The 285,883-nt window shown below is 50.9% G+C and overlaps 2 protein-coding genes across 3 annotated transcripts; both read left to right on the forward strand.

Annotated features, from left to right (window-relative positions):
* Positions 1 to 104,956: 104,956 nt before the first annotated feature.
* SRRM4 (serine/arginine repetitive matrix 4) lies at positions 104,957 to 236,216 on the forward strand. Of its 2 annotated transcripts, XM_037156119.2 has the most exons (13): positions 104,957 to 105,446; positions 199,152 to 199,298; positions 202,197 to 202,283; positions 203,969 to 204,040; positions 206,807 to 206,833; positions 208,493 to 208,543; positions 211,422 to 211,520; positions 213,793 to 213,949; positions 226,528 to 226,832; positions 230,172 to 230,375; positions 233,048 to 233,158; positions 233,794 to 233,934; positions 235,497 to 236,216. In XM_037156119.2, the coding sequence occupies exons 1-13, from the start codon at positions 105,316 to 105,318 to the stop codon at positions 235,780 to 235,782; spliced, it is 1,818 nt and encodes a 605-aa protein (XP_037012014.2). In that variant the 5' UTR covers positions 104,957 to 105,315; the 3' UTR covers positions 235,783 to 236,216. The 2 variants fall into 2 exon arrangements, with proteins under 2 accessions (XP_037012014.2, XP_053525912.1); XM_053669937.1 differs by lacking the exon at positions 199,152 to 199,298.
* A 16,605-nt stretch (positions 236,217 to 252,821) lies between these two features.
* HSPB8 (heat shock protein family B (small) member 8) lies at positions 252,822 to 264,290 on the forward strand. The gene is made up of 3 exons (XM_037156243.2): positions 252,822 to 253,637; positions 259,527 to 259,590; positions 263,251 to 264,290. The coding sequence occupies exons 1-3, from the start codon at positions 253,268 to 253,270 to the stop codon at positions 263,408 to 263,410; spliced, it is 594 nt and encodes a 197-aa protein (XP_037012138.1). The 5' UTR covers positions 252,822 to 253,267; the 3' UTR covers positions 263,411 to 264,290.
* The last annotated feature ends 21,593 nt before the right edge of the window (positions 264,291 to 285,883 follow it).

The raw sequence follows: 285,883 nt of genomic DNA on the forward strand, positions 1-285,883 counted from the left end.
CAATTTGCTTTCTTTCCCTTCAAAATGCAAAAGCAGATTTTAAAAATCCCTCGAGAAGCAGTATAACTTCTGGAGTGGGATGGCCTGAGTTTAAATGCCCTGGGTGCTTTTGTGTTTTGGGCAGGTCCTCTAATGTCTTGGCTGCCCTGTCAGCAACTGCGACCGTCACCCGTGCCCCACAGATCAATATTAGATCATTCCCCCCCACCCCCGTAGCTATTCTAAGCAGCTCAGTTCTGAATCTCTTTATGTATCCCTCCTCGGGTGCATTGCATCTATCTGCATTTTTCTCTAGGCTAGATGCCAGGAGGAGAAGTGTCTGTATCCTCCTGGGCATCGGCATTTTCCAGTTCTAGTAAGTACCACCAGTCAACCCTCTGAAGCTGCGGAAGCAAGGCGCGCCCCATCATTCTAGTGGAGTGATCCAGTTCTTACCTGGTCGAGCCTGCCTTTTTGGAGAAACTTAACCTCCCCCTTGCTCATTAAGGCACATCTATTTTGGGAGCTTAGCTGATATCCCTGGCTGCACCCCTCTTTCTGATTCTAGCTTTGTGTCCTCAGCAGTTCCTTCCTATTGTTTTCCCTTCCTGACTCCTATTTAATGCGGCCAAGTGCTTTTGGAATCCTGGGCAATTTAATGGCAGACAGTGCGCAGAGTGGAATGTGGAATCGGAGATGCTGAATGTAGCCTTTGTGAGAAGCCTGTGGTGTGATTTCAGCCTGAAACGGAGCACTTCTTGCACTCGGCCTAAACCGCCTCCATGGCACCTGGCGTGCTGGGTGGACGCCGCCGCGGACAGGCTGGATGTTTCTCAGGAAGGGCTCAGGCTGCTCTCTGTGGCTTTGGAAACAGGGCGCTGGCTTGCAGGGGTTGGGGGGCGGAGGGTGGAGGATTTCAACCCAGCTTTGGGCTTCCAACAGCCCTTTCCTTTCTGACCTTGCAGAATTTCAGCCAATGGGCTGTAACTTCAGAGGGAGTAACAACTCGAGATAGAGAAAAGGAAATATAGTCATTTAGGGCCTAAATTGACCATCATAAAACTCTCTTTATTGTTGTTGTTGTTGTTGTTATTATTGGAGGTACTGGCAAAACAGAGCTTGAAGGATTATCTAAAAACCCAAATAGACACCTCAGCGGCTTCCTGGAGGGGAAGATGGTTGTAAAGTTACCTTGTATTTTCACGTTTGTTCTGAAAGTCTGCCCCCCCCCCATGATGGTTGTACTCAGTCAGCTATCTCCTGGGGCACAGGTTTTGCTGTGTTTGCGTTCTCTGCCTGGAAAAAAGGAAAGGTTTTTGAAATAAGTGTCTGCACTGGTGCTTTGCATTCAGATGCTAATGAGATGGCCAGGCCGACCACACTAAATGTTTATATTAAAATGGAAATATGTAATCGATTTTTCAAATGGGGCCTTCTATTCACTTTTAAAATAACACTTCTTGGGACTAAAACAAAATGGAAAAAATCACCATCTTTAAGTCATATGGGCTGAGGCAGCAACTCCTGGTGAGCTACGGCCCAAACTAAGTAGAGAGATAATTGTTTCCGAGAATGCATTAGTCCACCGTCGTCTTTGTTATAATAAAAAGGAGACTGTATTTCTTAGTTGGGCATGGGATTACGATCCTTTCAGTAAAATGATACCCTCTCTTCAGGAGACTTGTAAAAAAGTTGCTCTTTCCAGATGAATCAAGGTGAAGTCTTTTTTTTAAAAAATATATTTTATTAATTACGCCATTACAGTTGTTCTATTTCCCCTCTTCATTCCCCTCCACCTTGTACACCCCCTCCCCCTGAACACCCCCTCCCTCACCATCCCCCCTTTGGTTTATTACCACGTGTCTCAAGTTCTTTAGATTCTATATTTCCCACAGTATTCTTGCCCTCCCCCTATCTATTTTCTACCTACTGTCTATGCTACTTATTTTCTGTACCTTCTCCCCCCTTCTCCTCCTCCCACTCCCCTGTTGCTAACCCTCCATGTGATCTTCATTTCTATGGTTCTACTCCTGATCTAGCTGTCCTTTTAGTTTGCTTTTGTTTTAGGTGTGGTTCTTAGTAACTGCGAGTTTGCTGTCCTTTCACTGTTAGTGTATTCGTTTGACCGTCGGTGGGTGGTTTGAGGGAAAGTGGATGAAACATGACTGCTCTGGAGTCGGAGATGAGGACTGGAATCCGAGTCCCGTTCACTGGCTGTGCAGCTCACGGTCTCTTTGAGCTTCTGTTCCCACATTTGAAAAATGAAAGACAAAAAAAGGCTGAAAAGAGGATTGAGTTACCAGAAAAGGGAGAGGAAAAAAACCCTACTTTGGTAATAATTCAAAATTATCTTTTTATTACAGAGCTAACATGCTACAAATAATAAGATACACTGACTTATTAAGTGCTTACTGTGTGCCAGACCCTGAAGAACTTTATTTACATTAACAATGGAATTCTCCTGATAACTTTATTACGGGCAGGTACTATTAAGTAGGTACTAATATTATGCTGGCTTTAAGGATATTGGCTAATTTATTCAACAAGTGTTTATTAAATGAGTTTGCATTTCTTGGTAGAATAGGATTAGTTGACTCACTCCTGGAAATATTCACTGAGTATCGACCGTGTGACTAGGCAGTGTGTTAAATTCTGGAGCTATGGTGGCAAGCAAAATTAGCCATCATCCTTGCTGTCGTGGAAATGAGAGTTTGGATGGGGAGGCAGACCATCATCAAATAATCTCAAAAATGGGTGAATTGTTACAAAGTGCACAAAATGTGAAGGAGGAGGACTTGCTTCTGTGAGAATATCTAACAAAGAAATCTGCTCGAGACTCGGAGTGGCCTGCACTGCGATCCCAGGGAGATGCTGGAACGAAGCGAGGAGGGGAGAGGGGGTGCGGGAGGTCCAGGCAGAGGGGGCTGCCCCTGCAGTGGTCTGTGGTGGGGGGAGCGTGGCATGTGAGCGAGTCCCCCCTTAACCCATTTCCATCTCTGTCTCTCTGGTCCTGGAAAATGATGAGGACTTCAGGGCATTTCCCCAGCTTTGGGCCAAGTTCTCAATGAAAAGGACTACTGTGCATCTGGGGGAAGAGGAAAGGCGTGACCTAGCAAGTGGGGTCATGACTGTGGGCCTCGCTCTCATTAGAAGACTTCGCTGTAGAGGTCGCACACTGGCACTTGCTGGGCTGAAACCCCCCACCCCCACCCCGCCACCGGGGTTGCCCCAGCCTGACCTGGAGCCCATCCGGAATGTCTAGTTTTCACCTCTGACCCTTTGGGGTGTCCCTTGACTTATTTTTAAATCTAGATCTGAATTGGTATATTTTTTATAAACACATGTTTGTGGCATGAGGGTTGTTTACATCAGTCAATCTGCCCTGTTGCCAGAAGTCTTCATCTTTCAATCAGCAATATGGTCGGAACTTTTAGTCATTGGGCTGGTAGCAGTGGAAAAGCAGAAGTCTCCTCCGTCACGGCTCTTGCATTCCTGTGGGGGGGGAGAGACAAATAATGAATAGGTAAATATGGGATGTATAGATCAGGTGACAATAGGTGTTAAGGAGAAAAATAAAACAGAGTCTGGAACATGGAGGAGGGGAGGGGTATTGCAATTTTACACAGGGTGGCCCGGCATCCTCGCTCCTAACCTGAGGTTTGAGCAGCGACTTAAAAGAAGTGGGAGAAGGAACCACGTGATTGTGTGAAGGGAAGGACATTCCAGGGAGAGGGAACAGCGGGCACGAAGGTCCTAATGCAGGAGTGTGCTTGGCTCACTGTCCAGGGTCAGCAGGGAGGCGAGGGTGGAGTGAAGGAGGAGGAGCAGGGAGGAGAGGACACAGGTGGCTGGGGTCAGACCCTGTCGAGAGGGGTAGGCTGCAGCGAGGGCTCTGGTTTATATTAGGAGTGGGGGGGGGGAGGGGCTGGCAACACAGAAGTGATGTGATCTGCTTCTGCCTACAGAGAATCCTCTGGCTGCCGGGTGAGAAACAGAACTTAGGGAAGCCAGGGAGGCAGCTGTGGGGAGCTCCCTGCTGGGTGCTCAGCCTGGGTGAGGCTGATGGTGGCTCTGGAAAGGTAGATTGCTGATGGGTAAAATGTGGGATGTGACGAAAAGAGAGGAGTGATGACGCCGAGGGTTTTTGCCTGAGCGATTGCAGGGGTGGAGTTCCCATTTGCTGCGATGGGAAAGACGGGAGGTCAGCATGTTAAGGCTGACATGCTTGTAGGCCTCCAAATGAAGAGGTCCAGTAGGAAACTGATCGTAGGACCGCAGCGCTCAGGGAGGGGGCCATGCGGCTCACAGCCCAGCCGGGGATACTGGTAAACAAGACGGCAAATTGTTCCAAAGCCACTTGCTCATGCAGCCCCAAGTGGGCGCAGTGGGCCATGGAAGCACAAAGGAGGGGCACCGACCGCGGTGCTGAGAAATGCCGGTGGAATGAGTGACCCACAGGCTGTGGTCTGAGGAGGAAGTGCCATAAGCCAAGTGAAAATAGGGGGAGAAGGTATTCCGGGCAAAGGGAAGAGCCTATGCAAAGGCCCTGCGGGAAGGGAGAGCCTGTCGCCCTTCTGGAACTGAAACTGGATCATTCTCGCTAGGAGAAGACAGCGGTGGGCGGAGGGTGGAGGAAGAAGCACGCAGAGAGCTGGGGGACACGCCCCGGAGTCTGGACTATTTTTTGTGAGCTCACAGGGTATCGCCGACCATTTCCGAGCAGGGCGCTGAGGTGGCCAGAGGTGACAGGCGCTTCTCCAGCGAGCCCTCCCCTCAGGAGCGTTTCGAGTCAAGCTCTGTGAGTTAACCCCCCTCAGGCCTCCCCAGGCCTGCTTTCTTGTCCATCCCCATTAGCTCCGCTTTGCCTCTCGTCCAGCTTGTCACATCTAAGTAGGTCAGGCCAGGCAGAGAGGTCTCCTAGGGACTTTATCTTCTAATGGCCAGGCCCAGAGTCTGGGACTAACCTGCAAGGACAGCCTGACATCTTGCTTGCACTGGGTGCCCCAAGGAGAAAGAAGGCCTGGGGTGCTTCCCAAGGCAGCCTGAGCGGAGTAGGTTTCTCTCTCTTGCTACCCATCAGTTTTCTTACAAGGCTTCAGGCTCCAGGCTTCGGCAGGTACGATTGCTGAAATCTGAGGCTCCAGATGGGTGCTGTTGAAGGTGATTTTTTTTGCCCTGGACAGCTCTTTCTACATCACCAGATCGTGCTAAATACTGTGGCGTGTGGGTGTTTAAAAGGCTTGTGTATGTCACTCTTTGGAAAGGTCCTTAGACAGTTTCCTTGGGCTTTTGGAATTGGGGTGAATCTGGATGTAGCAGACTGCGAGCAATCGACTGGACCTCTGAAGACCAGAGTTCTTGTACTTGGTCTGCCATTTACTAGGAGCCCTGGGCATGTCGATTGCCATATCTCAGCTTTAGTTTCTTTGCCATTAAGTTAACTGGTTAAATTCGATGACTTAGATGAAATGTAACACTCCCTTGAAGAATATCACATACCAAAATCAGCAGAAGAGATAGAAAATCAAAAAAGCCTTGGGTCTATTTAAGAAATTGAATTCACAATTTTTTAATTTTTTAATTTTTTAAAGATTTTATTTTTAGAGGGGAAGGGAAGGAGAAAGAGAAAGAAAGGAACATCAGTGTGTGGTTCCCTCTCGAGTGCCCCTACTGAGGACCTGGCCTGCAGCCCAGGCATGTGCCCTGACTGGCTATTGAACCAACAACCTTTTGTTTAGCAGGCTCACTCAATCCACTGAGCTACACCAGCCAGGTGAATTCACAATTTAAAACCTCTCTTTGCCTTCCCTCTTCAACAACTACAGGCACATTTAGTCAAATACTTGAGAATAAAATAATGCCAAGATTACAGAAACCCTCCCAGAACATAAAGAAGAGAATTGTTTCCAACTGGTATCATTAGGCCCTAATAACTTAGATAAGAAAATCTGATGAGGACATTACAAAGAAAATAACAGACCAATATCTTTCATTAACATAGACACAAGGGAGGGTCCTTAGAAAATATTACCAAACAGAATTCAGCCGAACATGCAAAGGAAGAGTTGAGATCAGAACATGGGCACGTGACCTTCTGCTCTCCATGTCAAACCCTGACCAACATCAGTTGATAGCTCTGATTTTTCCAGCTGAATCATTCTCAGCTTAGCTCTCCAGGAAGCCACCACCAATCAATTACGTTTGGCATGTGATAAGAAATCTATTTGACATCACCGGACTAAATGGATCCTACCCATATAAGGCCGAGTTGCTATAATTCTATTATCCTATTAAAATTTTGAGGTCATGTTATTGGCAAGCATTTACTTCAGGGAGGCGTGATTTACTCCAGGCCAGACACGGAAGGGTGAAGGTCCGTTGTTTGGAGCAATTCGCATGAAGGAAGACTCCATAAAATATTAAATGCCTATAAGGACCATGACCCTGTTTATTCTAAGATACTTCTCTATCACCAGCCCTGAAGGGTGTTATTGGTGCACAATAACATCCAAGACTGTTGAGTGAATGAATTTTGAGGGAAGCAGATAAGTGGTTCTATCTTCGTAGAGTTGTTATGGCTACTGCCTTTGAATCGAGGCTAACCGTCACAAATGATGAGATCTGCAACCGTTAATTGGGTGAATGGGTGAATTCTGAGGAAGGCAGACAAGTAGCTCTGTCTTTGTAGAGTTGTTATGGTTACCACTGTGTAGAAAAGGATAACCAGCAAATGATGAGGCCAGGAACTGGGGTCCAAGCCAAAGGCTGCCCTGTAAGGGTTGAACATCTGTGTTCTTATGTTAATGACTTCAGCCTCATCTCTCTGAGTTGTAGACACATCTGTCCGGCTTCTTTCTTCAAATGTTTCCCGACTGCTTCAGGGATGTCTAAAGCTCACATTCTATGACAGACTGTGAATCTATTGCACCATTCCCAAACTGGGTACTTCTCCAGAGTCTCTTACCTTCCCGAACCCCACAACCATCCACCCAGTATGCAGGCTAGAAGTTTGGAAGACAGTCTAAGTACCACTCCCTTCTTCACAGCCTACATCCTCGTTAGGTCTCAAATATGTCCACTTTTCTCTGTCTTCACCACCACCACCCTCGTCCCGTCACCTCTCACTGGGAAGACTGATGGTGTGCTGATGAGTCTCCCTGCATCCACTCTGCCCAGTTCTACACCGTTCTCCACATCGCAGCTTGAGCGATCTGTTCGAAATGCCAAGCAGATTACTCACTCCCTGACTAAAACCTGTTGGTGGCTTTTCATTGCTCATAAGAGGAAAGCCAAACTCTCTAAATGGGAATACAAAGCCCTAGATGGTCTGTCTGGTTCCTGTTGTCCTCATATGCTGCACTGTACACTTATTACTCACCCCTTACTTTCCATGTGTTCATCTAACTGAACTTTGTGCTCCTCCAACTCAGCAGGCTCCTTCCCACTTCTCTGCCTATAACTCCCTTCTCCCACCTTTTTTATGTAGGTCACTCCTACACGCCCTTTAGAATTTTGGTTGCTTCCATGGGGAAGACTCCCCTAACCTCTCTCCACTCTCAAGGAATCTGTTCCATGCTTTCATTTATCTTCATTTATCTTTGTATGTAATGAAACACTCATTAGTGTGATTTTTTGACAAATGCCTGTCCTTCCAAGATTATAAACTCCATTTGGAAAAGGATGATATTTATGTTTACTTATTTTTTTTCCTCATGGCCTAACACAGTGCCTGGAACTCAAGAGACGTTAACTAAATCCTTGATGGATGATGAATGAGTGAGTGAGTGAGTGAGTGAGTGAGTGAATGAATGAATGAATGAATGAAGGAGTGAGTAGGGAGTCCAGCTGCCTCTTGTGGTAGACTAGGGTTTCTCAATCTTAGCACTACTGAGACTTGGGGTTGGATAATTCTTTGTTACAGGGAACTTTGCTGCATGCTATAGGATACTTGGCAGTGTTTTTTGTTACCTACCTATAAGATACCAGTAGCATCTCCCCTTCTGTGACAGCCAAAAATGCCTCCATTTAATGTAAGCACTGTGTGGGCAGGAACGAAATCTGTTTTGGAATATTTACTGAGCTGTGCCCAGCATCAGTATCCTGTTGACTGGAGTAGCACTCCTTAAATGTTTGTTGAGAGAGTGAATGGCCAGTAGGGATCACCAAACACTCCACATACTACCCTCCATTTCGCCGTCTTCCTCCCTTGCAGTGAAGCTGTGGCCAAGTGGCCTGTGAGCATAAGCAACCTGTGTCACTTGCTGGCTGAGAAAGTTAACAATGAGGGTGGACTCTTTACTCCATCTCTCTCCACATGCAGGGCAGGAGGCAAGGAGCTTCGAGATGGCAGAGCCATTGGTGTATCATGGATCCTTGCTGCACGGATGCAGGGGATTGACAAGGAGAGCTTGTGACCCATGTCCAGATTCTCTGTGTGAGAAATAAACTTTGTCGTCCTAAGCCAACAAAGTTTATTGGCTCTCTCAGCTGCGAGTGATTCTGTCCCCCTGGGGTACATTTGGCAATGTCAGGAGACATCTTTGCTTGTCTTGTCTTGGGGAGGTGCCACTGGTATTTGGTGTGCGTAGGGGCCGGGGGTGCTGGTAAAGATCCTGTCCCGCACAGGAAAACCTGACAACAAAGAAGGACCCGGTCTAGAATGTCAATAGCACTGAGGTTGAGAAGCCTTTTTCTAAGTTGCTGAGATCTTGGGATTTGTTGTTACTGCAGCCTAGTAGGTCCTTTCCTCACTAATACAATGAATGATCGACACATATTACACACCTTGCTTCTTTAACTGGCAGGATCTCTATCTTTCTTAGAACTAGAACCTTCAAGTAGGCAATAAGGGAATTACAAATGAATGGAATAGACTCACTCCACGAGGAGCCAGCACATTTTCTGTGTGGAGACCTATGTGAAGGAAACTGTGAAGTCCAAATGTGGAGTCAGTGCCACAGAAATGTTAAGAGTAGAGGTGGACATAGTATAGTTCACTGACCAAATCTGGCCCTCTGTTCATGTGTGTAAATAAAGTTTTATTAGAACACAGACACACCCATTTGTTACGTGTCGTCTATGGCTGCTTTTGCACAAGGACAGAGGTGAGTGTTGGAACAGAGAAAGTACAGCCTACAAAGCCTGGAATATTTCCCAGATGGCCCTTTCCAGAAAAAGTTTGCTGACTCCCGTTAAAAGCATGAATTTGAGTCCCAGTTCCAACACTTGCTAGCTCTGTGACCTTGAGAAAGTCGTGTCTTGGGGCTTTAATTTTCTCATCAACCAAATGGAGAGAGTAATAGGACCTGGCACACAGAATATGCCCCATGCATGATAGCTATTATTAATAAGCTCGTACTGTAAACAGTGGCTAACAGTAACAAAACAAAACCTTCTTTTGTGCCTTGGACAGAAGTAGATACTTCCCTGGGGCCTGGCAGTAAGTTTCCTTTCTTCATCACAGGCGCGGTGGCAGCCCGTGAAGGAAACGTGTTTATCTGGGAAGCACCCGGCAAAGACGGCATGGGAAGGGCTGAGCTGGTGGGAAGACCCCATTTCTCAAACCCAGCTTTCTACACGGAATTATTCAGAGGGAAACCTTATCAGGCAGCCTTCCAGCTCGGTGTCATCCATCTTCTAAAGGTAATTCAATAGCCCTCGGTAGCTGATGATTTATGGGGCTGGTGGCCGAGGGGAGGTTGCTCTCTGTATTACAGCTTGTTTTTATCAATGACCAGCAACCTGCTGCCTGGGGCCAAAAGCAACAGTCTCTGTGTTTAATCCTGTGCACCCGGGCCTTGGCTGCAGACAAATCCAGGCCAGTAGAGGGCCGCTGGCCATGGGGCAGATGAAAGCCCGGGATGGTTCTGAGCAGAGGGTTTCAGTTGTTCGAGAGGGACCACTGTGTCTCAGCACTGGTAGAGCGCTGTCTCCTCTACAAAGCTGCTGTAAGCCTCCAAACCTCACTCGATTGGTACTGCAGTGCTTGGGAGGGGAGGTCTGTCATCCTGGCTTTACAGAGGTGATGCTGATGCGGGAGATGGCTGAGAGGAAGAATGCCAGAGCAGCTGCTCCTGCCTGAAAGGGTGCAAGTGCTGGAAGCCGCAGGTGTGGGCCGTCCAGGAGGTCTTGGCTCCTGTCTTGTTTCTGCCTTATTTCGAACGTGCCAGGACAGTCTCTGTGAGGATAGGACCTCGCTCTCTCATGCATCATTTCTGCCACAGCACCAGGCCTGGCACGTGGTTGATGCTTCACAAAGAATGAATGGTGCCTGGGCCTTTGTATGTGTTGTCTCCTCTTCCTGGAACATTTTCCCCGTCCCCTTTGTCTAGTTACTTCCCACTTGTCCTTAAAGCCACAGCTTAGATGTCATCCTGTGTCAGTCAGTGTTGAATCAGAAAGATAGAAATCGTATCAATTGAATGAACCTAGGGAATTTAACAGGGAGCTGGTTAAGCCTTTACTGGAAGATGGAAAAGGAAGAGAGGGGACTCTGAGGTCAGAGAGGTAGTAACTGCTGTGGGTTAGTCAGTCGTTGCTGTGTAACAAACTACTCCACCACTTTGTAGCTTAAAACAACCGTTCGTGATTCATATTGTCTGTGGGTCAGGGACCTGGGCTTGGCTCAGCTGGATCTTCTGCCTCAGCCTCTCTTACAAGTCAAAGGTCAGTGCAGCCGAGGCTGGGGTCTTATCTGAAGGCTTGGCTGCAGAAGAATCTGCTTCCAAGCTCCCTCAAGTAGTGAAGCCCTAGCTGTCAATACCTCTCCACGTGACCTTACTTAGAAAATGGGTCATTGCTGATGTAATTAGTTAAAGTGCAGTAATGCTGGAGCAGAGTGAGCCTCTAATCCAATGATCGGTGCTGTCATAAAAAGGGGAAATCTGGACACAGACACACAGTCTGTGCAAACATGAAGGCAGAGATCAGAGTGATGCTTCTGCAGGCCAAGGAATGCCAAACAGGGCCACCAAACCAACCGAAGCTGGGAGGCAGGCCTGGAGCAGATTCTCTGGCGTAGCCTCAGGAGAAACCAGGGCTGTGGACACCTCGATCTTGAATGTCCAGACTCCAACTGTGAGAGGGTAACCAGATGTTGTTTAAGCCCCGCACTTGGTGCTTTATTAGGGCAGGGCTTACAAGCGAGCGCAGCCTCCTCCTGCCTTGAAGTCCCCTCTGGTCCCGTCCATCTACGGAACCTACAGGCATGCGTCCGGCACAGCAGGTATAGTCACAGCCCGGTGTCCCCACACAGGGGGTGGAAGGGTGGGCGTGAAGCTGACATGAGAGCAGACAGGCCAGCTCCCACTTCTTCAGGGGAAGGCGGCAGGGGCCCCGCTGCACAGGCCTGTGCCTGGACCTCTGTGTGTCCCCTCGGCCCCCTGTACTGCCTTCTGTCATAGCACTTACTACCTTCTTGTGCCGACTGATTATTTGCTTCTTTCCAGAGGCTGTTAACTTCACGAGGACGGGCACTCTGTCCCGTTTTCTCAATTGTATCATCTGTCCCACTAGGGAAAATTATATACATAATCTCATGTAATGCTCATAATAACCCTTCAAGGAAGATCTTCCCTCCATCTTTGCTTATGAGAAAACTAGAGATCAAAGGACAAAACTGGCAGAGCCGGGGCATGGGTAGACCTCCTTTCTGCTCACCAACTTGCCCTACCTTTCAGGTTTATAGACCCATATACATTAAAGGTTTACATTCTTCTGGACACTGGGTGAGAGGCCACCTGCCTATCTTTCTCTGTCTCCATATTTATGTTAGCTCCATTAGCATCCAATCCTCATTGTATAGAGGAAGTAGGGCTGATGGAGAGCTATAAACCAAACTTAATATTTCCGTTAAATCCAATTCTACTGTGCAGCCAGACAGCTGGAAATCAACCAGTGTCCTTCCATGAAGAACACATTAATAGATTGTTGATACATCTAATGGTTTGTTTAATTGATGGCTTCTGCCATTATTAGGGGATCATTTAGAGGGGTTTTCATGATTGTAAGACCCACATCAATTAGCCCTGGAAACGAGAATGTAAATACAAAACGCCATTTGTTCCATTGCCAAGAAAAACAAACACCTATACTTGTAGCCAAAGCTTTAAGAATTTATTCAGCAAATATTTGAGCACGTATCTCGTGTTTGTCACTGTTCTCATAGCTGCTCAGGATACACAAGTATGAGATTCATCTCTTCCCCCTGGGGACCTTGAAGCGTCGTTAAGGAGAGGAGATACGCGTACATGCAATGTTAATTAACAAAATGAGGCCGTCTAGGGTAAATAGCAAATCAATGGAACGGACAACAGGAAAATGGTGCTTGCGGGAATTCAGGGGAGGGAGTAATGATGGTGATAGTAATGAGGAAATTTGCCGGCATTTTATTGAGCACTTACTATGGTCAAGGCACAGCAGTAAGGGTCTGTGTGTATTAGCATTTCACCGATGCAGCAACGGAGGCTAAGAAAGTTGAATGACTTGCACAAGGTCATGTAGCCAGTGAACAGTGGGCTGAGAATTTATCCTGGATTATGTCACAAAGGAATTTGCTCTTAATTACCTATTATCTTTTACTCGGAGAGTGGATGGTACTGAGTACTTCCACAGAAAGCGGCAACTGTGTAGGGGCCTGGGGAATCTCATGTAAATCTTAGAGTTGATGACATTTAAACTGGGTTTTGAAGCCTGAAGAAGAGTTCAGGAGAAAGAGAGAAGGCGTTCCAGGCAGCAGGAACAGCCTAAGCAAAGCTTGTAGGTTTGTTGTTACTTACTTCCCTCGGCCTCTGGCTATGGCCACGCCCCGCCCCTTTCTTGTAGATGGCTTGTATACGTCATCCTCACCCTCTTATCCTCCTGCCTTTGGGGAAGGCTTTGGAGTTTCAAGATATTTACCCTTTCACTCTGCTGACCCTGGGGCTTGGTTCTGTGGGATGGAGGAGCCCCTGCAAGTCTACAGCAGACCCAGATCCCATTAATTAGTTTGAGCACTTGGAAGCCAAGGTGGTGGGCCGCCCTGTCTCCCTGCCACACACATAACTATTAAAAATGTTAGGAACATGTTGAGTGAACAATCCCAGGGAGGGCCAAAGTGCTTCATACCAATTAAAAAAAAAGGCATTTCAAGAGAAAACTAAAAGAGATGGAAATAAATTGAGTTTGCTGCCCTAGGAAATCTCGAGCAGTGAAACCCGGATAATTGACTGGTGGTCTTCAGAGGGGGGTGGGTTTGAGGGTGAGAGGGTAGCAGGAGGAAGAGGGACCCAGAGGTACATCTAAAGTGGCCCAGACTGTGCTAGCATCTGGGACGTACAGTAAAGATGATTCCGTTTTTCTTAGAGTCATGGCGGATACTTTGGATCTGCCTGACCCTTGATGAGCCACTGGGGAAGTGGACTGAGCAGAAGGCCACTCCTCTGGGGATTTCAACCACTGTCACCGCCAAGGTCCTTACACTCACAGAAGGGCCTTGTGGGAAGGAGGACATGGCAGAAGGCAGCTGAGGGTGGGTGGGAGGAGCCACGCGTGAGGACGTTTTACTAATAGACTAGCAACACTTCACTAAAGACTTGTTTATCCTTCAATGAGATAAATACTGCTGTCAGAGAAGGTTTTCATTTTCATTTTTAAAGATCTAGTTAATTAAGGTGGAAAACATATATGCTAAACAAAAGAACCATTATTTTTCTTCCTTAAATTTAGACACCAAAAAGCACGCCCTTACACACCCACACACACCTGGGGATAGCTGGGCATGTCAGCATCTTAAGTAAAAGGAGAATTTATGAAGTAATAATGCAATTCCAATATATTCATTTTAAAATCAACAGTGCAGTCTTGTTTCAAATATAGTATGTCTAATAAAAAAATTAAAATAAAATCAAAAGTGGAGGAAAAGATCATTTTGCAGAATGAGGTGTATAGCCCCCTAGAACATATGGGCTCCTTCTGAGAAGAAACTTGTTAAGGGTGGCACACATAATAAATAACCTCTCAGAGCCTCAGTTTTCTCCTCTGTTCAATGGGGTAATGGCACTAAACCTTTGAGATCATATATGACGAAGTACTTCAAGCACCTCCCCTGTTGTCTGGTATATAGTAGGAGCTCCAAAATGTTAGTTATTATTGACAATAGTGTTGTGTTGGACAGTGAAGTACAAAGACAATATCTTAGGCTGCATTCCCCAGAAACAGAATATGGGACTGTGGCTCTCGGACATGTGACGTACTGAGTTCTCAGGAGCAAGGAGGCAGGCAAGGGCTGAGGAGTTCAAGGGTGCGGTCTCTGTGGGAAACCAGCTGAAGTCTGATCCCACAGAGAGCTCTGGAGTAGGAGCTCTACTGCAGAATCCACACACATTGAGGTGTGGGGGTGAGCCTTTTCAAACTGCAGGTCAGTTCCTACTGGGTACAGGATGCCTTGGGGGGAAGGGGTGTGCCCAAAGCAGGCTTTCTGGGTGGTAGGGCTCCTGTCTGAGAGCAATTCTCCCCTAGGGCAGATGTGAGCCTCACAGCCAGGACTCACAGTGCCTCGGGGTTGGGTGCATCAGGCCAGTAAAGGGCACCAGGGTTGGGCAGCCCAGGGTGAAGGGTATGGAATGGAAACAGAACAAGGTGAGTGTGTCAGGCGTGTCTTTATGCAGCACAAGGATGAACCTTTTGACACAAAGATACAAAGAAGACCAGGGTATGACTGACTAATTCCTTCCAGGAATCTTGACAAAATCTTAAAACTTCAGCTTCCCACCAGAGCCCGTCTTACGCTGTTGTCCAAAGACTGGCTTCTTGCTCTTCTCACCTGTGAGTTTCAAGATTCAGCTGATGAAATGATGATGTCTTCAGGGCTGAAATGATATCTTATCTTTCTTTGTACCCCTGTGGTGCCAAGTGTAGTACCTTGCATACAGTCGGTGCTCAGAAAGTGTAGTTGATTGAAGAGCAGCTCCCCCAGGCATTACCGGGGGTCCCCAGCTGCTGGCTTTCTGCAGCAGTTAAAGAAAGTGCCTTCAGTTATGAATGTCTGGACTTCTTGCTGTGGTGGTTAAGGTCTCCCCACCCTCTGGACCCTGCCTCCAGGGTCATTTCCAGGGACCCTCCCAGCCTCCTGTTGTCCAGTGGTCTCCAGCCTCTTTTCATTTTCTCATACGGCGGATGGATACATCATCTACCCAGCTGTGCAGGCTAGAATTCTGGAGTAATTTTTTATTCTTCTCTTTACCTCGCCTCTTATCATCAAATTCACCAGCAAGTCTGGTTTATTTGACTTCCACAATATGCCCCAATCTGGCCATTTTCCACCCTTTGCTTTGCTATCATCCCGGTCCAAGGGAAATGAAGCTCTTCCTCACGCCTCACCCAGGTTACCGCACCCTCCTCACTGCTCTTGCTGCTCGGAATCTTGCTGGCCACAGCACATTGTGTCCGGCACATAATGGCCTCTCGAGAAATACTTGTTGAATGAATAGGATGAGATTTCCTTTTTGACATTAAAAAATATATATGTGCATAGGTTTTCAAAATAACAGTTTATATTTGAGTATACTTTGCTTGAGAAACCATTTTATTGACAAGTGTATCTATGAATTCAGTAATGCTTTTTAATAAATAGATCTTCAGACGTGAAAAGTAGTTGTATCAGGGATGCTCTAGGAGGCGGAGGTTCATGGGTGGAATCCACTATTTCTAGGGTGTAACATTCTGGGATTCTGTATGTCTTTGTTCTGGCTGTGTCCTCTTGGAATGCCCTTTTGAATCTTCCTCAGAACTCTAGGTGTATAAAGCCCATCCATCTTTAAAGTCTCAGCCCAAATGTCAACTCTTTGAAACCTTTCTTGATCTCACCCAAGTGAGAAGACGTCTCACCCTCCTTGATGAGCCCCCACAGAGCTTTAGCTGTGCTGCCTTTATTTATAGCTGTGGGTGCCTGATTTACAGATTTCATGAGCCAATAAGATTTAAAAACGAGGAGGGTGGTGTTGTGACACAGATTTGGCAACTTTTTGACTTTGCCAAAAAGACCTTGAAACAAACAAGTTTTATCAACATGGTTTCATAAGAGACATTTATTTAAACACAAAAAGAAAAAAGGAGGAAGAATGTTATTTCAAAATAAGGAAATGTTATCATCATTTAATTATATCATTTAAATGGTATCTGATTCAGCACCAGCTTCTTGACAAAGCCTGGCTCATGGTGACTGATCTACAGCTATTTTATTGAACATCATGAAGAGTGTAGACCGTTTCCTTTCTATGGAGTAGTTTGGGTTCCTGATCCTTTGGCCTGTGTACCACTGATGGTTAAAGGAAGCTGTTGTAGTAGAAGTTACCTTTTCTGAAAGGCAAGGGCAGCATGGAGCCCCTTGTATATTTGCCTACCAGTTTAGCTAAAGGTACTCATTTAGCTTTACAGGAAGACACTGTCCATCCAACATAGGGAGAAGAGGCTACAGTATTCTCCCTTTGCAATGTTGTAGTAGGTGCTCAATAAATACTGAACTCCACAATGTTGATCTTGAACTCTACACAGTTGACTCTTTGTTTGGTCCTAAGAGCTTTGTCTGTTGAACATGAGCCCTGCCATGCTTGACTGTACATTCCAAAGTACAGGTGTCCCCTGAAGCAATGGCAAGACATAATGGAGACCAAAGGCGGTGGGACTCTTGTTCGTTCCAGCCACAGAACAGAGAGAGGCTTTGTGGCTCATTCTGTGCTGCTCTTGATCATGGCTCTTTTTGGAACTCTGGGAGAACTGGGCCAAAGTCAAATAGCATCTTCCTGGGTCGAGGTGATAACCGCAGACACCCCAAGAATTGTGGGGAGAGAGCCATCCCAAGGAGGCTGAATGCCCAGAACCCAGACTCTGTCTGTGGAATAATGAATTCTTGTTTGATCATCTGCTGTGTAAATCACCGACGATGGGGAGTTAATCATGCATAGGAAATGAATCCCTTTTCTGAGTTAATGAGCACAGAGCTCAGAGCAGCATCTGTTTACTCCCTCTACTTTCAAATCTCTGGCAGTTCGAACAATTAATTGTACCCAATAATCTCTCCCTATTTTCAGGCATGTGGGGGAAAACCCCAGTTGTCCCCAAAACACATACCACTGAGTAGCAGGAAGAGAAGCCTCTACTCCGCCTCTTTACCCACTTAAAAATGGTGTTCTAAGAATTGAAGGATATCTATGTATATATAAAAATGTGTACATGTGAGAGAGATGGGGGGATGAAGACTAAGGAAAGGGAAAGGAAAGGGAGAGAACCGGCAGGAAAGATTCATTTTGGCCTCTATTTTTCTGAGCGCTGCATAATGTGTCAGGCATTGTACCAAGTTCTTCACTTACAGCATCTCGTTCCATCATCACAATACAATTCCAGGCAGAGGTATTATTATTCTATAGAGAAGAACACTGAGGTTCCGAGAGGTTTCATCACAGTCCGTGCCACCCAGCGAGGAAGTGGTTAGGCAGGGACGGAGCTTAGGCCGTTCTGACGCTAAGGCTCAAGGCTTAGCTGTTCGACCACACTGGCCCTTTCCTGTCAGTGGGAAACCTCACTCACCTTCTAGTCCGTGTTCTGATGCCCCTCCCCTGATCCCTCTTGGACAACCCACTGGCAGAGGCTCTGAGGCTACGCTGCCTAGTTGCCCAGGCCCACTGTGCCGCCTTGCAGCAAAGGGCAAGTGATTTCACTTCTCTGAACTTCAATGTCTTCATCTGTCAACTTAGACAGATGAGGGGGGTGAGGGGAAGGCAAGGGAAGGGAGGAGAAGGAGGTCACAGAGCCCTATATCAGCCATATTCTTATTTTTTATGGAATACCCAGTATGTGCCAGGCATAGCTAAGCATGTTTATTATATACATATGCATCTCTAAGTCTCAAAACCATCCCAGAAAGCAGGCATTAATTAATCAATAATCAGCCCATAATTTAGCAAATATTTACTGAGCATCTGCTATGTGCAGGCATGTCTTGGTGCCAGGCCTGGAGTCTAGTCGGGAAGATAGACAACAAGCAATAATTCTGTAACTAAAGGATGATAAGAGTTTTGGAAGAAAGTGCACGGTGCTCTGAGAACACACAGTGATGGCAGGAGGACCTGACCTACGTTTGGAGAAGGGGGTTTTAGCGATGCCTTTTTGGAGAAAGTGACCTTTGAGCTAAGCCCAAGAGGTTGGCGAGGGGGAAGGCAAAGAAAAGGATGATGGGAAAGCATTGTGGATATGGAATCATGTCGTGTTGTTCTTACTCAACCAGGCTTTGTCATATTTTAATCCAAAGGAGTGATCAAACATGACCCACTGTCAGATCTCTTGGAGATGAGGGTAGGGGGCAGTTTGAGGCAGGGGCATGTCCTAGTCAGATCGCCTGGAATATTTCCATGCCAATGACTGATGAGATCCTCAGTTGATAATATTTAATGTATGGTACTCTCATCAGACCCTGGAAGGTCCAAGCTGGAAGGGACCTTTGAGGTCATTGAGGCTCAGAGATTACAAACAGATCGCACGGAGGCTGGCAGGTGGTATTGACTGGTAGTGTTTGCTTACAGTTAGTTCTCTGTTGGGAACAGACCCTGTTAGTGGCCCATAGTGGTGAGGTTGATTAATGATGTCCATTTCAGGCATAGAATTGGAGATTTATGGCAGGTATTTGAATAGGGGTTGAAAAAGGCTATACACGGTTGGCATCAGAACTTGTCTTAGAGAGAAAGCTGTCTTTGTCTTAGAGTGTATTGCATAGGCTGTTTCAGGTATTAACAGTGGGCCCAAGGTGTAAGAAAACAGCAATGCAGAGAGAACTAGATTGTTCTGCATGATTTATGGGAGTTGGAGGTTATGGATGAAGCGGGAGCCGGGAGGGGAGCCTCGTGACGGGTAGCTAAACTTAGAAGAGAAGACAACATGGAGACTTCTTGTTGGCAGTGTAGCCCAAGACCTCAAGTCAGGATACCTCATTTCCAAGTTTACCTCAATGCAGTATATAGTTTGTTGACCTAAATTGCCAATAAAAAGTCCCTTTTACACACAGAGACTTGTGTTGGTAGTGGTTGGGAGAGCGGAGGAATAGGATCAGTGTCCAGTATAAGATGAAACAATATCGGAGGGGGGGGCGGGGGAGAGACTGTGTGGGATGCTAAACTGATGATCCATCAACTGAACAGACGCAGCAGAACGGAGAACCCAGAGATGGAGAAACACAGGCTCCACCCCACCCTCAAACATCCCTGGACCGGAAGGAAACTAGGTCTGTTACTGAATGGGGGATATGAGTCCGGGCTGGCTTCTTTTGAATTTGAAAGAATAGGACAGTGTACAGTGACGTGTGGGGGATAAATACGTGCTTCCCTGTGCTAGTCTATCCTCCTAATTTTACAGATCGGGAAACTGAGGCCCCTGGTAGGGAGCAGGAGCCTAATGGAAGTCTCTCATTCAGTGGCTGCCCAATGAGCCTTGTTCTCTAAGACTATGGTAGGAGACATTAGGCAAGAGTAATGAGCCAGTGCTTCCTGTCTGCAGCCATCCTTGACCTACAGCACCAGCTCGGCTTGGGAAAAATATCACAGACTCTCAGACGCGCTTGTGTTTTTAAAAGGAACGTCATCACAACTTAAGCGAAGGCTCTTTAGTCACAACCATGTTTATGTTGGGGTGTCTGTGCAGGGTATGGGGTATAGTTAGTTGGGCGTCTAGATCTGCCTTGAAGGGAAAGGAAATGAATAGGGATTTCACTCGGTTCCATCTCCTGCTTTTAACAACTGTGGCATCTCTCCTCCTTGGAGCAGTCATTTTGGGAGAACGCCTGAAACTTAGGTCTCACATGCAAACAGTGGGTGATCACTTAGGTAATGGTAATCCAGGGGAGCCAAGGGGGCTGCCTGATGAGGAATTGGCGTCTCCATTTTTCCCCCTACAGGGCCTGACATTTCCACCCGTTGTCACCCCTTTGGGATGCAGCATGGGTATACAACTGTCTTTTTTTTTAATTTAAGTATAGTTGGTATACAATCTTATACTGATTTTGTTAGTTTTAGATGTACAGTATAATGATCCCATACTTTTATACTTTGCAGTGTGGTCACCCTACTAATTCTGGTACTCATCTGTCACTATGCAAACTTCTCAAAATATTATTGACCATATTCTCCTTCCCCTCTTCACGCACCTCCTCACCCCCTTCCTTCCGGTGACCATCCCTCTGGTCTCTGTTTCTATGAGTCTGTTCTTGTAGTGTTTTTTCCTGTTGTTTTGTTTTTAGATTCCACATGTAAGTGAAACCATGACACGTGAACACTTAAAGAAGAGGTGGTGTATATAAATAAATGCACAATGGAATATTATGGAGTAATAAAAAAGAATGAGATCTTGTCCTTCGCAACAATATGAATGGATCTAGAGGGTATTACACTCAGTAAAATGCCAGTGTCTCTGCTTAGAAGGCCAGATGCCCCATAATACTCACCAAAGCCCTAAAAGTGATTCACTAGTTATAATGCCTCAAAAGGCACATCTTATCTTCTTTTCCGTAAGCATTGTGGCTTTTTAACAAAAACAGAATAAGAATATGTAGAATTCTGTGACATGAATGTATCATTATTTATTTAACAAGGCTCTATGGTGGCAAGCATTTGTTGAGCAAGCTTGTCTGTTGAAAAGCACGATGCCAGGATGATGAACTGTATGATCACGGGTAAGGAATGGTTCTTATAATCCAGATTAACAGACTGCTAAGCAGGCTAAGGGTAGACAAGTCACCCATTTGTTCAACAGCTAGACTGAATAGCTCCTGTGTTCCAGGCACCGACCACAGCCTGAAGGGCAGAGCTAAGGTCAGTATAGAAAAGGTCTCATGAAGTTCATATATTGTTGGTGGAGACTCACCCATGTGAGTCAATGTATGTATGTGTGTGTGTGTCTGTAAGTATGAGATGGTAGAGGTTATATGAAGGACAATAAGGCAATATCAGCAGAGAGAGGAGCAGTGGTGAGACAGTATTTTAAATACCTTCTGAGGAGGTGACATCAGAGCAAAGCCCTCAGATAGGGAGTGAGCTATGTGATTGTCTAAGCGAAGGATGGACCAGCAGCAAGTTCAAGGCAGAGAGGTGGGAAGGAGCTTGGTGTTGGGGACAAAAGTGCTCAAGAGCATTGTGAGCAGGGAGAGTGTTAGGAAATGTGGTTGAAGAGATAGCTGAAGCCAGATTGTACGGGCCCTTGAAAGCCACTCTGGATGGTGGATGGCAAGCTTTGGGAGGGTCTTCAGCAGATGAGAGCTAGTGTGTATGTTCCACGGCTCACTTTGGGCCCTGCGTGGAGACTGCCTATGCGTTGGGGCGGAGAAGAAAACCCAGAGACCAGTTGGGAGGGTGTTAGAATCATCCAGGAGGGAGGGGAGGGTGTGTTGGACCACAGCAGTAGCAGAGGGGCTGAAAGAAAGGGTCAGATTTGAGATATGGTGGAGGTTGAGCTCTCAGGACTTGCTGAGGGTTATCTCTGGGAGTGAGAAAGGCAAAAAAAAAAAAGTCAAGGATGACTGAGCAGCTCGTGGTGCCGCGATCAAAATGGGGAGGACCAGGGGAAGAGAGTGGACGAGAGTTAGAGGTTTGGTTTCAGATAGAAGTTCAAGATCCCTGTTGCAGTCCCAAGTGGAGATCCCCTAACCGCTCGATAGGATGTACCAGCCCGGAGGTCTGGGGTTGAGTTGAGATAGATGTAAGTTTCAGAATCATCAATGCATAGAGATGCCATTGAAAGCCTGGGAGGGACATGACTGCTCAGTGAGGGGTGGGGAGAAGGGCAGCTTGCATTCCAGTGGAGCTGGAGAATGTGGTAAAATGAAGATGATTGAATTCACAGTTGTGATGGAGGCTGGGTCTACATTCTTCGTGGCTGCAGGACGGGTCTGCATGAGAAAGTGTTCCCAACTTTACCTCTGGAGAAAGGGGGAGGTGGGGAGCATGGAGCCTCCAAAAGAAGGTTCTGAGACTCCATGGAACAAGACAGAAAAGGCGGCAGGAAATTGAGATAAACAGCAGGCTGGGTCCGAAAGGAGAGTGAGAGAAGATGAGAAATAGGGCAATTAGGTTCAGCAGGGTAAAATGAGCCCAGAGGGGCCTGTTCGCTGCAAATAGGCCATGGCTGTGGGTTAATGCCTCAGACCTGGGGAGCTAGTCACACAGGTGGTACAGGCGCCAACAAGTTTTTCTGTGTCTTCGGGCAGAATCAGGCTCTCTTCCCCCTTCCTCAGTCCCTGCCTACGTCGTTCATTGGTTGGTAAGAGTTTCAGTGCATTCTATAAATATAGATATCCAAGCTTGGATTGCTTCCTGGCTAAGAAAGTACCCCTTAGTCTATATCTGCAATATTAAAAAATGCTTCGGAGGACTCGGCACAAGTTCGTGGGGAAATGCCAAGCTCTAGAAACCCCCAGTATGATTTCTCCCTTCCTTCCCTCCCTTCCTCCCTTCCTCCTTCCTTCCTTCCTCCCTTCCTTCCTCCCTCCCTTCCTCCCTCCCTGCATGCGTGTATCTATCCATCCACCATCCATTTCTCAATTCATTTCGTGAGTCAATAATTCCTATTAAGCCCTTGCTTTTTTTTTTCTTGCCAGTTATTGGGCTAGGTATCAAGGACATAAAGAGAATAAGAAGCAGTTATTCTTAAAAGGAAGTGGGAAGCACAAGAATTGCTCTGATCTGCTCTAGACAGACAGTGACATCTTAATCTGTTATTCCAAAGCAGGTCAAATTGCCAGCTAGTTGCATTGTAACTGCCTGAGGACCTATTAAAAATACATATCCCTGAACCCATCTCGGAATCCCAGCCTTCCAGGGCGGATTTTTGCCAAGGTCCCCAGGTGATTCTGAGGCACAGCCTGGTTTGGGAATTCAGCTGGCAGATTTCTGAGTGGGCCACGAACCTTGGTTGCCTCACATGGAAAATGGTCCCACTTTACAGCATTGTTAGGAATAAAATGGGATCACACTGGAGAAAACACTTGGCACAGGGATGTTTCCATGTGGGCCTTCTGTGTGTATCTGGGGTGCTCCAACCTTCCCTCCCTCCCTCCCTTCCTTTTTTCCTTCCTTCCTTCCTGCCTGCCTTCCTCTCTTCCTCCCTTCCTTTTTCTCTATCTCCCCATCCCCCTCTTCTCCTCCCCTTCTCTCTCCATCCTTCCCTCCCTCTCTCTCTCTTCTCTTCTCTTCCTCCCTCCTTCGTTCTGTTGTTCCTTTTTTGTTTTTTGTTTTTGTTTTTTTTTTTTTTTACATATTAGTGGGGATCTGGAGCAGACAGCTGAATTAAGAAAGAGCTTTCTAATCCAACTAAGAGGAGGATCACAGAAATGCGATTGGTAGGAGTAGTGTTCTCTTGAAATAGAATCTGCTAGTTGAAAAAGTCTTTCTAGGAGTTTAACTTAAGTGCCTGCTGCAACTGCATCATGCTGTGTCCTCTCATTTCTTTTCCCAGTCATGGAAATGCTAAATCTGAATTCTCCTGTTAGAATGCCAGTCAAGCACAAGCCAAACCCTAACCCCAACCCCCAACCCCAACCGCAATACCAGTATATGGGAACCTCATTACTTTATATACAGTTCAATTTGAGTTCCAACTAAACTGCTTGTAGTGTTTTTCCTTCCTATCTTGATGACAATTGAGTGATTTCTATACACTGTCAGAAGCTACTGAGTCCACTAATGTGCTTTTACCAGTTCTATCATATTTCAGACAGAATCCCCCGCCTCCGTGCCTGGATGCTAAGCTCATAGCCTAATATAGCTGCTCCTCCCTGCTGGGTAATATTCCCAGCTCCTTTCTCACTCTCTGATGGCGCGGATTCGGAATTCACACATGGGTAACTGAAAGCCCACTGCCTTTGCATGCTGACAGTAGCGTGAATTCTCTTATTCTTTCTCGCCACGTTCTCCTAGCAACACACTCCTGAGAAAAAAAAAACCTACCCTTTACCTCAGTTATTGGACTTCAGCATTTTGAGGTCAGTGACTGTGAGTCCTGTTTCTCAGCTATTATGTTCATCAGAACTTAGCACACATTCACGGAGCCTCTGACAAACGTCTACAGTGGTTTGGCGTTAATAACAGTAATGACGTATGTTACACTGATAATCATACTGTATAGCAGTTTTCTCGCACTTTGAGGTTTACTAATGCATTCCTTTGTTATTTCATGCCATTCTAACATGTCACTTTTGGCAAGTGACTGCTCATTAGAATCACCTTGGCTGTATTTCCTGCACACACCTTCCCAGGACCTACTGCAGACCAGCTCTAAGAAGGGAGTCAGGAAGTCCAAATGTGCGGCGCTCTCCCAGGGGGCCTGTATGGTTACCCAGATGGAGGACCACGAGTGTGGTGGCTGTGAACATGGGCCTGAAAGTCAGCCTGACCTGGGACAGAATCCCTGCTGCTGTGGGACCATGTGCACATCCCTGAAGATCCCCAGGGTTGCACCTTCTGGAAGAGGGGCTGGTGAGACCAGTACCAGCAGGGCTGGGTGAGAGCACATGTATGTCTGTGCTCAGTAAGCAGCAGTAGCTGCAATGATCTATTGTTCCTCGTGGCAGCATGAGATCATGGCCAAGGGCATACACTGGGGTTCAAGCCCTATGTCTTACACTTATAACCCAAGTTGCCACTGAGTCCCAGTAAAATGGGGACTATGGAGATATCTGTCTCATGGGGTTGTTTTGAGGATTAAACCAGTTAATTATGAAAAGTCACACTAGAACAGGATCTGACACTTTACGAGGAGGAAGGGGAGCTAAGACTTCACAGCCTGTGTTCTCTGCCTAAACTCTGGGCCCTCGCCACCCCACAAAGCTGACTCCCTATGCCAGCTGTTCCTGAGATGTAAAACCAGGCCAGTGAATGCTCATCTCTGTTTCCGCCTTGAGGGAGAAGAGGGTCAACTCTTCCCCTACACCCTGTGGCCAGCTCTCCTTCCCTCCTGCAGCCCTCTCCTCTTCTCTCTTCCCAAAGCCAGGCTACGTCACCACTTTTCAGAAATGTCAACTTTTGGGTACCAGGCTCAGAGGCCCTAGAACAGAGTGATTTGAGATTCCCGCCTCATGCCCATCTGTCTGCTGGCGTCTGGGCAGACACCAGAACAGACTCCTATAATTAGCGGCCTCGCCTCCTCTGAGGCTCTGGGCTGCTGGTGCATGGCTGCCACATTTCCCGGGCAGAGACGAGATGCCTTGTCAGTGAAGCTGGCAGTGAAGGCTTCCCCACAAAGGCCTGGGAGGAAAGGGCTTTCTAGCTTCTGGAGCAGGGAGTCAGGGGCCTGGGTGGTGGGGACTCAGAACCAGAGCTCACATGGATGTGACTGTTGAGAAGGACCTCACCACTCTGAGCCTCAGTGCCCTTATCTGCACAATGCAAAAATAATTGTACCTACCTCACAGGCTTGTCGAGATTATGTATATAGAGTGATGATCTCAGGATCACCTGACCTGTGCCTTATTCCTCTCTCTTGTTTCTTCACTTTCTTTACAAATCTTCAAAGATTTGGTGTGAGAAGAAGAATGTAGTAGTAAGAGCATACACCCTAAAGTTACCTGCTTCAGTATTCATGCTGGCCCTGCCTCTTTCTGCTCTGCTACCTGGAGCAAATCACTCTCCAGACCTGATTTCCTCATCCGTCAATTGAAGGTGATCTTCTTGGACCTGCCTTACATGTTTGCTGTGATTCTAAAGTGGGGTCGAGTACGTTGGCACATAGTAAGTGCTCAATAAATATTCAGCACCATCAACATGAATAAGCATGAGGATGGACTCCCAGTTTTTCCCAACATTCCTCTTTTTCATATGAGTGATAAATGATTTTTCTCTTCTAGGACCCTAATTACCTATGTAATTTGACAGCTTTAGGTTTCGGCTCTTGGGGACCCTCCTTTGAAAACCTTTTCCTAAGACTTGTCCCCCTCGTGCTCTTCCCCCAGGCTCCTGGGCTTCCTCCATCCATAATTCTTTACAATAGCGTGGTCTGAGTCTGCTCCTCTCAGGGACTTTAGGTTCCTTGGGGCCGGGCTCCTGTGTAGATATTTGTGTTCAGCACCTTGGACAGCACCGTGCCCATATTTGGAACTCTGTTCTTGTTGAAAGAGTGAATGAGGCGCTAAGGACCTTAAAGCAGTTTTGAGCATAATCAGCATTAAGAAATGCATTTTATACGGCACTGTATTTTATTCTATGAATGTGCCCCAGTGTTTCTGGTCTGCTCATGTCCTGAGGGTGCTTAGGTTGTTTCCAACACTTGGCTATTGTAAACAGTACAGCTATGAACACTGGGGCGCATAGGTTCTTTTGAATTGGTGTTTTGGGATTCTTAGGGTATATTCCCAGCAGTAGAGTCGCTGGGTCAAAAGGGAATTCCACCTTTAGTTTTTTTTGGAAATTCTATGCTTTTTTTCACAGTGGCTGCACTGGTCTGCATTCCCACCAACAGTACACTAGGGTTCCCTTTTATCCACAACCTCGCCAGCTCTTGTTGGTTATTGACTTATTAATGATGGCCATTCTGACCGGTGTGATTGGAGAATGTTGTGCAACGTGAAATAAGCCAGTTTGTGAAAGACAAATGTCATTGATTTCACCTATAAGCAAAACCTAATGAATGAAATAAACTAACAAGTGAAGTAGCATGGAAACAAGGAACAAACTGAGTGACCAGAGTGGAGGTGAGCAGGGGATAAGGATGGAAAGAAGGGGAAGAGACTAGGCAAGGAACATGTGTGCATGACCCACAGACATAGACAACAGGGTGGGGAATGACTGTGGGAGCAGGGGGGCTGGGCAGGGGAGTGTAAAAGGGGAAAACTGGGACAACTATAATAATATAACAAAATATTTTTTAAAAAGAAATGCATTTTGCATTGCACCCTGGTGATGTTTATATTTCTTTGATATTTGCTTCCTATTTCATGACATACAACACACTCTGATGATTTCTCTTCTTTCTGTTCTCTCCTTTCTCCCTTCATCTATTTAATTTAAACATTTTTATATGTGATCTGTGAAGTTTGTTGTCGGCCTAATTGCTCTGGGTTGAGCCATGAGTTTGCACTTTTGTAGACTGACCCCAAAGCATGCTGGGAAGGTGAGCTGATAAAAGACGGCAGAAGTCCTGTGATTTTGACACAAGGGGTGAAGGCCATGTCCAGGGGTGGGGAATCTGCCATCTCCATGATTCCTCCTGATGCTAGAGGGAATTATTCAAGGGCCATAATTGCTACACGTAATCTAATTGCTTCTCCAGTGACCGAATGGAGCCCAAGATCTTCCCTCCCACCTCTGCTACCTCCAGTAATCTCAATGCACAGGAGTCAGGCCAACAGGGAAGAGGGGTTGGAGACTGCAGTGTGATCACAGTTGTACAAAGAATGCAGTCAATTTTCTTCTGTCTCAAGAACCTTGAGATGTTTAGCCAACCCCTTTGCCCCACAATTATGGTCAGAGAAGAGGTCACCAAAGTAATTCAGCATCACTGCAGGCATGCCCTGCCCCCCTGGTGTGGAGAAGCAGTCACTCAGAAACCAGTGCTTCTGGAGTGAGCAGGGCAGGGCAGGGCAGAATGGTTGAGGCTTCCCCGTGGAGGGTGGACCTGCACCATGGTGGCGTCCATTTGGTACCTCTTAGCCTGGTGCCTGTCACTTGGTCCTGGTTCTAACACAAACTTTGCCACCAACCAGCAGCATGACCTCGGTTTAGTGCCTTTCCTTCTCCCTTCCTCCATCTCTTCAGTAGTGGAATGGGAATATTAATAGTATCTTAAAATACTGCCTGCTTTGTTATGTGAGAAAATGAAATAATGCAAGTTAAGCATCTGACACTTAAGTCCTCAATGAATTTCAGAATGATCATCCTCATTGTTGTTGCCACTGCTCTTGTTTTAATGAACGCTAATCACAAGTGAGCACACTGGTTCTGAAATAGGTGCAGAGTATCTCTAACATGAAGAGTGCTTGAGATATCCCATCCTCTTGACAAGAGACAGTCCTATTGTCCCTCTGGCCTGGCAGTGGTATAGCCTCCTAGCAGGAGGCTCCAGATGCATTGACATGTGTTTGAACTTCAGCCTACTAGGAGGAAAAAGGCCGTTCTTTCATTCTGAGTACCAGGGGGTTTCTAACTCCTGCTGAATTGGGCTAGAATAGAAATGATGCTGAGAGAAAAAACATACCCATATTTCCCTTTTCCACTGTGGCCTTAAACTTTTTCTTATCACGCCCCCGCCCCCCACCCCCACCAAGCAACATGGACTGATTTCATTGCAGTCCTGACAGCTTCCCTAGCCCTGTGAGTTTCTTAAGGCCAGATGGCACCACTTCTTATTCTACTTCAATGTCAAGGGCAGTTCTTAGCACTTAGAGAGCTCCACGTATCATGGCTGAATCTGTGACCCTCTGCTTATCTGGCATTTGCTTTCTCTCTTCTGTCTCTGCCCCAAACGCAGCCACACTTTTTATTTAACTAATCAGTTTAAAGAGCAGAACTTTACCAAGCTATATTAGATATTCTCCCTCTCTTTCTTCTTCTCCCTCCCTCTCTCCCTCCCCCCTCTCTCCACCACCCCCACCTCTCTCTCTCTCTCACTCTGATGCTAAATTTCAGAACATTTAGGGAAGAGGTGGCCTTGTCTCCCAGGCCAGTCCTATCAAAGCAAGGCCCATTTAGCATTTAGATCTTTTAATGGTCTGAGAGAAGACATCCTCCTAACTACAAATTATTTGTGCGAATCTTGTTAGAGTCTTTAGATACTTATGGTCAAACTGCTATGTGTTTCCATAATAAATTCTGAAGGAAAGCATTTCATTGGCTGACCTTGCTTGGGGGTAAAATGACCAAGGTTGGGAAAATATAGCTGAAGAATGATATCAGTTTGAACACCCTTGTAATTACCACTCAGGGCAAGAAGTAAAATATAGCCAAGCTGTATGTACTTCCTCCCTCCTCCCTTCTCCCTGGAGTTAAGTCCTTACTATATTGCCTTTGTATTAAAACCACTGTGTTATTTTTTTCCTTAGAGTCCTACTATTTATGTTTGCATCCCTAAACAATATAGTTTAAGTCTGTCTGGCTTTTAAATTTATGTAATGGAATCATACTCTGTGTATTCTTTTCTTTTCCTTCTTTCACTTAATGTTGTATTGGAATGATTCATTCACATTGTTTCATGCGCTACTAGTCTGTTTATTTTCATTGCTACATAATCGTATGAATATACACAGTACATTTATCTCTTCTTCTGGTGGGGGCAGTGTCGTGATTTCTTTATATGTTAAGGTTGTTTGTGCTGTTTCTATTATAGATAACATAGTGATAAGTATCTTTGCAGACATCCATAACAATTTGCCCAGGACAAATTCCTATATAGAGACTTTTTGTATCAAAGACTAGGACCACTTTTTAAGCTTCCTCCTGAATGGTTGTACCAATCTGTGCCTCCATCAGCAAAGAACATTCCTGTCTGTGTTCTCACACTCTTGCCAAATGCTAGCTTATTTGCATTTGTTTTAATCAAGCCACTTTGATAGGCAAAAGTTGTTCTCTCAGGATAGTAGGGATTTCCTCTTCTTTGAGTATAGTGGGGTTGGGCCCCCTCCCTCCTTTCTGTTGATTGGCTGTTTGTATTTATTCTTTTATGGATGGCTTTTTTATATCCTCTGGCCATTAAAAATTGTGGATTTTAGTAACAGCTAGCTGAGCCCTGGTGAAGTGCCAATGAGACACATTTCACATTGGAGCATTTGGGAAATTCGGGAATAGGGGACAAATGAGAGAGAGGGAGGGGACTTGTGAGTGCCTCTGTCTCTCAAGTGGACCTGCCTGGCCAAGAGTCACTTGGAAGCTTATTGTTCAGAAACCAGAGGACAGTTGTGCATTCACCCCCATGCTGGGGAGAAAACAATGCTTCCCAGGCTCAAAGCCATTGGAGAACTAGCGATCCTGCTCTAATTGAATCTGCCTGCCGCTTGCATTGCACCCGAGGACTCTCTTTATGATTAGGACTGCGTGGGCTTCGGGAGCAAGTGAAGTGGCGAACGGGGCAACGGAGAGAGCCCCACTCCCCATGGGGCTTGACGTTCAGGGTTTGAGTGACCAGCCCCCCAAGCTGCATTTATACTCCTTCCATCCGTCCCTCTTGGCCTCATCCTTTTCTTCAATACATATTTACTGAGCTCCTTCTATGTGCCGGGCAGTGTACTGGGAGCTAAAAATCTTCCACCACCCTAACCCTACAGGGTTTCCTGGCTCAGCACCTGGCAGCAGCATCTGCCCAGTTGCAAGGGAAGAGGCTGGGAGTGGCCCGTGACTCTGCTCTTTCGGTAACATGGTGCAGCCCATCCACCTGCAGATTCTTCCAGCTCTACCTTTAACAAGTATCCAGAATTGGGAACGGAACCCAGACGTTCCAGTAACATGTAACTGGATAACCCATTGTGGTGCTGCTACCCAACAGAACACTGTTCACAAACGGAAAGCATTTGCCCTGCTGGGATGCACCGCAATGCGAATGAGTCTTCCAGTGATGACGCTGCGTAAAAGAAGCCGGGCATAAAAGAATACTCTTAGATGCCATTCATGTAAAATTTCAGAAAATTTACATAGTGATGGAAAGCACATCAGTGGTGGCTTGGGATGGGACAGGCAGGAGGGATTACCAGGGGGCACAAGGAGACTTCTGGGGGGGGGGCAAGTGTGTTCATTACCTCGATTGTGGTGATGGTTGCACAGGTGTGTGCATATGTCAAAGCTGATAGAGGTGTATTTTCAAGTCAATTTGCAACTTCATCGGATGCCAGGTCTACCTTAATGAAGCTCTGAAAAAACATTTCTAAAACCTGACTTCTCACTGTCTCTGTCGCCGCCACTTCATCCAAACCACCATTCTCGCTCACCTGGTTAATTGGAGTGGCCTCGTGACATGCCCTCTGGGACCTGCCCCTGCTTCCTCACACTCTCTTCTTAGCACAGGGTCTGGAGTGATGCCGTTTAAAAATGAGGTCACTTCACCCCTCTATTTAAAACCACACAGTGGCTTCCCGTGTTGCCCCTCACGCGGAGAGCACTTACCACTGTCTGACATGCTGTGTACTTCAGGAATTTATCGCCTCCCCTCCCACCACGGGGACACAAGCTTCCTGAGAGCAGGTCTATTTTTTCTCTGCTGTGTCCCCAGTGTCCGCAACAGTGTGGGTCACATGGATCAACTGGTGTTTGCTTAATGAAACAGTGAATATGGCATAGACTTGAGGTGTTCCCAGATCACTGTGGGAGACATCCACACATCCATCCATCCATCCATCCATCCATCCATCCATCCATACATGTGAGGCGGGACTGAAAAAACCCAGAATTGTCTTCTGGAGGGTGGGTCCCAATAGCACAGACTTCCCCTGTGAGGTGAGTGTTCTGAGAGCCCATCTGTATCAGTGCATCAGCTGGTGGTGTTGTGAGAGGCAGTGTTCTGCTTCAGTGAATTTTTTTTGTTTAACTTTCAATGCATTTGCCCATTTCATGGTGGATGATTACAAGCACCCCCTGCCCACACTGTGCTGAGTGTTTTTTTTACCAGAAACAGCATGACCCACCCTTCCTATTTACCTGATCTCACCCCAAGCGAGTTTTTGTTTGTTTCCTCCAATGAAAAAAGTCCTCAAAGGGAAACATTTTGCTGATGTGGGAGAGGTGAAACAAAAGACAGCAGAAGCAGCAATAGGCATCCAAATCAATGATTTTGAGTGTGGAAAAAACATCTCGATGGGGTATTGCATTGCATCAAATAGTGAGTACTTTGAAGGTGACTGAAGTTTAAACATGGAAGAATAAATACACAATATTCTATAAATAAATTCCATTTTGGGAATCTCTCCTTGTACAAAATATAGGGCAGTAAATTTTGTGATGGAAGGATGCTTATGGAGCTACCTAAACCATCTTGAGGTGAAGTCTAGGATGGCTTCCTGGAAGAAGAGGCATCTAAACTAAGGCCTGAAAAATACACAGTATGTTATGGGGAAGAAGACACCCTTCCTGCCTTCAGGGAATTCTGCTGTACGAGCCAATATATAGATATACATCACACCATGTGATAAGTGCTTAATGGGGGTAAGCATGGCAGCTGAGGAGCAGAGAGGGTTTCTCTCCGTGGGGAGCCAGCACAGCCTGGGAGGCAACACAGCCAACATCTGGCAACACTGACAAAGTCTCCTATAGTGAAGCACTTCTTGGTTGAGATGTATCCACGTCCTTTTACCCAGGCTCCAGAAACCTGCATAGACTTTTTCCTGGAGAGAGACTGTGGCCAAAGGAACCAAGGCATTGGTTCAAGGTTTGGGAGACACCCAGCCCTTACCTTTCTCTCTCACACATGCTACCTTTTTATGTGAGTTCTCCTGCACCCATGTCCATCCAGCCCGGTCATTCTCCACCTTCCCTGTGCATCAGAATTGCTGGGGAGCTTGGAAAAAATGGTTATTGGGTTCCCCACCTCTACTGCCAAAGTGATTAAATCTAAATCTCTGCAGGCGCAGCCTAGACGTGGGTACTTTGGACAATCTCTCTGTGCAGCTAGAGACCTGAGAACGACAGGTGTGGTTCGGGGGCAGGGAGAGTTTTCTTACCTGGAGTCCAGTCATTCGTTTACTCCTTCATTTTGTTCCTGCCTTGGGGCCTTTGCAAGTTCCTTTCCCTTTGCCCTGCATGCTTATCCCCGCCCCCCCCTTTTTTTTAAACACATCTGCTTGCAGTTACTATGAAAGGATTCATTAATTATTGGGGGTAATCAACAAGGCCTAAGGTGAAAGAGATTAGCATTCTGGAAGATGGGAGATGTCGTGTGATACTACCTCATTTTTTTTTTATTAATCAGGACTATACTAAGCTCTCTGAAGGCAGGGGTTGTGTCTTGTTCATCATTGTGCAGCCAGAGCCAAACAGTTCATGGCTCTGTTACGATGCTCTGATTTAGAGACTGGTTGGTTGCAAATAACAGAATCCTACTCAAACTAGTGCAAGCAGAAAAGGGAATTGATTGGAAGGACTAAAGGTCCCAGAGAATGTAAGGATGGGAAGGGGAATCAGGCTAGCAAAGAACTCAAACCAAAAAAATAGAAAATGCCCAGAAACCCCTCAGTTTCCCCTCCATCTTTCCAAGACTGCACAATGTCTCTTTCTTCTTTGCAAACTGGCTTTCTCTGCTCCACGGGCTCATGGATGAACCCAGCTCAGGCTTCACAATGCTCTCCACTTCAGACATCACGCAGGGATTGAATAGCCTCTTGATTCTGAATGCCCGGGGAAGACAAGATTTGATTGGCTCCAACTCCCATCTGGCATTCACTCCTGGGCCTATTAGCTGGAGCCAGGGGCGGGGGAATAGGATACTGTGGTCCCCTGCCCTAGAGATTGAGAGTGGGAGATCTTTGCTATATGGAGGTCTTTGATCAGAATCTCCCCTGAAAGTGGAGCTTGACGGATGGCTCACATGCAGGTAGTTTGGTTGGGAAGAGATGCCAGGGAGCAGGAAGGGCGGGACTCGGAAGAGTGAAAAATAGAAAAGGAGGGAAAGCCAGTCCAAAGGTGTGTTATTAACTGGAGGTGGGCAACTGAGGCTCCTACTCAACAGCGGTCCTCTCAGTAGCAATGCCTTCCTTAGAATGAGAAAGGGAAGAATTTACCTGTCAGCTCCTGTTAATTCACAAATCAAAGGATTGTCCCAAGGGTGTTACCACCATCTCAGTTTCAGTTTCACACATGCACCAGAATGCCTTGTAGATCAAACCCTAGTGCAGAAAGCAAGCGATACATGGTTCGGGTAAAGCAAGGTGCGTACATGTGAGCAGGTGATTCCCTGGGGAATAAAAGGACATAGACCATGAGGGTATCAGAGGGAGCAAACAGATTGCCTCGCACAGGAGGTAGGAGCAGGTTGCCTAAGAATACAGCGTAAGCGTGGGCGGAATTAATTCATGTCTCTAGTATTTGCTCAATGAATGTTTTCTGAATGAAAAAAGCAATGAAAAATGATGAAAGGCTCCCTTCCATGTCTGAAGGCTGAGTCTGGAAGCAGGTATGTTTCTGCTGAGGACTATCAATGTTATGGATGAGTCTGATATCCTAAAGAAAGTAGAGAATATTTCCCCCATTTGGGGAGGCTGAGCACTTCAGTATAGGTACCCGAGGTCAGCGCCAGGTCAGAGTTTCGGTTTTCTCTCTGCTTTCTCCCCTTCGCGTCCTAGGGCCGCAGTTAGGCTCTAGGCATATGTGAGATGCAAACATCGCCTCCATCCTCGGACTGTCTCCTGTGTGTATAATTCAGCCCAGTGAATGCAGCGGCTGTTAAAACCTAAAGCAGTTCCTAATTTTGCTTCATTACGAGTGCGAATGCAACCCTTAGGACCCATACCTACAGCCTTAACTAAACGTCGTCTTTCAAGCTATAGGAACAGAGGAGATAAAGATCTGAATGGAGACGCCAGTTGGCAGAGGGCTGGGCTGACTCAGCCCCAATAAACCTGCCATCGAGAAATCAATAGAGCTTTTTCAGAGTAGCCATTATCCGACAAGGAGAAAAAATTCAAAAATAAATTGTGGCACAGTGTAAAATCGGATTAAGTAGATAACAGGTTTGCTGACTTTGGGCCACCCCAAGGACAGCCCAGGAGGGGGAGAGTTGGCGACTGAATGGGCCGAAGTTCTCTCCCTGCCTGTGCTGTGCAAGTGCTCACTCTCCGGACAGAGAAGGAGGACAAAGGTGAGAACACCAATCTCGGTGTCTGTCTGACGTGCACCCCAAAGCTGACCCAGCCCTGCAGTCTCGGGTCCACTCAGGATTGCTTGGTGGTAAACTCACAGAGCATCATGTGCTTTACTCAGCTCCGCCAGATGTGACACTGGGCCAGGTGCCTCACCTGTGTGACAGCCTCAGTTTGCTTATCCAGAGTCTGGGCGCCTGCCGACTGAGTCAGGTAGAGAGTTCCTCCGCAAAGGAAGTTGCTGTGCGGTTAGAACCAGAGAGAACAGATGCTGGGCAAGGGCAAACCGCAGGAGGGCTCCAGTTACACATCTGGCGCTACCTTCCCTGACTCCAGAATCCCCAGAGCCCTTAACCTGTCCCCACCGAGGTCCTCTTTGGTTAACATTAAGGTGAGTAAACCCAGAGCCAGGTGGCCTGACGGAGTCCAGACCACAAGTGCAGGAACAGACTGGAGCTTCCGCTCCAGGAGTGCCCACCCTGCTACCTGCACCTCTGCACTCTGCTCCCTCCCTGGTTTCAGAGGCAGCTACTCCTTTCCCCTCCTGTCTTAGGTGGCCTCTTTGGACTTGTCTCCTGCCTGCTTGTGCTGCTATTACTCCCTGGGTAGCCTGACTGTCCCCTCTGAGTCCGGGCTCCGCCTTTCCAGTTAGCCCAATCTCATTCATGGTGACACTCTTTAACTGTTGGCTGAGATAGGGCTATCCCCACCCCCAAATCAGCATGGGCACTTTGTGTGGGCTGGGGGTCTGTTCTAAGATGTGCTTCCCCGTCACCAGCTGAAGGTCCTGTGGGTGGGTGTGGCTGCTTTTCCTGGAGGGCCCAGCTCCAGGGAGCCCCGCCCACATCAGGATCCAATGGGAATGGAGCGCTGGAATTGTGCCTTCAGCAGCTTTTAACAATGTTTGCAAGTCGTTCAGAGACATTTCCAAGTACATTTCTCCATGAGGTCAAGTCTGGCTCAGTTCTGACTGTTTGACAAGGCAGGAATCCTTCACCTACCATGGTGGCTTTGTAAAGTGCCAACTCAGGCTGAACTACATTTCCCAGAATCCTTTCCTTCCCTGGGACTTTCTAGAGCCACTGGCAAGATTTCTGGGGAAGACTTGAAAGGTAGAAGTGAAGCAGCCGCCATTTTTTGGTTTGTTTGTTGTTCTGTAGGTCAAGGCAAGGCACGCCTGTAGCTCACGCGTGCTGTCTCCGGTTCACCTCACTGGTGAGGGGCAGCTTCCCATGGATTCCCCCACCCCCACCCCCAGGTTCTCTGACTTCGGGCCAGGTGTATGTTTGGGGAAGGGTGTCCACATCAGATCAGAGGCAGTGAGGGCGGGCAGTGGGCTCTGGTTTGTGCTGATGGATTCTGGCTCGTCCTTTGGACGTCACTCGCCCTTCAGGACTGCCTGCCCTGCAGATTTCAAACTCTAGCATCAGAGGAAAGAACAGCAGACCTACCGAGACCGCTGAATCAATCACAGTTGAGCAAAGGCCACACGCCTGGAACAAACCCTTTAACATACACATACACCTCCCAGGGGGCCTGCTGCTTTGCTCGAACCCTGACTGATTTTCCTACCATATAAGTGATATTCCTAAAAAGGTACACACTTGGGGGTGTTATTTTGGATTTCTCCAAAGCTGAACCCCGACACGTGTACTTGGGGGCAAATCGCTCCTCTGGGAGCTGGTTCCAAGGAAGCCAAGGTATAAAGGAGCAGGGAGACTGAAACTGGGACACGGTGAGAAGTCGATGAAGAATCCCTTGTTTACAGGCTGTTGCCACAGGCAGTGGGGCTCTGTCCACTGGGGCCCCGGAGAAGTGTGAAGGCTGCCTCCCAGAAGCCTCTGCTTGACGCGGAAGGAGAGAAGCTGAAGTATTGGTCCGCTGGCTCTGCAGCCGTTTGAAGGTCAACCCGAGGGTGTTGGCTGCCCTACCCTGTAGGGAGGCATCTGCCTGAGGCTGAGCAGGTTTCTGAGCTTTAGGAAAAGCACTGAGGCAGAGAAGCAGAGAGGGTCTGGGTCCTGGGCAGGTGCTGGGGGTTGAATGGTGTCAGTGTGCCCAGGCTGCCGAGGCCACAGCCAAGGAGGAGCTGAAGGGCTGCGGCTTGGGCACCAGAAGCATCTGTTCTCCCTGGCAAAGCCGCTGTTTGCAAGATCAAGTCTCATAGATGTTACCGGGTCAGGGAGAAATGATTAAAGTGGCATTAAAGGTACATTTAAAATCCAAAATAAATAAAAGTTTTAGAGCTTTCTAATTTTAAAGGTCTGTTATGAACATACACAGTTTTCCCAGCTCTCACTCTGCCAGCTAGCTCTTCACCGCCTCACGTACTTTCTCCCATCATTCAGCATTTTTTTTCCTGCAGCCCTGTGCTCTGCTGAGGTGGATGCTTTGCAACCTTTCCAGGCAGCCTTACCAGCAACCCTAGTGAGGGCTGCAAAAGAACCCATTTGTGGCTCTTTTAAAATGAAAATAATCCTGCAAATTAAAAAAAAACAAACTGGTATACGCATGTGCAAACAAGGTAGCTCAGCATCTCGGGGGGCCAGACTGCGACTAAAAAAGGTCCTTGATTATCAGTTCACAGGCAAGGGTCAGAGGCCTGCCAGTTTGGGCCATGTCTGTCACTCAGTGCCTGGACTTGGTTGTCATCGGGTCACCTGTGATTTCTCATCCCCGCCTTCCCAACCCGTGGCCCACACGCTTTATTTTCTACTCCAGGCTTGGTGACGACTCAAGTCATCCATCCTGATCCCAGTCTGGGAATCTAATGGGTCAGGGCTGCGCTGCGTGCCAGGCAGGACAGCATTCCCAGGGGGAAGGACATGGAGAGGGACAGCTTCTTAGACACGCGGAGTTTCTCTCCATTTTGTACAGGGATGTCGGCTCGGATATCCCAGGGCCGCCCTCCTCTATGAGAACATCAGCAGTACGTCTCCAGGCCTCCAGGCGGAGGAGGAGAGGGCCGGAGCCCTGAGAGAAGGAATGAGTCACCCGAACAATGAGTCCCGCAGTGTATTCGTGGCCTGGCACGTAGGAAGCCCTCCGTAATCGTTGGTGAAGGGCCATGGTTAAGAGCACAGGCTTTGGGGTCAGACAGATTGGGGTTGTGACCGAACTCTGCTAGTCCCAGAAGTGCTGTTGGGCAGGCGAGACTTAGCCAGTCTGAACCTCAGTGGGAGTAACAGTGAAGTGGGAGTATTAGCAGCACTTGTGTGCAGGCTGCTGAGGGGCTTTAATGAGATCACGAGCAGTGTGGAATGTTTGACAGCTACTACAAGTAACTGATGATGATGATGGTGATGATGAGGAATATGATGAATTAGCCTGACCTGAGCACCTGGGACTTTAGGTCACTCCCCAGCTACCCGACCTCTGAGAGTTTGGCGACCTTCCCGTCCACAGGCAGGCAGACAGGAGCAGAGGTCTCCCCATGCTGTCGTGCTGGCTTGCTGGTAATTGTTTCTTATACAAGCCAGTGTTTTTATTGATTCACCATTGATCTTTGCAGGGGGCCGGGGAAATTCTCAGCCCATGGAGACAAAGGCAGCATTTTCCAGCCCAAGGGGTCCCGGGTGGGTGTCAGGGGCATCACCTGCCAGCTTGAATGACTGGCCTGTGCCCTGCTTGGGACAACTTCTTAATTAGAACCAGCTGCCCCGACGGCCTCCTCCCCCATGTGCCCCTGTATTGCTCCCGTCAACCCTTCCCTGGCCGCCTCCGCTTGACCTTTAATAAGCTCGGCTTTTGTGCAGAGCTGCTGAGGAGCTATTGCGGCCGCGCCTGCGCCACTCCCCAGGGCCGGCTGCCGCCCGAGCTCCTGGCCTCACTGCAGCTTGTAAGCGAAAATTACTTTTTGATCTACATTTCTTCCCTTTTCTATCCTGTCACCTGGCTTTGGAGACAAAAGGAAGAAAAGAATGTTTTCTGGTGTTACCCTTTCCCCCCAGCACCCCTCCCCCATGTCTCTGGTCTCCTCCTGGATTATTTTGAGCGCTGTTTGCTCTCTTCCCTTCCCTCCTTCTCGATTCCGGCCCCGTGGTCAGTCGGGGAAGATAAAATAGCCTTGCGGGAAGTTCTCACCGAAGTCATCCGCCCCTGGACACCTGGGTCATCAAAGGTCAGGGTGAAATGTCACCTGAAAGTCAGCCTAGGGAGTTCGAGAAGAATAAGCAGGCCACCCCCCTCCGGCCTGGGTGACTGCCCCAGACCAGGCAATCTCCTCCTATTGGACTGCTCTTACCATGTCTCGTACCTCTTCTTCCCTACCCCTTTTTAATTGAGTTAAAATCCATATGGCAAAAAGATCCATCCTTTTAACCATTTTAAAGTGTACAGCTCACTGTTTTTTTGTACAGTCACCATGTTGTGCAGCCATTGCCTCTATGCAGTTCCAGAACATTCTTCTCACCCCAGAAGGACGCTCTACACCATGAAGCAGTCACTCCCCCTCCTCCCTCGCCCTGACCTCTGGCAACCACTCACTAATGTACTTTCTGTCTCTGTGGACTCGCCTGTTTGGACATCTTACATGAATGAAACTACACAGTTTGTGACTGGCTTCTTTCATTTAGCGTAGTATTTTTGAGGTTAAACCATGTTGTAGCATGTATCAGTACTGCATTCTTTCTCGTGGCTGAATAATATTCCATTGTATGGAAATACTGTCTATAACTAAAAGGTAAAATATTTTTCAAAAGATTTTAGTCATTTACTTTTAGAGAGGAGAAGGGAGGGACAGAAACATCAGTGTGTGGTTGCCTCTCACCTGCCCCCCACTGGGGACCTGGCCTGCAACCCAGGCATATGCCCTAACTGGGAATTGAACCTGTGACCCTTTGGCTCCCAGGCCAGCATTCAACCCACTGAGCCACTCTGGCCAGGTCTGTAACTGAAGGCTGGACCCTTGACCAACAACCCCCCATTTTTCCCACCCTGCCTGCAGCTTCTGGCAACCACCAGTCTACATACTCTCTGCTTCAGGAGTTTGGCTTGTTTAGGCTTCAGATCTAAATGAGGTTACATATCATTTCCCTGACTTACGTTATTTGGCACAATGCCCTCCAGGTTTATCCCTATCGTTGCCGATGGCGGGTTTTGCCTTCTTTTTGTGGCTGAACAGTATCCCATTGTGTATGTGCTTTACGTCTTCTTCATCCACTCACCCGCTGACAGACACTTACCGTGTAATTAACTATTGCGTGTATTTAACTGTTGTAAATCATGCTGTGGCAAACGTGGGGGTAGAGAGTGCATCGAGATAGCGATTTCATTTACTTTGGACTTGTACCCAAAAGCGGGATCGCCAGGTTATGTGGTAGTTCCATTTATAATCTTTTGAGGACCCTCCACACCGTTTTCAGGAGTGGCTGCACCCACTCCTGAAAGTTTGCATTCCCACTCACGGTGCACACAAAGGCTCCCTGTCTCCGAGTGCCGGCCAGCCCTCAATACTTCTGTCTTTCTGACGAAAGCCATTCTAACAGGTGTGAAGTGGTATCTCATTGTGGTTTTGATGTGCATGTTCCTGATGATTAATGATGTTGAGCATCTTTTCATGTGCTCGTTGGCCATTTGGGGAAATGCCTATTCAGGCCTCTTGCCCATTTTTAATCAGATTACTCATTTTGTTGCTGTTGAGTTGCACGAGTTCCTTAAATATTTTGAATATTAACTCCTTATCAGATATATAGTTTGCAGATGTTTTCTCCCATTCTGGAAGGTGCCTTTTCATTTTGTTGATTGATGTTTTTGCTGCATCGAAGCTTTTAATTTTTTTAAATTTTATTTTTAATTACAATTTATATTCAGTAGTACGTGTGTAGAAGCTTAATAGGTTGTGTAGTCCCACTTACTGATTTTTGCTTTTGTCACTGTGCTTTGGTATCATACTCAAAAAATCCTCACCAATACCAAGGTCGAAGGGTTCTTTCCCTGTTTCCTTTTCCTTCCTTCCTTTTTTTTTTGACTTAATCTTTATTGTATTTTTTCATTACCATGTAGTCCCCTTAGACCCCCTCCCCCCAGCAGTCACCACACTGAGCAAAGTCTTTTTACTTTTTCTCAGTCCCTCCTCTTCCTCCTCTCCCCACCCCACCGACTAGCTGTCATCTGTTCTCGGTCTACGAGTCTGCCCCCATTTTCCTTGTTGGTTCAGTTTGTTCATTAGATTCCACATATGAGGGAAATCATATGGTATTTGTCTTTCTCTGGCTGGCTTATTTCACTCAACATAATGTGCTCCAGGTCCATCCATACTGTCACAAGGGTAAAATTTTCTCCTGTTTTTACTGGTGAATAGTATTCCATTGTATAAATGTCCCGTAGTTGTTTTATTCACTCATCTACTGATGGACACTCGGGCTGCTTCCATATCTTGGCGATTATAAATAATGCTGCAGTGAACGTAGGGGTGCTTATGTTCTTTTGAATAAGTGTTTGGGTTCCCTTGGATATATTCCCAGAAGCGGGACCACTGGGTCAAAAGGCAGATCCATTTTTAATGTTTTGAGGTATCGCCATACTGCTTTCCACAGCGGCTGCCCCAGTCTGCATTCCCACCCACAGTGCAAAAGAGTCCCCCTTTCTCCACACCCTTGCTGGCCCTCGTGGTTTGTTTTTCATGCATTTTCTCCCAGGCGCTTTATGATTCCAATTCCTTCACCTCTAAGTGCTCGATCCATTTGGAGCTAATTTTTGTGAGGGGAGTGAGATAGGAGTCCAGCCTCATTCTTTTGCATGTGAGTACCCCGTGTCCCAGTGCCCTTTGTCGAAGAGACTGTCCTTTCCTCACTGAGAATTCTTGGCTCCCCTGTCCAGCCTCAGTCGACTCTCCTTGCGTGGGTTCGTATTTAAGCTCTTCTCTTTCTCATTGTGCTCTGTGTTGATTTTATGCCAGCACCTTGCTGCTTAGAGGGCTGTAGCTTTGTAATTATAGTTTGAAATCAGGAGACGTGAAGCTTTATTTTTTTTCAAGATTGCTTTGGCTCTGTGGGGTCTTCTAAAAGGTTCCATATGAATTTTAGGATGGCTTTTTCTACTTTTGTGGCAAATACCATTGGAATTTTGATAGGAGTGCATCGACTCAGTGGACGATGGCTTTGGATCGTATGGACATTTTAACAATGTTAGCTCCGTGGATGAGTATTTGAGTGAACAAATGCCTGAAGCAACTCATGGGGCAACGACCTAATGAATTAATTGATGAATAGCAAGAAACAACTTTTCTTTCTTTTTTTTTTTTTATAGACTTATAACATTTTTTTTTAATTTTATTTATTTATCTTTGGAAGGAGAGAGGGAGAGAAACATCAATGTATGGTTGCCTTTCGTTCATCCCCTGCTGGGAACTGGCCTGCAGGGAACTGGTCTGCAACCCAGGCACGTGTCCTGACTGGGAATCGAACCGCGATTTTCTGGTTCGCAGGCCCGTGCTCAATCCACTGAGCTACACCAGCCAGGGCAAGAAACAACTTTTCTTGATGGCTTCCCAAGTACCACTCTGCTGAGCACCTTATATACATGTAATCCTCCTTTAATTCTTAAAACAACCCTTTTAAAGAGGCATCGTTGTCATTCTCATTTTATGTATGAGAACTCGAGGCATGCAGATGTCAGATAACATGCATGAGATCCCACAGCCAGGAAGTGATGTATCCAGCGTCCCAATGAATGGTTAATCTCTGCCTTTAACCACAATAATACATCATGAACCTGAAAGTGCGGACTTATTTTCCTCTACAGACAGATGTCGGGCCCAGCACCTCAGGCCACTTTAGAGATTTACTTACTCATTCTACAGATATGTAGTGACCGTCTACGGTATTGCAGGCACTCTTTTAGACACAGGGATACATTAGTGAACAAGCAGCCACTGTTCCAACACAGGTGGCTCATGCCTCCGTAGGGAATACCAACAACTAACAAATACATGTATACGTTCATATAGAAGTAAATGTTACGAAGAAAAGCAAACCATGTAAGGGGCGATAGAGTGATGGATGGTGCTGGTACAGAGGGAACTATATCAGGTAGGGTGGTCAAGGAAGACTTATCAGAGGAGGTTCAAAGACTTGCATCACGAATAGTGTGCACTGTGCAAAGATCTGGGGGACAGTGTTCCAGGCGAAAGGAACAGCAAGTGCAAAGGTCCTGAGGCAGGAATGAGCATTGCAAGTTCGAAGATGAGCAAGGAGGCCAGCATAGTCAGATCGGTGTGAGCAAAGCGGACAGTGATACAGTCAGAGAGAGAGGCAGATGCTGGATCTTCATCCTGGATTTTGTAGACCAGGATAAAGAGAATGGATTTGCTTTAAGGGAGAAAGCAATGTCTGACTTACATTTTAAAATACCACTCTGGCTGCTGTGGGTTGTTCTATTATCACTCTTTTCTCCAATCCAGATAGTACAAGAATGAAAATCAGTTGTTTGTCCTCCTTTGAATGATTTCAACCGTCATCCCCCTCCTCCCCTCTTCCTTCCTTCTTGGGAACTCCTTTGTCATTGGTACCACCCCTGTTGGCACCAGGACATTTGCTGAAAGCTGTCCATTCTTGTGTTCTCTCTTCTCCTGGGGACCCTTGGCATGGCTACTTTTCCCAAAGCCCCACCCAACAGAAAAGAAAAATAACAATGTATATATTCAACAATAGGGGATTGGCTAAGCAAATGCATTTACTATATGTAGCACTTTGGGCCACCAAAAATTATGTTGGGGAGGAGTAAACGCTAATGTTACTCCAGTATTAATGACAGCTGCCTGACATCTATTATGTAACAAACTCAGTTTTCATAACATGCATATTTTACTTCATTTAATCTTCTCGACACAGAGAGATGGATTCCACTCTTGTCCCCCGTTTATAGATGAGGAAATTAAGGCTTCAACATCTGCCAAGAGAATTAAATAGTATATGGTTGGGCAAGAGTGAGACGCAGGTCCACCTGATGACACAGGCCTCGTCTTTGATGCACGCCGTCTGCTTCCCGTGGGAGCGTGATTGCGTTGCATTGCCAAGTGAGTAGGGCTGGCTATTAAGTAACAAGTGCAGCCTCCAGCCCATGTCTTTCACTACAGAAAGGGCATGCAGCTAAATATTAGAAGTTGCTGTCTCGGAGTGGTTAATTATGGGAGATTTTTGTGTGTTTATGATTTTTGTAATTAGACTTTAAAGCAAGAAAAGGTCCCTACGTGTTTTTCTCCCCCCCCCCCCCAGCCCCGCTCTTTGCCTTTCCTGTGGTCCCCACACCAGCTCTGAGGTTCTCCGTGAGTGTAAAGCTTGCACAGCCTCTTCCCCATGGCCTCCTGGCTCTGCAATTTCAGCCCAATTCTCTAGATTGCTCCAATTGCTGGCATTCTCCATGCTGAGTTCGTTGCAAATTTTTCACCTCGAAAAAACAAAAGTGTTGTTTCCTAGCCAGAGGCTTCCATAATACAGTTGTGAAGTATCCCTGTCTGTAAGGTTTTTGCCATTTAGGGTGTGGATTTGGTAATGGCCTCAGATCCTGGGGCGATGTCGGGGGGGGGGGGTGACAGAGGGTGGGGCGTTGTCTTTGGTGATGAGAAGAGCACTTGGTTTGCTGGGTGAGGGGCTGGACCTAGGTGATAATGGGGGTGCCTGAGACCCTGCTGCTAACACTGAGACCCGATGTCACCCATGCGTCCTCAAATACCATCTCGGGATGGAGACGTTCGTCCTGTGTTTGGAGGTCATTTCAGTGGGTGGTAATTCCCAGGCTCTGCGAGGCATGCATGCATGCATTCATTCATGAAGGCAGTATTTAGTGAGCACGGCCTCTCTCCAATACTCTGAGAAATGAAATTCAGGAACTCAGCAGTCAGGAGGGAAACCCATCCCCGCCTGGGGGGAGCTCAGGAAGTGGGGTATATGGCAAAGACACACACTGAACAAGTGTTCCAGTGTGTGAGTGTGACAGAGGGTGAATAGGAAGGAAACCGTGGAGACCTGTCACAGGGGAGCAACTGAGTCTGAAAATTCAGGAAAGGCAGCCTGGGACGTGATGTCGAAGCGGAGAGTGGGGCGATGCCTAGGAAGGAACCAGGTCCAGAGAGAGGAAGCAGGAAGAGTTTTAGGGTGAGAGGGTGCCTGTAGAAAGAACCAAGAAAGGGCAAAGCAGTTGAAAGAATGTAGGACTTGCAGACACGGGTCAGAAAGGGGTGTGGCTCCGCCAGAAGCAGAGGGTCCAGGAAACCGCATCGCTAAGTTTGCCTTCTGTTAGGGATGCCGAGGAGAAAGCTGTTGCGAGATTTTACTAGGGGGAAAAAAAAAGTGTTGTTTTTTAAATAACATCACCAAGCAAAGGCAGTTAGAAGTGAGAATGAAATTACTTTTCGGAGTAGAGGGTGCTTTTGTGACAACGTGTTCTTTCATTCAGCAAATGTCTAGGCAGTGTCTACAATGTAACAGGCTCAGCCTAGGATGTGGAAAGGGGGGGGTGGTGGTGGTGTAGGGGAAACAAAGGTCTCCAAGCTTATGGAGTTCATAGTCTAGTGGGAAGAGAAAGGTAATTTATAAGAAAACAAATAAGCAGATTAATACAATATTGCGTGTCAGTAAGGGGCAAGGAGAAAAGCCAGGAAGGCAGGGAGGTGGGATGAGGCCCTGCCCTTCCCAGCAGGGGGTCAGAGGGGGTCAGAGGGCGTCTTCAGAAGTTGACCTTTGAGCAGGGTGCAGGAGGAAGAGAGGGAGTAAGCCTTCTGAATCACTGGACCTTCCCCATGGACTTACGTGGGCAGCCAGGGAGGGCTGGGAAACAAGCGAGGCCTTGGAATAGTAAAGAAGGTTAACTTTGGGATTCTTGACCTTGGGTGTTTTAACCACGCATGTCTAGCTGACCACCCATGAAGCGTCCATCCAGCAAGAACCCCAATAGCTATTTAATGGCTGCTTTAAACTCCCTCTCCTGGTCACTAGTCACTCTACCGGATGTGTGTATGTATCGACCTTTTTTGTTTAAAAACAAGAGACGAGCCCAATCAAATGCAGGGGAGAACCAACAATTCTGCCAGAACCCAGCATAGCAACGCCTCGCCAAGATGGAAATCTCCTGGAGTTACTGCAGGCTTCCGTTGAGAAGCAGACTCCAGGGCTTTGCTCATTAATCAGAGGACGCTCCTGATAAAGTCCACAGCACCCAGAGTGCTGGTGTCCGCTTGCTTTCTTTTAAAAGACATAAAACAGTATCGCTGTTTTATCTCTCTACTACGTACTGTTATTATCAGAACACACACCCCGTCCTGTAGCCCTGCATTCAGGGACACAGTGACAGGTAGTGGGTAGGACTGGAGGTTGGATGCCTGATGTTCTCTGCTGGAATCACAAATCTTTTACATGCAGGTGGGTGGCAGCCCTGGGCAAGTCATTACACCTTCCCGAACCTCAGTGTCCCTAGCCCTGGATTGGAGATAAGCGTGCCTAACTGTCTGGTGAATTGAGAGGATTTAATGAAATGCCGAGCCTGTGTTCTTTGAGAGTAGTTCCCAAAATGTAGCTCATAAGAGCCTGTTGGAGTTCAGATTCATGAGCTCGTCCACAGAGATTTTGGCCCAGTGGGCTGGGGATGGTCATCCTCAGGTGGTTTTGTGACAGTGCTTCCGTAGGATGTCCTTGGTCAAACATTGCCCTGTGACGTGTGTTTGTAGAAGTGTATCTCCTACCGTATTCTCAGCCTGGATCATGCAGTGTGCAGACACCCTGGATTCTGCCTTTGCTTTGAAACCCACAGTAGGCGTCTCCTCTTCATGATGTCCCCAGGTTTAAGGGCCTTTTCTCCTTTCTTCTGAGTGCCCACATGATTTAGTCTGTCCTGCGTCATGGTACCTTCTGTTACAGATAGTAGACTAAATGTTATAGACTAACTGTTGCCTTCCAGAACCATGAAAGTAATGCACATACACTGGATACAAATTGCACATCACACACGTGTATCACTTTCGCAGTAACACAGGTAACATTGTAACGCAGTAGAGCTAGGTCCTATACTTGTCAGATGTCATTCACCCAGCCCACTGTATTTTGAGTGTCTACTGTGTACCAGGCAGTGTGCGAGCTACTGGCAGGAGGGGGAGGTACAGTGAGTGGTGAGGAGACGGCAGGGCCTCCAGGCACACAGCCTAGAACCTCTTTGTCTCTCCTCCCTCGACTAAAAGACCCCAGGCTCCCAGCTCCTGCATTAAAATGCAGTCCCCACGGAACAGAGCGACGCTAAGGTTTTGGGGGCGCGCAGGAGAAAGCAGAGGCCACTTTCCGCACACGTGCGTGATCCAGCTGGCACCTACGGCTGGTGGTCAAACACTCTCTCCTTGAAATTGAGTTAAGTCTCTTTGTGGATTTTCATCCCTTAGCAGCCAAGCCATTATCCTCTCCCCTGGGTTTATGCATTTGTCACATTTGCAGCAGTTAATGTCTTTGGGGTTTTGCCCAAAAAGATACATTCATCTCTTCTAGCCAATTTTTCTTTCAGATTTGATTGCTTTTTGAGAATTCAGGTTCCAAAAGAGGAAGCATTATGGAGTCCTCAGTGGCTTCACAATATGCAGACTTCTATTCATCCCTTCACCCTGTTGAGAAGCATTTATTTCACACCTCCCCACACATGAAGGGCACTGGCCTGGCCTAAGCCTCGCGCCTATAGGTGCTTAGGAAATGCTGGTGGAGTGGGTGTTCCACTGGTACATACACGCTGCCTCTGGCTCTGGGAGTTCCCTCTGTGTTCACTAAGTGATGAGAGCGTGTGTGTCGCTAGTCCGGTCACTTCTGTCATCCAAGCTGATGGTGACGGTGCATTGGCCAGCTGGAACGCAGAGCCACCAAGCCCATTAGAGCCCCATTGTCGTCCATGCACCAGGGTGTGTGCTCGAGACCAACGTACTGATGTGCCAGCACAAGAGGAAGGAAAGCAGATATTCACGTTTGCAGTAAAACTCCCATCCGTCGTGCCCGCAAAACCAGGAGGAACTGAACTAGTATCTGAGCTGTAGGATCTCACCATCTCTGGCTTTCCCATCAGCAGGAAGCGTTGGTGCATCGCAGGTCAGCGGCTGAGACACACACTAGATGACAAGGGAAAAGGGACGTCAATAAAGACACAGGGACGTCCTGTCCACCGGCCCAAAGTGTGCTAATTACGCTTAGGGCTGTTCCGGGTACCAGACAGATACCAGGACTACATCCATTCTTCATCCTGTTTGGAATGTTTGCCGGCCAAGGACACCAAAGGCCATCTGTGTGTGTGTGTGTGTGTGTGTGTGTGTGTGTGTATAGAAACTGAGACACAGAGGATGACTAGGTTTTCCAAGAAAGTGACAGGATCTGGCTTGGAGCCCACTTCTGCCCTTGGATGCCTAAGGCAGGTGGACTGCCAGTTGGGTCGTTTGCTCACCAGGAAATCACACGCCGATAGACCTGAGGGCCAGTCGCTTCAGTCCGTTGAGCTGGTGAGACCAAAACTGGTAACTGGTTGATCTGGGGGTCTCGGTCCGAACCGCCTGGTGGTCAGATCCTCTGTGGACGCTCAGCTCGGTGGCGGCTGAACCTGAACTGAGCCATGAGTGTGACTCACAGGTTAACATTCCCGTAAATTTTAGGAACTGGCTAATGCTGACGTGAGCAAGACATGTTCATGTCCTCAGGAAGCTCATAATCTGCCGGGGGTGGGGGTGGGGGCATCTGCCTGTCGCCTCCACAGGGTCTGTGGGGACTAGAGAAGGGGCCCCACACCTATTCTTGGTAGGATTAGCACAAATTCTATTTTAGGGTAATCAGAGAACAGGCTGGACACCTGTCTTCTCACCAGTCATGCATTCATTAACTGCTGCTTTTTATAAAGCAGCCAGCGAAAGGTTCAGAACCTCAAGGAACAGAAATCAATCAATACAGCTTTTCTTCTCCCGCTACAAGCCTCTTTATTTTCTACTCAGAGTATCATTAAGAAAGCATCAGCTATTACTCCACGGGTTCCCAAATCTCCGCTCACGAGGCTCTCTTCTTAAATGGCTTCAAGGGTCTGGCAGAGATGAAGTCTCCTCCATCTCCCCTGTTCTGCCTTGGGGTTAGCAAAATGGGTCAGAACGAGATAGTCCAAGTCAGGCTCCTTGGCCACAACCTGGCACTACTTCATGCTCCTCCCCCAGGAGGCGTGACCTGCCCTCTACCCTGTACCCAGGATGATTGACAGTGATGACATCCAATTGCAATTTTTAATTTATACTCAGGCGTGGAGGGACAGGCCTCCTGTATTCTGTGATAGAGATCATTAGCAAGCATGCAACATTTTTATGACCTAAAGCAGAATGGATTTCAAAGCTCATGATTTTTCTTCTTCCCGTGTTATAACTCGTAGAAAGTATCCCGTGGACGTGGAATGATGGCCTAAGCCTCACGGTGTTATGATCCCTAAATGACAATTTATCCAACTCTGTATCTTCGAGGGAAGAAAACAGTGACACATAGGAAATGCCCAGGGGTTTTCCACCTGCTGAGACAGCACTGTCCCCCAACCCAAATTCTAGGAGGAAGGGACAGCCAAGCCGAGACCTGGAGGGACAGCACGGGTTAGCTAGGAAGAGGGAAGGGACGAGAATGCCCAGATGTATTGGCAAAAACCTTGTGGGAGGAGCTCACCCAGGGTTCCCTGAGGTGTAACAGAGGCTGGAAGGTCAAGTTCGGGATGGGGAGGGGAAGGAGATGGGACTGGTGAGGGCGAGCAGGAGCTGGAGGGGAAGGAGTGGCCCTGCAGTAACAGTGCTGATAATGTTAAGGGTTCGAGAACGGAGATAGGTTTGAGGAGGAAAGTTTCTGCTTTAGGGACCGATTTCTGTTTAGAGAAACATTTCCAGTGTTTCTTCTTACGTGTTTGAATTCCGACTTTGTGCTTGGTCAGAGGCTGATGCCCTCGCATCAAAGAGAGTCCGATCTCAGACACTTCAGTCCCCCCACCCCAGGATTCCCACAGGAGAACCCACAGAAGTGATGGTAGCTGCGACTCCACATCTTCTACAGCCGGTGCTGTGTCCATTTTTCTCTCCTCAGCAGCAGCATTTAAAGTGACCCCGTCCACGCGTGTTTCTTTTTGCTCCCAGACCATCGACGCACGCCCACCTCCTTCAGCCCACGGAGCCGAGGCAGCTTTGTCCTCTGGGACAGGCGTCTGAACGGTCTTTGGTCAGACCGCATGTGCAGGAAGCACCTTTAAGAGCATATGTGCCATTAAAAGAACTTGGGAATCCTGCTCCCAAGCCACTGTTTGTGCTGTCGGGTGCTGGGCCTATGCAGGCAGCTTCCTTCGCCAGCCCAGACTGGCCGAGAAGGCCCGGCCCCGGCCTCACTGCAGCCGTCCCGTGGATTCGAAGGGGGCGGAAGCAATGCCTCTCCTTAAGAAGGAGGAAGCACCAACTTTTCTGCAATCTCACAAAAAGGGGGGAAGAGAGAAGGGGAGAGAGAGACAGACAGACAGACAACACAGCTTTGGCCTGGCCAGTCCAGATGAACCCTCCCCATCTTTGGCGACTGAGTAAGAGAAGGCAAAGCCCTCTGAGTGTGATGAAACACATGCACTTCTACTTCCGGCTCTTTCTCCCATTACCGCCAATTTCTTACCAGACAAGCGTATCACAGTGTCCCCTGGGAGGAGGGACCGTGCAGTGGACTGGGTCCGGGCTGGGGCCGGGGAAACCCCATGTGTCACGCTCAGGAGGCCCTAGTGGAGCAAGGGCTCATCGCTTTGGGTTCTGAGTGGCTGAACACTTTGGCCTCCTCAAGAGGAAGTTGTTGTCATCCAACTCCCTGGGGATGGTTTTTCACACTAACCAGGGATTTTACCAGATTCTAGAGAGCTGAAGGAAACCAACAGCACCCCTTCCAACTTGGGGGAATAATTGGTTAACATTATTGCTGGGGAGGCAGGTGGCAGGAGATGCATGTGAGGAAGATGTGATGATGGTAAGTCCCACCACACACGGACTTTGTATCAGTTAGTTTCACTGCATAACAAGCCACCTCGAAGATCGTGGACTTCAAGCAGTAAGCATTTATTGTTGCTTACTAGTCTGTGGGCAGGTCTACTGACCTAGGATAAGACAGGCTGGTCTCAGTGGGGCTTCCTCATGAACGTGGGGACAGGTTGTGGTTGGCAGATGCTTTTAGTTGACGATGCTTCCGTCACGTGTATTGAAGTTACCTCGTTGTTGCATGGGGTGGCTGATGGGTGGTGACTGGCTGCGTGTGTCTTTCATGTTCCAGCAGAGTCACCTATGCTTGTTACCAGAAGGGGACAGAAAGTCTCTTGTGCTTTAACCTTGGCACTTTAACCTTTAACCTTGGCACTTTAACCTTTAACCTCGGCATTGGCACACACTAACTCCTGCTGTGTTCAGTTGGCCGAACCAAGTCACAAGACAAGCCTATGTCTAGATTGGGAAGAGTCTTCAATTCTCAGTGGGAGGAGCTGCGGTCACATGACGAGGGGCGTGGTTACAGGAGGGGTGAAGAATTGTGGGTGTTTTTGCAAATGGCCTGCCAGTGACCTTACAGGAGGCAAAAGGTTTCTGGGAGACATTAAAGCCGGGCCGTGTGTTTCACACCCCGTGTAACTAACCTCATGGACTTTTGACACATCTATCACATTTCTGTAATTTACAAGAGATTTTTTTGACCTCTGGGAAGGCAGAGTAGAAAGGTAGAGCATATTCTGCCTCCCCACCCTCTCTTGCCTTCCCTCTGTTGTGACGATGCCCACCCTCTGCCCCAGGGACCATTAATCCTTCGCTTCCTGTACCTGTGGACAGAGTCCATGGGATCGAGTCAACCAGAGGGAAGGCAGATGCCAGGACGTGTATGAAGCAGCCGAGGAACGAACCCAGGCCCTTCCTCTGCTTCCTGATTCTGCCAGCCTCTCATCCCCCCTCCAGGTGGAGGGATCAGAGCCTTTTCTAAACTCAGCTCCGCCTGTCATGGCCACACAGGTACTTAATCCAGGAACATTTTAATCACATTTGTTTTCCCATGTTTTGTCTTAATGATAAATCATTTTTAATGGGAGACTAGGGGGTAGAAAAAAAAAGATGTAGCAAATCTTGGCTGACGGTTTTATCACCAGTCTCAGACCTCTTATCCCAGCACTGAATTTGTCTCCAAATGCAAATCATCCTGAGTTAGATGCCCAGGAAATGGAAAGGGGGACCAATCGGAGGTTCTCCTGGAGGGTCAGTATGGGGCTCCCTGCCTCCCATTTGTTCCCTGTTCTCTGTTGAGAATTGGGAGACATCTGCTCTAGTCTGGGAGTGTCCCTATTTCAAACCCTCTTCATAGCCCGGAAGGGCGAGGACTTGCCTGTCCCCTGCAGCCCATGGGGAAACTGACATTGCAGTCCCCAGAGACTGGTCACAGTCCCCCTGGCTCTAGGAAGTCAGGGAGCAGGGGCTCAAATCCCAGTTCGCCTCACCCGAGAGCCCGGTTCCTCACCACAGTACCATGCTGCTGCCCTTCACAAATCACAGAACATTTCAGATTTTTCGGTAGTTACAATTTCTAAGATTTGAGAGACACAGAATGAATTTCACTGACAGAAGACTGTTTTTCTAAAGTGTACTTACAGAGGTGGAGAGGCACACTTCAGCATGGATAAACGTGCCATTCCAGGTCCCAGGTGGGGATTGTGGCAGAGCCAAGCCTGACCACGAGTCCAGGATTCCTCTGTCATAATGCACGCACCTGCCCCTCACCCCCCATCCACGTGGCGGGCACCCTGAGCCCTTGCTCTGGCTGAGGCCTCTCCCGGTCGCTGGAAGCATGCGGGTCTTTGTGGTAAAAAGACCCTTGTTTTTGGATCCACAAGGAGACCTGGTTTTCTAAGATAGAATCCAGGTGGTGAATACTATTACTTTTTATTTTTCAATTATACTTACCTGTTTAATTACACAAACAATACTTGACTACATCTGGAGTATTTTAGAGCAATTCCAAGAAATGATATCATCTCACTCAAAAGTACTTCAGTGACTCTCTCCAACAGATGAAGACTTTGGGGGGGGGAAAGTACAATCATATAGATTACTTGTCACCTTAGTTTATTCGGTTGTTAAATGGCATGGAAAACCTAGAAAGTCTGTGAAGGGGAATAAATGGAACTTGCAAAGATGAGGTAGGTGAAGAGTCAGGAAATGTTACTGTGAACATCAAGGGGTAGGATAGTCTCAAGCAGAAGGCGAGGGAGTCAGCAGCATCAGCTATCACTGAGGGGTCAAGTAGGATGAAGGCCGAAAAGTGACCATTGAACTTGGCACTGGGAGGCCTCCAGGGCTATTCAGGTTATTTCAGTGGAACTGGATAATGAAAGCCAGCAGTGAGGAAGTAGAAATAGTGTATAGACTATATCTTCTAGAAGTGCGATAAACAGTAGAAGCTTGGGGGATGCTCCTCCTGCTACAGGAAGCCAGGATTGAAGGAAAGTGCTCTTGCAGTGGGGAAGCATGAATTTCTTTCTTTCTCTATTGAAGAGGGTGAGCTTGAGTACATAAGAGAGAAGGGACAACTGCTGGACCGAGATCCTGCTGAAATAGGAAGAGTTGGTATCAATAGAATGAGGCGGGGGGGGGGGGGCTTGGTTTAAGAAAGAAGGTGGAGCTCTTCTGTGTCCCTGGCTCTGTCCAGGGTTCTGCGGATAGAACGGACACAGAGCCTGCTTCCTCTTCAAGCTTTTCACAGCACTGGCTGCGAAGAGCCAACTAAGCAAGCAGTTATGGAGGCTGCGATGCATGGTCTCCAAAGCAGTTGCATAGAGAGGATAGGAGGAGAATTCCTGAAAGTGGAACGCTAAGCTGAGACTTGAGAGCTCAGTACAAAGTAGCTGGGGGAGGGGGATGAGGAAAGGGTGCTCTCGGCAGGGGGAACAGTGTGTGTGCAGCTCCGGCAGCCAAGGCCGACATGGTCCGCCTTTCTCCTCGGTGGGAACAGACGCAGGTAGGGGTGGGTGAAGACACAGGTGAGCTTGGAAACACAGCCCGGGATGTCAGGGTGTGTGCTGAATGGTGCGTTTTCTTGGAGGTGACAGAAACGTACAGAGGAAGGGTTGGGCAAATGGAAACGAGACGAACCAATGTATTGGGTGTTTGAAGGGCAGATACTGCCCTCTGTGCTCTTGAAAGTGTGTCTGCTTTTTGCCTCCGCTGTCATCAGCGAGGCCGAGTTATCCTCACACTTCCTCTGGACCACGGAAATAGCCTCCTCAGTGGTCTCTGCCCATCCATTCTTGCTTTGTCTATTTCCTTTTCTGTGCCTCAGCATTTTACATAGATGACACAACCGCCCTGCTTAAAACCCTCTGATAGCTTCCCATTGCACTTAGAAGAAAAAAAAATCTCCACCCTTTGCCACATCCTACTAAGTTCTGTGGGAGTTCTCTGCACAACTTCCCAACCTCACACTGAACTGCCTCCTCTCTCTGCTCCAGCCCCTCAGCCTTCTTTCAGCCCATCCTCACATCCGCCCTGCTTCCTCTTGCTCCCCAGCCTCTGCACAGACACCTCCTGTGCCTGGGTCCCTCCTGTGTCTGTACCATCTCCCAAAGCCTGTCCCGCCCCCACCTAAGTTAGCTCCACATGCCTTACTCTTTAGACTTTAGCTCAATTATCACCACCTCCAGGAAGCTCTCCCTGACCTCACAGAATTGGTCACACCTCCCTCTTCACAGCTCCCCAAGCATTATAAACCTCTCCATTGTGGGCACTTTATTTGGGAGCAGTTTTACATTTAGTTGCCTGATGATTTGGCCGACATCCCCTTAAAGCATTCCCATCAGCTCCAGGAGAGCAGAAATGGTGCCTGTTTCTTCCCTTCACCATTACGACCCCGGGACCCAGCACAGGGTCCGACACTCGGCAGGCACTCAATAAACACTTTGCGAATGAATGAATGGACACTTGAAAAGCCATTGCACCCTTAGCACATCTTGGCAGAGCCATCGATCCAGTCCAGTTTCCTCTGAGCATGTGCAACCTCTTCCTGCCAAACATGCTGTTTTTTTTTTTCTCCTTCGTACAAATATATCAATCCCTGCTCCCCAGTGCACGTGGTGCCGGCTGCACAACCCCCACCTCGGCCAGCACTTCATTCAGGCGAGAGGCCGCGGACACGCTCTCATCAAACCCTTGCCTGCGACCGGGAGGTGAAGCAGCCCTCGCTGCTTGAGCACACGTGTTTACTGATGATGCAAATTAAACTTTAATCATATCGCACAGTTTCAATTTCCAATTGAAACTGAAAGTCTGAGCTACGTATGGGTTTTTATTACCTTCCACTTACACTGTTGATGGGAGTGATCTGAGGGGAGCTGTCTTCTCCAGCCTCGAGTAGGGCAGCTGGGGCGTGAATTAAATAAGTACTGCAACATAGCAGAGGGGGTAATCCACCTTGGGAGATGAAAAGGGTTAGGAGCAATTTGGTGAGTGCGGGGCTCATCATTGGGGCAGGTTGCTGCGTGATGTGAGAGGGCTCCAAAGTGGAGAGAGGGGCTTCCGCCTCCAGTTGCCTGCTTGGCACGTGCTACTGGCAGGCACTTTTATAAGCAAAAGAAAATGCTATGCAACCATGCTGTCAGAAACAGATATGCTAGCAGAAGTTCCTCCTGAGGACAATTATGACTTCCGAGTGTTTCGGTTCCCGAATCCCCCAGGGCAGCAGGTAGTGCTGAAAGGGATGACGTTTGGTGTTTACCTTACATTAGACTGAGAAGAATCTTTACAAATGTATTTAGGCTTACTGTAATAACACCTGTTGCTAAAAATGTGGGCATCCCTGTTATCAAAAATGCAGTCCCCCAGCTACATGCTTTTGTGTGCAATAACTCATCTATTAAGCAGAGAAGCCTCATGAGCGGGCACCAGTGTCTCCATTTCACAGATGTGAATACTGAGACCCAGGGTGGAAGGCAGCCTTGTAAGACTCCCTTCCGTGATCCCCACCTCCTAGACCCCATGCCTCGGTGTTACATTCTGCTCTTGAGAGTGGGCTAGACTAGTGGCTTGCTTCGAAAGCACAGCAGGGTAGACATGATGTGATGTCACTTCCCTGATCAGGTTACAAGACACTCTCACTCCTGTTTCTCTGGCGGACTGTTTCAGTCGCCTCCTCGAGCTTGCAGGCTTTGGTGAAGCACACCGCCACAGAGGAACTGAGGGTAACAGTCCCACAGCACTCAAGGAATTGAATCCTGCCGGGCTTAACTGAGCTTTGAGGCAGATATTCCCCAGCTCAGGCATGGAGATGACTCAAGCCCTGGCTGACACCTTGATTACAGCCTTGTAAGAGGCACTGAATAAGAGGACCCAGTGAGGCCGTTACCCAAACCGTGAGGTCACAGGTGTGTATTGTTTCATTAAGCCACTAGGTGGTGGGGTTATGTGTTATGCAGCAGCAGGTGGCTCGAACAACCAGAAAGCTTCAGCCACTTGGCCAAGCGTACACAGCTAGTAAGTAGGAGACTTGGATCCGAACTCAGGCTCTGGAGTTTATGCTGTTAAGGCACCATACTCTATTGCCTTACTGTTATAAGGATACTTCTTATACCTACTTCAAAAGTTTTCCTAAACATTAAAAGATGGCCATGAATGTAAAATGCATAGCTGAGCACATGGCGCATAATAAGGACTTAATAAATGTCAGCCAAAATTATTACTGTCTTTATCGTATGTGGTACCTTTAAGGCACGAGCACAGGAGAGGTTCAGTCCCACAGACACAAAGGCTGGAAAGATGCTGAGTAGCAGCCTTAAAGAGAGCAGCACTTTGCCTTTAGTAAGTACCATCCTGAGGTGGGTATTGAATAAAGCATACATGGGCTGCTGGAACCGGAAGGGGCAGCCCCCAGGTGACCCACACCTGCTGGCGGATGTGCTTTCCCAGCCCCCCAACCCCATTTTGTGGTGTCTCCAAGGAAGCCCCCAGGGACAAGGAGGGAAGGAGTCGTCTGAAAGTAGGTAGACGTTAAAGTTGGATAGAGGTCTGAGAATTCCCAACACTCCCAGGAACCTGTTTTCCTGCAGAGTCAGGGCATCGTGAGCGGAACTGGTCTGGGCTTCTTGGGCTGCTTCCCTGCCCACTTTTCTCTGGCAGCCACAGAGCAGAGGATGCAGGCCGCACAGGTTCACCAGCAGCCACATCAGTCCATGTCCTTCCGCCCTTCCCAGGGTGCAGGACCGGGGAGCTGCATGGGCTTCCGTGGGAGGTGAGGGTGTGTCCGCGCCTTGGGGACTGTATTGGAAAAGCTCCATCTTTCCCGCCTGTGTGTCTCCTTTACTCCTCATGCAGAGCACTTTGCTTCTGACACTAGTGGGCCCCAAATGTGTGGGAGTTTTCCCCACACTGTGCAGTTCTCCACGGCACAGAGCGAGTTTCCTGCAGTCTAACTCAGTTCTGACACTGCCTGGAGGTGGTGTTAGAACCCACAGGGAAGGGCTCAGTTGCACAAGTCTCCCCCCGCCTTCAGATGCCACATGGAAGTAGTGGGTCCCCAGGTTATCCACACCTTCTGTCCAGTTTGGCTGCAGATTAAAGGTCCTTGTGACCACCTCCTTGGGTTCAGTAACTTGCTAGAGGGGCTCATAGAACTCATGCAACTGTTTATATTTACAGTATGTTAAAGCAGGGGTCCCCAACCTCCCTGCCCAGCCCCTGCCCCAGCCTGAGCTCCGCCTCCTGTCTCCCCCACCTCACCCCTAGTCCATGGAAACGTTGTCTGCTGTGAAACTGGTCCCTGGTGACAAAAATAAAGGCTACAGATGCACATCCAGATGAGGGGATCCACAGGGCGAGGTCTGGGAGGGTCCCACGTGTAAGAGCGTCTGTCCCTGTGGAGGGAAGGTGCATCACCCTCCCGGCACGTTAGATGGGTTTGCCATCTGAAAGCTGAACTCTGGAATTGGGGGCGGTTTATGGAGGCTTCATCATATACGTATAATTGGTCACCGACTCCATGTTTCAGCCCTTTCTCCTTTCTCAAGAGGATGGGGGTGGGGCTGAAAATTTCAAGCTTTCTAATCGCCGTCTTTCTGGTGACCCAGACTCCCCCCGGAGCCCTCCCAGAGGCACCTCATTGGAACCAAAGACACTCCTGCCACCCAGAAAATTGCAAGGGTTTCAGGAGCCCCATTCCAGGAACTAGGGGCAGATACCAGTATATATTTTCTCTTTATCTCACCGGGACCCGGGGGAAGTGGGCCGTGTGCCCGACTCCTCCGAGGTCTGTCCGTCATCCCCATAACCACAGTGGACTCTGATGGTAGGGAAGTCAGCGTGTTATTACCAGGAAGGGCTCCCATTCAGGCAGATGGGAGCACATCCTTCCCACGGGTGGAAAGACGTGAAATCTACTCTGGCTCCCTCTTTGTCTGCCTCTCCGGGAGTTCGCATAAAGCTGATTTGTCTGTATTTACACAATGGTCTTTATTAGCTTTTCTCAGTTAATTTTTCAGTATATCTGTCATCTCTGATTCTACAGTTTTACCCCTCCAGGTAGAGACTGAGTTTCCTCCTGGTGTGAATATATACTCTAAGTAATTTAAGATTCTTGATGTATGGTTACTGGCCTTTAGGAAAATACAAATATGTGTGTTTACAACTGTATGAGGATCCAGGAAATTCAGAATGTTTGATGATACCCCCGGCTGGTCTGTTAGTAGCAGATCTCGGAATGTTAAAATTTATCTCCAAAGAAGTTGAACTCCTATTTGCCTGAACTCTTATTTGTTATTGCTTCAACTTTCTCATTATGGAGTGTGGGTTGTTACCGTGATGGACAGCTGGGATATGGAGAGGCTTTTGGAGAACGTACATTATCTACATGGAATACATTTCTAAGTTAGGATAGGATGGTAAACAGTCTCCTCCTATGGTCCAATCGACCAAGCATTGTAAGATTAATAGAATATTTAATGTCTCTTGACTCGACACAGCTTCGTCATCTTCAAAGCTCTCAGGACTCGAAGTGGGTCACAGCTGTGGGAAGGAGAGGGTCCTTCCGGCACACAGGATCTAATAGTGGATGGAAAACTGTGGCCCACAGGCCAAGCCCAGGCACTGGTTTGTGAATAAAGTTTTATCGGTACACAGCCACGCTTATTTGTTTACATGTTGTCTCTGATTGCTTTTGCGTTCCAACAACAGAGCTGAGTAGGCAGGACAGAGAACGAAATGGCCTGTGAAGCCTAAAATATTTAGGCTTATTCAGTGAAATAAGAAATATTTGGGCTCTCTGGTTCCTTGAGTGAAATTTTGCCAATCTCTGGCAGGGTCATGGCATTGGCAGAAGCAGAATCCAGTTGCAATAGAAGTCTAAGGAGATGATGAGCTCGGGAGGCCTAGGCTAGTATCTCACCTCCTTGACTAACAACTAGGTGGGTGAACTTGAACTACACCTATATGCCCCACTTTGATCTATCTCCCCATTTGTACAGTTACAGATACCTCTGGCCACCAGCAGGGCAGGGGCCTTCCTTTCTTCCTCCAGTCACTCCCAGGAGGGGGTGGGGACAGGTGTAACAAATGTTTGTCGAGTGAATGTGTGTCCAATGTCATTATCTCAGGGAGTGCACATAGTCAGTTGCACAGCTCAAATGGACAATAGTGAACACACTGTGAGACTCCAGCAGGCTTCAGGCACGAGAGGCTGTCTGAGGCAGACCCACTTCTGGCTTGAAAGCCAGAGCCAGAGAAGATTTAAATTGGTTCATGTGTTCTTCACCTTGGTCTTTGCGAAATGCATTCCCTTTGTTTCAGTTTGGTTCTTTTGGTTGCAAGAAACAGACCCCTTCAAGTTATGTCAGAAACAGAGGTGTGTTATTATTAGGGCAGCCCTGCCTTGTAATTAGAACTAGGAAGCTGTCAGGCCCTGCAGCCGCTTTAAGAGCAAGTCTCCTTTTTTTCCTCTTCTCGTCCTGTCTCTTGCTCCCTCTAATTATTTGTTCTTTCTCTCTGTTGGCTGGTTTCCTCACACTCTTCATCTTTCCTGCTCAAGTAGAAGTTTGGTTTATTCACGGTTTGTCTTCTATATCACAAGGTGTTTTTTTTTTCTTTTTTCCTCATTTAAAATATTTTTATTTTCCAACCACAATTTATGTTCGATGTCATTCCACACCAGTTTCAGATGTGTAGCATAGTGGCCAGAAAACCATGCACTCTACCAAGTGCCCTCTCCCCCAAATACAGCATTTCATCCCAGGTCACATAGGTCATGGGTCATGGGGCTTCTTTTAGATGCATCATTCTCGGGCCCCATGGCCCACACGTGGCTCCGTTAGTGGGCGGGCTGGGAGGAGTTGTTGAAGCTGGGGGGGCGGTGGGGAGTATGGGGCAGACGGTTTGCCTTAGAAGGGCAGCTACCAGCATCTCTAATGTGACCACCTCTGTGCTCCTCTTTCCTTTCATAGTCTCTGCCTGATATCAGATTCAGTGAGAGACATTGATATCACCTTTGTGGCATGTGACTGGTGGCGATTAAAGGTGGAAGACCAGTTTCACAAGCCTCCAGTCTGTTTCTTGACACACGGACCACCAGAGAGCTGTGGTATTTCAGATGCAGTGTCCCCACGATGTCCTCGAAGTTTCCCCTCTGTGCAGCCTGCGGGGCTGGCCCGTTATGTAGGGTGGGGGTGCCACGGCTGGGCCTCTGGGCCCTCTGGGAAAAGAGACGGAGAAACTGGGGTCAAGGAGGACTTCTGTCAGGAGGGTCTTTGAGTCCTGCTGAGCATGCAGAATCCCCACGACCCTGTCCACAGTTCAGTGAATTGGGGTCTTTCCTTTCCTTGAAGTTTAAGCCAAGCAAAGTAGGCAAAAAAAAAAAAAAAATTTGGTTTCCTTTGGCCAGACTCTCCTAGCTGTCTTTTACCACCAGTAGGACTTATCCTCATCATTCCACCCTAATTTTTCTCCCTTTCTTTTTCTCTTGTTAGATATCGGATTCTTTACTTTCCTTGGAAGGAAGCTAACTCGTAAATGTGATAAATTATCTGTGTCATTGGAGCAGAATTTGGAAGCCCAGATGATGCCTCATCCCTTGCTCTCCGACCCAAAGTATGAGTTAGAGATCGTGGATTATAAGATGTTAGAAACAGACGCAGGCTAATTGAAGCAGAAAATGAATTCATTAGCAGGACAGAATCAGCGAGAAGGCTGGAGAACCCAGCTCAGAAAAGGAAGGGAATGCTTTGGTGTGGGCTTGTGGGCGAAGTGGATGACGTTCTTCAAAAGGTGTCACTCTGGAAGAAGTCTCGTCAACCCCCTTTCCCTGTGTGTGACACCCCACTCAAGGTTCGAAGTCACAGCCGGAAGGGGCTGATCTGGCACGCTGGAGTCATACACCCCCGGGGTGGCTGTGCCTTGCCTCTCGGCGCCGTTAAAACTACTGTACACGCCCTGAGTGAGAGGAGGTTCTCCCAAAGGCAATGAAGGAGCTATTGCTGAAGCTGGCGGGAGTGGAGCCTGAGCTGCCAAAAGGCAACACATGTCCTGTATGCCAAGCAGGGACTACGGCAGTTGGGTTTGTAAAAAAGAAAAGAAAAGGAAAATACATAGAGAAGGGAGGAGGGCCCTACGGGCAAAAGGCTGCCCCCCCACTCAGATCACATCTTATCAGAATCAGATTGTATTTTATCAGACACTTCACACGCTGTGAGAATTGAGTGGTGTTCTTTGCTCCTAAGACAGTTTCTGTTCCCTGCAGCCAGTCCGGCATGTAATCAGGGCAGATCAGTGTCCACAGGCTGCGATGTGACGAGTTCGTGGGAGCCTCCTCTCCCGACACTGTCTGTCCAGTCTCTGGCTACTTCCCGGTGCCTGGCCTCACACTGCACAGCAGTCACCTCTCTGGACTTAGTGCGGCCATGCGCTGGGAAGCGTTTTAGTCAGTGACAGACCACATCCGATGCTAGTCCGATTACACTGGAGATTGTAACGGAGTTGAAAAATTTCTGCCACCTGGCGATGTTGTGTCTGTTGGAGTGTCACAGCATGACACGTTGCTCACGTGTTTGTGGTGATGCTGGTGTTAGTAAGTATGGCCAGGCAGGGGCCTGGCCCTGAGTGGGTCTGCCTAGGGCCAGCTGGTAGTGTGTGGGTTCTTGACTTCATGTAGGGAAGGTTTCACAACATGAGCCCAGGTGACTACGAGGGCATGTTTATTACAGCTGGGGACAGTGAAACAAGGAAGGGCTCAGCGTAGAAGCAGCAGCAGGAGGGCCCAGGCTGGGCTGCCTTAGCGCACTGGGAAGGCAGAGAAAAGGGGGCTCTGGGGGCAGGTTCAGGGGATTAGCCTGGGACAAGCTGCCACTGCCCATTGTTCCCTGGTTGCAAGTCTCGTGGAACCCTTAGAGTTTAGGAGATGTGTGCCTGTGGGGGGGGAAGAGAGGGAGGGGGAGGGGGAAGGGAATGGCCAGCAGCTCCCCACATGCAGAGCTCCAGCTGGGTCCTTTGTCTGGAGGCTTTTATCTCTCTCTTGCAGGCCTGAAGTTTTAGGGGCGGTCTCCAGGGTTTCATCAGAATATGCATCAGTTTTCCAGGTGTGCTCTTTAAAGGTCCTAGTATTTGTCCTGGTCTTCACTGATTTGCCAGTGCTGGGTCAGGGGGTCATTAGTAGCTGGTCCTGGTGTTGCCCACCTGGCTTGCCGCTTTTCTGGGCCTGGAGCTGAAATACGGTGGAGGCCTAGATGTTATCTCTGGGGCGGTGACCTTCCTTATCCGGCTGTGAATTGCTCTGCCAGTTTGCTCAGCTGCCTGTCTCTGTTTTCCTGTTCCACTTGTCCTGGCTCACTGGCCTGTTTAAGATGACAGCCCCGCGCATGCTTTCGTCCCTGAAGACCTTCCCTTCCAGTGGGACAAGATGTGGAGGCGGAAGACAGGGGTGTCGATGGTCCTGACCCTCTGCAGGCCTAGGCTAGTGTGTGTGTCTGTGTCTTAGTTTTTTAACAAAAAAGTTTAAGCAGTAAACAGAAAAATAAAAAATTTTAAAATAGAAGAATACTTATGGAATAGGAATTTAAAGAAAGAAAATATTTATGTACAGCAGTACAATGTGTTTGTGTTGTAAGCTAAGTATTATTACAAAAGAGGCAAAAAAGCTTTTAAAAAATTAAGTTTACAAAATTAAAAAGTTACAGTAAACTACGGTTAATTTATTATTAAAAAAAGAATTTTTGATGAAGTTAGTGTAGCCTAAGTGTGTGGTGTTCGTAAGGTCTATAGCAGTGGACGGCAATGCCCTAGACCTTCCCATTCCCTCACCCCCCCCCCCACACTGACTCCCCCAGAGCAGCTTCCAGGCCTGCAAGCTCCGTTCATAAGTGCCGTGTGCAGCAGCGCCATTTTTACCTTTCTCTGTGTTTGTCACTGCACCTTTCTGCATTCAGCTACGTTAGACACCACTGTGTTACAACTGCCCACAGTGTTCGGCACAGTAACATGCTGTACAGACTTGTACCCGAGGACCAGTAAGTTCTGCCTCCCATGCAGCCTAGACGTGCGGCAGGCCGGGCCATCCAGGTGTGTGTAAGTGCGCTCCGTGATGTTCGCACAATGACAGAATCACCCAACGGTGCAGGTCTCCAAACTACCCCCTTTGTTAAGCTGTGTACTACCATTGCTGTCTCCAGTCCTCCCGATTCAAATGGCCAGTGCCTCCAAAAGGGCAGCATCTCGAGTCCTTAACATCTGAGACTCAACAAGTTGTTCGTTCGTTTACGTGAAATCAATTCAAGAGAACACACACGGAGCACCTAGTGTTTGCTGGACACTGTTGTTTGCTGTCGCATGATGCTAAACAAGAGAGAAACAGTGGCTTAACTCATGGACCTCACATACCAGCAGGAAGGACAGATGCTTTAAAATGCAATGATGATAAAGGGACAAGGGCTGTGAGAGGAATAGGTCCCTGGGGAATGCTGGGCCAGAGGCTCCGGACCAAGTGGATGGGGGAAGGAAAGGTGAGTCTCCCCTGCTGGAGGCTGCTGAATGCTCTCCAGGGTCCTGAAACACCTCCCGGGTGTCTTGCTTACCTACTTCCCCATTCTAGGGAAGCTCAGTCAGGATCCCAACAGAGTGGGTTGTCCCTGAGCCCTGAAGTTCAAGCTGTGGCAGATTCGAGTGTTCGAAGATGAGGAAGAAAACCTGTGGTCATTCCAGAGGCCACCAACCAGTGTGGCTTGAGGTGACCCAGGCTGCTTTCCCCAGCAGTTGGCTCTACATCTTGCAATAAAATGTGAAATTAGTGTTCTTTTTCTTCCTACCAGATCATCAATTCTTATTACTTTGGCATCTAAACATTTTTGCATGAATATCAGACGACCGAGCTTTGGAGCACGTGGCTGCAAAGAGTGAATCTGTCAAGGCCATGATATGTGAGTTTAAATCTTTTCTTGCCTGTTTTTTTCTTCTTTTTTTTCATTTTAAGAGGTTTATTTTCTCCTTTTTATATTCCTCCAAGTATGAAGCTAATATGGTTACAATAACAAAATTAGCTCATCACTTACTAGCTGTTAATTTAAATTTTAATTGTCCATTAAATCAGGCACTGGGCTGTTTATATTTCACTTTTTAATGTCAGGGAGTTAAATTGCTTTTCAAATGAAAGTTAACAGGAGAAGGCTATTCCTGACTCTGGAAACAAGGGAAATCGCAGCGTGGTTTTTCCGCTGGTGGGAGCCGGAGTGAAATTTCGGCTTAAATGGGGTGCAAGCCGCAGCGGTTTCCGAAACTATTTCTTCTGAGCGTATCCCTAACCATGAAGCATTTGGGTAATCGTAAGTCTTTATTGGGAACTGACTTCGTGCTAGACTTTGTGCTGAGTGCTTTCGATACATCATCTCATCAGTCCCTTACCAGAATGTTACGATGTGTCTGTTCTCAGCAGTATTTGATTTTGGGAGAAGAGGAAGCTCAGAGACCGGAAGATGTGAGTGGAAGGTGGGAGCTGGTAACTGGCTGAGCCAGGAACTGAACCGAAGCCCCTCTAGCTCTAAGTCAGTCGAGCACCCAGAACTAAAACGCTCCGCTGTCCTGTTTGTAGGTGGTGCTCTGGGGAAGACAGGAGGGTGGACAGACAGTGTGGTGTGATGAGAGGGGTCAGGCCTCGGAGGGACATTCATGGGCTCCCCCCAAATTCAGAGTAAGAATTCCTAGACAAGGTGATCTGTCGTGTTCCTGTGGGCCATTGCACTGTCAGATTCTGTGACATTTTATCAGCTGCAAACTGGTCCTGGTCACCGAGGTCCCCCTGGCCAGAGAAGAGGGGGTCGCTGCTGGCATTCCTGCTGACAAAGACAGAGCGAGGTTGCGGTGATTCCCTTTGCTGGGTCTTTTCTCTGGGTCTTTGTCGGACAGCAACAGCCAGTGCAGAACATGAGGTCTAGTGGCTTGGCTAGTTGGGCAACCGTGTTTTGTAGGAGTGTGTGCGTGTGATGGTGCACGCGTGTGCGATAACACACATTCATGTGCTTGTGTGTGTGTGAGTTGAAGTTGTTCAGCACTATGTAAAGGATGTGGGAAGCCAAGGGGAAAATATTGTGGAAGAAAGAGCCAGAGGTGAAAAAAGCCACAGCAGTTTTTGAAGCGATTTCTTTCCAGAGACCTTTAAACATCCTTAGCTTCAAACTCTCATCTCATAAACTAATCCCCGACTGGGGATTAGATGACAGATAACCAAGAAGTACAGAGCTTCTGCTTCCTCCCTTCTTCCTCCCCCACCCCTCCCTTCCTTCCCTCCTCCTCTCTAACAAATACTTATTGGGCCTGTTTTGACTCAGGCACTGCATTACGTACCATAGAGACAGTGGTACAAAGAGCACCTCTCTCTCTGCACATTGGGGGCTCACTGTCTAGAAGTTTCCCAGAGACATTAGTGTGGAAAAGTCTCTTGTGCTGAGTTTCCACCTCTCTGCGCCTCAGTCTCTTCACCGTGAAATGGGGTTCCTGTCTCAGAATCGTTGCCAGCATTATTATCAGTCGGCATACTAGAGTGGTTAGAAGAGTGTCTGGCACACAGTACATGTTTGTGAAACAGACAGAACCTCTTTTGCACGTCTCTGCATTTCTCCTGAACTGATGACCACGCCCAGACTTGGCTGATTTTTCTCCTGTGTTTTCTCGCGTGATGGGACACCTGAGCTCACTTCAGCCTTTCTCTTCTGCTCCTGGAGACCAGGCTCTGGGCATCGCCAGCCCCTCTCTCTACCAGGAGCGCCCAAAGACATTTGTCTTACACAATTTCTTGGAAACATTGCGGGACTGGCTGGTTGCCTGGGTGACATGGACCATTTCCTTATACGATCCAGATGTTGGCTCCTGGGAGTTAGATGTTTATGCTCCGAGCTGCGCCCCCAAGGAACAAATTGTAGAGGGCAGGGAAAAAGTGGGTTTGCAGTTGTACATATGCAGAACACAGTTTATTCTTGTATTATTATTTATTAATTATTGCATTATTTTCCAGACAAACAATTGTTAACCTGCTTCCACCCTGCCGTGTATGTGTGTAGAGTGTACAAGTTCAGGAATGTTGGTTTGGGGGCAGGCCAGCCTGGATCCCCAGATGTCCCTCTTTTCCTTAAGGAGATCAAGGGAGATCCAGAAGAATGAAAGGACCTAATGATGCTAACATTCTGGTCCTGTCCCCACAGAGCACTTTCAGGCCCATCCAAGGGCTTCCGAAAACCCATTCAGTCCAGAAAGGAAATAAGAGGAACAGTCAATGGGGCTTGGTGATGCTGGCTGAACTCCCACTGTGATTAAACTTCATATTTTACCCTGGGCTGGGCTGGTTTCCAGGGACCAGCTTATGAAAACAGCTCTATTGAGAGCCAACTCTTGCTTTCCTCCACAACTGGGAGAGTCAGCGCCCTTCTCCGACTTGGCAGGGGCTCCGGCAGGAAGAGGCCCTCGTCAGGGAAGGACGCGGCAGCTCGGAGTCTGATACTGCTCAGCTTCCCGGGTTATTCCAGGGGCTTTGCCTGAGGAGACGCTGTTGTTCGTTAGAATGATCTGGCGTGACGACCGCAGTTCTGGGGGAGAGGCGTCCTGGGGTGCAGCCCTGGCTCTGCTGCTCATCAGGTGAGGGCTTGGGGAAAATCACTCGCTTCTGTAAGCCACAGATTCTTCATCTGTAGAATGGGCATGTCGGTCGGCTTCAGTTAGTTGCTGTGGTGACACACCTCTCTCCCCCGTCCCCAAATCTGGATGGCTTACAGCAATAGAGGTTTAGTCATCACTCACTGGAGTTTTGTTGTGGTCAGCTGTGGCTCTGTGGCTCCGCTCCACGTAGATGGCCCGTTCTGAGACCCAAGATGAAGAGGCGCCCTCTTATTCTCTCCGTTTTGTGCTGAAGGGATAAGGAGTGATGGCATCATGCAGTGTCTCTGATGCTTTCGCCCACGGGTGCCCCAGTGTCCCCTTGTGCCCACATTCCTCTTGCCGTGGGGGCTGGGGCGCCATCCTTCTCCTGCAGTCAGGCAGTGCGCGTCGGTCTACAGGGCCGTCTCTACGGCCCTCTTGCAGGCAGGGCGGCACACAGTTCGGAGTCATGCTACGGCCAACCACAGTGAGGTAATAATGACCCTTTCTTTGAAGGATACTTATGAAACCCAGACAAAATTGTACACATGAAAGTTTATTAGAAAACTACCCAGTTCTGTGTTCATGCTAATTAGGACTCTGCAATGCCAAGTTCTTTGTGGGTCTCACAGAGGTTGAACGCAGACATATTTTGTGCATTTTTCAATTTGGATGGAAATTTCTTTGCCTTCGAATATATTTCCCATGTGCTTTGAGGACTATCATAATGATTTCAATATCAATTTCACTCCCATCTCTTCCTCTTTATAAAACCTAGGCTCCAAAGGGTTTAGTTACTTTTGCACGCGGATGAATGTGCAGACCAGTATTTTGGAAACTGGTGATAAATAATTGTGTCATTGTCTGGCTTTTTGTCACTAAGAATGACAGACTCTTTGGAATGGAGCTGTGCTTTGTCAGACGGGGTGGGACTCCTCATTGTCAACTACCCATTGATTGACTCCTCTTGCTACTGAAGACATTTACAGAACTCCATCAGGATGGGGGTGGGGTGGAAACTCCATTAACAATTGATTAGGAAGCTGGAGAAGGGGAGTGAGAAACATGAAAACACCCGGAAAAAACTCATTTAGCCTTCGTTCATTCTATAATTTACTCAATAAATTATACCGAGTGTCTACAATATGTTAGCAGTTGGGGTTCAGATAATCCACTCATTCATCTGTTTATTCACTTTGCTTGGCAAATATTCATGGACTTCTGTTGCGCACCACACACTGTTTCAGGCACTGCGAATATATTAGTGAGCAGCACACTCAAAACTCCTCTCCGTTATGGGACTTGTCCTGTGGGGAGGGAGGACCACTCAGAAGACACACAGTAAATGCAATAAACAAGCTAGTGAAATACACAGTATCATGCTACAAAATTCAGACAACGAGAAAGGACGGCAGAGGGCACTGACGAAGGGGCTGTCATCTGAAACAGAACACCCGGCAAGGTCTGACCGGGAGAGTGACGCCTGAGAGAAGACCCGAAGGAGGCGAGGGAGCGAGCCTTACGGAAGAACAGCCCACGAGGAGGGCGTCCCGGGTGTGCTCTGCCAGGTGGGAGCCAGCGATGGCGGGAGGAGCGCCCCCGGGACATGAGCAGGAGGAGAGCAGTAGAAGGTGACGTCAGGCAGGACTGGGACCAACTCGGGCAGAGCCTCGCAGGCCGTGGCAGGGACGTCAGTTTTTTTGTAAGCAAATGAGAAACCCAACGTAAGGTTCTGAGCAGAGGACCAACGAGGACTTAATTGGTTTTTAAAGGCTCCTTCCGGCTGCCGTCTTGATGGACTGAAAGGTGGCCAGGACAGAACCACGGGGGACCCTGTGGAAGGCTAAGGCAACAGTGTGATGGGACGTGGTGGTGACTCTGAGGTGGTATGTGGTGGCGAGAATTGGTGGCTGGATTTGGAAGACATTAATACAGTTTGAAGGTAGAGCTGACACAGTTTGCTCAGGAACTGGGTATGAGGTGTGGGGCCCTCACTCTCATAGAGAAATAGACACCCAAGTGTATAATTATAAAGCAGAATGAAATGTGTGGTGAGAGTACCTCGTGTGGAAGTAATGAAGGTACCTTAGCTGAGTTTTAAAGGATGAGTGGATGCTCCGGCCAGTGTAGCTCAGTTGGTTGGGCATCAGTCCCACAAACCGTAAGGTCACTGGTTCGATTCCCAGTCAGGGCACTTGCCTGGGTTCAATCCCTAGTCAGGCACTTAGGGAAGGCAACAGATTGATGTTTCTCCCTCACACTGATATTTCTCTCCCACATCGATGATTCTTTCCTTCTCCTCCTCCCTTCCTCCCCACCTCTCTAAAATAAAAAAAAATAGATGAGCATGATTCTCCCAAGAGAGAAAGAGGCTCTAAAAATACTGTTTGCAGGGAAATGGAAGCCACCCAGCGATGGAAGAGGTCAAGTTGTGAGGAGGGGTGGGAGATGAGGCTGGAACACGGGCATCCGCCCATGTTGGAGAGTCTTACTGTAGGCTAATTTGAGGAGCGAGGACTCCCCCCCCCTTTATGCGGTGATACACTTTGCTTTTAACAACAAGTGGCATGGTCAGATTTGGGCTCCGAGAGCATCCTCCATGCAGTGTGAAGAGTGGGCTGAAGGTAGAGGCAAAGATGGAGGCAGGTGTGCAGGTTTAGATGGGTCTTAAAAAGAGAGGGGAATCCAGCTTGACTCAAGGAAACAGAATTGGGTCCACAGACTCCAACATTCAATCCTCAGAGGGGTCACGGCCCCGAGACGGAGCAGGACAGACTCATGAAGCAAATGCTCCAGGGCTGGACCTACTGGCTGGCCCACTTCCTCCCGAGTACTCTAAGCTCCCTACCCTTTTTTAGAGTGGGCAGGTCTTGCAGCATTCAGGTGAAATGTTGGAGAAAGCAACTGCTTTGGAGGGCGAGGGCCAAATTAAAGTGCAGACGCATGTAGCGTGGAAGGACTCTGGGCCGATCCAGATCCGTATCTTTAGCTGCTTACCCAGAGTCAGAAAAAAGCAAGCTGAGACACTGATTGGCTGTGTGGGGGTCACATGAGTACCGCAGGCCACTCCTAGTGATTAGGAAACTGTGGACAGGATTGGCTCAGTGTGGGTTCTGTAATAAGCATCGTGGACTTGGAGAAAGGGTGTAGAGCAGGGTGTCAAACTCATTTTCACTGGGGCCCATATCAGCCTCGAGGTTGCCTTCAAAGGGCCGAACGTAACTTCAGGACTGTATAGATGTAACCACTCCTTAACCAGGGGCAAGGAGCTCGGCACTGCCACTGGGTAGGAACGAGGTGCCAGGACCGGATAAAACCAGGTGGAGGAGGGCTGGGTTCCGGCCACAGGCCTTGTGTTTGCCACCTGTGGTTTTGAGGAAGGTTACTAGGTAGAAACAAATCAGCAGAGTCCATAGTTCTTTTTTTTTTTTTTTTTCTTCCTGAAGGCAGCTGTCAGGAAGGACACTGGAGAAAGAGAAAACTTGCGAGTCAGGAGCTGGATTTCGCTCCAGCGTCCTCCAGCTCTCTCTCTTGCTCACCATATAGGCTACATTAGCATCCTACAGCCATCATTTGCTTTCAGATTAAGCCACAAGCTCTCAGACTGCAGAAGCTTTCGTGGGCAGTTCTCTATGCCAGGACAACCTGCCCTTTTCAAACTTGGCCTCTCCCCAAACCCAACACAACCGCCTCCCCCTCTATGAAATGTTCCTGTCGTCACCCAGGCAGAGTGCTCCACTTTCTCTCCGGCATTCCTGTGGCATATAGCCTCACACGCACCTCTGCTATAATACCTGGACTGTTTCTTGTCCTTAGCTGTTTCCTGTGTGCCTCAGATCTTCGCTTCCCAGACTGCGAATTTCTGGAAAATGACGACTGTGTCGCATTCACTTCTGCATCCAAGTCCCATGCGTAGTAACAGGCACATAATAGATACTCAAAAATAATAGCTCAGAATGATGATTTCCTTTTCCTTTTCCTCTGTTGAGACTGAGTTTGTACAAAATCAGCATTGCTTAAAGAACATGAGCCCAGTGATGAAATGCTAAATGTTCAGAGTGGATACATTTTTTTTGTCGCCATCACAACTCTCCTTTTGGAAAACACCTTTCCTCCTCCTCTTCTACGCTTAGTTTATTTTTACCTGTACACTCAGACACTCAGACTACTTCATACCCCTTGTCACAGAGGTTGGGCGGGGGGGACTGATGGAAGGAGGAAATGGGGAGAGAGGGAGGATAGATATTAATTAGATGGCATAATTTGAACCCCTGGATCCAGTTAACCTAAAGTCATACGATACTAAGATTTAGTAGGTTACCTTTTTGCTTGAGTTAAATTCTGCTGGGGTTCGGCCATTTACAGCCGAAAATACCTAAATTGATACAACATCACATCTGCCTTTAGAAATGCCAATTGCCAGTTCTGTTGGAATGCAAAAGGCTCTGACGAGTCCTGCAGGACAGTGTTTCCCTTTGTTTCACCAAATGTCTGCAAAACTCACTTGCTCACTGGTCCCTTTTTTGCCAGTAACAAGTATTAATATCTGTAGATACTACTTCCATACTTGTGAAATATGGGACTGAAACATTTATGAATTAGGCTAAGAGAGCATCCATTTAGTGATGCAAAATGAAGTTAAGTGATGGGCACGGAGGCTGGATTTATGATTCCGGTCAGCCTAATAGGGAGACAGCTAATACACTGAGTTAGGGCAATTCTCTAAAATCCCCCAGGAGCCTTTGCAGTGCTTGAGTTTGCAATATTTGTAATTAAAACAACTATTAATGTCAAGCACTTACTCCGTGCCAGGCACAGTGCAGAAGCTCAGAGAAGTGGAATGACTTGTCCAAGGTCATAAAACCAGGAGGTGGAGGGCCCAGTGTGTGAACCCACATCTGGCTGACCTTGAGACCCAGGTTCTTTGCCATTAAATATTCACCCTCGAAAGCTTGGCAGTAAGTCATCTGACTGGTGCATTGGATAGCTCCAGTAACTCCTGCTCACTTGGCTCCTCCACACCTCCACCAAGGAGTCCAGTGAAAAACCACCACCTCCCGTTTTTAATGGGCACATTTCCCATGCCAGCCTTGCCAGGACAGCTCCTGCGGATTATCGGTGTGGGCCATTACCATTATTCTGTCATTTGTCTCGGTGCTCATTTAGTGGGCCCAGGGTTTCCAGTTCCATAGAAGTGCAGTGCAACATAGAGACTCTTAAGGAAAAAAAAGAAAACAAATGCAGCTACCATCTGAACATGGCTCTTTGGAGGGTGAGACCGACTGGGCTGACAGAACCGGAGTCTCTCTGTTGGCAAATGCTGATCTGGTAACAAGGCCCTGCTACTTTCCATGGCATTGCGTAAAGATCTCCTCAACCCTGACTCTGGTGAATGGGCATCAGAGATTAGCTTGATTACTTCCTGGGATGGGAAGGTCACTACCTGATATGTTACCAGTCACAGAGCAGATTCAGGGACACCTATCTAGTCAGGCAGAAGGGAAACCTGCCCAGTGGGTATTAGGGACAAGGCATTTACAGGGAAGGGCACTGGATGAGAAATCTAGGACTTTGAACCCTGTCATGTACAAGTTGAGTGACTTCCCTGGGTAAATCACCTAATCTCTCTTGGCTTTAGTCTCCTCTGGAAATGGTGGGACAGAGCTAGCATTTGCCATCTGACAAGGTGCTTGTCATGAGGGTATAAAAATGTTATGTGGAAGCACTTTTTAAACTCTTATGTGACTATAAATGTTGCCTATAAGGTGGCCATACACAAGATTATTAATATTGGTTATTTGGGGAAGGTCAGGGAGGAATGAAGAGATGTTAAAAATTTTTTTAAAACCATGGTTTTAAAAGTCAACAATGAAAACTGCATGTATTATGTGACCATTTGCATAAAATATACATATATGTATATGCATAGAAAATCTTCAGGAGGATGCTTTCAAAATGCTAGCAATTTTAGGTGGCTTTTACCTTTTTCCATTTATTTTTCTGTGTTCAAATTTTAATAGTGGACATAGATTGTTATAGTCACATGGAAAGCTGCTTAAAAACAGTTTTTCAGGCTCTAGTCCTTGAGAATAGGTTTAGAACCTTGGGTGATATCTGGGAATCTGAATTTTAACAAGCTTGTCCCGTCGAGGGAAACACTGGCCTAGATTATTTCCAAGATCTTTTCCCAAAACGCAGCATTGATAAATATCCAATCCTTCTTGGGGTAGTGGAAGTCTTTCTCCACACCCTCCCCACTACTGTGGTTTTGGCAGAGCTGTCTGTCAATCACAAGACTTGATCCAAGACTCAAGCCTATTCAATCTGGGAGCACACTCCTCTGGTCCCTGAGAGGGGCCTGTGAAAGTCATGTGACCAAGCCAAGCCAATCACAGCTCTTTCCTGGGACTTTTTGCTTGGAGCTAGGGGAGAACTAGCCTATTCTCTAAGGTCATGGAACTCAAAGGACTTTATTCAGTGTTTCCAGGTGTCATATGCTCTGCCATATGGAGAAGGCTTGTCTGCTGCAGGAAAGTATAATGCTGGGCAGGAAAAAGCTAAAATGACACAGACGGCATGAGATAATTTCAGTGGCCTTCAGTTGCTCAGGACCTGAGAGCTGCCCTAATTATTGCTGTCCGTTCTGTGAACAACCCCCTCTTCTGTGAACCAGTAAAGCCCCTTTTTGCTTGAGCCAGCTGAAATTGGGTCTCTGTCCCTTTCAACTGTGTTACATTCAGGGTTCACACCTAGGTCTGTCTCCAAAGTCTGTGCTTTGAACCACTGTTCAATCTTGTCTTCTTCCATGGGGGCAAACATAGCATTTTTCATCAGCGCCCCTCTGCTCCTTGCAGAAAATGGCTGCTCCTCTCCCAGCTCCAACAATTTTTAAGGCCTTAGCCCTCTTGCATGAATCTCATTGTACTCTCTTCCTCCCCCTCGGTGCTCTTAACGGTTCTTTTCACACAACTCATGTGCTAATGATCATTTCCTGCCATGGACCGTAATTTCTCATTTCTGCATTAAGCCTTCATAACTTTTTTTGTTCTGTCTCCTCAATTAAGCTCCTGGAAGGCAGAGGATGTAAGTTACATTTTCAAAGGCAGATTCTTCACTGTTATGAGCACAGCCATGATCGAGAAGCATTTCCAGTTTTGTTCATTTGTAAATGGGGGAGCTGGAATTTGAACCGGGAAGGGCGGCTCCCGAACCCGTGCTGTTGGGCATGTCTCATCCCAAGTCACACATGCGATGGACTGAGGACTCCAAGGAGAGAACACCCAGAGGAACCTGCCTGTTGACATGGGATGATGCAGAGGAAGTTACTTCCTCCTGCAAGAGCAGCCACATCTGCCCAGAAGCAGGCAGGATTCCCAAAGGAAATAAAAGCAGAGTTTTTAAATCTGGCAGACAGGATGTAAGTGGAAGTCATTAACCTTGATTCCCTCGCCTCGCTTCCTTAGAACACAGGTAGCGATGGAAGCCGCCCTCCCAAGATCCAGAGCTCACGTCCCAAAATGATGTGATACTCTCAGCTCTTTGGGGCCACTGTTTGGGGACAGTCATTCAGCCTGACCCTCCGCCCTAGCTATGAATGAGCACTCACCTCGTGGGGATGCATTGCATACCGGGAGAGTCAGAAACAGAGACCCACGGGAAGCTGGGGACCCAGTCCCTGCCTTCAGACAGTCGGAAATTTATTTGAGGACACAGCTCACATCTGCACATGAAAACCCATTCTGAATATTTATGAGGCTGCCCAGGATCCCGTGTAAACAAACAGTGCATGCTGAGGACTGATGGAGACAGCCTGTCTTTGAACAGAAAGGGACCTTGCAAATTATCTAGCGCAGGGGTCACTGAATGAGCTGAATTAGCTTGTAGATGCATGTGTTTGACTCACATAGTTTTATTTTGATTTTCTTTGAGCCGACTTTTAAAATTGGGAGAAATCATATAAAATACAGATTTGGGCTTCTGTTATACTAGGAAATCTCACAACCCTGGGCTTATATTCATGCATGGCCACACCTGGCTAGTGCTAAGGAGAAGATCCTCTCAAGAAAGGATTTATGCTCTCCAATTTGCCACAGTCCTCACTAGTCTCTATTGCATTCCCAACTCTGGTACCCAGTGCTATTTGCTACAGGTTGTTGCACATGGCTTTTGTTTTTCTTAGAGTAGAAAAATCACTTTTCTATTGACCTACTTTTCCCACTTAAACTGTCTTGTGCATTAGGCTTCTGAACATGCGATCCCTGGTTTCTTTCAAACTCTACGTTTAATAAAATGGGGACCCAGAGAGAAGAAGTGACTGAACCCTGGTGGAAAGGTCTCTGGGCACAGTCCAGGTCAAGCAGACTGGAGGCCTAGGTCTGACACCCATCCCTAGAACCTGATGACTCTATATTCCTGGGACAGTTGCCTCAGCCCTCTGAGCCTCAGTTGGCCCATCCATAAAATGGATCCAAGAGTAGCCATCCTACAGGGCTTAATCTGAGGATTCAAAGATAATTCCAAAAGCACTTTATAGACTTTATAAACTGCAGAGAACCACAATGACAGACCTGTTTATACAGTGTTCTGAATGTTCTAGTTTTCATAGTCTGCATTTAATTTAAGCCTCACAGCCCTGGCCACTGGCTTCCTTAAATCTTTGCAGTGTTAGAAAGAACCTTCAGCCTTTAAGACTTTTATTTGCTTCATCTGCCCTCTGTTTAGCTTGGATAACGGAAAGGTTATGCTCTTGGCCCTGTGGCATCTGTGCTTTCACTAATTCATCGATGTGTCTTCCAGGGCATAGTTTTACAGACACATTCCTCGGGGCCCTTGAATCAGAGCAAAGAGCAAATCATTTCTTTTCATGGCCAAAAATAACAATGCGTGATATTTCCCGAGCTGCTGTTATGGGCCAAGCACTGAGCAAGGCAGACCTTTCACGCGCATTTAAAGCTCACAGTGGCCCTGTGAGGTGAGCGCACTGCATGTCCATCACAACAAATCACCCTGGAACTGAGCGTCTTAAAGCGGCAGTAAATGTTCACCACCTCATACACCAGTTCTGATGGTCAGGAATTTGGGAGCGATTTAGCCAAATGGTCCTCACTCAGGGTGTCTTGTCGGGTTGCAGTCTCATCGGAAGGTTTGACAGGGGCCGGGGGGACCCCCCTTCCACGAGGCTTCACTCCCGTGGCTAGCGAGCTGGGCCTGGCCGTGGGCAGGAGGCCTGGGTCCCTCGCCATGCACGCCTCTCTCCAAGGACTGCCTGAGCAGCCTCGTGGCGTGACGGCTGGCTTCCCCGACACTGAGCCCGACGCTGAAACGTCCTTTACGGCAGGCGCAGAAGTCACACTTCATCATTTCAGCAGTGTCCTGTTGGTTATGTCAGTCAGTCTTATTTTCAGTGGGGGCCGTGTAAGAAAGAGCTTGACTGTCAGGGGCTAGGATCATCGGAGCGCCCCTGGAGTCTGGCTAGCGTGGTGAGAGTCCCTGTCACCCCCCAAAGAGAGCAGCCAGGGCTTGGAAGGGTTAGACAACTCGTCTAATATCACATGGATAGTCTTGGCAGAACTGGGGTTCAAACAGTTAGATTTGTGTGTTTGTAAATATGCAAATACGTACTCTAAACCACTCAGCCATACTGCATGCCGAGAGCTTTTCAAAACAGCACAGTATTCTGTAACGTGTGTAGAATACTCCAGGAATAGGTATAATTTGGTTGATGAGAAAGAGATCATCTACTCATTTACCCACTCATTCATTCATTCATCTACCTCCTTAACAAATGTCTGTGGGATGCTTTATGCTAGAACCTAAGGTTAGTGACTAGGCCAATATCACAAAGCTAATGTGTGGCACAGCAGGACACACCCCCAGGCCTGTATAACCCCTCGTACAGTGGTTTTTCACCATCTCAAAGGTTGCTTTGAATTTATATGCCTTCCAAGCATTTTGATGAGTCCCAGAAAAATGAAGTGACTTCCCACAGTCTAAAAGAATAGGCTGGAGAAAGCCCTGCTTCCTGCCTCGGAATGACTGAGCCCTGGGGCCATTCAGACCTGCAAGGAGGATTCAGCTGAGTCGCATCTCACAGAATCTGTAATTACCGGCATCGGGCCTTAGCTCCCAGCGTGTTCCAGGCTCTAACGAAAAATGTGTTGTATGTGGCTAACAAGCACATGAAAAGGTGTTCAATATCACTAATCATTAGGAAAATGTAGGGCAAACCACAGTGAGATACCACCTCACTCCTATTACGATGGCACCAAAATACCAAGTATCGGGGAGAATGCAGAGAAACTGGAGCCATAGCTGGGGAGAGACAGAGCTGGGTGACTTAACCCTAAATCCTCCCCAGTAAAATGCGCAGCCTCTTTTCTCCTGCTCCTGGATTTGCAGCCAAAGGGAGCCCTGGTGACCATTCCACCATTGTGGAAGCAGCAAGTTCTCAGGCACTGAATGCTTCATTCAGGAGGGCAGTCGGCTCTTACGACCCGAGCCTGGGAGCAGGGCGAGCTGGGGCTGTGTGTCGGACCCCTGAGTGGGGACAGCTGAAATCAGAGCAGCACCCTTGCAAACATCCCCGGTGGGCCTGGGCTGCACAGCTGGGGTAATTGGCTAGCCTGGGAACACCAAGAAAGACATTCTCAGGTCCAGCTGCTGTTGTCGAATATTTTCCTGCACCAGCTGGGCCAAATACCCTCAGCTATTAAAAACCCCTGACATACTGGCACTTAACTTTTGTTTAACTTGCAAGTCGGGGTGGAGGGGGCAGGTGCTGAGTGGCGGTATCCTTGTGGTTCCAGGAAGGGGGGTGGGAGGTGACAAGGGGCTGTCCCCTTTTCCCTCCCTGCCTCCCACGCTTTGTGCTTGTACTTTCCACCTGCAGCCCCTTGCTGGGAAAAGTGACACTTTAATTCAGAACAAGTGAAAAGGAGGCTACGCTTGGCTTAATGAGAAGTGACCAGGGAACATGCTGGATTAACCAAGGGAGATTGTAAAGTGCTGGGTAAATGTCAGCTGCAGGGCCGCTGCGGGTGGAGGCATTTGAGCCTGTCTGGAAGCTGCAGACTGGGTTAGCGGCTTCGCAGCCCCCCGAAATTTGGGGCTTGCTGGGTGCTATGTGAGACAGACACACCAGTTCCAAAAACAGCCCCTGGGCCTTTCTGGGCCCTGCAGGAGCTTCTCACCGGTTACAGTTCTGGTACCAATTCTGACGTGCGGGCTTTCCCGCCCCACACCGCCGAGCGGTTCTCCAACGCCAGCTGCGTGTCCTGCAGGGCAGCTCAATTCTGACACCATCTGGAACTGGTCCCGTGGGTTCAGGGTTCAGGCTCACAAGACCGCCTCCACTGGAGATGCCACTTGCAAGTCCAGGTGGTCACCTGTGGTTCTCAATGACTGGCCGTAGATCAGAGGTTTCAATGACCTTCTTTTGGGGTTTACTTCATTTGCTAGAGCAGCTCACAGAGCTCAGACATGTTACTTACTGGGTTACTTACTTACTGGTTTACTTACTGGTTATTTACATGTTACTTACTGGTTTATTACAACAGGGTGTAACTCAGGAACAACCAGCTGGAAGAGATGTGCAGGGCAAGGCGTGGGGACAGGGTGCGGAGCTCCCACGCCCCCTCCAGGCCACATTCCCAGCCCCTCCACGTGCTCACTAAGCCAGAAGCTCTCTGAACCCGACCTTTTGGGGTTTTGTGGAGGCTTCACTGCACAAGCTCAGTTGACTAAAACATTGGCCATTGGTGATTGAACTTGATCCCCAGCCTCTGTCCCCTTCCTGGGGGATGGGTGAGTGGGACTGAGAGTTCCAACCCTCTCATCACACCATAAGTTCCCCCGGCAGTCAGCCCCCACCCTTAGGTGACCAATGGGTTTTCCAAAAGTCATTTCATTGACATAAAAATACACCTTTGTCCTCTCATCACTTAGAAAATCCAAAGGGTTTTGGAGCTCTGTGCCAGGAGTGGGAACAAAGACGACATCTGTATTTCTTATTATACATCACAATATCATTTGGTTTACTGGGGTGGGAACCCCTGTCGAGAACGAAAAGAAGAAAAATGTATCAGTGGAACACTTACCAGAGTTCCCTGACTCATCCGAGCCAGGGCTCGTGCCAAGGGTTTTCATGCATAGGTGGCCGGGAGACTTGGTGTCATGCGTGTCTGGCTTGGTACACAATCAGCACCCAGTACCTGGAGTTTGTTAATGTCGTTACTACTGCCGTGCTCCCCAGTGTTTGTAAGGAATAATCAATCATCAGTGCGTCTGGAGAGAAAGAAGCAAGGAAGTCGGGTAATTTTCAGTACTGGTCATCTCTCTCACTTCCAACAGCAGGGGTCAGTGAACTTTTCAGTAAAGAACCAAAGATTCAGTAAAGAATCTTTGGCTTTATAAGCCGGTGGTGTCTGTAGCGACCATTCAGCTCCAAAGCAGCCATAAGCACTATGTGGACCAGAGGGCCGGGTGCCAGTGAAACGTCACAAACAGGCAGCAGGCCACACCCGGCCCCAGGCCACACTTGCGGGGCCCTGTCTTGCAGCGCTTCCCCTTCTTCATGGCCCGGCCACTTTCCGTCTTGTGTCACGTACAGCTGCTGGTGCATGTGCCTGGTCTGTCCATTGGCACATAAGGTCCTTGAAACCAGGATGCATTCCGGGATCGCTCTTGAGCATCCCCAATGCCCTGGAAACAAGGAACTCACTGGATAAGCATCATGGGATGCAGGCCAGTGGGATGGTTCCAAGCCCAGGTTCAAAGTCCTAGGTGCCTAGGTTCAAATTCTGGTGACTTTGGCCAAAGGCCCTCACTTCTCTGAATCTCAGTCTCCCACCTGTATACGGAGGCACACAGAGGGCCCGTTTCATTGGGTGTTGGGGAGGGTTAGTGCCCGAGGGACAATCTCTCTCTTTCTCTGGGCCTCAGTTTCCTCATCTTTAAAATGGCACCAGGAAGGGGTGCTGCTGGGTCATCCTGAAGTTCTCGGGGGACAGTGAGTTTGACAACACGTGGTGAATCGTACGCTCTCTAACAAAGAGCTGCTTTTGTGGGCCTCATCTACAGTTACCCCCGCCCTCCTCTCTCCCTGCCCTGATCCTTTCAAGTAAGGCTTCATCGACCTTGGCACGATCGTCGGTGTGGCCAGTTCATTCTCTGTAACGGGTGGGGGTGCCCTGTGTGCTGCAGGATGTTCAGTAGCACCCCTGGTCCCTGTCCACTAGACGCCAGTAGCACCCTACCCTTCCCCCACCACTTGTGGCAACTGGAATGTCTAGAGACATTGTCACATGTCCCCTGGGAGGCAAAAAATCGCCCCCTGGTTAAAAACCACTGCATTAGAACAGGACGAACACACACAGCGAGGCAAAAATGTGGCAGAGGAAAACGCCGCTGGAGGTGTCTGGGGGGTCGTGTTCTGTGCCGCAGAAGACACACAGGAAATGACTGCTCTCCCTGCCGAGACTCTGAGTATCAGAGTATGACCTCGGACGAGTGACTCTGACGCTGTGAGCCTGGGTTTTCTCCCGAGTCCGGGCAGCAGTGCCTACAGCCCCAGGGTGGCATTGAGGACTCATTGGTGTAATATAAACAAATTGCTAAGCACACAGTAATTACCGAATAAATCATAACTATTCTTTTTAGTGCTTTTTGCATTGTGGTAATTGATAATATATTAAAATTCCCTTCTGCCTCTGGAATTTTGAGCTTTTTTTTTTAACCCTCCTAGCTCGATTTGCAAACTGAAATGAACAGCCTGCAATGTGATCTTAAAATGTGAGACCCCATAGCTTACATTTAAATGTCAGGGGAGTTTACCTAAAGCTCCAGATTCAGGGCTTTTTCTGGAAAAGCGGGTCACGGGCCTGTGCAGAAGCTACGGGCCCCCTGGGCTGAGTTGGAGCTGGGGGCTGCCACCTCCTTTAGACAGGGTGTGTGCCCCTCTGTGTCCCCCAAAGCCTCGCCAAGCTCATTTCAACTTTCACTTGAAGCAACTCCTGTACGTAGAATTCTTTCAAAGACCCTCCGAGCCGACGATTTGTATCCAGAAGTGTCAGTTCCGTAATTAAAGCCAAGCTTTTGACGGTCTCACTCTTGACAAAGTCAGGCAGCACCGCCTGCAAATCTGCAGGGCTGAGGCTCGGGAACCCACCCTGTGGTCTCTCCCCATTCTCCTGACCCACGCCCTTCCCCAGTCCAGTCTCCCCCAGCGAAACCAGAACTGGCGGCTTCTCGACAACCGTTTATCAGACTCGAGGAAATAACAGCTTTTAACCATGGTTCTTATGCTCGAAGACTGTGATCAAATTCCAAGCCATTTCCAGAAGTGCCCCTGGGGGCCTGGGGGAGACGTGGTTTCCATGATAACAACTCCTTGCTGTTTCCCATCTCCCAGTGGCGCTGGAGGAAATTTAACTACAAAACCCCGCCAGGAATGACATGCACAGAGACAGACAACTGGGCCACCTCGATGGGGACCTGCACTCACATGTGCCGTCAGTGGCTCTGCTAGGACAGGGAGCCCTGGGGTGCCACTCCCTGCAGACAGCTCTCCCAGCTTGCCTGGGCCCAGGTGCAGACGGGAGAGACAGGGCACTGTGGATGGATGGGGACTCGGGCTGTTCTCCCCCCCGCCGGGTTCCCGCCTCTCCCCGAGACCGTCTCCGGTCTGAAGTGCTTTCATGGGAGTGATAAACACAAAGTAGACAGGAGAAACCAGAAAATCAGAGTAGGAAAGGCTGGCGTGTAGGGAAGACTCTTCATAGATAAAATCCTACATGCAGATTACTTAGAGCGCCGTGGTATTGAGCAAGCACTCTGTATCCGTGATGGTATTTATTATCCCCTGATTGGTTCTGCTTCAGAGTCTGCAGTGATAACCACAGCAAACATCTGTGAGGCACTTACTCTGATTTATGGCCGTGATCTTAGTTAATTCTTACAACAGTCATACCTGGGTGTTGTTGCTGCCTGTTAGAGAGAAACTGAGGCTGGAGCGGGTAACCAGCTTCCCCCAAGTCACGCAGCACATCGGTGGGAGATCACGGGCCGAAACCCAGGTCCCCCGGATTCCATCTACCTCACGACACGGCATCCCCCTTATTTGAGTCTGGGCGGAGCACAGCGTTAAGTGTGTAGGGAGGGGCAGAGGACCTGGTGAACTTCTGAAGGCAGTGGGTGTATCTACTTTACCTACCATGCCATCCCCGGTGTCTGGTGCAGCACTGGAAATGTATAGTAGGCACTCAACAAATACTTGGTGGTCTAATGAGAACAACGATTCATTCAGGGGGAGTGTTACTGTGTTGGTGGAGATATGTTCAAGGTTATGATTGCCTGTTTGATTTTCCCCTCTGATCTGTGAGCACCTGGTTCTTGGACAGTGCCTGCGTTCATTTGCTAGGGCTGCCCTAACAAAAGACCACAGACGGAGAAGCTTGAGCAACAGAAGTTGTACTCCCAGTGCGGGGGGCTAGAAGTCCAAGATCAAGGTCAGCAGGTTTGGTTTCTTTGGAGACCTCTTCCCTTGGCTTGCAGAGGGCTGCCTTCTCACTGTGTGTTCCCACGGCCGTGTCTCTGGGTGTCCGTGTGTGCTCTCTCTCCCAGACTGTGTCTTAGCTTCCTCTTACAAGGACACCAGTCATACGGGACCAGGTCTCTGCTTTGTTTTTTCTCTTTGGTGTTTATCATCATCTTATAGCCAAGTATTTTGCTTATATATTTTGTCAATTGCCTGCCTTTCCTAACTAAATCTATGAGGATTTAGTTTGTTTACTGTTCTATTCTTGCTACTTAGAACAAAGCTAGTACATGGCAGGTGTTCAGCAACTATCTGACACATGAATAAATGAATGAATTAATCTCCTCCTATGGCCCCCATCTAAATACCTCAAAACCCGGCAGACAGCTGGCCCTCTTCCTCCGGGAAGCCTTCCCTGACCACCCAAATTCACAGTGATCTTCATGCTTCCCCAGAGGTTTGACATACCAGACAATGCTCACCAGCTGCTAACTGTGCTCCCCAGCACTGACAGGACTTGATTGGATGAGTCGTAGAAGTAAGACAGCTTGTATATCTACTAACGCAGCTTCCCTAGCCCTGCTCCCAAATGGGCTGAGAATCCTAGTGTCTGGGTGCAAGGCCCTGAGTTGGTATCTCAGTGCCCCTCCCCCAGCATGGTCTCAATTACATAGCCCTTGAAGTGACCTTGAGAAACTGCAGAACTCAACATTGAGAACCTGAGATTGTAAGGATCGTGCCTCCTGTGTGTCTTGGCAAACAGCTGCTGGTAACTTTCCCTCCATTTGTCCTAGAAAATTGTGCCTTTTCCTCTGCTAGATATGTACAAACTAAGCCACACGGAGAGCCTTTCTGATGACAGATGCTCACATGGGGGAGGGACTTCAGCCCCAATAGATCTTATGAAGCCCAGACCAATGCATGTTTCTGTCACAAGGTCGAAAATGCTTCCAAGAAGTGGACTGGGAACCGGGCTCTCAGGGCAAAGGTTGCAGACTTAAGAGCAAAGGTCCCAGGGGCAAACTGATTTGTATCCTTGCTTTTGTTCACACATCCGTCTCTCCCCTCAGTAAATTCATTCATTCCCCCCTCAACTCCCACCCCGAGTCCTGGGGCTTACGATGTGGGTGGTTGTGGTACAATGTTGGAGAAGAACTAAAGTGATAGAGGATTAGGAAATCTTTTACTGGGGAAAGGTTTTTTTTTTTCCTCTCTCTCTCTCTCTCTTTCTCTCCTGTTGGTCTTAGATGTGTTTGGAAACTGACTAGCAGCTCTTATTCCACCCCCCCCCACTTCTTTTCCTTCCCCTCTTTCTCCTCTTCCTCTGTCTCTCCTTCTGTCTCCTATTCCTCTATCTCTTCTTCCTCCCTCTTCTCCATCACACACCTGCCATGTATTTATTGAGCACTTAAGTATTGTTCCATCGAACCTGTACAACAAAGCTCCAGGCCTATTCTGTTTTTGTCACCTTCCCTCCTTTCCTGATGAGGAGACTGTGGCTTTGAGAAGTCAAGTCATTTGCCCAAGGTCACACAGCCCGTTCCAAGACAGAAATGGGATTGGAACTTAGGTGGTTTAGCACCAAAGCCTACGACATGAAGACACACAAACCCAGATGCCTGCAGGGGAGTTCAGACCCCGGGAGTGTGGGCAGTGTCGCCGACGGAAGAACTCTTGCCCTGGGGAGAAGAGGCTGCTGCTACTTGCTTCCCTCTGAATGTCCCCAGGTGGCGTCTTGTGAATTTTTCAAGAGAAGCTGGAAACCTAGTACTTTATGTGAAGTCTCTTGGTTTTTCAACGTCAGCAACTAATTCATTTTTTAAATCGAGTGAGTCAATCATGCCTACGCGTTGAACTTAGGCTGCACACCAGCAATCTGTGACCTCTTCTCGAAGCAGCCGCTACAGTGCGGCTCCTCTGCGCAGGAAGCATCACAGCTTCCGTCCGCGGCCTGGCTTCTGCGAGTCAGGTGGACCTTTGTCTTCTTGTACGTTACCCTGGACTCCCCAAAACCTGTGATGACTGTAAAAGATGAAAGTCCCAGGAACCCCGACAGATCATCAGGTGGAACTACACTGTTGACTAGAGCAGCCCCGAATCCCATGTGGCTAGTTATGTTGACATTAACTTAAATGAAATAAAATCCAAACAATTCAGTTTCTTAGTTACACTAGCCACCTTTCACGTGGTTTGTAGCTACTCTATGAACAGCACAGAAAATAGAACGTTTCCATCATCACAGAACATTCTGCTGGACTGGACCTGTCCCCCGCTTTGGGTCCCCCAGTCTGTAGGGAAATCTCTGCTGGTGACAAGAGAGCTTATCTGGAAGGAGAAAAGAAAGCCCTTGCATGTGTGTCCATCATAGATGGTTTCCTGGTCGGCCCACCTTCCTCTCTCAATAAATCTGTCCGTCATCAGTGCCCTTCTGGTGATTCTTGCCTACCTCTGATTAGTTCAGAAAAAGTAATTCTTGGAAAGTACTTGAGAACAGACAGAGAAGCAGCACGCCCTTGGAAGAGATATTTTGAGGGCTCACATGCCAGCAGTCGACACCTGGGAATCTCCACACTGATGCTGTGTCTGCTGATGCTTCTTGCAAAGGCATTGTCGGAGTAAGGTAGTCCGAGCTGATCCTGGCTCAGTCATGAAAAGAAAATGAAGTGCAGGTTCTCAAATGCATCAAGGAGAAAAGGGAGATCTCAGTGGGGAACGTAGGAGAGCTAATAAAAGAAAACACACTTGAAATTAATGACTCAAAAATGCCAGCTACCAAGCTTTTTATTTTAAGGCTCCAATGAGAAAGACAAAGTGGAGAAGTTGGAACAGACATTGGACATAAAGAAATTACTAGAATAGTTGTCAGCCAAGAAGTAATTAGGTAAGCCTTGGATGAGTCGAGGCGTTTGCAGGGTTGGCAGAGGGCGAGGCATGGGTACAGAGCGAATCTGCCAAATTGCTTCGCGATTCAGGACCTGGGTGGGTGGGGAGCCAGGATGTCGGGGAGCAGGAAGCCAAAGGAAGAGCCATCTTTGCAGAAACCTTGCTTAGGATAGCCATCTGGAATCGTGACAAGAGGACTTAATGACGGATTGGAATGAGCATCGTAAAAAGGGAGGAGTGGACCTTTTCAAGGTGGCGCAAAACTCATTGCAGGAGACACAAAAGTCAGTCAGAAGGAGCTCCAAGTGCCAGTTTTATTACTGATTTAAAAAAAAAAACCAAAACCCGAAAACCTCTTTTGGAGGACATAGCTGCTACTAGTCTTCCAAACCGAACTTAGCTTCAACCTCTACTTCAGGCAAGTGGGTGGGACAAAGCCTGCCCTGGGAAACCCAGAATGAACCTTCCCTTCAGACAAGCAACTCCACAAAGAGAGAATAGTGATCTGAACACGTTCAGTTCCTTCTTCCAGGTGCACCAGTCAGGTGGGGCAAGAGCCAGGGGTGCCACTCTACGGAGGTCCCCCTACTGGGAAACATGAAGAGTAGGGAATAAATGTTCCTCCTCCCACACTCTCTTCTTCTTGCAACAATATGAGGAAGAATGGAATATGGGTTTTAAAGATGTGAAAGAATCAGAATCACAAAGTCATCAGACTCTGAGGAGGATGTATGGGGCCACCTGTGCTCTCTTTTTTGGGTTCCTCACTACTAGATTTTCACATGGATGGACTTACTGAGGCCCTTCAACTTCATGGCATACTTTCCCCTCCCGGCTTCTGCCTTCTGTGGGAATCACGCGGACTCTTTGAGTTAGGTGCTGTCATCCTGTCTCTGACTGATGCGAAGACGGAGGCTCAGAGATGTTAAGTACCTTGTCCAAGGTCACACAGCTAGTAGCTGGAGGAGCCAGGATTTGAACCCAGGCCTGTGACCTTACCACTGCCCCAGGATGGACAGGGAACCCAAATGACCCAGCCTCTTTTCTTTGTTTTCATACCAGGCTGTGCGAGGAGTGCGTGGGTCCACAGGCAGTTAAAGACGTGGTTTCCTATCCAGCAGAAACTAGAGTCCTCTCCCTTTTGTTGCCTATCACAGATATGACAGAGGCAGTGGATGGTTGAAAGGTGTGCGAGAGTCAGATCAATATTCAAATCCCAGCTTAGCCAATGGCTTGCTCGGTGACCTTGAACAAGCAAGCCACTTTTACTTTCTGAGCCTCACCTATAAATAGAGATTGTTCATTTTGTGGGAATGTTGCACAAATTCAACAAGACACCGAGTGTTAAAATGTAACAGAATGGACACCCGATAAACGCATGTTGTTCTTTTTGTAATAGAGGATTCAGAGTAGTGAATGCTAAGCTTTCACGTTTCACCCAATTATGACGAGCCTTTTCACGCTGCTCCGTCTTTGTCCATGGTGTTCGTTGGCCTGAAATGCTCTTTCGTCCCCTCTGTCCGCCTCCCTCAAGTGGATGACCTGTCCTTTGCACTCCCAAGATGTCGTAGCTCCCCATTGATTTTCTGGGCACCTTCTCAGAGTCTCCCAAGCAGAATGAGCTGCTACCTCTACACTTCTCTCTCAAGTTCCTCTTCCAGTCTCTCTTAGAACTCTTCAATGACACAGAGTTACAGTGATCCGAGAACTTGACTCTCCCCCCAACTCCCAAGGAGGCTGAAGCTTTTCAAAACTGAAGAACCACGCTGAGTCATCAAAATGTTCCCTCTTTCAACAAGGACATGGTGTTAAACATTCACCAGATGTTTGAGTAAGTGAATAGTGCTGAGCAAATCTATTGCTGCTTATCAGTTCACTCCCTTAAAACAACGTCTTTATTGTCTGGCGGTGGCGTAGGGTCAGGAGTCTGGGCGTGGCCCAGAGCAGCAGCCACCCGCCCTCTCTGGGCTCCACTGGGAAGGGTCCACTTCCAAGTTCGCTCACGTAGTTTTGGGCAGGATTCGGTTCCTTGCGGGTTGTTGGACTGAGAACTCACATCGTCATGAGCTGTTGGCCAGCAGCCTACTTTGATTCTTTGCCATCTGGGTCTCTCTGCAGAGCCTTTCACAACATGGCACTGCCTCCGTCAGAGTGCCAGGAAGAGTGGTAACAAGGGACAGTCACCGTTTTCTGCAGTCTGATCATGGATGTGATGTACCCTTGCCATCTATTCCGGTCATGAGAAGCAAGTCTGTAGATACAGCCCACGCCAAGGAGGGGAAGTCATGGAAGGGCCTGACTATCAGGAGGCAACGACTGTTGGGAAACACACCATCAGTTGCCTAATACACTTAATGGTGCAGAAGAAAACAAAAGGGAGAGAAACAAAAAAGAAGGAAATTCCGAAGGGAGAGGATGAGGAGGGGGTGCGGTGGTGCAAAGAAAGAAGGGGTAGGAAAGGGACAGAAGGGCGTCAGTCATCAAACACCCATCACACGGCTGCTGTGTCCTCAGGGAGGTGACATGAGAGACATGTGCTATGACACGGGTCCCCCCGTTTGGGTGTCTCTCAGGACGGGGAGGTGAAAGGCTGCAGGAGGGATGACCGCAGAGTAACTCCTCCAGCTCCGTGGGGTGGGCTCCGGGGTTTATCATACCCGCCTGTTAGGGGGCTGAGAGGAAGGAGAAGACGCTGGGTCTGGGAGGCGTGGGATTGGAGCTGGGGCTCGCGGCACAGGTAGATTTGGCATACGGACACTTTGGCGTGCCAAGGAGTGAGGAATGGTACGGGGAAAACTCAGAGGTGGGAGGCTTCTTCAGCAAAAGGGATTCTCAGTGCCTCCCACGGAGGACTCCAGAAGGGCGTGAGTGGGAGGCAAGATCGCGGAAGCTGATGGAGACCAGGCCTGGAAGGGTCTTGAGTGCCCACAGAAGAAATCCGAGTGGGCTGTGCTCAGGCCTTTGATGGTGGAGGCTGGATGAAGGGAGGTTAAGCACAGATGTTTAGTGTCAGCAACACTGGCTTTCTATTCTTCCTGGCCGTGAGAAGCTCCTTGGGCAAGGAATGTAATCTCCCTGCACCTCAGTCTCTTCATCTGTAACATGATAACACCTTCCCCACGAGTTTGGAGATGAAATAAGGCTGTGAAGGGCTGAGCATAAACCCTGTCGTGTGTCATTAAGCTGCTGTATGGCACAGTTGCTGCTGCTATTGTTGTTATCATTACTATTTCTACGACTAATATTGAGTAGGGGGTGGGGGACACGATCCTCAGAGACAGGAAGAGTTTTAAAAATGTCAAAGTCTTCCTTTTAGTGGCAAAACATTTATGCGGCCTTTTCCCTTGTCTCTTCCTGGTTGTGGACCATGACAGATGAGCAATGGGGACTTTAAAGTGACAGATGTGTCCATGCGGGGAAAGGACAAAAAGGGAAGGGACAGAGGGAGACAGGACTGAGGAATGCCTAACAATGCCGGGAATCATGGCCGAGGGAGCTTTCTTTGCAGAAATGTGACTCTGAAGCCAAGGTGGGGGCGACTTCCCAGAATCTGCTCTGGGTGCCGGTGCGGCAGTTCCCATGCAGAGGGAGGAGTCTGCCGGGGACGCCAGGGACAGGAGGGGCCGTGGAGGTCAATGCGATGGACGCCCTCCCTTGTACCGTATTGTTATTTTTTGAAGGACGTTGTTGATCTGAGCAGTTGGGGGCGGGACAGTTGGGAGGGCCTTCGCCCTGAGTAAATTAAGGTACGGAACTCTGGGACAGTGGAGTTATATCCAAGGTAGGTTTAGAAAAGCAGGGGAAGTTTGCTTGCTTTTCTCATGGATCGTTTGGCTCACCCAAACACCTGAAGCATTTTTATTCAGATCAAATGTGCACCCCCGGCCATATCCCACTCACTAGTTTCTTTCTCTCCACGTCTCATCAAAACTTAGCCGTCACGGGTGTTATTCCCTCCAGTTCTGCTTTTCACTCTATTATCTCGTAAAGTGGTGGTTCTCATACTTTTGAAATTCTTTGAATTTCAAGTACATTTTCAATGAACGCACTTGAAACTTCCTTGTTGAAATACAGAGATAGATCCAGAGATGTAGATATATCTCAACACAGAGGCTGCAAAAATCTCTACTGTATCAAACAAATAGCTTTTAAAAATTACTCCATAAATGACAAGTTTTGGGGTTTTTTTTTTTACTCCAAAAACAAAAAAGGGAAGGATGGTTTCAAGGAAAAGGCAAGCCCTTCCATGGAGTAAGTTTAGCTTTTTGAGACGTCCCCCTACACTGACTTAATGCTTTTTGTGCCTAGACCACCGTTTGGAAACTGCAGTCAGAGGTAATTCGTACTAAGGTGTGAATGGTTTCATCTAGGAAATATCAAGTTCCCCCTGTAGGCAAACCCCTGTGCTAAATGCTGGACCTGCAGGGATGAAGGAAGCTTGGTATCTATTACCAGCACATGTAGCGTTGATGGGAGCAGATTTTCGAACCCCGATGCTGATTGCAGCAAAATCAGATGGATATGGGCACGTCTAGCCGTTTAAGCAACATGCTACGGGTGGGCTGATGTGAAAGGAGAGGGAAGTTCCTCGCGGGGGAGAAGGAAGTGGCGGAAGGGCATTCCGGGCAGAAGGAGCTGCGTGTGGAAAGGCAGGGAGGCGTGGTAGTAAGAGCCGCCATTTGTCTGAGATCTACAGTGAGCCTGGTACTTTCACATCACCTGTTGTCATTCCAACAACAGCTCTAAAAGTGGATGTTATTAGTGTCATGTTTACCATCAAGAAAGGAGGCTCAGTCGGGGAAGTCACTTGCCGGAGATCACAGAGTAAGAGGCAGGCATGCAGTTGGAAGCTGGCCCTGTCTGACACCAAAACCCATGGGTTTAACCACCCCACTGACTTCCTCAGGAAGCCTTCGGTGGCCCTCCGCTCCTGTCCACACTCCTGATACTGTTCACTGGGAAATGAGACCGAATTGCAGGCTGGGGTTAGGTCGGCGAAGTTGCCAAAGGAAGTGCAGGATGTCAGCAGACCAACGCATGTGCGTTCCAAGCAGAACGAACCCTCAGGACGCAGGAGAGATTTCTGTAAAGAGTTCTTTCTTGCTTCCCATGAAAACTCAAGTTCTCCTGTGGTCAAGCTGAAATTGGGTCCTCAGTGAAGCAACATGGACTTAGGTCGGCCCCTGCAGCTCTCCGTCCCCAAAAGAGGAAGCAGTCTGTTTGCTGTACCTGAGGATGTGATTTCTTATGTGGAGAATGTGTGGAACAGACAGGGTCCAAGTGTGGCAGTCACTTGGGACAGTCACCCCTAAAAGGATAGGGGACCGGACACAAGAGTCGTACATCTTCTTAGTAACTTGAGGATTTCACAATCCTATGAAGGCTTTTTTAGGGCGCCTCCCACCCTACCCGCTTCTCTCTATTTTAGGCAGGCAGCCCTCCCCTTCGCCTCCTGTTCTGAGAATCCCTTTGTCGGGGTTGGTGCCCCCACCAGTGGGGACTGGGAGGGAGCCCACTTTCAGAGCACTTAACAGCGCCTAGAGCTTTCCTTTCTTTTCTTCTCCCTGCTGTTTGACAAACAAGAGGGCTGTTTAATCACAGAAAGCAGACTGAAGTGGAGTTTTTATCTAGAGCCATTCGCTAAAGGGGTGAAATTTGGGTTGCCTTTGAAGAAATGAAAAAGAGTGGCTTCTTTTCCTTTTTCTTCCTGTTCCATCAGCTTTAAAAAAAAAAAATGACAGTCTGAAGGGAAAACGCTCGCAGCATGGAAAAGACAGAAAATTCCTCGTTGGCTAAAGATGCATCATCATCCATCACTTGGGGCGGATGATCCTAATGTCCTATGTAGCTTCCTTCTTTTTTTTTTTGTTCTCCCAATTTTCTCCAAACCCTCTGACCCAGAGGTTCACATCTTTGCCCTTTGTATCATAGGTTCACATGTGGCCCTTTGTGTGGTTGGAGCTGCTTAGAATTTGGGTTCCTATAGTTGGATTAACCTTGAGATTACTTGGAAGTGTGGACTAGTGTGTGGGGAGGAGGAAATACAGAGGCAGACACTTTGCGTGCCTTATCCTGTACGAGCCCCCCAGCAATCCTGCCAGGTGAATACTGCTGTCCCCACTTTACAGATAAGGAAGCTGAGGCCCACGGAGGTTCAGGCGAGGTGAAGTGAGACATGCACTCTGGGGAGTCACGGCTTTTGGGTGGGAGTTGGAAGAGGGGGGCCGACGCTGCTGATCTGACAGCTCCGAGAGACTTTGCTGACTCACCTGGGTGGCACTCTCTGCCTTCAGAGTGACTCACCTGCACTCTAATGACATTGAACCTGGAGCTGCGATTCCATGGTGCAGGTATTTTTGTTCTCTTCACAGCAGATCCTCTGGGGCAACTGAGTCTCCCCACCTTCCTGACAGCTCCGAAGGAATAAGCCAAATAATGCAACTTGCTGAGGGTTTTCAAACTACAGGTGTGCATGACAGGCTGGTGCTGGTCAGTGATGGAGTGTGCTGACCACTTTGGAAAGGTCCCCGAATCCTCCGCCCCAGGCTGCATCTGCTCACTGAGTGACTAGAAACATCCCTAGTAAGCCTCGGGGGCAGGGTCAGAAAGCTGTCACTCTCCTTGGGCGTGGCCCTGTGGTTCCTCCTGTCCACTTGTTACTGCCCCCTGTCTGGGATGGGTAGAGCATCCCCGAGGGAGTCTAGTTATAATTCTGCCACCTCCTCAGGGCTGTGGGAACTCGGGCAGATCCCTCATCTATTCCAGCCTCCAGTTCCTTGACATAAAATGAGGAGTAGGTTTCTAAAAAAGAAAAATCAGAGTTGCCATATAATTCAGCAATGCCATTCCTAGGCCCATACCCCTAACTTGAAGTATAGATTCAAGTGGATACGTATCACCATTGTCTACAGTAACATTGGTCACAGCAGCCAAGTGGCCATTGACCGGTGGGCGGGTAGACAAAAGATGGTACCCACAAGAAAATGGAATATTATTCAGTCTTAAAAAGAAACGAAACTCTGATACGTGCTCTAACATGGATGAGTATTTAAAAGATGTGCTAAGTGAAAGAAGCCAGACACACAAGGAAAAATCCTATGTGATCGCACTTGTATGAGATGAGACATCTGAGGTAGGCAAGCTCACGGAGTCAAAGCAGAACACAGGTGACCAGGGACAGGAAGTGGGGGACCGAGGGGTTGTCATCTGATGGGCGCAGTTTCTGTTTGGGATGACGAAAAGGTTCGGGAAATGGGTAATGGTGACGGTGATGTGACATTGGGAATGTACTCAGGGTCGCTGAGTTGTATGCTTTAAATGGTCAAAATGGTACATTTTAGGTTGTATATATTTTACCATAATAAAAAAAAACACAAAAGAAAAAAAGGGGGAATTGGACATGTGGATTTGTAAGGTTAGTAATTCTGTGAATTTGACTTTGACTTTCCAAGCTGGGTGAGAAGCTACAGACTTTGCTATTTATTTTAAATCCCTGCATTTAATACCCAGCCGGCTCCCTTTAGGGCTGCCTGTGTCCTGTCCAGGGCAGTGCTCCAGAGCGCCCCCTGCTGATCTGATGTGCAGGGTCCTTTCCACGGACCTGCGGCAAAATGAGGACAGGAAAATGATATGGACAATGTTGTGAAATGTAGTCAGTTTAGGAGTAAATTCTTTATTCTGAAATCATGTCTTTCTCTCTCCTACATTTGGGGCATAAAATGTACTTTGTTTTTTGAAATGATCACGATAATTTATGGCAACTGATTCTTTATAAAAACTATCTATACTTGACCAAAAAAATCTCACAACCTCTGTTTATGTCACTTATTTACATTTAAAAGGTTATTCTTGTTAGCGGAAACCCAGCACTGTAGGAATGTTTATTTCTAACTCTGAAGGGGTCAAATGTCAGAGGGGACGGAGGAATAGAGGGACAGATACAGACTCAGCTCCATGAGAACTGAGACAATGGCTAAGGACACTGCGGTCTCCAACGTTACAAATTCATAAGGACCCCCCCCTTCTCATCGCACCTGTCTCCTGCTTCCCACTCACCTTCCTCATTATCTCCCTTCTCTTACCACTTAGGCTACTGGTCTTTCACGGACTTGTTTTGGCTTCTAAGCTCATGCTGTTTTGTTTTTCTTCTTTTTTTCCTTTTCCTGAATTGCTTCCCCCCTTCTCCTCTTCACCTACCTCACTGTCCTGAAGAACATTCAAAACCAGCCTCTTTCTGGAAACCATCCGAGGTGACCCACCGGGGTGGGTGGCCCTCTGCCCTGAGCTCCCTCGGTGTCAGTATAGTTTGATGGCTATAGTGGGAGCTGCCATGGGCTTCATGCCTCTTTCATTCGCCAAGTTCAGTTACTGCACACACACCACTGTGTGCTGGGTACTCTGCTGGGGAGGGTAGACCCAATGTAACTAACAATATGACTGCAGGTAGAGACACGAACTATAGGACAGTGAAACAAGCCGGCGGGGGAGAGGTGGCCAGAAGGACTGTTTACTGTGGGGTTATCAGAGGAAGTAGTGTTTGAACTGAGGTCTCAATAGTGAGGAGTTAGTAGTTTCTAAATCTGGGGGTAGAATGTTCCAGGTAAGTGGACCAGCAAACACAAAGGCTTGGAAATAGGAACCAGCTCAGCAGTGTGGAGGAAGGAATATGAAGGTAAAAGCAATAGGCACGTCACTGCTCTTTTTAAACTCCCTCCCAAAGCTCCCCGAAGCCCTAAAGATAAAACCTTGATCGCATAAGGCTGCTCCTGACCTGGCCCTGCCCTCCTCCCTACCCACACTTCTGAACATTCAACCACAAAACCCATGTTCTCAGTGTCCCTCAAACTTGAACGTGAATCCGAGTCACCTGGAGAGCTGTGTCAAAATCAAACCATAGATTGCTGGGTCCCACCTCCCAAAGTTTGGGGCCTGAGAATTTGCTTTTCTGTCCATTTCCCAGGAGATGCAGCTGCCGGTGGTCTGGAATCCACTGTGAGAAGCAGCGAGGTACCCTGAGCTCCGTCGTACTTCTGGGTCTTTGTATGGGAGGGCTCTCTCCCTCCCCTTGCCTCCCAGGCCTGGGCAACTAACTCATACTTCGGCTTCCCCCAGCAGAGAGGCGTGCTCCTTCTGTCCTCTGCGTTTAGCCCATAATACCACAGATCTCAGCACAGAGTCATTGCCTGTCTGCTTGTCTCTCTCTCCGCACCCCTGCCAACCCTTGGATTGTGAGCCTATCAAAGGTAGAGATGCCGTCGTCTTGTTGAAACCTCAGCACTTTGCACAACTCCTTGCACAGAAGCCTGTGCCTAGTGCATTTTGTAAATGCTTGGAATAGCCAGAAAGGGCACGTGACCTGAAGTGCTTTTCCGAGACTCAGCACACTCTCTGTAGGTTTGGGGCCAGAGCCATATTACACGGCCCATTTAATATCACCCCCGGCCTCCTTCAGGTCACGTAGAAACCCACAGAACTGTTTTTCCAGGTCAGTCCCACCTTCCTTCCTGATTTCTAAGTTTCTGAAAGCAGGGGGTCTGGCTGTTGCTGCAGAGTTCCCCGCCCCACACCTCTCAGGAGACTCTGTCCATCTCTGGAAACACCCGGCGTTGCTGCTGGCGGGTCAGTACCCTGTGCTGTGTGTTCTTCCAACACAAGGCTCTAAAGACACTGCAAGTGCCTCTGACTCGGCATGACACGGAGCGTGTGGAGTGATTAAGAGCGGGAAGGCCACTGGCGCCAGCAAGCACAGCGGCAGCCACCCTGGACGTTTAATAGCGAAGTATTTCCATTCATCTGGGCCAAGTGCTGCTTCTCCTCCAATCCCCCTGCAAGGCCCACTGTCCGCACTGTCCTGGCTACCGAATCGTTTTCTCCGGAGCCCAGGCTGCTCCGTGTTCAGCACCCACCTGATTAGTCAGCTCCACACCCTACCTACTCGTGGTTGTGTATTGTGAGTGTCGCTTGGGGCTCAGAAAGGTCTAAATCCCAGCTCTCCCAGTCACTGCCACCTGTGTGACCTTGGGCAAGGTTCTTTCTCTCTTTCCAGCCTCAGTTTTCTCCTGTGCAAAGGATGGGGGTCAGGATAATAGCCTCCTCCTTGGGTTACTCTGAGGAGGGAACACGGTGTGTGTGATGTGCTTAATCTTGTGAAAGGCAGATATAGCAGGAGCTCAAGAAATGCTAGTTTCTGCAAGTGTCAAAATTACTGCTATAAATATTGGAAGCAAAGGAAAACATCAAGAAACTGCACAGCGTCGCCCCCGGGAGGGTCCTTAGGGATGCGCGATCCCAGGAATTGACACAGAGGTAAGGGGAAGGCATGTGTATGCCCAGGGAAGGCTGGCTGAGATGCAGCTGGAGGGGTCTGTGGCAGGAAGGACAGCAGGCCTTTGGCCTGCAGTCATTCAGCTTCTCCCTTTTTGAGACTTTGTAGGCATCAAACAGAACACGTCTGTAAGCCAGATTCATCCTGTGGGCTGCTGTTTTGAGACCTCTGACAGCCCCATTTCTTCATTTTGCAGATGGGGAGACTGAGGCCAGAGTCAGGAGTGAGAGTCACCCAGGTTCATTGAGAACAGGCGTGCTGGGCATTGCCCAAGCGCATCTAAAGACCCTTGAAGGAGGTGGGGCTGGGAGCCATAAGCATGTTGCTAATAGCCCCCCAGGAACTCTCTGTAAAGTCTAGTTGAGAGAGATTTTAAAAAATCATTTCTCGCTTTTCTAAAGATGACATGCTATGTCACATTTATTTTAATGCCAAAGAAAGTAATGGGGAAGTGCACCCCGGACCTTCAGGCTGTGTCATCTCAGACACGCCCCTGCACTGCCCACAGAGCCTGCCCCAAAGGGCCGCCTGGAGAAGTCGCTGGGAAACTGTCAGGTGCTCTATGCTTCGGGCTTGTCAGGAGCCTGGGCAGAACCTGGCCGCCCCGGAATGCACGCCCCGTTTCCAGGAGGAAAATAACACGTTAACAGTCGCGGTCACATCACAGCGCTGACTATCGATTCCTTCCGTAATTATGTCGGCAACATCCAATCCAGGAGCAAGGCGTCAGGGAGGGTGCTGCTGCAGAGGAGCGGTCCCCAGAGCCCCCGGCTGCAGGAGGCACCCGGCGGCCTCCTTTCTGCCTCCAGATCTGCGGCGTCCGCAGTCATGTGGACAGCCCCGCTCTTCTCTTTTTGTTCCCCCCGCCCCACTGCAAACCAAAGGTCAGTTGCCTCTGTCTTCTGCTTCAAAGCATTCCAGGAGAGAATGGTGTCTTCCTTTCAGTAGAAAAGAAGTAACAGACGAGACGAAGTAGCCGCATTCAGAAGTTGCAGCCTATCTTTAAAAGCAGAAGGCACTAGGGGCCATATGTACACACGACGCACACACACACACACACACACACACAAGGTGAGGTGTGACAGATGGAGGAGGGATGCTTTTGGATGCAGAACTGGATTCTTTTAGGCAAGTTCCCTTTCCGCCCTCCTCTTTAGAACACGGATGGCGTATCCACATTTAAATGCTGTACGAGCTTAGTACGGCTAATGAGATGCTGTCCGCGTGTACACGCCTAATGCATGCTGCCAGTGAGCGAAGGAGTGGCACCACCCACCTCTGCGTCCAAAGGCTGGCGGCTCAAGTGCTGGCAGAGCCCCTTTCTGGTCCTGGAACAGCCAGCATCCGGCTGTTGGCACAGGTTGGTAATACAATGTGCCCTGCACATTAGCGGTTCACTACTTTAATTATTTTTTGAATCCTCACACAAGGATATGTTTATTGATTTTAGAGAGAGTGGAAGGGAGGGAGAGAGAGATGAAGAGAGAAAGATCAATGTGAGAGAGAGAGAGAGATACCAATTGGTTGCTTCCCATATGCACCCCCACCGGGGATGGAAACCACGACCTTAGGTATGTGTTCTGACCAGGAATCGAACCCACAACCTTTTGGTGCATGGGGGTGACGCGCCAACCAACTGAGCTACCCTGCCAGGGCAGTGGTTTACTGCTTTAGACTTTCTGTAGCATCTTTGTCTCACCTGTGCTGTTGCTCTTTAAAAAAAATAAAATAATTTTGAATGAGAAATACGGTTTTAAATGGAAAGATAAAACCATAAGAAAATTTACAATTATATATAGAATGGGAATGAAAAGGGTTGGAAGGACGGGGTGACTACCTTTGTCTGAACATACTTTTTTGGGAAGCTTTGTCTTTAGAACCGAGTCAGTGTTTTACGTAATTAAAAAACAAAGTTAGGTTAAAAAGCAATCCCCAAAAATCAAGAGTCGAAGTAAATAAACCTCAGTGTGATTCTGTTCCGGTGGCTTGTAAAACACAGCAACTGGAACACACACCCAGGTGAGTGGTCACAACAATCTTAAACTGGGCTTAGCAGTCCCTTTAGAGGTGGTTGGGGACTGTTTTGCCTGGTTCTAGGAATTGTAACTCTGTGGCTAAGGATGGATCAGTGACCTCTGAATGCCAGCCGCAGGAGACAAAGCTTGACTCTGGTAGCAAATGCTGCCTCAGTTTCCTCCCTGCCCCCAAAGCATGGTGGGAAGTCAGAAATGGGTAAGACCACTCAGAGGAGGGGCAATCTAGGCCAGACCCGATCACTTGGAGGCCTTCATGGAAGGACTCGGGGGGTGGGGGTGCTGCAACAAAGAGCAATGGACTCTCGCCCTCCAGCTTTGACAAAGCCTGAGTCCCCATGTTCTCTGGGAGAAGGGCTTCCTGGCTCTAATCCCCTTAAGCCTGAATACCCGATGGGGAGAGGTGCAGCTCCTTGCCTTGCTAGAGTGTGCCCTGGGGAAAAATCTGGCATCACAAAGACTTGCTGACCAACCTGTGAAATCTGCTCTGCTAAGAGTGCTTTCATTCATATGTTAAGGGTTCAAGCAGGAAACCCTAAAACTCTCTTCCTGACAGACACTGACTCAGACTAAGCCCTCAGATTTCTTGGAAATGTTATCTACTGTTTGATCCTCACTGCCCAGTATTCCTGTGTATTACAACCCAATAAAAGTCTTTGGAGGAAGGGGCTCAATGCCTTTTTCCCCTAAGAAACTGGCCACTGCTCACGGCCTTTTTCCTCTGGGAAACTGGCCACCTCTCCTCCCCAAGCAGATCATGTCTCAGTCATGTTTACTCTCATCCATGGCACATGGGGGGACTTGTGAGGAAAGTCACCCCTACATCTGGCACCTGGGACAGGGACCTGAACGAATTCAGAACCTCCTTCATGGACCAGAGGCTTCAAGCCACAACGCCACAGATGCACACCTGTGTTTACTCTCATCCGTGGCACCCGGGGGACTTGTGAGGAAAGTCGCCCCTACAAGAGGTGATAGGATAAGTACGTCTGTCCTGAAAGGGGCGTGTGTGTACCATGGGATGGAGGAAATAAACAGCCATGTAGGTGTCAGCAAGCACGGATTTCTGGCGTGTCACAGGGATGTACAAATGTGAGGTTCGTGATTCACAGGGCAGACCCACAGCTGTTACTGGAGCTAGAACCATCAGTAGGGATTCATGATCCCTATGTATTTTTTCATCTTCAAATAAAATAACCTAGGACTCTACTCCAAAGAGTCCTAGGAACAATAACTGACCCAACAGAGATGAACGATCCCAGCACCCGCTAAAGGGAGCCAGTGCCGTGTGGGGGAATGGCTGATTCCAGGTCTGGGCCGGAGATTTGGAAGTTGGGCTTGGCCGGTCTTGACATTTCGGGACGTAGGAAGCCATCAAAGGCTTCTGCGGTTGTGTCAAATGCCTCGGAAATCCATGGCATAGACGGTCCTGGCTTAAAGTGGGACGGTTTTAGCATTAATAAAAACGTTAACAGCAATCGACTAAGCACATCAAATATACTTACATTGGTGTTTGTCAGAAGGATGAAAAAAAAGCACTCAATACCATCTTGGTATTTTTTAAAGTAGTAAATAAAGAGAAAGGATCAAGTTTTTATCCTGCTTTCTCTACCCTGATCAGACCCTGAGTTACCCAAATAGTTGATTAGGGGATAGTTCTCTGTAGAGGTATTTCAAGTAATGTGTGAAAAATAAATGATAGATTTACAATACCGCCATTTTGCGACCTCCATAAAGTAATAAATTAGGCAAAGATCTTCAATGTCGGCTAGCATCGCAGGAAAAAGAGAAAGTCATACATTATTAACCTCCTGATGGAATTTCTCTTGAACTTAAATCTTATTAAACTTCTGGATCTTACCATTACTTCACAGGAAATTGAGGGCACCAAGAAACATGTTATTAATGCCACAGGTATACAGTTAGAAAAATACAGGTTATTGGAAACTCTACTGGGCAAACCACATTTCTAATAAAAAATAAAGGAGGAAGAGGTGTAGCCTGTGTGTATGTGTGTGTGGAAACTTAGAGATTAAAAGATACTTAAGGCAGCCTGTCAATCAACCACCATGAATGAATTTTGTTTGAATCCCAATTCAAACAAACACTCCCCCCCAGAATTTAAAAAAAACAACGACTTGAAATAGGAAACACTGGATATTTGATGATATTAAGGAATTTGTATTAATTTTGTCTAGTGTGATAGTCATATTGAAATTGCAATGAATAAAAGCGGTTTTTAATCTTTTGGAGATACACCCAGCAGTATTTACAACTGGACTAATGCACTGTTTGGATTCATTTCAGAATGGTTTAGGGGGGTAGGAAGGGGCAGAGCCAGAAAAAAAGGAACTATGTATCGACAGTTGTTGAATTGGAAATCAGTACACAGGGGCTCATTACACTGGTCTCTTTACTTTTGCATAGTATATGTTTGAAACTCTGTAACACGCAGGTGGGAGGTGGCATCTCATGGCCGTTTTGATTTGCATTTTCCTAATGGCTGGTGAAGCTGAACGGTGTTTTCACAGATCAGTTCGCCATTTATGTGTCTTCTCGGGAGAAGTGTGTGTTCAGGCCCTCTGCTTATTTTACCATTGGGTATTTTTGTTGTTGTTGAGTAGTATGAGTTCTTTCTGTATTTTGGATATTAACCCCTAATTGGGGGTGTTTGTAAATATCTTCAAAGGGGACATTTTCAAAGTGGAAATCCAGTATTGCATGCCAATCATTCAAGGGAACTGGAAAATAAATTCAATGACAGCAAAGCAATGTTATTAAATTCTAGTAGTCCACTGCCTCCAAATCTGAAGTTGCTTTCTCATTGTTGAAAAGACGTTTCAAGGAGATCAGGAGTGGAAATTTACTTCAGGAGGCAACCTAAGGGCCAGGAAGACAACCGGTGACAAAGGAATACTTTGTCACTGTATATGACCAGGTGCTCAGGTATTATTTAAAGCTCTGTCCAGCCAGGTACCCCCAAAAACTTTGGAGGGCAATCACTAGGGTTCCAAGGAACCTCACTTTGAGAAATAATCATATGATATCATTGGCTTTTTAAACTGGACAGAATAATGGCCGTTCTCTCATTTCATTGCACAGAGTACATTTTTCCATTACTAACCATGTCCTCTGGGCTTTAGCTTCTTTCTCGGACAGGCACACCTCTTTTCCCGTGTGTGGCCTTTGCACACAGACTGAATCTTCTACCGCTTTGAGACTCAGTTTCCAAATCTGCAAAATTTGGGAAATGATGGTTCCTTTCTCGCAGAGTTGTTGCGAGGATTCAATGAGGTCATGTGTATCGAGGGGTTAGCACCAGTGGTGACAAGAACACAGAACGTAGTAACATCCATTTGATAAGTGGAGCTGGTGTTATTACCTAAGATAGCAGGGAAAGTATTTGTCTTGCAGAATCCTGGGAACTATGCAACCAGGGAAGGAGGATTCCTGGTTTACCTGGGTGCATCCAGGGACATTCGGACCCGTGAATATCTATATTCTAGGAGAGGAACAGATAGTAAGGAGCAGAAGTGGGATTCAGATTAGATACAAGGTAGAACTTCCAAGAAGTGAGGACTGGTAAACCTTGAATAATGCAATCATTTCTTTTCTTCCCAACTATCTCTATGAAGAAATACAGAGTCCTGCAATTTGAGTAGTTTAGTATGATCTTGTTTAAAAGCAGAAAGAGAGATGAATTGGTTTCATTAGCATATTTCCTATAATCCCAGTAATTATTCGAATCATTTATTGTTCACTGGACTTTCGGAAATGGGTGCAGACTGTTAATTGTTCCAATGTCCCTTAATGCCGATGGGTAACGATTCGCCACATTGTGCTCAGAGAAGCCGTGGACGCAGGGAGATACAGGGTTCACCCAAGGCAATGCAGTAACACCTGTGAAGTGGGATTTGACCTGCCCCAGGAGGAGGGGCAGGTGTTTCTCTGAACTGGAGGATAGGCAGCAATTGTGCCCTGTGTCTGTGTTCACCAACCAGCGTACGACAGTGGTCTCTGTTCATGGGGTGGGCTTCTTGCATCGGGGAAAACAGAAAGCAGTACCTGAAGGAATGAGAACAAGATGGTCATTTTTTAAAAGATTTTATTTGTTTGTTTATTTTTAGAAAGGGGAAGGGAGGGAGAAAGAGAGGGAGAGAAACATGAGTGTGTGGTTGCCTCTTGCACACCCCCTACTGGGGACCTGGCTTGCAACCCAGGCATGTGCCCTGACTGGGAATCAAACCAGCAACCCTTTGGTTTTTCAGGCCAGCGCTCAATCCACTGAGCCACACCAGCAAGGGCAAGATGGTCATAATTTGATAAACCGATGGAGGAACTGAAGTTGGAATTACACTGAAGAAACCAGACCTCAACTGTAAGTCACACGTGACACAATTGCTGCCTTTTCTTGTGCTGTGCCCATGGCAGACATCACTAGTCCATCACAGCACACTTCCTGGAACACAGCCTCTGAATCTTTCTCAACACCTTCTTCAGACAGCCACGACTAGTTGGTGTGAGATGACATTTCTGATTCGATAAGGTGGAAAGGGGGCAAATGGTAGGCATTGGAGAGCTGGAAGGTGAATTAGACTGTGAATTCTCAGGAAAGGGATTATGTCTTGTTTATCATCAGACTGCCCATGCCCAGGACTGTGCCTGACCAAGCTTGGGCATCTACTAATGATTATTGAACCAAATGTGGCCTAACTTACCATTCTAACAGGCAATGATTCCAGCGGCATCTACAATAACAGCTAACATTGAATGGGTATTTGCTGTGAACCAGACACTGTGCGCTAATCTTTGAAGGCAACATTCATTCCATTTTATCTGTATAACAACCATGTGAAATATGGACTATTATCTCCAATTTGCAGGTGGGGAAACTGAAGCAGAGGTCAGTAACTAGCTCAAGGTCATCCGGCTAAAAGGGGAAGAGCTGAGCTTTGTACTCTTGTCCTGGCTGACCCCGCAGTGATAACTGTTATATTTAGTAAGCTACGTTCCAAACCCTGTTCTCTGACCTGTGCTCGCAGTAATTCCTCCCATCCTTACGGCTAGTGCACCTACACACAAGGTACTGAATTTTTATGGAGTCTTTACGTCACTGATGAAGAAGCAGAGGCCCGGAGAAGTTCCATCACTCCTCTAAGGTCACAGTTAAGAAATGGCCGAGCTGGGATTGGAACCCAGGAAGTCTGGCTTTGAGGCCTCGAATTTATCACTCAGACTCCCAACTGAGAAGCCTCTGCCCCTTGTGCTCACCAGTGTCTGATAGTGTTTGCACAGTCCCTCACCAGGACGCCTGCTGTCCTGAGGACTCGCACCCCCCCACCCCCAACACCCCCAAGCAGAAACTCGAACTGCTTTCCCCGACCACCTTCGGTCCCGACAGAATCACCTCCCTGTGGGCTAGCACTCGACCATCCTGCACCCCAAATTTTTCACCCCCTCACCTGGCTTGTGCTACAGTTTGGGTTTCCAACGAGGCGATGTTCTGCAACTGGAAACTTTATTAGTGTCTCTGGAACTTAGAACAGGACCAGGCTGGGAAGTATTTATTGGTCTTAGGGGGGGTTAGGGTCCCAGCTACCTCTTCCAAGCAGCTCCCACCCCACCCAAGTGTCCTGACCACAATTTTAAATGTCTCTGGCTACTTAAGGAGCTCTCTCTCGAAGGCATTTAAAATGACAGTGTCGGGTGGTCTTTCCCTATTTCGGGCCTGAGACAGGAGGGGAGGGGTCAGGTGGAGTTCAGCATCTTCTTTCCTTTACCTCCAAGCGCCCCAGCCCTAACCCCACCTCCAGGCAGCGGCAACTCGCTTTAAGATGCCAGCAAATGCACCTCCAGTTGTCGACCAGAAGAGGTCGCTGCAGAGCGAGCAGCGCTCCCAGGCACTCACAGGAGCAAGCACACAAATATCCCAATACTCGTACATATCCGACCTTTATGCGCTTCTAGACCAATACCCGGTCACCCCAGGTCTCTTCTCCCACCCCCCCATCTTATTCTCTCTGCATTCCTTTCCCCCTGCCTGCCCCATTCCCCTCCTGTCCCCTTCCAAAGAATTCCTGAAGTTCACAGTGCTGCTGAGGGGCCCGGGTCCCAGGCGCTGTGAGCGTCTCAAGAGCGTGGGCTATTCCGCTGTGGCGGGGACCTGGTGCCGGGCGCCGGGAGGCCTTTGAAACTTGGCGAGTTTTCCTTGCAGGGGTCTGCGGCCTGGGGAGTGGGAGTGGTAACTCTGCTGAGATCCAAGGGCTCCGAGGACAAGATGAGCTAAGGGGTCTTACAGCTCCCTTTTTCTTAATGAACACCCTGGGGGGTGAAAGAGAAATTACTCTGCCAAGGCCCTCTGCCTCTAGGGTTTATTTGTGGTTCTAAGCTCCCACTTTCTGGGATTGGGGTTGAACTGGGAAGGAGTAGAACATGGAGAGAGACCCCAATAAGTAACTGTCCCCCTGTAATTCTCAGATTCCACCCCCTTAACTCCCCCCCCCCCCCAAATGCTTTCTTTCCTAAACCAGACTCCTTTCCTGAGAAAAGCCGTGTTAAGAAAAGTGGCTGCAGCTGAATTCCCCCGGAGTGGATGGAATGGTGTGTGTGGTGGGGGGGGGGGGTACTCTTTCCTGCGAGGGGCTTGGCAGCGGGGACATTGGATTGGCTGGCTGCGCGGCACAAAAGCGCCGCATGCACAGATGTAAGGCTGCGCCCCTCTGCGGGCGGGGGTCCCGGCTCGGCAGATGGCGAGAAGCCGAACTGGTGACGGATTGTCCATCAAATGGCACTTTCTGGGTGGTGGGGCTCTTGAGGCACTCAGTCGTAAAGAGGAACGTAAGGAGCCCCCCTTTCCGGCCTAGGCAGTCCCTCCCAGAATTGGGGGGTTGGGGGGCCGAGAGGTTAAGTTTTCTACGCCGGTTTCAATAAGAGATCCACTACAGGACTTGCAAAGGGGCTGGGAAGGGAGGTGGCCGGGCCCAGATCACACCCGAAAAGGACAGGAGAAGGCCCGCAATGGTGGGGGAGGAGAGAGGGCTGGTGAGCAGGGTCTACTCCCTGCTTCAGCTTCAGGTGCCGGGTGGCTTCCCCAAGAGGTTAGAGCTGCAACTCGGTAGCCGTGGGGCCCTAGTGACAAGCGCACGCCCCGCCCTTTCTCCTCCTTGGATCTGCGGGCTTTTGTTATGCAGATGACGGCAGGAGGCTGAGCCAGAGGAGGCGGGGGTTGGTGGGAGGTGGAGAGACGGAGCGGGGTGGGGGTGAGCAAAGTGCAGCTCTCGCGACCAGCCTCCTGTTCCAACGTCACATTGTGCGAGAGACAAAACCCGGGCGCGCCTGAGCTCACACGCGCACGCACGCACAGAGACGACCCCGCCGCCGCCTCTCTCTCCCGGCGCCGCCGAGAAAGCCAGCCTTCCCTTCCCTAACTGGGGCGCGGAAGCTCGGGAAGCTCAGAGCGCAGCCCAGAGCCAGCCCAGGAGCGGAAGAAAGCCAGAGGACAAGCCTTCTTTTCCCCCTGACTGCCGGGCTGAGGCGCCCCATCCCCCGCCCTGAACCCCGATCTTTCCCACCCCAGCTCTCTGGGTTTCGGGCGGACGGACAGAGCCCCGAGCCCCGTGCGCCCCGGTTTGGAATAGACGTTTCAGCACTTCGGACAGCGCCTGGGCGTCTGTCCCCTTTGCGTTGGCTATGGCGAGCGTTCAGCAAGGCGAGAAGCAGCTTTTTGAGAAGTTCTGGCGAGGTACCTTTAAAGCTGTGGCCACCCCACGTCCTGAGAGTATCATTGTCGCCAGTATTACAGCCCGCAAGCCGCTGCCCAGGTAATGACCTCCTTCTTAAGAGGGGAGACCCTCTGCTCCCCCTTTCTGGCCTGTGCCCCAGAACCCTGAGGGGTGGATGTTCTTTCCATCACTACTCGCTCCCTCCCCCTGGAACATGGGAACTAATCGCTGGTACGAGGTGGAAGCTGGTGAGAAGGGACAGGGAGCCCTTAGCCAGGAGCAAACACAACTGTCTGCCGGCCTGGCAGCTTCTTCCGCTCGAGAGGTTCTGCTTGCTTAGGGTGGGCAGTGTAGGTGGGATACGACTTGACTGAGAAACTTTTCTTGGTATCACAGAGCTCGGAGCAAGGGGTGGGGGAGGAATGGGGGGGTCGAGGTGGCTGAAGGGGTACGGAATGCGAGGATGAGGGTCCATCCAGTTCGAGCAGTGTTCGGAGACAGTGGCACATTTCTATTCTCAGCTCAGGAACTAGCGAGCTCCGGAGGCTTTGACAAAAGCCCATATGCTGTTCCCCCAAATACACCCCAAACAGCACCCTCCTCTACGCCTTCCTGGCCACTGCTGCTGCTGTTGCTGCTGCTGCTGCTGCTAATGAATTCTCTCCTCTCCAGCATCCAAAACCAGGACTCTGAGCTCCAGAGTCAGCGAGGAGCCTTCCAAGATCACGGAGGTGGTCTGGGAAGAGTTTTAGCTGTTTTTTCAAAAAGGCTCTGATTGCTTTGAACTCAGGCATGAGAAGAGATTCTTAGATGGTGGTGGACATGGTGTGATGGGAGGAAGACAAGGGAAGCAAGGAGAAGGATGCAGAAAGGAGAAGAGGGTGAGGGCGGAAAGGAGAGAAGGCTGAGCAAAACGGAAGCATTCCAAGGTAGAGGACACCCAATTCTTTTTCCGGAACTGTTCAATTTCGAGGAGTTTGAGAATGAAAGGCAAAAGGCTGTGTGTGCCCTGTGTCAGGGAAAATCAAGGCAGTATGAAAACTCAATGTGCTGGTGTTGGATGAGTGGTTTGGTGGGAGATAAAGAAACAAGTGGAGCAGGGGCGACCACTCGGAGGATTTATTAGTCCTGGCAGGCTACATTAAGGGAGCGGATTAAAAACCTGCCTGGGAAAGTGCTTCAGACAGAACGTCTGCTCTGGCGCAACGGAATCTGAACTTCACAGTGGCCGTGGGGTGGAGGACTGACCGGGATCAGACCTAAAATCAAACCCAGACTGGAGAACTTTTCAGGGTCTGATGGGGGCCGGGCTCACCCAGGTCTTTAGAAAAATGGGTGTCCCACATGGGGAATGGGTGGACGGGGTGAGGGGCCAGCAGGACTTAGTGGACAGCAAGCAGCAGTCGCCAGTGTTTGTGGGTAGGAGGCAGGGGACCCCTCTGGCGCAGGCTGGAGAAGGGGAACAATGCCATCAGAAGCTGATGTTTCTCTGCTTGGAAAGGGGCTCTTTGTAGAGAGTTTTGACGTCAGCAGTTTTACCTTCTTGGGCTCCTGCCATCCCTTCCACCTTTGGAGAGCACCTACTGTTGGCAAATCAGGTGCTGCACTGGACAAAAAAGTATGTCCTTGTAGAGGGACTAGAGGCAATTTCACTGGAAACCAGAAGTGTGGCCTTTGGTCCAGAGCCGTCTGTATATGCCAGGCGTCCAGGGAGAGGAGGGGGTGTTCTCATTCTGAAAAGCACGCCTGCTGTCCGCCTGGCACCCTTAGTACCCTCGCCCTTTCCTGTTGGGCTGTCGCTGGCATGCCCTGTTCCTCATCCTATTCTCAGTCACGTAAATTCCCCACAAGGTCCTCCAACTCTCAAGCTTTTTGTGCCTGTATGTATCCCTATTCACTCCATCTGAGAACCTCGCAGTAGCCAACCCTCCCCACACGGGTGGTATTTCACCCCTGGTGTCTTTGAACGCGCCGGGTCTCCGCCCCTGAGGCAAAAGTCTGAGCCAGAAGCCCCTCACGTCTGTCATGCTGGCAAGACCCCCTCAGTAGGTCTCCGACAGGTGTGGCCTCCCTGTAGCACAGACTCCGGTTTGTAGCTGTTACTCTGGGTTTGGGGTGGAGCGTGAGCAGGGAGCATTCATGTTCAAGTCTTCAGGAAAGGCTGGTCCGAGTTGTCTTTTAACAGACTGTCCATGAAACCGGGAGCACCCCGTGCTCACTGCAGCCAGCCACATCTAATGGTGGTCAGTTCCCACCTCCTTTTGAACGTTCTGTGCTGACTTAAAGGTGAATGTGCCATGTTTCTAAGCAGACTTCTAGGAAGGAAAGCGACCAAGACCCTGGCATGGCATCAGCTGGGTCCCAGCAGCTTCCCCTAGAGGCAGCCGGGGGACTTGGCCTCGTCAGAAATGTCGTTCAGTTGCATGAGTCCAGCCCAGGTCACCGTCAGCGGACCGGCCCCTGGAGCTCTCTGCAGGGAGATGGGGGAGGAGGCGGACTAGCACCAGCCGGTCCTGTTGGTTTCACACTTACTATTTGTTTATAGATGGGGGCTACCCCCTGAGTGAACTTCCCCAGGATATTTTAAGTCTATCTGTGAAGATAATTTAGTACCAGGATAGACTGCACACATTCAGTTTGTTGATTTCGTAGCAATAGGCACAGATCACATGGGCACCCAGAGCAGAGCATCCCCTATTCCCTCCCCCTCCGCCGCTCCCCCTCTGGGAGGCATACTTGATGAGGCAATAGCTTCACAATGCATCAAATTGCAAGCAGCTGTCTGACTCAAATGTCAGAACAGTGGAGTGGAGTGGGAGGCAGTGTACCCTAGTGGTTAGGAGTCCAGACTTGCGTTTCAGACAAACCCGGGTTCTTGTTCTGGTTCTGTCGTTTAAGCTGAGGGTCCTAGACGAGTGACTTTCCCTTGCTGAGCCTGTTTTATCAGTTTGAAAATAGAAATAGTGATAGTAGCCATCCGAGGCAGCGAGTTGGGAAGAGCGTGTCCAGTACGGCACTTCCCACAGTGCGCAGGCGTGGTGATTGTCCAGGAGATACCGCCTCTCACACAGACAGCTCAGCGCCGTGGTGGCCAAAGGACATCAGCAGTTCCTCCCAGGACTGTGCTCTTCGTGCCCACCCATTTCTCCCCTTCACTGCTGCTGCCATAAAAGTGGTGGGATTGCGGCTCCTGACAGGCGATTACATCGAGGTGCAGTTCACACACACCAAGTGGGAGTGTTCCCATAATTCCCCGCCCTAAGGGAAGGTGAGCTGCTTTCTGATCTGCCTCAGCCAGGGGGTGGGGGCTGCTGAAGGCCAACCTGGATTCAGCAAAGACCGGTGCAGCATCTTTATGGAGTATTCTTCTGGTTTATAGAGAGATAACCAGGTGCTGCTAGTCTGGAGGAGGCTCAAACTCCCTCCAAATCCCTAGTTCCGACAGATCCAGGGTGACTCTATAATTTCCGGCTCCTGTCAGGATTGAGAAGGCGTTGCTGTGTGCAGCTCTCCCAGGTTGGGAGACCCACCAGGGACCGACTCTCCCAGGCCAAGCGACCATGTAGGATCGTGGTGGTCAATCGAGAGATGCACAAATCAGTAAGATGCTTGAAGTGTGAGAGGCCCCCCCCTTGTCCCCACCAAAGAAATCTAGTCATTTGCCTTGGCATTAATTCATTATCTGGTAATTGCTTAGTCTGGAAAAGTTTGCACCCAAGAAATTTAGACTCAAAGAGGAAAACCTAGTGTTTGGGGCCAGCTCAAACGATGATAATCATGTAGACCAATAGTAGTTGAGGACTTAATGAACATGTAAAAATTACTTGTAATTAGCATATCAGTTGTTCATGGATTCTCGTGTGCTGGTAAAGGGCTAGAGAGGGGGGTCCCCCTAACATGGAGTGAGTGTTTTCTTCTCAATTCTTTTGGCAAGCCATTAATTTTCTTCGAAAAGCTTTTCTGTTCAGAATAGTCCAGAAGCTGACTTCAGCCCAGTCCCTGTCCCCAGGGTCATAAATTCCAAACTGTTGGAGATTTTACTGCATGAAGGGAAAGAGGGCCAAATGGTTAAGTCAGGAAAAATGCCTTGGAACCGTTCAATTGGAGACTGTCCTCTGTGCCAAGAGATCGGCTGGCGCATTTGTGCTGACTGTGTCCTCAGGCGCAGAGTAGTGAGGGGCTGCTGGGGCGTGACTTCCTGGTGGCCTGCGTAAGAGCCAGTGCACCTAGGCTCAGGGACAGTGCTTCCTTGCCGAGGAGTGAAAGCTCTTCCCCGGAAGGGTGTGCTACCGCCTCGGTCCAGCCTCTCCTTCTGAAGTCTTTTGAGTGGCGTAGGTGGGTTGGAAGGAGATCGCGTCCGACGCCGCTGTGTTCGTTTGGCAGCGTGCTGTTTTCAGAGACCTGGGCTGTGGCTGCTGGACTGGTTGGTGGAAGTTGGATGCCTTAACTGAGCAAGTAGACGTGGTCCAGATTCAGCAACAGATGAGCTCTCCCCAGAGCCGCTCCTGGTCCTGACACACCGGGGACTCTGAGCAGTGCAATCCAGAGACACACACGCTGCACTCGGATTTGACTCTCGCTAGTGTCAGAACGAAGCTCCCCAGACACAGACATCTGGCTGGCTGGGAGGCCAGATGGGTCAGCTGGAGTGGGGACAGGAGGCCGGACCAGATGCCACCTGCAAGTGCCTTCTAGGCCCCTGCGAGTCTCCATGAACGCCACCCCCACTGCAAGCCACCAAGAACGAGAAGCCTCCCTAAGAGCGTTAATTCCTTTAAGGGGAAGGAAGCCTGGGTGACATGCCTTCTGCTCCATGAGCCCTCAGGCACGCTGCAGGGGCACAGACAATTTTAAAAATATCCTTTCTTCCAGATTTACCTTCCTGTGAGGTGCGACAATTTGCAGGGGCTTAAAAAAGCCAGAGGTCTGTCATTGCTTCTTCCCCAGACTTTCCCTGAAGTGTGAGGAGTGTTGCCGAGGGAGAGAAAGCGGAGTGGTAAAAGGCTTCAGCTCTGAAGTCAGAGCTACCCAGGCTGAAATTCTACTTTGCTTTTTCCTGGCTTAGGAATCTGCGAGTCACTTCACTGCTGTATGCCTCGGTTTCCCCATCTGTGAAAGACTCAGCAGGTAGGGTGGTAGTGAGCCCCAAGTCAGGTAATCATGCAAACGGGCACAGACTGACCTCTCCAATCCCGGTGGTCTCAGTCTGGTCGCTGTGCCCTGAGCTACCCGCCCAGACGGGGTCAGAGGGAATGCCACGCCCTTTACCACCTGGGCTGGGGCTTCTTGGCCTTGGCCACTGGGCCACCCCACTGCTCTGGAGTCATTTGGGGGGAATGTGATTTGGGCATTCCCCAAAGAGCCACTAGAGATATGTAGAGCCTTTGGAAAAAAAATCTGATGGGCCCCAATGGCAAACTAATCAAAAAGTAATGTTTCCTTTCACTCGTCACAAACACTTACTGGCTCCCTGGACTTTTGGCAAGCAACCTGACCTTCTCGATCTTGGTTTCTTCATCCACAAAATGGGGCTAATGATAGTCGCCACTGGCAGGAGCTGCTGTGAGGACTTGAAGGAACAATTTCTGGGAAGTGCCATTTGGTACACGATAAGAACTCCATCGGTGTTAGCTGGTACTATTAATAATAAATTATAGTTTTTATTAGTCCTACATGTCAGGCCCATCAAGGCGAAAAGAAAATGAATGGCACTTAGTGGCTCCCTTTGAGGGCCTTGGGGGCGTCTTTACAAACACCAGAACGTGGCCTGGAGCAGACAGTCTACAGCACTGTCCCAGGCAGGTAGGACTAGAGACAAGGGGCGTGGAAATCCAGAGGAAGGGGACACCGTCTGTGAGGCACGGAGTCCCTTGCCTGTAGTCACACAGCTCTCCTTAGTTATCCATCTGTACAATGGCAGAGATTCGTTGGTTTCCTCAGCTTTACCTACCAATGCAAGGGGTGATCGGAACGAATAAGGCCTTTATCGCCAGTAGAGTCTTGAGAAAGGTCTTTTCATTTCCTAGGAGAAGAGCAGGTTAAACCCTTTGGGGGGACCTTGTCTAGTGGGGGACCACAGTGCTAAAGAAACAGGGCCATGGAAAGGAACTGCTCATGGAATATAAAATTCCCAACTTCCCTGTGGCTGGCTCAGGGACGCAGCCCCAACTGTTGCAGTTCAGTGGGTTAGATGTCCTCCTGCAAACTGAGAGGTCGCCAGTTGGATTTCCGGTCAGGGCACATGACTGGGTTGTGGGCCAGGTCCCCAGTTGGGGGCGTGTGAGAGGTGGTGACTGATCGATGTTTCTCTCTCACATCAATGTTTCTCTTAAAAAAAAAAAAAAAAAAAAGGAAGCACACAGAACTAGCATGCGCCATTGGGTTCCTTGTTCTTCACGGTCCAGCTCTGGCTAAAACAGAATCCAGTCTGTGTTCCTTGAGTAGCCGCTGGTGGTCGGAGATCAGAGTGAGCCCACACGTGTTGAAGACAAACTGCAGGGGACTGAATGCATAATGTGGAAGAAGCTGCACATGGCTAAGAAATGAAGTCGTACCTGCCTTTATTTGACGATGTTACTGAGCTCCTGCTCGATATAGCAGGGAACGACATGGCTTCCTGTTCTTGTGCAAGGAGAAGAAACAAACAAGATCAGGTGGCAATGAGGGCTTCAGAAAAGAATCAAACGGGAAAGCGGTGGAGGGAGAGGGAGGGGCTGCTGTGTCCGATGGACTGGTCAGGGGCCTGGGTGGGGAAAGGGAGCAAGCTGTGAGGATAACTGGGGGAGAGAGTCTGAGACAGAGGGAACAGCGTGTGCAAAGGCCCAGGGGTAGAAGCATGCTGGGTGCATTTGGGGAACAGCAAGGAAGTTAACGTGGCTGGAACAGAGTGAGTGAGGGGAAGACATCTGTAGGCGTAGGCAGGAAGCCAATGAAGCAGTGCCTTGTAAGCCAGTGAAGGCCTCCTCGGGTCCACAGCTCCTACACTGGGAACAGAGAGGGGGTCCTGGGGAGCCCTGCCCCCTCAGTCAGAGCCCTGGGTCTGATCTGCTTCTCTTGGCTCCTGTCTCCTGATTCCAATGCAGCCAAGGATGACTTTGAATAGCAGCTTCGGAAGCTTAGCTGGGCCCTCCATGTGTTCTGGACAAGCGTGAAATTTACAATCTCTCTGATTGCGATCAATCAGATTAGGAAATTGAAAAAGACACTGTTTAGACTTCCAAATAGCAGTGGCAAATCTTGTTCCCATGACAGTGAGAGTTGGGTGCATCACTCATATCCGTGTGCATGTAGCTAGACTGTCCCCCTTGCCCAACAGCCCCCTTCACTGCACACCAGTGACACCCCGGAGGCTACAATCTGCACTGTCTCTGTCTCTCCTCCCCCCCATCCCCCATCTCCATTTGAGATTTTGCTGAGGGAGCTCCCATATGCCACAGCCTGTGCGCGGAACTCCGTGAAATAAAACACAGAATTAAGATGTCATAGAGACAAAGCCCAACCAAATACAGGAACAATGCTGAACCCTAAAACAGTCATTAAGTAATTCACGTCTACACGGGTCTGTTCAAAACAAATATTAAGATCCTCTGGACACAAATGTTTCTCATTGGGAGAATCCCCCAGTTGCCGGATTCCCAGGGCTTACGTCCTGCTGACAGCTTCACTGAGCAGAAGCGCCAGATCCCTGCTCCCCAGCTTCATTAAAAGTTGAGCTTACGCAAGGTGGCTGGGCTTTTACGAGGCAGCCACCGCTCCTGTGGGAGAGGTGCCATCAGGGCCTGAAGTGCGTTCACACGCGGTGTGCTTGTGCATGCATGTGTGTGCGTGCTCACTCATGTGGGAATGTGTGTGCTGAGCGCCTCACGTGCCCAGCCCTGTGCCGGGCAGGTTTCATCCGTCGTCTAATTCTGTCCTCGCAGCCACTCTCAGAGACAGTGTTTGTAAGACCCCGTCTCACAGATGGAGAAGCGGAGGCGCGGTCACCTGCTCGAGGGCAGGTGGCTGGGACGGGTCAGAAATGAGGGAGGAGCCCGATCTCATAGCCGCCGCCTCTGTAGTTTAGTCCACTTTGCAGAGAAGGGGAAACTGAGGCCAGGGAGGGCAGTGTGGCTCGCCCAAGGTCACGCAGTTTTGACGCGATGAAAGTGGGATCTGGACTCAGGTCCGCTCGGCTAAAGCTAACCACGTCTCTCCCTTTCTGTCACGGTGGTTTGGCTTTTGAGGTTGTGGGTGTTTTCCTTTTATTTTGCTCATCTTGCTTTCTGTGCCTAATCTAGGCAGTCACTGTTGTTACCATCCCATCTCACAGCGCCGTCCTTACCTCCTTGCCCATATGCCCCACTGAGCCAGAGGAACCTCTTTTAAAGGCAAGTCAGATACACAGCCTGCACCCTTCTATGGCCCTTCATCATTACCCCTTAGTTTACAGGATAATACAGAGCCAGCTCCCTGCCAAGGCTTAAAGTTTCTTCCCGGTGCAGCTCCTGCCTACTCCCCAAGATCATTTCTGAAATACTGCTACTCACTCCCTCTCCCCCTGCTGCACCCTATACCTTTTAGTGACTCAAGCTTTTCATGACCTTCCTGCCTCAGGGCCTTTGCACATGCTGCCAGGAAAGCTCCCCTCGCCCTGGCACCTGACTTATATCTGCTGCACTGTCAGATCTCAGCTCAAAGGCCGTTTCCTCAGAGAGTCCCTCCGTAGTGCTGAGACCAGGTCACACCCCACGTTACAGTATGTCTGTCGTAGCCTGCTCAGCCCTCAGCATGTTCGTAATTTTATATTGGCTGTGTGGTTGCTGATGAAAGCGCCCTACTCTGAACACAGACTGTGAGCTTCACAAGGGCAGGGACCGTCCGTGTGCTCATTGGTGCACCTTGCTCACCTGATACCCGGCAGAGGACCCAGCAAATGTTGTCAGATGCATGAATTTTAACACTTTCCTTTATCAAATCCCTTCCGTGCCTGATAGTGTGAATCATATGGAGTTGCCAGTATCTGAACACAGCGACGTTACCTCCTTTGAGAACTGTTTGAACTGCCGAGGGCAGAGGCAGACACCCTGCTAGTCCCGTTCCTTGCTGTATCTCAGGTCCTCGGGCAGAGGCCTGTGGCTGAGGACTTTAATGGGTGTTGAGTGAGTGGTTAACGACAGTGAGCAGGTAGATAAGCCCGTGGTGCAGATGAGGAAACTCAGAGATGTGCAGAGGTGCAGCATCAGGATTGTAGAGCCGAAGGGCCCAGAGGTCCTCCATTCTCCTCCCTTCACGCATAGAGGGGGGAGGGTTATGTCTTCCGATATGCGTGATGTTTTGGAGCAACAGTGCATATATGTAATTTACAAGTAAATACACATAGGTGGGGTTCTCATCCTTAAAATCTCTGCCTGAGAACAAGATCAGATATTTAGGGTCCATGATCGATGCGTCTCTTCATTTTGCGGAGGTGGGAGCTGAGACCCATGGGGGGCAGGGGGTTTGCCCGGGGTCCCTAGCCTGAGTCAGCCTGGGTGAGTGAGTTCTGTGTTCAGTGGAGTGGTGTTTGCCCAACATCACGGTCCCTGTTTGAACTTCCCTGCTGTGATCAGGTGACCAGATGCCGCTCTCTCTCCCCCCTGCACCCCACGAGATAATGGCACCCTGCCCCGTAAAGACCTCCTGTGGCATATGCTGCCCGAAGCCTGGTCTGGGGATCCTGATGAGATGCCCATCTGTGCCCGGCCGGGGCCTAGCAGAGCAGGTGAGCAGCTCTGGCCGTTTCTGGGATCATATTTCAGAGCTTGCAGGTGATAAGGAGGCTTTTGTTTGGCCAGACCTCCTTCCACACCTGGTGGCAGGTGACTCCAGGCCCAGGCCACTGGAACAGGGAGTAGGTGTTTGGCAGTGGTGCGGGACTGGGTCCAAACCACGACCGACCCTGGGCCGCTGGTTTCCAGCAGGAAACCATTCTCATAACAGCACCTTCTGGTGGTGAGCTTCTCATACACCGGCATCACCCACCTCGCTGTGGTGTTCAGCTGGAAGGGACCTCTGAGGAACCCAAGTCCAGCTTCTTCATTCCACAGACAGGGAGACTGAGGCACAGATGGGGCACAGGGCATTCGGTGGCTCGTCAGAAGATTAACATCAGGGTAGTAGCTGAGATACGGACCCGCCCACACCTCATCCTAATACACTGTGCTGCTCAGAGTTCCTTGGGGAAGAAGGCAGAAAAATTCATGCGTCCCCATTTTACAGACAGGACCGGTGAGGCCCAACTATGGGGAACAAAGTCTCATCGTGAAATAACGATGCATTGTCACTATTGCTGCCATCCTAGTTAAACAGTTAGTTACTATTGATCACATTTGCAACAGTGAGTGCCAGTTTCATATCCATTTTGTAGATGAAGAAACTGAGGCTCATGATCGTCTAAAGACCTCGAATAAACCTCAGCGCTCTTGACTAACTCCAAGTCCAGTGTCCCCATCCCACCAGGGGACAAAAATCTCTGACCCCAAGAGCTCGTGCACTAAACATGGACCCACCAGGCAGTGGGAGGGATGGCATGGCCATTGGCCAGCCTGTACCCCCACCAATCCCTTCTGTTCCCAAAGCCTTATCATGGAGGGTGGTGGGTACCAGCCTCACGCCCCTTTCATCTGCCCCAGTGTATGCTGTGTCTGTTTCCCAAGTAGAGAATTTCTTAGAGAAACGTCCCTTCACTGGTGATGGGCAGCGGGTGGATAGATTGGTGCGGGACCCGAAAACTGACAGGGGGACCTCGAGCTCAGGAGCCTTAGGAAGAAACATCATTGAAACCCATCCCTGCAGAAGCCAGACTGTGGGAAAACGAGCCCCAAGCAGCGTGAGTGTGGAGGGGCAAGAGGCTGGGAACCTCCCAGATTGTGCAGAGGGTTCTCTGCGCCCCAAAAGAGAGGACATCTTGGTGACTAAAAGAGTTAGGATTGGCCTTCAGAATCTCCTTGTCCCACCTTCCCTAACTCTTCATCCTGTGGAAAGAAGCTAGGAGCTCAGCGTAGTTAAGTAACTTGTCTAAGACTTCACCGTCTTTTAAAGCCATAGACAGAGCGTTCCAGAAAAGGGAAAATGAGCTAATAGGATTGCCATCTATTGGCCACCCCCATGCACACCCCAGGGCACTGGCTGTTCTACCCAGATCTATATCATTTGTGTCCCTCTAGCAAGTCACCTCTCAAACTGTCCCTGGAGGAGGCTTGAAAGCAGGAGCAAACGACAGGTGTAAGTGTTCTTAGACATCTTTGCTGTTTTTCGTCAGAAACACAGGGACTCACACAGGTGGCTTGGGCAAGATACCATCAAAACCACCCTCTTCGGTACTGCTCCCCACCCCGCCCCTCCAGTCCTAAGGAAAGCAACAACTCCCCTTTACCAAGCCAATGTTACTAGGACACTCGCCAAGGCGGGGGTGTTACACGGTTGGATGAGTTCCATCTCCCCGAGCCTCAGTGTCCGCATTTGTAACATAGGACAAAAGCCTCTAACACGAGTGATTGCTGATTCCTGGTATGACTGTTGGGCATGGTTGCCCTTGGACAGCTAGGCTCCTGTTCAAACCAGAATCAGTTTGGTGGGGGGGGGGGAGAGGGCAAAGAGGCACTAGGATTACTCCCCTAACCAGGAACCCTTCATCTCAGAGCTCATGGGTTCCATGCCCTATTATACAGGTGGGGAATTTAAGGCTCAGAGAGGGAAAGGCACTTGCCCAAAGTCACACAGTGCATCAGAACCCAAGTCTCCTGACTCTCAGGGTTCACTTCTCTGCCCCCGTGGCTTCATGAGTGTCTATTTTTCAACTTCATCTGTCAGTGTTTCAGTAATAGCTACTAACAATAGTTTCTGACTCTGCCCATCACCGAGCAGAAGGCTTTATCTGCAATATATCACTCAGTCCACTCAAGCATCCTGTGGGGTGGTGAGATACCATGACAATTTCCACGTTGTAGATGAGAAAATTAATGATCAGAGAGGTAAGTAACTTGCCTAAACTTGCACAGCGAGGTGATATCAGAGAGAGATGACTTGAATCCTGGGCTGGTTGGGAATACCTCTCTGCCAGTCCCCAGGCACAGGAAAGAGAGATCAGAAAAATTAGGAGCACCACATAGAGATGAGGAGGTTCGTGACCATCTGGTTACATTTCTCAGTATGCGGCTTCCTCCTGCACCATCCTCGTGACACGGTGCTGCAGGCAGGAGGGGAGGGCTCAGGACATCGCCCAGTGGTGCTGCCCAGCTATTTAATTTTGGGGTGAGCAATCTCAGGGCAGGTCGATGCCACACTAATGTAGCAGCCTTCCTGGGAGCCAGTTTCCCTGGGAAGAGAGAGAAACAAGGAGACTAAGCTTTTCTTGGGTGAGAAATTAGGGCCTCTGATTGCAGTACCTACCCCAGGCTGACCAATTTAGGTACACGCATTAGGTGATCAAGTTCATTCTTCACGGGCACACAGCTGCCTGCTGGCCGGGAACTTGATTCACCCATGCACTCACATCCATTCCTACATTCTCCCATCAGCTACTCCCTTATCCATTTATTTGTCCATCTACTACCTAGTCATCTATCTATCCGCCCACCCTATTTCCATCCATCAATCTAGGAACCTTGCATTCATTCTTCATTCATTCATTCATTATTCCAACCATCCACTCAAATGTTCTTCAGATATTTATTTATTCACCCCTTCTCCAGCTGTTTTCTTCTGCCATTTATCCATCCTTCTCACCCCCCACCAACCGAGTGACATTTATCGAGCATCTACTTTGTGCCTTCACCATTTCCCTTATATTTATGGTAACATAAGGTTTATTCATTTCATGTAGTAGATGATAAGAAATAGCAACTCAGATCATTTCTTTTCCAAGACCTCACAGGCATTACATTCGATTGAATTCAGTCTCCCAATCTTAGTTCTTTCCAAGACACCTAAAGCACCGTGGTCCCAAAGAACCCAGGCACCGGAGGCTTGCCTTTCTACTCTGAGGCCTTCTGCTGTGGAGATTTCAGTGATCCTACATGTTCGTTCCCATCAGAAACAAAGAATCACAGTTGCCAGGATCCTTCATCTTCTAACTCGGGTGGAGGGATTGCGCCTCTCTTCTGACTGTTCATATCTCCAGTACTGAGCTTCTACCCTATGCAAAACATGATAGTGAATGAAGTTTCCTCTGCTCTCAGGCTGCTTGCATTCCAGGAGGGCAGATGTGTCCGCAGACACATCTGTAAATCACTGGCCATTAGCAGGCAGGGCAGGAGTTACTATTGTCAAAAAGAGCTGAAGTCTGAACAGGTACAGGGCCCAGGGTAACCTTGGGCACTGTTCAGACTTCGGTTGTACTTCCGTGCAACCTTAGATAGCCCCTATTCATAAACTAAGCTTGATGGCAGCTTGTAGCTATTATTTCTTTGCATCTTCACCCCAGCCCCTGGCAGCAGGGTTGTCCCCACTTTGGAGATGGTGGAAGTGGGGTCCAGGGAGTTGAAGCAACTTGGCCAAGGTTATCATCTCCTAAGGGTCAGAGTTAGGATCGTAGCCCAGCCTTCTCTTTTGCCCAACACTTTCTTCCCCAAAGGCAGGATGTGGAACTTAAGGTGTCCCAGGTGGGGCCTAACTGTTTTGCTTTCAAGTCTTTAGAGGATCACTCCCAGGGAAGCTTTCCCCAGGGCCAGCTCGAGTAGCAGGGGGAGGGTCTGTCTGGCAGTCAGGCTGACCTCAATCAAGGGCCGGACGAGGGCTTGCCCAGGGTATTGATGGTTCCCTCCTCCGCTGGGCAACCACTCAGAGGAAGAATCAGCCAGCAGGAATGCCTTTAGTGCTACAAGTGCTCTTCCCAGCAAGAAGATTATTGAACCACCTGTGAAGGGGAATAACCCTTCAAAATAAAGAGAAGCGATGTCGGTAGTTATCCCATTGCACACGCATTATCTCCTTTCAGCCCCTTAAGCTTCTCAGATGGGTTACTACAACTATCTCCAGTTAACAGACGAGGAAGCCAAAGGTCAGGAAGGTTATGTGACTTCTCCAAGGTGACACAGCTGTGGATGGATCCAGGATTCCACCCAAAGCTTGCAGGGCTCCGGCAGTGAGGATTTCAACCACCGTGTCTTACCAACACGTGTCAGGGGAGAAGAATCAAAATGGTCCAGAGAGGACGAGTGGCTTGGCCAAGATCGGTCAGCAGCCCAGCAGAAGGGGAGCCAGGGTTGCCAATCAGAGGCACTGCCGTCGGTCCCACATTGAACGGACACTGCATGCACCCAACTGGGCCTGTGCCCGTGTAGTTCTGTCTCTGAGGATGTCACACTCAGCACCTAAGAATAAAGTTCAGAGAGGAAAGAGATATTCCTGGGAGTGTCAACCTAACGTATGCAACTGAGTGGATAAGGGCAGGAAGGCAAAAAAAAAAGTTCCAAGGAAAGTGTCAGCAGCGTCCATCGGTTGGGACAAACTGGTGCAGTTGGTAGTAGTTGCCTGGGGCACAGTGTTGGGATGGGTTCTGGGGCTCTCTCCACGATCAGGAGCAAAGAGTGTGTTGATCGGTTAGTGGCATCTGTCCTTGGTGCAGGGAAGGGCCATTTGGGGGCAATATATTTCTCCTTCCTGGGAAGGGAACGCCCCAGCTTTTGGAAGGATCAGATCAAGTACCACCTATTGAACACTTACTAGGATGTCGAGGCCACGCCCTTGACATTCGTTGGTTCAGATCACGTTCATCACAGGGCACCCCCTCATTTTACTGGTTAAAAAAAAAAACAAACTCCAGCATCTCAGAAAGGCCATGTCATTTGCCCAAGGTGAAAGAAGCTAGTTAGCGGCTAATCAGCTCTGATAACTACTGTTAAATACATAAACCATTAGGGTGACGGATAGAAATGTCAATAGAAGAGCAATCCCGGAACCTTTTAATTAGCATGTGAACGTATATATTTGGCTAGAGGGCTTCCTCTTGTTTATCTCCGTGTGGCCAAAGACCAGCACAGCACCCAGGACCCAACCGATGCCCGAGACTGACTTACTTAGACCTGTGGACAGGCTCTGTTACCTCCCTAGGAGGGCTGGTTTAGTGAGGAAAGAGATTTGGCTATGTATACATAATTGGGAAGCAGTCAAGTTCTGTGGTTGGCACAAACTAGGTACATGATAAATATTTGTTGAACTAACCCCTGCTAGAGGACTTGGCTACCGGCCGGTATTCGGAAGACCAGACCGAGACCGTCTTGGTAAAGACAGGGCTCAAAGCCCAGCCGGCCCACTGCCGAGTCACAGGATGCCCAACTAAGTGGACACATTTGACGATCTCCTCAAGCAAGTTAGCAGCTGATGCAGGGGGAGGGGAAGTGGGTGTCCTGGCTCTGTGTCCGGCCAGCGGGATGTCGGGAGGCTGCAGAGCAGATTTGCTGCAGGGACCCTGGGACTCAGAGTCTGGACCACGCCAGCGTCCTCCCACCCGGAATACCTGAGCGCCACGCTGGAGCAGGGAGGCAGTAGGGACCGGCGGCCTCAGGGAGCCCCGTCTGTGCTCCCCACATCCTTTCCCAGCTGTGTCTGGCCTCTGTGAAGTTTGGGGGGCGATTCATCATGTCTGCAGAGTAGAGTTGGCATGTTGTATTTTTAAAGAATTTCAAATTATGAAATCACTGTGAGAGGGGCGGGCTTTTGTTTTTCCATTTCACAGATGAGAAAACTGAGACTAATGGAGTTACTTTTAATAACAGTAACAACAGCAATAACAATACCAACTAGAGCAACAGCAGTGTAAGTTAGATGTTATACTAAGCATTTCGTACATATTCATTAAAGCTTCACAGCGGTACCCAATGAGTCAGGGCATATACTTTCCTCTATTTTGCAGATGGGGAAACCAAGGTTCAGAGAGGTCAAAAGTTCATCACATCCAGTCCTTTCTGATTCTAGAGCCTATGCGCTTAAACTCTATGCTATTCCGCCTCCTCGTCAATCTACTAATTAATTTATTGAGTAATAATTTGCATTTGTATGGTGTTTTTCATTTTCCAAATACTTTATGTATATTTGTGCCTTTGAGCTGTGCCGTAATACTATTCGGTAGGTGGAACAAATGTTCATTTTCCTTCACTTACGTTGACACGTAAAATGTGGTGCCTGGGGTTGGGAGGGCCCGCGTGGCTCAGTTCTGTGCAGTACTCTGTACAGTCTGTGTGACACAGGATGCTTTGACCAGGACGGCCCATAACTCCTGCACTGCCCTGCGTTTCACTTCCTCCACCTTAAAAAGGTGGGTACGTTTTCATCATCCTGTCTGCAGTTGGGAGACCTGGCACTCAGAGAAGTGACAGGTCTCCTTCAAGGTCACGTGGCTGGGAAACCATGAAGTGGGATTTGAATCCCAGGCCCCCAACCACTATCCCCGACTGCTCCCCAGCCCCTCTGGGTAACCCCTTCTGGGTCCCAGCGAGGAAGGGATGTGGGAAAGCTTTGCTGGGCCCGCAGTACAGCCTGTGGTCGGGGACCAGGGTGAGTGGATCGAACCCACCCAAGCACTTGGGCTGCCCCCCTGTCTCTCCTCACCCTGCAGCAGCAGTGCCACATGGTCAGGGCCCTGACCTGCGTGGCTGTGCCCCCTCGTAGTCTCCAGCCTGCCCTGAGCCCCAGTCCCCAGGATTCTGTCACCTCCTGGCTTCTCGATCCCCCCAGGGACATGCTGAAAAGATGGAAGTCAGCAATTGCGCAAATCGCTGACTATTGAAAACGAGGGCAATTTTATATGTATTTCAGTTCCCATTTCCCCTACTTGCTTTCCCTCAAGGGCCTGGCGTTGGTAAGTAGGCAAGCTAATCGAGGTTATGAGGGGAGGTCACCGACCAAAAATGAGATGCCTTCCCCGTGTGGATGTGCAGGTGTAGCGGAGACAGTGCACCCAGCCGAGCCCCGGAAGGAAGCCCTCCCAGTGGGCAGGAGAGAGATCACGGGGACACGGCCATGTCCCTGTCCTCCCCTGTCCCCTCTGGGCTTGCTGTAATGGCCTGAATTCACTCACTTTCACAGATGCCCTCCTGTTTTATAGCTCAGTACCTTTGAACCTCTAGGCCCTGTGGCCCCGAAGTCCTGCTGAGCAAGCCTCCCAGGGCAAGGAAGTACTGAATTGTCTCTCTGTTCTTTCTGTAGATGAAGGTAGGGCAAAACTGTCGTACGAGGAAGCAATCAGGATACGCAGCCAAGAAAACAAAAACCTGGGGAATATTAAGTATGAGAGTAGTGTTTCCGGCTGTTCATTAAAAAAAACAACATATGTATGTTAGATTCTGCATTTTGGGGTGTTCGTGGGTTTTCTCAGCCTTTGAAATTTTGTCCCAGGTTGTTCATCTGCTCCTTCTAAGTAAACACAGGGTGGGGCAAAAGGAGGTTTACAGTTGTATGTCAGACACAGTTGATTCTTATTTTCAGCATCATTATTAATGTATTATTTTTTACACTAACAACTGCAAACCTACTTTTGCCCCATTCTGTATTCACGCTGGCATCCAATTTCATTTTTGAAATTTTATATTTTTTTCTGAAAGGCCCTCCCCCCCCCAAACAGAGCAAGCTTCAGGCCCCCACGTGGTCATATCCCTGGTTCTAAGATTCTGAAATCATGGGGTTCTGTGCTTTTTTGTGTCCCAAGAAGCCGAGTTTTGCCTTCAGCTGAGCCCTTTGAGGTTCCTCTCACAGTCCTTGGGCCATTGTCCTTTAGGACATTTGATTCCCAGACTTCACAACCCTCAGAGTCCCCTCTTTGTACCCCAAACATTTGTAGACCAGCCTTGTGAATTCCAAGAGGTCCAGCAGAGCCTTGCAGTTGCTGTGGGCGCTGCTGGACGCTGCTGGACGCTGCTCCTGAGGGGCTACAGCCTGGAGCTTCTCAAGGAGGCCGGCTTTTCCCTGGCTTCGCTGTCCATGTTTCCCCTCCTGCAGCTAACAGACCTGATGAGAGGACTAGGTAGGTCAGGGTCAGCAGGGACTCCCACCTCCTCATTTCCAGGGAAGGAAATGGGCCAGAGTGTGGCAGCCGTGGGTCCAAGCCCATCTCACCCTGCGAGCGGGCCGGCAGCAGGGCTCCGCCGGGCGAACAGACTGCCTTCCCTCTACACTGGGCACTACTCCGCCCCCAGGGGAGGCACCTCCTGTCCTGTTGCAGAGAAAGTGGGGGATGATTTCCAGAGCCTGAAAAATACAAGCAGTTCCAGTCCCAGTTTCATTCTTTCAGGACCTATTTTCCTAGTTTCCTTGGCAGCACCCCTGGCTCCTCAGTGTTATGATTTCACTGTATTTTGGGGGGCGCCCAACCGGTCTCCCCGGAGGAGATGAAAACACCGCTTGCAGCAGCACAGCACGGTCCCGTGGCTGTGGCTTCTGGTGTTTGCAGTTGCACGAAGCCTAATTGGAAACAAACATCATAAAAGTTTTACAACAGCCTCTCCCGGTGTAGGCTCCTGAAACTCTAGTTGGCTCTGGGGACAAGAGATGGGACTGCCTTCTGGAATTCTCCGCTCCAAGCTCTGAGGTGTTAACACTTTCCTTTCCTGAGCCTGGAGAGGATGGACCCTACTCTGTGAAAGCCGAAGGGGCTCCGTGTTACAGATGGGGAAGCCGAGAGGAACTCGGCCCCCACTGAGCTGTTCTGGGATGATAAGTGGTTAGTCCCTGGGGACAGTATTGCACAGTGGCTCCCAAAATGGGCTGCATCGTGGAATCCCCTGGGGATCTTTACAAAATCCTGATGCCTGCCGCCCCCCCCCCCCCCCCCCCCCAGCATTCAGACATTCTGGTTTAATTGATCAAAGGTGGTCTCTGGGCCCTTTGGATTTGTGAAACACTCGGGTGATTGCGATGACACATGGTGACTGGGACTCACTCACGTGGGCGGCGAAGGGGCAGGGAGACCAACGTTTGAATCTTAGCTCTACTGTTTCATTACTCTGTGCCTGAGCAGCGATTTCATTCCCGTGAGCCTGCCTCCTTTGTCTGTTAAACGGGCACCAATAGTAATATGCACCACACGTTGGGTCAGAGTTGGAATTAAATGAGATAATATACATTAAGTGCTTGAAGCAGTGCCTATCATGTTGTAAGTGACCAATATGTGTTGGTTTCATTATTGTTATTTTATTACTAATTTAAACCTTCTTCCCAAGCCCCCCACCCACCCCGGGTTGAGGAATCACGAGTCCGCTGACTGGTGAATTAGTTAGGATTCAGGACAACTGATTCTCTTTTCGGCTGTTCTGGCAGCAGATGAGCTGTGTGACCTTGGGCAAACCTCTTAACCTCTCTGAGTGTAGTGGCCTCATCTTGCCAGATGGGTGCCACAGCCCCTGGCCCTCTCCTGTCTGGAGGTGTCGTGAGAGTCCAGTGAGACAGTGGATTTGAAGGAGCTGTGGAAACAGGGACGACACCAGAGGAATTTGCGATGTTACAATTATGACGGCTGCGTCAACCCCCTCGTGTCCTGGCTGGCCCATCTGTTTCGGGAGCTTCTGGATCTCTCTCTGCCGCCTTCGGCTGGCAGTCCTGAGCCTCTGGGTCTAACATTTGAACCGGTTCCAGGGAGGATCCTGTCCCTCCTCCATCTGTCCCTCCGTTTAACTCTTTTCTCTCCCATCTTGGGTCGCCCAGAACCAACATCAGGCTCCAGAGTGTGGTGATGGGGGTACAGGAAGAGATGCTCCCTTCTTCTCTTTCTGGGGTTGGGAATAATCAGAGATTTCCCACAGTGTGGAGCTGGGAGGTCCCTGAGACTTTCTAGGTGGGTGTCAGGTCCCTGGACCCCCACTGAGTGCTCTTTGGCCCTGCCTCCATCCTCACCCCATTGCCCTGGCTCTAGGTCATGGCTTGTGGAATAAGAGCCTCATCTGGCCCTCACTTTCCCTCGGAGGAGTTACTGCCTGTGGGACGATGTCAGGGCGTGTGGGGTTGCTGCTTCTCCGAGGAGCCCGGGCTGTCTCCCAAGGAGAATTTGTGTCCTTCCCAAGTCCTTTGGCTCCTGTGAGACTTCATTTCCCGTGCTTTTCAATGGGAAAAACACCACCTCACCTACTGGCCCAATGAGACCATAAGCGAGAAAGTTTGCAGCTCCTGCTACCTCAGTGCCAGCACTGCTGCAGAGGGCAGGGAGGAGGGTGATGTTGATGCTTCGGGCTAGATCCCCCGCCCGGCGCAGGACCAGGACGGAGGCCAGGCACAGGTCCCAGAGCAGTGCCGGCTGGGAGGAGCCTGGGAGGAGGCAGGGCCTGCCTGGGATTGGCAGCTGCCAGCCTGCTGGCAGATGGTCCCCTAAGTGGGCCACCCCAGGGTCAGCTGCATGGATTTGCACATTAACCCATTCCTCCCCAGCAGGCCTCAGACACTGTTTCTTCGTGACTTTGACTGGACCCCCAGAAGGGCTGGGCCTCTAACTGAGCTGCAGAATAGACCCGGGCTCCCATCTCATCCTTCCCTCCCCCACCCCAGGGGACGGAGGCCCTTGCAAATGTGGGGCATTTGCAGCATGTGGAGGCAGACACTGGGTCCTCACAACACTCAGGGCTGGGCGAGACTGGTCATTGCACCAGATAACAACCATTGCAAATATCTGGGGCATTAAAAAAAAAATTCAGCTCCCCCGCCTCGCCCCACCTAATTTAGAAATGCAGTCTGAGTATCTTCCCATGTTCGCAACTGTCTGTCCCCCTCATCATTTTTAATGCCTATGTGGTGTCCCCCTACAGGCAGTTATCGGGAGAAACTTCCCCATCCTCCATTGTCAGGTGACATCATGGGATAGAGGTGTAAACAAATTCAGAGAGGTTCAGTGACGTGCCCACGGTCACACAGCTTGTACATAAGAGCTCGAACTTGAATGTTGACGTTGGGGCTTGAAGCTCAGGTCCCTTCTTTAGGGTAAAAAAAGAGAGAGACTGTGACTACTACTGCTCTAAACCAACAGAGACCCCCACCTCAGGCCAGGGTGGGGTCCGGACCAGCCCTGCTGTTCATCGTTAGGTTGGCTCAGTTCTGGGGCAGACCCTCCGCCCGGTCTTTACTGGCTGCGTGACTGTGGGTGGCCTCACTGCCGTCTGGAACCTTGGTTCTTCATCCATAAAACCAAGGTGCGATTAAATTAGGTAAGAAATTGACTGCCTAATATGTGCCACATAGTAGGTGGTCAGCAGTGCGACTAATACTAATCCATCGCTGTTAAGGTTTTTGGTATTATTACTTATAAGAATACTAATATTGTTAATATTACCCAACATCTATTAACATTATTTAGTATCGACTATCTAATATTATCTAATAATATTAGAGCTCTAATAGTAGTATTAGCCCCAGCCTAGGGGCTGTAAGACTTTCAGCAAATCTCTTCTCCGCCCTGGGCCTCAGTTTACCTGTGTGAAAGTAGGGTGCTGCCCTTGATGATTTCTGAGGGTGGTTCTTTTTCTCTCTCCCAGCTCCCTGGGAGGATGTATGTTAACCCCTTGTGGGCTGTGAGCTGGCCTTGGCCCCTCCCCCATCAGTGCTCTCCCCTCCCCCCACCGGCCACAGCTGACTGGCTGCCCCTCCCCCACCAGCTCTCCAAACCTTTGACACTAATTGATACGGAGTTTCCCCCTCTAATCCTGCCTCTGCCTCCGGGGCCCTTGTTCCTGGGGCATCTGCTCCGTGAGAGGAGGAGGAGGCAGGGCCTACCGCCACCCGCCTGTCTGCCATCTGGTCTCCTTCCCCTCCCTCCTCCCAGCACCACCGAGAAAAATCTGTAATGAATCCGTGCCTCACCCCCCCCATCCCGCCCAGGGGGGTGGGAGTGAGACCAGGCACATGCTGGCCGTGTACACACACACACACACACACACACACACACACACAGGTTGTAGACACAATTATTTGCGAAGCTTTCGTGGGGCCAGCCCTCCCAGGCCTGCTCCTGCTGAACAGCTGCTGGGAGGGCTCAGCAGCGAGATGCTAACAGGAGGGGAACTTTAATTATCCAACTGAATGGCATCTTTGGCAGCCCCGGGGGGGGGGGGGGGTGGAGAGGACAATTAAATAGGGGAATCGGGCAAGAAAGGGATGGGACTCAGTAGCCGGGAGGAATGACAGGACAGTCACACCGCTTCCAGCCTCTAGGAGCCAGACCTCAGATTCCGGGGTTGAAGAAGCCATTCGGGAAAGTTACAGTTTCTTCTCCCATCCTGGGTCCACCTGCTCTGCCTGACTTCCTCTCACCCAGCTATCAGGGCTGCCTTCTAAAGCCTGGGGTCAAGAGCAGGACTTGGACTCTGGATCGCTGGAGTCTGATTCTCCTCCGTTCCTTGCTGGCTGTGTGACCTCCTGCCCACCCTTCACCTGCCTGCGCCTTCAGGTTCTTCTGTGTAGAACAGAGTGGTACCGCCTCCTCACGGGGTTGAATCGGATAAGATCACTCACGCAAAGACTTTATTGAGTGCTTGCTGTATACCGGGCACTGAGACAGCTTGGGGAGGGGAAGCGTGTACAAACAATAAACAAGAAAACCGACTAATAAAAATCATTGTGACTAGGATCCAAATACTAACTGCTTCAAGCAACTTTTCCAGATGCTTCCCCTTCTGCTCACATCAGTGGGAACAATTTTCTCCCTTTCTCCCTCTGTTCCTGAGCGGATGTGTACTGCAGCCTGACTGTGTGCTCTTGGGTTTGGTGCCTGTTTGCCAGTGGGCGGCTTTTTTGTCTGAGTTAGCACAGCTTCACGCTCAGCACCGGGCACATAGTGGGTGCTCAGGAAGTGTGTTCTGAGATGAGTCACTCGGACACCTTGTGTGCACTAAGCAGTTGGGGATGGCAGGTACCAGCCCCCCCACCACTCCGTGGGAGGCCAGAGAGGGGCTCACCCACATTAAAAAGAATTACGAGGCCGTCCTTGTGGAAGGCAAACAAACTGACTACGGCGTTGTCGCTCGGGAAGGGGGGCAGGGAGTTGGGCGTTTCGCTTTATCTCTGTGGCTTGCGTATTTAACCAGACTTTTTGTAAATTGAGTTTCCCCTGTGTGAGTTAATGCATATAAACATTAATTTTAAAAAAGATGGGGTGGAGGACTCCAAAGTAGCAGCTCCTGCCTTCCCATGGGATGAGGGAGGGGCAGTTGCAGTGGGAGGAGCCTGTGATCCAGGCTCAGTCTTCCTGTCCCTGAAACAGGGAGACTAGCGCCTCCTCCTGGCTGGTCATTGTCGGTCTTGGGCATCTTGGTGCAAATGGCAAAATTGACAGATCTGGTTTCAAATCCCAACCCCGGGCATTCTTGGGCAGGCCGCTTCGCCTTCCCAAACTCCTTCCTCACCTGTAAAAAGGCGATGCTGGTAGTAACCCCCCTCTTAGGTCAGATTTGAGGGTTGCATAGACAGCAGATGACTTCACCGTGTCCTGGTCGGGTTACGGGCTCCGTGGACAGTAGCCAGGATGCTCTCGTGGCGGTGTTTGTGAGCTGTACATTGGCCAGCGTGCTGCTGTAAGCCAACAGCACTTACAGGAGGAAGAGGGTCAGATGTTTCCTTTTTCACTTCCCTGGAAGGCCAGCTGCCCGCCCTGAAGTCAATGGGTACCACTCAGCACCTCCCACGCGCTCACTGGGGGCCACCTCCTTTGGAAGGGGGTATATCAAACACAGAGCCCGCCCACGGGGAGCTCCAGTTCCCCATCATCCCCTGGCATCTGCTCTGGGGATTCGCCGGGTGTCTTCTAATCAGGGTTCCCATGACATAATTCCTAGGGGGGGGACATCCCTGACTTAGCAACAGAGACCAAGCTGTCCGCCATCCGTTCTCCACTACTCATTTTTCCTGCCACCATCAGCCTTTCCACCTTGGAAATGAAGGGCAAATTGGTGATCATCTAAAGGCCACCGTTTTCTCTTATTCTTACTGTTTTTCAGCTTGTCTGCCACCGCCAACCCCCACCACCACCGTTTTATTTTTTATCAACCAGCAGATTCAACCAGAGATTATCCGCCAGCTGATCTCTGCTACTGCAGCCGTCTGTTCTTTTTCAACAGCAGTCCCACTTCCTCCTCCAGCTTCTTCCTTCGACCACAGTGGCCTCCCCTCCACTGTCACTATTTGAGGCAGGTTCTTCACTGCTTCTCTGCAAAGACCCTGCAAAGTTCTTTTATTGTTTTGGGCAGTTGCCTCTCACCTTAGGACCTTAGGCATTTCCCGTTTTCTTGTCGCTCTTGATAATACGTCCCGTGCTAGTGATTTCCTCTGCTGGCATTTACTGTGTCTGCATTCACTCCTGCCCAAGACAGAGATGGACCCAGTCACCCTCTCACCTTCAGGGAAGGCAGGAAGGAAAATGGGGATTTCACCTCGGCTCGGGAGGTAATGCTCTGTACTGTCAGCACGCGGTGGGCTGCAGGTGGAATTAACAGAAGGCTAGGTGAAAGTTGGATCGCCCTCCAACGTCTCCAGATACGCCTTCGTGGCGGGGAAGCCACATCATTATTTCTGTAACTAAGTCAGTGACATGGTCTTAGAGACCATCAGATCAATGTTCATGCATGACTTACAAACCAAACACATTCTGGAGCCAAGCAGTCGAGCTGCTTACGTTTCTGTACCAGTTTGCCCCGCCGGCCGAGTAAAGAGCATGAACAATGACAACACTACCCACAAACCCACAGCATCTCGAGTTCAGTGATGAGCACATCAGGCCCAGAGAGGTTGAGCAACTAACCCAAGGTAACGCAGCCACAGAGAGAACACAGACCGGGGTTAGGACTCTGCTGGTCCAATTTCCAGATTTTCTGTCCAGCACCCAATCATTTGTTTTCCAATCAAGGTTCTTTAAACGAATTTTAATCATAAAAGCAACGCATGGTAATCATTTATCAAAAGCCCAGTCGAAGAACACAGAAGAGAAAGTCCCTTTATCTTAATTCTTGACTCCTGTCCCGCAGAGGAGAGATGCTGTCGGACTTTCTACCGCGTCCTTCCAGAACCGCGTCATGTGCAAATACAGTGCCGTGCGCTGGGGAACTGGCCTTTCTTCTCAACTTTGTACTTCGGGTTGTTACATATACCACTAACTTAGAGCTGCCCTATTCTCTCTTTTATTCTTAAGTGAATTGCTTTTAAAGACTTTCTTTATTTATCTTTAGAGGGGAAGGAGAGAGGGAGAGAATATCAATGTACGGTTGCCTCTCGTGTGCCTGCTGCTGGGAACTGGCCTGCAACCCAGGCATGTGCCCTGACTGGGAATCGAACTGTGACCCTCTGGTTCACAGGCCCGCACTCAATCCACTGAGCTACACCAGCCAGGGCCGCCCTGTATTCTGTTGTCCAGTCGAATCACCCTTCTTCATTCAGCCAATATTCCAGTGATTCACAATCAGGTGGTTTTCAGAACTTTTGCTATAACAAGACTATCGTCGGCACTTTCATCCATCTTTGCCCACTTTGGGGAGATATGTGTGTGTGTCTGTGTGTGCATGTGTGTGTACATACATATACCCACCCCCCATACATATATGCACACTCATACATATATATGTGCACACTCATTGTTCCTGTGGAAAATAATACAATAATTAATAAATAATACAAGAATAGACTGTTTCACATGCTCACAACTGTACACCTACTTTTGCCCCACCCTGAGTGTGTATATGAGATTCCTAGGAATGGAACTGTTAGAAATCCCTAGAAGATACTGCCCAGTTGCCCAGAGTTTGCCCCCTCCCTTCCCTGGGGTTGGAGCATCTCCCCCTCCCCCCCACCTTTACAAGAGAGGGCGTGGCCCAGCTTCTCGCTCTGTGTCATTCTGAGACTTAGAAAGCAGTGTATTCCTGCTGAATTCCCCTTTCTTTAATGATGAGTGAGGGGCCCCCTCTTTGCGTACGGGTTGGCCGTTCGGATTTCTCTGGATCACTTTCCCTCTTCAAGTCCTTCATCCATTCGGTGGCATTGGGTCATTTTTCTGTAGGAGCTTTTTGCATATTAAGGACGTTCTCCTTCTGTCAGGTGTGCCGCTGCTTAAACTTTTTTTGTTGGTGTTCGTTTCTGACGAGGATAGAGATTCGGAGCAGACGAAAAAACCTTGTAGGTAGCTGTTGGAGAAGAGCCAGAAAGTAAAGCTAAATTCCGCCGCCCTTCCCAGTTTCCTCTCTCTCCCGAGGATGGCTCTCTGGGACAGATGGAGGCCGTGAGTCAGAACAGGTATGGGGTTCTCATCTCCCCTGCTGGGCCTGGGTTCACATGAGGGCATGCCTTTAGAGGAAAGAAAGCCCAATCCCGCTGCCTCTCAGATCCAAGCTGCCGTTGGCAGCCTGGTCCCCTCTCCCCAAATGCCACTCCATGTTGTTCAAGGCCAGACACAAGGCAGCATATGGCCACTAGGAGCCCCGCAATTTTTAAATTTAGAAAGGCATAGGAAGTGAGGAGGTGGGGGGCCTGTTCAATCTCAGAGGATGTGGAAGGGAGGGGGTTTCTCTGATCATCAAGGGGCCAGCATGTCTACGGCCACTGAACCCGTGGGAATACATTTTGGCAAAAACCTGCAATCCCATTGCAGTGGGAGTACCGACCACCCTGCTACCTCCTTTCTAGCCTGGAGAAGCCCTCAAGACGAGTGTCCAGGTTCTGCTCAAAACATTTCTCGAAGGCAGACATAATTGGGTTAGTGTTTATTGCCGCATTGACATAACTGTGAGAAATTAGAAACCCAAGTGTCCGACAAGGGGGAGTTTATAAATATTGTAGTAACAAATAGCGAGCCATCCAAAATATGAAATGCAGTGAAGCAATTAAAAGGCATGAGGCCGACGTCCAAGTTCGGGCACGTAGAGAGGGCCAGGGAGTTTGTGGAGTGGAAAATGCCCACTGCAGGTGGAGGAGGTACATGTAGAATAATCCTTAGGACTGCAGCATCCTTCTTTGCGGCCTCAACGCATAATCGATCCATCAGCAAACCACTCGGTTATAAATATAGCCCGAGTCTCTTCTGGTGCATCCCCTCGGCTCCTGAGCCAGGCAGAGCTGCTGTCATTGCTCACCTGGGCTCACAGGACAGTCTCCCAGGTTTCCCACTGCTGTGGACGCTGCTCACTCCCCTCCACGCTGCACTGCATGCGGTCGCCAGGGAGACCACTGAAAGTCAAGCCCGCTCATGTCACTTCTCCACTCAAGTCCTGTACTGCTGCAAGATGAGTTGAATCCCCGGCGCCTGGCCACAGCCCCGCCTCTTTCTCCTTCTCTCCCCACTGCCCCCCCCCCATTCTCTCTCATACCCTGCTGTTCCAGCCACGGGGTCTCTTTGCCAGTCCCTCCTACACACTGTGCTCAGGCCAGATTCAGAGCCTTCACATGTCCCCCTCTGTGCCCCTGTGTCCCCCTGGACTGTTCCTCCCCCAAATGTGTGCAGAGTCAGCCCCTCTGAATTCCCGACATCTCAGCAAAAACGATGCTCCCTCAGGGAGGCCCTCGCTGACCACCTCCACCTGTAATGGGCCGAATAGTGGCCCCTCCCCAGTTCTTGTCCACTGGAACCTCTGAATGTTGCATGATTTGGAATAGGGTCGTTGAAGATGAAATTTAAGTGAAGATGATGGCAGACTGCCCTGGGGTGTGCCCTTAATCCAATACGACTACTGTCCTTAGGAGAAGAGAGACCCAGGCACAGAGGGAAGGTGGCCAGTGAGGATGGAGGCAGACGCTGCAGGGATGCAGCCACAAGCCCAGGGATGCTGGAGTCACCAGAAGCTGGAGGAGGCAAAGAAGCATCCCCCCCTAGAGGGGGCCTGGGCATAGCAACGACCTGATTTTGGACTTTGTGCTCCCGGAACTGGCACAGAACAAATGTCTGCTGTTCTAAGCTGCTAGGTTTGGGTGTGTTGTTGTGGCAGTCCCAGGAAACTAACACCTCCCCCCCAGCCTCCCCTAACATAGAAACTCCTTCACATTAATGTCTTCCAGGGGACCCTTCATAGTGACGAACAGGATGTGGTGTTTGCCCACGAGAGTTCAGGGTTTGGTACTGTATGTGAGGTGGGGGGTTGAGAAAAAAAATAAGCAGACGGTTGCACTTCCCCAGAAGAAACTAAGCTTTTAGATCAGAAATGATGAAATCATAGAACTCAGACTTTTTGTTTTCCTTTGTTCCCCAGGAGTCTGAGACCCAAATTTGGGGTTCAACACTGGCGACCCTGGGGAAGGATGTACTGTTCTGTTTCCCCTCCCTCGCCTTGATTGCTGAATGTCATTTACTGTTCTTAATTCTGACTCCGCAGTCTTTACCTGTATTTTTTACCTATTTCGCTGTGCTTTGAGGAGCACCTTGGTCATTTTTTTTGGTCTTTTACAATGCCACACTGTGGAAGGATGGCAAAGGGTCAGAACTGTATCCGGCAGCCCACGTCTGAGTCTCGGCTGTGCTGCTCACTGCCAGCCGTGTGGCCTTGGTCAACTTACTCACATCCTGTAGCTCCATTTTCTCACCCACCCAGTGAAAATGGCATAGTATGCACCTCACAGGGCCGTGGTGAGGATTAAATGAGATAATATTTGTAAGTACTGTGGGATCTGGAGCAGGGTAAGTGCTATTATGCTTGTTAAATAAATAGCCAACATTAACATCCTCATGAAATTTTTAAAAATCCCTAAGATGGGGGCCACACCATCTACTACCTGGACTACCAGTTCCTTGGGGCTATTTTATTCCATTTTGTACCTCTGGTTTCTGTGACTGGCACATGATGACGGCTTGATAAACCTTGGATGGATGGCAGGGTGGATGGATGGATGGATTGCAGGATGGATGGATGGATGGATTGCAGGATGGATGGATGGATGGATGGATGGATGGATGGATGGACGGACGGATGGATAGACAGAGGAATGCAGGAATGAAACGCACCTAGGTTTTCCACTCAATTAGGTACATGATGGTAGGTTATTCTCCCTTCTGGATGTCACCGTCCCACTCTTGAAACTGCCATACCCTTCAGAGGCCTTTCTGTTCTGAAGTTCCTGCTTCCATGCCTGAGATGGCCCCTCAGCACCCATTTCTTGGGGTGAGGCACTGCCCTGCCCCTGGAGCTCTCCCCTCAAGACCGTGCACCCCAGTCCTTACTTATCATTATACAGTTAAAGGCCTCTAGCCACTCTTACTGTTCAGCCCCAGAACCAGCAACAACTGAACTAACTAAATCTTCAACTCCTTAAGAAGCTAAGTGAATAAAAATCTATTTCTGGGCAGAGGATTCAGCAAGTGCTCAGGCAGCTGCTGCACTTAGGGGGTTGGGGGGCTGGGAGAAACGCTGGAGGGGGTGGTGACAGGAGTGGGGGGTCCTGAGACGTAGGGTGGAGTCATGGCCTGTGGATGTGGCTATGCAAATGAAACTAGGAGACTAGAACCTTGGGGGCCTGGAAATTCTTAAAAGCAGCAAAGGAGGAGTGGAGTCCAATGAAGAGCGTGTAGAGGGAGAGTTTCTGGCATCCTGTAGGGAGAGGTCCGTCTCACCTTCAGTCTAGCAGAGACCTTTCTCCGTGGCCCCTCCTTCCTCTTGGTCAGTTCACCTGTGAGCTGGTTCTGCAGGGTGGTAGCTCTGCTCTGTCCCATCCTCTGTCCTCAGAAAGATCTGGGTTCAAATCCTACTTCTGCCACTTACAGCTGCAGCTGAACCCTGGTCTCCTCATCACTGACATGGGCGGGGGGAGAATAACTCAGCACAGGTATTGTGAATATTAAGCAGAATAATGTCATTCAAAGGCTTAGCATCATGGTATGAACTCAAACCATAACATCATTATAATTATGAGGAGAAGGGGGACACTGAGAGGGAGAGAGAAATAAATTTGTTCAGACACCCAAAGAATGAGCATTGGAGTTTTGTTGTTTTTTTTTTTAGAAACATAACTATAACAACTTTATTATACTTTAAAATACTAATAATTCCTTACTAAAAATATTGTTAGTGGTCAAAGTTAGCCAGTTGTCTTTTTTTTAATATATTTTATTGACTATGCTATTACAGTTGTCCTAGGTTTTTCCTTCCTTGCCCCCCAGCACCCAGGATCCCCCCTTCCCTCCAGCAGTCCTCCCCCCTTAGTTCACGTCCATGGGTCGTGCATGCACGTTCTTAGTCCCTGCTCCTCTTTCCCCCATTCCCCCGCTTCCCCCTCCCAGTTGATAACCCTCCAAATGATCTCCATACCTGTGATTCTGTTCCTGTTCCTGTTGTTTGCTTAGGGTTTTGTTTTGTTTGTTTAGATTCAGTTGTTGATATTTGTGGATTTGTTGCCTTTTTAATGTTTATGGTTTTGATCCCCTTTTTCTTAAATAAGTCCCTTAAACATTTTCTGTAATGATGGCTCGGTGATGATGAACTCCTTTAGCTTTACTTTGTCTGGGAGGTACTTTATCTGCCCTTCCACTCTAAATGATAGCTTTGCTGGGTAAAGTAATCTAGTTTGTAGGTCCTTGCTTTTCATCATTTTGAATATTTCTTGCCAGTGCCTTCTTGCCTGGAAAGTTTCTTCTGAGAAATCAACTGACAGTCTTATGGAAACTCCTTTGTAGCTAATTCTATGTTTTTCTCTTGCTGCTTTTAAGATTCTCTCTTTATCTTTAACCTTTGGCATTTTAACTATGATGTGTCTTGGTATGTTCCTCTTCGGGTACAACTTTGGGACTCTCTGTGCTTCCTGGACATGTATGTCTAATTCCTTTGCCAAATTATAAAAGTTTTCTTCACTATTTTTTCAAATAAGTTTTCAATGTCCTGTTTTACCTCTTCTCTTTCTGGCACCCCTATGATTCGGCACATTTGGAGATGCCCCAGAAGTTCCTAAGCCTATCCTCCTTTTTTTTTTTTTTTTAATTCTTGTTTCTTCGTTCTGCTCTGGTTGAGTGTTGATTTCTTCCTTATGTTCCAAGTCATTGATATGAATCCCAGCTTCCTTCCCTTCTCTGTTGGTTCCCTGTGGGTTTTTCATTATTTCACTTTGTGTGACCTTTATTTCTTCCTTTATGTTGTTGCCACTCTGAAGGAGTTCTCTGAGCCTCCCGATCACCGGTGTTTTGAACTCCGCATCTGATAGGTGGGCTGTCTCCATTTTGCTTAGTCCTTTCTGGGATTTTGTTCCTTTCTTTCATCGGGGCCACATTTCTTTGTCTCCTCAATTTGGCAGCCTCCCTGTGTTTGTTTCTGTGTCCTAGATAGAGCTGCTTTGACTCCCTGTGTGAGTGGTGTGGCCTGTGTAGAAAGGGCAGCTATAAATTGTGTGGGGTGGAGCCTTAGATAATTGTCAGGGTGGGGCCACCCGTGTTACCACTGTGGCTGTGTGGGGGTGGGGCTCAGAGAGGGGACATTGCCACCACCTCACTTCTGGAGGTTCACCCAACATTTGCCCCATTTCCAGTCATTTCACCCCCTTCCCATGTGGAACTGGTGCCCTTCCAGCTGCTGTCCCCATGGTGAATCCTGGAATGGGTGGGTTTGCATACCTTCTAAGACTATACAGGCCCTTTAAGCAGCAAAATCCGGCAGTTTCTTCCACTGTCCCAACCCCCACTGGTTTTTACAGTCAGAGGTACCAGGGATCTGTCTTCTTGGTGCTGGAACCCTGGGCTGTGCAGTCTGGCCTGGGGCTTGGATTGCTGGCTTCCAAGGCATCCCTCCCAACTTTCAGCCACCCTATGTGAAGGTGGGACCCTCCACTGACCACCGCCACCACTGCTGCCTCTCCACGCCACACCACCTTTCTTCCCATCTCCACAACTCCGCCCCTCCTACCCATCTGCTGAATGTGTCTTCTTTAAATCCTTGGTTGTCGGACTTCTATACAGCTCGATTTTCTGATGGCTCTGGGCACTATTAGTTTTGAGATCTGGTTGTAATTCTTCCTATGGTTGTGGGTGGAGACTCAGCATGTCTGTCTATGCCTCCATCTTGACTGCAAGTCTCTGGAATTTGGGGGTTTAACTGAAAATACTGGCAGGCTCCTAGGATTGCAAAAGAAACTTGTGGCCAATCCCCCAGAGTAGCAGGAAAAATTACTCTAATTTGCTTCCTTGTAGATTGCAATTTTCATATCCTGAACTTATTTAAATTGGGGCATACCTACTCTCTGGCCCTCCTAGGAGTCATGAGGACTCCACTGAAGATTATTCGGTATCTGTCCTGCTCTTACTCACCCCCCTGGTGGTTGAAGTCCGTGCGTCTCCATCAGGATGGTTGGGTTGCAGGAATCCAGAGCTGACTCAGTGAAGCTCACGTACAAGGGATTAATCACGGGGAAACGTCCCAGGACCCGACTGCAACAACTTGCCAGATTTAGCCCCCGAGTCTACATCCCCCTCCAGGTCCGCTCCCCAAAACTGAGGAACCGAGTTTCCTGCCCCAAATTCGACATCCCTCGAAGAAAAGACCTGTTTGGCAAAGATGATGTGTAAATTAATTTGACATAAATCAAATTCTAATTTAAATGCTTTTAGAAACCAGCTTCTTAAATATTGAATGGAGATTTTTTTTTTTTAATTTGAGCACATTTTTTCTGCGATGTGAACGTGAATCAGGTCCTTACAGAAGACGCGTTGACCATCCATGAGTAGAAATAGTGGGTGTTCTGCCGGGGGGGCTGTCTGCAGACTCAAGCCCACTGTCTCCTTTCCTCCAATCAGCTGGGGGCAGGGAGGGGGACTCTGTTAATCCCAGAAGTTTCCTTGGATTTGAATTCCCCCAAACCTTTTCCCACCACCCACCCGCCCACCTCAGCTGCCTTGGGGGCTTTGTTGTTGCTGTCAGCCCCAAACCCCAAACAACAGCAGTTTCTTGCCTTTTCTGGAAGCCGCTGGCTTTTACCCTGTTACCTCCCCAAGTAACATTTCATTCATTTTTTTTTTTTTTTGGACCCCACTGTCACTTCAGCTCCTTCCTCTGCCCATGAACCTTGTGCCTCCGCCTCTCTGGGGTCAAACTGCTTCACTGGAAATGCTACTGCTTCTCCAGCTACTTTATTTGAGGAGCAGAGCTGTGTGATTATTGATTACTTCAGCCCCAGAAGGGAGGTGATGGAAGGAGAGGAAATACCGACAAATTCACAGGATACAGGGAAGCAAGGGGCTGGAGAGACCTGCTAAACTAATGGTTTTGAGTCCTTCCTGGGGTCTGGGACAATGTGAGACACTGAAAAGCCACGGGCCCTTTTTTTTTTTTTTTCCCAGAAAAATCATTCACATAGAACAGCACTGGGGTTGCTGTGTAACCTCAACACACCTTGACTTAGGGAAGGGAACCCAGGGTCTCTGGTAACAATGTTCACAGTTGAGGGTGATGGCGCCCAGCATGGACCCTGTGGTAGGTCATCCCTTCATTTTGGGGGAACACAGGGAAAGTGACATTCTCAAGGTCACCCAGTGAGCCTGTTATCTGGGATGAGGGTCTTGAGTCTGTCTTTCGTTTTTTGCCCCCGGTCCCCACCCCTGCACAGACCCTCTCACCTCTTCCTGATTAAATAGCCCTTCAGTTCGCCTCAGAGGCAGAGCGACCAGTGCGGCAGATAAAAATCTGCTGTCTAAATATCTAAATTAAATCCTTGTAGAAGATGCTTATGTGGAGTGTTGGTAAACCCAGCGGCCCCAGGCAGGGAAGAGCTATTGCTCTTTATCAGTACAGTCTGGGTTGAATGATCCATTTCCAACGGTGCAAGGAATGAAATCCCGAAAGGGAGGAGAGTGGCGTGGAACGGCGCGAGTCGCGGCTGGCTGGTGGCATTGAGAAGGTGCCCCTCCGAGGGGGCGGCTGTCCTGAAGAGGACTGTTCACGTGTGTTGCAGGCCGGTGTGAAAGTGCAAATGAGTCGCCCAAAATAGATGAGATTCCTCTTGGTGATAATTGCAAGCAGAGTTGGTGAAAGGTTTGATATGGAGAGCTCAGGAAAGAAAGAGCTAGGGAATTAAAAAGGATTTTATTTTGAAGCCACGAATGAGAAAGGGCTTTTTCTTCCTTCCTTCCTTCCTTCCTTCCTCTTTTTTTTAAAGGGGGGCTGTGATACAAAGATGGTCTTTCCCAAAGAGAAGGTGATCCTATCCGGTGGCAGGAAAAGGAGATGCTGGTCCTACCACAGGGGGGCGCTGTTCTGGGAGCAGGAAAGTGATTCACAGAGACAGTGGGGAGGAGCCATGGGTCCCTTGGTGGTCGAGGTGACCTTGCTTGTGATTCCTCTTCACCAGTCTTGGTTTTCTGATCTGCACAATGGGAATGAGAGAACTACTCCCTTTGACAACAACAACGATGGACCTTACAAATTTAGTGCCGAACCAAAGCAACCAGGGGCAAAAGAGCGCCTACTGCAGCGATTCCGTGTGCATTTCCCAGGAAAGCAGGCAGAAGTCCTCTGGGGGTCAGAACGTCAGGAAAGAGGGTGAGAGTGACCAGAGTGACCTTGGGGTCGGGGGTGGGGGAGCGCACTTCTGGTGTCCGGAATATTGTGTTTCTGAATTTGGTGGAAATTCATTGAGCTCTACCTTGATGATTTGGGGACTCTTCTGTAAATATGTTAAACTTTACTTAAAAGTCTGTGTTTAAGAAAAGAGAAAGAATAGATGCTCTGCTCATAGTGTCTTAGAGAAGATGAAACCGGTAGTCATATTTGCTCATAAGAAAGAAAGAAAGAAATAGAGGGGGAGGAAGGGAGAGAGAGAGAGAAAGGGAAAGAATAGAACTAACTTTTAAGACCTACTCTGTGCTGGGGACCGGTTTAGATGCTAGGGATCCATACAACCAAGGTTATCACTTCATGGGGCCAAGACTCCTGGTGGTTGTTTAGGGCAAAGAGAAGATCCCCACAGGATTTCCTTCCCAGGGAAAGAGAGTTGCTGAAGCAGCAGCAGAAATTTAAGCCAGAGGCCAAGCAGGACTTCCTGACTGCAACATTAGCTTGAGTGTCTGCAATGTCTGCTTGGAGTGAAGGAGGATGGCTTTACTAGACGTAGATTGCAGAAACCATGGGTCTGAGTTGCTAGCTATAGCCTAGCTAATGTTGGCAGAGGGGTTGTGAAACTTGCAAAACATCGTTTGTGTGTGCGTGTGTGTGTGTGTGTGTATACACACACATAACGATATGTGTATATCTGTGTGTGTGTGTGTGTGTGTGTGTGTGTGTATACATACACAAACTGAGGCCCAGAGAACCTGCATCAGTTAAGGTGTTTTCATCTGCAGGTTCCAGAAAACACAATGGAAAATGGCATAAATAATAACGGAAATGTATTCTGCCACTTATCAGAAGTCCTGCAGGAAGGTCAGTTAATTCAGCAGCTCACCTAGACCTCAGGTCTGACTCTGCCATTCTCGTGTGTTAAAGGTGTTTCCCCACACCTCTGCAAGAGGGCTGCAGCCGCTCCAGCCATCGCATGCAGACACCATGGGACACAGTAGCCCTTCTCGTGCCCTATGTTAGGAACAAAGAAAGCCTTCTCTTTGGCCTCCCAGGGTTGTATTACATATTTATTCCCAAGCCAGTCACAGGTGAGGAGAGTGGACTTTCATGACTGGCTTTGGTCAGTCGAGACTCATCCCTTGGTACTGCGGGGGGGCCCAGCCTCCCCTAATGAAGCATCTTCTTTCCCCCAAACCCAAATGTCTGAACAGAATCAGGACTCTGGCTAACAAGGATGCATCCTTGGACCACAAGATGGAGAGTGACCAGATGCCTTTGCAAGGGTCCCCAGTGAAAGCCGAATGATAAAGGAAGAGGTCACAGGTCTCAGGTCGCATGGCCAAAGGACACTTGTGTCTTAGAGGGGAGCAGAGCTAGAGAAGCTGTTAGCATCATCCCCAGAATAGCCCACAGGCACTTCAGGCCCTGGTCCCTGAAAGCAGCCAATGTGATCTCAACATGCGAAACTGATCATGTCACACAGCTGCTTAAGACATTATTCCCAGAATCCTTGCTTTGCCACCCAAGGCTCTAAATAATCTGGCCTCAGCCTCCACCATCCACATAAACTCATTCCATTTTCTCTGTCATCTCTTTGCTCCTCGCTCCCTGGACTTCTCTGCCTTTTTTTTTTTTTTTTATTGCTCCAGACCCAACACAGAATGGGCACTTGATAAATATTTGTTGCATGAATAAATGCTGTTCCCCAGCCAAAAATCTTACCCCCCTCTGCATTTTAGTTAATTCCTACTTATGCTTTTTCTTTAACAATTCCTTCTCTTCTCGAAAATGAAGCCCTTCCTATAATTCTTTTTCATAGGCCTCTAGACTTCTCTCCTGCTATTTATCATGGTTGTTTTGATGTATTTATGTGATTATTTCCTCAATGTCTGTTTCTCTTCGCCTATTTGTGCATTTTAAGAGGATTGTTTGTCTTTCTGCCTTTCCTCGGCTCTCTGTCCAGTGCCAGGTCTGCCAGGGGCTCAAACATAGCCCCCTGAAGCCCTGAGTAGGTGGTCTGCCTGCTGTCACCCAGCATGGTGGGGCCTGAGGAGGGCCAGACCCGTCTCTGCTGGCTTCTAGCCTCAGGTTCTTTCCTGGACCTGGCCCTTCCTCGCTCAGTGTTGCTGCAGGCTTGTGGGGCATCCGCGTGCAGCTCCCGAAGGTGCCCTCTCTGGGTGGTTGAGTTCGGGCCGGTGCCGCCTGCCAGCCAGGCACACAGGCTGGTGAAGGGATTGCAGGTTGGGTTTCAGCCCCTACAACCTGCTAGGCTGCCTGCCTCTGTGCAGTTTGTCAGCTGCACGTACGTGGAAGTCTGCTCTTCCCAAGCCCCTGCTTTGTGTGTATTCTCCACCACACACTTCCTCGTGTGTCCTGGCCTGGCCCCCTCTCCAAAGGGCAGCTTGTCAGCCTTGATCTTTTAATCCAGGATTGGCCAGAGCATGATTGACGTGCATTTAAACTGAGCCTCCCTGGGGCCTGGACCTGCTCCCTGTCGAAGCTGCAGGGACAGACAGGCCGGCCAGGTCTCTAAGATGGATGTTGGGGCCTTAGGCTGTTCTCTGATCCCTCTACACTCAAACCACACCAATGGGGGGTGTTGTAACATGCACATCTTTCAGGGCTCCCTCAGGGACTCTCTGTGTCTTCCAGCAAGGTGTCACAGCCGCAAGGTGAGAAGGGGACCCTTCGTCAATAAGCACTTATTGTGAGTCAGGTCCTGTTCTGGGGACCGGGTAAACAGGAGAAGTGACAGAACCTCTTATGCCCCACACAGAGCTCACATTCTATGTGGGGAGGCCCCAAGGCCAGAATTACAGCATAAACGGAGCAGTGCTTTGAATGGGGCCTGGGAAGAGTATCCTGGGCATGTAGAGCCAAGGCATGTAACACACGTGTGTGTTTGTGTGTGCAGGGGAACAGAGGATGAAGATGGCCAGAAGAAATAACACTTGCACTGAGACTTTGGCCAAACCGGGCGTGGGGGGGGGGCAGGGCAGAGGAGCTGCGTGCACAAAGGCCAGGGAGCAGGAGGGAGCTCTTCGCAGTCCAGGGCGGGTGGAGTATCTGGTGTGAGGGCTGAACACTGAGAGGTGAGGCTGGACAGGTGGGCAGAGTCTAGTTCACAGAGGAGTTAATTCCAATGAGTCCAGGTCCTCCTAAAAGCAGATGCCAAGGCAGGATTATGTACATGAGGATTTTACCCGGACAACTGCCTAAGTGAGAAATGGCGGTGGGCGTGGGGAGTGGACAGGGACGGCGGCAAGGGCATCAGACCTGGAACAGAGGGCAAAGGGAGGGAAGGAAGGTAGAGCAGAAGCATCCCAGCCTGCCACGCAGGCCAAGGAAGTTTTGGTAAAGTTCTTGGGGAGCCTTCAAGCCAAATTTGGCCGTCAGAGGAGTGTGTCCCTGCCTTAGGATTCTGGTCACCCAGCCATTGGCTGGAAGCAACCCGTGGCAAGTATGAGCCTCCAGCAAGGTCGGAGGTCAGCCTTGGAGGTCTTGGGTCAGTGATGCTCCCTGGGGTTGAAAACCTGAGAGATACATTCTCATGACCGCCATTTATTCCAAGGTGAATGGGAAGCCACAGAGGCTTTAAGCAGTTTTTGTTATTAAAACAAAACAAAACAAAACAAAAACATTCTCATGGTCGTGGAGAAGATGCGTAGGAAGAGATTGATAATACTACTATTTATTTATTTTTAAATAATACTATTTTTTTTTAATTGAGGGGGAGCTGCTGCAGAGGTTCAGGAAAGAGATGATGTTGACCTGGACCCCGGGGGTGGTGGGATCTGTGGGGAAGTGGACAAACTGAAATTATATAAGGAAACAGAACACGTAGCACTTGGTGGTTGTATATAGGAAGTGAGAGAAAGGACCCACAGAGAGAGAGACAGGATAAAGGAGCATCTATGAAGCATCGTTTGTGTGCTAGATGCAGTGTGCGGCCCAGCGATGGACCATCCCCACTCATTCCCTCGTGGGAGAGTGGAGAGCATGGGCTGAATGTACTCTCACCAGAACCTGCTTCCTCATTCCCAGTCTAATTTCCTTAATCAAAGCAAAAGACAAGGAGAGTGATTTCTCCTTTGTCCTTGAGTGAAAAATGATATTCTGTGATTGAAGGCACTGAAATTAAGCCTCCAGCAAACAGTCAGCCAAGACACAAAGGCTCATACGTGGTGAGAGAGCATCTCAAAAACCACATGCAACAGAGAAAAGGCTCATTCTGTGTGGCGGCTGCGGTTACATGTTGGGCCAATAGGTGGAAGTGCCAAACTAAGGACAAATGTGGTAGTAATTCTTGATGTCATCTATTAACCCAGTCCCTGAGTCATTGGACAGCCGTCCGTTAGGTGTCCACCATGTGCCAGGGGCAGTCCTGGGTGAATCAAACAGAAATGCTTCTTGTCTTCGCGGTTGGCCGAAATCCGTCTTGCTGCAATTCAGTCGTTGTTTGGAAGGTGAAGTATTTCCAGTCCTTTGTCAGTGAGAGAAAATGTGGATGGTCACCAACCAGCCCTTCCCTACCTCTGTTTCTTCCCACACAAGGTTTATTAACCATTTCTTTTGAAGTAGACATTCTTTTTAGACTTTTATCTGTAGAGGAAGAAGAAGCTTTGATCCTAATGAAACTTGCCAACTAGGCCCAAGTCAGTTCACTCTGAGCCCTTTCTCCTCCAGGGGGAGACACCGCAAGGTCAGGGGCTCAGGAAGCAGGCTGCACCAGGTGAACCTGGTCAGAGCATGGTCTAATGCGGGGGGTGCTTTTCGGTGAGGATGACCTCCCAGCTAATGGCCCAGCCCCCAGGGACCCACACAACTGTCCCAAGGCCTTTCTGGGGCCTGGGAGAAAAAATCCATCAGCCACTCACAACTAAGCTGGGGAGAATTTCAGGTCTCTAATGGGGTCATTAACTGGGTAACACAGGACACTGAGCAGCGACAGAAGGCAGAGGTAACTGAAACACGAGAGAAAAATACACAGTGAGTTTCCACGTTCTTCTAGAACACGTTTTCCTCATAATCCCCTCTACTGCCCGGCGTCATGAAATGTCAGAAACCAAGGGATTTGTCACAAGCAATTCAAAGCACCTGCAGTGTGCCATAGGATGGGAACCAGCCTGTCCACCGGGAAGGGGTGACAGAGTTCCAGAAGACAGCAGGCTAATCCAGCAGAGCTGTTGATGATATCACAGGGCAGGTATAAACGCACCCCCAGTAATTCTGTAAGCCCGGGAAATCAGGAAGCATGATTTGTAAGAAACGAGGGACCGTGTTCTAAGCAGAAAGTTTAGTTCTGGCTTACAAGTTTATTCCGGTGTTGCCTTGTATTAATTAGCCTTGCTTTCTGGCTATAAAAAAATAAAATATGAGTATATCCATTGCACAAGGTACAGAAGAAGAAAGGCAAAATCACCCCAAATCCCATAGTTTAAGGATAAGTGCTATTAAATTTTTATTGTTACACCTGCAGTCTTTTCTCTCTGCATATGCGTGCACATCTTTTCTATTGCAAAAGGAAAATCAAATTTTCATTATTTTAGAAATTGTTTTTTCTCACTTAACAATATATCATGTAATTTTATGAGGTTTTCCTCCGCATTGAAAACCATTTTTCATGAATACCATTTCAGTGTCTCTATTGTATGAGTACATCAGGTTGAAACATATAAAATTAGTGATATTCAACCTTTTTTAATGACAGAAATGGCAATTTCACATGGTTCACCTGTATTGTCATTTCTTTCTCTAGCCTAATATTCACTGACATTTAGACTGTTCCCAAATGTTCTCAATTATGAAAATTTTGCAGTGAACTTGGTTTTCAGATCTTTGCGCACATCCACAGTTATTTCCTTTTGGTAAATCCTGCCACCCTGGTTACATACCGCTGTGTAACAGAGTAACACGACACAGACCTAGCTGCTTAAATAACAGCCGTTTGTAGCTCACAGTCTCCGTGGGTCAGGTTTGGCCGGGACTCTGCTCCGTAGTCACTTGCCAGGCTGCGATCTAGGTGGAGACCAGAGCTGAAGTCTCACCTGAAGGGTCATGTGGGGACAAGATCTGCTTTCAAGTTCGTTTAGGTGGTTGTGGGCAGGATTCAGTTCTTCTTACCTGTTGACCTTTAAACTAGTACCTTCAGTTCCTTGTCAGGTGGGTTTCGCCAGAGACTGGCCCACAGCAAGGCAGCCGTCTTCGTTAAAGCCAGCAAGGGGTGGAGTCTGTTAGCAAGACGGGAGTTACAGTTCAATTAGGTATGTGACTTCATCACAGACTTGACAGCCCATCGGTTTTGCCATATTCTGTTGGTCAGAATCAAGTCACAAGTCCCGCCCACCTTCAGAGGGAGGGGATTACACTAGAGTGTGAACCTTAGGAGGTGAGGTCACTGAGGGTCATCTTAGAATCCGTCCATCACATTCTAGAAGGGGAATTGATAGGTAAAATGATGTGAATTATTTTTGGAGTTTCGAGATTTACTGATGACTTGCCTCCTGAAATGGTTGTGTGCATTTGTCTTCCTGCTGTCTTTAGTCTCACGAATGCTGCCTGTTGTCATTTTTTCAAAAACTCTTTTCATTTTGATAGGGAAATTGATGGGGAAAAGATGATATTCCATCTCTATTTGCATTTTTTTAAGAAGTAATTTTTTAACAAGTCATTGTATTCTTTTGTAAATTGCCAATTCATATTTTTGCCCACTTTTTAAATAAAAGGCTGCTCACTATTTTAATATAATAAGGGTTTTATTAACCATTTCTCGAGTGTTTTAATGTTTTAGATACTTTTTTTCAGATTTTGTCATTTGTTTCCTTTTTTAAAGACTTATTTATCTGTTGAGAAAGGCTAAGGGAGCGAGAAAGAGAGGGAGAGAAACATCAATGTGTGGTTGCTTCTCACATGCCCCCTGCTGGAGACCTGGCTTGCAACCCAGGCATGTGCCCTGACTGGGAATTGAAGCAGTGACCTTTGGTTTGAAGACCTGCACTCAATCCACTGAGCTATACCAGCCAGGGCAGATTTTGTCATTTGTTTTAAAATCTTGGTTACAAAATTTGTAAAAATACTTAATATTTTACATGGTCAAAGCCAACAGTAATTTGCCTTGTGATTTCTTCCTTGGCTCTTATTCCTAATATGTCCCTCACCCCCAAATCAGAGAGATCATCTCATGTATATTTTTTATAGTTATGTCATAGTTTATTTATTTATTTATTTATTTATTTATTTATTTTTTATTATTATTTTTTATTTATCTTTAACTCTGCAGTTCAGTGGCTCATCTTTCTCTCACCTGTCTCACCTGGGCGATGGTGTGAGAGCATCTCACCAGCATAGATTCCAGACTGGGAGCGAGGGGCCCTGAGATGGGGTGTTAGTAGCCCTGCCCTTGGTGTGGATGGAAGGGTGAGGGGTGGAAATTCCCACCCACTTATTCCAGTTTCCTGTCTTCTCTCATTGATTAGAATTTATAAGGGAAATTGTAAAATAAGAGTTAGTGTCTGTGTGTGTATATGGGGGGCGGTCTGTGACAATAATGTCTGTTGTGTTTCACCATGAAGCCTGATGTGCTTTTACTGGTTGGAAATAGATATTCTTGATCAAATTAATTTTTAATTCAGGAACATCTCCAACACATCTGTAATGGCGGTTGGCCTTGAGTAGGGGGTCATTATTTTAAACAAACCCAGTATATTATTGGCATAAGTCTCATTGGCTATGGCACATTTATCTCTTAATAAACTTTTGGTTTCCATCATTAGTATTTTATTTAGAATTTTGGCATTTATATTTAAAGTTATTGTAAGAGATTGGTTATTACTATTGTTACTATTACTATTTTGATAGAGATATGCTAATCTGATTAAATACTTTGGGAAACTTTCTTTTTCCATATTTTGATATCATTTATAAGACATGACACTGTTGGTTTGGGGAAGTTTGAAAGATCTTACTCTGGACTTGCTTGGGTCAAAGGCTCTTAACAAACTATATAACAATTGTTTAGATTCCCTGCCATCAATGGTCTAGTCAATTTTTCAGCCGCTTGTACTAATATGGTAACTTATTTGCCGTGTACAAAATGACCATTTCCTTGTGAGTTTAAAACCTAGGTAAAAATTGTAATAATAGATCAGTAATACCTAAGTCTAACTTTTGATCTGTAATTATATTTCTTGTTATATATACTAATTTATTTTCTCATTTATCCTTGATTAGAAATGACAGATCACTTATTTCATTGTTGATTTCTCCAAGAATGAATTTGTGTACTTGCATATCAATTATATTAGTGTTTAATTTTTTTCTAATTCATTAATGGCTTCATTCATTTTAATACTTTTTTCTGCTCTAATTTTTTAATGAAAAAGTTCAAACGTAGTCAAAATTAAGAACAGTATAAGTATCCCTATATACTTATCACCTATATACAATAATTACCAATAGTTTGCCACATTTGCTTTATCTTTCCTTTTTTCTTTATTTGCTAAGATATTTTAAAGGAAACCCTGGAAATAATGTTGTTTTTCCCCAACACTTCAGAAAGCATCTCTAAAAAAATATTTTTCTTACCTCCTTATGTGTATTTCATGGTTCTTTTTCCATTTCATTAGATTGATTTTTCTTAGCTTATTGACTTTTCATTCTTTCACACGTAATAAGAAAAGCATTTAAGACTATGAATTTGCTTCTGAGTACAGAATTAGCTGCACCTATTGTTAACTTAATGTGTAATGTTCTCAATACCAATATTTTAAAAGCTAGCTACAGTTAAAGATTTCATTCTTTGTCTAATAAACTATATAGAAAAAATGCATATGCTCCAATATGTCCTTCTGGCTTTCTTGTTTAAATATTTAAGAAGCAATTCTAGTTTTTTAACAGGATGATCTGTTTTCAGATGGGTTCCCTGGGAAGCAAGATCTGAGATGCAGATTGGCATGCAGGGGTTTTGTGAGCAAGTGACCTTGGGGTGAAGGGACATTTGTGGAAGGGACAGGAGGGAAGTAGGAATGGACAGAAGGAAAAGTTAGTTTGCAAAGAGTCTCAGTGGAGGCCTCAGCTGCCCACACGGAGAGTTCTGAATCCAGGAGGAGTTGGGTGCAGCTGGGGGCTTGAGGTCTGGCATTCAGTTCCCACCCTGCAGGGCAGGCAGTCCCGGCCCCAGGGGGCTGACCATTTGCAGGCTTGACCCCCCGGGGCTGGGAAAACTCACTCTTCCATCTCAAAGGTGAATCTGGGCAGGGCATCCCAGCCCCCACCACAAGCAAAGCAGGAAGAAAGGTTATAGAAGATCAAACAAAAAATGTAAAGATAAGCTTGAGAAAATCTCCTCTAATTCAGAAACAGGTGAATGAAAAAGGAAAAGGAAAGGACATTTTCTTTTTTAAAAAAATGTACTGATTTCAGAATTTTCTTCCTTCCTTCCTCCCTCCCTCCCTCCCTTCCTTCCTTTCTTCCTTCCTTTTTAATTTACTGATTTCAGAGAGAGCAAGGAAGGGAGAGATAGAAACATAGATTCTTGCTCCTTGTATGTTCCCTGACTGGTTAGCGAACCCTCAACCTTGCTGTACTGGGACTGTGCTCTGACTAACTGAGCTACCCAGCCAGGACCACAATCAAGAATTTCTTAGTTTGGAGACGTATTTTTTTGTAAATGATCCACCTATGTTCAAGAATCATATTTATTCTTCAGAAGGCTAAACATCTCGTACATCTGTATTACTCAAACTTACTAAATTTTACCTAGTATTTGGTTTGTTGAGTGTTACAGTAGTCTACTAAAATTAAGATTTGGCCATTTCTTCTTGTATTTTTTGCTTTTTTTCCCCCCAGCTTTGCTTTATACCTTTGAAACTGCGCCATTCAATGCATAGATACCCACACCCCTGTGTCTTCATGACAGCTGCTTTCCTGCCCGAGCAAAACCCCCTCTTTGAGTTCCGTTTGCTTTTTGTTTTGCCTTGAATTCCAGGTTTATTGATGTTTTGACTCCTGGTTTCCTTCGCTTTGTCTGGCATCTCTTTGCCTGTCGCTTCATTTTCAATCACCTTGTCATTTTCAAGGTGTGTCCCTTGTAAAAAGCACTTGGCAAATTTAGATTTTAATTTTTGACTCACTACTGAGAGTACTGGTGTTTCAATAGTGGGATTTAACCCCTTTGTCATAACTAACAGGACATCTTGTTTTATGTAGTCTTGTTACTTCATTTTCTCTCTCTTACTATATGAATTACATGAGTAATGATTTTGATTAATTCCTTACTTGGCTGCAATATATTTTTGAACATTTTTTTCAGATCATATAAATTATAAAACTTAACCCTTATGATTTTAAATTATGGACTTTTTTCTCTTCAGTTGGAACACTGGCTCACAATTCTCGGATCGTGGTTTTTCCCCTCAAAACTTCACTGTTTATTGTATTTTGTATTATAGAGAAGCTTGAGGCTGCCTGGATTTTCAGTTTTTGAAGTATTAACCTTTCTTCCTGCTTTGCTTGTACAATTGCTTCTTTATTATTGAAACTGAAAAAAATTGCGCTAGGTACCTCGGTGTCTGTCTCTTCTCATTTCCAGCCCCCTGGAACCTGCCAAGTTTGTCTGGTTGGCAGAGTGAAGTAACAATTCAGCCCAGTGATGTTTTCGGTATCATTTCTTGATGTTCTTGCCTCTCATTCTGCCATATTGGATGTTGTGGGTCTGTTCTCCATGTCTTTTATTTTTCCTTTTTCGTTAACCTGTTTCTGAATTAGAGGTTTTCTCGAGCCGATCTTTACATTTTTTATTTGATCCTCTACAGTTTGCAACGGACTATTTAATGCCCCTGCTGCGATTTTATCTTCGACGCAGCCAACTTTTTTAACTTCCAGGGCATCTTTCATTTTCATGCGATCTCTCCTAAGTACCTGGATGCAGCGCCGCCTGTCACAGCATCAAGACAGTTTCTGAACTTTTCTCCATGGCAGCTCTGCACTAGCTCTGAGACTTCTCTATCCCCCTCGGCTCAACTTTGAGGTGTTTTTTTTTTTTCATATGGCCCAACTTTGTTCCCTGCTGGCTCATACTTACAGTGAGGCCATGAATATTATAAATTGGAAGGCTGTGTCGATTCTAAGAGGGACAGAATAGATCTTTGATTGGATATTTCAGGCCAGATGAAGGGAAAAGGGAAACATTAGATTTATTGTAGTTTTCCTTTTCATAGATTCAGCTGCTTGGAGAGATAAGAGAAGGTAGCCAGAGCCAAAGATATCCTTGGCAAGGAGGTGTACCTGTGGGAACGGTTTTCCTCTGGTCTGCGGGCAAGCCAGAAGTGGCCGCGGCCTTGGGTCAGCCAGATTCCAGAAGTGCCCTGGCTTTTTTCGAGTGTGACTCAGCGCCACAGTGGGTTGGTTCCACTTGTTCTGGCTCTTGGCTCCCCTTCGATTTCCAAAGATACTGCCAGCTTCCAGAATTTTCCCTTGAGCACTCCATGGCCCTCCCTGGCTTTCAGGCAGGTGTTTGTAAGTGCCAGCCGGGGTCTCTTCCACTCGATCCCAGGCCCATTGTTCGACACCCAGAGGCTTGCTGCTGAGCGTGGGCTTTCTTCCCCGCACGCTGGCAACCCTGTGCCTTGCTGATAGTCTTCAGCTCTCCTCTGGCTTCTGAGAGTTGCCCGTCCCTGGCTTCTAGCACAAACAGAGTGTCCTGTGGTTGGATGAAGGGACAGCACAGCTGTCTGTTCATAGTCTTTTGATCACCTCAATGACAGGCTGGGGGCCACAAGCGGAGGGAGGTGGGTAACACCTTTGATCGCCAGCTTGATTCTGAATAGTGCCCGAGGGAATAATTGTTCAAGGGTAAGGGTGAAGGAAAGAGGGGAAGGTGCAGTTAAGGGTGGAAAGGTGAGGAAAGAGGGGAAAAGAAAGAAAACACAAAACAGAAAGGAGAAGGAGCCCACAAACGTTCCGCCTGCCCACTGGTGCCTTGTGCTGCCTCCCAGGGTGTAGCCGACGGTGTGCAGGGCCCCTTGGGAGGTCCCAAGTCCCCCGGTGGTTTGAATATCTGAGGAGAATGATGATGCTCAGGGTGCTGTTCTGGGTGAGCTCCCTGCTAGTCCCCCTCACTCCTTCCACTCACTCTGCTGGGGCAATCAGGCACCCAAAGGATTTCTTTTTTGGCCTAATTCCTAGAAGGTCTTAGAAATGGGTCGTGATGGGAGCAATAGGGGTTAGCAAAAGCAGGACCGAGATCCACGCCCCCTGCTGGTGAAAGGAAGCAGCAACTTCCCCTCTTTCTTCCCCCCAGTTCTCTAGTAGGTCATCGGTTTGGCTTCTCTTGCTCAAATGGGTTTGGGAGAAAAGTGGCAGAAGGGGAAAGGGTGGGAAGGAAAGGTCCAGAGACAGAGAGAGGAAGAGGGATGGAGAGAGAGCTCAGAATGAACATCACCCAGACGACAAATTGCCATCCCATGTGAGAAGAAGAATACCCTAGGAGTTAAGGACCATTATCAGAAAATAGATTTTCCTGTCCGGAATGCAAAACAGAGTGGGCCTTGTAAGTGGGGCTGGAGGGAAGATCGGGAGACAAGGAGGAGACGGGGCACCACCAACCCTTCAGAATGAGGACTGGATTTCCGCTGAATTTTTTACAGACGTCTGTGTGCCTTTCCCATCACATCGCAGTCCGGGTGAAACAGTAGCCCAGGCCCACCAAGGAAAACAGACCGGCGTGAACCAAGAGTCCATTGCCAAGGGCCACGTTGTCTCATGGAATCTCTCTCTGGGTCAACGTGGCTGGTTTATTCACATTGTTCCCTGCAGGTACCTGTTAGGCCTCCCAGGCTGCGATCACCACGGGGACAGCTGGCTCGTAGCACACCTGCTGCTTGGGCACATGGTGAAACCCCTGTAACACATTCGCTCAAAAGGAGGCGAGGGAAGGCATGGAAATACACCTGTGCTGCTTCTAAGCACAAGGGAGCCTGAGTCTGGAGCTGGCATTGAGACGCCTGAGCTCTCATTCCATCTCCATCCACCAAGGGCTGGTCCATAAACCTGGGTAATGGCATCGTCTGCTGAATCTCAGTTCCTCCCCTGTAAAATGAGGTAGTCATATTCCCTGCTGGTCCAGCAGGTCAGCGAGGTATGATTGTGGCTGACATACTGTAGGAGTGACTAATATGGGCAGGAGTGAATAATGCTATGCATGTACTTACTCATTCTGCAGACATTTATTGAGCAACTACTATGGGCTGTGCACTTGGATAGGTGTGGTCAACATGGGCAGCATCACTGTCTTTGCTAGGGGCAGGAAGTCTTTAAGTGATGGAATTATGGGTGACTTCAATTCTCTTCTGTTTTTGTTTTTGCATGTTTCAAATGTCCCAAAATATCATGACCGGTACTATCATGATTTGTTTAAGGAGTTTATCTTATGTAGTCATCACTGCAAAGTGCAGGATGACCAGCTGGTCCCAGGTTACTCAGGACTTTTGCCCAGTTTTATGCTGAAAGGCCCACATTTCAGGAACCACCCTGAGTCCCGGACAAACCAAGATGGTTGGGCAGCCTACCCATGTGATGCAGAAACAGTGTGGCAGACGAATAACCAAATGAAAAACGAAGTGTGGACGTGAACTTGGGGAAGCAGCAATGGAGAATGGGACCTGAGTCTGAGGCTGAATGAGGACATTGGCCTTGGGAACCTCAACTAAATGCTGGAACTTGGCACCCACGAGTGCAGATGTGGCTGGAGAGCCAGAGAGCCCTCCTCACCCACTCAGACACGGGGGATTCGACAGCGAAAGGAGCACATTCGTTGCCTTTGAGTGCAGTGACCCCTCCCACAGACACACGGGTAAACATGGCCCAGTCGTAGCCATACTCTGGTTGGTTAGATGGGCAACTTTCACAGGCAGAGGGGTGCACAGGGGGCTGAGGAAACCAGAAACGAGAGAAGGGGTGGAAGTCAGCTCCCCGTAGGGGCACGGCGTCAGTGTGAGGAAAGGCGGGAAAAGGCACGTGTCCCCACACCCACAGCGGCAGGCACCTCGCCTCCCCTCCTCCGATTGCTCACTGGGATGCAGGCACCACATTAAGCTTCTTACCTGTGTCAGCTTTTTGGGATCCTCCTAATATTCCTCGTGCTATGAGAGGTATTCATATTACCTCCATTACTGCAATGTGGGGACTGAGGCGCAGGGAGGTGAAGTCGCATACCTGAGACACTCTGCCCGTAAGCGCGAGCTGGGGTTGGAGTCCAGTCCTGTCTGGGTCTAATTAGTCGACGTGGGCTGTAGTCCCAAATCTAAATCCACGTGACTTCAGTTAGGCCCCTCAGCGGGCCTCTGCCTCAGTTTCCCCAGCCTTCGGGCGAGGGTGATGTCCCCTGACCACCCTTACAGAGGCGTTACGGAGATCCAGCAAACCGGTAGAAGTGATTGTACTTTAGTAACCTTACTCATGTAAGTTTTTATGTTGTGTCTATAATATCAGCAGCACTTTGGTTTAGGAATAAGAACAAAGCACAAATGTTCGAAAGACGGCGGTGACGTGCAGCCTGTGGGCATCTCTGTTAAGCGGTCAGACAGGTGCTCGGGCGAGGTTGGTCCCAGACCCACCTCTCTGTGTCCTTTGGCTTTTGTAGGAGCCGGGGGGGTTGGGGCAGGGGCCTGAGGGTGGAGGAGAGAGAGAAAAGAGTGAACGAGAGGAATGGGGCCAGGGCGAGGGGAGGCAGCAAGGTGGAGAGACAAGAACGCAGTCAGCGTGAGGGGTGCCGTGGCGATGGCGTTTCGGATGCCACGAATCAGTCTGTTTGTGCAGTTCGGTTGCAGTGTGACTGGGTTCAGACCTCCAGTGTGTGTGGTCCGGCGCCCACCAAGGACACTGGCCGCCTTTCTGCATGGCAACACAGGCCGGCGTGAGAGGAAGACGTGCTGGTAGATGACGGAGGAGGAGAGGGAGAGAGAATCGGAGGGGAGAGGAAGGAGGGAGAGAGAGGGAGGGCAGAAAGGAGGGCGAGGAGACAGATGAAAGCCAAGGCAAGAGAAGAGAGGGAGAGAACAGCCATAAAGAACACGAAGCAAAACTGGAGATGGAGGGGTGTGGCAGAGTGGGTGCGAGGGGAGTGGGAGGCAAAGATGGAGGAGGGAGAGAGGAGGAGAAATGCAAATACGGCAAAGGGGAAGTTAGGGAACCAAGGATGTCAGAAGGCCCGGAGTGCAGATGCTCAGAGGTAGAGAGAGGCAAACACGCAGAAAGGGCAGACGAGGGGCCCAGCACCTGGGGAGAGAAGGAAAAGGTAACAATGAGTCACATCCCCCACACACACAGCTGTGTCATGGGCATCTCTCGGTGCCCCGCTGGCTGGATGTTCTCCGGACTCCTGACGCTGGGATGGCGTCAGAGACTTACCACACTCCAGGCTATTTCTAGTCCCCCCAAAAGGAAGCCCTTGTATCTCATTGCCACTGTCCCCATCTGCATGACAGGGGTCAGTGTGTAGATGAGCAGCTTCTTGAGGGGGGACCTTGGGTGACCAGGGGAGCGGGGTTGGGGAAGCATATACAGGTAGCACCTCGGAGCTGGAAAGACCCGGAGTCTTTCACTGGTCGGGGCACAGGGAAGAGAAGACAATTCGAGGCAAAGCTTCCAAAGCTGCTCATCCTGCTTCAAAGATCAAGGTTGGGACCCTGGCCAGTGTGGCCCCATGGGTTGGAGCGCTGTCTTGTAAACAGAAAGGTCAAAGATTAATTTCCTGGTCAGGGCACAGGCCTAGGTTCGGTCCCAGTCAGGGCCTCATATAAGGTGGGTTGTAGGAGAGGAAACCAATCAATGTCTGTCTCTCCCTTGCTCCCCTCTCTCTATGAATAAATAAATAAATGAGGGAATGAATAAATAAATATCTTCCTAAAAGATCAAGGTGGAGCTGCACAGCAGGCTGTTGGAGGATCGCGGCTGTGAGCTCAGGCTTGCCGCAAGCTGTCTCAGCTGTGCGGCCTTGGCCAAGCCCTCTCGCCTCTGTGAGCCTCACTTTCTGCAAAAATGCAGTTCAAGGTAGTCCCCGTGAATTGAACTGCGTCTTTGGTGCAAATGCCTCGCTTTCAGAGGGAGGGAGAACAGAGTTGCGACCCAGACTTGGGAACTCCAGGGCCTTCGTGGTTGCCTCCCACCCCACCCACACGTAGATTTACACTCCTGGGCACACACACAGACACCCCCTGTCTGTCTCCCTCTGTAATTACAGAAGCTAAATCAATGTGGCTGACAGTCATCGGCAGGGACACAGGCTGCATTTCTCTCTGATGCTGGTTCCAGGGACCTGTAATTTTCACCAGAGCCACCTGACATTTTATGGAACTGAAAAGTGCACCTACAGCTAATGAGCTGTCTTGATTGGGACTGATTGTTTTTATAAAGAAAATAATTAACAATCCCAGTGACCCACCAATGGGGAAAGAGGCCTGCTTTGGGCACCACGAATTATCCCAGGCCTGGTTTCCAGGACCCATTCAGCTGCTCTGAGCCTGGACAGAGTGAAAGGGAAGTGGAGATCCTAGTCACCATGATCAAACCACCACGGCCCCTGGGTGGGGCAGGAGGGAGGAAGCACCGGTGTGACCTCTTAGCCAGCAAAAGAAAACTTTTCTGCTTCTGTCCACGCTGAAGCTCACCCAGCGAAACTCAGAGCCGGAAGGGACCCTGGGGTAAGGAGGTGTGGGCTTGAATTCCTGCTGTGTGGTCTTTAGCAAGTTAGTTAACTTCTCTGAGTCTCAGCTTGTCAGTGGCACCTGGAAGGATCATTGTATGGGTGCAGTGAGAAGCTTGAAAACATCCTAGAGCTTAATGGACATCTTGTAAGTAATAGTCACATATGATTCACAGTTCAGGCTCATCGTTGTGCGGTTAAGGCCTAGAGAATGGAGAGAACTTGACCAAGGACACACAGTCAGTTTGTGGCCAAGCTGGAATCAGAACCCAGGTCTTCGGGGGGTCTGTTGTTACTATTTTCTGTTTGTGTTTCATTTCACCAAGGTGCTTGAACTCTGTCATCCAATCTCCCTCAAAATATCCGGAATACTGATTATGGCATCTCTTTACCCTGAGTTGTCTGGATATAATTTGGTCTCTATTTCACAGGTGCAAGGAAGCAGCCTAGCATAAAATGTGGGGATGCCGCATGCACCAAGTTTGATGTTATGGCTCAGCTATGCCGTTTCCTTGCCGTATGACCTTAGGCAAACTTCTGAAGCTATCAATTCTCTGCTTCCTTATCTTTAAAGTAGAGACAATAATGAAATCTATCATATATTTCATGAGATAATGTCCATAAAGTGACATTGAGCAAACATGTATTATCAGTCAGCTGTTGACACAATAGTGTTGTGTAACAAATCATCCCAGAACTCAATGTCTTAAATCATTAATCACTTATTCTCACTCACCCGTCTGCTCGTTGACTGGGAGTCAGCTTGTTTAGGTTGAGTTTAGCTGGACTTGGGTTCAGACCTGCTTCACATTGTTTGTTTCTTTGGACCTGGTGACTGCTCAGGACAAACCCTTGTGGGATGGTAGAAGTGCAGGAGAGATGAGCAGAGATATTCAATGCCTCTTAAGCCCTCAGCTTGGAACTGGTTCACTTTCACTTCCACTTGCATCCCATTGGCCAGAGTGAGTTGTGTGGCCAACCCCAACACCAATGGGGTGGAGAAATCCACCCCAAGTGGGAGGAACCATGAAGTCACATGACAGTGGGTATGGACACGAGGAAGTAGGGACAGAGAACAATAATACAATCTGCCGCGATACACAAAATGAGTGCTAATAGTTTATAAGAGACAAATGGTTGAACTCAATAGCTTGAGAACTAACACTGCCTGATGTGGGCATAGCACTTCACAGTTTCCAGAGTTTCCCCTTCTCAAGTGTTCTTGTATGTTACCCTTGGCACAAGGCTGTGAAGCAAGAATTGGGAATCCCATTTTACAGTTGGGGAAACTGGAGATGAGAGTAGTAACGAATGAAGCTTGTCCCCAGACCTCACGCCTGGAAAGTGTGGCAAAGCAGGACCAGAATCGGGGTCCCCCAACCCAGCCCCATATCAGAGCTGGGTCCATGACCAAATGGGAAGGGGACAGTTCTCAGTGTCTTTCAGCTTTCTTCTTGTCCTTCCTGAAATCACATCAACAGGACGTGTTCAGCCAGCCCACGCGGTGGGGGCGAGGGAAGTGGAGGGAGCAGCAGGAATAAGCATGAACTGTGAGCCGTGGGGGTTGTTCTCACAGACTTCCGCGGAGTAGCCGTGTTGGATTAGGGCTCACCCATGTGACCTCGTTTTACCTCCGTTATGTCTGTGAAAGCTCCAAAAACATTCCAAGGCCCTGGGGGTTAGCACTTCAGTACGTGAATTTGGGGGAGAAACAATTCAGCTCCTAATGAATAGTAACAGTAAAAGTAATAACAAATCACTATTATCCTTATGGCCCATTTAGGATCTCTCTCGCCTAATCCAGTCACATACTCTTCCTGTCTGAGCAGCACCCCCAGGGACTAACCCAGGCCTCTCCCCTCCCCTCCCCGATAGTCAACAAGCAGTTACATAGCACATGCCCTGTGCCAGGGTCTGGGAGACCGTGCTGAGGGGGTCCAGTCAGGGCACAGTTGACCTTGACATGACAGGGTTTGCAGACCCGCCTCCATCTTCAACAGTCAGTTCTGAATCTGTTCCGATCTCCTTTCAAAAAGTGTTCGCTGGTCACCCACACAGGCCAGGCCCTGTGCCAGGCTTCGGTGACGGTAACGATGGCAAGACAGGGCGCTGCTGTCAGGGAGCTCATGGGGGGCTGTTCAGTGCACGTAATCACATAAACAAACCCATTCTGGCACGTCGGTGGGTGTTAATACATTTTCCTCTTGAGATAATGTGTCTTTTGGAAACCTTGTAATTCAGTGGAGTGTGGTGGCAGGATTTTAGGCTGAGTGACAAGACTGTAGGGCGCTATCTTTTGGCCCGTGAGCCTAAACACCTGCCGTCTTGTGCACCGGCCGACTCGCTGGTATCTGCTGGTCTGGTGAGAGCAGGAGTCATGTGCTCCCCGTGTATCCAGTATGCGGTATCATGGTGGGCACATAGTAGGTGCTCAACAAATATTTGTGGACCATGTCGATGGACCTCAAGCTGCACTGCCCACTGGGGCAGCCACTCACCACTGCTGCCCATGTACATTTAAATTAATCATTAAGAGGAATTGAATGGTATGATTACACATATCAGTCATTTATTATCAAAATGAAAAGTCCATGTCCTCGGTCAGTCCAGCATCTGATGCCCACGTGTGTCTGCGCCGCCCTGTTGGAAAACACGGAGGCAAGACCTCGACGTCGGTGTCCTCACAGAAGCTCACTGATCTGGGACAGTGCTTCTCAACCAGCAGCAGCGTTGTCCCCCAGGGCACGTCTAGGGATACTAAGACATGGTTTTGTTGTCCCACTCGGGGGCTGCTTCTGGGAACTAGTGGATCCCACAGTGCACAGAACAGCCCCCACACGATAGTGCGAAGGTGCAGAATCGCTGTTCTGAATGATCTGTCTCCAGAAAGGCCGCTCCCAAGAGTTACCACTGCCTGAGGCGATTTGTCTGTACACTAGATCGTGCTGCTCCTCCCCGAATAGAAGTGCGTGTGTCTGCAGCACTCAACAGTTTGCAGAGTTGAGTCATCCCACCTGTTGATAATCCGCCCCCCCCAATTCTGGGAGGCAGTTAGGGCCAGCATCGTCCCCACTCTGTGGGGGGGAAAGCAAGTCTCGGGTACCCAGCATCTCAGAAGGGAGCAGAGATGGAGCTCGAGGGTGCAAGTCATAGAGAGGCTGTCTCCTCTCAGTTACGAGAGCTGTTGGGAGCCACCCGTTTCCTGAAAGTGGAAGGAGTGAGTTTCCCCTTGTCGAAGGTATTCTGATGGAGACCGCCCCACGGAGTGTCAGCCCACTCAACCATGAGCGTGTGGCCCCAGGTTTTTTGAGAAGGCCTGCCTGATGCATTCCTTTCCTGGGCCCTCACATTGCATTGAACATGGCAGAGTCTCTGACAAGTCCTGCAGCAGCAAACGCGGGTCTTTGTTCACCCTCGTGCCTCTCAACCCCAGCTGAGTGCGTGGTTTTCCATCCCTGGGCCGTGACGGAGGAGCAAGCGACTCCAAATGTGTGGCAGGACCAATGTGTGATGGAACCCATTTTGGTAAGCGTCGCCTTACAGCATAGTTGGACATGGAATGAAATCTCAAATACCCTATTTTTAGGATTATAAGAGGCACTGGACCATAAGATGCACCTAGGTTTTTAGAGGAGGAAAATAGGGACCCCAAAATATGGTAAAATATTTAATAACCCGTGACCCCGTTCCACCCCCCCCCCCCGCCAGCAAGCCAGGTAAGCTACATTTGGACTATAAGATGCACCCCCCCCTTTTCCTCCCAAATTTGGTGGAAGTGCATCTTATAGTCCAAAAAATACGGTAATCCCTCTGTCCCTTGGATCTGTCAGTAGTTAATATCTATGTGACCGTAGACAAGTCCTGGCGTTCGGGGAGAGTCGTTTGCTGGTTCTGACTCTGGGCTGCATGACTCACCCAAGGCCACTCAGCTGGAGCGCACACTTCAGAACCTGGCAGGTGTCTCGTTCATTTATTCACCCCTTTTCCTATGAATAATTCTAGAGTGTCCTTGAGTCATTGTGAGGTCTTTCTCCCGAGGAGCCTGATTCAGATGCACTGTGCGCCCCCCCCCATCACCTGTTTGAGACCACATTCCTGAGGAGAATTACATCACCCGCCTTATTTAGAACATGTCACCGTGGCAACCGTGGCTGTTCTCATGGTGCAGACCTAGACGGCTCCCGTGTGGCAGTGGGTGGGTGCTGGCTCATCCAGAAGAGGGGGTGGGGCGGTGAGTTTCAGCTGGTGAGAGCCATGTGTGCCTGCCAGGTGGCGGCGGAGTAGGTTCCTGTCAGCGTGTGGTACAGTGTTTCCAAGACTCACCCGGGGAAAGAACCTTATGAACGGAAGACTTTTTCTTTTTTTTTAGCTTAACTAAATTCCAGTCAAATACTAACAAAGGGATCATCTAGAATGTTGAGAGACAGAGAGAGGGCACGGTTGAGAGCAGAAAGGAGGGTCTTTAGAGAACAGATGAATTGGAGTTCGGGTGCTGTGTTGCCCAGAATTCTGGGTCCAGGTTATTACTTGGATATGTTCTGCGGGCTCATAGACATGGCATGAAATAACACAGCGCGAAAGCAATTGCCCTTTTCATTCCCTTTCTATCTCATTGGTTGTCAGAGCTGTCTCACTTTGGGACTCCTGTGTTTTTAACACCTCTCGACAGGTGCTAATCTTCCTTTCCTAACAAAAGAGGGAGCAGATGTCAGGCTCGGGGTCGGGGCAGGCAGCGGAGCACAGAGGGGATTTTATAATATTCCTCTGTTCTCATCAGCTCTACTTCTAGGGCTGTCTTCTCTTTCCGAACAGGACACTTATTTTCTGTTTACAGTTGTGATGTGAGGTTTCTACTTTTAACTAAATATGTTAAGTCAAAAAGCAAGCCAATATTATTTATGAATAATATTAAGCAAATGCTCTTATAGGAAATACATGCATACATGGGCAAAAATCACAGCTGGGTCATAGGTGAGCAGCCAAGGTACAGGAAGCAGGCTTTGCGGGCGACGTGGCGTTGGAGGAAGCAAGCCTGCGTTTGTGCCCGCTCTGCCACGCCCAGCTGTGTTGAGCAGGGCTTTTCGACCCTGAGTCTCAGTTTTGCTGCCAACAAAGTGGGGATAGGAAATTACCTGTCTTATGTGGTTCATGGGAACTTACCTAAGGCGGAAAGCAGGCTCAGAGATTGGAAACTCACTGTGCTTGTTCTGTGACTAACACCGATTTCTATACATGGTGCCTCTAAGGGTCCCAGGTTTGGGGTCAAACGATTTCTTCCTCATCAACATTTGCTGAGTATACTTGACCCTTTTGAGCAGGAACTAAGAAGGGCCACATATACCCAGATTTTCTTTTTCAATTGCTCCACATTATTCAAGCGTCAGCTGGCAATTGGGAATTCACACATGCAGAAGACCTAACATAGTTATGTGTGGGTTTTCCACAGCACAGGCGGTCAGTGGCCTGAATGCCCACGTTGCTCAAGGGTCAGCTATGCTCACCCTGGGCCGGGTACTGTTTGTTCTGAGCTTTAGCCGTATATTATCTTATTCCTCATTCCCGGTCATTCAGCAAGGAAGGGGATGGCACCCTACCTTGCAGCTGAGGCACAGGGAGGCAACATAGCTTACATAAGTCACACAGCTGGAGTGTGGCAGAGGCAGTCCCCACACCCAGGCAGCTCACATGCAGGCTCTTAACTACTTTTCTTGGCACCAGAAGCATCTGTATCTTAGAGAACTACAGTCAAGTTCTTTGCTGCTGTTGATAATGAGGCTGATTAGCGGGTAGTCCTTTGGTTATGAGGAACATAAACCACACCAAGGTAGCTCCAGTAATAAAGAGAACACATTGGTTCTCATAACTGAAAAGTTGAATAGCTTCAGGTCTAGCTGGATCCAGGAACTAAAACAGTGATGGCCCCCTGTTCATTTCTTAGGTAATCACTCCCCTTAGCGTGACAACAAGGTTTCCAGGAGCTCCAAGCTTTCGTCTTATCCTTTTGAGCAACCTCTAGCAAAGGAGATTCCTTCCAAATAGTTTCAAAGCAGTCCCAGAATTGACTTTCATTGGCTCGACTGGCCTGGTTTGGTCAGGGCCTATTTAGGAACCAATCACCGAGGCCAGAGGCATGTGATGCTTTCATTGGCTGGGACGGATCATGTGCTCATCTCTGGAGCGGGGGTGAAAACACCATTGCCAGAAACAGATGGGCCGAGAGTAGAGAAGGGAATGGACCCCTCCGAGAAGAATTTGTTACTCATCTCATAACAGCAGAGAACAGACGCTCAGCAGGGAGAATTATGCCCCGTGAAATTTACTCTCAGTCTTCGTGGAGAAGATTCATGGGCCAGGGGCCTGCACCCAGAGAGAGCAGACGGCGGTTTCATCACTTCTGTCCCCTGATTTACTCCATGACCTTGGATAACCCCATAAATCCTAATGTGTTTCAATGTTTTCAGTTGTTGCACAGGACAGTAGCTTCTTGCCACTGCACTTTGCAACACTATTTTAAAGAGCACATACAACAGTGTTATTTATAAATATAATTAACGTTGCAGCTTTTTATTCTCCTTGGTTTCTATAAAAAACACACTTTAGCCCCAAGTTTCCCCCATCACCCAACAACGGCTGATACCTCTCTCAAAGTCCCAGTTTGACCAGTCCCTGCTGAGTTTTTAAGACCTGCCTTATCTCCCCACAAGAATGAAGTGGCACACACAACTGCCTGTATACCTCCAAGTAAGCAGTTTCAGAGAGTGCCTGTGAACTTGAGTGATACCTTAGCTGTCTGCAGGCCACGATATGACGTGACAGAGCGGTGCTATTTATATGTGTGTGTACATACATATTTATACAAACACATACATATATATCCATATACACACACACATAAATCCTCATTTGAGAATATGTTTACTGATTTGAGAGAGAGAGAAATATCCATTGTTTGCCTCTGGTGCATGCACCGACCAGGGATCGAACCCACAACCTAGGTAGGTGCCCTGCCTGAGAATCGAACCCACAACCTTTCGGTGTATGGGATCATGCTCCCACTGCCGAGCCGCCCAGCCAGGACTGTGCTGCCTGTTTTGCACCTACCAGCTCACATCGTCGTCCTGACAACTGTTTTGTTGTCGGTGATCAGAGGCGAGAGGAAGAACGCAGGTCAGACACTTTGAGATTTGGGGAGCTGAGTGCAGACCCTGATTCTGCCTGTAATAGCAGGATCACAGCAAGTCCCTTACCCTCCAAGCTTCCGTCTCCTCACCTGAAACATGGGAACACAGAGGCTCTGTTGTAAGGCTGTTGGGAGGACACAGGAGCTGAATCATATGAGGTACTTGGCAATATGCCTGGCACCCAGGGGGCCCCTCCCCAAGGTCACTCAGCGGGCATCAGTCCGGCCTGTCTGCCCCCAGGACCCATGCCGTCCACCTTGCCTTACAACAGAGCCCATCTCTTCTCGGGCCATCTAGGGATGTCCTTTGGCTTCCAGCAGTTCAGGGTCCCCGGCCCCTGTGGTCTACCCAGAGCTGCTCTGTATGCTCAGGCTACAAATTGTCTGCTGCAATGTCCTGAAATAACTCTGCTTTTCCGGCCAGCCCCCCTGCCGCCTCCCTCCCACCAGGCCCAGAATAGCCACATACATCACGCTCCAAAACAGGCTGCAGGATGCTTCCTCCCCTTTGATAATAGCTCAGCCTTGTCTAAGTGCTGACTTAACCGGGGCCACAGCCCTGGTGGTACAGGCTGTGGTACAGCCTCCGAGAGGCTTAGGTGCACGGTGCTGTCCTGGTGAGATGTCGCTTGATTTTACTGGCAAGGAGATGACACACTCATCTTTATTCCTGGGTAGGCGTGGCAGGAAATGTGGTGTCATCTTACCTTGCCAGTGGAGAAACTAAAAGGCTAGTGGCAGATTTTTTGACAGCTCGTGACAAAAGGCTATGGCCTGTGATCTTATGTGTTATTTCCACCGGTTTTACTTTGTATCAGGAGAACTGGCATCCTTACTCTCATCGATAATCTCCTTGCCGTGGCCTGCCGAGGTTTGCCAGACCTGGTTTCTGCTCACCTCTCTGGCCTTATCGCACTCCTCTCCTCCCCCTCCCCATTGTGCTCGTGTCTCTCTCACCTGTTTTCAGTTCTTGAAGCCCACTAAGCGTTCTGTCTCCTGCCTCAGGACCTTTGCACATGCTATTTGGGCTGCCTGGGATGCTCTTTACCCAGCTTCTTTTGAATGATTATTTCCTCCTCGCCGTTCAGATTTCAAGCAAGCCTCTCCTAATTTTCTCCCACACTTCTTTTCCTTTTTTTGCACATATTACAACTTATAATTACCTGTATTCTCCTGTACTAAATTATGAGGTCCGTTATAGTGGCAACTTCGCCTATCTTATTCACTAGAGGTTTACCCAGGGCCCAGGGGAGTTGCCTGATCCTTCAGAAGAGTTCAGTAGAGATTTTTGAAGGACAGACGCACTGCCAGTGATGTTACATGATAAGCATCGTCACTCCTGTTCAATGGATGACACACGGAGATGCAAGGTATCCAGGGCTTTTCCAAGGTCACTGTCCAGGTTGGGAACAGAACCTAAATAAAAACCCTACACCCCAGATTCTCTGTCCAGGATTCTCTCTGCCTCTCACAGATGTCCACAGAACACAGATATGACTGCAGGTTTTCCTCGGGTGATACCAGGAAGGGCTCCTTCTGGGAAATAGACTCTCTGCGCTGAGTCTTGACTTATGGACGGGCAGTCACTGGGCAAGGACATGGGGAAGAGTGTTCCAGGCAGAGGGGACAGCAGGCACAAGGCGTGTGACTCTCACAGGAAGCTCTGAGCAGATAGCAAATGTTTCCTTAATATACTTATTCACGTATTCATTTATTTCTGCTATATTACTTGAGATCTGCCATGCGTCAGACATTTTGGGGGTGGGGGTACTAGAAATATATACGTAAAAAGTAACACAAGGTAAATCTTTATTGAGCCCATATCATGTGCCATAGGACACTGACTTGAGTGTGTAACGTGGACTCTCTCTTTTTTAACCCTCACACCCAGGAGAGAGATACACCCTGAGACTGGTACAGGAGTTCTCCCATTTTACAGAGGGGTAGGTGGAGGCTTAACACAATTAAATGACTTTCTCATGTTACTCAGCCCATAGGTGTCAAAGCTGGAATTGGAATCTAGGCAGCTTGGGTGAAAAGCCCAAGTCTGTAATCCATCAGTCATCTAGCCCCTCCCATAGCTATTCTACATAAGAGGGTCCATCATAACATAGAAGGTTTACAGAAGTAACACATGCGCATTCCTCAGAAATGTGAGCCGCTGTCAGGAATCCCTCCCCCTCCTCCCCCTTCCCCACCTCTCCTCACACTCCCTGGAGTTGGACACGGCCAGTGAGCAAGACCCTCTCCCCTTGGTGCACATCCTCCAGCCCCATTTCTCTGCCTCTCCCTCCCACCTTTTCTTCGGGAGACTTTGTCCCTGTCACACCCTTCACTTCTAAGACTGTTCCTGCCCAGGGCAGCCAGATTCAGTACCGTCCACCCCACCTGCAGTGCCTCTGATGCCCCACGGGCTCCCCAGCTGAGAGGTCTGTGATCCCCTTTTCCCCAGTGCAGAGCCAGACACGGGGAAAGGTGCCTTCCAATCCTGCCACGGCCACTCCCTAGAGGACAGCTGTTTATCTGGAGACACCTCCGCCCAGCCCTCCTCCCTGCCCAGCGAGCACAAGGCCTGTGGACATCAGGGCAGCATTTCAGAGTCTCTGGGGTGGTCCTCAGCCCTGAAATCACTTCTGTTTGGCTCCCGACTTGAGAAGCATTGATTGTTCTGACTCAGTGTCCCCTCACCTGCCCACTCCCCGGGGATTCTCCATCACACGCAGTCCCTTGCCAACTCTGTTGAAGACATGCAGAGTGATGTCCGTTCATTCACTCATTCATTCATTCCTGGCGACATGCACTGAGCTAGACTCACCTGTTTCTCTTTCCCTGAGTGAGGGGACAGCAGGATGGGGGTACTTGTCAAGGACTTGCGGAGCCTGGAAAAGCTTCCAGAGGAAGCAATGATTAGGACAAAACTTGAGGTGTAATCAGGAGTTGACCAGAAAAGAGAAGAGGAGTGTAAACCATCCTTAACATGTGTATATAGCGAAGGCAAGAAAGGGTCTGGCCTGCCTGGCGAAGCGCCGTCCCGGCTGGAGTGTGGGGTGGAGGTTGGGAGCTGAAGGACAGGGAGCTGAGAAAGCCAAGGGAAGGGTGTGCAGACAGAACATAGTTCTCCCTTGTCAACCCAATCCTGGCCTCTGGCTAATTCTCTTTAAGAATGGAGCTGTACATTCCATCATTTCACCCCCCCCCCAGGACACCCTGCTTCTCGGTCTCCTCAGAGCATGCCGGTGCCTTCTCTGCACCTCTTCATGTGGAGTGTGCGTGCGTGTGTGTGTATTTGCATCAGCATATATGGCAGGGCTGTGTACTCAGTGGCGGGAAAGTCCTTGAAGGTTGAAGGAGTGAATAATGGAAGGGAAAAAAAATGGCCACCTTGTCAAGCCCTAGAATGAAAATTCCTCTAGATGGACTCAAAAATGGCAGCGTTTCCCACATATTAATTAAGTTGTTCCAAAAATGGGGTTAGACTGTCCTTGAGATGTGGAGGCGAGATGAGAAAAAAGGTGTAGCCTGCATGTGCACTTGGGCGTGTGGGCAGAACTTCCGCTCAAACCCCGGGGCTCTGCTGATTCAGGTCCCCGGAGGCCGACAGTGGTTCAGCACCAAGGACAGCGGCCGCCGGTTAAACAGCGAGGCTGCTGTGAATCCGACCGAGTACTACCCGGCAGCAAGGCCAGCCACCTCTACCTACAGAACCTGCTCATTACACCCCCTCTCAGGTGTCCCTGGCTTTAGGGGAAATGTATGTTCCTGACAAGTTGTATGTAAGCCTATAGTTTACAATGTGATCCACTCAGAAACACATTTTTCCCGCGGTAAATCTTTCAGGAGGATGGGGTGGAAATCTTGATGCTTTGGTCTCCCTGAGTTCTGGAAAGTAGATGTGTGCAGAGACGGTGTAACTTCTTGGTTAAGATCATGATAGGACTGCGTCAAGGGTCCTCGGCATGGGAGGCCTCTGGGGCTGGATCACTCTTTGTCTGAGAAACTGCCCTGTGCATTGTGTGGTGTTTGTAACGGCCCCGGCCGCTACACACTGTTGTATTCCGCAGTTGTGACAATGCAGACACTGTCACATTCCACTCCAGGGCAAAACCTCCCACCTGCGTTGAAAATCTGTGGACTACATGTATCTGACATTTGAATTCTAGTTCTACCAGTGTTAATGGTTCTGGTCAGTCGACTTACTTGCTTTGCAGTTAAGTTTTCTCATATGCAAAATGAAAGCAACTTTAACATTCACCTTGTGGAGTTTATGTAAGAACTGAATAAAGTATTCCCTGTCAACTTATTTAGTGTAGTGTTAAGCACATAGTAACCCTTCAAAAGGTGCTAGTATCATCAGCAAGGTAGTTGCCATCATCATCCTCATCTTGGCCGTTTAACTCCAGAAATTATACTGTCATGCTTCTAAATCAGTCATTCAGAAAACATTACTGACACCCACGACATAGTTGGTACTCTGCTAGGCAATGGCTGTTTAAAGATGAAGAAGCCATTAGTCTCTGTCCCCAAAGAACCAGAAACCCTGGGTTTGATACCAAGGTCACAAATGTACATGTGACTGCCGTGGTCACATACGTGCAATAGTCGATCCCATATCTGTCCATAAGGATAGGGTTGTGGTAACCAAGTGCCATGGTAGCAGCCAGCCCCCAAATGTCAGGGGATTAGAGCAACAAAGGCTCCTGTCCACACTCACGCCACTGGCTCATCGTGGGTTGACAGGAGTCTCTGCTCTGTGCCGGCCTCTTGCAGGAGCCCAGACTGAATGACCCCCCACCAGGGGGCGTGTCTGTAGTTACCAAGGCAGGAGAAAGGGAAAATGCTGACCTGCACACTTGCCTTTCAAGGCTTTTACCCAGAAGGGACATGCATCCATTTTTTTTTTTTACACTTCAATAGTCAAGGCAGGTCATGATGTCATAGCTAAGTTCAAGGGCATGGGGCAGCACCATCCCACTATGTGCCTGGAAGAATTTCTGTTCAGGGGTGTCAGACCCCCCAGGGTTCAGCAGGTGGTGATGCTGCACTTCAAACATCATCAGAACAGCTTGTGCTTTCCGAAAGGAAACGAGAAGTAAAACAATGCCCCTACATCATGTTGTTCTTATTGTCTTCTGAAAATAATTAATGAGGGAATGTTCCTGGGAGCAGTGAGAGACCAGCCCTATTGACTCAGCTCAAATCAGGATAATCCACAGCCAGGCTCCACTGGCCACTTCACCTTGGCCCCCAACGGCTCCAATATTCATTCATTTCTGAAGTGATCTCTCTGACTCCCAAGGGTCGTATCCCAAATAACTACATGCTCACAATACTCCATTTGATTAAAAATTAACAAGCTACGTTATTGGCAAATAAACTATTCATTTCAGTACTGTTGCCAACGCCAAACAGAATGGCTCGAACAAAGGAGTACAACTGACACACTAAAGAGATTGGCATTAATAATTCACCATAGCCAAAAAGGCAGGCATATAAAATTTTTTTTTCTGTGGTGGCATTGGAGTGTAAAATACCAGAGGGGTCAGCCAAAGTTCTCTGGTTTCCTATTTATTAAAAGGGGGAAAGCCAAGAAATTGAACTTAGGTTGCCATGACGTACAGTGACAAGAACACTTAAGACAACTAGCCACACCCCTGCATATCACTGGCTATGTGACCTCAGGTGAGCCTCCCCGGGTCTGCACCCTGTTTTGGAAAACGAGGCCAGGAAAACCTTGCTTATTGAACGGTTGGGGTCTTATTGGGATAAAAGGACAGGGAAGAAGCAAACAGGCTTTGGAAATGTGGAAAGTACTCTATAAATATTAGAATTACATTGATAACTGCTGCTTTTCTTTGCTTCTCAAGCCAGACACTAGTTTATCTGGCAGAGATATGTAGGAAATGGAGGAAAACATTTTAGCCTTTCTCTCATTTCGGGGGGGTTATATGCTCAGGGAAAACCCTAAAATCTGGCTTCAGCCGATAATGAAGACATTGATCCGAGCAAATCGCCCCACCCACCCTCATGAGCCCTGCTCCATGGCTAACAATGCTAGTTAAGATTTGTTTAGCATTTAATTAACATATACCAGGAATCATGTCATCCGCTTTGTATATATTGTGTATCATCTCCCAACCACCCCCTGACATGGGCACTCTCAACACTGTCATTTTGCTAGAGAAGAAAATCAGGGCTCATGAAGTGGGTCACGCCACTTCCAAGACCACTCATGTCATAATGGCTCAGCCGGCTCCCGGAATCTGCTTCAGCTCTGTCCCTCTGCCGAGCCTCGGTTCTGAACCACCCCTCTCCCCTGGATTCCTTGTCGGTTGAGGACACGCTGTTCTGTGTTGCTTCCTCCACCAGGGTGTAGACTGCCCTGGGTGAGTCAGATCTCCCAGCTGAAACATGGAAATAGGAGCCAGATTTCCAGAAGGGCACAAATGCTACATCCAGTTAACTGGCCCTACCTCGGACAGGTTTTCCCCAAAGTAGGGGTTTACAAAAAGCTATGGATAGGTGGTCAAATAGCGGATGAATAAATAGACAATCTGACTTTGCAGCCGTGAAGGAACAGCCTCCGATTCCTGTCTGCCTCTGGAGCCTTGCTTGGCAAAGAGTAACCCCTCCATGTGTTACCAGATTTTCGTCATTACTCACCAATATTAGCTGCTCGTCACTTCAGAGGCCCTAGGCTTTGGGTGCTCATTGAAGATACCATTTTTTCATCTGAGCCCTAATGTGTTATTGACTAAGTGCTGGTTTAAGCTCCTTCTCTGGGTAATAGCAATAACAGTGACTATTATTTATTGAGCCTCTCGTGTGCCAAGTACTACAATAAGCCTTTTATCTGATTTACTACAAATACACAGCTAACTCACCGTGTTGATATTACTGGTCTCATCTCGCAGATGAATGAAAGTGAGTGTTGGAGAGGTCATCCAGCCCCACCCAGGTTAAACCGGGGCAGGGGCTGGGTGCACCTGTCAAGGATGCAGCTGCAGATGGGGCGGGGGGCGGGGCTTGTACGCTGTGCTCCTGGTTCTCAAAGCTGGTCCCCACCTCAGCAGAAGCAGCCTCACCCTGGAGCTTTTTAGAAATGCACATTCCTGGGCCCCAGGCCAGACTTTCCAAACCTGACGCCCCAGGAGGGAGTCCCAGCAGGCTGTGCGGTGACAGCCGCGCCCCCCCAGGTGTTTCTGATGCAGAGCCCAGTTTGGGGACCACTGCTCTGGTTGATCGTGTCACTTCCCTAGATGTCAGGGATGCACGTGTATGAAATCACCCACACCTTTTCTTGTGATGTCACCTGTGACCAGCCACTCCCCACTGTGCGTCCACCTGCTGCCCTTCACTTTTCTCCAGGGTCTGTCTAATTGCACACGTCTTGCCTCTTCCACTCAACTGTCATCTCCATGAGGGAAGAAACCATATCTGTTTTTCACAACATCCTGTCCCCAGTGCCTAGTACTATGCCCGGCACATAGTAGGTGCTCAGTAAACATTTGTACAAATAAGACCTGGGCACCCTGTGCTTTCTGTCATGGTACAGCTTACTGTGACTACCCTGATAAGGTTTGTTACCTTTTTGTGTATCTGTTGGGTCAGAGCTTAGGGCTCTAGAAGCCAGCAGGCCTCCACCCTCACCCTGTATGGCCTGGGGCACATGACAGTCTCACCGAACCTCAGGTCCCTTACCTGTGGGGGTAACCGAGTAGTTGGGGCCATTAAGTGAGATGGTATACAGACAGCTCTCAGCCCAGGGCCTGGCATGTTAGAGCTAATGGTCTGTTTTTATTAAATCCGACCTCCCCAGCTGTATTGCACAGTCTTCCAATGGTTGGTGGCACACACGTGTCTCACAGAGGTTCACAAGCTGCAGGTCCACTGGGGGTGTCCAAGGTGGGACAGAGCCGAAGACGTAAGTGTCAGACAACAGGTTCAGACCGAGGAGTGCCTGGCTCCTCCCCCTCCCGGCTGCATGAGTTTGGGCAAGTTTCTGAACTTCCCTGGGCCTCGGTTTTCTCATCTGTAATCCCACATTGGTCACACAGGCCTAGCTTGTGGCCACAGCAGGGGCCAAATGCAATCAGAGCGGGTAGAGCCGTGCCCAGCTTGAGCCAGCTCATGGCAAGCGCTGGGTACCTATTAGCTGTCATCACTGTCATGACCTCTGTCATCACTTGTGACCCAGCCTGATTTCTGGGTGACCAAAGGGGAGAGAAAGCAGGCTTCGGGCAGACTGCTTGCCCCACAGCCCAACCCTCTGTTCTACCTCTGTCAGTGTTCTACTCTCTCTAAACCGCCCCATGGACAAGCACAGAGGAAGCCTTGGGTACCCGCAGTGGGGGTGGAGGGGTGGGGGGACTCATCTGAACTCCACTTTCTTTTCCTTTTGAGTGTGTGCAAGTGCAAAATCACCTTGAAGAGCCGCTGTTTCCATGGCTTTGAGAGCTTTAGACATTTATCTCCCATCTGTGCAGGGACCCCTGGGCACCACAATCTGAACTTGGTGTGCCCTGCAGCATCTATCACTGCAGCTCGGGACTGGCTCCTTCCAAGTACCTGCCATGGAGGTTCTGGAAACAGCTGATGGATTTCCGGAGCCCAGAGATGAAGCAGTACTTGTTCCTGTTAACCGATCCTGGAAGGGAGGCAGTGCTTAGAAATGGAGAGGAGGGGCATGGCATGGGGAAGGAGCAAGGTCTGGAGCCTGGGGGGTGGGCGGGCAGCGCCTCTCCCCGAAGATGCTGTTGCGGGGTGTCTTGTCTTCTGGCCTGTGTATCACTGTGGCACTGGGCACTGGGGGTCTGAGCCAAGTACAAAGATGTAATTCAACTGGCTGAGGAAGAAAATGAGCAAAAGCTGGCAGGCTTAGGAAGATATCCTTGGGGGAAGGTCAAGGTGGGGTGAAAATAGAAACAGGAGCACCCCAAATAAGGAAGCCACCATGTAAAGAAATGCAGGCAGAGCCGGTGCAACAAAGTGAGGGGTTTAGCCAGTTATCTGTGGTTCCCACTGCCGGCTGGCCTGAGAGTTGCCGTCCAGGGCCCTCCCAGAGAGCCTCCTATCAATACAGATAGCAGAGTCCACCCCTCCTTTACCAGGACCTACTGGGTCAGAATCCCTCAGGGCTGGCCCAGGAATCTGTATGGACAGACAGCGCCTTCTGTGATTCTGAAGTAGCCCCATCAGCACCGGCTGTGGGCACACACCGGGAGTCATGGATTTCAATGTTGCAGTGTAATCCCAGCTTCCAGAGCCCGCAGCCTCGGCGTCACGGCAGTCCCCAGACCTGACCGGGGCTGAGCCTGCACGTTGGAGCCTGGGGGCAGAGTCCTATGTGACAAAGGAGAAAGCGGGTAGCTGGTTGCATCTTGTGTATGTACGAGGCAAATGAGATGGTGGGTGCTGCCCTATGCAGACAGTTCCCGGAGCACTGCTAGCCAAGGAGATGTAAGTCTACCCTCCTGCTTCCTGGCTGGAAGAGAAAAGGATAGACCTCCGTCTTCTGGTCCAGGCTTGTCGAGGTAGATTCATGTCTCAGAAGGCGTCTGGATTCAGAAGGCCACCGCTGGGCTTCCAGCCATCACCTAGGTGATGGCGGGCTGGCCCAGGTGGGGCTAGCTCCGTGCTTCCCCACTTTTGAGGAGAATGGAAGAAAGAGGTCTCTCAACCAGGGACTCACAAAGTTAAATACCTACCAGGGTCATAGGGACCAAAAACAGGTGAAGTGAGCCAGGTGGGGACTCAGATGAGGTAGGGCCACTGGGACCTAGATCCCGCCGATGGCTGCCTTGGGAGGCAAAGCAGGCCCCTTGTCTCCAATCTGATCTTTCTTAAAACTAAAATGTGTGCGTGTAAAGCCTGGCTTTGTAATGTCCGCAATGAGTTTGAGCATCTGAGAAGTAACATGCAGCCCGAGCCGAGCGTGTCTGCAGGTTCCTTCCTCACGGAGCTTCTTTGCACAAGAGGGGGAAAAAAATCCATCCACTTTCTACCTGTCCATTAAATGAATGGGCTTTGGAAGCACCCGGCCACTCGACAACCACTAATTGGACCAGGAGCTGTTCTAGGTACAGAGGGTCCAGCTGTGAACAAGACAGAGCACTGCTCTCCGAGGCGTAGATTCCTCATATTTCAGAGCTGAGACGCCTGAGAGCTCACCTACAGGTGTCATTTCCAAATTGCATGCTGTGACCCTGTCCCTGGGCTTGCCTTGCTGAGTGAGGAGGAGGCCGAGTGGTTGGGTGTCCGATGACGAACCTGCTCCAGGGAGAGGAGCTGTATGTGTATCTGCTTCGTGTGGGGTGATTTCAGGTGGCCACCAAGTCTACACCTGGGAAAACGAGGGACCAAGTGCAGTGAGCAAGGGAGCATCCCTGAAAGGAGCCACTCATCCCCACTGTGTCTATGCACAATGCCAAGTTCATGAAGGGAGACTCCCCAATAAGCCAGCAGAGTCACATGCAGGTCACACACAGAGATGGGGAGCTTACGGGACAGAAGTGAGCAGAGCGAACATCCGGTGTGCAGTTCTGGTCACCTGCGGCATCTGCAGGTAGAGCGGTGGGCATCGGTCTAAAGCCAGGTGGCTGCAGTGACGGAATGTTCTGGTGGAATGCAGGTCCTGCCGGGCTCTGAGTGTGACCCGAGGTACAGCCAAGTTCAAGCACTGGGTGGTTGGAGCCCTGAGTCCTCGTAGCTCCGCTGGCAGGGAAGCCCCACTCATGTCGGCGTCCAGATAGAGTCCTTATCCAAGTGTCCAGACCTGTGGTTCTGGACGTTGCTGTTACACCCCATTACCCCAGTCAGGACCTAGCACTTGACAGGACTGTCATGGCTGACAGCGACTCGATATTGGATCGTCGAAGGCATCCAAACGTCCGATCTGCTCTCGCTCTGCACACCAAGACGATGACGTGATGTGTCTCAGATCACACACAAGTTGTCCCCAGACCATCAAGACAAGCGTCATTCCCTGGTTTCATAAGAGCTAGAATAGACTGAGAGACTGTTGCTTTCATTCCTACTGGGACCATCCCTTTTTCCAGCCCAAACCCACCCTTTGATAATCCCCCCGGGGTCTGACTGCAGTGTCTCACCCACACCTGGAATGAAAACCAGATGACAGGAGACAGCGTGGGGTTCTGGGGGCTTATCTTCCCTAACCTGATTGCAGAGACGTCAGCCTCCCCCCCGCCCCCCGCTCTCCACTCCATCTGCCTCTCAGAGGGGCAGCTGCTGGGATGGGCTGCAAACTGATCAAGCAGGATGCTTGGATGTTGCCTTTCCAGGGGGACTCAGGTGGGTCCTCCTCCTCAGGACTCAGGACAGGGCTAGTAGCTTCGTCAGTTCGAGACCTGCGGTGTGTTGTGATTATGAGGTTCTGGACCCAGCCCCGGTGCGTGGCACCACGAAATTCCGTTGCCTGAGCCCTGGCAGTTGTGGCACAGTTGGTTGGAGCATCGTCCAGTAACCAAAAGGTTACGGGTTTGATTCCTGGTCAGGGCACATGCCTAGTTGTGGGGTACGTTCCCAGTCCAGGCACGTACAGGAGGGACCTGATCGATGCTCCTCTCTTGCATCGATGTTTCTGTCTCCCGCTTCGTCCTTTCAGAAAAGCAGTGAAAAAATGTCCTTGGGTGAGGATCAAGAAAAATTTATTGATTGAGTGAATGAATACGTAAGTAAATGAATGTGAATCTCAGCGTGAGAACTTCGGCAAAGGGGAGGCAGGATCGCTTCCTTAGTGGCTGGGAGCACAGGTTTTTGTGTCGGAGACAGATCTGGGTCGGAACCCTGGCCCTGGCACTTATGTAGCTGTGTGATCTTGGGCACGTCACTTGCTCTCTCTGAGCCTCGATAATACTGTTATTAGAATTAAATCTATTAATGCTTGCCGAGACTCAGCACATGCTAAGCACAACTGACCAACAATAGACTACGCTGCCGCCATTGCTATTTTTGTTTATTCCGCAGTATTTGTTGGCAGTACACTGAGGGAGACTTTATTACACACAATGAAATGCACAAACAGGCATGCGATTCAGTGAGTTTTCACAAGTGCCCACACCCCTGTAATCTACACCCCACCGGGAAAGTCCCCTCAGGTCTCTCCTGAGTCAGTCCCCAGCTCCCGGGGGCAGTGTCCGTCCCGATCACTTGTCTGACCGGTTAGCTTTGCCCGCTCTGCGACTTCGTAAAACAGTCAGTCCGCGTGCCATCTCCGCCTTTCCTGCCCGGCCTCATTTGCGCAGCGAGGCAGCTGTGAGATTCATCCACATTCTTCCACCGCGATTACTTTTCGAGGAAGGGCTTGGCTTTGTCCTCCCGTCAGACTTAGCCCTTCTTGAGGGTGGGCTCCAAGGGTGTGGATCTCTGCCTTCCTGTCTCCTAGCCACTGTCTGGCACTTATTAGATGCTCAGAAATTACTTGATGAGTGGATAGCTGAGTGGTGTGAAGAACAAGGGGCGAGGGTGGCAGAGGTTCACTGTGGGCGAGAGGAGTCGTGCAGACCCCGCGTTCTGGTTGGGGAGGAGCAGAGGACAGAGAGCTCAGCTTTCAGAGGTAGACTTGGCAGCCTCTGATCCCCAGCTCCTCCACTCGCCAGCTGGGAGAGCTTCAACTTCCCCAGACCTCAGTTTCTTCACCTGCATAATGGGTCCTAATAATAGCACCTTCTTCATCGGGTTGCCGTGAGACAAAAAGAGAGAGTTGCCCAGGAAGGCACTGTAGTAAGCACTCAGTAAAATACAGCTATGAGTCCTGAGTGCTGTTCTGTCTAGGCATCCTTTAAAAAAACTGGGCTTCCTTCCCATGCCCTAATATATTCACACACACACTCAAGTGACAATGGGACTTACACGGTAGGTGAGGCACGGCAGCTGTCACAGGGCCTGAGAGGCAAGTGACCCCAAAACAGGCCCCCGCCTCGTCTTCCTCCCCCACCTGCTCCCCAGGCAGCCTTTCCCCCCCGACAGTCTTAGTCCCGATCTCACATTTAAGGGAAAGATAAGCAAGGGAGGCAAAGAGGGGGAGACACATTTTTCTTCCCCCAGGCTGTTAGGGAAGGGAGGGTGAAGCTGTTCTCTCGGAGTTGATTGATGTTGCGCTTGGGGATCTGAATTCTCTGATGTAATTACACTGTGTGCTCCGTGCGATAAGGAGATTAATCAGTCCATTACGCAGGGGCTGTTTCACCCACAGATGGAGGTAATTGAATGGAGACGTTGGACATTGCGGGGTCCCTCCCAGCCAGCCAGGCGCTCTGCCCTGGTCACAGACAGGTGGCTGGCCTCTGGGCAGCTGGGTCGTCTTTTCCAAAGAGCAACACCTACAGTTACTACCACTTACTAGCTTGTCTTGGGTCCCCCTTAGGTTCAAGGCACATGGCATGCAATAGCTCATCAAACCCTCCCCTTCGCCCTGTGAGTTGGCCACTGTGCCTGGCCCCATTGCGCAGGAATACCTGAGAACCAGCTACTGTAAGACATTTGCCCAGGAGTCCCAGAGCCCATCAGAGTTTGGGTTTGAGTCCACTCAGGTGGATGCAGAAGTGGGTCCCACAATTGTGGTTGCCTCCGAAAGAGAACAAAGAAATGAGAAGGGGCTGACAGCGAACAGCCAGCTTGTCTGTTATCTGGTGATCAGAGCGAACAGGTGGGACAGGAGGCACTGTGTCATCTCAGCCGAAAGAACGTGGCCCTCCAAGGAGAGACTTGAGTCCAGGAGCTGGTTTGCAAAAGGCATCTCCTGTCCCTGAAAAACAGGGAAGTGTAGGGAGGGATGAGTATGAGGGCGTGGAGAAACACATGGGGCTGGAACTGGCCTCAGCTGCAGCGATCGTTTTGCAATACAGACAGATATCAAATCATTATGTTCTATGCCTGAAACTAGTACAATTTCATGCCAGTTATACGTCTAAAAAAAACACTAGATTTGACTCTGGCATTGCTACTTCGTTGCTGTGTGACGTGAAGAAGATAAGTCACCTTCTGGAGCCTCTACTTTGTCATTTGAAAACTGGCCTCATAATACCTACCTTATAGGGCTGTCATTAGCTCATTGGAAATAATGTAAATACTTTTAACGAGAGGCGGCACCGAGTCGGGCCGGCTACTACTAATGCTGCCGCTGCTGGTGGCGGCTTCAGGCGGTAAGGACGTTCCCTGCTGAGGCTGAGCTTCTTGCCTTCCCTTCCTCTGCCTGCTCAACATGGGACTTGGTAAAGGGAAAAGGGGAAAAAGACCACATTCCGTGGGCATTTCCTATGTTCCTGGCTCCGCGTGGGCCCCCTGTTTCCACTTTATCTCACTCTGTGCTCGCCATAAACAGAAATAAGAAATACACGTTGTTCTCACGCTCAGCGTGGAGACGGAGAAACCGGGACTCAGATTACACGGCTCAGACGCACCGTCTTCCTGGGCCCGCAAAGGTCACGGTGTTTAGTACAAAAGATCGTCGCCACTCAATTCAGTAAATATTTAGTAAGTGTCTATTAATCCCGCGTTGAAGCCGTGGCTGCAGAGATGAATAAGGCCTGAGTCAGAGGGCTCCCCGTCAGGTGGGCCGGAAAATCAAATACATACATTATTTAAATGGTTTAAAGCCATCTCTGGGAGGAAGGAGGTGCTTTTAAAGAACATCAGTGCCACCCTGGCCAGGGAGCTGGGTAGGTTGGAGTGTCGGCTCACACACCCAGAGGCTGCGGGTTCCATTCCCCAGTCAGGGCGCACACAGGAGGGAGGCAATGGTGGATGTTTCTCTCTCACACCAGGGTTTTCTCTCTCTGTCTCCCCCCAGCCCGCCCTCCCTCCCTCCCTCTCCTCCTCTCCCTCTCTCTAGAATTAGTAAATATATCCTCGGGTGAGAATTTTTAAAATAAAAATAAAAATAAATAACCCTACAAATAAGCCAACTAATTTGCCCCCTCACCTGGGGTGCATAGACTAAGGGGAGAGTTGCAGGCCTTGAATGAGAGCAATGCTCTCCCGTGTGGGATGGAAGAGAAAATTTTCTCAAGACTAAGCGGCGTGGGAGGAACTCAGAGAAGGTGGCTTGAGGAAGGGCTGGGGGGGTGGGGGTGGGATTTGAGTGCATTGTAAAGGAGGGGCGGTGAGGGTGTCCCAGTCCCTTCTCTAGCGGCCAGAGCCCATTCTTAGGGGGGATGGGTTGTGGGAACAGTTACCCAGTGGGCCTCACCCCTAATCTCCTGTTGAAGTAAATATCAGGTCGATCCGAACCCTGAATGAGGTTAGTCACTTTGGGTCTTTCTTATTCATTCATAAAATACCCAACAGATATTTATATTCCTTGCCAGGTATCGTGTCTCCTCAACAAACAGAAAAAGGGAGTGGGACTAAAAAAAAAAAATGATCACAGTTTTCTGATATTAAAAACTTCTCATTGATTGACATGTGTTGTGAGCTAGATGATGACGATGATGACAAGCTGCCATTTCGCCAGGGTTTGCTCGGCACCAGCCACGGTGCCGAGTATTTCGCATGGACCGTTTCACGCTCGCGACAGCCCTTCAGGATGAGCGTTATTATCCCTGTTTTATGAATGAGAAAACCGGGCCTCGGCGAGGTGGAGTCAGGTCACAGGCCAGCACGTGGTGGAGATCAGCATCCCAGGAGCAGCAGCCTGGGGTCGCCGACGACCCCTGGCCCAGCGCTGTCACTCACGCGCTCGGTCACCTCCGGCGAGTGGTACTCCCTTTGTGTCTGTGTCCGGGTTTCCTCACCTGTGAACTCACAGGTCCTAATGTGATTCGATCCAAAAATGTAAAGTACAGAAAGACAAGACAGGTCGGGAGGAAGGAAGTGGGGGCAGGTCCCGCAGGTGGGAGATTTGTTTGGGGAGGTTGTCGAGGTCTGGAATTCAGCCGCCCCGAGGAAGGAGAGAAGGGTGCAGCTGGCACTTTGCTGATTCAGAGGAAGGGCTGGCGGGGAGACGGGAGCCAAACGCGCCGAGAAGCCGTGTAATCAGAGAAAATGTCTCCGTGATTTGCTATTCTGATTCTCGGTAACAAACTCTGGGACTCCAGCATCAGTACTAATAACTGATTGAAGGAGGCGGGGGTCAGGAATGAATTAAAGTTTTTGAAAAACCGTTTTTCGGTAAAGCACTGGGAAATATTCTGGGCCCCTCAATTTAAAGTGGGTATTTTTAGCACCTGTAATCAAACCGACTTGCATAAACACATCTGCCAGCGTGCTGGCATCTGAACGCCACTGCTGTCTTCATTTCGCATCTCTCTTGCAAGCCCTCCTGGGACCCAGGGAGAAATTCACTGATTTTCCTCCTTTCATTACGTTTTCCAAATCAAATGAGTGAGAAAGTCAAACGGAATGTATTCTTTTGCCGTCGAAAGCGGCCGGGTCCCTACCTAGAGAGGGACAACAGAACTCTCAGCCTTGGGCGAGTGTAAGAACCACAAAGGGTTCTTATGCATACAATGCCAGTCCCTGGGCCGTGTCCTCAGATTCTGGAGGTCTGTGGGGGCCTGGGAGCCTGCATTTCACACCAGCGTCCCTGGTGGTGCTGGTATAGGTGACCCGTGGATTCCCAACTGGACTTGGGAATCAAGCAGACCTAGGGTGAGATTCTGGTTCCACCATGGGCTCTGGGCGGGTTACTTCTCCTTTAAAAGAAAATATATCAGTGACCTCACCTGCCAAATGGGATATGAATGACACCCACCCTGAAATTTTGTTGTGAGGATTGAACTCAACATATTAGCTTAGCACGGGGCCAGGCATGTCATGAATGAGCCACAAATGTCCATTATTATCATTATTGTTCATTATCATCATTATTCATTATGGCCACCTGGGAAACTTCTACTTCTGACTCCGGGTCCTCTGTTGGCAAAGTGGGAATAATCATAGTAATACCTTGAAGTCAGATTTAATTTTGTATATGGAATGAGAAAATGCCTGCAAAATTCTTAGTGCATCGCCCGGCACATAGTAGGTAGCCCATGATTATTTCTTCAGTGAGTGAACGAATGAGTAGATGGATGAATGAATGAAGTCAGCTTCTGCCTTCCACAAATTTCAGTCAAGTGACTTAAAAAGAACTTCCCTCTCGGGACCACGTGGTGGACCTGTGGCAGACGCCGGACATTTGGGTGCTTGGTCTCTAGACCCTCACTTCTCGGGGTCATTGGCCTCCTGCCGACGCTAATCCTGATGCCACTGGAAACCTCACCTGCCCCACAGGCTGCCTCACTCTGGCTTATCTGTCGGAGATTCTCCCCCACCCAGGCATGACGTGGGGATCTTGAAGGGAAGCAGGTGGGATGTATGCTGTTCATATGCCGGCCAGGTATCACATTTACAATGTTAGGAAAGCCACAGCTCTTCTCTGGGCCTCAGTCTCCTCCTCGGGAGGAGCCATCGAGGGGCTCTGCCCATCCCTTTAGTCCTGGTACTGTGAGCATCCATTGCACACCTGCTGTGCACCAAGCTGTGAGGTGCTGTAGGGAGAGATCTCGCCCTCGTCAGCTCTCAGACTCAGGGACCCAGCCCAGTGCTGAGCAATGACAAGTGCACAATGAATGGAGGCCAGTTGACTGAGTGATGAAATAAGTCAATCAGTGGTGTCCCCAAGAGCTTTGGCTGCTCACTGCTGCCCACGTCCTGAAGGTCCAGAAGAACAAGCAAATGCTGGGCCTGTCACACTCACTCGTAGTCACAGAAGCATGCCAGCTGAGAGGTGGTGTTTTCAATGCCTTCCCTCATTCAACAGAGCCTTTAAGCATGGCTGGACCCTGGGCTCAGTTTTAGGGACAAAACAAATCAGCAGAACTAAGTCCCTGTCCTCGTTGAGCTCACAGACCACCATGATTTCAGGGAATGTTTGCCAGGACAGGAGAAGCGTGGAAAAGTGGTTTCAAACCCAGCCAGGGAAGGGGGCGGGGTCCAGGAAGATGTGACGTCAGGAGGTGTGAGTCAGGTGGGGAAGGGAGGGAAGGGTGTTCAGGCAGAGGGAACTGCATATGCGAAGGCATGAAATCAGGAGTACCTGAAAGGTTTGGGGGAACTCCACTGGGCTGATGTGGGCTGATGGGACCGAAGATGTGCCAGGAGTGGAGGAATGACGGGCTGGGACCAGATCATGCGTGGCAGCCTCCTGAGCCATGGTCAGGAGTCTGGACTGCTCTCATCCCAACAAGAATCCAGTGAAGGGATTTAATCAAGGAAGTGACTCTGTGAGGTGTGCTTTATAAAGACGTCCCTCGCTGTAATGGAGGAGAAAGATTGGAAGGGGAGAAATGGGAGACAGGGAGACCAATTCAAAGGCCACGCTCCAAGATCTGAGTGGCAGGGACACTCGTCAGGGTAATCTCTTTGCAGCCTTTGCTTGCTGATAGCCGGCGCTCTCCCCCAGGCCCCTGTGTTTGCAGCAGCTCCGAACCGTGCAGAGGAAAGCCATTTAATCACGTTCGCCTGCCGCATTACAAAGTCGGCCCTGCCCAGTGGTCACATTCTTTGTCAGCAGAACTGTGACTTGTGCTGCAAGGGAAGGGGACTCTGGTGTCAGCTATCCCTTGATAAGCCCCCAGCGCATCTGTGTTGTGACACCCTTAAAGAGCTCCAGCTATTACGCCTGATCATTTCCACCCATGATACTGTCGGGATCGCCTAGTCAATTACTAGTCAAGTGGGGTAATGGACATTTCATTAGAGCCTCTCATTGCGGATACACAAGGCTGTATATGACATGAAATGTGCCGGAGTTATTTTTTTTTCCAGCCAGTGATTAGTGGCTATAATTAAGAAGGCATTGTGCCTGATTTCCAATCTTTTTTCTTTATTTAAATTTAATTGATTTTTTCTCCCTGATTTAATCAACCTAAATTCAGCTACCTAGCGCCTCTCTCCACTCAGATGCTCAGGAGGACCCTGGTGCTTCAAGACGTGGGGTGTTGGCTGGGCCTACGATCCAGCCTCTGTCAGCTGGTGTGGGAGGGTTAGGATGTTAAGGAACCAGGAGGCGGTGTTTGGGGCCAGAGAGAGAAGACGGAGGAGGGGCTGGTTTTAGACTTTTGAAACCCGGCTCTGCTCTGTGACCTTGAGGGAATTATTTAACCACCCTGTGCCTCAGTTTCCTCATATTTAGAACAGGAGAAGTTATAGGGTTGTCTTGATAGCATTCTGGTGATGATTAGATGAGTTGTATCGATAAAATACATCAAAACTTTGAATGATGACCGGGATGTAAGTACTAAAATCTGACACTGTAGTATTTTTTGCCATATCGTTATCTACCTGGTAACTCACTTGACCCTCACACCATTTCGGGGGGGATCAGGCTCCCCCCGTTGAAGGTAAAGAGCTGGAAGTTCATGGCTAGCGAGTGGCTACACCAAGATTCAAGTCCCCACCTCAGTTCCAAAGCTCACAGTCACATGCTCCGTCCTCCCCACCCGGTGGCTTCTTTCCACTGTGTAGGACATGGGGTGACAGGAGCTTTTAAGTTAAATTCTTTCACTGAGGTCACTCAGCCAGCGGTGGCAGGATTAAGACTCGAGCCCCAGTGCTCTTGGTGCAGGGCCGACCCATTGCCGCTCTGCTGCCTCTCAGAGAGGGCAGGCAACTTCCCCTAAGCCACACAGCAATTAACAGCCATGCAGTCCCCAAAGTCTGCACATCAGTCCTGTTGTTCTCAACCTCTTCTTCCCCCAACAGTCCAGACGTATATCAAGTGTGTGACTGTGCACCCCCCCACCCCCCACAGACCCATGGTCACATGATGTTAACATTCTCCACATGCAGCCTCATGCCACACCTTCCTTTTCTGCTCTGGGAAGCTTAACAGAACACAGCTTAGGTCAAAGGGCTCTGTAGCAGAAGGAATCTGGGATCCATTCTCTTATTTATTTTATAAATGTTAATTGGATCTTTACTGTGTACCAGACACTGTTCAAGGATCTTGGGAAACAGCTGTGAACGAAAGGGACACACACAACAAATTCCTGACCTCATGAACCTTAGATTCTAGTGGGGGTTGGGGACAATAAACAAAAATATGTATAGTCAATAGTTCTATTATAAGGCAATACATACTATCGAGAGAAATAAAGCAGAAAGAGATAATATACAACAGGAAGGGGTCGTGACCTCATGTAGGGTTTACAAAGGGCTGTTGGGGAAGAAATGTCACTGAGAATGTGACACATGAGCAGAGACTTGAAGAAAATGCAGGAGAAGGCCTTGTGGCAACTGGGAAGGAGACTGTTTCAGGCGGTGGAAATAGCATGTGCAAAGGTCCTGAGGTTGGATCCTATGGGCATGTCAGAGAAACAGCAGGAGGGCCTGTGGGGCTGGAGCGGAGAGCACGAGAGGAGAGTAGGAACTGGGCCGGGTTGTGTGGGCCTGGCCATTGCGTTGGCATTAGGGAAGCAACTGGAAGGCTTTGAAGAGAGGAGTGCCGTGAGTCGGCTTGGGTTTCAACAGGGTCCCTCTCGCTGCCTCCTGGGGGGACAGACTGCAGGAGCGCAGGGGTGGGAGCAGAAAGACCTATTATGTGCTGGCAGTGATGTAGGTGAGGATGGGGCCCTGAACCAGGCTGGTAGCCACATGGGAAGAGGGAAGTGATTGGATTCTAGATACGTTTTGAAGGGGGCACCCAGATCTGCTGGTAGGTCAGGCCAGATGTGCGAGAGAGCGAAGTCACAGACAACTCCATGGTTACCACTTAGAGCAGCCCTTCACTGACATGACAAAGATTCATGTATTCATACGTCTATTTTAATTGGAAACTGTTCCCCAGTGTTCATCTTTAATAATCATTAGGAACGAATCCATGACAGAGCTCACCATTGATCACGACAGACCCTCCAGTCACACGGAGGCCGACCACCACTGCGTCATTCTGCCGGGCGAGCCGGGCGCGGCTTGTTGGTCTCCGGTCGGTCTCGTTAGTCCACAGGACTTGCTGAGAGCGGACTGCACTCCCGGCGGGCGGTCTCTGAGAGCTCTGAAGCTCCTCAGAGCACGAGCCAAGACCCTTCACCAGGGGAAGAAGCCCCCACCCTGGCCAGTCTCTAGCCCCACCCCTTTCTTCACCAGGTGTAAGAACAGACAGCAGGGCCCCTCCCCCCTGCATCCACTGTGGATAATCCCACTCCTCCCCAGCTTTATCACCCCTTTCTCCATCTCTCCCTTCTGCCTTTCAGCTGATATAGTTTGGGAACATGTGGACCCGAATGGGCTTTGGCTGAAAACATTTGATTGATCTCCAGTGGGCCGCTCTGGCGAGAGGGAGAATGTGTTTGTGACGCCCCCTTTCTTTTCTGCAACAAAAAGCAAATCCTCTGTTCTTCCTGAGACTGTTCCAACGCCTAAGGATGCACTCGAAATGCTGAGCCAAACCGGCCCGGCCTGCTGACCCCGCTGGCGGCCGCGGTGGGACAGAGACTTCCCCGGCTGCCAGCTCGGAACACAGCAGCCCAGCCTGCCCTGGTCCTGGTGCCAGCCGCACGCGGGGCCTGCAGCAGCGTGGGCAGGGGCCGGTTTCCAGGGAGAGCCCTCGTCAGAGCAGCCCGAAGCACAGGATGTCGGGGTACCAGGGTCTGCTCGCCACCCTGCCACTCACTGGCACCATGACCCAGGGCGGGTGAGCTCTCCTCTGGGAGCTTCATCGGAAGAACGTGACTGGGGGGACTGGGCTGCCCCGTCTTTGTGCTCTGAGAATATTTAGCAGAGCAGAAGCTCAAGAAATGCCTGGGGAGGGAGAGAAGGAAAGTAGGAAGGAAGGTGAGAGACGTCATCTCTTAATTAGTAAACAGAGCACTTTCTATGTGCCGGGCCCTCTTCCAAGAGTTTTACGTGTGATATATTCACTATTAACCCCTGCAGTAGCTCTGTGAGGGAGGCACCGTGGTTATTCACATCTTACAGGCGAGGGTCTGGGGCCCCGGGAGGTGAAGGCAGTTGCCCACGGTCAGAGTGGCAGGACCAGGGTTTGGACCCGGAAGTCTGGTCCCGTCCAGGCCCTTGAGTTCCCGCTGTGCTGCACCCGTCAGGCGCAGGGCTGTTTAGGGCCCTGGGGGAACTTCAGGTGGTTCAGTGTCCAAGAGGGTGACACCTGGTCATGTCAGCCGATGCCATGGACCTGGAGGGTCATGACAGCCAGCGGGAAAGTCTGGACTTGCTTCTCAGGACTCTGCAGAAGGGCGTGACGTGATCGACTTTGCATTTTGGAAAATAACCCTGCCTGCTGCCTGCAGAGTGAGCAGGGCGGGGCCAGAGCAAATCGGGAGGCTGGAGGCCGTGGCGTTTGTCTCAGTGGGAGAGGATGGTGGCTTGGACTGGAGAGGGGACGGTGGAGATGGAGAGACAGAAATGATGCTGAGGTGCTTGAAGTGAGAATGGCCGAGATTTGCTGGTGCGCTGGCTGTGAGGGTCAGAGAAAGAGAGGGTCCAGGGTGAGGGCCAGGGGCCGCCTGTATAAGGAGGGAGCCAGTGGAGCCGGAGGACAGGCGGCCGGGGCAGTGGGTGCTGAGTTTTGGACGGGATGAGTTTCAGCTGCCTGTTCTGTTTCCATGAGGGGAGGCCGGAGGAGAGACTTGGGCAGTGGAGTCTAGAGGTCAGAAGTGACAGACAGCCAGGCTGACCACACACCCTGGGGGCTTATTATCAGTGCCCTCTTGATCCCCGAAGTGTCCCAGTTTGAACACTGAATTATGGGATCACCCTAGACGTAAGTGGCCCTGCCACATGACGCATCTTGATGTTGAGAACATCTGGGCCCAGGTCCCACCCCATCTCATACACACACATCTGGACAAACACTACACATTCATGGGGATGGTCTTAGGTGAACATAAGTAAAGGTGTGATCACAGTAGTTGTTCCAAGGGAGGCAGTTTCATCACGGTCAGAGCGCTGGACTAGTCTAAAGACCTTTGCACCAATCCTGCCAGGCCCCCACCCTTGGCTAGGCCTCAGGCCCTACCACCAGGGAGACTGATAAAGGCATCGAAGGCTGTGCCTATGCCCTACCAGCAAAATAGGTAAATTGGTGAAGTGGTAGAATCAAGCCATACTGATGAAATTTTTTTTCATGCTGTGGCTTTTGTTTTCCACTCAAATTGTATTCCAAAGTCACCTGAGTGACCAAAGCCCCCTTCCAGGTAAAGAATGGTGCTCTGATGCAAATCCACAAAGGCAAGTCAGTTCTGGGCTTATGCAAAAGGATGCCACAGGGCCTTTGCACAGGAAAGGGGTGAGTGGGGCAGCACCTAGCTTTCCAATTGTGTGTTTCCCATCCCTGCCACTGGCATGTAGCAAAAAGTCTGTGAGAAGAAACCACAGCTCTGGTTAGACGGTCAGTCCCCGAAGACAACCAACCCTCTCGCACAGGATTTTGAACCTAGAAAGGCACCTTCTCAAACTCCTTGCCACCCATTTCTCTGGAAGGTTCCGTGCCTCCCACTCAGTAGCGATCCCCAGGACAGAATTCACCAGGCAGCCTTGCCACGACCTCTAGTTCCTGTGTCTCCACACCAGTTATGCAGCTATGGAAGGTCATGATGGTTTCCTGTCCCATGGCCTGGTGCTCTCCCAGCCCCAAAGCAGGAGGCACCGTTTGGATTCAGAGGATCCACAAGTGGCCCCCATGGTCCCCAGCCCAAGAGGCGCTGTGGTGCAGGGCATGGATTCTGAAGGCGAGCCCCGTGGGTTCCAATTCCATGCCCACCACCTATTAGCGGGACCCCCTTCTTGCCTCAGTTTCTTCATTGGTAAAGTGCAGAACAAACAAATGCAGAACAAATAAATGCAGAACACTTAGGACAGCACTCTGCACAGAGCTGGTGCTCCACGAATAGCCACTGTTATTATTAGCAGTGACATTAGCATTTTTAATGATGCTGTCAGCTATCTGCCAACATAAACAAGGATGCAGGTGGAAGGAACCAGGGTAAGGAACAAGGGGGAAAGGGGTAGAAAGAGGGTGCTCTGGCTGCCAGGACCTCGCTGAGAAGCCCCCAGGGGTCTGCACGGGGACATTCCATTCAGACTTTTCTTCCATGGGAATGAGAAATGCGGGTTCTGTGTCAGAAATCATTGCAAATTCCAAATTAGTGAGGTTTCACGGTCTGCGGAAAGGCGCTGGAGGGAAGATTGGTCGACGGGGTGTTTTTTAGCTGTCAGAGCAAGCTGGCTGATTGATCGTCAATAGACTGTGCAGCCGGCAGCCAGGGAGCCGGGCGCAGGCAGGGGAACAGGGAGAAGACGGAGCGCCAGGCAGCGGGGAGGCGCCGGAGACGAGGTCAGCAGCAGAAAGTGGCACCGTTACCCCACAAGCTGGGTGGACACAGTCTGGGCTCTGTAGCCACACTCAGCCTGGGGACCAGGGGCACCCACCCACCTCTCCTTGAGAACTCTGGGCCCCCTCACTTGCTCACTGTGTGTCCTTAAGCAAGTCACTACACCTCTGAGAGCCTTTTTTGTTCTCATCTAGAAGCAACCTGTGCAACATCTACTCCGAGGGCTTATTAGGGGACCCGAATGAAATAATGGGTTTTATGTGTCTTAGGAGGTTTTGGGCACGTTGTCAGTGCTCCCTTGACGCGAGATCCCTCCATCCTAACACGGCGAGTACAGGGAGGCCGCATGCCCGGGAGTCAGCCAAGGAGCCCAGAAGCTGCATTTGGAGGCGACAGCCCTCATCCTTCAATTGGGGGCTGAGGAGCCAATGTGTTGGGTCGTGGGCCCTGCTGCATCACCCCTAATGTGTTCAGAAAAAAGTAACAAGATGGGGATGACTTAGACCCAGAGAAGAATCTGACTCAGAAAAATCTTGGAACCGGACAGCTCTTCAAGAGGTCGTTGGGGCCAATCCCCTGCCGTTGGGGTCCCCAGTTACTCCAGGCAGATTGGGAGCTGTGCCCTCCTCAGAGATGACTGGGACAGGATAATCCATAAGGCCACTCACTAAGCAGAAATTCTTTGTCACCCGGGAGCCACCAAGCCCCTTTCAATAGTAATTGCAATGACAATAATGGACATCGTGCTTAGCTTAACAGGTGTATACTTCCCACAGCCACCTCAATGCGTAAGGCATTATCCCCATTTTAAAGATGAGAAAACTGAGGCTTACATCAATGAGGGGCCTTGCTCTAGGTCATGCTGCAATATGCTAGAGGGATGTGGGAACGTGATGGAATAAAGAATTCAGTCCTGTGGAGAACTGGGTGGTGGGAGTCAGAAAAGGCAGGCGGGATGGTTGCACTAAAGCCGTGGAGGGCGAGGGAAGCCTCTCCTGGCAGAGAAGGGAAGGGAGGGCCCTGAGAACAGAGGGAGCTTCGGTCCTAAAGCCTGTTTACAATGAGTAATTATAATTACAATGGCAGCGAACACTGATTAAGTGCTTCCTGGGCACCAGGAATGGCGTTAAGTGCTCCACGAGCATCATCTCTCTGAGCTGGACACTGTCGTGAAGCCCATTTTGCAGAAGAGAGATGAAGTGACTTGTCCAAGATCACAGCTTGAAAATGGCAGAACCGGCTTTTGAACTCCAGTCCACCTGATTGCAAAGCTCCTGGTGGCTCCTGGCTGTTCAGTGGCTGCCCCTTGTCAACACTGAAAACCGTGGGCCTTAGAGAGACCTCTGTCCGTGTGGTGGGAAGGGGCTGTCCTGAGACCCCCTAGTCTGTTCCTGCAACAACCCGCCTCCGCCCCTGCCCGCGCCCCACAAATCCTCCTGGTGCTCAGGGGAGCCCATCAGAGTTGGAGGGAGATAACCATGAAGCTGAATGCCTGATAACGATAAAGCCCTCCAGTAAACCCACAGTCCTGTGGTGAGCAGCTTGGCTGTTATAAGGCAGATAAAAATCCCAGTGGAAGGACAGGGCTTTCCCATCAACTCCCCAAATAGAATTACCGTGGAAGAGCCATTTCCTACAGGTGGGACAGCTGGATGCCTGGGCCGGCATTGAGAAATGGCCACTTCTGCGTCAAGCCAGACGGTCTGCTCTCTCCAGAGACCCCCTCTCCCACAGGGAAGCCTTTGTCAGAGAATGATGATAATGGCAAAAGATGGGGCCTCTGGGACAAGCCTAAGGGAGAGTGAATGGGAAGGGTGTGATTGGGGAACTCGCTGGTGATTGGTGCTGGGGCTGCAGGGGCGGAGTCTTCTGAGAGTTTTCTGCTCATTGGTGGAGTTGCAGTGGAACAAACTCTCCATTCATTCTGCTGCCATCATCATCATCATCATCGAATGACATATATTGAGCACTTACTGTGTGACCGGGAAATGTGCTAAGGATTCTATAATTACCTCATGAGGCAGGTAATCTTAACATCTGTGTTAACATTCCACAGGGAAACTAAGGCCCTACCGAGGGAACGAGGGAATGTTTTCAGGAGAAGGGGGCTGAGCGTAGGGAGCACTGGAATGTGAATTGCACCTTAGAATTAGTCCTACCTTGAGGGAAGGGGGTGGTCTTCTTCTGTAAGCCTCTGTCACCTACTCACTGGTGGTGGGCTGCTCTTCCTCTCCCTGACCCAGAAGTGGACAGAACCTTCTGGAAGGGGGTACCTGCGCGGCATGTGCGGCCAGCACTCACACTAACCTGGGATCTGACCCGCAGCAGCCTCTGTGGCTGCAGGGGAACTGGGCGGTGGTCCCTGCCCTTGGGTGTAGCACCCGGCCTCTCTGGACCTCGGCTTCTCCAGGTGTGGGCTCAGCATCCTCCGAGAGCTGGCCCAGCTCTGACACACTCTGACTCTGCGATCTGGTAATGCGGCCGCTGTCCCAGCGGGCGGGCCCTGTTTCTGTAACCCGGGAGGAGAGACGGGGCCCCTCAGGTGGTTCCAGCAAGTGTAAGGCGAAATGTCTAGCCACTTCCCCCGCGGAAGCCCTTTATTTCATTTCCCTGCTGTGTTATTTTAAAACTAACGAGCCCAGAACTCAGGAGCTCCCCGCCTGCCACCGAGATTTGTGGCTTGTCTGTTCTGTCCTCTCTGCAGATTTGAGTGGCAGCTTGCTCTCTGCTTGTTAGGAATTTTCTTCCAGACCTCTGCCTAGAGAAGGAGGCGTGTGTGTGCATGTAGGTGCATGGAATCCCAAATGTGCCGTATGTCAGAAGCCCTGCTCCCTAGCTGACAACAGGGTCCAGTGGGTAATTCTGGGAGGACAGTGGAACACAGACTCACCCCGGGGCTACTGGGAGAGAGAAAGAAGCTGGGACACAGCATGGAGTGGGAAAGGACCATTGCTAGGTTCCGAAGTAGCCACCACTCAGCTTGGCGGTGGGCAGCCAAGGCCCCAGAGCTCCTGGACACTCAGGGGCACTTCCGCCTCCCCACTCTTCCCCTTCCCAGCATGCCTTGCCTTGGCTGTTTGTGGAGAGTCGAAATCAGCAGTATGTGAGTCCCCAGAGGCAAGCTTTGCAAGTAAGGCTGGAGAACAGTGTGGCCCGTTCCTGGAAAGTGTGGATGCTGCCAGTGCTGCCATGTGCCCGCAGCTGGCGATTCCACCAGAGAGGGGAAGAGACTTGCCCAAGGTCACCGAGCAGATGCGTGAGTGAATGAATGGCTGACGAATGTATGGATAAGTGAACACATAAACTATTAGTGAATCATTGCATCTAAATGAATGGGAGGCATCAGACACTTGGTGGGTGTATTTTAAGAGCCAGCCCACATGGCTGGGACACTTCCATTGAGTTGTCCTGTTACCCCCAGACTCCACTGGTACAATGCCATTAGGATTTACCTACTGCTCAGGGTCTCACCTCACTCTAGCCAGGTACTCCACCCTACTGTGGGCAGGTACTGCCCAGGTGGTCCATTCTCCTGGGTTTAAATACGGTCTGAATACTAACATCTACTTACCTCAGGTGCATTTCCCAGGGCTGGGCTTCTCTGAATCCTGGTCTCATGTACCCAACTGCCCACCTGCCAACTCCACACGGGTGTCTAATTGGCATCTGAAACTAGTCTGCCCAAAACTGGGCTCCAGAGAACCTTTCCAAACACGCCGTTTTCCACCGGCCGCCGACCCAGGCTCACTAATTGGCAGCTTCATCCTTGAGGCTGCTCAGACCCAACTCCTGGGCAGCAAGGACCCTTGACCCCTCGCTTTCACACTCCACATCCGAGCCAGGAGCAAATGCTGCTGATTCCAACCTCCATAAGTGTCCAGAACCTGGCCCCCTCTCCCGCCACAGCAGCCGGAACACCGATCCCAGCCCCATCAGGGAGTTATCGCCATCACCTCCGCTCCGGTCTCCTGCGCTGGGTCCAGCTCCCTCCCTGTCCAAACTCAGCAAGCCTCCGGAAACACCCTTCAGACCTAAGTCAGATTATATCTCTTCCCCACTCAGAACCCTGCCACGGCTTCTCATCTCATTGGGAGAAAAAGCCAAGTTCCCGCCCTCACCTAGCAGACGGTCCACGCTCTCTGGTCCCTCATCACGTCTCTGATACTGCCCCGTCCCTTCCCCCCCTTGCTCCCTCAGTTCTAGCCCCAGTGCATCTAGCGTGTTCCTACCCCAGGGCCTTTGCATGTTAACTGGTCTCCCAGGCACGTATGAGGCTCACGCCCCCGTCGCCTTCATATCCTGCTCCAGTGTGACCTTGTCACTGAGGCCGTCTGCGTCCCACCCCATTTAAAGTTGCAGCTCCCTTCCTGCTTATCCCACTCCGTTTCTCTCCTTATAGGACCCATCGCCTTCCGATAACGTATATTTACCACTTAATTCTGTGAACTTTCTGCTTGCCTCTGCCCAGCCCAGAATGCAAGCCCCCCAGGCAGGGATTTCCTCCTGCTTTATTTCCTGGTATGTCCCCAGTGCCCAGAACAGTGCCCACATACAGTGGGCACTCGGTTAATGTTCATTGAATCTGTGACTGGGTGGAGAATGGTCCCTGGCAGCACTTTTGGGAACCGGCCAGCCTTCACTCTCTGAGCTCTTGAACCAAGACCCCTCCTACCCTGGGCTGAAGGTTTGCTGTCAGGTGGGCTTCTGCCCTGCAAACCCAGTTAGCTTGGCTCCTCCTCTGGCAGTGGCTGTAACGACGCCCCAAAACGACTCACCCAGCTTAGCTTTTCCCACACCAAGGACACACAGTCAGCAGCGAGCCCTCCCAGTTCCAAATGACTCAGAGATCCTGTGCTGGAGCGCGAGACGCTGTTCCCACCCGTGGTGACACAGCGAGGCAGGTTCAGGGCTGGAACTCACGTCACTGAGACTCCAGGGCCTGGGCACTTGCTCAGCGTCATCGTTTGCAACCCGTCCAAGTGGGAAACCAGAGCGTTTTGGACTTGAGCATGTCCCAAGGTGGGGCAGCCTGCATGTCAGCCACGTCCCCAGAACGGACGGCGGTCTGCCTCTCAGTGGTTTGGTCCCTCGCTCGCCAAACAGGCAACCCACGGGCCAGCCTGTGGAGGGAGGGGTGGTGGGCTGGGTGTGGGGTCGATGGGAGGGCAACGGGAGGACGTGTTCCGTGATGAGAGTTCCAGACCCAGGCCGGTTGGGGCCCGACCTGCTCGGCTGAGCTGGGTAAGAAACGCTGAGTTTATTTTTCTCCATATGGTTCCTTTGTCCTTTGACCTAAACTTGGGAACAGGGCGATTTTTGATGCACAAGAGTATTTACCACACACACATACACGCCTGTTCGCACACTCACACACTCCCAGCCTTGAGAACTGACCTCCACCATTCTCATCGACTGCCTGTGGAGACAGCATGCTACAGGGCCGTGCTTGTCTGGCTGGGCCAGCCCTCAGGGTCAAGTCCAAATCCTTTGTAAACTCTACAGCCTGGCTACTCAGAGTGTGGTCCAGGAGCCAGCAGCAGCATCTGAGAATTGCTTAGAAATGCAGAGGCCCAGGTCCTACCCAGACCTGCTCCGTCAGCACCTGCACTTGAACAAGACCCCCAGGTGAGACACGGGCACACTGGGGCGTGGGAAGCACCTGTCACACGGCTGCAAAGGACCCAGCCCCTGTCTCCCTTCCTCGTCTGTACTTTTTTTTTTTTTTGTCTCCATGTTCATTGCACGGAGCAGGTGCTTGGTACATGCCAGCTGCTGCTATGATCAAGTGATGTGGGCGGAGCACTTGACTGGGGGTCAAAAGACCACCCTTCCAGCTGCAGTTCCAACATGAGTCACCTCTTGTGTGGGCAAGTCCCCTTACCTCTTCGGGCCTCAGTTACCCCCACACCATCAGAGGTGGGCTGGGGGCTGGGGCTGGGGGCCCTCCCTGCTCCCCTCTCCCCACTCCCCTGCTACATTGCTCCATTCTGATCGCCCAAGAGTTGTTAAACAGTTTAGTACTGGGGGCACCAGGACCTGCACCCAGCCGGGGGCTGAATAAGCACTTTGTTGGGAGGGAGAAGCAGGGAAGCGGCTGGGGAGCCAGGCATCTCAGAGAGTTTTGCAGAAAGTTCAGCTCTGGTTCTTATCAGAGGCTATAAATCTGCTGGTTGCCATGACTACAGAGAGCAGCAACTAAGCTCCAGGTCGCTGATTAGCAGGAGCTGAGTGGGGAGGCCCTGTGGAATTCAGCACTCACAGCTCCCTCCCTCTGTGAAGTGGTGCATGCGTGCTCTTGATTTCACGGTTTCAGCCATCCCCTAAGATCCTGCCTTCTTTTAAGTGTATTTTTTAATGCAACTTTGAAGGGCTGTGTGGTGATAATTGGGGCAGATGCCCATTCTGCTCAGCAAAGATGGAACATGGAGTTTTTCTTAAAAACATTGCAAGGGTGCTGACCTGGAGGCCGGGAAGGGAGATGGGTGGGGCTGTGAAAGGGGCCGAACACCCATTGGTCCTTCTCCCTGGAACTCCACTTCCTTATATGTAAGGAGACGTTGAATCTGACTCAGGGTTTTCATGCTGGATCGGTCATCAGAATTCATTCATTCATTCAACAAATGGTTATTGAGCAAAAAAGGCACCCTCTGTCAGGCACTATACCTCCAGGAATTCAGTGGTGAAAGCAGAAACTAGTTCCCACTCTTCTGAAGCTTACCTGCTAGTCCAGAAGACCAGCACTTAGAAAGTAAACATATAAGACAGTCATTTCAAATGGTAACAAGTGCTCTGAAGGAAGCCACAGCAAGCTGTTGTGATGGCGCCGGTAAAAAGAAGCGTGATTTCATAAGGGGTCAAAGAGGCTCTCAGAAGGGGGCATTGGAATGAAAGGAAGGAGCCAGCCATGAGAAGCACTGGAGGAACAGCATGCCGGGTGGAGGGAACAGAAGGGACGATGGCCCTGAGTAAAGACCCGGTTCCATTTGAGGAGCAGCAAGGGGGCCCCATGGCTAGAGCAGAGTAAGGGAGAGGGGTAGGAAGTGGGGTCTGTAGCAGAGCCTTTTAGTCCCTGTAATCAGTTTGAATTTTATTCAGTATCCAATAGGAGGCAGAATTACTGGATGTTTCTTTAAGATGCAAACTCCATGTTTTACCCCTTTGAGACTCTGATTTATTCATTACAGTTAAGGTGGGAACTAGGAATCTCTATTTTTCAAAGCCCCTTAGAGGCCAGCTTTGGAAAACCCCAGACTATACATGCTCCCTGGGTTTCTTTCAGTTTTAAGAAAGCGGAGAAGCAAAGTACTGCAACATCCTGAAGGTTGCAAATGTTATATTACGGAGGAGCCCTTTCTTCTGTCCCCCACCACTCCCTGCCTGGTAGAGTGAATTACCTTCCGGTTGGTTTTATAATCTCAGGTGGGGACGCCACGCTGGGAAGGTGAAGCCAGTGCTACTGGCAAAAAGGACAGTGTCCACCTCAGGGGGGTCACGTTATAAGTCGCTGCGACTCCATCATTCCCGTCCTCATTAAAGCATTGCCGCACCTCCCTGCTCCTGGTGCTGTGCCCTGCTGAAGGCAGTGGTGGGTGAGCCGTCGTCTTCAGCCCAGCCCTGTGCCCAGCGCCTGGCAGTAGCATCTGCCACCTCCGACCTGCAGGTAGCCCCTGTCACTCCTCCCTCCGTGAGCACCAGTCACCACTGAGCCCTTCCGCCCAAGGCCAGGACTACTCGCTGTGTATTTATCCATTGCCAAGTTCCTCACAGCAGCATGCAGTGTGTGCCTGTCGCAGGGTCGCCTCTGGCTCCGTGCAGTGCCCCAGAGAGTCAGAGATGCCATTCTCGTGTGTGAACAGCCCCATGCTCTGCCGAGCCGCACACACACATAGATACTCGCTGATCACTTCCCTAAGAGGGGGCGGGTGGACTAGAAAGGGGGTTGATGGAGCCGTCGAGTAGTGGGGCCTGGGCTCGTTTACTTCCACCAACAGCAACATAAAGGGATTAGCTCAAAGCATCTCAAAAGCCCTGTCTAGCGTTCTGAAACAAATGTTCTCCCAAGCCAGTACACGCGCGCTCTCATTTATTCATTGAACAAATGTTGCTGAGTGTTTCCTAAGCAGCAGGCACAGGGGCTGGAAGTCTCACAGTTTAGCGTGAGAGAAGGCGGTAAACAGTAACAACGCAGGTGAGCAAGAGCCGGGGTGAGGGTGGCAAACGGCCCGTCACGTCCCAGGGAAGCGGTTAGATCTCCCCTGGAGTCTGCTCCCTGGGTCACCATCTCCAGACCTCAGCGGCGGTGACCCCACTTGGCCCGTGGCTCAGGCCCAGTACCTCAGGGTCTGCCGTGACCCATTCCCCCCCCACCCCCCGCTCTTAGTCTCTTGCATCCTGCACTGAACCAGCATAAAGGACGCAGGTTCTACCCTCTAAGTATACCAGCACCCGACCCACCGCCTCCATCACAGCCCACTGTGCCGTCTCCTCGTCTCCGCCCTTCACCCCCTATTGTCTCATATCTTCAGCTGGTGAAGTAACCCTTCTGAAATGCAAGCCGGACCAACCACTCTTCTGCTCAGGAGGCTTCCCGTCCCAGTCACAGAGGACCCAGAGCTCTTCCCTTGACCTACAAAGACCTAGGCTCTGATCCCCCTTCTCGTCACTCTCACCCCTGATTGTTGTTCCTTGTGTAGGCTCACAGTCTTCCACCTTGCTGTTCCTTCCGCCTAGGATTAGGTGAATGTGTTTTGTCCCTTCAACAGTGAGTGGGCATGGCCTGCTGTCCTGGCAGCCCCGAGGAGCAGGGGGCTTATCAGAGGCCTTCATCCTGCGCCATAAAAGCAGTCTCGATGCACTGGCTGGAGGAGGAGGTGCCTGAGAAATGCAACAAGTTACCCCAATCTTTGTGGCTTAAAACAACTGCGATTCAGGAATTGGGCCTGGTGACTGCTCACCCTCTCTTCTGCGATTGCAGTCAGATGACGGCCAGGGCTGCAGTCTCACCTGAAGGCTTGACTGGGGCTGGATCCACTCCCGAGGTGGCCCACTCACACGGCCGGCTGGCGCTGGCTGTCGGCAGGGGGCCTCAGCTCGGCTCCTCACTGGGCCCCTCCGCACAGCCAGCTTCCCTTGGGGTGGTCCATTCGACAGCGTGGGGCGGAAGCTGCCTTGTGACCCACTCTTGGAGGTCCCCCATTATCACTTCTCCTACTTTATTCCATTCTCCATAATTCATTGTGTTCATTACAAGTGAGTCACTAAGCCCGTCCAACGCTCAGGGGGAGGCAATGAGACGCCGTCTTTTAATGGCAGGAGTGTTGAAGAATCCGTGAACACATTTTAAAACCATCACAAACTCCAGGGTTCGTCCCCAAGCCCTCAGGTCTCCACTCCACTGTTACTTCCTCAGAAAGGTCTCCCCAATTCTGTACACAGCCACCGCCCCTTTTCCTAGTCCCATCACTCTGATTTATTCTCTGCACCATTTATTGCCATCCAGTAAGCCTTATTATGACTTGCTTATGTCTGTATTACTAGCTCCCCACTCTGTAGTCACAGGGGATAGCTCCGTCTTGCTCACGGCACCCCACACTTAGAGCTGGCCCAGACGCACTACAGGCCCTCGGGCATTGGAGTGCATTGGTGAGCGCAGGTTAGCTGAGGCCGGGAGGAGCACGGGAGGGCAGCCTCGCGGGGGGGCGGGGCAGCAACGGGCAGCCTTGCTTTGTCTGAGAAGGGCCAGCACTGCACCCACAGGGATAGATGGGCCTGGGCCATTGCGTGGAAGTGGGACCCTGGTAGTGGGAGGCGGGCGGGGAGGTGTGGGGAACGCTGAAGCTGAGCTGGCTGGAGGGGAGTTCTGGAAGCGTAGGTTTGGCAGCGAGCAGGGCTGGGAAACCCGGATGAGAGAGTTCATTGCTCCTGGGCTTGCGGGGCCTCCTAGCTCGACTCCCAGGGGGGCACCATCAGCAGCTGACAGAGACAGATGTGTTGTGCTGTCTTTCCTCCAATATGGACCGGGCGTGGCCTGCTCTCCTGGCAGCTGGGAGAAGCGGGGGCTTATCAGATGCGTTCATCCTGAGTCATAAAACCAACCCTGATGTGCTCGCTGGCTGCAGGAGCCTGGCGCCAGAGAAACGCAGACGTTTCTGATCGATGCTGGACCCTGATCTGCAGGCGGGGTGAGCAGGGAGGGGCACGGGCCGGTCAGGGCCAGACCCCCCTGTGCCTCTCAGGGTCCTGACTTGGGAGCCAGCGGATTTGAGTGACAGGCTCTTCAAAGACGGAGTAACTAGGCGACTTCTTTTCCCTCTTTGGGACTCAAAGAAGGTCAGGGGTGGGATCGGGGGCACTCAGGTAATTTCCCTGTGTTGTCGGAGATCCTCTTAGAGGCACAAGAGGGAACTGGGCCTTCGTGGGAACTGCGTGTGTCTCAAGCAGGCGGCCTCATACCTGCTGCAGACGCCAAACGAGGTTTTGGTTCACAGGGAATGAGGGGAAGGGGAGCTACACTCCTTAGGTCTTCTGTTTGCTTATTTTATCTTACAACAAATCAGCAGTATAAGGGCCGATAGTATTCCCTGTTTTGTAACTGAGAAAACCGTGACCGAGAGAGGCTGAGTGTCCGGCCCCAGTTCCTGTAGCCACCGAAGGGTGAAAATGGTATTTGAATTCAGGTATCTCTGTTCCATACACATAGAAGGTAGAAAAATGGAGTCAAAATGGCAAAGAGGAGTTGCAACTAATCCCATCATGCTTTGGCCTCTGGTTATGTCTCAAGGTGGGTAATGAGATGCCCATTTCCAGCCTCTCCCTGGGAGTTAGTCAGGATAGGGTAGGCTGGGCTGCAGTACAAACAAACTCAGTCTCGGTGGCTTAACCTCACTAAGGCTTGTTTCTGTTACACAAACTCCGAGCAGGTTCAGGCACCCCTGCCTCACGTGAGCACAGATCTTCGCTTTCCAGATCTTAGCGTTGCCCTTCAGAATACGTAGCCTCCGCTGTCCCTGTGACAGAGGAGGAGCTAGAGAAGGGTCACACTGGAAATGATGCATGTCACCCTAATCAGAGACGTGTTGGCCAAAGATATTCTCATGGCCCTAACCCAGTCACAGGGGAGCTGGGAAATGTCAGGATGTCTGCGAAGGTTTGATGAACATCGAGAGTCTCTCATACCCTAACACTTTCACTTCCTCATTTCTGCCCATGCAGGACAGAAGCCCAGAGCAGCCCCATGGTTCCGGTTCAGGACGGACCCTCGGAAAAGCTGAGCCAGCATCTAGCCACTGAGGCCTTGGGCACCAACAGCTGGGAGAGAGACAAGGCCTGCCAGGAGCTCAGTCCCGCCAGAGCACGCAGGTGAGGTGCTACCCACAGCCAGAAAGTTCGAGTTGAGGAGGCAGAGGTGAAGTTTGTCTCTCTGGCCAATCTGCCCCTCTCTCTTTACAAGGTCTTCTTTTAGACTCTTAGATCAGGGATCACCAAACTTTTTTTCTGTGGACGATTAGATGGAATGTGCATTAGGTTTGTGGTCTCCGCCACACCTACTCAGCCTTGCTCTGCAGCACAGAGCAGCACCAGACAGTATGTGACCAAGTGGGCGTAGCTGTGTGTCGGTCACACCTCGTTTACACAACAGGGAGATGGGCCTGGTTTGGCCCAGGAACTTTGAAAGCCAGAGGTAGGTTCTGTCCGTGCTAATGACCCCTGCGCCACGGACTCCAGAGTCATGACTTCAGACCGGATCTGTTCCCTGAGTCCCAGGTCTTTGCACGCATTCCTGAATTCAGTCATTCACCCTGTATTTCGTGAGCACCTACTACGTGACAGTCAGGGTGCAGCTGCCCTACGAGAACACAGCATCTTCCTGAGACTCAGAGAAGTAAGGTGCTTCCCCGGATCTGGCAGCCGGTCAGGGGCAGGGTGAGGTGTTTTGTTTATTTGTTTGTTTGTTTGACTTTAGGCACCAGTTAGCGGTTATAGTTTTTTTCCTTTCCCTATTATTCTGGATTAGTTTCGGGTGTACGGTACAGTGGTTGGACAATCATACACTTTAAAAAGTGCTCCCCCTGATATTTGCAGTACCCCACCTGGGACCATACACAGTTATCACAATGTTACTGACTATATTCCCTATGCTTTTCTTACACCAAGTGAAGTTTTGAACTTTAGTCTCTCTGGTCTTATATCCTAGACTTAAACCTACCACATCATATGTTGATGTTAGTGAAAAAGCCAACCTGTCACTGCCATTTGTTTAAAAATTTCAGGCTGCACACATATTAAGTCTGGCCCATCTTTGGCCCCCAGAGAAGTGAATTTGCTTACCACAGGGTCGTGTAATCTGGCGTCAGCAGCCGGCTGAAGGCATCACTCTTTCTTCTCAAACTCACCACTGTCTCGCTGCCCTGGGCCTGAATCTGCCCCCCGCACCTCCACCCCAGTGACAGATTGAAAATAAACCTACTGTCCTCGGCAGCAGCACGCCCCAGATACAGCCTTGGCCTCCTGTTCAATCAGAGGGCGTCAAAGCCATTTTACAGATGGGAAAACCGAGGTCCATTGGTATCAGGGCCTAGATTAGCCTGAGGACCCTTGATCTGGTCCAAATTCTCTCCTTCGAACCTGGAGTTTTTGGGTTACTGAGGCAGAGTAATTCACCGAAACAAGGAGATCCTTCTGTTTCAAACAACACACTTTTAAAAGTTTTTTTTTTCCTAAGTATGCCTCCCTTAACTTTAAATGGTTCAGGTTTCCCTTTCTCTCCAATTCCTGGCAGCTGTTTCCCTGGGAAGTGTTTATATGGAACAAGATGATTTAACCAGTGGCTAAATTGCTGCATCCCTCATCCGGTCGCTCACCAAATGTCCACAAGTCAGGCTCCTGCCCTGTGTCGTTGAGGGGAAAACCTGGACGTAGCCTCCCACATGTACACAGGCAGCCGTTGTGCTTCCTGGACACGTGTGGGGTCCCCTGTGCTTTGTAACACGCCAGCGTAGCTGAGGAGCCACGTGCCTACTCCCTACGCTGTTTGTGTTCACTCTGCCAACAGCGACGCTCCTGAAAACGTTCTCCATATATCAGTAGCCGTATGATTTTTATACTGGCAACGCAGAGACCTTAGCACGTGCCGTGACCATTGCAGCATTTTTTTTCTACTAACCGAAATGATCCCAGTTCTCGGGATGGAATTAAATACGGCAGCATTTTGTGGTGTTCTGTGAAGAGTTCCCGGTCGTTTCCAGAGCGCAGGTGCAGAAACAGGTCCGAGAAGGCGGCGGGTCTGGGGGGAGAGCTCCCGGGGCAGGGCCGCACCCGCCCTGCCTCTGCTCCCAGCTCCCCCAGCCTCTCCTCACTGTGCAGCCCCGGGCAAGCCCAGTCGGCTTTCGGAGCCTTATTTCCTTCACCTGTAAAACCAGGCAGTAAAAGCCGGCCCACCCCCAAAGAGTTTTGTGAGTATCCAAGTATGTAAAATACAGGGCGCGTAGTAAGTGAATAAACGGTAGTTGTGTCATTGCTAATCATGACAATAATATTATTAATATTCCATTTTCCCACTGTGGTCCAACTAGGTCGGCACATTTCAATTTCCAAGCAGTTTTTCATCCCAAACCATCTCCTTTTGCCATGGGGTAGTGTTTAAAATAAAAAAATCCCTGGAGCCTGCCCCAATTATAAACGGAGATAACTTGACTTCATTTAGCTGCAGCCTGAGCATTTGAATTTAATTGAATGGGAAATAATTATTCCTGAAGAGCAGAGGTTTCTGAGGTTCTGTGAAGCGATATAAGATATGTATCTCATTACATTAGACCTCGGCAAATATACTTTTAATAATCAGCTGCTCCTTAACATATCTGCCTCCTATTAAATTTCCGGCAGGAACTACAGACAAGATGTATTGAGGAGGGACGGGGCTGAACTGCCGATTAATTATTTAAAAAGTGATTTATTTATCAAGGTCAACCACTTGCAAATTCAATAATAAATCTATTAAGGAGCAGTTAACCTCTGTAATTCTGTTTTAAATAATCAATTGGTGTTTGGGTGACATCGCGCGTCTGTCTCATTAGGTCGGCGTTAACTCCTGATTTAGGACACTTAGTCTGAAGTGTGACTGGACCAGCCATGGGGTGGTAATTCACTGTGGGCGCGTCATCTGCCAAGGCGCTGGGTCCCTCTTCCCTGGTCACAGCAGCCCCGACCGGGGCCTGGGGACCCTGAGCCCTCTAACGCCACACTCGGTGCTCTCCACAGTGCCTCCCGAGACAAGAAGTTGACGCCACCGCCTTCCTCCAGGGGGAAGAAGAAAAAGAAGAAATCCGCCAGGAAGAAGAGAAGGAGGTGAGGGCCCCACAGGCTGGTGAGACCCTGAAAATGGGGGGAAGGGGCAGAACGGGGGTAAAAAGGGCTTCGGAGTCAAACAGTGACCCCTAGGGCTAGGTGCCCCTCCCTGCCTCTTAACTGGCTGTGTGGCCTTAGGCAGCGCACTTCGCCTCTCTGTTTCCAGTTCTACACAATGGTGGTAATACCTCCCTCTCCGGACTTTGGAGTGGGTTTGGTGAAAAAATGGGTGTGGAAGGAGCTGTCTCACAGTGTCTGACACATAGTAGTGAGTGACCGATTGATCGGAGCCACAGTCCTGACCCTGAACATGGCTTCGTTTGGTTTTTTCTGAGAACTGTCTCTGTGTGGAGGGCTGGGCGATCCCCAGGGTCTCTCTTGCTCTTGACCACAGCCTACCAGGCAAGGGTTATTGCCCCATTTCAGAGATGGGAAAAGAAAGGCACGGAGCGGGCATGACAGAAACCACAGGGACATGATTCCAAGCCCCTCAGTTGGCTCCATCACACCCACCAGTGAGTTTAAAGCCAAGGACAATGGATTTCGTATTTTGCCAGCTATTGACTCTTTTGCACCCTATGACTTTTTTCCACCCGATGACTTTTTTCCACGTACAATTTACTTTAATTTATCATATTGAAAAGAATTTCCAGATTTTCTTCTAAGCTGCCACTCATTGGCCTGCAAGGACAGCCAGAGCTCCAGACCCAGGGTGGTGGCCAGAGACCTTAGAAGGGCCAGCGGAAAAACACACCAAACCGGGGAGGCAGTACTTGAAGAAGCCTGTAGGGGGCAGCAGAGAGGAAAGTCTGAACGACAGGTCCCACCTCCAGGTTCTCTGGGACCTCGTTTCCAGGACACCCCTTTAGACTAGTTCTAAAAGGACCCAAACAGGAATGTGGATGAAGACCCTGAGTCCCAGCCATTGTAGGGTGAGCACTGGAATTGGCGCAAGTGGCTTAAGCCTCCTGATCTTAGGGGCGGGCATGAGAACACATCAAAGACGGAATCCACAGGCATCAGGCTTCACTAACCCATTCTTTCATTCAGTCAGTGTCCCCTGGGCTTGCGTTTGGGGACAGGCTCTGTGACTCCCTAAGAGTCAGGTCGTTCTCAACGCCACCTTTCCCCCTGCAGACACGTTTTGTTTGACGTGTGAAGTGTTTATTTTTCTTTTTGTCTCTTTAACTGCTGGCCAACATATCAGGGCCAGGAGATGCCACATAAGAAACTTGTTTCTCTGGTGACTTCTATTGAAAAGGGGGTTTTCTGGAAGCCCAGGGACCCTCCGCTGATCCGAGAGGCGCCCCTTCAGTCAGGTGCCCCTGGTGGACCCAGGTTCCACCGCTCCTGCCTTCCTCCCAGGCCGGCGCATCCGCCTACGCTGAGAGCCCCGTGCTGGCTCCGCGCTTGACACGCCTAATCTCATTCAACCTGGGTGTCTCGTCAGCCGGGAAATGAGAGAGAGCGGTGACCACCCAAGGAGGCTTCGTGACTTGGTGGCAGAGTCAAGATTGGAACTCGGGTCTAACATTTCAAACACGTACAGGCTCACGTCAGCCTGCGCCTTATCCTGTGGGTGCCACCGAGAGCACCAGGACCGGCACGGGGCTGGTGGAGGGCCTTTTTGAAACCAGCACCGGCCTTTGAGAACCTCTCTCTGAAGGGTGTCCCTCTCCCTGCAGGTCCCCGTCATATAGCCCATCACCTGTCAAGAAAAAGAAGAAGAAAAGTTCCAAGAAACATAAGCGACACAGGTATTGTCCCCCCTCCGCAGACAAGACTGGTGGGGTGGGGTGGCGGCAAGAGTGGATGACCCCAGAAGGTCATTTAGAAGCACTTCATTTATGTAAAATATTCATCTACGGGTTGTTTTTTGTGCCTTGTATAACTTGGGACCCTGGTTGCGTCGGCCAGAGGCCCACCGAAGCTCGCTCAGGCAGGGGGGCCGTGGGTGCTAAGGAGACGGCAGTGTCTCGGGGACCGGCCAGGCCTCCATGGGTGTCCAGAGCTGAGGAATGGAATGCTGGGAGCACCAAGCAGGACACGCAGTTCCCCGTTCCCTGGGGGAAATGTAGCTGCTCCCCATTTTCGTCTCTCCGCGTGGCAAGCCTAGCCAGAAGGCGCTGAGTCTGTCTTGTCGCGTGTTCTTAATTCCCAAGGAAAGGCCCCCCAGTCGGTCCTGTAGGATGGGATTGTGCAAAACACGACTTCTCCCTTGTGGACAGTTAAGGGGCACTCTGAACTGGTCACACGTGCCTAAAGGTGCCCAATATGCACACACGCACGTGCACACCCTCACACACATGTGGATTTATTGGTGGGGACGGGGGAAGACAGGGTGGATACACACCCGAGTATGCAAATCTGTGGCTCGCATGCCAAGCCGGCCTGTGAGATTCCGCAATGTAAAAACCGGGTTTTCCAGCTGCTCCTCGAAATCAGAAGCTCTGTCCTCACCGGCCAGTTTTCACGCAGGTGACCGTCATCGGCAGCTGAGCCGCTGCAGTGTGTGCCCACGGGCCTCCGAGCTGGGCTGGCCACGAGCCCATGCTCTCACAGAGTCAGTCCGCAGCGCCCGGGGGCAGGGGTTCGAAGCTCCCGGAGCAGGTTATTGGCTGCCGTGGACCCGGGTGGTGGGAGAGGAGCGGTTCGTATTCTCTTTGTGCTTGTCTGCATCTCTGCTTCTCCCACATCGATGGTGGGTCACTTGTGCGGTTAATCACAACGGAACAAAAGAGCAGAAAGTTCCTTCAGGGTTTCCCCGGGCTTCACACCCGTGGTTCCAAGTTCCCCCAAAGCAGCTTTTCCCGACTGAGGGGTGTGGCCAGGTCTGGGCTCTGTTGCCAGAACCAGCTGGACTCAGTTTGGCTTCGCCAGTGGTGGCCGCCACCTTCCCAGGCACTCCGACGGAGGCTGAGTTTGTGTCTGATGCAGTCGACCCCTGGAAACGTGGGCGTTGAGGGCCCTGACCCCCAACCCAGTTCAAAATGTAACTCTGACTCCCCCAGAACTTAACCACTAATAGTCCACCATGACTAGAAGCCTTATGCATTAACACAGTTTGTATGTTATATATTATAGTCTTTTTACAATAGAGGAAGCTGAAAAAGAGAAAACGTTACTAAGGAAATCATAAGAAAGAGAAAATACACTTACAATGCTGTACGCATTTCCTGGGAAAAAAACCCACGAATCAGTTCAAATCCATGTTTTGGGGGGTCAGCCAGTCAGGGAGATGTTGCTGGTTTGGTGTGAGAAGCCTCTGCCAGCGTGGAGTCCTCGGCAGTGGCCTGCGGAGACTGTAGACCCGTCTTGTCACCTGTGCTGTCCCAGCTTGGGGCACCTTCCCATGTCTGGGTCTTGGAAGCCAAGGGCCTTCTCACTCCAGGGCTGCTTCTTCGGAGGAGGAGACGGGCCAGGTTGGGAGCAGGCTTTTGCTGCCGGCTGTGGTCAGCCCAGGCCCCAGAGGGTGAGCGGGGAGGAGGGCCCAAAGGGGGAGATTAGGAAATGCAGACGCTGATGCTCCCCCAGCCCTTTTGCCCAATGAGCTCCACCCCCCGCTGGCCCAGCTGCTCCATCTCACAGTGTTCAGTGAGTGATGTCTGACTTTTGGGGAGTATAGGAGCCAGGGGTAGAGGATGGATGGAGGGTTTTTTTCTCCTCTCAATTAAAAAGACTTCAGGGTTAAAAAAAATTCCATTTTTAAATCTGTGTGTTGAATGCCTATTATGTGTCATGAATGAGGATTCTGGGCCCCTGGGAACAGAACAGTGACCAAAACCCAGCCCCTGCCCTCAAGTCACTTGCACTGGGGTTGAGGAAATGGGTAGAGGGCTAGACCAGAGTGAAGCTAAGCTCCAGGCTTGTGGGAGCAGGGAGCAGGCACCTGAGCAGCCCAGGGGGGCCAGAAACTGCTACAAGGTAAAGGTGACGTCTGAGAGGAGCTCCCAAGAGTGAGGAGGGGTTACAGCAGTGAAAGCTGTGTGACCTTGGCCATTGCGGCTAACTTCTCTGAACTCCAGCATCTTTGTAAAGTGGGTGTTCATAGTACTTTCCGGAGTTGGGGGAAGATGGAAGGAGATTGTGTGTGACAGATGCTCAGCGTGGAGCCTGGCTCCCAGTCGGAGTCCCACACAGGGAAGCTGGTTGTCCTGTGCTGACCAAAGTGATGGTGACAATGAGTCCACAGCCAGGGAGGGACAGATGAAAGCGAGACTGGGGTAGGGAAGGAGGCAGAGGACGCCCTTACATCACCCTCACCAGCCTCACCTGGCCCCATCACAGGGGGTCGCTGACATTTGGGGTAAGGGCTGAGCACTGGTAGGTTTTGACCTGGGAATTCCAAAGGCAGACCAATGTCTTCATATTCCTTGCAGTCTAAGAGGAGGGTCCGCTAGGCACCGGACCCCCATGTCGCATGGCCACAAATGCACTGAAACATTCATCCCAGGGAAAGAAACCTCTAACTCACCTGTGTTTATTTTCTTCCCTCCCTCTCTCCTCCCCCCTCCCCCAATCAGGTCATTCTCCAAGAAGAGAAGGCACAGGTGAGAATCTCGCCACCCCCGGCTGCATGCTTCAGCTTTCTGCTTTCTCCAGGGGCCAGCTGTCTAGGCTCAGATCCCAGTCTCCACCCCCAGTTCTCGGGCACCACCCACCTTCAGCTTCCCATGTGTGTTTCCTCCCAAACAAAGGCTTGACCTGGTTTTCCTGAAAGTTCCCAGTCAGCTTCCCACTTCCACCAGGCAAGACGGTGGTTCCCAGACCAGCACCTCCGGTGGTGGGACTCGGAAAATCTCCCACCTTTGCCAGAGTCTGTGCGTTTTAGTGCTGAGTGAAACCCTGGGGTGGGGCCTGTGGAAGAACGTCAGCCCCAGCCACCCTGCCACAGCCCTCCCAGACCCTGGCCCGGCGACAGAGGCCAAGTCCTACTGCACTGGAAACCCTGGGTTTCCAGCACAAATGTATTGGCTCCAGCGCTTTCCGTGTGTGTGCGTATTTCACCCCCGTAATTCTCCTCACTCTGTGCGGTGGATGGATGTGTTCACTGTTCCCATTTTACAGATGAAGGAGCTAAGACTCACACAGGCGGTGGGGCAGGCATGCCCACAGACACTCAGTGCGAAGGTGGCAGAGCCGGCCTTTAAAGCCAGCTCTCTCGGACAGAGGGTCAGGACAGGCTGCCGTGGCCTTGTCAGTAGCCACACGGGAGCCGTCGGCAGAGTGCAGGGCTCTTCCATTCCTTCGGTGACAAGTAGGCCTCGATTACCGAGGCCACCACTCACTCAGCCCAGCAGCCCAGTGTCACAGCCCGGGAAGCTGGGTCTGTAACGAGACAGCGGACCTGCCTGATGTCACCGGCCTTCCACGGCTCAGGCCGAGTCTCAGGTGTGGGGACCGGTCCTGCAGCCACCGTCGAGGTCCGATTTCACTCGGAGAAACCAGTTTCCCGTTCCCAGGACCGAGGCCCCATGCCCAGTGCGTGTGTGGCGATTTCTTAAAGCCAATCTGACTTCAATTGCCAAATTAGCACTCATCCTTGGGGGCCTCGGGCCAGCACCGTCCATTCTCTCCGCAGCCCAAGCGCTCTGACCAAAAACAAAGCAATAAAACCCGGGTACTTGGGTATTCACAGGCGGAACATTTCAGAACCTGCCCGGCTTCATAAGTCTCCAGGGTATGCCCTGAAAGTTCCATTCCCTTCTCTTAGAAATTGATGGGACAGCAGTCAGGAGAATGGGCTCCGGGGACCACGGTCTGGGGCCACCGCCCCGCTCTCCTGTGCGGGCCTGTTTCCACATCTGTGAAGTGGGCCCGCGTTAGGCTGTGCCTCTCCTGTGGGTGGTGGGCAGAATAAAGTGAGATGACGGACCGTCAGGATTCAGCAGGATGCCCTGTGGTGAAGCCTCACAGGGAGGCGGGCATTGTTATTACCTTCATTGCCACGGTTATTTTTAAGCTGCCCAAGCTGACCCTGGCCCCTTCGGTCCCACATTCTCAGTCTGGGCACGTGGGTCGGCGTCTCCAGCCGAGCCCACCGGCGAGAGTCGGCGTCGACTGCCCTGGTCTTGCAGGGGACGGGGTGGTTCCCACGCTGGCCGGACCTAGTGGCCGCTGGGTATTAGGCATTTTAGCTACTTGTTGATGTTCACCTTTAACTGCAGTTTTGCATCTTTCAATTAATTGGCCATTCATTTGTCATTTAGCTCCTCCAGCCCAAAAAGCAAAAGAAAGGAAGAGAAGAGGCACAAAAAACAGTAAGTAGGGACCTCTGGGCTGTGCTCCCCAGTCCGGGGAAAGTGCTGGAGCTGCGTAGTGAACAGGAATGTGAGGGTGGGAGAGAGGGGAGACAGGAACGGCCACTGTGTGTGGACGGGCTCTGCGGGTCTGAGCGTGCGTGCGTGTGTGATGTGTGAGTGCGCATGAGGGTGAAGGGTGTGCATCCGGGGTGCCCGGCACACCCTCTGTGTGTGGGTTCTGTGTTCCTGCGTGTGTTGTATATTTATCTGTATCTCGTGAGCATGGTGTGCACATTGCTGATAACCATCTGTACATTTTTTCATCGTGCAAATATCTGTGTGAACTGTGTGTTCAAGTGTGTTTAACATGGGCACCTAGTGTGTGCAGTATATGTTTGTGTTCACATGAATGCATCACATACACTGTGCTTGTGTGCGCTGTCTGTCGCTGTGCATGAACTGCGTGCACAGTGAGCGTGCCCTGCTCCTGTGCCTGTGTACATCATGCATTCAGAGGGTGTGGGTGGCTTTTGCCTGTGCACACACTTGTGCTGTGCGTGCACCAGGAGTTAAGGAGGAGTGGTCAGGTGCGTGAGTGTGCATACGAGTCCCAGCCCTGTGCTGGGACTTAGAGCCTGGGGCTTTCAGTGAAGCGCCTGCCCTGTCCGGGGGCCCCAGCTGGTTCACGGTTTATAGCTGGTTGTAGAAATTCAAATCAGCCAGCACTGCCTGCGGAGTTCAGTTCCCAGCCAAATTAAAGGAAATTTGGTTACAACCCACCTACTTTATACCCTGCAAATGTTAGTGCGAGTGTTTTCCAATCAACTAATAATTTATCTCCTGCCAAGAAGCTTCTAAAGTGAGGATCAAAGACAATGGGATGAAAGGCAGCCCCTGCTGGGGAGGGAGGGGCAGGGGTGCAGAGGGAGGGCGCCCAGCTTTGCGGCTCCACGGGGTCGCTTCACTCAAAGTCGGTGCAGAGGAGGCCATGTCAGACCCCACCACGGCGCCCGTGCCTGCGGAAAGCTCCAGAAGGAAGCAGCAGAGCTTTGGGTTAGCTCAGGGGAGAACTTCCCAGTTACCGAGCTTGGTTCAATTCAAGCCAGAGGCAGTCGTCAGTCCTAGGATTGCATGTGCTGTCATGCTAAGCACACACAGAGCGCATGCTCCCTGAGTCGACACCATCACTCGTCCAGAGGGGCTGCAGTGCACACACCTCCAAGCCAAGGGCTAGGAGAGTCCCCAAAATCACTAGCAGGATGCAAAAAAGTCTGCGAGAGCCGAAGACCAGAGCAAGAAAGTCAGGGCACCCCTGGGAAAAAGGGCAGCTACTCTCGCCAAGTCCCCCATCAGGGCTGCTTTTAAACCAGTGGCCCCTGGAGTGAGTTCGCTGCCTCTTACTCAGCATCCCTTACTGGCGCCCTGATGCATGGTGGGCCCCGTGCAGGGCCCAGGACAGAGGTTTGCCAGTCACTGTCGTGGCCTCAAGGAGCTCGCAGTGCAGTGGGGCCCGGAGCCAGACGTGGGACGTGCGTCACAGTGTCACGGTGGCCGAGGAAGTCCAGGTGCAGACGGAGCCGTGGTGCTGGGGAGAGGGTGTGGTGGGGGCAGGCCCTTTCCACAGGAGGGACCCTTTCGGCTGGGGGTGAGGATGGAGGTGGGACTCTTCCAGGTGGTGGGCTAGGCACGTGCGGTAGACTCGCTGTGCCTTGGTTTCTGCATCCGTGAGATGGGAATCCCGCAGGACCCGCTCTGCAGGTGGTTGTGAGGGGCGGAGGCGTCCGTTCAAGGAAAATGCTTGGAGCATGGTGCCAGGCGTGCAGGGTGTGTTAGGTAGGAACAGGTGGCTTGTCATGCTTGTCACCTTCACAAGGACGTCCTGAACTGGGAAACACAGGCGTCAGAATAAAGGCATTTTGGGGATGCTTGTGCCTGTCACTCAAGGAGGCTGGAGAGCTAGACCGGGCGTGACTCCCAAAGGTGCTTGGGCTTCAAGGTCAGACTTTGGACTTGACACGAGGGCAGTGGCCTGATTATCACGTTGCAAGGATCCCAGAGTCCTTTGTTGAGCTAGGCAGCTGCCTCCTGATGGAGCCATCTCCAACTCCCCGGTCTTCCCGGCCCGGCCAGCCACTGATGCCCCTGTGCCTCCGTGGTGACCGCCGCCCCTGCTGCTGCCGAGTTGTCATTGTTTATGTGGCTCTGAGGTAACCAGCAGAGATACCACTTGTAGCGGCAGTGGTCATAATTACTGTAATTTGGGTTGTTGATGGTGCTTGTAACTCATTCTGAAATTGGGCTTTTGACCCCGTGCTATGAATCTAGGCTTAATTTTCCAGGTCCGACATTACAAATTGGCAGCTCAAGGGCCTAATTTACTCTGTAAATGTGTTTTGTTTGTCCCAAACAGTGTCATTGAGAAAACAAACAAAAAGGGCTTCCATTTACAATAGGAGTCCTTTACATAAATATCTGTGTTTCTATATTCGCTTGAAGAATTAGAAGACCCAGCCCCATGCCCACGTTCTGGAAGCAAAGCCACCCCTCTCTGTGCCCATGGCCTTCAGGGACACCTCGTGGTGCATGACACTGTCTGAAATCGAGGCTCCGCCTTAGGGGAGGAGGAGGTGACGGGCAGAGGTGACGTTCCTGTCCGGGGTGGGAAGCTGTGTCATCCAGAGAACCCCCTTTCTGCTCGCTCGTGTTCAGTTCAGCTCGCTGAAGACTCCGGGTCCCCGTGTGGGTAGCTCGGGGGATGTGGGGCTGAGGTGGGGGGAGAGACTTAGCTTTGGGAGGGACAGTGACAGAGGGCAGTGTGTGTCACAAGATCAAAGCCAATCGATCAGTCGATCCATCAATCAATCTCCTCTGACTCTCTCCTCACCCCACCCCCAAGGTCGCGAAGCCGGCCCCGAAAGTCTCACCGCCACCGCCGTCACCACTGCCCCTCGCGATCCCAGAGCTCAGAGTCGCGGTCCTCAAGCTGTGAGAACAGGTAAGCCCTCACCCCTGCCGCCACCCAGGGTCCAGTCTCTGTCACCAGTGCTGCCCCCTCCCCCCACCTCCGTGGCTGTTGGGGGCCCACTCTCCCAGCAGAGGGGCAGCCCCACTCCTTGGCACTTCCCTGGGAAGAGAAGGCGCAGACAGAAGGACTCATCACCTCCGCTTAGGCACCCACAGTACCTGCTGCTCACACCAGTGCCCGAGAGACCGCACTGAGGCGCCAGCGCCCTCCCGTGGGAGACAGGCCCTGTGATGGTTCCCACCGTAAAGGCGAGGAAACCGAGGGACAGAGCGGTTCAGGAACTTGCTCCTCACCAAGTGACAGAGCCAGAATCAAGCCAGGGAGTCCGGCTGGGACTTGGCACTCCCGCTGAGGGTTGCTTGAAGCACAGAGACCCTGAGCAACCTACAAAAGGCCACACAGCACGACGTGCCCCGTTTCTCCTGACCTGGGCCCTGTGTGCTGGCACATTGGCCGTTCAGGCCGAGCAGGGGAGGGGACTTCTCTGGAGACGGGAAGAGGAGGAGGAGCGGGGCTGTGCTGGTGCCCGTGTTTGAAATCGTCGGTGGGCTGCGGGGACACCACGGCCCACTTCCTAGTGCCAGGCCAGCTATGGGTCTCAGAGGCCACTCTGTTTTTCTGAAATGCTTCTCCCACATGGCTCCGTGTTCATGTCACGGTCCTGGTCCCAGTGACCTCAGAGCGAGGAAGAGAAATATTTGTCTCAGGCCTGCACTGTGCCTGGCCCTGAGTGTGAGCCCAGACCAAACAGGAACTCTGTCCAGAACACTCAGGTGACCCAGCACTCGTCCGCGAGTGACGTGGACTGAGTGACATGGACTAACATCAGTGACCACTGCTGCTTTAGCAAGGACAGCCGGGACCTCGGGCCGCTCACCCCTTTTCCCCGACAAGGTTTGTGAAGACGCCCCGTCGGAATTACCTCCCTTTTCCGACGGCACCCAACCCGGAGCAGAGCCCCCGCTCCCCGGAGTCACCCACCACACGCCCACAGCGGGTGCCTTCCAACCCTGCGCAGACGCCCTCTGCTCCCTCGGGGCGTGCGGTCTCCACCAGCACAAGGAGCAACGCCCACGTTTGTGCGGCTACAGAGGTGCTCCCGGTGGGCACGGGCGCCCTGGGCTCAACTGCGTCAGGGACTTGCCGCAGTGGGAAGCCTGCGTGTTGGTGGGCGAAGGGGTCTGAGCAAGGTCACAGGGACTGGCCAAGTGGGCACAGGCACCCAGGTCTGTGTGGCTCAGCCCAAACCTTCCCGCCCACCCCTTAGGGCAGAGGCTGCCATCGCAGGCCCAGCTGCAGCCCCCCTTGCTGTCACCTCTGCTGGGCCTCCCCAGGGCCTGTTGAGCTGAGGGACACTCCAGCAGTCACGGCAATAGCCTGGGCGCTGCTCTTGGGACTCCACGCCTGGCCAGGACCAGAGACCTCGGTCCCTACAGGGCTGGCGGCCTCGGCCCTGACCCTGGTTCTGCGACTTCCAAGCTTTGTGACCTCAGGCAGGCCCCTACAGGTCTCAGAGCCTCAGCTTCCTCATCAGTACAATGGGAAAGCAGTGCCCGCCCCGTCCCGCCTGTCTCCAGGCTGCAGGGCAACCTGGGAAACCCTGGGGGTGCACGAGCACTGGGCCAGTCGGCAAAGGCTGCTTGTCGTCTGCTGCGGCTCAGAGCCAGGGGGCCACTCGGAGTGCACACGTCCCCTTTGGAAGACTTGGAGACCCCTCTGGTTTTAATGGCAAGCGGTGGGCCGGCTCTAGGTCTGACCAGCTTGGAGGAGGCGTCTCTGTCATCTTTCCCAGCTATTTTTTTTTCCCTGAAAGTTTTGGGTGACAGTCAATAAGATGCTTCTGTCACACAGATGGCGACTCCACATACACAAAGACACACGAGGGTCCACACGTACATTTATAGACAAACACGGGAAACACAGGTGGCCACACCCAGTCACAGACAGAGGCAGAGACGCCCACACAGGTGAGCAGAGGGTAGGAGACCGGGCCCAGGCAGGGACTCCTCTGCCTTCACAGCCGCACTCCCAGCCCCCAGAAACGGTGTCAGGGGCGTGAATCCACATCCGTCAGGTGAACATATGAGGCGATGAGGGAAGGAGTTAACGAACAAATGAACGGGCAGCCGGGTTGGGGGTGGGTGGATACTCTACGGTCCTCAGATCCCAGGGGTCCCTCCACCGCCTCTCTGCCAAGCTCCCCTCCCTCGACAGACCCTCAGGTGTCTCTCCCCTGACCCAGGCACCGCGGCCGGTCCCCCGAGGAAGGGCGGAAGTCTCGCCAAAGGCACTCCCGCCGCTGCTCCAAGACCCTCGGCAAGGCCAGCCCCGAGGCCCGGTCCGGCCCCCCACCCAGCCAGCCCCTCCAGATGCTCAGCCTCCTGCCGGCCAGCGGTGTAGTAAGTACTGCTCACAGCTTCCTCGGCCGGTCTCGGCCACGACACTGGTGGGGGCGGGGGGCGAAGGAAGGCACCAGTTCAGGGCAGCGGACGACACATTTTAATCTGGTTTCAGGCAAGGACCCCACTGGTTTCAGACCTCATTGTTAATTAACCAGATGGTCCTTCGCCAGCCTTTGGCAGCACTCGGCTTGTGGATCTGGGGCAGGGGTGGGCGGGCAGACAAGTGAAAACACCCAGTTTTTTTACTGGGGGGGGAGGGGTGTCGAAAACTGCATCTTCAGGAATGTCTGTGTGAGGCGCTGTAGGAGGTTTCTCGGGGAAGGGTCCCAGGGAGCCCCAGTTTTTCCATGAAGCCCACATCTTGGATGCCAGCTAGCCAGCAGCATGGAGGGACAGCGGGGGCCTGATGTCGTCTGTGTCAATATGACCTTGAATGTACAGGACCTGTGTCCTCTCGCAGGTGCACCGAGGTCTCAGGGGCAGAAAAGCCAAAGCCAAGGTCTGTGTAAAGACTGCAGGGCAAAGCAAAAGCAGACGGACCCCCGCCGCGCTCCCTCCGTGCGGCAGGGCGGGGCTGCAGCGGGACCTCAGCCGGGCGGGCACCGCACCGCGGCGCTTCCGGGCAAGGGTGTAGAGCTGGGTCTGAACGCAGGTCCCAGCGCTGCCACTTCTAGCTGCGTGGCTTTGGGAAAGTCACTTAACCTTGTTGAAACTCAGTTTTCTCATCAGTGAAGTTGAAATAGGACCACTTCCCTATAGGGTAGTTGGTGATAATACAATAAATAAGATATAGTATATAATGGTCTTTTGTAGACGCTAAAGGGACAGAGAGACAGATGAGGACGTTGAACTTTGATGTGGCCTACAGTTGTGACCGCCAGCTAGGAGGGGACCTGACTCCTCCAGCTGCGAGCAAATCTGAAAGTTCTGGGGAGCTTCTCCCTTAAAAAGCATGAGGGGGTAGAAAGGAAGCGCTCAGAGTTGCTTGCCAGGAGGGGCAGGCGGTGACAGACCCTTGCTGGGCCTGGTGGACACAGTACTTAGGGTCTGTCGTGCATCCTGAAACTCATTGTGCCCAGTCACGGCACCCTAAGTCACCAAGTCCGATTTGGCCGAGGTCCTCGGCCTCGCTGGAAATGGCCCGCAGCTCTCCCCAGGCCCCCCCTTTGTAGAAATGCCTGCGGTATTGAGTGTTTGCAGGTGGGAATACCCCCCTGCAGTCTCCCCGCCCCACAGGTCTCCTGAAGGGTCTCTCCAGTGTGGCAGTGATTTGGAGGCGGGGTTTGGGTTTTGGCCCCCTCGATTCCTTTTGTCCCTCCCAGCCTCAGCTCTCCCACCTGGAGAACAGGCAGGCGTACCTCACTTGTCCCCCAGAGGAACTGTTGCAAAGGTAGAAATGAATTTAAAAGGCGAGTGGTAAGAGGTGGAAGAATGATGCTTAAGTCAGCGGAAGCTACCTAGTCTCCCTGGTAGAGGTATTTGTGGCAGCCCATTCGGTGGCCCCAAGTGACCGTCATTAAAAATTGCCATTGGGAGCAACCGGCTCTTGTTTTCTCACCTGCCCAGGACGGTTTCCCAACAGGGCAGGGCTATGAAGTACTGCCAAAAAATAAAAATAAAAGTGTCCTCCCACACCAGCTAAGTGAGGTACTGGATTGGCTGTTGGTTCTTCAAGCCAGGCAGTCCCCTGGGGGCCCCAGCCCTCATCGGAAGAGCTACAAGCTCATCCCCACTTAGAAGGCAGGGACCACCAGAGCCCATCTAACTCAACCTCCTGATTCCAAGAAAAGAATCAGACAGGAGATCAGTGATTCCCGTGGGCTGAGACAGGTTGGTGTTGGGAAAAACAAACCGTGGGGTTCTGACCGTGCACTCAAGTCCTGGCTGTGAGCGAGGGATAGGTGCTTAAGCATTTCTGAGCCATGGTTTCTTCCTTTGTTAAAAAGAGGTCGTGAGGATGAGAGAAATCTCTTCTTCAAAAGCCTTGTTGTTAGGACAAAAGCAAAGGAATGTTTTAAACCGCTGATGCCGCCTTGGCACAGCGGCAGAACTCGGCAAACACCAGCAGGTGTTGTGACGGCAGCCTCACAGAGTCTGCCTCTGTCCTTACCCGCCGAGGAGCCCTGAGCAAGTCACACAAACATGCTGTGCCTCAGTTTCCTCCAGGTCTGCAGAACGCAGATACTGATGAGACCCACCTCTCCAGAGGTATGACTCAAGGCAGGGAAACAGTTTAGACTGAGACAGGCGAGTGGTACATGCTGGGATGGGTGATGCTGATGATATAGTAGCAACAGTGGAAACAGAAATAACCGTGGCAACAGTAGCAGCAGTAGCAATGGTGGTAATAACAACATTGGTGCGACTCTGGGCGCAGACTAGTGAATGAGTCGGGACTTAGAGCCGGGGCCCTGCTTCCCCTGCTATCCTAGAAGGCGGCTGTAGCCCACAGAGCTGGCCCCACCTGACTCGTGGCTGCCTGGCTTCTGGGGATGTTGGGTGCTCCCCAGTCCTGGCCCTCTGAGTCCCCTCCACACCAGAGCCTTTCTCATCCGCTCTCCTGCAAAGGCAGAGACGAAAGAAGGTGTCAGGTGGGACCAAAGGTTTCTCTGAGTCCTGGCCCCGAGATGTCCCCTGAGCTCTCTGTTGGAAAGAACAGCAGAGTCATTGATCCACCCATTCGGGCATCCGTTCCGACCGACCGGCTGTCTGCTGGGTTACAACTACAAAGGCTCAGCTCCGAGGCATCCTGAGAATGAGGGGTAGTCTGTGTGTCCTTAAAAAGGAGTCAGACAGGTAAAAACTGTGTCAGACAGTAGTAGGCAACGTGAATACAGAGAGGCCGCGATGGGGTCGAAGGCAAGCCCCAGGAACAGGAATGAGGACTGGGGCTAGCTTCAGACAGAGAAGGCACCAGCTAGCTGAGGGGCCGACAGCAGTGGGAGTTCTCACTGAAGGAAGCAGGCAACGGAGACTGGAGTCGGGATGGAGACAGAAGCCCAGGACAAGAGGGGGGGTGTGGGGGATTGGCAGGAACCTGAGCGCGAAGGGCCTTCTCCGCCATGCTTCCCGCCACACTCCACTGTAGGCATTTCCTATGCACGGCTCTTTAAAAAAAAAAATCGAGAATGGTGTATCACATCGAGGGGTACATTTGCATGCATGAATATGCAAATCTGGGGTCTTGTCTTATTGAAATCCTACTTGGTGAGCTAAAGATAACCTGAAGCCCTCTTGCTGGGCCTGAGCCCAAATCCAAATGGAGGGTCCCAAGGAGGCAATTTAGGGACCCTTCACAGCCTCACTCATGCTCCTCATCTCCACTCAGCCATCTCTGTTCCAGGCATTAGGGAGACAGGGAGGCGAATAAAATCCACCTCCTGAACTCCAGAGCTCACAGTCTAGCAGTCAGCAGCCAGCTGCACCACAGTTAGATAAGTGTTGTTCTCGGGGCTGAGACTGAGTCGGTGAGTGCCAGTGTGTCCTCCGCTGTCGGAATATTCAAATATTTGCACAGCAGTTGATAAACAGAGCCTGTCACCACCCCGCCCCTCCCTCAGTCAGCAAAGCCACCTCTTTTCTCCCCTGGTACCTCCTGGACCTTCTCACAGCCAGCAACTGGAGAGAGATACCTGGCAGCCACCTTCAGTGGGCCACCTTCGGAAGGGGCCCACACTCAACTAGTTGTTGAATTGTTTGAATATCCCCCCAATAGGGGTGGGAGCTGATACAGTGTGTAGTAGGACCACAGAAGGAGGACCAGGCAGTGTTGTCTTGGTGTCTGAGAGGGCTTCACAAACAAAGGAACATTTGAGCTGGGCTCTGAAGGGTCGGTAGGAGTTCACCAAACTGAGAGGAATGGTGATAGAGGGAGGGGGAAATACCACTGGGTGCCAGGCACTGTCACACACTTCACACAGTTTTTTCCCCCTTATTTGGGCTAGATACAATTATTGTCACTATTTTTCAGATGGAAAAACCAAGATTCAGAGAGGGGAATTGACTTGGTCAGTAGCCCAATTGGGAGGAAGGGGAGCTGGTGTGAATCATGGCTTGTGCCTCGGAAGCTTAGTCTGACAACCAGAGGACTGACAGCTGCATGACCAAGGGGGCGGCGGCCCCGAGGTCTGGCCACGCCCCTTCCCTGGTGCAGTTATCAGGGAGGGAGCCCCGGAGGGAGAGGCCGATCCAGACTGCAGCTGGACCAAGCCGAGGAGCAGGCCCCGTCTCTCCCCCTTCCGCCTCCAGCCTGGGCCAGCAGTGGCCACAGCTCCCTGCCAACAAAACCACACACACGCCACAACAAAAATCAAAAAGGGGGAAAAGCAGAACTTGGGGTCCGTAAAAGAGGGTCTTGTGAAATCTCTCTACAGGAGGAGGCAGTAGAGGGTAGTGATGAAGACTTGGAGGTGGATCTCGATACTCTGGAGTTCTTGACCTTGTGTCTGACCTTGTCTCCCTGGGAAGCCCTGGGCAACAGCAGTAACTAACACTTGCTGAGGACCTACTATGTGCCAGGTGCTGGCCTGAATTCCATACATGCATCGTCTCACTTATATCCTAAATGGCCCCTCAAAGGAGCTTCCACTAATGTCCTCTTTTCGCAGCGAGGAAACTGTAGCCTAGAAAAGTTAAGTGAAAGGAGACTATTAAGTGGAGAAAGTAAGATCCAAACCGAGAAAGCTTGACTCGGGGACCTGGTGTGTAATTGCACGGCCCGCCTCTGTCATCGCCCTGTACTGGGCCCCCGGGGCCTCATCTGTGCCTTGGGCCAATGATCGCACCTACCTCACAGGGCGGCTGTGAAGACAGACGGAGATGAGGTGTCCATCCACTTAAAATATATGCACCGGCACCTACCGTGCGCCAGGCAGTGGGTGAGCAGCAGTGAACCAGACAGACAAGGTCCCTGTTCTGGTGCGGCTTCCGTTCTGTGTGAACAATAGCCCAGCACTTGGGACCTAACGCTCAGAATACGACCATCGCTGGGGTGGTTAGTTGTTGTCAGAGTGACTTTACTAAACTGACTCGAGACAAACCCAGAGGTGGTGTGTTTGGGGCAGCTCTCATTCACACCGTTTAATCACACCCAGGATTTCTGACGGACATCAGAACAGCCCTGGGAGAGAGGCGGGGCGGCGATCTGCTTCCTACTTCATAACCAGGGATGTTGAGGCTGAGGGACGGTGTGTGGGGGGCCCTGGCCTTCAGGCCCCTGAGCCAGCCTCTTGCAAATGCCTTTGAGCTCCCCTCAGCGAGAAGACTAAACCGTTCCTTGCAGTTCAGAGAACACAGGAGCCAGAAAGCAGAAGGGCAGTGTGAGACTCGGGGAATTCTGGGACAGGTGGCTTTTGCTTGTTTTTTAATGGAAAGTGGCATGGCATCATCTACTTATACTTTTGCCAAGTTAGGACAAATAAAAAAAACCCATGATTTTCTATCACGAAAGTGACATCTTACCCCGGAAGAGGTAGGACTGTCGTGGCCTCGGGAGAAAGGATGAAGCTCGAAATCAAATGCATTTAGCTGGGAAAAGTCCCATCAGGGGTGTCCAACCTGCGGCCCAGGAGAGCTGTGAATGCAGCCCAACACGAAATCGTAAATTTGCTTAAAGCAGTATGACTTTTTTTGTGTGATTATATGTCACAGTGTATTTAACACGTGGCCCCCAAAAAACTCTTCTTCCAGTGTGGCCCAGAGATGCCAAAAAGTTGGACACCCCCTGCATGGAACTTAAGTTTCTTTTGTTTCAATTTGGGCTGGTGAGAAACTGTGTCCATGCAGAAATTTTCAAGAACTGATGGGCTGAGGGCCCAGTGAGGGCTCTGGAGAAATGGAAAAGCCAAAGCTGCCAGTCCCTGGCAGCCTCGTGCTGAAGGGAGGGTCCTAGGAGGAAGCCAGGCCAGCTCCCAGGGCCCAAGGTCAAATGCAGACCCCCGGGGCGGCTCCTCCTCTTCCCACAATCCCCAGCAAGTCCCCCGTCTTTCCTCACCCCCGGCTCCCCTCAGATGAACTTCCAACAGGTCCAGGAACCCATTCTTCTGCTGTTTTCCTAATTAGTTTGCAAAGGAAGATGAACAACAGCAAGCAAAACAAACTTAATGTCTGTGAAACAAAAGGATTGTTTTTTTAAAGAAATAACCCGAACCCTCTAGCTAAGAGCTCTGCCACGCAGCTCCGTGTTCACTCAAGAATTTCCAGCCCCCCATATGGCAGGGAAGGGAAAAAAAAAAGTTCTAGCCGCCTCTCTCCATGGGGCCATTGGAAGCGCAGTCAAGGCACTTGTTCAGTTTAATTGGAATTCTCTTCTTGATTGTATTTTTGTAACCTATTAGGCCGCGCTGCCTCTTGATCTCAGAATTCAGCTGAAATTAAATTTTAAAGTGTAAGTGAGAGGTTGTCTTTTCCCCCCCTGTTCTTGATTAAATAATGATTTGAGACAAAAATAATAAATAACCGTGCTGGCTTCCCTGGAGGGCTGAGAGAGGCTGCCTGTGAAACGCCAGGAGCTGGAGTTCGTGGGCAGGAGGGGCGTTTAATTACTTATTAGAAAAACTCAAGTGTTAACACTGAGTATATTAAGGAACAAGGAGATGAGGCAAGTTTATGAGTGCAAAAGGAAAAAAAATTGGGAGGAGATAAAGGAATAAAGGGGAAATACTTCTTTGCTTTTTTTCAATGGCCAGGAGTTTCTGAAATGCAGTTTGCCCTTAAAAAAAAAAAACCCTGAGGTTGGCAATCCTGACCCCAACGGGAGAGCTGGTAATAGGTCCGGGGCCTCGGTATGGCTCAGTGGCTCTGGTCTCCGGGTCCCTTTCACCGGCAAAGGCCGAGAGAGATTGGGAGTGTCGAGATGGGGAAGGTAGAGCCAGTGGAAGAGCAAAGCGAACTGTACAGGTGAACTGTCTCTTGCTCTCAGCGTGATGGAGGTAACAGCAAACACTCAGGACAGAGGGTCACAGACTCCGCTGTCTCGGGGGCCAGACGGCTAAAAGATACAAGCAGCAGGGCCCTCGTGGGGCTTGGGGCCAGGGGAGCTCAGCTGGCATCACTGTCCAGCTGATCGCCGACTGCCAAGCAGACGCCAACCCCGTGCTGCAAGATCTAAGTTTTTCAATGCAAACCCAAGTGGGGTTGTGATGGGGAACCACCCCACTCTACTGTGTGGGCAGGTGACTCAAACTGATGGGCGAACATACCTAGTGGGCTAAAGAAAGCATATCTTGTACAAAGCATAGCTGTCCAGGGAGATTTTGGTGGGTCGAGGCCGATTCTGTGGACTCCCTCCCGTTGCCCTCCTAGGACAAGACGAACTCTGGGGCCAGTCCTGCACTGGTGGCAGCGTCCTCTGCCGCCCATGGTGGCACTGGCTTGGTAACATACCCTCCACTGGGCCCCTCTCTCCCTCATCTCAGTTTTCCACTCCCTTACAGACGCGCCCTCTGCAATAAACTGCTAGCACTCGAATTTCTCGAGAAATTCCTGCCTGAATTTCTGGAAGAATTCATAGTAAGACCAGTGCTATTTCCCTCCGTGATTGAGCAGATCTTACAGGGGCTGAGTTTTCACACCAACACCCGAAGGCAGGCCTCTGTGAAGACACGCATGTAAGGTCAAGGCTGAGATGCAGGAAGGGGTCAGAGTGGGCTAAAGGAGACAGCCCTGGCGGGAGGCTTCCCGGTCTTCATGGGGGCCCCGAATCCCACGAGGGCACTGTTACTGGGCCACGGTGGGTCCAGGTAACTCCCAGCGGGCGTCCTGGGCACCGGTTTGCAGCCACGCTGGGACTGAAGGGGCAAAGAGCAGTTACACGCCTAGGAGAGAGATTCCCAGTGGATGAAGAGAGCCCTTCAGGATGGATTTTGAGAGGCCTGTGATCTAAATGAGGAGACGTGAAGGAGCAGGCGGGAGCTGGCCCATCAACTCAGTGCCGAGTGGGCGTCTGGGTAGGAAGGAGTCGCTCAGAGGGGGGAGGACAGAGGCCTCCGTTGTCTGCCTGTCATGACGTCTGTAACTCGAAGGTCCCCTGTGAGTCATCACGCTGTCACCCGCCCCCCCACACACACACACACACACACACACACACTTTGTCTCTGGCTCCCTTCAGTGTGTCTTTCCTCCTCTTTGTGTGAGGTGAATGGAAGGCTCTGGAGAAGGTGCAGTCTGGGGCTAAGAGGCCATTAAACTACCCAGACATCGCTAATGAGTTTATTAAAACGTTCCTGTCCCCCGGAAATGGAGACAGAGCCCATCGAGACGTGCAAAGTCAAAGCCAAATAGATGTCAGCTGAAAGAAGCAGGGATGACTGTCCGCAGGGCACCACCTCCTCCCTCCCCCAGCCCCACCCCCAGCGCGGGTCAGATGGAGCGAGAACTGCGTGTTCCCTGTCTGCAGGGGATGTTACTTACATCCTGCCGCTGTGCCCTGTGCCTGGCAGTTAAACACCCCCACCCTCCACTCACCAGGCCGGTTGCGAATACTTGGTGTGGATGCTTCAGCCCAGAGAAAAGTATATTTTGTTCTAGTTTGTCTAGCCAGAGAGGGGCGCCTTCTTAAAATTTCTGCCCCAGGAGGAGCACCTGTTTCTACCCAGTCAGCCCTGCTGTGTGCCAGCCACCAGACCAGGTCGTCTTTCCCCTGACCTTCAGAGCAGCAGAGCGTAGAGAAGGAAACTAGGAGACCTGCACAGCTCACATGGCTCGTCTCACCTGGAGGGCATCTCCCTTTACCTGCAGTGCTTGCTGTTGAGAATCTGGAGGTCGAGGCCCTCCTGGGTCTGAGGGTGACCAGGACCAAGAGCAGGGTGTACTTCTTCTCTCTGCCACAGGCCTGGGCCTGAAACATGGTCTTGGAGGCCAAGACCTCCAAGTGTCTCTAGCTCACACTCCCGGCCCTCCACTGGACTCAAGCCCCAACCATCAGCCAAGGGTCCACCTAATATCCTAGAACTGTTGTGAGTGTGACGGAAGCCAGTCCCTCCTTATAAATCCATCAGCTTCCCAAAGCTGGAACCCACTCAACTTGGACCCCACCAGGGCTTGATCACGGAGCCAATAAATTGAGTTAGGATGGGCCCAGCCACCCAGCCCGGGCTTCCCAGGGCCCGTGGGGCAGCTGCGTTCACTTAGCAAGATTCACTGAGCCCCTGCTCTGTGCCCAGCACCGTGGGTACTGGGGTGCAACAGGGAAGCAGCCGTGTCTGGGCCCTGCCTCCAAGGAGCCCCTGCCCAGGTGGGGAGCCAGGCGATAAAACAGCATTTACCCCACCGAGTGACAGTGTGCACTCATTTTTGAATGAGTGCATGAAGGAGAGGTGGAATGAATGAATGAATGAAAGAAAGAGAGTTTGTGCTATTCTGGCCTGGGGACCAAGGGAGGCTTTCCAGAGGAGAATGAATGCGTTTAGTCATGTGAAATGAGACACAAGGGGGGACTCTTCCAGGCAGAGGAAATGGCACGTGCCAAGGGCCTGAGGTTGAGAAAGTGAGACGTGGCAGCAGAACTGAGAACGCTCTCTCTAACCGGTCAGCTTAAGTTTGTGGGGGGCCCGGGTGGGGTATGAGGAAGAGGTGAGACTGTGGGAAGGACGTAGGGTAGAGCTGGAAAGGGCATTGTCATCCAGGTCAAAGAATTTCGATGCATCCTGAGAAATGAGCCTTTTAAATAAGTAGGAGAGGCTGGTGTGTTCAAGCACCGGGGCTGCCCAGTGCCAGCGCATCCGTAGTACTTGTACCTCCCTTTCCTGGCGAGGGCGGGAGAGCATGGTGCTGCGCGGAATCCTCAGTTCTGAACACACGAGATACATGTGGATGTTGGTTGTGGTCCGGTGGGCACACAGTTGTCCCTGTGGGCTCAGGGTGTGGGTCGAGAAGGTGGAAAAGTCCCCTTCTATATCCATCAGCCCCAAGTGGCCTCCCACCAGTGAAATCTTTGCCCATGGGGACCCCTGATGCACCAGAGCCAGTCATTTGAACTGAGTAGTTGAGGCAGGGAACAGGTGCAGGGGGACCGAGGCCCAGCCTGGATGCACCCAAGTAGCACGTTTCTGGGAGACACGAGGAAACCACTGTTCTCGGGGCCCCTGCACTGGAGCCCGGTCCCTCCAAGAATGGCCCGCTGACTCACTTGTGATGTCCTGGCCACCGAACACTCACCATCTCTGAGGCAAAGATGCTCTGAGCCCATCCCTGGCCCTACCCCCAGCCTGAGAGCTCGGGTCCCAGCGTCTAGCTGCCTGGCATGGGGCTTCCTTACTCCTGACAGAGGCGGTCCCTTCTCCCAAAGTAAAGCTAAGCCAGGACCCCAAGCAGGGAGAGCAGCAGCTGCACCGGGTAGAACTCAGCAGAGCTGGACCAGCCCCTTGTCTGTGCACAAAGCCTCCCGGGAAGATCCACTAGGGAGCCCTGCCTCCCCAGTCCAGGAGGCGACATCCTGAGCCTCCCGGGTTTTCACTGTTACCCTCCCAGTCCCGTGTCCGGTCTCGCCTTCAGGGCCACCTGCTGAGAAGGCAGAAATGCCACAAGCCCCTCCCTCCTTCAGGCCCACAGGGTGTGAGGTAAAGTGGGGAGCAGAGCAGGCAGGCTCTCGATGGTGAGACCGGCTCTCCCATTGGGGGGCCCAGGCAAGCGTCCGAAGGAAGCCCACATACTCTCTGTTTGAATGTGCAGTGTCAGTTGAGCCAGCAGACTGAAAATGAAATGTGTTCTGTCTTGGCCAGCATCCCTTCCAAATGATCTGAAAGCAGGTTTAAGTGTAAAGCCCCAGCCCCTTCAGAGGGCCAGGCCACAGCCTGGCAGCGTCGGGGAGACCTACCCCGGGGCCCGGCCCCTCTCCTTCCTCCCCACTTTTCACACCAACCAGCACCAGTGTGCACATCCGGGTTCCGTCCAGAGGCCCCCTTGGACCTGGGAGTGTGCACCTGGAAGTGTGATCTACTCCTGGGGGAGCGGGGCCAGGGTTGAGCCTGCAGAGACCCTGGGGGGGGGGGCAGGGGCCATTTAAACAGCATCCTGGGATCTCAGGCACCAGAGAGCAGCCTCAGGAAGGTGGTCTCAGGGCAGTACCCTCTCGATCCCACAGATTTCTTAACCTGTGAGGATGGCTGTCGTCGAAGGGGGCCAGGGCCCGGGTCCCTCCTGCCACAGCCAAGTACGTGTGGCACTGTTGGCGGGGCCGGAAATCCGCACCCAGTGTTGTCCCAGCCGTGAGACTGGTTGGAATGTTTAAACAAAGCCACTCGCTGTGCTTCTGCACACGCCACGGTCCTCCAAGGGCGGGTCCTCCATCACCTCCTGTGCTCCTTCATCTGTCCCAGGTCAAGCCCAAGCAGGATTCTGGGAGGCCCCTCCTCACCACCAGTCACCCGAAGCCAAACCTCCAAGCCCCTTCCAAAGCCCTGTGTTGCAAGCACACCCTCCCCGGGTCACCATGATCTTGACACCGAGACAGCCGCAACCTCTAGCCCCCACTTGCACTCCCAGCAAGGGTTTCTTGATCCCCCTTGGGCATGAAGGCCTGGCACAGGTTAGTGTTGCCGGCCGGAGGTACCCCTTCCCGAGGAAGCCAAACAGAACCGAGGCCTTCCCTGCCCAGGACACTGCAGAACCCCAAACGCACAGTGCAGGGCCCCGTGTGAAGATGTGCAGAAAGGTGTGTGTTTTTTCTTGTCATTTGCGACTCTAATGATGGACTCACGTTGCCCGCTCTTCCCTTTCTCTTACACCTTACCTACCTACTAAAGGAGGAGTTCTTGCTTGGTAAGTGGATGAAATCCGCAAAGACATGAGAGAATTTGTTAGAAGCCACTCGAGAGTCTTAGCTGCCTTCTCCAGGGGGACACGCTCCGAATCCGTAGTGAGCTTTTTGTTTCTTTGTTTTCAGCCAGACTATTTGACTGCCATTTTTTTGTCCCTGCCCCCATTTCTTTTCCCCTTTGACAGCTACTAAAATGTCATTTTGTGGCCTTGACATTATATATATATTTTTAAGAAACTCATCTTTATTTCATTTCTTTTCCCCATGTGATATTTGTGTAGGGTTCTATGCAGGCAACTTCTTATTAGAAAAAAAAATCCAATTCATTGAGAATTTGGTTGAAGTTTAAAATTTTGGCTTTATATCTTTTTTTTTTTTAAGTTTCAAAATATATTTTTTTCAGGCCCATAGCTCCATTTCTTTTTTCCCTCCCCCTTCCTTTATTTTTGTTATTGTTTTAGGTTAAGGGTGTTTACACCCCCTTCCCCCTTCTATTAAGTTGCCTCTTTGGTTTGAGTTAATTCATTAGAAATTAAATTTCGTATAATTTCCTTTTTCTTTTATTTAATCTGGATCGCATGCTTTTTCTCTGCATGATACCTAAAATCTTCCCGTTATCCTAGCAGGGGGTAAAGAAAAAGCTCCTTTCTGTGGTACTCTCTCAGGAATTTGTGCTTTTGTTTTTTGGCGTCTCTCCTCTCCTCTCCTCTCTCTCTCTTTCCTTTTGTTACAGTGCATCATGATGGTAATCATTTCTAGGTTTAGACGCAGCCCGCAGGCCCCGCGCTCAGCAGCATCCAACGGCTGTTTTTGCTTTCAGATCACTGGGTCGGGGTCTGCTGCTGACCTCTTTACCAAAACAGCCAGCCCGCTCACCACCTCCCGCGGACGCTCCCAGGAGTACGACTCCGGCAACGACACTTCGTCGCCACCCTCGACGCAGATCAGCTCGGCCAGGTCTCGGGGTCAGGAGAAGGGGAGCCCCAGTGGGGAACTCAGCAAGAGCCGGGACCTCAACAGTGGCAACACCTCTGATTCAGGGAACTCCTTTACCACCTCCTCACCCCAGAACAAGGGGACCACTTTGGAGAGTCTCTCACCCACCAGCAGGGGCAGAGAGCCAAGGTCAGTACACTGGGGCAGGAGGAGGGGGTCCCCCCATAGCTCCACTGTCTCTCCCCCTTGCCCTGCACCACCCGCTGGGCTCTGACCCAGGAGTCTTTTATTTGCAAGAGGGAGAAAACTCAACTCAAACTGGCATGTTTTTAAAAAATCTAAGAATACTCAGCTTCAGGTGTAGCTGGATCCAGGAGCTCAACAATATATCCTTGGGAATCTGTCTTTCCTGTTGCATTTTTTAGCTTTGCTTCCCTCTCTCTTGGCTTCAGTTCTCAAGCAGACCCTCCCAAAGCATTGGCAAATGGGCCACCTTGCTAACATTCTGTTAGTGCAGCCAGCCAATGAAGGAAGATGCCTCCTTCCCCCAAATTTCAGCCAACTATCAGGGCAGGCGCACATTGGTTCTGCTTGGCCCACCTTGGGCCATTTGCCCATCCTGGACCAATCACTTTGGCCCAGGGGATGCTATGTTCTTGGTTAGAATTTGCCGCACCGCACCACAAGGGCGAATGAGTAGAGTTTTCCCACATCCACTAAAATGGAGAGAGGGCTGCTTCTCTGGAGGAAAAGCCAGGGTAGGAATATCAGGAGGAGGGGTGGAGGCTGGGCCAGAAAAAAAAAGAGGTGTTGTCTTCACCAGTAATCTCAGGGAAAGTCTACCATTGAATTCATTTAATGAAGTCACTGCCATTTAAACACATACCACAGTGCATTGAAAATTTCTGTCTATTCAAAAACCTGCAGTGGATGTTTTTATAGCAGCTTTATTCATAATTGCCAAACCTTGGAAGCAACCAAGATGTCCTTCAGTAGGTGAATGGATAAATGATCTGCGGCCTCTCCAGACAATGAAATATTATCAGAGCTCAGAGGAAATGGACTATTAAGTCATGAAAAGACATGGAGGACTTTAAACCCATTTTGCTACATGAAAGGAGCCCATCGGGAAAGGCTGCGCACTCTGTGATCCCAACTGTAGGACAATCTGGAGAAGGGATCACTACGGAGACAGTAACGGACCAGGGCTTGCGGGGACTGTGCAGGGAGAGTAGGCAGAGCACGGAGGGTTTTCAGGGCAGCGAAACCGCTCTGGGTGAGACAGTGATGGTGGAGATGTGCGCTTGGACACTTGTGAAAACCCATGCGGTGGACACCACCGGGAGTGAGCCCTCAGGTAAGCTGTGGACTTGGGCTGATAATGCTGTGTCCACATGGGCCCATTAGTTGTAACAAGTGTGCCATTCCAATGGGGATGTTGGGAGGGAGGCGGCCGCACGTGTGTGTGTGTGTGTGTGTGTGTCCACCCCATGGGACGGTGTCAGGCAAAGGGAGACCAGGCTATCACAGATTGTTGAGACTTCTCAATTTTTGCCCATTTGACACTTGCGAGACGCAGTTTTCCTGCAGAAAACGCTTCCACGCAGCCACTTAGGAGACAGTTATGATTCTGCTGTTTCATCCCCTCCTTACACCGTCACTCAAGCAACCACAACACAATGCTAATCACTGAGGAGGCTGTCACAATATCAGCTACGGCACTTGGCTGATCACTTGCTCTGTACCATTCATTCAGTGGCTTGCCCCTCAGCCTTGGCAGGGAAGCCGTCTTCAAGGCCAGAGCGCCCTTTGTCCCCTCCAACACAGAGCCACTTCAGTCCCAGACCGACCACCTGGCGTCCACACGTAGACCCAGCCTGTGGCATGCCTGCTCAGGACACTCCTGACCTTGGATCCTACTCAAGCCTGGCTGGGGGCCAGGGTTGGACCAGAGTGAACGTCATGGTCTCTAAGAACAGGCAGTAATGTCACCAGATGGGAGAGCAGGGCCACGTGTCTGCTGATGCTATTGTGCAGGAAAAACTGAGACAGCAATAATAATGGCAGCTAACATTTACGGAGCCCAGGACTTCGTGCTAGGTACACACCGGGTGCTTTCCATGAACCAGTTTCCGTATCTCTTCACCAAACCCTTATGAGATAGGTGCGGTCATAACCCCGTTTTAGTCAATGGGGAAACTGAGGCTTGGAGTGGTTCAGAAACCGTTAATGAGGGCCAACACCTGGCTTCAAGCACAGATCTGTCCCCAGAAGTCACGGTCACCTGCTTCATTCGCTCTCTGGGGACAGCAGAACTGAGTGACTTGGCCCCAGCCTCTCACTTTGAAATGTAAACAGTCTTTAAATCCACGCTGCCTTTGTTCAGTCAGCTGGGAGCAGAGGGCTGAGCAGAAGAGGTGTCAGCCCTGAATCAGGGAACCATAGTGAGTGGGGGGTCGTGCTGGCGAGGTGCCAAGGCCATAGGCTTTGGCGCTGGACAGACCTGGGTTTGGGCGTCCGGGTGGCCTTGACCAAAGGGCCTGCCCTCCTGAGTCCTCTCTGCACCGGGATGGTAAGTGCACCAGCTCCCTGAGGCTGGTGGGGGGCCGGGGAGAGGATGCCTGTGAAGTGCCCAGGACACTCGGAGTCGCAAAGTATTTATTCCATTTACTGACCACCTAGGACACACGTGTCAGGCTTTGTCCTCGGTGCTGGGATACAGTGTCCAGAGGGAGGGGAGTCCTGTCCCCAAGGAGCTCAGTGTCTGCAGGAGGAAGAAACAATTATGAGACCACGTGCAGTCACTGGGCTGGGGGGGCTGGGCCTGGGGTGACACATTGGAGGTCACCCAACCAGCCTGCAGGGTGTCAGGGAGGGCTTCCCTGAAAAGGTGAGGTCGAACTAATACCTGAACCGTGACGAGGAGTTTTCAGGTCATGAAGGGAGGAAAGAGGGTTCCTGGCAGTGGGAATGTTCTGAGGCCTGGACACAGGGGAGGGGACAAGGACACTCCAGGAGGGACGAATAGTCTACTAGGACCAGAGTCCAGAGAGGGATGTGCCAAGAGCTGAGCCTGGAGGGGTGCAGGGGTGCATAGAGGCCAGGTCACGATGAACCCTGAAACTATACTAACATGATTTGCACTTGACCCTTGGCCCAATGCAAATGAGCATGTGTTGACTGAGAACCCAGCAAGTATAGGCATGGCTCTAGGTACCACAAAAACGTGGGTGCGTGTTATTTAGGGCAAAATTCGGTGAATTTCCAAGCATGCGATTTGATGGTCCCATCATGCCCCGTCCCATGACCCAAAATACTCAGACGTGCTCCCCTACCTGGGCGACGTACCCCACTGTCTCTACTCCAACACGGGCAGCCTAAGAGCCCATCCTGGAGGTAGGATGCAAAGGGGTGGGGAGGGGGCTCGGGGAGCACCCCAGCCCTGGCAGAGGCCGGGCAGCAAGCACCAGCACGGACGCCCCCAGGCCAGCAGGCAGGCCGGCACTAACAAACTTTCTCCCTCCACAGAGCACCGCAGTCGCCGTGCCTGGGCTGCGCCGAGGTGAAGAAGTCCGGTGTGGTCCCCTCCCCAGCTCGGAGCTCCCCCGTGAGAGGACGCTCCCGCAGCTCCTCCTGTGCCAGCGCCCGCTCCTCCAGCCTCTCCTCCCGGTCCCCCAACCCCAGGGCCTCCCCCAGGTACACCCGGAGCCGGTCCACCTCCTCCGGGAAAAGGTGAGTGTGGTGTGGACCTTGGTTCCACAGCATGTCCTCCTTGCGGGGCTGACAAGGTGACCAGAGATGTCTTTGGCCCTGTGGGGGGGGGAGAGTCAGACAGACTGGAGCTTGGGTGCCCCTTTACCCAGTACTAGCTGGTGGCCTTGGGCCTCCGTTCATCTCCCTGGGCCTCAGTTTCCTCATCTGCAAAATGAAAACAATAGCAGTCCTCTCCCTGCAGAGTTGTTCTGAGTACTGCAAGGCACTAACACTTGGAGTGTAATGAATTTTACACTTGTTACTATTGTTGCTGTTGGCATAGGGATGAGCTCCATCCTTAAACACTTGTTTAGCATCCTTAAACAAGTGTTTATTTCATGTCTGATTCTGTGGGTCAGCAATCAGGGCTTGGCTCAGCTAAGTGTTTCTTTAGTCTCTCTGGGGCTCACGTAGGTGTCTTCCGTCAGTGGGTGAGTTGCCTGGGGGCTGGCAGGTCCATCCTCCAGCAGGGCTTGTCTGGGCTCCTTCTCATGGTGATGACAAGGGTCTGAGAGAGAGGGGTTGTAGGGGAAGGGACAGAGACGGAGCAAGACGGCTGCAGTGTGCAAGGCCATCGAGGCCTAGGCTCGGAGTGGACGTGACACCCCTTCTGTCATTCTGTTAGAGCAAGTCACAGAGACCAATGCAGGTGCAAGGGGTGCCCCTCTCAGTGGGAGGGGCTGCAAAGTCACAGTTCAAGGGGTGTGCATACAGGAAGGAGAAGACTTGTCCCTGTTTTTGCATTCTGCGGGTTACAGTAGTGGCTGGTATTTGTAACTGATTTTTCTCACGTCGAATAAGAAGGGGGCAGAGTGCACAGACTCAAGATCTCAGGACCTGGGAGAGTCCCCCCAGTCTAACCAACCCGTGGCTTTGGGGAGTCCAGCTTTCCTCCGCAAACAGGAATTCCCAGGAGCAGCCCTACTGTTCCTTCTCTGCCACCACAGAATCAAAACAAACAGAACAGTTGCTTAGTTGGTTACTCCAAGACCAGTTCATTCACAATGAGGAGACCAGGGAGCTGATAGAAATACTCAGTACGACCGAGTGACGTAAACAGGAGGACAAATCAGACTCAAAGGAAGACTGAGGAGAGAAGTGAAGTGACGTCACGGGAAAGGTGAAGTCCTAAAGGCGCGTCCACTTTGTAGAGTTGCATGGGGGTGGGCCGCAGCTACCACGCTGAGCTCCCTGAGAGAAAAAGCAAAAAGGGGCATCGCTCCATCAACCGTGACGTCAGTGACAAAAAAGATAGGAACTGAGCTGCGCTGTGTCAGTGCATGAAAACGGGCTCACACGGCTCCACAGAAAGAGGACGCTGTGCGGAGGGGTGGACAGAAATGCCCGGCATCCTTTGAAAGTGTCCCAAAGCATGTCTCATCTTGAGTCTTTCCTAGGTATCTTTCCACAAACAGCCAAAGAGCTAGTTGGCAGGAGCACGTTCTCCAGGGGCCATAGCTGGACACTGTCCTGGGGCCCTGAGCCTGGAGCAGCTCTTCCTCACCCCCACTCCTTGCATCGCCCTGGGCAGCGTGGGAGCTCCGAGCCCAGGGGCCGTGTGTAAGGGGCCTGGTGGTCAGGACAGCCCAAGACAGTGGGGAGCACCTGACAAGCAGCCAGGGTAAGGCAGGCCTTTTCAAATCAAAAAGAATTGATGGGGAAATAATTTCTTTTTCCTTTTTTTTTTTTGAGGAAAAGCTGCAAAAGCAGAGCATGAGAGAGTATCCCTACCCATCCCTGTGCCCATAGCAGACACGGCTGATCCACCACGGCGCTCTTTCCCACTGAACACAAACAGCCGTGCGGTCCCTCTCAGCTCTGGCAGTCACCACTAGGGGATCACTCCCAGCACACACAAGAAGAACATTTTTTCAAAGCCTGACTTTGGGGCAATGAGAAAGAAGGGCAGATGTTCCTGGGAAACTGGTGGAAGAACTCTAAAAGGGGGAGGCGTCAGCAGGGCGGGAAGAGGATGGAGGGATCGTAACAGCACATATTTGGATGCACAGCAACGAAGCCTAACAGGAGTCAAGGGCACTTGGTGGCCAGACAGGCCTGGGTTCAAGTCCCTTACAAGGTGAGCGACCGTGAGCAAATTACACCACCTCTCTGTGCCTCTGTTTCCCCATATATACAACAGGGTTGACGGAGTGCCTAACCCTAGGAGGTGCTGAGGATTAAATGAGATAACGCACCCAAAGCATTAGTTCAAATGGCCCAGAGTAAAAGACATAATATGATACCACAGATACAGCATAGCTGATATTTCCTGTGCTGGCTCTGTGTCAATATGGTAAGTGATTTACCCTAACTTACTCATTTAATCGACAATTCTATAGGGTAAGTGCTATTATTACCCCCATTTTGCAGATGAGACTCAGAGAAGAGAAACCACCTGCCCAAGGTCACACAGCTAATAAGTGACTGGGATAGTTAAGAACTCCATGAGAGGAAGTTGTCCATATTAGTATTATTAACCACCAGAAAGGGAGGGGACTTCAGTCCCCAGTAAGGGCCTGCTTCCTCTGCCTGGCCTTCCAGAAGGAAAAAGACTGGAGACCAGCCGACATCCTGGGCAACCCTGACGGGGCTCAGCAGGGGCTCCTCCTCCCTGAGGAGGGGCTCCTCAGGGGCTACCTCCTCTCCTCCAGGTCCTACTCCCGCTCACCCAGCTACTCCTCCAAGTCTGGCAAGAGAAGCCCACCCAGCAGAAGCTCTCGATCCCGCAGAAGCCCCAGCTACTCCCGCTACAGTCCCAGCAGGTACCGGCCCCGCCCCCCCCCCCCCCCCCCGGCACTGGCCCCACCCCTCGGAGTAGGCCCCACCCCCCAGAGGCACCTCAGTGGAGTGACAGCAAGCCCGCCCCTATTCCCTTTAGGTCAAATCCTTCTCGAGTAGGAATAGGATGATGACTAACCGCCGTGTAATTCCCTTTATCTTAGCTGGAGTGGCAACTGAGGCCCCATATATATCTTTATGTCCAAACGTGCCCCCTTCCACTCCAAACGTCCCTACGGCCGCACCCCAGAACTCACATCCCTACCTTTCACACACCCACACTACCCCTCACCCTATACTGAGCCCCCAATTCTTACGAATCAGGGCCTGTGTAACTTCAAATCCCCGCCCCATCAGCCCCCCCCCCCGCACCCCTGTACCACCCACCCTCAAAGGCTGGCACCCGCACTCGCCGGGCCCGCCCCCACAGTACCCACCCACACTGTCCACAGCAGTGTCATTCCCCCCCCACCCCATGCAGATCCTGTCGCCCCCCCCCCCCGCCCCTGCCCTGTGCAGATACCCCCACTGGGGATCGCCTGCCCCACAGGGGTGGAGGGCCTGGGGGACAGGAAGCCAGGCCAGGGCCACTCCCCAGTAATCCCTCCGCATCCCTCAGGGAGCGGGACCCCAAGTACAGTGAGAAGGACTCGCAGCAGCGGGAGCGCGAGCGAGCGCGCCAGAGACGGAGGTCCTACTCGCCCATGCGGAAGCGCCGGAGAGACTCCCCGAGCCACCTGGAGGCGCGGAGGATAACCAGGTGAGGCGCCGGAGGCCTGGGGTGCCCACCTTCGCCCCCACTCCCTCCCCACCTGTTCCGCTGCAGGTCTCTCCCCGCCTCCCTGGGGCTGGATTTCAGAATTGTGGTAGCTCAGGGACTCCCTTTCAAACCCCCAACCACTGAAATTCTTTCCATTCAAAACCTCCGGGGGGCCAAGTCAGCGCCCTGGCCCACACGGCCAGTCTCTCAAGGGTAGGGGCAGTGGGGGCGGGGCTTGGCCCGGGATGGGCGGGGCTGGAAAAGGGGTGGGGCCGGGGTTTGGACTTGGAGCTGTGGTCAGGAGCTGCAGAAAAGAGTGGGGTCAGGGAGTGAGGTCACCGGCAATGGAACAGGGCCTTTGCCTGGGGATGGGGTTCGGCAGTGGAGACAGACCACCCTCAGACCTACAGGCAAGAATCTAGGCTCAGAAGGACGCATCCCTAACGACACCCCGAACCAAGCGTGCAGAGGGCAGCCGCGATTAAGTCCCAAAGGTCCCTGGAGGTGGGTAAGGAGGAGAGTGGTGGGTTTGGAGGGGAATCCTGGCCAGGCCACTTTCCAGCGACTTCTGGGAAAGTCTCCTCACCTCCCAGAGTCTTAGTTCTCACCCTCGAAGGACTGGAGGAAATAACGCCCAGGAGTGTCATGAAGCTGAACTGAAAGGAGACACGGAAACGTGCTTTGTACATCTAAGTGCAGAACACTAGGGCCCGCGGTGCGCCATCGCAGAACACTGAAGGGGTCAGGCTGGGCAGACAGATTTTCTGTAAAGGTCAGGTCGTAGAAAAGGGGCTGTGGCCTGAGCCGACACAATGTCTCCAGCCTGCGAGAAGGGCAGAGCGCTGCCCTGAAATCGGTGCCTGCCGATCAGCTGGGCTTTTCCTGCTGACCCTTCTCGGGTCAGCCACGTGGCCCAGAGACCTCCGGAGGGAAGGGGCGGGGCTCCTGGCCGCCCTGTGCCGCCTCCCTGGGGGAGGGAAAGGAACATGGTCCCAAACAGGAGGACGGGTGACAGCATCGCCTGCTCCCTGGCCCGCAGGAAGGGCCTCCAGCACCCACTGCCCCCAGGGAAGGTGTCCTTGGGGCCCACTTGCAGGAAGGTGAAGGACAGGAAGGGGCGTTTCCGGAAGCCTCTCTGGTTTCTTGATGAACTCATTCAGTGTTTTCCAAACTTCAGTCACTTAATTTTCTTTAAATAGACTTGCCCTTTTTTAGAGGTGCATACATTTATTTCAAAAGGAAACTTGATATGCCACAGGGAATGGAAAGTCAGCCTCCCCTTCCATAAATAGAAGGTTCTAGTGAAAGTAAAAATAACAAATTCCACGGTCGGCTGGAGGCTCTGCGCCCCAGGCCTGCTATGTGAAAAAGTGAAATTATCACTTTTCAAGACTTGTCAGCACTAGTTTTTGTTTGCTTGATGTTCCAAGGGGAGCATCTTTTCTTAAAGGTCTAGAGGGAATGGAAGGCCACCACTTGCCTTCCCTCGGGACAAGACTGAGGCTCCCGGGGAAGGCCGGGAGGAGTTTGGCCCTCACAAGTGCCCCCTCTGGTCTCCACAGCGCCCGGAAACGCCCCATCCCCTACTACCGGCCCAGCCCCTCTTCCTCCAGTGGCCTCAGCAGCGCCTCCTCCTGGTACAGCAGCAGCAGCAGTCGCTCAGCCAGCCGCAGCTACTCGCGCAGCCGCAGCTACTCCCGCAGCCGCAGCCGCACCCGGAGCCGGAGCAGGACCCGCACGAGCAGCAGCTCCAGCTCCCGCAGCCCCAGTCTGGGCTCCCGGAGCCGGAGCCGAAGCCGGAGCAGAAGCTACAGCTCAGCAGGCAGCTATTCCAGCACCAGGCGCTAAGCAAGGGCCCTCCCCTGAGCCAGCTGCCTGGGGGGGCGGGGCCCTATCTTTGGGCCAGCCTCCCCCACCCTGCCTTCTCCTTGGTGACAGACACTGAGGGCCCCTGGACCCTGTCCTTTCTGTTCTCCTGCGGAGGAGCAAAAGAGGGTACAAGCTGCTAAGAGCCTCCACCAGCACCACCCTGAGGCTCATCTCAGGCCTGGGCATATGAAGAGAAACACCCACTGTCTGTTGGCACAAAAAAAAACCCCTCAAGGTTTTGTAAGAAGGAATGGGTCCGTGACTCCAACCTTTGGGCCTGGCCAGGAAGATGTACATGGTTCCGCTCACACACTGCTCCCAGGCTGCATCTGGAAGGGCAGGGCTAACTCATCCCACCCGCCCTCCTCCCCTCAGTCTTGTGGCTGCATGTCCGTGGACCCATCCCTCATGGGGATGTTGGGGGGGGGGGTAGGGTGGGAGGATTAGAAGAGATCAAAGGCAACCCAAGTCCAGGAGATGGGGTCAGGCCGGTCACCTCCCCAAACAGGCCAAAGCAAAGGCTAGAAGGCTCTAGAATCCTAGAAGAGGGGGTGCAGACGTGCAGGGGGCATGGCCATCCCCGCTGACAGTAGGGTCCTCTGATAATGAGTGTAGAAACGCAGAGGAAGAGGTCAGGCCGCTGCTCCCAATGTCCCAGCGCGGTTTACACACGATGCCCCTTGGTTATTCACAGGGACCCTGCAACCTCCCTGAGAAAGAACACAGCATGGTCTACATCCCCATTTCCCAAATTTGTCTCAGCCCCACTAGCTGGCACCAACTAAACTCCACAGGACCATCTGCCGAACGTTCCCCGTGCCATGGCCAGCCGCCATCCGCAGCGCCAGCCCGTCTGGCCTTACCCGCTGGTTGGCGCCTGCCTGCCCCTCCACGCCGCCCAGAGTGCCACACCCTGGAGCCTGCCCGATGTAGGCGAACACCCACCCACCCTCATCCTAAGCCATCCCCTTTCCCTCAGGAATTTTGCCAGGATGGGGCACAGCAGCTCAGGTTTGAGGGGAAAAGCCCAAATTCAGAGTCAGGGGGGCTTGGATGCTCCATGTCTTGGGCTCCCCCTGGCTTCTGAGGTTCCTTGTCAGCTTGGGGAAGCCCCACCCTTGTTTCTGCCCTCGGCCCACCTTCCCCTGCCTAAGGCTAGACACTGAGGGCGAGTCCATCTCTGGCACGGACACCAGCAGCTGCTCCCTCCGCAGGAGTAACTGAGACCAGGGGTGTGGGAGAGAGGATCCTTAAAATAGACTGGGGCACCCCCTCACCAGCTAACTGGCTTTCCGGAGCCTCGAGGGTGAATTCTGAGCTTGTGGTGGCAACAGCAGCAGGGCAGGACTGGAGAGTGAGCGGAGACAGCCCCCAGCTCCGGATCTGGGGCTTTGTGGAGGCAGGGATCAAGTACTCTTCATCCCTCAACCCACAGGGAAGACATTTGGGGGGGGGGAACCCTTTGATTTGGAAGCAGGGACCTGCCCCTCCCCGATCTTTGCCTTCGGATCAGCCTGTGGGCCAGAAACTGCCCTGAACCAGCCCAAATGTCCTTCCTCCACCAGGAGAGTGGAGCGAGGTTGTCTGGGCGGCGTGGAGGGCCTGCCTTCCCATGATGCCCCCTGGCCCAGACCTGGGTCCTGCCCACCAAGGCTTACCGATGGCGATGCTGCCACTGCAGAAGGCTGATGGCAGGTGCCCCAGGAGGGCATGTACAGCAAGTGTAAATAATCCTCTTCCCTGCCCAGGCTCCCTGCTGGACTCCAGTCTCCCCTCATGCAGACAGCCTCCCCGGGGCCTGGTAGCCTCCTTGGCAGGAGCAAGGAGAGAGGCCCCAGGGCCTCGAAGTCAGACTGCCTCCATTCAAGCAACTCTAGGGGCCTGTTCTGCCTGGGGCTGCTAGCAAACCTTTTTATTTATTGTCTGTATTTATGTTTATTTATTTATTTATGTGATGAGATCTCTCTCTGTCCCTGTTAGCAGTATTCAACTATTTATTTATAAGGAGAGGTTGTGTGTGTGTATGTGTGTTTGGGGAGGAGGGGGCCTTCTACATTATTTCTGAGCATCTCTCTTTCCTGCTTCTGTAGATGGGATTTGACAAGCTGGGTGTGGGTGGGGACGTTGCCCTTTCCCCAGTAGGTGAGACCCACTGAGCCCTAAGCCCCAGGACATCCTGAAGGTGACCCGGAAGCACTTCGGGCCCCCAGGTGCCTTGCTTGGCCCACTATCTGTGTGGTCCAGGCCTGGGCCCCAGCCCCTGCCCTACAGCTGCCTCACTGCAGTACCAAAAAAATGAAAATGGCCAAGAAGCTTATGAGCTAAGGCACAGAACTGACACAGTGGAGTCACAGCTTATGTGGGTGTCGGAAGTTCGTGTGGAAGGTGAAACCCGCACAGAGTCAAAGTCACCCGTGAAAGTGCTCCAGGCAGCCCACGGGAGACAGGTGCCACCTCTTGGTGGGCTGCTGAGGCTTCTGTTGGTGCTTATCGAAGCAGCTGCCTGTGTCTGGTGGCTGAAAGTGGCGCGGGGCTCAGTGCTGGGGTCCCGTGCACTTGGCTTAGACGAGAAAGTCAGACCCGGAGACTAAGGCGAGGATTGTGAAAAGGAAGGGGGAGACGCATATCTCAGTTGTAGCCTTACCCCACGGCGGGTATTACTGGGCGGGATCCCTCACGGGCTTTTCTGGACATACCTGGTGGGTTTCCGGTCAGGTACTCGGGCTTCCGACTCCTGGCGCCGATTCCTCCCCATCCCCTGCGATGCTCTGCTCCTTCTGCAGTGGGTTCACTGCCTTGTGACAGGGATTCAGCCACCCGGGGAGAGGCGCACAAACCCAGAGCTAACGCCTTTTTTTGCATGTGGTCTCTTGCTGTTCTGTCAAGAGAGAGAGCAAAGATTTTTTCGAAATTAAAAAAATAAGGTAAAGGGAGCAGCAACAGGTATCCCACAAGAAGGTCATTTCAGGTGCACCCTGGGAAGCAGGACCTGGGGGTCTGCACTGGGCTCGCCTCTCTGACCATCCAGCAGTGGACAGCGGCAGCAGGAGACGGCTCCCTCCCTTTCCAAAGTCACTCTTCCTTGTCCAAACAGCCAGCTCGGCTGGTCCAGCTTTGGGTTTGGTGGGCCTGGTGGTTTCTCTTGTCATGTGACTCTGCCTTAGCCCAAGTGACCCAAACAGAGGAGTCCCCTGGCTGGGGGAACGTTTGCCAGAAGGCTGCTTAAACTCCCCGGGGGGGAGAGCTTTGTCCCTCCCGAGCCCTTGGTGTGTTTCTCTGATTTCCTTCACATTTTCTGTGTTTCCCTCCAAAAATAAAGACCCGTGTTGGGGCACCGGCAACCTTACTTTTAACCAGAACCCGGCATTGCAGTGTCTCGGCCTGCCCTGCTTACTTTCTGCTCCCGGGAGCGAGACAAAGTGCCGAAACCCGCTCCTGATGAGGACCCGGTTTAAGAGCCAGCCCGGGAAAGGAGAGGCAGATGCGGCTGGAGGTCAAGCACAGGCAGTCCCTGCCCTTCCTGCTGCGGGTGGGCCTTCACTAGATGAGTGAACCTGGGCCAATCAATGGCTCTTTTCCCTGGGCCACCATTTCCCCCTTTGAGAAGTGGAGGAGTTTCCGAGATACAATCCAAAATGTCCACCCGAGCCCAGGGCCATTCTTCAAAGACAGACGCAGCTCACGGGGACGTAGAGAAGGAAAAACATCCTGGAACGTTTTTATTCCAGGAGGTTCTTCGTCACGAGAGTAAAACCTGAAAGCAGGGTGTGACTCCCCTTAATGAGGCCAGAATTCAGGGTGCTCCCACAGGTGTGAAAGCACTTTCTTGTTTCCAAGTCCTACTCCTGTCTTTCCTTCTGCCGTATTCTCCCCAAATACCCAAAGTTACTCTCACGTGCATCTCTCTTGCTTTTCTCTCCAGTGGAATATAAAATTTTGTCTCATAAAAAAAAAAATGGAAAAACCTCCGGCATTGCTCAAAACTCACCGTCTCCTGCACTGGCCAGGCCCAGACACCGGTGCCGGGAAGCAATGCCCAATTAGGGCCTCTCCCTTCTCACGTCCGCACCTGAAGGTGTGCAGAGGTGTCCTCCCCCTCCACCTGTGGCCACTTTGTTTGCTTGTCTTCACCTTTTGAGGGTTTTTCTTTGGTGGTGGTTGCTTTGCATTGTAAAGACCACGATGGGGATTCCCTCATCGGAACATTGCTTATTTAATAATTTATTTCCTATTTATTGAGTGGTACTGGGAGAGGAGAGGGATGCCCCGTGCCCCTGAATTACTAATGGAAATGGGCCTAGCTCCTGGCTCCTCCGGGGCCTGCAGAGGGGGCGTGCAGGCCCAGGTAACGAGCGCTAGAATCACCCAGCAAATTGGAATCGGCAGAAATGGAGGCTTCAGTCATACAAATGAAGCTCAAATGGGACTAAAACACTGGTTAACTCCGGGAAAACCTCATTTAGATGGAAATTAATTGAGGAATAAAATGCCTGCACACGAACCAACTTCTATTAAAAAGTCCCAACTCCTTGGGAAGAAAAAAAAATGGTGAGAGAGAAAAGAAGATTGTAATCCCTCTTCTCTGGCCAAGAAAAGCTATGCCTCATCTTTTAACAAGTGGAGCCAAAGCGAATGGCACAAACTTGCTTTGTGGGTCTCTTGCCTCTGTGTGTGTGTGTGTGTGTGTGTGTGTGTGTGTGTGTGTATCAGAAGAGGGGCTCTCAGGCCTCATTCTTACCATCTGCAGAATGGGGTTTGGCCTCAGTGTTCCCGGTGGGGTGGAGGGAGGGGGTCCTAACGCTGACGCCCTGTCAGATACAGGGCCCCTGTATCTTCTGACTGTAGGGTGAAGGGCGTCTCCCAGAGTTGGAAATGAAAACAGCCTGGGCTTCATTTGCAGGGCGGGGTCATGGCAGCTGAGTCCTGCAGTTAATGGTGGGGGAGGAGGGTGTCCAGGTGCTGCCACTTTAATAGCGCCTTGTGGTCTGGCTGCAAGCCCTCCATATTCAGCTTGAACTTCTCCCCAAACCCAGCCTTGCAGGGTCATCAAAGAAAAGATCAGAATGATTTTGCTATGCTGCTGTTAATTTGTACCATTGTTCAAACCAGTGGTATGGGTCATACTGCCATTTCTCAGATGGGAACACTGAGGCCCGGGAAGGGGAAAGTGGCGTGCGCAAGCTCCCTGGGGCTCCAGGCTGTCGGGCCCCCTGCCCCGCACCCTCTCCAGAGCTCCTCCTTGCCAGGCCTGTGCTATGAGGACTTCTGTTTGGGCTGTATCTTTTCTCTCCCAGTTCTCGGCTGTTTCCTCAAGCAGTCATTGGCCAAGGACCTTGAAGAATCTACCCCATCAGTCAAGGTCACTTGTCCACGTTGGGGGCTTAGAACCCCCATCTGGAAAACCCCAGACCAGGGGACCCACCAGCAGCCCAGGCTGAGCAGCCAGCCTCTGCCCGGAACACCCGCACGGAAGGGCCGGAGCGCCCGTGCCGGCAGCACCCTGGGACCCTGTCTCCCACCCAGTGGCACAGCGGCCACGGCCTGTTTGATTTCTGGTGTCTGCAGCTGAACAGAAGCTTCCCAGGGTTTCCGGTTTTTCGGCCTGTACGAAACACGTCTGTCCTAATAAAAGGTCCCGTGGTACGGTGTTCTCACACTCGGCCCAGCGTCCTCTGTCCGTAATGGGGGGAGGCAGAGGAGAGGGGGGTGGCAGGGAGGCGGCACTGCCACTGCAGGCCACACACTGTCGCCTTGCTCGTCCCTGAACCTTCCAAACCTGTAGGTGTTTCAGTTTTCCTATACAGGGTGCGGCACAAATAACGCCCCTGTGTTTCATTACAGCATCTTTTACTACAACACCATAAGCGTGTAAGTCCGTAACATAACACTATCACACACAAGCACACCCTGTGACATTTTAGGTGAAATGTTCACGTTAAAACTATACGGTATTACATCCATAGTATCAGCCTACCAACCACGATCCTGAGCAGGCCGACTTCTGCCGGACCCTGTACATTAAACGACACCTGTGGAGGAGGGCGCCTCTTCCCAAGCATTTTGCGTGCATTTTCTTAGCCTTCACCACAAGCCTAAGTGGCAGGCGGCAGGATCCCCGTCCTGCGGAGAAGGGAACCCGGGCCTGGAAAAGCAAAGCCACTTGCCCGAGGCCTGGCGTGGAGGGCTGGGCCCAGGCCTCGGACTCCAGTCCCCAGACTGCGCCTGGCTCCACCCACAGCAGCCTCACGTAGAGGGGGAGCGGGGACAGCCGGCCACCGTTGCCCCCCTGAGTCCCTGTGGGGACTGACTGGAACGGCGGCTCTAAAAAAACTGGTGCACAGACCGCACTTGGTGAATCTTAGCGAGTGTGGCTACTGTCACCTAAGGGGACCACCGAGTGAGGTGGGGCTGTGCCCGCAGCCCCGAGGTGGCCAACTTGGGACAGTGGGGCCCTGCCAGGCCCTGCGGGGCCCTCTGGAGACGTTCTCAGTGTCTGGCTTAGAGGCTGTTGCCCTGGAGAGCAGGCCTGGAAAACACCCGTGGGGTGGGGGTGGGGGGGCAGGTGAGGGAAGCGGACAGGGTTAGGACTGTGGGGGCTGGGGAGCCCAATTCCCACTTGTCAGGGAGAAATCCCCCCACTTTCTCAAGAAAACCTGAATGTTTAGGTAAAAAATCTCTTGACATTTAAAATGCTTGTAACTCATTTTTTATGTGGGTCAAAAACACACACACACAGATATTGTACACCATCTCGGGGGCCAGGCAGGAGGATTACCCTGGACTTGGCCCCCCCGCCCCCTCCCCACCCCTGGCCAGCTTCCTGCCCCTCTGGAAATGCCCCCTGGGAGAGATCAGGATGGGATGCCCTCCCTGGGGTCAACCAGTGCTGTCCCCCACTAACACCCCAACCCCCACACACGGATCTTTCTCCCCAAGTGGGGGCAGGGCTCCTACCCCCATCTCCTCTTCGGAGGCTCCCTCAGTGGAGAATAGTAGTAACACCATAGTAACAACACCCCCCTTTGATGGCTCAATTAGCACACGCCAGACCCTTTTCGTTCATTAGCTTACTTCATTTTCCTAACAACCCGATGTGGCCCCATTCGGCAGAGCAGAACGTTGAGGCTCAGAGAAGCTGGCGGGTGTTGGAACCTCGGTCTGTGGGCGCCAGGGCATTTCTGCCGCACCCCTCTACCTCTGGAGGTGTGAGCCCCATGGACTCTGAGCTGGCTCTCTGTAGGCCCCTGATAACCTTTTCCCAGAAAACATGGCTGCCAGGAGTTTTCCCCAGTGACGCCGACCACCTCTCACCGACTCAGTGCAGGACTTCAGCCATTTATCTCCTGCCCTGGCCCCCAGTCACAGGAGTCAGTGCGTTTGTCCCTCCGGTGAAGGTGCTGAACAGATGCCGGCCCCCTCCCAGCCTCCACGGCCCTGGGGTGGGGGGGGGGGAAGACCAGCTTCCGCAGCACAGCTGCCCGGGGACTAACCGAGGCAGCCAGAAGCGCACACCCTCGCCTTCTGCAGCCCTGGGGGCACATGCAGCCCTTCACAGACAAGCGGGGGCTGGGGGGAGGGGAGTAAAACTTCCAGAGGCTCGAGGTCCGAGACTCCCACCCCTGCTTGCCTCGTGACCTAAGCAAACCCAGCCTTCTGGGTTCCGCCGGCTGGTAGAGGAGGTTGGCTCAGGCCTGAGGCTTTCAGCCGTGGAGGCACAGTGGAGCCACCTGGAAATCTCCCAAAGCCACTCCTGCCTGGGTCCTACCCCATCCGAACAAAAAGAGTTGCTCTGGGAAGGGACCGGAGGCCAGTGTCTTGAAGGGCTTCCTGGGGACGACTAACATGGAGCTAGGACTGAGAACGACCGAATTCGACCGCACCCCAAGTGCCGCCTGCCGTCCAGGCCTGACGTCCGCCGTGGGCGGCCACCTGCCGTCAGTGTGGTGACACCAGCAGCAGCGCCTTCCCACACAGCGCAGCGCCTGCTGCGTGCCACACGGGTTCCGAGTTCCTCACCTGCAGTAACATAAATGACTGCAGGCGAGAAACAAACATTGTCCCAACATCCTTATGAAGGAGGTCCTGTTTTCACAGACGCAGAAACCGAGGCTCGATGGGTTGCCCCCGATAACACAGCTCGACGCAGAGAGGACCGTGAGTCCAAAGGGGCACCGAGATCAGCCTTGGAGGCTCAAGGACAGCATCACAGAGGGACTGATGTCTAGGCTGCTGCTTGGGGAACGAGGGGAGCTGCCCAGGCCGGGAAAGGAGGCTCAGGAAAGAGGAGGGAGTAGGGGGACCCCCGGCAGGGGTGACTGCGAGTGCACAGGCCCAGGACTGACTTCCCTCGGCCTCAGGTCGGCTCTTCACCCCCACCCACCCGTGCGTCCCTTCCACGGCGCGTCTCACTGTCTGTAATTAGTGTGTTTGCTTGTTTACGCATCTCCGAGAGGACAGGGCCCTGCCTGCCCGCTCCTCCCATCCCCGTGCGCCCAGAGGGGACCGCCCCACAGGGCCCAGCTGCCTTCAGAGAGCTGGGCTCCCTTCCAAGTCCCAAGCATTTTTGTGCTGGGTAGGTTTCGCTTTATGTGGGACTTGGGGTGTGGGGACTGTGGCTGAAGGGCTGCGACATGTCCTACACGGGGAGTCTAAGGACCCGTCCTACTCTCCCCTGCGGGGGCGGTGGCCCTCCTGGGGGTGACAGGAGGCAGCCAAGGCAGACCGGCATGAGCACCTGCCACTGGTCTAACGCGCAGGAAGCTCTGAGGTCAATCTCCTGCAGTTGGGCAATACGAGATTCGTCCAGTTAACTTTTTTTCAAGTCTAGTCAGCATTCAATACCATGTTGGTTTTGGTCGTACAGTGTAGTGGATAGACATTTACACAACTTATGAAGTGAACCCCCGACAGCTGCAGGGCCCACTGGGCACGGCACAGAGTTATCACATTATTGGCTACGTTCCCTGTGCTGTACTCTACATCCCCATGACTACTTTGTAACAACCAGCCTGCACTTAAAAAAAAATTTTTTTTTAATTTTTTAATTGATTTTAGAGAGAGAGGAAGGGAGAAAGAGAAACACCGATTTGTTGTTTCACTTATTTATGCATTCATTTGTTGGTTCCTTTTAATAAAATTTCTCGCCTAAAGATACGTTTATTGATTTTTAAAGAGAGAGACAGAAACATCCATGGGAGGGAAACATCAACCAGTTGCCTCCCGTATGCACCGCGACCGGGGATTGAACCTGCAACCTGTGTGTGTGCCCTTGACTGGGACCTGAACCCACAACCCTGTCGGGGTAGTAAAGACACTGCAACCAGCTGAGCCACCCCATCAGAGCCACTGGCTGATTCTTATGTGCGCCCTGACTGGGGATTGAACCCAAAACCAGGACAATGTTCTCACCGACTGAGCTCCCTGGCCTGGCCCCAACCTCTACCTCTTAATCCCTTGACCTTTTTGACCCCAGCCCCCAACCCCCTCCCCTCTGGCAACCATCAATGTGTCTGAGTTTGTTTCTGTTTTGTTTGTTCATTTATTTTGCTCTTTAGATTCCACGTGTAAGTGAGATCATGTGGTATGGGCCTTTCCCCAACTTATTTCACTGACTGTTAATACCCCCTAGGTCCATCCGTGCTGTTGTGAATGGTAAGATTCCATTCTGTCTTATGGCTGAGTTGTATTCCATCGTCTACAGAGAATAATACAACTTTTTAAAGGCAGTCACTGCGAGTGAGAACTTGTGAGCCAGAAAGATCTAGGTCTGAGCCCAACTCTGCTACTTCCTCACTGTGTGTCTATGCGTAAGTGGCTTAACGTCTCTGAGCTTCAGCTCCCTCATCTGTCCAATGGGGACAAGCACAAATCTCGTAAGGATGCCATGAAGATTAGTAGGGCTGATGCAGGTGAAGCACTTAGCCCAGTGCCTCATGGAGCTATTATCATTGTTACTAAGAAAAATTAAAAATTAGAGGGGGTCTCTGTTGCCCAGGGAAGCTCATGACAACTTTTTAGGGGGATTCCAGACCACCTGGGCAAAAGGTCAAACAGCCTTTGTTTATGCTCACCGTCCATCACCTTGAATCCCATATTCTCAAGAAAGTCTCTCCCAGCTTCTGTCCTCCCTAAGGATCTCCACTGGGCGGTCTCCCCATACTTATCCCCTCTGACATTTCACCCATAGTTGCCCCAGAATGGTTTCAACATTAGTTCCCTAGTGGGAAGGCAGGGGGCGCTGTTCAGGAGTTTCCACACCCTTGAACCTGGCTCTAAACCATTCTGTAACTATGGCCAACCTGTGGACAAATGACTCAGGGCAGTTTTTCTTTCTGCCTTTTTTTTTCCCCTCCATTGCCAATGAAATTTGTCACATGAATTCTCATGTGCAACACTGGTCCCTTTGACGATCTACTTTCAAATCTAAAACCAAAATAAACACCACCAACTACATCAAATAGACTCATATTTTGTCACCACCTGCCGCCCCCCCACCCCAGCATTTTGCCCTGGCTGGTGTGGCTCCGTGGACTGAGCGCCAGCCTGCAAACCAAAGGGTCACTGGTTCAATTCCCACTCAGAGCACCTGCCTGGGTTGCAGGCCAGGTCCCCAGTAGGGGGTGCACAAGAAGCAACCATGCATTGATGTTTCTCTCCCTCTCTTTCTCTCCCCCTTCCCCTCTCTCAAAATGAATTTTTAAAATCCTTAAAAAGATATATCGGCATTTTGTTGCAGAAAAGTACGTATTTCCCACCAGTTTCCCAAAGGAACCCAAGTCGGAATTGTCAGCAAAGTCTGTTTGACTCTCTCAGGATCTGGCAGTTTCTAGTTGCCTCCCAAAGCCATCCCCCCCCTTCCATGGCAGTGAAACACCTTGACTTTTACTGAGTCCACAGCCACCCAGAGTGAGGCCTGGATTTCCCAGCCTCCCTGGCAACCAGGTGTGGCCTGGTGACTAACACTGGCCAATGAGATGTAGGCAAAAACGTTTGCATGGTAGCTTGCAAAAATTTCTGCCAATTTGTGTGTGCGTGTTTTCCTCTTTCTTTTTCCTTCCTTCTTTTTGCTGGATGGAATGTGGACGTGATGGCTGGAACTCTAGTGGCTCTCTGGTCCATGAGGTGGCTGTGGGAGTGGAGCCCATAGAGACAAAACAAGGAGACGAGAAGGTCTCAGGCTCTGGACTCGGTGGGGCAGGAAGCCCAGGCCAGCACCACATGGGGCGTCTCTGGACTGTAACGTGAGGGAGAATAAAACTCCGGTGTTACTTTGGCTGTTACTCACAGCCAACGCCAAGCGTATATTCATGGGGAAACTAAGACAATCCCCCAGAAGGAATGTCTTGTTTATTTCTCTCTCCTTGTCCACCTCTGCACATCCTCCCCAGCAGCTCTGACCTCCCCCACCTCCCAGCACGAACCGTGAGAACCTTCTCAGACTGAACCTGCCCAAAAGCTGTCATTCCCGGACCTAAAAAAACAACCACCTGTTTCCAAAGCAGTTGCTGGGTGTCATGGTCACCAACTGGTCAAACCAGCTCTGCCCTCAGAGATAATCTGAGAAAGGGACCGCCAGCGTCACACAAGTCAGCTCTCCCTCCCCCGGGTCGCAGGGCCACCCTCTGCCTAATTGTCTCATCGTGGCGAATGCAGGTCCCAGACTGTGAGGAAGGGGCAGCAGCCCTTCCCCAGCCAAGTCTCCTGGTGGAGGAGATGACGGTTTATCTCTCAGAATGATGGAAGCACTGAGAAAGTCCTTTGGAAGTGACACCAGCAAGCACAAAGGACAGAGTGAGGAAGACCATTCATTCATCAGGGTCATCTGGGTGACACCATAGTTCCAAATAAGTCCATGACTTCAGAGCCTTGGAAGAACGAAGGCTTATTTCTCACCTGTGTGCATGGTGGACCAGCAGGGGCACGCTGCCCATTGGTGGTGTTGGGGACTATGGTGCCCAGGAAGGGAAATCGCCCAAGGGTCCTGCCCGGGGGTCTCCCGTGGGCCACTACAACAAATGCTTTGGACCCGAGGCCACACACGGCACTGCCACGCTCCACTCACTGGCCACAGCTTGTTACCCGGCTCCTCAAAACCACAATAGCATCAGCAAGCGAATGGCGACCTACCACCTGCTCAGCATTTGACTGTGTTCCAGTTTCTGTGCCCGGAGCTGTTCTCGGGGTCAACAACCCCAGCTTGAACTTTCAGACGCAAGGGCCGGCCCTCGGCCCTCACGGCCCTCACGTTCTAGTGGAGGAGGAAGACGAAAGGTGAGAGGGGTGTGGCCCGTGCCCATCAGGCAGGGGCAAGCACCACGAAGCAGAGGAAGTCAGCTGCTTTGGGAGAATGTGACTTTTTTAGGTCAAGTGGCTGGAGGAGGTTTCTCTGAGTAGGTGAAATTTAAGTGGAGTCACAAAGGGAGGGAGAGACCAGCCCTGTGGCGATCTGGGGGAAGGGTCACAGACAGTGGTGACAGCAGAGGGTGGGGGGGGTCCCAAGATAGGAATTCGCATGGCTCTTCTGCCTGAGAGACACAGAGGGGGTCCCTGGGACTCAGCACAGTGAGCAAGGGGTGGATGGTGGCAGAAAACCGGGACAGAAAGGTGACCGGGAGCCTGCACTTCCTTCACCAAACTGTTCAGTGCCTGCAACTGCTGTAATTGATGATTTGGTTCTTTATTTATAGACAGACATGAGAGCAAAGGCGTTTGTCTCATTCACTCTCTGCTCCGTCTCTGGCCCCTCAGCTGGTGCTTGGCATATCTGAATTAATAAATCTACGTGCGTGGGGGAGTGAATGGGCTGCGGCACATCCTGGCTGGGCAGCTAAGGGCACAGGCTCAGGCTTTTCGACAGAAAACAGGCTAAGGACACACTGCTGGCTGTTGGGGCTGCCAGGAGGGTTTGGAGGTGAGGCACATGCGGCCTTCGGTCGAGCCTGGCACAGCACGGGCCTCGCCTAGTGGCGGGGATCATCGCCACTTTGTTGTTTCAGCTGTCATTCCCAGGATCATACGGTGGTTAGGAGCCAGACTGCCTGGATCTGAACGTCTACTCTGTGTGACCTTGACCCGGTTATTTGACCTCTCTGTGCCTCAATAGCATCATCTGCGTGTGGAGATAATAAACCCGCCTCGGAGCAACCTGGGTGAGGATGAAACAAGTTGGCATCTACAAAACACGGCTGCTACAAAACATTCCATCTTTGCTATGTTTCTTGTTATCGTGATTATTATAATTATCTGTGGAGGTGGTCGGAGGACGTGACCCCCCGGAGAGAATTCTGGAGACAATAGTAAGAGGACATTAGGACTCAGTAAATAAGCATCACCTTCACAGCAGTGTGAGGGCGTGGACTTGTTTCGGGAAGGACTCTGTGGGTGGTTTATTTCACTGTATTTGTTAATCATTTGTTTTCATGTGGGTGCGCGGCACAAGACAGGGCGCTAGGCTTGAAGTTCAAGCACCCCTGGGTTTAGAACCCACAAGTGGGTGGCCTTGAACAAGTCGTACCATGCGCTGAGCCTCAGTTTCCTCATCTGTAAAAGGGGGTGATGATGACAGGAACCTCTGTGGTGAAGACTGAATAAAAACCTGCTCGGGAAGCATTGGGAAGGCTGGGTGGTTGGTCCCTTCTGAGCCCTGTGGAATTTCAGTCACTATTCCAGTGTTCCCATGCGTGGAGCCTGTCTCGTGTGGGTAAGGCAATTCCGACGCAGGGTTGCGGACGCATCTACTCTGCCCAGGTCTGCTGGGCTCCTGCAGTGCACCCGGCACCCTTCTAGGCAAGGTTGGGGGGGGGGTGGCTACTTCTGTGCACAAGACACGCAGAACGCTACCTCAGGGAGCCAAGCGCACTGGCAATGCCAGGAGTATCACTGGAGGGGGTCTGAGAAAAGGAAGGAAAAAGGCGTGAGCGGATTCGCCCCCATTTGCTGCTGGGTGTGCCGCCAGCTCTGGGTTAGACCACGAAGCTGGAGACCAAGGGAATGGGAGGCCACCAGGATTTGTCCCTGTGCCCAGGAAAAGAGTTTCAAACCCCTGCAACTGTAGATAAAACAGGACGCCACAAGGCCACCATGCAGAAAACCGTGTCTCCCTGGGAGTCGCAGAAGCCTGGGGCTCAGCCCTTCCAGCCCCTGCCCTGCCATGGCTGGACCGCAGGTGAAAGGGAGGGAGGCGGGAGGGAGGGAACAGGGGTTCCTGACTGCGGTGGGAGGCAGAGGCTCAGAACTGGGCGGTCCACAAGCCTGTATTTTTCCTGCCCAGCACCACCTGTGTGACCTTTGGCCTCTCACCCCTGGGTTTCTGGAATGCAGGGTAATATCACCCTCACCCAGACTGGTCTGTTTGAGGATTAACTGTGATCCTTCTCGTGTGAAAGCCTCCCCAGGGTGACAGCCAAAAGAACCCCTATTCCAGGGCCTGGGGTCTGATGTGCCCCCACACCCTCCCCAGGGTCTCTCCTCCCCTAGGAGAACAGGTGGGAGGCTCCCGGGCCTGGCCCTGTGCTTCCACCTGGTGACGGCCCAGGGGGTTTATTGTCTGGTCTCCTCCTGTGATAGCTGGCTCCTCTGCCGGTGGCGGGGCCAGCAGGGAGCAGCCACCTCCCTGCCCAGCTTCCCCAAGCAGAAGGCTGGCCTGTCCCCACAATGCAGCGAGTGTCCAATGGCACACAGGACAGCAGGTGTGGGGGTGGATCATGGGGCAAGACCTGGGCAATGCAGTCCCATTCTAGTTGCTGCCGTGGGCTCCCCAGTCCCACTGGCTCAGGTGCGGATCCTCAGCCAGCTGCGTGGCCCTGGGTAGGTAGCGTTACCTCTCTGAACCATGTGAATTCAGTGGGTTATAAACAAACGTGCTGAGCCCCGGACTTGGTTCACAGTCAGTGCTCAGGAAATGTGTGACCACGACTCTAAGAAGCGGTACAGCCAAGGGGCCAAGAGCCAAACGGCCCAGGTTCAAATGCCAGCTCTGCCACTTGAGAGAGACTACGTATTTTGTGGTGTATAACGTGCACCCACGTTTCATGGAGAACCATTTATATTGATGCGGAAGTAGTACTACCCACGTACAACACGCATCCTTATTTTTCCCTCAAAAATGTGGCAAAGTGTGCAATATACACAGCGCAACATAGCATATACACAGGCAAGTCGGGCTGTGTCTCAGTCTCCTCATCTGTAAAATGGGAATAATGACAGTCCCTTCCTTGTAGGGTCATGGGAGGGTTGGGTGAGTTAATATACATAAACTTAAAATGCTCAGAATAGAACCTGGCACCTGGAAAGTGCCGGGTAAATGCTGACGATGCACGCGTCTGTTTTCCAGCTGTGCACCCTGCCTCCCCTCCCCAGGGCCTCGGCGCTGAAGTGTCCTCGAAAAGGAGAAGGATCAGGCCACTGAGCTTGTGACCCCGCTTCCTCCCCAGGCTCCGCAGGGCTGTGGAAGGGAGGCCTGGAGAGGAAGGGGGGTTCTTCCCAAATAATCCCACTTGCTAAGACTCACCCATCAACAAACACCATCCCAGCAAAAACACACCACTCCCTCGGACCCACAGGCAAACCCACCCGGCCCCAGCCCAGGCCCTGGGCAGGCCAGCTTTCCCCTCCAGAGCACCTGGCCGCCCTCCCCTCCCAGCTCCACACTCAGCCAGCCCTGCCAGAGCGCTGATTACAGAGAGGGCTTAGGCTTCTCTGCCCAGCTGTGACGTCAGCCGGGAGCTTCTAGCCTGATGATCTCACCCTGAGTCAAGTGGGGACCCAGTCACTGAGCTATTGTGGTGGAGGGGTGGTGGGGTGGGGGGTGGGCCTCAATCTCCCCCTGTCACCTGGAAGGCGGAGGCGGGTGAGGGCCTGGGCCACTCAGCTGAGCATGGATCAGGGATTCGGAACCACCACGTCCCCTCCCAGGCCTGCCGCCCCACAGCTGCACACACACGGGGCCTCTGTTTCCTCACCTGCAAAACAGGGGCAGGGGGACGCCCCCGTGTTGTGGTGAGAGCCCAAGGGACTACCGTCTGCAGCTGCTCCCCACAGCGGCCGGCAGGCAGGCACACGGAGGCGGCAGGAGGGGATGGGGCTGATGCCGTTCTCCTTGTTATTATTTTTAGCAAACGGCCTCATGCTCACCCTGCTCTATCATCAAAACGATTTCTCAGCTGATGACTCACTGGATTCCGTGGCACCCCCACCCCACCCCGCAAGGAAGGCAGGGCCCAGACCCAGAAGCCCACGGAGGCAGAATGGCATGCCTCAGATTGCCCACCTGTTGGGGACCGATCAAACACTGGAACCCAAGCTCAAGGAGCCTTGCCGACCCCGTGTGGGCACAGCACCTGTTGCTCAATTTCATGATTCACAGATGTCATAATGGTAGAAGCTACCCTTAGTGACTGCGACGCACGGCAGTTTCCTCGTCTGGAAAGAGGGATGATGAGGCGGATTCATGTTTGTGAAGCACTTAGAACGGCCCTGGCACTTGGGCAAGCCCTGTGCAATTGAGAACTCAGCGTTGACAAGGCTGGAGCGCCAGTCTGAGAAGTGTGTGGGAAGCATCGCCTCCACGAACAGGCTGCTAGGACCGAGGTTCACTTTACAGGTGGGAAAACCGACAGCTCAGAGATGCCCGGGAACTAATGGGACTGCCCCCAGCAGACACTGAAGGAAGGACTGCAACCCAGGGCCACTGCCTTCAAATCCACAGGGCTCCCAGATCTCTCCTTCCCTCTGCAGGTCCCCAGGGGGGAAGCAGGATGCAGCCCACTCTGGGGAAAGTATTTGCAGAGGGTGACCTGAGCCTTCAGCCAGGCCGAGGGTTATTAATAGCCAAGTCTAAAGCGCCGGCTTGGGAGGGCGGGGCTCTGGGGCAGGGAGCAGGAGGGCCGAGCTGGGCGGGGCTGGAGGGCGGAGACTGTCCGGGAGGCTGGCTGAGCTGGACTCCGAGGCCCCTCCCAGCCTCCCTGGGAGCCCATCCGGTCCCACACAGATTCTCCGGGGCTGGTTCATCACCTCCAAATACTCCTGTGACAGGAGGCGCTAGCAAAACCCGCCTCCAGCCCCTAGCGGCAATATATATACGGTTCCCGGCCCAGAATGCAGGAGAAGTTTCTAGGCCCGCCTCTCCGGGGGTTATTAAGCTCTTGGCTCCACTCTAGACTTCAGTGGCCCTGGCTGTGAGCCTGGACAGCCTGGGAGGACAGTGGCTGGCGGATCTCTGGTGAGGCACTGTGGACAGGGGCTCTCTGGGATTCTGCAGGACCGGCCAGGGGTCGCCTCTGGTGGCTGGAGCGTCTTTGGGGGCCTGGATCCCAGTCTGGTGCACACCTCCGCCCTTGGCAGTGGATGGTTCAGTGATTTTTGAAGCTTGGAAGGCTAGCCCACCCACATCACCTTGCTGCGTGAGCCTGGCCAGGTGGCCCCCTCTCTCCCAGCCTCTGTCTTGCTCTCCAGCTCAGCAGCTGCCATGGCTGATGGCCAGTTGCCCTTCTCCTGCCACTACCCCAGCCGCCTGCGCCGGGACCCCTTCCGGGACTCGCCCCTCTCCTCCCGCAGCCTGCTGGATGACGGCTTCGGCATGGACCCCTTCCCCGACGACTTGACTGCCTCTTGGCCCGACTGGGCCCTGCCCCGACTCTCCTCGGCCTGGCCAGGCTCCCTGAGGCCGGGCACGGTGCCCCGGGTGCCCACGGCCACGTCCAGGTTTGGGGGACCTGCTGACAGCAGGAGCCCCCCGCCCTTCCCAGGGGAGCCCTGGAAAGTGTGTGTCAACGTGCACAGCTTCAAGCCGGAGGAGCTGATGGTGAAGACCAAGGACAGATACGTGGAAGTTTCTGGTGAGTGGGGGCCCAGGGGGAGGGAGAAGGGGGTGGGAGTTGCGGGCCCCAGCCCTGGGAGGAGCCGGGAGGACTTTCCTTAGAGGGGACACTATGACAGCATGACCCAGGTGACTTCAGGACTCAGGAATGCAGCCCACAGAGGTTATCTTTAGGGAAGAACTGTCCCCTCCTGGCGTCTCCAGGAGAGACCGTCACCTGGCTTAGCTGCAGGGGCCCAGGGCCGGGCCTCAGGGCGCCACTGTGTCACTCAGAGAACAGGCAGGAAAACGGAAACCAAGATGGGTATTTCGACAGAGGATTTCGTACAGAGAAGAAGTGAAATAGATAGAGAAGGAATAAAGAGACAAACAAGAAGTGGGGTTCCTTGCACCCCACCCAGCCTTGCGACATAGTCCAGAAGGGCGGGTTTAACGGTGAGTGCTGATAGTGGCAATAACCAGCATAGGTTTTGAGGGGAATGTACCCCTCGTCCCAGATAAGAAACCGAGGCTTCCTGGTCACTTTAATGTTGCTCATAGGTAACCTGGACTGAGCGCTTAGTGCCTGCTGACGCCACACTAAGTGCCTTATCAGTAGCATCTCAGTAAATGCCACCAGAGGACCTGGGTCCTGCTGGTCTCCTCTTTTTACACACGAGGAAACTGAGGCGCAGGGAGATGAAGGTAACTCTCCCAAGGCCACCGAAGAGTCGGATCCAGGCTGTCTGGAAACTGGTCCTTTAAGCACCTACTAGGTGTGAAGGGCTAGGTGTGAACACTTCTACTCCTTCTCCCCAGTAACCCTCACTCTGAAAAGCAGAGGTGTCTAGTCCCATTTCGCAGCCCAGACTGAGACCCTGGCGGGATCTGCCCAAGGTCACGCTGTGAGTCAGCAGAAGGAAGAGTCTGGGCCTGCCCTCAGCTCCAGGCGCAAGGCCCTTGTCACCGCAGGTCCCAGCCGGGGAGGGAAGGCTCTGGGCAGCAGGAGAGAGGAGGCTGGAGTCTCAGCCCCTGTTAAGAGAAGCTTTCTGTCGCTTCCCTCCCAATTAAAGCGCCATTAAAAAGCGCTGTTGCCCAGCAGGCTCTGCCGGCCAGAAAATCAATAAAAGCCATTGTGGACGCAGGCTGGGCAGGGACAAGCCCTGGCAAGGAGGCGTTCGGGGGAGTTTCAAAGCCTGGCCGCTGGAATTATAAGCCTCAGAGGTTCTGGTGGGTGTGGTGGGCCAGGAGACAGGCTGGGCCCCCTCCCCCTCACCCGCTGATGGAGGGGAGCTGGCCAGGGCTCTCTGCTGGGTTGGAGGGGGTGGCGGCCAGGCCAGAGTTCTGCACCGGCTCCACCGTTAATCAGCAGGATGTGCAAACATCTTAACTTCTCTCTTCGTTGCCTAATCTGGAAATTGGGGTCCAAAGGGCAACACGGCATAAGGATTATTGTTTTAAATGAGGTGAGGCATGCGCCGAGTGTGTATATAGTACCTGAAACACAGCGGGTATTGTTACTGAAGTTGATGCTGTGGTTAGAAGGCTGGCCACACAGTGAGACCCCAATAAATCATAACTGGTAGATGGTCTTTGGGACCTGGGTTCCAGTCCTGGCTCCGCTCTTCACTCTCCGGGTGGATATAAACGAGAGGGCCTTTTCGCCACTCTGAGTCTGTTTCCTCACCTTCAGAGGGGGGACCACAGTGATACCGCTCCCATAAGGCTGGAGGGGAGACCAAGTAGGTGCAGGCCGTATATAATGAACGCAGGGTGTCCGTAAAACGGAGCTGGTGATGGTGCCTGCCTGGGCGTCCACAAAGGTTGTCAGTTATCACCGCTCTCTCTGTTTTAGTTACGGTTCCAGAGGTTTCCACCCCAGGTTGGGGGCTGCCCCATGGCCCTTCCAGGAGACCTCTGTCCAGCCTGGGTTTTTCTTCGCCCCCCCCATCCCCCTTTCTATCAAACGGGGCTGGCAGCTCCAAGCCGAGATCCCCAGTAAGCACCTTGCTAATCCAGGGGCTCTGAATGAGTTACGGAGCCTCAGCTTCCACATCTGTAAAACGGGGGTCGCTGAGGAACCTCAGTGAGACAAAGACAGACAAATGGGACAGAAAAATGAGCCAGAGCCTTTTTGAGTTGTAAAGTTCTCACACGCGTGCACTTAGCGCCCTCAGCTTGACGAACTCCAGGTCCTCGGGGCTGCGTACAGACTCTCATGAAAGAGGTTTCACAAATCTGATCGGTATCAGAGGCCCCGTGTAAAAGCAACTTCCAGGGGAAGTCAGAAGTCAGAGCCAGCCCCTGACCCCACACCACACAATGACAGGCCTGGTCTCCCCCAGGCACCTGTGCGGGCGCCGTACTCACTGCCTATGCAGTTGGCTTGCTGGTTCCTCCCATGGAATTCTAGGGAAATACGGGTAGATTGGTTACACCCATTCTACAGATGAGCAAACTGAGGCCCAGAGAGTGTAGCTCACCCAAGATCACCCACTTCCCCACAGCAAGGTCTGAAATTCAAAGCCAGGCCTATGGAGACAGCCCCAGTCAGGGCAGCTGGACCTGCCTCAGACTGTGTGGCCCTCGGCTCTACCACTGGTCCCGGGAGCAGCTGGACTAGATCGGTATTGGCCAAACTGGGAGCTTTAAGATGTCACAGGCCTCTGAGAAATGGATGGAGGATGGGGGCCAGCACCCTAGAAGGTGCCACGTGAAACCAAATGAAAGCTGGATCTCCTCAAGGTGGGACTTAACCGAGCCTGAGCTTACTCGTGGAGTCTGGGACTCTCTGAGCCATGGCCTGGGCTTACCTGAGCGCATTCAAGTGTCCAGAGCCAGGGAAGTGTGTGGGGGATGCTGAGCTAGGAGATTTCCACCACGCCTCACACACTCCCCCCACCTGCCTGCTGCCACCAGCCAAGAAATGTTCCCTTCCTGGGCCACTGGGCCAGGCCCCGGCCAAGGAAGGGACTGGAAAGCCCCGAGACCTTAGGCTGGCCCCTTCTCCCAGGCCCTGTTCTGACATTAATCCCAGGGCCTCTGCCTGCCCTGGTGACAGGACCTTCTTTCCTGTGCTGGGCCGGTGCCTCCCCCGAAGCCCTGGCGCCCACAGCCCTCTGAGGCTTGCCCAGCAATGACTTGTTGCTGCCAGGGCCCCCAGCTTCCCAGCTTTCGGATGACTTCTCTCTTTTTCCCCCCATTTTTAATCATAATATTACTTTTCTCTGTTTACCAAAATCAAATATTTCCACAAAGAAAATGTAAACAGGAGAGCAAAATACGAGTTGCCAAATCACTCACCATCCTTCAACTGCCCCTAATAGATATTCGAGTGACATGCAAATTAAGCTTCAAGAGGAAACTCCTACCACCTTCCTTCAGCCAGACTGACCCCCTCCGGGCCCCCCCCCATGGAAATCTAGGAGCTGGCCCTGCTCAGAGGGCCTCTCCTTGAACCCCAATACCTCACTTCCAGGGCACAGGCAGGGAGGGTTAGCTTCTGAGGGGCAGTTCTGCCCCCAGACATCAAAACAAACCACAGGTGTTTGCCTGCACGCAACACACAAAGCCATTCAGTGACTCATTCTCGTTCGCTTCTCACGGCAACCCAATAACTAGGGTGTTGTTGTCACCCCTACTTTAGAGAACAATAAACGGAGGCCGCTGTGAGGAAAGCAGCAATATGCCAGCAAATGTCAGAGCAGGGACACAAGTCTGAAGCCCTGTACCTGCCTTCGAACCTTGGCTCCAGCTTCTCCATGCTGTGTGACCTTGGGCATATCACTTAACCTCTCTGAACTTCTGTTCCCTGTCCGCGAACTAGCAGTAATAAAAGTGCTTGCTCTCTAAGATTACTGTGATATACGTGAGTTGCCGAGTACAGCGGCTGACACCAAAATGTGCTTATGAGTTTGCTGTTATTATTCTTGTCCTCCTCGCCCTCCGTCTTTGTTGCCCCTGGACACCAAGTGTCCAAAAGGACTGAGTCAGAGGCACTGGCCCATCCCCAAGGGAGGCAGGCCTCCGGAGGCCCAGGCTTTGGGTACCAGGGGACAGACAGTGCACGTCTGGCCACCCGCCCGGGCGCTGGGCAGCTGGTGGTCACGACTTGGCAGATCAGAATACACTCTCAGGCCATCAGCACATTCACAGAATAGCATGTTCTGGCGAGCCCGACACGGCAGCTTTAAAACCGTTTCCTGTAAACGCGCCCCTTTCTGCTCAGCCGGTGGAAGGGACAGAGGGAGGTAGTCTTTCCGGGGGGCGACGTAGCCATACGGATGAACACCTCGAAATTCTAGAACTCAGAATTTATGCCAGAGAAGCCGCCGGGCTGGGGGTGAAGATCTAGCTACAAGAATGTCCAGTGCAGTGAGGTTCTTTCCAAGGCCAGGAACTGTCTCAGCGCCCGAATACGGGGCACTGGTGACATCCTGCCCTTGTATGTCCCCACAACGAATGCCGTGCCACCGTTAAAAATCATGTTGAAGGACGTTTGCCATGATACAGAGAAATGATACTAACGCGTCAGCAAAACATAAAAACAGGTTTCAAGTGCATTGTATACACGGATCTCATTTGATAAAATATACGATACACATCTATACTATGTAACATTTATGCCTTTCTAAATAACTGAAAGAAAAGTCTAGAACGGATGCAAAAATATCAGTGCTTTTCTCACAGCAGTGGGAGTCTGGGTGGTTGGAACTGACTTTTTTCTTTATTTTCTACATTTTCTATGTACACATGCATTATCTTGTAATCAGGGAAAAATTAAGAAAGGGATAGTAAGAAATCGTTAAAAAGCAATTAATCATGTAATTACCTATAAATCATCAGTTTTTCAGAATCTGTAACCAGGCAAAACACTAGGTCTCACAAGGTCATTTACAGTCCATTCCCAAGCCCCCCAGAAGGGGGCCCCTGTGTAAATGAGGGTCCCTGGCCCCGGCATGTGGGCCCACAGATGAGGTGAATGGCTTCACTGGGCACTAGTCCTTTGTTCAGAGAGAAGTTGGAGATTCTCTCTCCACTTAAAAAAATAAGGATGAGGAAGGGCCAAGAGGCTCAGAATTTCTTACATAAATTGCAATGTGATAGCCATTTGCAGCCCAGGCCTCCTGTAATTTCATCTTTCTCCCTCCGAAGGATAGAAAAGAAAAGAAAAACCCCGCCCCTGCATGCTGGGGCAGGCGGAGGTGCGGCAGGTGGGGTCTCACGTGCAGGGTGCCTTCCTCTAAGGAGGCTGGACGGTCTCCGTCTGCAGACTGAAGCCTCGTTTCCAGGAGGTTCTCTCAGTGCCTGGTGCAGGTGCTCTGACTCAGAGAACTAACTGGGAGCTGGGACAGGCAGAGAGGCATCAGATCCAGTGCTTAGCTTAGATGCAGAGAGCTGGTTCAAGAGCCCAGGGCTGCCGCGAACCCACTGGGAGACCCTGGACCCAGCGCTGGGCCTCAGTTTCCACACCGGTAACCAAGGGAGAAAGAAACATCCCCAGAGCTGGGAAAGGGCCCTGTGGGGGGTGAGGCCAGCTGGGTGGCCAACCAGCCCCACTGCTCCCCTGCCACCCAGTCTGGGATGTGAGGCGCAGGGCTCTGCGGGCTGCTTAGGGGAGTGAGTGGTATCAAATGCGAGACTTAAAGGATACAATGAAACACATGGCCAGTTTCTGTGATTTCCCAAGACCAACACGTAATTGTCTGCCTCCTGAGGTCAAGGCCTCCTGCCCCGTCCATTGTCTTATCTGAGTTTCTCAACAGCCCGGGAGGTGGGCTCAGGGGAGGGACCCGAGGCTCAGACAACTGGAGTCCCCAAGCCCCTCAAGCAGTCGGGGACACTGCCCGGTCTCAATGCCAGCCTGAGTCCTCAACAGCCGGAGTCCTGGGGACCACATCCTGACACGTGGCCTTCCTTTCTCCTCCAGGCAAACACGAAGAGAAGCAGCAAGAAGGTGGCATCGTGTCCAAGAACTTCACAAAGAAAATCCAGTAAGTGGCCCGTGGATTTCTGGGTTGGGGGGTGCAGGGCAGGGAGGTGCCTGGGACCTGAGGTCTGGGGTCTGTCCCCTCTTGGGTGTGTCTCCTGTGAGACTTCCCCCACTCAGGGCAGGGAATTGAACCCTCACCCTGAAAAGGGAGAAGACGTCACAGCAAAGAATGCTGTGAGCTGCAGCGGACCACCAGGCTGAGCCCAGAGGGGGAACCCCACTGAGGCCCCCCTGGGGTTCCTGCATCGGGGAGGAGGCAGCGAGGTGCTGATGCTTCACGGGCCCAGCTTTTCTCTACTCAGCATCATCCCACCCACCATCTGCGCTTCTGGCCCCAAAGCCTTTGTCCAGTCACGGTTACATCTGGCCTTTGTTTGCAGAGGCCAAATGTCACCTTTGTTTGAAGAAGAGACATTATCCTCCCTGTATTGTGAGGAAACTGAGTCTTCTACAGGTGAAAGAACACTGAAGTTAGAATTTAGAACAGCCCCAAACTGACCCCTGAACTCTGGGCTCAGTGCTCATTCTTGGCCCAGGGAGGCCCCTTCCTCGTCAGTAAGAGGGATGGACGGTCGCTCCAGCCCCGTGGACGCACCGATTGAAAATGAGATTGCGGCGCAGGGATCCACCCACAGCATCACCTCACAAATGGCAGCTTCTTATTACTATTATTGTTGCTGTCATTGACTCTTAACTCCCCCCCCCCCCAGCCCTGATGAGGATTCTGTCCGTGCCTGACCCACCGCCGCCTCTGAGTTCCCAGAAGCTGTGACACTTCCCAGCAAGGCGAGCACTAAACTGCTTCTCTTTGCACTGGCTCGCCTGCCGTCCCCAGGATCAGACATTGCTAGGGGGAGCGAAAGAACGAAAGGAGAGGGAGGGAGCTGATGTGTCTTTCAAGGGCTCACATAAGGTCTCCTGATGGAGTCACAGGCAGGACGAGGCCGAGAAAGGGCCTGAGCCAGAAAGAAGTCGGCGGATTAATCATTTCACAAAGGCCATTTTCATGGATTTCGCCATCTCTGAGGCCTCCGGCAAAGCAGCTTGCTGGGAGTTACTGGACCAGATAGAAATGTGTAAGCCTGCAAGACGGAGCGCTGCTGTTCTGCTGGGGCCCAGCCGCCGAGCCGGCTGGTGGTTACGATGGTGGCCGAGCCTTTGCCCTGAGCGCCCCAAGGGCCCTCCTTAGCCAGCCCGCCAGCCCAGTCTGGTCCTGGACCCTCCAAAGCTCCCCACATCCCAGCAACGGAAGGGTCCCCAGGACCCTCCTCTGTCACCGTGGCATGAATCCCTTTGTTCTGGGGGGTCGGCTGCCTGTTGTTAATATTTTAATCTCACCGCGGGTGCTGGGAGTCGTGGCCACGGGGAGCGGAGCTTCTGTTCCTGCGCTTCCTTGGGGGCGGGCTGGGCCGGGTACGAGAGGACGTGTGTGAAGCATTTAGCACCAGGTATAGACTCAGGGCTCGGCCTGTGGGGAACCTCCAAACCAGGTCAACCTGGTCAAAGACCTCGACCAAGTCTAGTCCCACCTCTGGGCTCAGTGTCCCCATGTGAGAAGTCATAGCACTGTACCGGACATTCAAGAAGATTATTTCGGCCTCTGATATTCTCTGGTTCAACAATACCACCATTCGTGCTAAAATAGTCACAGCTGTCCAGCTGCAATGACAAGCAGGCACTTATAACACTTACACCATCCGGCACTTCCTGTACGGCAGGCGCCTAACTCTCAGATACCTGTTCCTAAGAGGCAGATACTTTTTCCACCCCCTTCCCCAGCAGGAAGTAGGCTCAGGGAGGTGAGATCATTAGCTTAAGGCCACACAAACAGAAAGGGCTAGAATCCGCACTCAGGTCTGCCTGCCTGTGATGCCCGCACTCTGGACCACAGCCACCCAGTCACGTGGCACCAGGTGCCCATTGGGTTGGCATGCAAACGGTTAAAGAGTTGGCCCATCCCCAGCAGCCAGGGGGCGGGCCAAACACTTGGCCTTGTCTGGGCTGTAACAGCAGCTCCACTTGGCAGGTGCCCCAGTTCCCTCTTTCTCTTCCCTCCTTCCCAGCAGGCCCTTTGTGAATGTCCCTGGCCCCGATTTGGTAGGTGTCTCCTGGGCACAGGCAGCTCAGGGGGCTCCAGGTTGCTGATCACGGCAAAGCGCTCCCCTGCCCCTCTAGGAAAAGCCGTGCCCATGACCACGGGTCTCTCACCCAGACCTGTAGCCTTGCTCTCATGACAGGTACAGCCCACTGGGCCAGGGAGCTCTATGGTGATTGAACCTTCCAGCTTTCTCCTCTCCCCACCCCTTCCATGGTCCTTTTTTTTTTAAGTCTGATGGCAGAGAGGCAGTAGAGCATCACAGCTACTCTGAGTTCAGAGAGTAGGATTCCAATTCTATTCCCCTCTGCTGCCGGTCAGCTGTGTGACCTAAGGCAAAGTGCATCACCTCTCTGACCCCGGCACACAGAGAATGCACAGAGGTCCCTGTTTTCAGGATTTCTATTAATAATGGCAGCCCAAGGGACTGTCCTCACAATTCGGATGGTTTGTTGAAGAAACGATGTCCCAGATAGCCTCGTTTGCCCTAAACGACCCCAAACTCACGAAAACAGCCTCAGAACTGGAGCCAGAGTTGGGTTCAGAAACCCCGTCTCTGACACTTGCTCGCTCCCTCACGGAGCGGCCATTCAGCTTCCCCAAGTCTCTGTTACATGTGCTGTACACCTGGCGTATCAGTTCCTACCTAGGAACCATTCCTGGCCCATGGTGAAGCTCGAAGAAGGCAATGCCCTTAAATGTGCTTTGGGAACAAGACATTTGTCACCTATGGCAAAGTGCTTCAGATACGCCCCAAATCATGGCTAGTTCTAAGCCTCACGTAGCATACTGGCATCTGAAGTCCAGCCACGCAGCCAGCCTGACCCCTTTAAACTGCCGACTCGCCTATGTCACCATTAATCCCACCGGTCATGCACACGGCAAGTGAAAATGCGTCACCTGCTATAAGTCACTCCTTATGTAGGTTCTATAAAGGGGAGGCCATGGTGGCCATTTCCGCCGGCAGCTGGTCAACTGTGGGTGCTAAGTGGGGACCTCAACCTGGGATCGGACCCGCGGGCCACCGCTCCCCTGTACATGACTGCTGGGGCGGCACGTGCCCATTTGCAGAGCATGTTCCGATTCCTTGCAGACGGCTCCAAAGCTTCAAACACTATGCAAGTTTCCTATTGTGACGTCCACTTTGCCGAAGAGGGAACAAGCTCAGAGCAGTTCAGAGACCTTCCCAGGATCGCACCCAACACTGGATGCATGAAAAGCCTAATCTCTTATCAAAAATATTTTTCTTTCAGTCCTGGCTGTTGTGGCTCAGTGAATTGAGTGCCGGACTGCGAACCGAAGGGTCGCCAGTTCGACTCCCAGTCAGGGCACATGCCTGGGTTGTGGGCCAGGTACCCAGTGGGGGGCGCACAAGAGGCAACCACACACTGATGTTTATCTCCCTCTCTCCCTCCTTCTCTTCCTCCCTTCCCCTCTTGAAAAATAAATAAATAAAATCTTTAAAAAACCCAAATAGATAAAAAAAAATATTTTCTTTCAAAGAAATAAAAGAATGTTTAAGCAGTATTGAAATAACAAATGAATAAAATCTTGTGCTTCTCCTAGGCTTCCTGCAGAGGTGGACCCTGCGACAGTATTTGCCTCGCTTTCCCCTGAGGGTCTGCTGATCATCGAAGCCCCCCAGGTCCCCCCTTACTCACCATTTGGAGAAAGCAGCTTCAACAACGAGCTTCCCCAAGACAGCCAGGAAGTCACCTGCACTTGAGACCTCAGTCTTGGCCCATCCTTGTCACTGCCCCGCTCCCAACCCCCCCCTCCCCGGGCTTCTCTGATTCCAGGGTGCATTATACATTGCTTTAGCTAAACTCATAGATGTAGTGTGACGAAAATGTTGGGGGTCAGGGTGACTCAGCCAGTCCCTAGGCAATGTAGTAGGTTTTTACACCAGAGGGTGCAGTTGGCAAGTCATGCTCGGTTGCGTTAGGCATTTATGCTGGGAGTTTTTCTTTCTTTACCTTTTCTATCTTGGTGAACATGTTGTATACTCAATAGTCGCAAAGCTTATAAAAGAGGATATAATATTTCACGCTGTATCTTACCTTGCAACTGATGGAAGGGTTGCTCTTCTCTGGGGACCTCGCATCAGCCAGATTCCTCTTCTGGGCTCCTGGTGCCCTTGCCTGCCCCCTGGTTGGTCCAAGGCGCCCGTGGGCTCACCTCACTGTTTCTGCAGCCATGGCCTGCAAAGGGTGATGAGACAGGTCTTACTTCCCCCGATGGGATTTATCCAAGAGTCACATGAAAACAAAGAGTGCCTTCTGCCCTGCGCCCAGGCAAAGCCAGCATGTCCCCAAGCTGACCGTCCCTGAGGACTCTGGAAGCCCCTCAGTTTACCCTCTGGCTAACGTCCCCCCTTTCTCGTGTCCCTTATATCTTCATAGGGGTTTTACAGAGGGGGCTGTCTCGAGACGGCTCCACCAGGAACCAAGCAAAGGCCAGGCAGCCTGGCAGGCAGGATAGTGGCATTGTGTGTCTGTGGGTGGGACGCGTGTGTCATTGTTATTTGAATTGTGCTGTTCTTTAGGAAAAAATAACAGTAAATAATAATAACAATAATAATAGTAATAAAGGAGCTGATGTTCTTAGCCTCGTGTGCTTCTTTTGATTGAGGAATTAAATGCTACACCACTTAGATTTCCTAATATCAGTTGAGAATGTTTGTGGCAGCCGGTAATAACACCCAACGAAGAGTGACTTAAATGACATCAACATGTATTGTCCAACTGTACAAGAAGTCTAGATATGTGATTTTGCAGTTATCTCTTCAGCAGTGATGCCACCAAAATCCCAATGTAGTTCCCTCTTCTTCTTCCGCCATCTCTGACAATTCTGCAAGGCCTCTCCTCATGTGGGCAAGGTGGCTGCAGCAGCTCCGAGCACCTCATCCTCGGGCGACAGTGCAAATGAACAGAAGGCAGGGGTGAGAGGGTCTTCTCATCTGGCATTACTCTCTTTGATCAGTTTGTGCTCTCTCCCAGGAGTTCTCAGCAGACTGATGTGACCTCATCCACAAAAACTGGGTCACATAAGCAACTGATCCTGCCATTAGCTGGGAAGCTTGGCAGAGGAGCCGCCAATGGGTTTGTGGGTAGCTCAGCTGACACTTTGATTTCCACCTGATGAAACATCTGACCTGACTAGTCAGTGCCCAGACATGACCCACAGAAACGATGAGATAAAGATCATTAAAAAATAAATAAAATTCAAAAACAGGCAGCAGGGTCATACGTGTATCCTGACACCAGTCCCTGGCAAAAGGGAAAGGGGTGGTCGTGACAGGCTTAGGTCAATATTGATTTACCCTCCAAAGCCGGGGACAGTGCGGCCCAAACAAAAAGAGTTTCCAGCGGGAGGGAGGGAAAGGGCTTAGTGCCAGAGAGGAGAGTCTTTGGTGCAGAGGCTGCCCCAGACCAAGGCTGTCCGGGGCACCGGACTGCGCTCAGGGCACTCAACTCAAACTGATTTAAGCAAAAGCAGGTATTTACTGGTGCACTTGGCTGTGAAGACCAGGATGTAAGTTTCCGCCTGGCGTCTGAGATGTCAGCAGAACTCAGTTTCTCTCCATCTTGGGGCCCTGTGGTGTTGGCTCCATTCCCTACCTCCCTGTGGCCCCCTGCCTCCCCTGCTCCTCGCCCCCCATGCCGCCATGTCCTCTCATGGGGTCACAAGATGACTGCAGTAGCCACAGGCCCACGTCCCTCCATATTCCAGTCCCCAGGGGGCAAAAGCCAGTCTTCTGGACCAGCTTGGGTCACATGACCATTTCTGAGCTCCTGCCCATGAAGTCAGTGCTTTGATTGGCCAGGCCTGGGTCACGTGCTCCATCCCTGGAGCCAATCCTATTTAATCTCACAACACCCTAGGAAGGAGATACTAATTTTACAGTGAAGAAACTGAGGCCAAGAGAGAAGAGGGGTGGCCTGGGCAAGTCACACGGTGAAAGCAGAACACGGACCTAAATGTTTGCTTTCGGAAGAGTTAGTGCGGAGTTGCTGGGCTGCTTTTTAAGAGCATCTCCAATGCCCTCAAAGCAGCAGAAATCGGTGACTATTTCCTGAGCACCTGCTCTGCTAGGTCCTGTGCTAGGAGCCGAGGATTTGGTGGCCAGTGAGCCACAGTGGCAGGCAGATAAAAGAACGCCAGGCGCTCACCAAACCCTTTCTGGGTGCGGGACGTGGTACTGAGGGCTTCGTGTGTATAATGACTCAGTCACCCTACAAGTCTGTGCAGTGGGCTCAACTCCTCTATTTGGCAGATAAGGAAACAGACAAGGGAGGGTTATGGGTGCTGCCCTAAATCACAGGCCCAGGACCATCACTGTTAACCATTAATCACCCTGCCTGCTTTCTCCCAACAAAGCACAGTGTTAAGTGTGCCTTACCTGAGTGCCACCAACCTGTGGGAAGAGAAGAGAGGAGGTATTTCCAGTTGGGGCTTTGCATGGGGGTGGGGGGTGGAGGCAGGGACAGGGATGGGTTACAGAAGAGGGGTTACTCCTGTGGGGTTGAAGGACTTGTGCAAACAGGGAGGGGGTGGGGAGACTCCTCCCAGGCCAAAGAAAACACATGAGCCCAGGTGAAAGGTATGTCCCTGTTAAAACCCTTTCATCTTCCCCCATTATTCAAAAGATTGAGTGCAAGCTTCCATGCTTGACTTACAAAGCCACGCATTATGGGTCTGTCCTCAGGTTACCTCTCCGCGATGCCCTACGCCCCCACCCTCACCATACAGCTCCACCTCACTTCCCACCGTTCTTCCAACCAGACAAGCCCTCTCTTGTGAAACTTTGAACATACTGTTCTCTTCCTCACTGGCCAGGCAGTTGGACCCTTCCCTGACCTTTCCTGCCCTGGCGATGACACCCAGGCCTCAGATGTATTTCAGCTCCAGGCCCAAGCAAGCCGCAAAACCAGGCAGGACCCCCTGCTGATGAATAGTCTACTGAGACCTCCCCTGATACCTCCACCTTCAGAAAGCAGATCACACCCACACCCACCCCCCTCCCACCGCCAGACCAGGCCCCAGCACACGCCCTCCTGGGCACACTCACTCGAATCTCCTCTTTGAGTGAATTTTCTTTCTCCTGAACACCAAGGGACCCCACGAGACTTGCAACCAGGGGAGCGATGGGCAGCGGGAGCTCATCCCAGGCTCACCGCCCCCGGACTCGTCTCCAAGGCCCCGTGTCCTCAGACTCTCCAGGGAGCTGACGCAGCCCTGCCTTGGCTCCCTTCCGTCCCATGAGCGGCCCCACACAGCCTCACTCTGCTGCTGCTGCTCTCCGAGCCCTCCTTGTTCCCCTGTCCCCAGCGTTAATAAGCTGACTCTCAGAGGCACCCGGACTCCATGCCGTGACATCGTGAGCCCACACACTGATCGGGGGAACAGAGCTAAAACCCTTTTCAGAGCCAGCTGTGTTTTCTCTCCATGACAGCCTTCGGTGATGGCTAACGGACTAGGTAGTCAGTGATCAAATGTCCATGTTTAACCGTATGTGCTGGCTGGGACTTTGTTGCACTTAGCAGTTAACCAGGAATGAATGAAGGGGACTTCTAACCCAGCCCTGAACCCACAGCCCGGTCACCAGGCTCTGACACCAGGAATGCAGAGGATGATGGACCGCATTCCGGAAACTCCCAGAAACGCTGGGATGGCGCAAGCCAGACCACCACTTGAGGGCTTTGAGATCCTTATCAGAACTACGACCATCCTGCTCCAAAAACCAGCGATGAAGACGTTCAACAAGACTGAAACCCCACAAGGACACAAATCCCAAGACCTGCCCATGCCAGGCCCCTTTTGCTCCTTCCCACGTTCCCTTCCGACGCTTCCCCTAGAGAAACTTGCTCCTGACAAGCTTACGGGAAGGTGGATTTAGGGTTTTTACCTGCCACCCCTCGGATCACTGGCACCTGACACTAATAAAAACACAAGGGCAATCAGTCCCTGCCTGTGCTTTTTGGCTGAGCAGTGACAGGGGGCACGAGCCCGAGACTCAGTCAACCTCCGGTTTCCACACCACCCGGCTGGCCCGAAACTGCCCCACCCTGGGCCTGGTCCCCTTTCCGGCAAATACTGCCTTGATGTTTGTTCAACAAATAGTTAGCACACACCTGCTGCACAGACAAGGCCCTGTACTGGGTGTTGGGTTACAGTTTCTTCAGGCTCTGAGAGCCGGGTGAGAGGAGGAGGAAAACACAGCTGTTAGGTCACCAGTTTCGGGCCACTGAATGGTGCGAGCATAAGTAGAGTGAGTGGAGAGGCTGCCTATCAGTAGTGCCAAGGCCAAGGGCATGGAGGGCCACACATACTTGACCCAGCAGAGTCTCCAGGGCTGGAAGGGGCGAGGGGCTGCTGCCCTGTACCAGGGAGGTGACCAGGGAGGAGGGCCAGGTGGCGGGTGGATGCAGAATCTAAAACAGGCTGCACAAAGAGTCAGCTTTCAACTCTTTGCATTGTGATATACAGCTCATCTGCCAGCCCAAACTTGAGGGAAGTCTTGTGCACCCATGGATGCTCCGTCTGGGTGGTCTGGGGACAACCCAGAGCAACAAGAATGGAGAGGAGACTTCTGCATGGGCAGGAACCTCAAGGGAGAAGGGACCATGAGAAAGCATCTCCTGAGACATCACCTATCTCTCGGCCAGGGCAAGGGATGGAGGGTGCCACAGTTTTATTTAAATATCTTAAGAGAGCGAGGCTGCACTGGAGAGCTGGACTGCTCCCTGGTCGACTACAGTTCTCTCAAGGCAGAGACCACATCCGGTTGGTCTCCACCGCCTCTCCCATTCCTGGCACAGATGCTGGCACACAGAAGGCCTTCCCCAATCACCGGATGCACGGGTGAATGCACTGAACGAATTAAACCCAGACTCCTTTCCACCGCCTTCAAAGTCCCGAGTGATCCGGCCTTGTCACCTCCCATCTCCCATGGCTCCTGTTCTTGTTCATGACACACAGGCCCCCTTTCTGTCCCTCCAACGCTCACCCCAGGGCCTTTGCACTTTCCATCTCTTTGGTCACCAATGCTCTGCCCCTCAGCTCCTCGCCTGGCCACCTCCTCCTGATCACAGTGTCCTCGGGTTTCCCCTCAAGCTGCACTGCCCCAGCTCTGTTCACTATGAAATACATCTCACTTCTGTTATGACCCCGAAGCTCTTCTCGGGGTTGTGCTGGCTTGGCTGCAACACACACATGTGTATTCAAGTCTCAGCTGCCCTCAACACACGTTGTGTCCATAGATACGCCCTAGAATGTGAGCTCCAAAAGGAAAGGGGCTTTCTTTCTCTGTCTTGTCCACCCCCTGTGTCTTCCATGCTAAGTGCGATGTTTAGGGCACCACATCATAAACACGCATTGAATGAATGGATGAATGAATGAACGCTGAGTGTGAGCCACCTGGGAAATTAAGCCAAAGGCACGATCTCAAACCCCAGGAACCCGGCTCATTGCAGTTTGGAGAGTTTCCAGCTTGAAGACACAAGCTTTGTCATCAGAATCAACGGTTCGGCCCTTCCCAGGAGATTTCCAGTGAAAGTGCAGAGGGACATGGCGCCTGGGCTCTCACCTCGATGGTGAGGCTGAGACGGATCGCAGAACCTGCTTCCCCACCCACTCCCTTGACCGCTGCGCAGGAAAATCTTATTGACAGCCTCCCTCCCCCTCCTCCCAACCGCCTGCCAGCCAGCCGCTGCCAGTGGTGATATATGGAGATGGCTTGATTTGACCTTGAAGGGAAGAAACAAATTAATGTGTCTCGAAATAAATTCCGGGAATCAGTGGCTGGCTTCTCCTCCACCCCCTCCTCTCAGTGCCTCACAAGCTGTGCATTATAATGTGAAAATCAATACTGTCTCTTAAACAAGTCAGGCCGACACCTGGAGCTGGCAGGGTGCGGGGCTGCAGCGGGGGGTCTTCTTCCTCCCAGTGTCCTCGGCCGGGGTGTTGTTGGACATGGAGGGCAGGGAGGCTCAAGGGCTGCTGTGCACTCTGCTCAATTTGTGGAGGGCTGGCCAGTCAACTCACGTGCAGGGAGGCCAGCCCACTGAACCCCAGCTCCCAGGCCCCTGGGTATGAATAGGCAGGGGCTACCTGGTGGGGAAGGGAAGGGCAGCCACGTGGAACAGCATTGCCGTGGCCATGCTCCAAGGATAACTAAGATTCGGGGAGGAGACTCCACAGCCAGCCGCCCAGTCCAGCAAATCAATGTGTATCGACTGAGTGCCTGCACTGGGCATTGATTCAATGGTATGTCCGGGTCTGATGGTGCCAAGGTCCGAGTACCAAAACGCTTCAGGGCCCCTTGATAAATTGCATCGTCTGAGCCTCCGAGTGCCCCCAGTGTCCCAGCCTGTGTTAAGCCTGTCTTCCTGGTCCGATGCTTTGATGTCTAGGCCTCGGTGACTCTGGAGGGACTGTCCCTCTCAAGCTCAGCTAATCCCTAGAGGAAGTAAAGGACTCTCCTGTGAACACACTTTTTGCATGGAAAGCAGCCGACCCAGATCGCACACTGGAAGCAGAACCTTTAGCACAGGGTTGCACCTCGAGCCACCATCTACACGCCCGAATCATCCCCTGTGCCGCCCCGGAGCCGCTGACATTGTTCAAACCGGCCCTTCCCAGGCCTGCTGACCCTGCCTCGCCTGCTCCTCCCCCCAGAAACCACCCTAAAGGCCCTTGTTCACATTTCCCACCACTCCCTGATCCTTCTGACCAACCCGGCTGCTTCCCCAAGTGGCCCCCATGGCCAGGCCAGCCTCTGCCTCACATGCTCTGTGAGCAGGACGAGCTGACTTTTCAATGGCAGTCACCTCCTGATCTTTTGTCCTTGCCATAACTGGAAAATTAAACAATGGGCTGTGCATTTTAAAGCATAGACTCCTCCAGTGATTTAGACTCCTTTTAAAGCATAGACTCCTCCACTCCTGGCGGTGAGACCAGTGAGCAGCAGGGCGGCCGTGAGGGCTCTGAGTTCTGACCCCAGCTCTGCTGCTCCCTGCTCTGTGCGACCTTGACCTCTTGACACTTGACCTCTGCGAGCATGTGTGTCATGGGTGATGGCAATGCAGGGCTGAGATTAAACATGAGCGTGCAAAGTGCTCAGCCCACAGGTGCCCCTGCAGATGGAGTCCATGGTAGTGGGGAACAGCAGGTGGCCTCAGCCTGACCCCACCGGAAAGGCGGAGCCCAGGGGCCTCCTCTGAGCCGCTGGCCCCTGGAGTCTGTGCCTGGATCTGACGTTCTCCCAGCCCCTGCCTCCCGCCCTCGCCATCTCCGTATGGGAGAAGAACAGGAACTCGGGGCAGTGATGGAATTTCGGTCCCCACGGCCATAGGTCTGGAGATAACCCTGAAAGGGCATCTGTAATCTTCACAGCCAGCCCCACCCCCTGCCCGGGAATGCTGCTGCTCCTGTAAACCCGGAGACACCTGGAAAGGCAACTTTGGGACCTGGATGATGCATTTTTTTATGAGAGAGGAGAAGGCCTTTAGCCCCTTAGCAGTCTGCACAGTTCCTAGAACACAGGGAGCACTCAGGACATCGGCCACCGCCACCACCGTTGTTACTGAGGGTCGTCCAGCAAAACTGCGGGAGGGAGGGTTCATTTGAAAGGAGAACCCAGTGGGAGGGAGGGGGCCAGAGGACGGGTGGGCGGCGGGCGGCAGCATCTCCTCCCCGAGGATCGTGCGAACGCCCTTCTCCTTCAGGTCCCAAATGGAGGTGGCGAGGTGCCCTCCTAGCTAGGCCCGGACACCCAGCCCCCAGCACCCTCGCTGGCTCAAGGGGAAGGGAAATGCCTAGCTCAGGCTCTAGAAATACTTCCAAATAGTGTATATATATTTAATCCTCACCTGAGGATATGCTTATTGCTTTTAGGGAGCGAGGAAGCAGAGGGGGAGGGAGAGAGAGAGAGAAACATTGATCAGCCTGCTTTCCATACACACCCCAACCAGGGATCCAACCCACAACCTTTGGGTACAGCATGAAGCTCCAACCACCTGAGCCTCCAGACCAAGGCAACAGTGGGGTTTCTTTAAAGCTCCCCAGGGGATTCTAATCTGCAGCCGGGAGGAGGAACCACAGGAGACCTGGGTGCAGAATGAGAGAATGCACCGGAAGAGCCCAGAGGAAGCTTGGACCCAGCCTGGCTGAAGCCGCAGCAGTTACTGAGGGCTTCCAGGAAGAAATGATGTTAAAGTTGAAACCTGGAGGGTGAGTTTTAATAATAATGACACTATTAAATGTTTATTAGCTTCAAGGCGCTGTCTACACTCTTCACAACCATTTTCCCATTTAATCTGGAGCCAACCCGCAGTGATCCAGGAACATGCTGAAGGTGCTACAGCCATGAGTTGCTGAGCCAGGGCCAAACCCGAGCAGGCCGGTTCCAGACCACTGTGTCTGCTACTCAGAGAGCGGAGGTGGGGCGGTGGGACAGTGACCAGAGGAAAGATCAGCAGTGGCAGGCACAGAGAATAACTCATGGGTTCAGTAGACACATGCCTTCAACACACAAACCCTTAATCCTCACCCAGAGCCTCAGTTCCTTCATCTGTAAAATGGGAATAATTCGTCGCCACCCTGAATATTCCCCCAGAGGGTGGCTGGGAAGGTGAGCATAAGAGTCTGTAAACTAAAGGGGCTGTTGCTTAGTTATCATCACCACTGCAGCAGCAAGGGCAGAGGGAAGGCGAGGACCAGCTGTCTTGGAAGCGTTGCCTAGTGACCTGATACCACGGGATGATTTCATTTCTCCTCCGCCTGCCTGTGCTCCATCAGAGCTGCGTGACAGACTGGCTCGTTCAGGTTCTGACAGTGACAGCGTCTAAAATCCACAGCAGACAGGATGACAGGGCTTCCTGCCAGCAGCTGCACGGGCTCAGACACACACGCGCGCCCTCACGAACCGCACATCTAAGCCAGCACAGACACGGCTGTCAGGGGACAAAGAAGGTCTCAGCAGCAGTGACAGACACTGAGAACCTCTGGGTGTGGCCGAGATGTCACATTGGATTGGCAGCTCCGAAGTGAGTTCCATCAAAAGGACAGGGAGTGGGCTGGGTTCTGCCACCAAATAATTTTGGGACGTGCTGGGTGAGACAAGCTAATGAGTCTGGTGAGGAAGATACGGCTGATAGCTCTCGCTGCATAATGGATGAGCCTGAACTCAAGGGGCTAACAATACACACAGCAATATTTGAGATGATGATAGTGATATATTTGATATATTGAGGAACAACTATGACTGCACAGTTTCTAAGGTTCAGGACTTCCGCCAAGGCTTAGCCCGGCAGCTCTGGCTGGGTGTCTCTTTAAGTCGAGTGAAGAGGTCACCCAGAGCTGCTCTCGTCTGGAGGTGTGACTGCAGGGCCTGGGGGTCCGCGTCTAACCTCACTCTCGTAGCTGTTGGCTGGAGGCTTCACTTCCTCACCATGTTGGCCTCTCCAAAGGGCCGCTCGGGTGTCCTCATGACCGGGCAGCTGCCTTCCCCCCGCCACCACCTGCCAAGCAAGTGATCCAAGGGAAAGCACGAGGCAGAGGCCCGACATGTCTTCTGTGATCTGTCCTTGAAAGTGGCGTGACACCCTTTTGCTTTATGCTACTGGGCATCATGGCCAACAAGGAAGCTAGAGTGGATCAGAGTCTATTCCGAGGCAAGGGAGCTGGGCTCAGGTGGCCCCACGCCAACAACACTCGTGGGCTAAGGTCTGCCCTAGGCAGGGAAGTGTCCCCAAGGATGGAAACTCTTCGACCCTGGGAGCCCAGTGGCTCCAGCAGCCTCAGGGCGACCAAGAGTCCCAGGTGCAAAACCTTGGAGACAAGAGCACCTGCCCAGGACGGCAGGCGCAGAAACATCAAGAAGAGACCTGAGTAGCCCACCGGCAGCGTCTCTGGATCTGCACTGGTGGACCCCTGGAAATGACGCAGTGACTCAACCACAGGGGACTGGTTGGACCAACAATGGGTCCCCCACACGGTGGGAAGAAGTGTGCAGGCTCTAACGATCGTGTGCCTGGAGGTGACGGGCTGTCACCTGGGGAAAGCTGGCCTCCAAAACTAACCTGCACGACCCCCGACCCATTTAAAAGAAATATAAATTTGCACTGATAGTTTTGTTGTTTCAAGGCGCAGCTATTTTTTTTTCCTTTGTGCACTTTTGGGTTTTTCAAATATTCTGCCTAGAGACTGTATTTGCCTTCAAGCCGAGAAAAGTCAACCTAGTTGTTCAATCCAAGATTAGGTTCTCATAAGGGACACCCAACGGAACACACAACTGGATGCAGACCACAGCCCTCCTCCGAAACACGGCGTGGGGGGAGCTGTGGAGGGTCACGGTGGGGCCCAGGCCCCGGAGCTGGACAGCCCCGTTTGAAACCTCCTCCGTCATTCACTAGCCGGTAGCCCCGGGCTAATTCCCTCACCTCGCGGGGCCTCAGCCTCCCCGGCAGAAACGCAGGGGTGAGGATGATGGAGTGCCTCGCAGATTTGTGGCCAGGAGTGAACAAGTTAAGAGACAGAGCCACTCCTGGCACAGAAAAAGCACTTTGGCAGTGCAGACCTCCCCTCCCCCACCCGCCCTCATCCCTCCTCCGTCTGAGTGGGGAGGTCCTGCTCCGCCTTCTGTTGCATCACTTTGGGACCCTGCCAGGTTTGAGTGAGCAGCGATGAATTAACCGGGTTGCTCAATCACATCCGTTCATGCTCAAGTCTTACCTCCCCCAGGGAATGCCTTTCAACAAGTTTCAGAAGCTCCAGAGAGCCCTGTGCAGGCCTGGGGGGGAGGTGCACACCTGTGGCTTTTACCTGGTGGCCTCAGTGTCCCTTTCCTTCGGTCAGAGCCTCCCCTCCACAGCTCCCTGGGGTATCCTCATCATTTTGTGCAGTTGCACTGGGAATTTCCATGCAAAGGCCCTGTCCCTCCTCCGCCAGCACTGGCGCCTGGCCCACATCGAGCCAATCAGGGCCTCTCGTTCACAGAGGAATGCGAACCTCCCGCGAACAGACTCGAGGCTGGGAAGCGGCCAGAGTCGATTCACTGCAGCGACAGTGCCCTGAAGAGGTGCCCATTTTCCTCGCTCCCAGACCCCCAGAGCAGCTCCCTGCTGTCCTTCCTGGGGTCCAGGGCTTCGCTTTCCTTTCAATGATAGGAGCTATCCCACCGCCTTCGCCCCTTAACTTTGGTGGACTCTATTCCTATCACAAAAACGAAAACAGAGAGAGAAACAGTGACGGAGATAGAGGCAGAGAGGGATGGTGCATTCGGCAGCGTCCCCCGGGCCTCCTCTAAAGTGACCCCAGAGTTCCAATCCAGCTCAACCAGTAACCCCTCCTGTGACCCTGGTGAAGTCCCCCACCTCTCCCTTCATGCCTCTGTCTCCTGGACCCACCCCATAGATGCAGTGGTGCCTGGGGCCCTTCCCGAAGCCCCCAGGACCACGACACCCATTCCGCAGCTCTGGCAGCCACCTCCCAGCCAACACAGCCAGCGCCTCTGTGCAGTCCAAGGCCCCAAATGCCTCCTAGACACTTCCACTCAAGGGCTTCTCACTTTCCACATGTGTGAAACCGAACCCATGACCTCCCCTTGCAAACTGCCCTCTGTCCCCACTGCTGTATCAGCACCAGCACACACCCATCCCTGGGGAAACCCAGTCTCTCCTCATCAGCTTGTCACCAGGCACTGTCTGTGCTCTCTGATGTCCTCTGTCATGTGTCTGTTCGTCTAGCAACTGTAACTCTATGACATTCCTTCATCTGTTTGTCACTTAACCTGTCAAGTGCAAAAGGTGGGTGGTATCACTCCAGTGGGAAAATATGGGGAAATCAGAGAAGGCAAGCTAACCGCCCAAGGTCACACAGGAGATTTGGAGGCAGAGCTGGGATTTGAAACCCAGGTCTGTCTGAGCCTCTGGCCAAGACAAGATCCTCCAGGACTCCCTCTGTCCATGGTGCCTGAATTCAGGAGGATGGAGATTCAGGTCAGTCTTGCTCTGGCTGGTTACTAAGGTTCTCTGTGCAAACAGCAACAGTGTTGTCCATGAGCTCATCTGTTCCGCTTTGCTCCACCCAGTTCCTAATCTGGGCTTGTGACCTGGGAACTCATCTCCCAGACAACGGGAGCCATGCAGCAAACAGAGGGGAGCTGCCCACTTGGAGCAGAGCTCCCGGGGCAGGATCAGTGATGCAAGCCAAGGAGGTGGGGTGGTGTGAGGGGGAGTGCTGACATCCAAGGGCTCCCGCCCCGAATGCCCCCTCTAGATAGGGGGCACCACGTGCCCCTAATGAGCCGGAAGAGTCCAGCCCACAGTCCTGGCAGGGTCACCAGGAGCTGGATACACCGGGAGGCTGGGCGGCTGGTGACCTGCAGGAGCCCAGACATTCAATGCGTGGTCCTGGGGCCCAGGGGTCCTGGGGAAGGTTCAGAGGATTTGGGTTTGAGGCCTGGCCCTGTGACTTACCAGCTATGCCCACAATTCAGCAGGAAACCCTCAACTGCCAAGTGTACCACGCTCTGAGCACCTCTCACCTCCTCCCCTGCCTCCACCTTGACCTGAGCCTGTTCCAGCCTAGGCTGTTTCCACCCGCATGAATGCTTAATTTTTTTTTTTTAAATTGTGATAAAGTAGCAAAAGTTGACACTTTAGCTACTTCTCCAAGTGCACCAGAGTCGGTGGCATTGATGACCTTCCACATTGTGCAGCCATCACCGATATTACCAAAACTTTTCATCGCCCCAAACAGATTCTGGGCATTGAGGAAGGGCTACCACCCCCTGCCCCCTAACCCTCCCCCTCCCCAGCACGGGGTGACCTCCGTTCCACTTTCTGTCTCTGTGCATTTGCCTTCTCCAGAGACGTCATGTAACTGAAGTCCTTTTGTGTTTGGCTTCTTTTACTCCATAAACTGTCAACAAGGTTCATCTGTGTTGTAGTATATATCAGAATTTCATTCTTTTTTATGGCTGAATAATATCCTTTTGTATGGCTAGACCACATTTTGTCTGTCCATTCATCTGCTGGTGGACACCCTGCCAGTCAGTTTGACTGCAGCAGCCAGAGCCATTCCGGGGAAAAATATTACTCTCGATAACACAGCTTTATCCAATGGCTCCCCACTTCACCCCGAGAGAAAGCTCTAGTCCTTATTATGGCTTCAAAGTCCTGAAGGATCGTCTCTCCACACACGTTCCGTTCCCTCTGTGTGCCCCTGATCTCGGACCTTCCCAGCGGCTCCGCATTGCTCCTTGAGGTTCCCTACGCAGCCCAGGGCCTTTGCACGTGCTTCCCTCCTGCCTGGAATGCTCTTCTCCCCAGATAGTTGCATGGCAGACCCCTCATCTCCCTGAAGTGTTTGCTCAGCTGCCATCTCCTCATCTTAAAGAGCCTCTTTGAAACTGCAACCTGCCCCGGAAGGCTAGCTCAGCTGGTTAGAGCATCACCCCGATACACTAAGGTTGCAGGTTCGATTTCCAGTCAGGGCACAGACCAAAAGCAGCTGATGAGGAGTGCATAAATAAGTGGAACAGCAAGTCGATGCTTCTCTCTTTCTCCCTCCCTCTCTCTCCCTCTCTCTCGAATCAATAAATATATATTTTTTAAGAACCGCAACCTGCCTCTCCTTGGCCCATCGTTCCCGATCCCCCCTGTCAGGATATCTGTCACTTTCTAACACACTACACAGCTCATCTACTTATTGTTTCCACTGTGTAATTATCCCCCCGCCCCCCAGGGTGTAAGGTCTGCGGAGACAGGGATTGGAAGTGTGCGGGGGCAGGTTGCCTATTTTGTTCATCTATGTATTTGAAGCCCCTAAAGCAGTGATTGGTATGTCATGGGCACTCAGTAAGTGTTTGCTAAATAAACGAACTTGAATTGGGAAGGTTCCTGAACTTCTCCGAGCCCCTGTTCTGAACCAGGGATTATGATCCGTCCCTGGGGTGACAGGTACAATATGGTGGAAATTGTACCAGATAATGACAGTCACCTCCCTTTGTAAATCAGAAAGCATTGTACTATAAGAAGGGGTGGGAGAAAAATGATCCCCACCGAGTGCTCTCGAGGCCACAAACTTCCCACGACGCTTCTCAGCATTACCCTCATGGTACAGATGAGGAAACCGAGGCTCAGAGGAGTGAAGCCACTCGCCTTAAGATCACCAAGTATGGACATGTCGGGGAGTCGGAACTTCCATCTGCCTAGCTTTCTCCATACATTGCTTCCAGCTTCCTCACTGCATAAGCCTAAGAAAAAAATAAACTCCCTTTTCTCCAGGGACCAGCGTGGGGCCTGGGCAATAATAATGAGAATGAAAATATGGATAATTGCCACCTTTTATTAAAAGCTTCCTACCTACGTCAGGCCCCCTCTCCTGTGTGCCGGGTGCTTTACAGATTCTGTCCTCACGGGGCGGCAGGAAGTAGGGGCTGCTATTCCCTCATCACAGAATCCAAGGGTCAGAGAGGACAGAGAAGTGCCGGGCCTTTTGCTTGAGGCCACCAACTGACCAGTAGCAGGGCCAGCACTGGAGCCCAGGGCAATCTGACTCCCACGGCATCTGGAAAAGCCCCGCGATTGTGGAAATGTGGTTTCTCTAGTGCCACATACGCACCCCCCCGCCCCTCAAAGCTCCGTCATCACCTCCATGGGCCCCCCAGGCAGAAGCAGACCCAAACGCGCCACCCACCCCTCACGCCCAGCCCCTCAATACGAGCAGCGGGATACAGGAGGAATGAGGCGTCGGTGGGCACTGGGGCAGGGATCCCACGGGCCTGCGTTGCCAACAAAGACAAATGAAGGAACCACTCAGCAAGCCAGGGCACTTGCGCCCCAGAGCAGAACTGTCACTGGTGAATGAATCATCGAAGCGCCACGCCGGACGTGCCAATTTCAGCGGGAGAAGATGAACGCATTTATCTGCCCGGTGACACCCTGGCTGTCTCCAGGCGGCAAGGGCTATGAAAATATTCCCCAGCATGCACTCTGCCTGGGGCTGGGGCTGGTTCCTGGGTGGGGGTGGCAGGAGGTGGGGGAGTGTCTCATGGCGGGAACAGTGTTCATCTCAGGCTTGCTACGGTTGCTCAGATGTGGGGTCCAAAAACTTGCTACGCCCTTTAAAATAATCCAAACCAAAGCAATAGCCAGCACGCGTTGAGTGCTGACTGTGTGCCGGGCACTGTCGTGAGGGTTTTTTCCTATATATTATCTCACCATCTAGCTAAAAATAAAATACTGTTGAGGAGGCCCTGCCGGGAAGGAATGGGACTCACTGAGGGTGTCTATTCTTCAGCATTATTCTCGAACATGAAATAACATTTACAAAAGGAGACCAGCCCTTTGGGATCACCTCCCAAGGCCTCGGCCAACCTCTCACCAACTGGGGTAGTAACATCCACCACACCAAGCCTCTCTAGCTTCGTGGGGGGACTCCAAAGAAGAGGGGGGGGCAGGAGAGGGAAGAGAGAGAACAGCAGCACCCGGGGGAAGTGAAGGAAGACTAAGCAGGAGGCAGAAGAGGCGGACCAGAAAGCCGGCCCTGGGGGACGGAAAGGATGCTGAGGCCCAGCGCCCAGGGCCCCTGGGCCCAGGTTCCTACCGACCAGAGGAGCCTGACCGCCTCGTCCTGCCAAGTCCTGCCAGAGTACTGTTGTGTCTTTTAAAATGTATATGAAATGATTTCATTTGTCCAGTTTCAGGTTTTCTAGAACACCTAATTTTAAAAAAGAATGAAGCTGAGAAAACAGGGGAAATTGAAGTCATATTTTAAAAGTGATTCAGAACTTATTTATTTTTCACTTTTTAAAATTTTTTCAATGACAGTTGAATATTTAACGACATTTATTATTCTGTATGAGTTTCAGGTGCACAGCATAGTGGTCAGACAATCGTATACTTTACAAAGGGTTCCCGTGATACTCCCAGTACCCACCCGGCACCATACGGTGTTACTGCAGTATCACTGACTGCGTTCCCTATGCTGGACTTTACCTCCCTGTGACTATTTGTCACCACCCATCTGCACGTCTCCATCCCTTCACCTTTGTCACCCAGTCCCCCAAACCTCCTCCCCTCTGGCCATGATCGATCTTCCCCTTTGAGTCTGTTTCTGGTTGGTGTGTTCATGTTACACTGTTCTTCAGAGTCCGCATGTAAGTGAGGTCATGTGGTATTTGAAAATATTGCTGTCTCGGGGGAACAAAGCCACTATCACCTGTCATCCTCAGGAGGGGTACGCAGAGCCCTCCCGTGTCCAGGGAGGCACCCGTCTTACGTAAACGGACTGGACGGTGCAGAGGCCGCGCTGGGTGGGTGAGGAGGCGGCTTACGTCGCGATTCGCAACAACCCCCAGGGACAGAGGAGCCACGAAGGTGAGGGCGCTTGCCCACAGCCTCCTGCCACCGACTGAACAGGTGTCCCTGCGTGTTCACCACGGGAAGTCTCCTGAGCCCTGAATGGCTGGGGGGACACTGAAGGGGACCCCTCCTCAGAGGTATGCCCCCCAAACCCTGCCAAGTCCTGTCCTGGGCCCCCTGAGCCTGCAGCCAACACCCTGGGTAGCCCCAAAGCACTTCTCCTCTCTCCGCTCTTTGGGGACAGGGAATGGATGGTGAACCCTCGGATATCTGCAACAACAGAAACGATGTGAAGTTTCATGAACAGGGTCATAACAAATTAAAGGACCCAGGCCCCCAGAAAGCAGCTGCAACACGACCCCATTTGGAAACTGCCCAAAAACAAAAACGCTGGGGAGAACTATACACCCACTAGTACTAACGATATTTTTGGAGTGGGGGAAGAAAGATTTACTGGTGATTTTTATCTCATTATTTCAGGTCTAGACATTTTCTAACTTATCAGCAATGTGAATGTGGTGTAAAAGTTGGGGTATTTCCTTCAAAAGAATGAAGCAAAGCCTTCTGTAAGCTGGAAACTTCTACAAAGTGTCGGAGAAGCCGTGAGAGCAGCTACATCAGCGGCTGGCATTGTTCTCCATGGTCCCTTGTGCTTAGTCACAGGCAGATCTGAGTGCCAAGCAATCACATGGCTAGAGCGCAAACAAACAGACAGCTGGAGTGCAGACAGGGCAGAGCGATACATAATCCTACTACACGACATCAAGAAAGGAAGGGGGCCTGTCCTGTGACTCGGTTTCCTCCTTCTGCTCTGCCTGGTTCCTCTAACATCCGCATGGACACACCGCCAAACACCCTGGGGGCTCCCAGCTTCCTCCACTCCAAAGCCCCAGCCTCTCAGTCCCGGTTAGCAGGTCCCACCTCGACGTTCGTGTCTCTGTTCATCGAATCCACGCAGCTAACAGAAAGCCATACTTGTGGGAGACCATGCAGTTCCATGGTCAAGACTGTGGGCTCTGAAATCTCGCTGCCTGAGTTCCAACCCCACTCTGTCTCAGTTCCAATTCCTCTCTGCCTGAATTTGAACCCCTACTCTGCCCTTGACCAACTAAACGAACTCGGACAAGGCGCTTTACCTGTCTGAGCCTCAGCGTCCTCACCAGTATAAGGGGATCATGTTCACGGCCAATGCCTTGGGTTGCTTAGAGTGAAATGATGCTTATAAAGTCTTTGGCGGAGTTTTGCAGCTAACAGGAGCCCACCTCTCCCTTTTCTCTATTTTTAGCCTCTCGGGGAGGTGACCGCGGGGTCAAGGTGGTGCCTGAGAACACAGCAATGTCTTATTATCTCTGAGGGTCCAGATGCGACTCAGAGCCCCTTGGTGGGCCCGGCTGTGCTGGCACTGGCCATGGAGGACAGAGGCACAGCCCGAGACTGGCACGACAGACCTCAAACCAGTGCCTCGCTGGGAGCCAGACCACCGACACACCAGCTTGTTACGCTTGCCAAAAATGTGTTTAAGACTGGCTTTCTTGAATATTTTCAATGGATATGAATACGGCCTCCTTTTTAATATACTGGTCTATAACATATTCAGTGAACATCTTCTTGGCACAATTTTCAGCTCAATTTGTCTAAAGCGAAATATCATGGGAGCTGGTTAGTTTTCTTATGACTATTTTCTAGCGAAGAATATAGTCCCAAATATCTTAAACAGAGTCTTGAATATAATTAAAATATCTTGAATACATTTTTCAGTAAGAGTATTCCAGAAGTATAAATTCACTGGCTGTTATCATCCAGCAAATTAAAAGCATAGGTGTAAAAACATAGTCATTGATGATATTCAAGAGGAGTATATTCATATTCACTAAGTGTATTTGATAAGAATTCTCCTTATTAAGGTTTGGAAGGCTGGCCAATTAGACTAATTAGAGGGATGGGTCATCTGCAATTTGATTTTTCAGGGAACCAAGTGTCATGGACTTGATTTTTGGTGGACTGAGGCAAGTCGCCAAGGCTGCTGGTGAGGAACGCCCACAGTTGCTTCCTAAGGACTGTCCACCAAAAGTCGCCTCCTTCTTTGGCCAGAGCCCTGGCCCCCCAGCTCTGCCCTGGACCCTCCAGACCCTCTGGAGCACCCTCACTCTCTGGGCTCTGAGGTCAGCCCTCGTTTTGAGAGGAGCCTGTCTTCTCCACTCTTCTCAACTCACAAACATTTGGTTACGGAATGTGGATGATGGACTAAGAGCCAGAACGGAAACATGTGACTCGAGGTGTGAACCCCAATTCTGCCACCGGCCAGCTATGTGACCTTGGGCAGTTGACACGGCCCCTCTGATCTTTAGTTTCCTCTTCTGTAAACAAGGGTCGAAACAGGTCCAACTCTTGGAGAGTCAGGTGGAAGACACCTTGAGATTAGTGCCCGGCACAGAGTAAGAACTTCATACGTGACAGCTTTTATTACCATTATTGTGTATCTGAAAAGTTTGCTTCCCCTTTTGGGCAAGTCCCTTCGTGCCTCTGGCCTTAGTACCCCCACCTATAAAATAGTGAAGGATAGAGGCAGGCAGGATCCGTGGTTCTCCAGGTAAAGTCAGGCACGTCAGGGGACCCCCTCCTCCAATCCTTTCCGAGGTCCACCACGATCAAAACTATTTTAAAAGAATGTTAAGCCCTCACCCAAGGATATGTTCGTTGATTTTAGAGAGAGAGGATGGGGGAGGGAGAGAGAGAGCAAGAGGGAGAGAGAAACATCAGTGTGAGAGAGAAATGTTGACTGGTTGCTTCCCGTATGTGCCCCAACTGGGGATCAAACCTGCAACCTAGGTATGTGTCCTGGCTGGGAATCAAACACACAATCTTTTGGTATATGAGACACTGTGCCAAGTACCTGAGCCACCTGGCCAGAGCCAAAACTATTTTTTATAGTAGCATTCTCGTGTGCATAAAGAGGAATGTTCCAGAGTCTACATGACCTACGACGTTACAACAGACTCAGAGCAGCCACGAGAATCCAGACATGTTCTACTGTCAGACATTAAAGAGCTTTGCAAATATGTAACACAATGCCCCTCTTCTCACTTACATTTTTGGGTTTTTTTGCTTTTAATTTTTACTTATTTATTTTTAGAGAGAGGGGAAGGGAAGGAGACAGAAAGGGAGAGAAACATCAACTTGTGGTTGCCTCTCCTGTGCCCCCTCCTGGGGAGCTGGCCTGCAACCCAGGCATGTGCCCTGACTGGGAATCAAACCAACGACCCTTTGGTTTGCAGCCTGCACCCAATTTACCAAACTACACCAGCCAGGGCTATTTTTGGATAATATAGTTATTTTTTATAAAAATATGTTAGTGTTGATAATATCTCGCAGACCTATTATTGTTTTTAAATGGATATCTAAATAAATATTTTAAAACCTTATCAGTTTTAATTTCCAATATGATAAATAACAATAAATATAAGCACACCCACACACTCTTTAGGGTCTGCAGTAATTTTTAAGCGTGTAAGGAGTCCAGAGACCAAGACATCTGGGAACTGTGAGTTCGATTATTTCAGAAGGCCAAGGAACCTGGGGGTGCTAATCATTATGTTGCTCTTCATTCATTCATTCATTCATTCATTCATTCTCTCTACAATAGATAGTCAGTGAGCGCTTCCTGTGTGCCAGGCACTCCTAGGTGCTGGGGATCCCACGAGAAACAAGACACAGTGTCTGTAGGGAGCAGACTGACGTGAGTGCCCACTGAGTGACAGACACGAGACCTTAGTGATGGTCCTTAGAGAAGGGGGAGACTAATGTCAGGGGTGGGAAGGGGCTGACGCCGCAGGTGGGGAGGCCGGCCTTAGCAAAGCGAGGCCATCAGAACGCTCCGTCCAGTTTGCCACCCGGAACACACCTGGCACCAAGAGACAAGCCCGAGCAAAGAATCTAGGTGATGGTGGGGACACCACAGGGGATGAGGGGGCAGAGGTCTCAGGGGGTGATTAGGGAAGGATGATCTCGGCCTTCGGGCCAGGTGAGATCAGAAGGAGGCAGGCAGAGCGGATGGGGGCATCCAGAATATCACAGACCGGGTGGCGCGAACAACAGAAACACACTGCTCACAGCTCTGGGGGCTGCGAAGTCCAAAGTCAAGGTGCCACTGACTAGGCTTCTGGTAAGGCCTCTCCTCCTGGCCTTCTCCCTGTGTCCTCACATGGCCTTTCCTCAGTGTGCGTGCACCGAGTGCGTGAGATGATCCAGACACGAACCCTACAGGATCGGGCCCCCACTCTCACGATCTCCTCCAACTCTGATTATTCCTCAGAGGCCGCACCTCCAAAGGCAGCCACCCAGGGGGTGAGGGCTTCAACATAGGAACTCGGGGATGAATTTGGGGATGGGGACACACAGATCTCCAGTCCCTGACAGAGCCATTTCCTTTCCAGCAACAACTACCTCCCTGCTCAGAGAAAGAACCTGCTGGTGGAGAGCACAGTGCTTCCTCCCTCCTACAGGGCACAGAGAGAGAGTAAAGGCAAAAGGAAAAAAAAAACAAAAAACATTCATCCAAGCAGCAAATATTTACACACTGGCAGAGCCCTCCCTGACTTCCCACACAATGCAGGCAGACACCCCGCAGACGTCCATGACTGCCAGGGCTTAGTGTATTGAGCTAAAAATATTTGCCGAAATACTTTCATTAGTAGCATGATTAGAATGTTGTTATTGTTTTTTTCCCTCCAGCAGACAAAGTCATTACAGAAACAGGAGTGGGCACCACAGAAATTCCACGGGGGACGCCGCAGCGGGTGGCTCGTCTTGGTTTCTCTGGCAGGGCCTGCATCGAATCGACTCCTTTCCCCGCCCTTAATCTTATTATTTTCTAACCACGTAAAAATATTTGATTGAGGGAGAATCAGAGACTCAGAACGAGACAAGAACCTCTCACATCCCCGTACACATGGGAGACAGCTGCCCTTGCGTTTTTTCTGTTTCATTTCAACGTTCACATCCTGAATAGGCATAGGCAGTAATTTTATTATTATTGTTATCGCTTTACAAAAACACAGTATCACATTTGGATTGTGTCCTCCTTTTCATATTCCACAGCATGAGCATTTTTCCATGTCGATGAGCATCGACTTCGTCTTTAACGTAGGCCTACTCTGCTGTTCCATTCATAGATGTCTTATGATTTCCTCACCCTTCTACTGACACACATCCAAATTCTCATTTTTCATTTTTATAAGCAGAGCAGAGATAAGCATCCTGGTAACTCAATATTTGCCCTCGGCTGTGCTTTTTTCCTCAGGGTAAATCCCTAGGACCAGTATTTCTGAATTAATGGATATACACCATTTCGCTGGTGTTGGCGCATGTCCATAAATTACATGCATGTATATTTCACTATCAAAATGGAGAGTTCTTTTCTCTCTTCCCTTACTCCTTGTTGGGCAAGATCTTGGAAAAGACAGGGGAGATGGGATTTTTTGTTGTAGTTGTTGTTGTTAAGTATCACAACACATCCATGCTATACTATGAGAGTTGATGGATCATTAAATCAGAACTTCATCACATGTATTTAACGAACTTGAATTCCATCCTTTCATTAAATGCAAAACATCATCGATTTTAAGATGCACTGCTATTTTATATAAAATGAAGAAATAAAGCACATAAAGCTCTTCCAGGGAGATTACCCACCGCCTGAATGGTCCTATGTAAACCTTAATTGGTTACAACCTTCCTTGTTAAAAATTCCCTCCATCCATTTTGAGGGATCTGGCAATTTCTCTTGCCTTCTGGTGCCTGACTTGGTGTATGACAGGGAATCCTTCTGC

Source organism: Artibeus jamaicensis, unplaced genomic scaffold (assembly GCF_021234435.1).
Source record: "Artibeus jamaicensis isolate MK-2021 breed Jamaican fruit bat unplaced genomic scaffold, CSHL_Jam_final contig_525, whole genome shotgun sequence".
Taxonomy (NCBI): Eukaryota; Metazoa; Chordata; class Mammalia; order Chiroptera; family Phyllostomidae; genus Artibeus; species Artibeus jamaicensis.

Excerpts from the sequence above, each read along its gene's own strand:
- HSPB8 (XM_037156243.2), top strand. The coding sequence starts at position 253,268 with ATGGCTGATGGCCAGTTGCCCTTCTCCTGCCACTACCCCAGCCGCCTG. Across the intron at positions 253,638-259,526 it reads CAGATACGTGGAAGTTTCTG|GCAAACACGAAGAGAAGCAG; the intron begins GTGAGTGGGGGC and ends TTTCTCCTCCAG. Across the intron at positions 259,591-263,250 it reads AACTTCACAAAGAAAATCCA|GCTTCCTGCAGAGGTGGACC; the intron begins GTAAGTGGCCCG and ends TGCTTCTCCTAG.
- SRRM4 (XM_037156119.2), top strand. The coding sequence starts at position 105,316 with ATGGCGAGCGTTCAGCAAGGCGAGAAGCAGCTTTTTGAGAAGTTCTGG. Across the intron at positions 199,299-202,196 it reads AGTCCCGCCAGAGCACGCAG|TGCCTCCCGAGACAAGAAGT; the intron begins GTGAGGTGCTAC and ends TGCTCTCCACAG. Across the intron at positions 208,544-211,421 it reads GAGAAGAGGCACAAAAAACA|GTCGCGAAGCCGGCCCCGAA; the intron begins GTAAGTAGGGAC and ends CCCACCCCCAAG.